The 288,358-nt window shown below is 38.7% G+C and overlaps 1 protein-coding gene across 1 annotated transcript; it reads left to right on the top strand.

Annotated features, from left to right (window-relative positions):
• Window positions 1-52,628: 52,628 nt before the first annotated feature.
• kl-3 (dynein heavy chain 8, axonemal kl-3) lies at window positions 52,629-284,984 on the top strand. The gene is made up of 14 exons (XM_067151919.2): window positions 52,629-52,653; window positions 53,600-60,411; window positions 108,064-108,360; window positions 142,854-144,020; window positions 165,162-165,557; window positions 181,404-181,590; window positions 191,890-192,151; window positions 209,012-209,251; window positions 213,639-213,806; window positions 227,822-227,963; window positions 232,654-232,843; window positions 259,080-259,201; window positions 275,140-275,301; window positions 284,075-284,984. Exons 1-14 carry the CDS (start codon window positions 52,629-52,631, stop codon window positions 284,198-284,200), a joined length of 10,296 nt encoding a protein of 3,431 aa, XP_067008020.2. The 3' UTR covers window positions 284,201-284,984.
• The last annotated feature ends 3,374 nt before the right edge of the window (window positions 284,985-288,358 follow it).

Genomic DNA, 288,358 nt, shown 5'->3' with positions numbered 1-288,358 from the left:
GCTACCACAATTTATTTATAATTTCCTATGCACCTCTGCAATGGTATACATCCAATGTTCAAGCTAAATTTATATTGTGTATATATGCATGTTTATAGCTAGTGTATGTTTCGACATTTTAATTTGACATATAACTCCACCATTGTCCAGTCCCAAGTCAGGAATGGGAAAGGAGGATGGTTAGCTGGCTTGGCAGCCAGCTGTAAAAACTGCTAACACGGAGTGTGGAGCAGCAGTAAATAACTCGAGCCCCCATAGGTGCCAAAGGATTCGGGTGGATGAGCCCCTTTGGGTGGGGTGATGGTCCTCTCAGTGTAGGAAATGACACGTTGAAACCATCATCTGTGTTTTGGCCCAACGGCAAAACGGACTCAGGAGAGGGGATTTTGCCTCAGTCTTAGCGTGGTTTCCAAACCACCAGAGGCACAACAGATATGACTTCTGTGCTAGACAACTCCAGGAAAAATGCAGTGAGCAACAGCAGCCTCTGTATTTAGTTTTCTATGATGTGGAAAATCCTTTGATTCAGTACTAAAATCTGCTATGTGGAAATTATTGAGACATTTTGGATCTCCTGAACGTTATGTGAAATTGGGTCAAGCTCTTCATGATGGCATGTCTGGACAGGTTCTCCATGGTAACTTAGCATCATATTAGTTCCCAATCACATGGATTGTAACAAGGCTGTGTGCTTGCTCCTACACTCTTTGCACTGTACAATGCTGCCATGCTGCATGAATCATCTGCAAACAACTTAGGCATGGAGATTAAATTTCATTATGATGGAGGCCTTTTCAATGTGGCAAGACTTTGCTCACAAAGACGTACTCCGGTTACCCGGGTGACAGAACTGCAGTATGCCAATGACACCACATCTCCTGCTCTAACACCTGCAGAACTAAAACAGTCAGTCATCTGCTTTAAAACTGCATGTGATCGCTTTGGTCTTGCCATTAATGTGAAAAAAACCATGGTACTTGCACAACTGCCCTAGGATTAACTCTTCCTGAGTTCAGTACCTCCATCTTAGTCACAACACTGGAGCAGGTTGAAACATCTTGTCTAAACGGTGTACCTGCAAATGAGATGTTGATGAAAGAATTGCAGCTGCTCATGCAGCATTTGGATGGTTAATGCACAGAGTCTTCACGAATGATGACCTAGAACTTCATACCAAACTCATAGTGTACAAAGCTGTTGTCATTTCCACTTGAAACTGTGAAACTTGGACACTCTATCACCATGATATCAAAATCTTGAGTGCTTCCACCAACAGAAAATGAGATACATATTGAAATTAAAGGGGGAGGACTATGTGATCAACACTGCAGTTCTCGACAAAGCGCAGTTAAATAGCACTGAGACAACAATAATCGCTCACCAACTGAGGTGGTTTGGCCATGTTCACCCTGTGAGTGATATCAGGCTTCCCTGCCAAATTTTTTATGGTGAACTTTGCTCCGGTAGTAGACCTCATGGAGCCCCTCTTAAGTATTTTAAGGACCAGCTGAAACACATCATGAAGACAACTGGTATAAATATACAGGCATGGGAAGAATGTGTTGTGAACCGTTCACTGTGGCAGAACACTACATCCACTGCTGTCAACTTGTTTGACAGAGAATGCCGCAGACATCAAGAGGCCAAGCGAAAAGCAAAAAAGCTTCATCAATTACATCCTCTCCCTCCTGCATCCAGTCAGTGCAATTTGTGTGGGCATATGTTTTATGCCAAGATTGGTCTGTTTAGTCACAGCAAACACATCCATAAACTGAGTTGAACTTCTCACTTTATGCAGGGAGAAGTTATATATGCTCGGATTGAGTTACAGCCGATGATGACATATCTGCCATATTTTTTGTCTGTGTGCAGACATAAACAGTTTTCACCCGCACAGGGTTAAGGTGCACGGTATCATCTCAGAAGGCAGGAAGTAACATTCACATGTGCTTATCTAAATCATGGTGAGGTGATGTGTGTGATGACCTAGATGACCATGGAATAGCCTGGTTCACTACGACACATGGGCGCCCGCAGGATATTTTCCAGGGGGGGGGGGGGGGCACATTAACACTTTTCTAGATCAACTTTCCTGTTATAAAGAAGATAAATTATTTCATTTCATTACCTACCTAGATGACGATGATGCGCAAGCAGCCCCACCCCCACCCATTTTCGTTGCAGCGCTTTGCTGCTCTGAAACCGTTGGCTACTTTATGGCCGGAATGAATGGATATTTAGCCTTTAGTTCAGAGATTTTGACCACAAAATTTTGTGTTTCCTCTTCTGTTATTCATTATCAAAAGGTTGAGTTCTTAAAATGGTTACAAATGATATAATGATCAGTTCGTATTTCCAAAAATTAGAAATCAAGCAATTCTTAAAATGGTAATGTTAACTATGGTTAGTCCACACCAAAGTTAATAAACAATGTTGACGAAACAAAGTTAGTAAACAATGTTAACAAAAACATTTCTCAATATGTCAATAAACTTTTGTTAACAAACTTCTTTAACATTGTGTCCACACCAAAAACTGTTTGTGAGGTTACAATAGATAGGGTCAGGAAGAAGAAAATACCTACAGCTGCCGCTTTCATTATTTTAACTAGTGCAATTAGAGAAAAGCGCAGACGCACAGTGTGGCAAAGAAAAATATTGGTAAAGCGTTTAGAATTAAGTTTGGAGAGGACACTTATGTCAGAACTTTTAATTACTGGGCGAGTTGGCCGTGCGGTTAGGAGCGCGCAGCTGTGAGGTCGCATCCGGGAGGTAGTGGGTTCGAACCCCACTGCCAGCAGCCCTGAAGATGGTTTTCCGTGGTTTCCCATTTTCAAACCAGGCAAATGCTGGGGCTGTGCCTTAAGGCCACGACCGCTTTCTCTCCATTCCTAAGCCTTTCCTGTCCATTCGTCGTAATAAGAACTATCTGTGTCGGTGCGACTTAAAGCAAATACCAAACCAAACCTCATGGCACTACAGCCCTTGAAGGGCCTTGGCCTACCAAGCGACCGCTGCTCAGCCCAAAGGCCTGCAGATTGTGAGGTGTCGTGTGGTCAGCACGACGAATCCTCTCGGCCGTTATTCTTGGCTTTCTAGACCAGGGCCGCTATCTCACCGTCAGATAGCTCCTCAATTCTAATCACGTAGGCTGAGTGGACCTCGAACCAGCCCTCAGATCCATTTAAAAATCCCTGGCCTGGCCGGGAATCGAACCCGGGACCTCCGGGTAAGATGCAGGCACGCTACCCCTATACCACGGGGCCGGCACTTAAAGCAAATAGCAAATTTTAAAAAAAGAACTTTTAATTCATGATGCAGCAGGCTTTCAAAATTTTCTGAGAATGTCCCCACATGACTTTCAGTTCCTGTTGACAGTAATCGGGCCTGAAATTGCAAGAAATTATACAAATTATTGGAATGCCATCTCTATTAATGTTAGGCTAGGTAGAACTTTTAAGATTCGTAACAACTGGTGACTCCTACACTTCACTTACATATTTGTATGGTGAATCGATTCAATTTTGAGTATTCCGCGCTCCGAATTTGCGTGTTCTAATTGTGTCTTTGCGCATGTGCGAACCGAAATGTTAACAAAAACACGAAATGTTAAAGAAAAGTTTCATTCACAAAAGTTAAAGAAATTTTGTTTAGCAACATGCTCGAAAAGTTAATGAACACGTTATTTTGTTTATTAACACACGGAAATGTTCATGAACATTGTTCATTAACAATGTTTATTAACAAAGTTAACGAAAACATCTTGGTGTGGACGCACCATCGGATTTTCTAAACAAATGGATATATTTTGAGATAATACCAAGTCACTCATCCTGGCTAATTATTCGAATAGCACACACAATGGGATAATTTGTCAGTTACTTAAAAATAATATTCCCAAATGTTTAAAAAAAATCTAGTTTTGTACTCACCGTTACAGTGGATCATCACGTTTTTCCTCTTCTTCACAGCCAATCATGAATATCTTGCAGTGCTCTTGTTAGAATAATGAAACACTTGTACGGAATGACAAAATTTGTAATGTTCATTTTATTTCCTCACACACTTAGTTTCACGGCAGTGATAAAAAGCACTAGCTACGCAAATGTTCTGTCTACTTTAAATGAGAAAAAAAAGTACGAATCAAAAATCTGTACTGATTTAGCAACTTTAGAAATATGAAGGCTTAGTTTCGTAATACGATTTCCAGCATACAAATTCATTCAATCAAAACATATCTATCACATGACAAATATTATCCATCATTTTTATTAAAATGGATGTAAACCACGCTAAAATCTGATTAATAGTTTAAATTACTTTTTTTAAACCACGCTTAAATCTGATTAATAGTTTAAATTACTTTTTTAAAGTAATATATCCCTAAACAACAGAAGCGGGTAAGAGAAGTTGCATTCTTCTAGGAGCTTCTCTGGAAAATCGTGTAAGAACGTTTTTAATAAACTTCTGTTTGTCCTCGGCTATTCTTTCACGGTGCAAAGACAGCACGCAAAGCCCACTAAGTCGATCGTTTGTCATTGTTGATCTAAGCCAAGATTTCACTCTACGAAGCGTGCTGAAACTCCTCTCCGCTGTGCACGTTGTCGCGGGCAGGGATATACAAATTTCTAAAACAACACCTATGCTTGGGTAAAAATCCTTACTTTCTTTTAAAAGTTCCAGGAAATTCATATCTGGTTTACAGTCCTTGGTTTGCCACACATCATACCACAACTCTGCGTCCACCATTAACCTGTCTATTTTGTAGATATTAGAAACAACTTTCATGGAATGTAAAAAATCTTCCTTTCTTAATGTCTTCATGACACAAGGATGGAGAGAATACAGCATCAGTATTGTTTTGTTTTGTTCTCCAAAACGCGACTCTAGAGACTGTATCAGTGAGTCCATGTAGGGAATGTAGATTGAAACTCTGTAATAGTCCTCGGCCATAGTTTCATTGTGGTTCGTCCTGTGACGCTGCTTGGCAGTGAGGCGAGGGATCATTATTTCAAATCCACTATTAGAAGCTGTGTCCTCAGCATCTACCATTATTCTTTGAAAGTGGGTAATTGCATCTGATCGTTGCTTTTTAAAAAGGTCCAGTAGTAACAAGATATGTTCTCTAACTTTGAAGAGCTCCAGTCCTTCCGCTTGAAGGGAGTTTGTTACGGGTTCTAAAATGCCACTGTATTTTGCCATTACGTGAATTGCAACAGTAAAGGCCGAGTTCGATGCTGAACAGTGAAGATTATGTGCACGTTGTCGAGTCTTGGAATTGAAACTTCGGCAGTTAGAAATATTTTTGAGAGCCTTCATGATACTGGAAAAGTTTTCTGAAAAGAGCCTAATGCTTTTGTCTTTGAGGACCATCGTGTTTCACAGAAAAGAGGCAAGTTACAGATCTGCTTTCTTCGGAGTGGACTTTCACGAAAAAAGTTAATTATTTCCTTGATGGTACCTGCCTCTTTATTCACAACAGAGAGTTCATTGAGGTCGTTTATTACCAGGTTAAGTTTATGACTAGCACAGTGACAGAAAATAGCCTTTTGATACCTATCTTGTATTAATTTTGCAACTCCACCTTCACGTCCTGCCGTAGTAGCACAACCGTCGTATCCTTGACCACATAGTTTGGTTAAATCCAGACCAGAGCTTGTTAAAAAATTCAAAATTGAATTTGCGATTGACTTGGCATTCATTTTTTCCAAAGGCTGAAACCCAAGGAATTCTTCACATAATTTCAAATCATAACTAGATGTATTCTTGACGAACCGAATTCCAATAGACAGCTGCTCGGTTCCAGATATGTCAGCTGTCTCGTCAGCAATAACAGAGAAAGCATTGCATGAATTTGCTTCCGTAACCAGTATCTCTCGTAATTCCTGTTCACAAAATCTTATAATTTCATTTTGAATTCGATGAGAAGTGTACTTGGAATTTTTTGCAGAATTTGAGAGATGTTCTTGTAGTTGAGCATCTCCCGCCTCCAGATGGAATTCCAATAAATCATGGAAAATTCCGCTGTCTGAAGTTTTCCCTCGAAGTGATATATCATGGGTGCCACAGAAAATGATAGTTGACAAAATTGGTTCCAGCTTCTTTCTATTTTGTTCAATCTGATGGTGGAGACTACTATTTATTTGATCAGCCACCGTGAGTTGCCTTCCTTCGTAGACGTCCACAAAGTTTTTCGCCTTTTCTGATGATTCTCTATGCCAGTTTGATTTTATATGGTCTGTGGCGCTGGCATTGAAGTCCTTATATTTTGTGGAAGGTTTCGTAATGAATGAACCTTGAAGACCTCTTTTAACGTTCGGCTTAAACAGAACACACGTTCGGCATAAAGCACCCTTCAGTTCACGAGAATAGCAGAGCCACGTAGAATAATCCTTCAACCACTGGTGTCTGAAAGCGCGGCTGGTTCCAGCTCGCAAATCACCTTTAAAATCGTAGGTTACTTATAGGACCCATGGTTTTAACAATAATTCATACTTAAGAGTGTCACATATATTTTCCTGCATTAAGAACATGCCAATGTCTTCTGTCACTTTCATCTTTCAGAAATACTTCGTTAATAATCCCCCCTTGCAGTTCCACTTTATCACAGCATTGTTCTATATCTTGTGAAGATTCCAGTTCGCAAACACTGCACTCTTTGTTCTGTTCAACACTGTCACTTGATGCACTTATTTCCTCTGAACTTGCAGCCCCTTCACTTAAGTTACTAAGTTTAGATTCCAGTTTGCGAACACTGCACTCTTTGTTCTGCTCAACACTGTCACTTGACACACTTATTTCCTCAGAACTTCCAGCCCCTTCACTTAAGTTACTAAGTTTAGCCTTTCTGAAAAACCGTCTTATATCCATTTCTAATGCATAAAAGTCGCTAAATCGTTTGATTGTATTCACAATAACTTATAACCGTTAAATCAAATAGATAAAAATTACTAAATCACTTCTCACTCTAATAGCCACTTTGATAACAACACAAACATCCCAGAATCACTGAACTATTATACAATGATTCGATTGTAGATGATTTAACAGTACAAGTTAAGAACCTACTGTACGACAACAATGGCAGGCTGCCATTCTCTTATAGCAATCGTCACTTTGTTCACAAGAAATTAACCACCATATTATTGCACGCCTTAAAAATAACAATATACAGAATTTCGCAGCACGAACAAAGATTGCGGTAAGATGAAACGGCGTAAAATTAGGCGAGAGCACAATAAATAATCCGCTTTGTAAGCACGACCTTACTGGACTAATGTCTTACCAGTCAGCAAACACGACCTTGGTTTAGGGGGTTGAACTTCGCTAGAGGTGTGGTAATGTATAAAAATATCTCCAGAACGTGCTTTCCCTTATGGTCACTGCCGAGGACAAATTCCTAAGGTACCGTATGAGGGGTGGCAAAAGTAGTTAGTCGGCACTCGTGATGATGATTAGTGTAATGGAAACATACGGTACGTAAAACTAGGGTAGGTGTAACCACATTGGAAACTGAAGCAATATTTCCATTAGTAGCCTATTGTATGACATTATTAGAATATTTTTCTTAAATATAAAAACCAATATAACGTCAGCAACATTAAATTGTTTACAGAAATTTCCGGTTATAACAGATGTTTAGATGACTGTCTGTATAATCTGGTATGATATTAAACAATTGAACATCAACCTTATTAGAATTCCAGGGGGGGCAAGTGCCCCCCCCTTGCCCCCCCTTGCGGGCGCCCATGCTACGACAGACTGACAGATTGAATTTGGAGGGTGGGGCAGTCTGTAGTATTAAGATTTGGTAGGTTGACTGGAAGAGTGGGGTGGGGTAGAGTACGGTGAGATCAATTGGAGGACTGAATCAGACCAATCCAAGGATTGATAATGGATAGATGCTGTGTATAAGATTGAATTTCAGTTTCTGAATCTTGTATCTGGCTCCAAAGAGAAGTCCCTTCACTTCTCATGTTTTTCCCATGTGGTTCTCAAAATATTGTATACTGATTAGTTCACCTCATATTTCTAATTATGTTCAGAAAGTATTTATCTGTAAAATTCTAACATATTTTAACACTACACCTTTAATAAGTTTTTCAGTTGAAAATCAGCATTATCAGTTTTCATATTATGATTTTCCTTTCTAGCATTATGCCACCTTTAAATACCTGTGGCCACAAGATCGAGAAGAGAAAGTGGAAGAGTTTGTGGAGAGTGATCCCAGTCCATTGCTCATTCAGGAGGAATTTAATAAATATCTGGATGTAGATGACATTATTAATGCTATACCAGAATGTCATATATTGGGACCTGTGGTAATTAAGACAGGTATGAACTATTTTTTTAATTGATCATGATCATTGTTATCATCACCATAAACTGAATTCAAATCTAGATCCTCTGTGTAGTAATTGAATGCTCTCCACATTTTTCTATCCAGGTAGATTTCTTCCTGTTGTATCTATTGCTTTTTTTACCCTCATTTTTTGAGGTCCTCTTAATTTGGCTACTCATTTCTTTCTTGGTGTATCTCTTATAGGCTACTCCTTCAAGCTTTCCTTGGCATTTCTTGACATGATTTTTAGACAGTTTCTATATGTACTTAGTGTTGAATAACTTAATTTCTAATTTTATCCATTGTAGTTAACTGGACCAATGTTATATAGAGCTTCATATTCACATCTTACAGTATACTTATTTCTTAGCTAGTTTGAGTGCAGGTTTCAAGCCTCTTTGCTGATGTTGGCATAAATAAACTGTCTGTATTGTAAACATTTAGAATTTAATGGAAAAATGCAAGAGTATTTTAAATTATCCCAATAAGATTGGTATTAATGCTTATTGTAGCAAATGGATTTTCCTTGTTGATCTTACGTAGTGTGTCCGGAAAATACGTATAAATCCGTCGGGGTGACGTATCACTTATCGTGGAGGCGCCGCCAGGTGGCACTGCTGTTGTCGCCAATCTTCTCAACGCTCAGTTCGAGTCGGAGAGCTCTGCGTGTCAGTAGCAGTGTGCGGCTGCTTGTTGAAAGTTACCTGTTTTCACCTGCCGTCGGTATGGAGCTCTCTCTGATTGAGGAACAGCGCATCAACATCAAGTCTCAGAGCTCGTGTGGCCCAAGTTCAACCGGATTTGGCACAAGGGGGCAGGTGGATCCTTCATCACGACAATGCGCCCGCTCACACGTCGCTCGTTGTGCGTGAGTTTTTGGCCCGAAGCTCAATCACCGTGACAGACCACCCACCTTATTCACCCGATTTAGCCCCTTGTGACTTCTTCCTGTTCCCGAAATGCAAAATGGTGCTTCGGGGGCGGCACTTGGGTGATGTGGAAGCCATCAAGGGAGAAACGACATGGCAACTGAACAGCATCACAACTGAAGACTTTCAACAATGTTATCAACAGTGGAAACCGCGTTGGCAGAAGTGCATCTTGTCTCAGGGAGAGTACTTTGAAGGAGACCATATTGTATTACCTGAATAATTGTCAAATAAAGTTATTATTCAACTTTTATACGTATTTTCCAGACATACTACATACAGTTCATTATCAATGAATTTGTATTCTGTATGTAATGGAGAGGAACTAACAAGTGCAGTCTCGATTGAGTAAGCAGTGTGAGTGGATGTGCTGAATGAGTGCTGAAGTATGGGGATTACGTTGGACCTTTATCAAGTGAGGATTGGAAGTTGGCAGTGCAGGAGGAAGAAGAAAACAGAATTCTGTATAAGGATGAAGGGAGAGAAATCAGGGAAGATGGCAGGGTTGCTGGTGGCAGTGGTAATTGTAGCACTGCTTATAATAGGGGGTGTGGAGATAAACCCAGGGTCTGGTCCAGTAAATGCCCTGGGGTGGGAAGAGATTGAGGCGATAAGACATGGTGAGGGAGGCATGTCAGATAGATCAATTAAAGGAAATTATAAGAGATCATTCCAAGGAACTAAAGGACTTAAGGCAGTGCGTTACAAAGGAGGTGGAAGAGATAAAAGAAAAGGTATAGAGTAACAAGGGAGAGATGGAAAAAATGCAAAAGAAAGTTCAGTTGTTGGAGGGGGAGGTGGCGAAACTAAAGAGAGAAGTTGTGGATGGGAACTAGGAATGAAGGAAGAAGAATGTTTTTATATATGGAATAGAAGAAGCTGCAAAAGAGGATAATGTGACACTGGTTTGTAAGGTGGTTGAGATGATACCGAATTTTTTTTTTTTTTTTTGCTAATTGCTTTACGTCGCACCGACACAGATAGGTCTTATGGCGACGATGGGACAGGAAAGGGTTAGGAGTGGGAAGGAAGCCGCCATGGCCTTAATTAAGGTACAGCCCCAGCATTTTCCTGGTGTGAAAATGGGAAACCACGGAAAACCATTTTCAGGGCTGCCGACAGTGGGCTTCGAACCTACTATCTCCCGATTACTGGACACTGGCCGCACTTAAGCGACTGCAGCTATCGAGCTTGGTATGATACAGAAAAGGATGAAGATAAATTTTAGTGAGGTGGATACTGATGAGGTCCAGAGAGTGGGAAAAGTGAAAGAGAAAGGTGGCAGGCCAATTAAGCTTACATTAATATCTACCCTGTCTGTCACCACCACAGGACTCACTGGTGTTGCTCTGCTGTCCCCACCTCTCGCTACACATTGATCAGCCTCTTCCTCTCCCCTTTGGTCTTTTCTGTTGACTCTCCTCTCCTCACAATGGACTTCACTCCTCTCCTCACTATCATTGTTCTAAGGAATGCAGGGAACCGAAAGGAAGAGGAGATATGAATGAGCAGGGTATAGGCAGTGAAGCGAGCAGAGACATATGTGAAGCGAGCGAGGCAACAAGGGCTGAGAGCATTCATTAGAGGCCAACAGTTGGTGGTGGGGAACAGAAGATGTTCAAGAGAATGGTCGATTAATAAGTTGTGGGAAATGGACAGAGTGTTATGTAAATGGTAGCAGGAGGCATAAGAAGAGATGAGGAGGGTCCGGCTGGTGATGACGGGAGAATGACTGATGGTGAGGAGAGAAGTAAAGTCCAGTGAGAGGAGAGGAGAGTCAGCAGAGAAGACCAGAGGGGAGAGGAAGAGGCTGATCAACATGTGGCGAGAGGTGGGAGAAGCAGAGCGACACTGGCGAGTGCTGTGGTGGTGGGGGAGGAGAGAAGCTGGAGATATGTAATGAACAGGGCTAGAAGTTTAAGTCAGAAGGATTTGTGGGGTAAGAAAAGCAAAGAGCAGAAGGAGACAGGGGTCAAAGGATTTGCTAAGATCCGAAAAGAAGAGAGCAGTGAGGAAAGAGAAGGAACGCAGAGAACTAGAAGCAAAACAACTAATACAGCAGATGTAAATAGAAATAAGGGTAAGAAAGAGAGGTCAAAAGAGAGTAGCAGGTAACTGGGCTGGAAGATAGGCTTTGTAAATATTAAAGGGTAGTACGCAAGCTGGGTAATGTAGAAGTAGGTCAGATGGTGGAGAGTTTCGATATGGTTGCCCTCCTAGAGACATGGCTTGAAGAAGGAAAAAATTTAAGATGGAAGGGATTCATGATAAGGAATATGAAGAAGATGCAGGGAAGGAGGGTATATCGTTATTAGTTAATGGAGAGTTAAGTGATTGAACTGTAGAAATAGAGAATGAGATGGAAGAGGTAATGTGGGTTAGGTTTAAGTTGGCGGGAGGAGAGATGAAGATGTGCTTGGGTCTTATATACAAACCACCGAGGGGCTCAATATGTGCAAATGATATTTTTCCGAAGGATCAATGGAGGAAATACGTATGATTAGTGGGAAGTACGAAGAGGATGGATTTTGTTAGAGGATTGGAATGTGAGAATAGGGAGCTTCAGCCCAGAGTATGGTAAAGAGAAGACGGGAGTAAAGATGTGATGTAGGAGAAGTGAAGATAAAAGGAGGAATGTCTATGGCCAGAAGTTGCTAGAATTATGTGGGCTGAGCAACTTGTACATTCCGAATGTGTGGTTTAAAGGCAATAGGGAAGGAAAAATGACATATATTACCAATGAGGGAGGAAGTGTTATTGATTTGATAATTTCAGAAGATATGTTAGATAGAATAAGCAGGATTGAGGTGATTGTTTGGATGGAATCACCATCAATCCTTGGTATATGTAATCATGAATAGGAGAGGAGATTAGAAAGAGGGGGGGGAAGGAAAAAGGTCACAGAGTTCCCAAGTATATTGGGACAAAAGAGGGCAAATCAAATTTGAACAACTACCTTGAAGATACAGAATTTCTGATTATTAGGATACGGATTGATGTAGCAGTAAAGGGCAATAATATTGATAGGGCTTCAGAGTTACTGGAATATCCTACTAGGAGAGTGGCTGTAGAAAAAGCATGCAGGTAGACAATTAGTGAAGAGGGAGAGAGATGGTACGATAAAGATTGTAAGGAGAAGAGAAAGTTAGTGATGAGAGCTCTAGGTGAGTACTGGAATCATGGAGGGAGGGGTTTAAGTTTGAGAAAATAATTTTTTTTAAAGCTAGTAGAGAGGCTAGTTGCTTTACGTCGCACCGACACAGATAGGTCGTATGGCGACGATGGGACAGGGAAGGGCTAGGAGTGGGAAGGAAGCAGCCGTGGCCTTAATTAAGGAACAGCCCCAGCATTTGCCTGGTGTGAAAATGGGAAACCACGGAAAACCATTTTCAGGGCTGCCGACAGTGGGGTTCAAACCTACTATCTCCCGAATACTAGATACTGGCCGCACTTGAGCGACTGCAGCTATCGAGCTCGGTGTAGTAGAGAGGAAAAAGGCATGGCAGAAGGCCCAAACAGAAACAATAAACAGAGAGTGCAAAAACAGGGAAGGAGACAAGGTATGTGTGAGAGTTTATAAAATTAACAGGCGTTCAAGTATAGCTGCAAAACTTAAAATTGAGTATGGAACATGGGTGAACTACTTCCAGGAAGTATTAGGAGAGAAGAAAGGTGGGTAAGGACAGAAGGAGATTATGAGATTGAAAGTGGGTTAGAGAAGGGTAGTCAAGTGTAGGGTAAAAGAAAGCAGGTGAGGAGGTGGTGGAAGTGATAAGTAAATTAAAGAGCAGGACTGTGGGAGGGGAAAATGGGATAAAAAAAATTTATTGGAAGAAAGTAGCAAAAAATAGACAGATGAGGGAGAGTTTGGTAACATTTCTAAACATGGTATTCAAAGGGGTGAAATTCCCAAAAGGATGGCAGAAGGGAAACATATGTCCTATCTATAAAAACAAAGGAGATAGTGCCAACCCCAGCAACTATAGAGGCATAACCCTGAGCAAGGTGTACACAGGTATTTTGGCTAATAGTTTCAGGAAGTGGGCAGAACACTATTCTATTTTATCAATATTCCAGGGTGGCTTTAGAAAAGGGAGAAGGACGTCACATAATTTAATGATTGTGTGAACAAAAATAGATAAATATATGAGAAAATAAGGTTCCAAAGTGTTTATAGCAGCTATAGACTTTCAGAAGGCATTCGATACAGTGAGCAGGGAGGCCTTGTTTGAAAGAGTGGGAAGGATATAGGTTGGGGAGAAGATGAGAAGAGTGATTAAAAGCAAATATGAAAAAGTCTATTGTAGCATTAGGGTAGAGGAGACGGTGGTTAGTGAATTGATTGAATCGAAAGTTGGGCTGAAACAGGGGTGTAAATTATTGCCAATCCTTTTCCTATTGTTTATTAATGATTTATTCAATGGCCATGGAGAGGGGAATTGGGCCTGTCCAGTTGTAGGGTTACAAGAAATTCCAGGGTTGATTTTTGCTGATGATGTGTTATTGTTGACGTTGACAGCTGGGGGCCTGAAAAAGAGCTTGAATGAGTTTTGCAGTTTTGCGTAGAAATGGTCATTGAAAATCAACAGTAACAAGACAAAGGTGATCATCTGTAGGAAAGGGAACTAGAAATAATTGGGGAAGAAGTAGACAATAAATGGGGAAGGAATAGAGGTAGTAAATAAGGTTGAGTATCGGGGGTGATGATAAGTAGAAATGGTAGTTGGGTTGAGCAAATTATGTGAGCCAGATGGGAAGGCCAAGCTGTACTCTTAGTAATTAGGATATTGGAAAATAAATTTTGTGGTGTAGATCATGATATACAAAAGAATGGTGTTTAACGCAGTGGTGAAGAATATAATGCTGTAAGCTTCTGAGCTTTGGGGGTGGGGGGGCGGGGGGGCGGGGGGTGGGGTGGGGTGGAGAAAGAGTGTGGGATATTAGAGCAGATAGGGAGTAAGTTCAGCAAGATTGTTATGGGGTTGCCATTGTGTGCTGCGAGTGCAGCACACTGTCACACTGTTTTGCATTTCGAGACTAATCATCTACATCTTCATACATCAAACATGCGATTACAATACTGATCTTCAAGCTATTTATATTTCTTCTCTTCAAGATTTTAAAAACTTTTAAACATAGTGCTACAGTCACATGTGTTATACTGCTCCACACAAACTTATGTCTGGTGAAAAAACTCTATCTTCTACATTGCTGGTTATTTATCTGAGCATTGTTTTTTCTCTCTTTTTTTAAGTGATCAGCTGATGATGACCCTGAATTTGTGGTCGAAACTGGTACTGTTTATGATCAACTAGCGATGTAACTTTACATTACTAAGTTTACATGTATTGAAAAGGTGGAACCATTACATAATTTTATTAATTTTAATTGTGATCCTAGTTCAATACGGACCATAATGAAATTCTTATCTTTCAATGGGTTTAGGTGAGTATTATAATACTGAATGGGAGAGGAGAATTGGTGTTTATTGGAAACATGTGATTAAGAGGGCATGAGATATTGCAGAACAAGAGATGGTCGCCATATGCAGGAAGAGAGCTACCCTAAAGATATTTATGCAGGTAAATCGGGTATTGAATTTGAAAGTGGCAAATGTGAACAGGATGATGAGGAGAGGCTTAATATGGTGGATTTTAGGAATTATATGAATAGAGGTTGGACTAAGTTAAAAGTAAATATGATATGTATATTATGTAGTGATGAGGAAGAGGATTTTCATTTATTGACAGTATGTCAGGAAACGGTTGAAGAGAGATGTATATTTATGACTGAGCAGCAGTTGAAGTTGATTGTTCAACCGTGTAATAGAGATGATCTTTTAAAGTGGTTAGTGACAGAATGGAAGTGTACGGGAAATTCATGTATGTTTTTGAGCAAAATTAGGAGTAGATGTACAGCTGCATTTAAATCTAAATCTCAGGAGTGTCACGTGGAGAGAGACAATGAACTAGGTAGTGGGAAATCCTGATGCATGAAAGGTGAAGAATATCATTCGACTCAGGGCAGGAGAATGGAGGTCTTCCGCACTACTGGTTAACAGTGAGAGCGGAAGAGAGGTGATGAGCGCATGTGTTCCTGTGGAGGAGGTCCTGGCATACACGAGAGGTGTTATGTTAGTTCAGGAGAGATAGGGTAACATGTGTGACCACACACCTAGGAAGTAGTTTGGAAATGCCGTTAACCTTATATTGCATTGTTTGGTAGGTTGCCATTGTTTTTTTTGTTTTTGTGTTTCATTTTGATTTTTTCCATTTGTATTTCTATTTTCTCTATAGAGATCATTAGGTTCAGTAACTGTACAGATCTGGAGGAAATAAAGGAGTTCTAAAACTAACAAGTGTAAAATAAAGTCTAATATAGTAAGACTGGCAGTTACCCGTGGCTTCGCTCGCGTGGATTTCATAAAATAACAATAGTAATCGTTCCTCGGTACTGTACTAAAACATAATCTGAAAATCCCTAATGTATAAACATTCACCGAGAAATTCAGTTTCATTTACCCCAGAAACTCTTTGTAAACCATGTTCGAAAAAAAAAAGGGTTTATTTTTCAAGTAGATTCCAAATATCCATCACCACATCATAACATTTTAAGTTTTTGAGATAGGCTGTATTCCCATTTTCTGAAAATGAAAAGAATACATGTTCCTTTACTTTTAAAGGAGATTCCAAATGCTAATTTTCGCATCTGTAACATCATCAGTTTGTGAGATATAAGCACCCTCATAAAAAATTATTCACTTTCTTTTCAATTCTTTTCACCCTCCGTTAAGTGCCTTTTTCGAAAACAAAAAGTACGTGTTCCTGTATTTTTAAAGGCCTTTCAAAGTACCAAGTTTTTTTGCTATTTTGATATTTTGCTTTTAGGTCGCACCGACACAGATAGGTCTTATGGCGATGATGGAATAGGAAAGGCCTAGGAATGGGAAGGAAGCAGCCATAGCCTTAATTAAGGTACAGCCCCAGCATTTGCCTGATGTGAAAATGGGAAACCACGGAAAACCATCTTCAGAGCCGCCGACAGTGGGATTCGAACCCACTATCTCCCGGATGCAAGCTCACAGCCGTGCACTCCTAACCACACGGTCAACTCGCCTGGTAATACCATGTTTCTTGTCCATAACATGTTAAGTTTTTCCGGTACTCATTTTCAAAATTCACCCACATTTTCAATTCTTTTCAACCCCTTAAGTGGATTTTCCAAAAACAAAAATGGACATGTCTCTTTATTTTTAAAGATTTAAAATACAGTACCAAATTTCACGCCTGTAACATCTTCACTTTTTGAGATATAAGTATCCCCATAAAATGAATTCAACTTCTTTTTCCCTTTTTCCCACCCCCTCTCCCTTTAAATGTCCTTTCCAAAAACAAAATATATGTGTTTCTGAGATGTAAGTATCCTCTTAAACAGAATTCAACTCCTTCCTTACTTATTTTCACCCCTTATTTTTAAAGGAGATTCTAAACACCAAGTTTCACGTCTGTAACATTTTTATCTTTTAGAGATGTAAGTATCCTCATGCAAATAATTCAACAAATATTTCAATTCTTTCCCCCCATAAGTGGATTTCCAAAAACAAAAGAAGACATGTTTCTTTATTTTTAAAGAATTTCCAAATACCAATTTTCATATCTGTAACATCTTCTTTTTTGAGATATAAGTATCCTCACACAAAGAATTCAACTCCTTTTTCACTTCATCCCCGTTAAGTTGATTCCCCCCAAAATGCATGTTTCTATATTTTTAAAGGAGATTCCAAATACTAAATTTCATGTCTTTAAACTGTTCAGTTTCTGAGATATTGAAACACTCATTTTAAAAATTCACCCCCCTTTTCCCCTCTTAGCGACGGAATATCCAAAAATCCTCCTGTAGCAAGCACCTACATTGTAATATGAATATATTCCCAAAACTTAATTCCTTTCTGCTAGCAGATTTGGCTCAGCGATGAGTGAGTGAGTGAGTGAGTGAGTGAGTGAGTGAGTGAGTGAGTGAGTGAGTGAGTGAGTGAGTGAGTGAGTGAGTGAGTGAGTGAGTGAGTGAGTGAGTGAGTGAGTGAGTGAGTGAGTGAGTGAGTGAGTGAGTGAGTGAGTGAGTGAGTGAGTGAGTGAGTGAGTGAGTGAGTGAGTGAGTGAGTGAGTGAGTGAGTGAGTGAGTGAGTGAGTGAGTGAGTGAGTGAGTGAGTGAGTGAGTGAGTGAGTGAGTGAGTGAGTGAGTGAGTGAGTGAGTGAGTGAGTGAGTGAGTGAGTGAGTGAGTGAGTGAGTGAGTGAGTGAGTGAGTGAGTGAGTGAGTGAGTGAGTGAGTGAGTGAGTGAGTGAGTGAGTGAGTGAGTGAGTGAGTGAGTGAGTGAGTGAGTGAGTGAGTGAGTGAGTGAGTGAGTGAGTGAGTGAGTGAGTGAGTGAGTGAGTGAGTGAGTGAGTGAGTGAGTGAGTGAGTGAGTGAGTGAGTGAGTGAGTGAGTGAGTGAGTGAGTGAGTGAGTGAGTGAGTGAGTGAGTGAGTGAGTGAGTGAGTGAGTGAGTGAGTGAGTGAGTGAGTGAGTGAGTGAGTGAGTGAGTGAGTGAGTGAGTGAGTGAGTGAGTGAGTGAGTGAGTGAGTGAGTGAGTGAGTGAGTGAGTGAGTGAGTGAGTGAGTGAGTGAGTGAGTGAGTGAGTGAGTGAGTGAGTGAGTGAGTGAGTGAGTGAGTGAGTGAGTGAGTGAGTGAGTGAGTGAGTGAGTGAGTGAGTGAGTGAGTGAGTGAGTGAGTGAGTGAGTGAGTGAGTGAGTGAGTGAGTGAGTGAGTGAGTGAGTGAGTGAGTGAGTGAGTGAGTGAGTGAGTGAGTGAGTGAGTGAGTGAGTGAGTGAGTGAGTGAGTGAGTGAGTGAGTGAGTGAGTGAGTGAGTGAGTGAGTGAGTGAGTGAGTGAGTGAGTGAGTGAGTGAGTGAGTGAGTGAGTGAGTGAGTGAGTGAGTGAGTGAGTGAGTGAGTGAGTGAGTGAGTGAGTGAGTGAGTGAGTGAGTGAGTGAGTGAGTGAGTGAGTGAGTGAGTGAGTGAGTGAGTGAGTGAGTGAGTGAGTGAGTGAGTGAGTGAGTGAGTGAGTGAGTGAGTGAGTGAGTGAGTGAGTGAGTGAGTGAGTGAGTGAGTGAGTGAGTGAGTGAGTGAGTGAGTGAGTGAGTGAGTGAGTGAGTGAGTGAGTGAGTGAGTGAGTGAGTGAGTGAGTGAGTGAGTGAGTGAGTGAGTGAGTGAGTGAGTGAGTGAGTGAGTGAGTGAGTGAGTGAGTGAGTGAGTGAGTGAGTGAGTGAGTGAGTGAGTGAGTGAGTGAGTGAGTGAGTGAGTGAGTGAGTGAGTGAGTGAGTGAGTGAGTGAGTGAGTGAGTGAGTGAGTGAGTGAGTGAGTGAGTGAGTGAGTGAGTGAGTGAGTGAGTGAGTGAGTGAGTGAGTGAGTGAGTGAGTGAGTGAGTGAGTGAGTGAGTGAGTGAGTGAGTGAGTGAGTGAGTGAGTGAGTGAGTGAGTGAGTGAGTGAGTGAGTGAGTGAGTGAGTGAGTGAGTGAGTGAGTGAGTGAGTGAGTGAGTGAGTGAGTGAGTGAGTGAGTGAGTGAGTGAGTGAGTGAGTGAGTGAGTGAGTGAGTGAGTGAGTGAGTGAGTGAGTGAGTGAGTGAGTGAGTGAGTGAGTGAGTGAGTGAGTGAGTGAGTGAGTGAGTGAGTGAGTGAGTGAGTGAGTGAGTGAGTGAGTGAGTGAGTGAGTGAGTGAGTGAGTGAGTGAGTGAGTGAGTGAGTGAGTGAGTGAGTGAGTGAGTGAGTGAGTGAGTGAGTGAGTGAGTGAGTGAGTGAGTGAGTGAGTGAGTGAGTGAGTGAGTGAGTGAGTGAGTGAGTGAGTGAGTGAGTGAGTGAGTGAGTGAGTGAGTGAGTGAGTGAGTGAGTGAGTGAGTGAGTGAGTGAGTGAGTGAGTGAGTGAGTGAGTGAGTGAGTGAGTGAGTGAGTGAGTGAGTGAGTGAGTGAGTGAGTGAGTGAGTGAGTGAGTGAGTGAGTGAGTGAGTGAGTGAGTGAGTGAGTGAGTGAGTGAGTGAGTGAGTGAGTGAGTGAGTGAGTGAGTGAGTGAGTGAGTGAGTGAGTGAGTGAGTGAGTGAGTGAGTGAGTGAGTGAGTGAGTGAGTGAGTGAGTGAGTGAGTGAGTGAGTGAGTGAGTGAGTGAGTGAGTGAGTGAGTGAGTGAGTGAGTGAGTGAGTGAGTGAGTGAGTGAGTGAGTGAGTGAGTGAGTGAGTGAGTGAGTGAGTGAGTGAGTGAGTGAGTGAGTGAGTGAGTGAGTGAGTGAGTGAGTGAGTGAGTGAGTGAGTGAGTGAGTGAGTGAGTGAGTGAGTGAGTGAGTGAGTGAGTGAGTGAGTGAGTGAGTGAGTGAGTGAGTGAGTGAGTGAGTGAGTGAGTGAGTGAGTGAGTGAGTGAGTGAGTGAGTGAGTGAGTGAGTGAGTGAGTGAGTGAGTGAGTGAGTGAGTGAGTGAGTGAGTGAGTGAGTGAGTGAGTGAGTGAGTGAGTGAGTGAGTGAGTGAGTGAGTGAGTGAGTGAGTGAGTGAGTGAGTGAGTGAGTGAGTGAGTGAGTGAGTGAGTGAGTGAGTGAGTGAGTGAGTGAGTGAGTGAGTGAGTGAGTGAGTGAGTGAGTGAGTGAGTGAGTGAGTGAGTGAGTGAGTGAGTGAGTGAGTGAGTGAGTGAGTGAGTGAGTGAGTGAGTGAGTGAGTGAGTGAGTGAGTGAGTGAGTGAGTGAGTGAGTGAGTGAGTGAGTGAGTGAGTGAGTGAGTGAGTGAGTGAGTGAGTGAGTGAGTGAGTGAGTGAGTGAGTGAGTGAGTGAGTGAGTGAGTGAGTGAGTGAGTGAGTGAGTGAGTGAGTGAGTGAGTGAGTGAGTGAGTGAGTGAGTGAGTGAGTGAGTGAGTGAGTGAGTGAGTGAGTGAGTGAGTGAGTGAGTGAGTGAGTGAGTGAGTGAGTGAGTGAGTGAGTGAGTGAGTGAGTGAGTGAGTGAGTGAGTGAGTGAGTGAGTGAGTGAGTGAGTGAGTGAGTGAGTGAGTGAGTGAGTGAGTGAGTGAGTGAGTGAGTGAGTGAGTGAGTGAGTGAGTGAGTGAGTGAGTGAGTGAGTGAGTGAGTGAGTGAGTGAGTGAGTGAGTGAGTGAGTGAGTGAGTGAGTGAGTGAGTGAGTGAGTGAGTGAGTGAGTGAGTGAGTGAGTGAGTGAGTGAGTGAGTGAGTGAGTGAGTGAGTGAGTGAGTGAGTGAGTGAGTGAGTGAGTGAGTGAGTGAGTGAGTGAGTGAGTGAGTGAGTGAGTGAGTGAGTGAGTGAGTGAGTGAGTGAGTGAGTGAGTGAGTGAGTGAGTGAGTGAGTGAGTGAGTGAGTGAGTGAGTGAGTGAGTGAGTGAGTGAGTGAGTGAGTGAGTGAGTGAGTGAGTGAGTGAGTGAGTGAGTGAGTGAGTGAGTGAGTGAGTGAGTGAGTGAGTGAGTGAGTGAGTGAGTGAGTGAGTGAGTGAGTGAGTGAGTGAGTGAGTGAGTGAGTGAGTGAGTGAGTGAGTGAGTGAGTGAGTGAGTGAGTGAGTGAGTGAGTGAGTGAGTGAGTGAGTGAGTGAGTGAGTGAGTGAGTGAGTGAGTGAGTGAGTGAGTGAGTGAGTGAGTGAGTGAGTGAGTGAGTGAGTGAGTGAGTGAGTGAGTGAGTGAGTGAGTGAGTGAGTGAGTGAGTGAGTGAGTGAGTGAGTGAGTGAGTGAGTGAGTGAGTGAGTGAGTGAGTGAGTGAGTGAGTGAGTGAGTGAGTGAGTGAGTGAGTGAGTGAGTGAGTGAGTGAGTGAGTGAGTGAGTGAGTGAGTGAGTGAGTGAGTGAGTGAGTGAGTGAGTGAGTGAGTGAGTGAGTGAGTGAGTGAGTGAGTGAGTGAGTGAGTGAGTGAGTGAGTGAGTGAGTGAGTGAGTGAGTGAGTGAGTGAGTGAGTGAGTGAGTGAGTGAGTGAGTGAGTGAGTGAGTGAGTGAGTGAGTGAGTGAGTGAGTGAGTGAGTGAGTGAGTGAGTGAGTGAGTGAGTGAGTGAGTGAGTGAGTGAGTGAGTGAGTGAGTGAGTGAGTGAGTGAGTGAGTGAGTGAGTGAGTGAGTGAGTGAGTGAGTGAGTGAGTGAGTGAGTGAGTGAGTGAGTGAGTGAGTGAGTGAGTGAGTGAGTGAGTGAGTGAGTGAGTGAGTGAGTGAGTGAGTGAGTGAGTGAGTGAGTGAGTGAGTGAGTGAGTGAGTGAGTGAGTGAGTGAGTGAGTGAGTGAGTGAGTGAGTGAGTGAGTGAGTGAGTGAGTGAGTGAGTGAGTGAGTGAGTGAGTGAGTGAGTGAGTGAGTGAGTGAGTGAGTGAGTGAGTGAGTGAGTGAGTGAGTGAGTGAGTGAGTGAGTGAGTGAGTGAGTGAGTGAGTGAGTGAGTGATAGGAACAATGAAAAAAATCACAGGATAAAAACAATGACAGGCCAGTGTCATCAGAAGGAACAACAGAAAGAGGTGCCAGCCTGGATTTGGATCATCACCTCACAAAGATCAGACTGAGAAGCTTCCCAGAAACACCAGAAGAACTACAATCAGACAACAAAACCTGAAGACTCATTTTACAAACACTACAATAGAGTAAATTAATGTATTATTTGGGTCCACATTTTCAATACAAAATGTAAGTAGTTTAAATTACATAAATGATTAGGGACTAGTTCTGACCTAGTAATAGGTCATCGTCAGCCTAAAGCAAAATTAAAACACAAATAACGAAGAAATTAAACAATGTAAAGACACGTACGGTCTCGTAAAAGTACGTACCATGGGAGGTATTGTGCAGCACTATGTTAAAAAATAACTCTCTGAAAGGGATTTATAATAAGTCCAGTGCATATTAAAAAGATGTTATAGATAGGAATCCTTGAGTTCCTGGAATATGCTGGCTCCTTTAAGATGCAGGTATCCAATTGAAGAACCACTGAGCCGAAGTTACATCGTTTATTTATGAATGAAGTCCAGTGTGCCATATAGCATTAAAAAGTCCAGTGCGCACTAAAAAGATGTTATAGAAAAGAATTCTTGAGTTGCTGGATAAGCAGATTAGAATATGCTGGTATCCAATTGAAGAACCACTGAGCCGAAGTCACGTCGTTTATTTACGATTAAAGACCAGTGCGCTGTATAGCATTAAAAAGTTGATAGGGATGGAAATTTTTCAGTTGTTGGTCAAGGAATTCAACATAGGCTGGCTTCTTAAATTTGCTGCTGTATATTCGAAGAACAACTGAGTTGAAGTTACATCGTTTTTTAAGATATTCACAGACGTAAAAACACATGGATGCTGGAAGGGCTCTTCAGTTTTTTGGAACTTGAAGGAAGGTAATTGTTGCGCGTGGAGGCTTAAGAATCCAGAGATGCACTACATATGTTAAAAAATAGAGATCCATTAAAAGGTCCCATGCGCCGTATAAAAGTAACAAGTTGTAAAAGTAATACTTAAGTTGCTGGTCATGGAAATCGAAAAAGGTTGGTTTTCAAGCGATGCTGCTGTTCATTCAGAGATCAATTGAAATTACAGTACCATAACATTGTCTTCTCAAGATGTTTATAAACTTGAAATTAATGTCGATGCGAAGTAAGATGCTAGAAGAAAGCTGTTCTGTTTCTAGAATCTTGAAGGACGATGGATGTTACGCGAGGAGGATTAACATATATGGAAGTTAAATAAAGGTGGATAGAAATTCGCAGTTCAGTGCGGACCATACATTTGACTCTGAATAAATGACAGCAATGAAAGAAAGAAAGAAAGAAAGAAAGAAAGAAAGAAAGAAAGAAGGAAATAAAGAAAATTGGACAGATGGAAGAAAATATTTAAATATGTCATAAGAATTTACACATGTTGTAATAAGTTGAAGAAAGAAATGGAAGTGGGTGAGGTTCAAAGGAAATCTTGAGGAGGTGAAGGGAGAAAAAGAACGGAAGGAGAAGAAAAGGGGGTGGGGGAGAGGATATTAAGGTGGGGCTGAGAGATGTGGGAATATGGAAGATTGTTTAAGAAAATTACTATAAATAGAATGAAAATCGGACCTTTAAAATTAGATTTTGATTGTCTGAAAAGCTGAATGAGCAGGTCAAAAAGAATGTTTGATTTTTCGGAAATGTCATTAGACCTAAGATTGAAGTGTGAGCTGGTCATGCAGTTAGCGGCGTGCAGTTGTGAGCTTGCATTCAGGAGATAGTGGGTTTAAACCCCACTGTCGGCAGCCATGAAAATGGTTTTCTTTGGTTTCCTATTTCCGCACCAAGCAAATGCTGGGGCTGTACCTCAATTAAGGCCACAGCTGCTTCCTTCCCACTCCTAGCCCTTTCCTATTCCATTGTCGCTGTAAGACCTATTTGTGTCAGTGCGATGAAAAGCTAATTGTAAAACACATATCATCATCATGAGTTGTGTAACTCATTGCTGAGCATCGCGACCCCATTTGACTTCACACAATATTCTGGATTAAGTGGCGCCAACTTTGACGATGTTCAGCTTCTCTTAAAGCCTGCTGAAGAGTCATATCGGTGGTACGCAGAACTTGATCACTCCACCTGCTCGATGTCCTTCCTTATGGTCCTCTGCCAAAAACTTTGCCTTCCATGATACACTTCTCCTGATTTTTACTATCCCGCCGTGCAGTATGTCCAAAGAATTGGACGATTCTCTTTATGGCACGAGAGGAGAGACGTTCGGAGATATTGAGTTCTTGAATAATAGATGCATTAGTTCTTCTTTCCATCCAAGGTACACAGACCATCCTTTTCCAACACCACATCTGAAAGGTGTTGATATGGTACATATCTCTTGCCTTGAAGGTCCAGGTCTCGGAACCATGAAGGAAGACAGAGAAAACAAGAGAATCAACTAGTCTAATCTTTGTACTGTTTGTGATTGCTTTGCTCTGCCATATTTTTGTGAGTTTGCTTGTGGCAACATGCCCTAAGGTGATACGTCTCCTATTCTCTTTGTCAGAACTTCCAGTATCACAGATGGTCGACCCATTGTATATAAAGTCATTTACCATTTCCAGTTCACTTAATCGACCTGACAGCTGGATCTGTGCTGGTCTGTCAATTATCATTAGTTTGGACTTGCTCAGGTTGATCTCCAGCCCATATTCTAAACTTGCATCTTTTACCCTTACTAGTAATTTTGCAAGTTCATGTTCACTGCTGGCAAGGAGAGTGGTGTCATCAGCAAAGCGCAGGTTACTGATTTTTCGTCCACCAATTGATATGCCTCCAATTCAGTCATTGAGGGCTTTCTTCATCACATATTCAGCATAGATGTTATATAGAATAGGTGATAATATGCAGCCCTGTTGGACACCCTGCAAAATACTGAAAAATTCTGAAATGTTACCATCTACCTTTATAGTTGCAATGTTGTTTCCATACAGACTTTTTATTAATGATATTAGATGTTGTGAAATGCCAAATTCACCAAGAACCTACCATAGTTTATTCCAGACAACACAATCAAAGCTTTCTTGTAGTCAAGGAAGCATATTAGCACAGGAACACAGAACTCATGAGATTTTTCAGTTATTTCCCTCATATTAAAAATCTGTTCCCGTGTTCCTTTTCCTGCAACAAATCCTGCTTGCTCAATGGATATGTGAGGCATTATGTAAGACTTGAGGCACTGGTTTATGATGTACAATAAAATCTTACTTGCATGAGATATCGGAGCAATTGTACAACAGTTAGAACACTTCCTGACTGACCCTTTCTTGTGCAAGGGGATTAAGATAGAACTTGTCCAATCTTTTGGTCATTCTCTCGTTGTCCATATCCTATTACACAATGAGTGCATCACGTGCAAACCTTCCTCACCCTTTTATTTAAGCATCTCTCCAGAAATACCATCCAGTCCAGGGGATTTGTTTCTTTTCAAATGGTTAATGGCATTCTTGATTTCGCTTTGTAGAATGGAAGGTTCCAATGCACAAGGCCCTCCTGGTTGCTGGACTGCTACATCATCATTTCTTCCAGAGTACAGCTTTTCACAGCATTGTTTCCACCTCTCTAGCGCTTCTTTTATGTCTCCAATTAGGCGTCCATTCTCGTCTTCTATACACCATGGGTGTGGTTTAAATTGACGAGTAATGCTATTGATTTTGTTGAAGAGATCCTTTGTTTAATTTTGGTTCTGGTTTTGTTCTATTTCCTCATAAACGCTGTGGATGAACTGTGATTTATCATTCCTACAATTTTGCTGTGTCTCTCTACACAGGATCCTGTACCTATTTTCATCCTGAATGGATTGGATACCACGTTTCTTCAGACTACTTCTCTCTTCAATTACTTGCAAAGCCTTGTTTGATATCCAGGGATGTTTTCCACTCGGTGTCCTCCTAGCTGGCTCTGGGAGAGATGAGGAGACAATCTCGTTTATTCTGTCCCATGTCTGAGAAGGTCTGACAAGGTGATTCTTCTTCCTTTAGTAGCAAATCTGGGAGCTTTGGCCATACAAGTTGCCCGAAGCATGCAAGAGATTCCTGGTTAGTGAGCCTAAACAGTCTTGCTCTTATCTTCTTACTGCTTTTAATTTTAGCCATATGTTCATGGACAACAAATTGTGGTCACTGCCACATTCTGCTCCAGGAAAGATCTTACAGTCTAGAACAGATGTCTTCCAACGTTGTCTCACCAAGATGAAATCAATCAGATTCCTCACTATATCACCAGGTGATATCCAAGTGTACAGACGCCTTGGGTGATGCTGGAAGAGGGTGTTGCAAATTACCATGTCATTGCCAACACAAAACTCCAGTAGCTGTTTCCCTCGTTCATTCCTTTCGCCTAGGCCATAACAACCAATCACAGATCTGATATCAGTGTCTTCAGTAGTGTCCCCAATCTTAGCATTGAAGTCACCTTGGATTATTACTATTTCCCTATTTGCAAACAGATTGATGGTATGTTCTAATAGTTCATAGAACTCTTCTATTTCAGCATCTGATGCTGTAGCTGTGGGAGCATAGACCTGGATAATATTAACCCTGCAAGGGGAAGCATTCAGTTTGATGGTAATGATTCTATCACTGATAGGTTCATAGCCTAGGACAGTATTGTTCAGTTTCTCAGGAACAACAATTGCAACACCATTTCAACTCATATCATCGCTTCCTGAAAAGTATACAGTGTTCCTTTCATGAGTTACAAAATGTCCATGTCCTTTCCAATGAGTCTCACTAAGGCCTAGGATATTCACATCATCATATGAAGTAATTTATTTTTCTATTATTGCAAGTTTCCCTGGCTATAGGGCACCACGGACATTCCATGTTGCAATCCTTCTAATAACCCTTACGGAGAATTTGCTTTGATGGATTAAAATGGGGGCTTCTCTTAACCCTGTCTCCCCCAGAGATTCAACTGGGAGACTTACTCCGGAACATTTGACATCAGCAAAGCCATCATGGGGTTGTCAAGGGAAAAGTACAGTGATGTTTTCCCACTGCCTTCCACTGCCCCCAAATCCATTGGCTCACCGACCCAGTTTCCCGCTCTGGTTGGTTACCCAGACTTCAACTGGGTTGCTCGGCTTAACAGAGGCACCGCAAGTAGGTTGGAAATTGGAGGATTGAGGTGAGAGTGGCTAAGAGTACTCTCTTGTTGAGTTCTTATATTCGCATCACACCTCCATTTTTCCATAGTCTCAAGATGATCATAGAGACCCTCCCTAGGTTACTTCCCAGGTTAAATTCAGACATGAGATCAAAACAGGTTTCAGACAAGGCGATGATCTTTCCCCAGTCCTCTTCAACTGCGTCCCTGTAAAAGTTGTGAAAGAATGGCACAAGGAACTGGTCAGCTTGGCCTCAACCTATGTCACAAGAGGGAAGGACAGACAGAAGATATTCTGGCCTTTGCAGATGACGTGGCATTGATCGCCAAGTGGGAACAGTGGTGATTCAAGTTGGTTTTCTCAGAAGATGATAGCAAAGCCAGGACTCCAAGTATCTCTGAAGAAAACCAAGTACTTTATTACATCAAAGAGGCTAACAGAGAGATATCACTAGCAAGTAGAAAAATTTAAGTACCCTGGGAACTTAGATTAAACTCAACTTGTTAGAGAAAGCAGCTCTCTCCGAGAGAGTTCACAAGCTTGAACTGGCCTACTGACTGACATAACAGCTACAACAATCCTGTCATGCAGACTAAAGCTGTAATACAACAGTTATCTCCCAGGAAGCCCAGTATGCCATGGAGTGTCTACCACTAGAATGAAAAGGCTTGACTGAAAAATTTGTAGTTGGAGAGATTGGAAATCTTAGAAAGATCCTAATCACAGTACTGGATGGTGGGTAATACCAGAGACATTACATTTCAGAGCTCTATTCCCAGACAGAGAGGCTCTCTAACTGTGCCAGGAAAAGGAGGGTAGCTTTCTGCAGTCATTTGGCAAGATTGTTATCCAACAGACTGACAAACTGCCTGTTATCTCCTGGCAAAACAAGAAAGTCCATTCTACCTTACAGGTTGAGTTTGAGAAGGACATAAAAGAACTCGGTCTGACAGACTTACAATACAGGCAGGCTGTGAGACAGCTCCTGAAAAAAAAAAGTTCCGGGAGAAGTAGAGGAAGTATAAGAAGAAGAAGAAATATGTGAGGAACATGAAAATGAAAACGGACAAATAGAATTTCCACACCTTCATACTGAACCCTTATTGAAGTACTAATTTAATTAATCATTCATATTTTAGAGGACAGAGAATATTTCATTTTACTGAGTATTGGTAACTTGCAGGGACCTAATACATTCACAACTTCAAAAGGAAGCTTGGAGCTGGGGGTTTTGAATTTCAGACAGAACAGTTTCCGATATTATCACTTACACACATATTTGCATGTCTATTTAAAGTAGATTTTTTTGTGAGGACACTAACTTCACAGTTTCTAGTCCAGCATTTGTGTACTGTTTGTAGATATTTGAGCTGTGATATAACACAGATGGAGTATGGAGCAAGTGGGGAAAATTTGACCCAGTTATGGGGTAGATAAGCAGAGTTGGCCCGCGGCTGAATGGGAACTGGTTTTTCACGGTCAGTGGAAATTACCCTGGCAGTAGTAGATAACAACTGACAGGTTGTCATGACCCAGTTTTTCAATACCATGAATGAACGGATGCTTTAGTCATCCTCCGAACCGGCAGAAGCAGCAAGACCACGAGACCACATTTCTATGCCAGGATGGAGAACCAAGGACTGATCCAGTTCAATTTTCAAGGTATTACAGTCAATATGGCTGGCTAAAAGGATTGAGAGCCAGCTGTCAAGAAGCAGGCAGCCGAATCAACAAATAGATGAGTAATAGATTTGCAATGTAATTATGTATGTGTACATGTGTTTTAATGTAGTGAAGGGGATAGGTTAGTTTGTTATTTAATTTCAGTAGGTTTAGCAGTTGTTTGAAAGGACTACATCCTAGTACAGTAAATGTTAGGAAGCTTGTAAATGTAAATAACTGTAAAGTACATGTGGACTGCTTCCATGAGGTCACAGCTTGCCTTTTTATTTTATTCAGATTTTATAGCCAAGTGGCTAACATCATTCTTTTTAGAAGTCATTTTCCTGCTTAAGCCTAGTTTATTTTCGATTTGTATTCTTTTGATGTTTGAGACTCAGTGAACGTCTTGGGGCTTAATTGTAAATGTAAAAAGGATTTAAATTAGAGTCAAGAAGGCCTAGATTCATTGATAATGGGATTTGAAAGTGTACAAAAACATGCCGTAATGTTTTCTTTGATTTATTGCATGATGTGTGAATGAGAATGTATGAGATGGTTGTGTTTGGATCCACAACCGCTGTTAGCGTCATCTTCATGATTATTTGAATGAAAAGTTGAGTGTGAATTAGTGATTGATTCACGAGTTCCTCGAACGTAGTTTCGTATTCCAAGATCTAAATGTTAGAATCAGTTTTCTTTAAATATCAATACTATCATTTTTACTGTGCTTTTCTCAAGTTAGTAAACTCGTGTCCTCATCCTGAGTTGGTGCAGCTCTTTTTAGGCACACCCCCACTGGAGGTGAGCTGCATGTACCATTTCAATCACATACCAGCCCTCCTACCATTCTTAAATTTCTGGCAGTACGGGATTCGAACCTGGGCCTCTGAGGACAGCAGCTAATAACACTAACCGTTATGCTATAGAGGCAGAAAGGATGAGATATTTCAGTAACTTTCAGATTTTCAGACATGATTCATGTCTGAGTGGTAATTGCTTAATTGCTATTTATTGTATTATTACAGAGTTGGCCATTCATTTTTAAAGTTTAACTTTATGGGTGTGCTTGCTCTGATTAGTGACCAGTGCGGTGTTTGTTTCTTTTTCTTGAGAGCGAATGTTAGATGACATCATTTAGATTTGTATCAGTTTTGGCAACTTTACGACATGTGATATTTTTGTGTGATAATGAATAAGGGGACGCATTCCTCATTTGAAAGGCCTGCATTTTCTTGTTTAAGTAACTTGCCTTGGGTAGATTTGTGAGCAGCGTGTGTTAAGGGATGGACCCCGGATGTTTTTGGTCCTTGCTGCATATTTTGGAGACTGTATCTCCACTTTTGAGTCATTTCGCTGTGTGATAGCTGAGGATGATGTATGTTCATACCGAGGAGAGTTTCATTTTAGCAACGTATATTTCTTGTTGATTTGATTGGTTCTCGGCCATGTCACTACGGTTGATGCTGTAGACAAGATTTTTATATTGCGACATTTAGTTTGACTTTTCTTTTATGACATGACTGTGCTGAGAAATATTTGTGTCATGTATTCTTTTTCAGAGACCAACGTTGGGTCATGTGTTAAACGTTAAAGCCCACTCTGTTATTTTCTTGAATTTTGTGTCCTGTAATTTATTTCAGGAATCCACGTTGATTTATGTGTGATGTAAATTCCACCAGATTATTGGTTTTGTTACAAGTGTTACAAGTGGTTTTGTGTCATGTAATTTATTTCAGGAACATATGTTGAATAGGAAGTAATTGCTCAGAGTGCTAAATTTATTTGCATTAATATTTTCCATTGAGTCTGTGAGTGAGTGAGAGTTACATAAATGCAGCATGCCTTTCCTTGGTGAGGCCTGGAATATATGACATGCTTTCTTCTTTGATTGTGTATCTTTGCCATTCATGTGTTTTTTATTGGTGTGTGGTTTTGATCCACAGTGTTTCTGTTGTCCTCATGAGTTTACTCATGAATGAGGTGTTTATATTAGTAGGATGTTTTACTACTCAGCATAGATTTATTGTGTACAGTTAGATTAGTTATTTTCTCCCCAACGCGCATTAAAACATGTCTTTTCTTTAAGGTTTGGGACCCCCACTGCAATGTCAAGAGTACAGGAAAGGCGAAATACTCATCTACAGTCAAAAAAATGAACAATCCTGGCAGAAGCGTGGTGCAAGCATGCATACCAAGGTGTTAAAGTGCTAAATTCAAGAAATTTTCCTTGCAGGTGTTAAGTATGTGTGTTGGTGTATGGTAGTTAATTTGTAATATATTTTTGATTCTCAAGATAACTCTAAACTGATAGAAAGATCTGAGTTATGTAAAAAATTGTTTGTCACTTTTGAATATTTTTGCTATTTTTGTATTTTCTTGTTTATTTTTGAATAAACAAATTTTCCTCTAAACTGACGTCGTGCTTCACCTTGTATTCTTTTTTTAGCTATTAGTTGACCTCACCATGTCCATATTAGTTATATGTTCCCATCAAATCCAGGGTGTAATTTTTTTTTTTTTCTTTCATTGTTTGAACTGAGCACACCCAGGAGTGGCTGACTAGTCTGGGGCAAATTACCTTGATGGTAGAAATGGGGACATATAAGTGGTGTCCATATTTCTACCATCAAGGTATTTTGCCCCACACTAGCCAGCCGCTCCCAGGCGTGCTCAGTTCGAACTACGAAATATAAATAACCTAAAAATATTTTACACACTGGATTTGATGGGGATCATATAACTAATATGGACATGGTGAGGTCAACTAATAACTATAAATAATACAAGGTGGAGCATGACGTCAGTTTAGAGGAAAACTTGTTTATTCAAAAATAAACAAGAAAATATTTTTAAAAATAGCAAAAATATTCAAAAGTGACAAACAATTTACATGACTCAGATCTTTCTATCAGCTTATAGAGTTATCTTGAGAATCAAAAATATATTACAAATTAACCAGTGCATGCCAACACACATACTTAACACCTGCATGGAAAATTTCTTGAATTTACCAATTTAACCCCTTGGCTTACATGATTGCACCACGCTTCTGCCTGGATTGTGCATTCTTTTGACTGCAGATTAGTATTTTCCCTTTCCTGCACACTTGACATTGCATTGGGGGTCCCAAACTTTAAAGCAAAGATATGTTTTAATGCACGTTGGGGAGAAAATAACTAATCTACCTGTACACAATAAATCTACGCTGAGTGGTAAAATATCCTACTAATATATACACCTCATTCATGAGTAAACTCATGAGGACAACAAAAACACTGTGGATCAAAACCATACACCAATAAAAATCACATGAATGGCAAATATACACAATCAAAGAACAAAAATAAGTTGTCATATTTTCCAGGCCTCACCAAGAGAAGGCATGCTGCATTTTTGCAACTCTCACTCACTCACTCACTCACTCACTCACTCACTCACTCACAGACTCGATGGAAAATATTAATGAAATAAATTTAACTCTGAGAATCACTTCCTATTCAACTTAGGTTCCTGAAATAAATTACATGACACAAAACCAATAAGCTGGTGGACTTTACATCACGTATAAATCAACATGGATTCCTGAAATAAATTACAGGACACAAATTCAAGAAAATAACAGAGTGGGCGTTAACTTTCAACACATAATTCAATGTTGGTCTCTGGAAAAGAATACATGACACAAATATTCCTCACCACAGTCATGTCATAAAAGAAAAGTCAAACTAAATGTTGCAGTATATAAATCTTGTCTACAGCATCAACCATAATGACACGGACAGAAACCAATAAATTCAACACAAAATATAGGCCACTAAAATAAAACTCTCTTTGGTAGAAACATACATGATCCTAAGCTATCACACAGCAAAATGACTCAAAAGTGGAGATACAGTCTCCAAAATATGCAGCAAGGACCAGAAACATCCGGGGTCCAACCCTCAACACACGCTGCTCACAAATCTACCCAAGGCAAGTTACTTAAACAAGAAAATGTAGGCCTTTCAAATGAGGAACACATCCCCTCACTCATTATCACACAAAAATATCACCTGTCGTAAAGTTGCCAAAATTGATACAAATCTAAATGATGTTCTCAAGAGAAGGAAACAAACACCGCACTGGTCACTAATCAGAGCACGCACACTCGTAAAGTTTAAAAATGAATGGCCAACTCTAGTAATACAATAACTAGCAATTAAGCAATTACCACTCAGACATGGATCATGTCTGAAAATCTGTAAGTTACTGAAATATCTTATCCTTTCAACTTGAGAATATCACATTAAAAATAATAGTATTAATATTTAAAGAAAACTGATCCGTAAAGTGAGGATTTATAGGTACTAAAAATACTCAAAATAGGCAGGCAAATATGCACTAAAAAATTGCAATATATGCACTAAAATAGCAAAAATTGGCACTAAAAACCAACCCGAATATACCATCTGCTTATCATTTAAAATTACTCCGTATATTTGAATCATGCCACTTTGTTCTCAGTTAAATGGTTTACGCCAGGGAACAAGTGACCACCAAAATCATGAAAAGGTCAAAGTAATAATGATTATTATTATTATTATTATTATTATTATTATTATTATTATTATTATTATTATTATTATTAATACAATTGAAGACACTTATCTCTTATAGACAATAATTATGTGAACAGGACACTTCAAACGAATCTTACCCATGTTACAGTGGACAACCAGATACTGTTCCAAATTTTGCACATTAAATCTTTGCCTGTTGTCAGTTAATATATTTTTAAATTGTGAAAATGACCTTTCCACTTCACATGAGGTCAGGGGACAGTATGTAAAAGCAGATAGCTCTGCTGGGGTGAAACCTGGTAGTGGTGCTGCTGCGTCGTTCCCTGCGAGAACAGCAGCGATGTCCAAAGCATCCTTCCAGCTGGGATTCCTCTGCATTATTCTACGAAATTTGGCACTGATCTTAGCTCCTGTCGGTCAATTAAGGTTAACCATTGTCACCTCCACCTCACGAACAATCCCTACAGCCTTCACAAGAGGAATTTCTCTGTCTTCCAGCTGCTTTATTTTGGAAGGTAGCTGTTCCAAATTTGAGGAAATGTATGTGAGACCACTGAAAATCTTTGGGTTGGTCAGTGCAGCCTTAGCTTCAATAATGCTTACTCCATCTTCATCAAAACTGTCCACTACCTGCAGAATTTCATAAAATTTCACTTACCTAATTTATACAGTATTATATGTGTTACACTTCCTAAAATAACTACATTAATACAACTAGAATTAACCATTAAATATAAAAGAAGAAAAATATTCCTAGGAAAACTACTGAAAAATGGTTTGTTAACCCGAAGCATTAAAGCAATTTTAAGACCATTAATGCCTGCGTTAATACCTGTCATATCTTATTGACATTCTCGGCATAGTATAGGGCAGCACACAACCATGTGCCCCAACGGATCAGAACAGGCTGAGGTGGAAGGGGGATGTCAGGAAGTGCATTCTTAAAGGCTGATATCTGGGAAGGAGCCTTCAGGAACACTTTCTTCACACTCGAGGTAACTGCATTTACCTCTGGGAACATGGCTCTCACTTCCTCGGCAAGTCTGTGAAGTGCATGAGCCAGGCATGTAACATGTGTAATGCCTTTCTGGCTTTCAGCATATATGAAGCACTGTCAGTGAGGAGAATTAAGAGCTTCTCTTCATTATCCTTTCCTAGCCACGAAACTCCAGAAAGTGTAAATAGAGAAATTGAATAAAACATACATGACAGTTTATATACGTTACGCATTTTAAAATTAGAACTGTATTATATTTTTTATTGAAATGATTTGGGTGTGAAAGAATTACTTACGCAAAGCGTCTCTAACAATGCGAGCTATCATGGCATGATTAGTGGCCTCAATTTCCTTTGCAAGGATTAAGTAAGGTCTCCCAGGCTTGCTGGACGTCAGTTTACCAATGACTACATTGGCAATCATTCGACTACAGCTGTCTGTGGTTTCGTCTACCGAGAGCCAAAAAGGGGAGTCACCCACATCATCCCTTATGCTTTGTAGCACCTAAAACCCAGTATTTATTATACTTAGTTGCCATAATTCTAATACTGTACACATATATTTTACTGGGGGGAAAAAACTAATACTGAACACCCAGAGTTAAAATATTTAAACTTACAGATTGATAAGATGGCTCCAGATAGTTTTTTCTGACAGTTGACTGGTCGGGAATAATTCTCTTAGTATGTTTTTCCAAGAAAACCCTGAATTCCTGGTTACCCAGCTTCCTCCATGGGATATTCACTGCGACCAGTGCATGGCAGAGCTCTGTATTGAAGGTTTTCTGAGCATTGTCCTCCATTTGGTGGAGAAATAGCTGCAGGTCTGTTGCTTCTTTTCTTGTCTTCATCATATGTGTAGCAGCGTTCTTGTGCTGTTCCAGACAGTATTTCTTTACACATTTTATCTCAAGGGACAGAAAACAAAACAGAAAATTAACTTTGAGAAATTGTGTGAAAAACATTAGTATGCCTGCCATATAGCAAATAAAAGTATTAAGCATTTAATAAACACTGAACTTACTTCTTTTGAACAGGCTTAGCAAAATATCACTTGCCCATCGGTAGTGAAATTTGAGTCACCATTGATCCACTGCCAATACAGAATAGATCTGAATAATTTGTCCTTCGGCATTTGCTCAAGAAATTATTGCACTTCATTTAGAGAAAGAAAAGCACCACCCGCTATTTCCTCCCTGACACCTTCAACTATATTAACACCAATGTACAAGGTCCACTAACAATCTGGCTTTGAGAAATATTTTTACGAGTCCAGGAATTCCAAAATTACTTGCAGCTTAGCACAAAACGAGTAAACTGATGTGTAAACAGCTCTTCCCACCGTGCGCATTCTCTCTCTCTCGCTCTCTCTCTCCCCACCACCTCCCCCACAGCAAGGTGCAGATTCAAGGCCACCTCGCTCCAAGCAGAATCAGAAGATACAGAGAAAGCTGTTGTCCTCTCTAATCCCATTTAAGTACCTGTCTTTGATAGCTACCTGCAAACAATACCTGATTTCAGCAGCTATCTGGTCAAGAAAACTAACAAAGAAGAGATGGGTGGAAAAATACGACTTAATATTTGTCGTTTAAAGCACTTAACATGCAAATATCTTCAAAATAGGCACTAATGCACGAAATAGGCATTTATTGGCACTTGTAACGTACTCCTGCCATAACCCTTCGATCTACGTTCTACAAGCTTCTTGAAACATCGTCACATCTACGTCTCCATATGCTCTGCAATATCTGCATTTCTACTGGACTATATGCTTTCTACTGTTATTATTATCTATGTATGGTTTAATCATATTTGGTGCTCACCCGTCTCTTCCTTCCCGTGTCTCACTACATAATGACTGCCATTCTGTGTTTACATTCTACGGTCTATGTCATCTGCTACGTCACCCAAAACTTCTCGATCGTCGGCATAAGACCTATCTGTGTTGGTGCGACGTAAAGCCCCTAGCAAAAAAAAAAACTTCTCGAAGTTACTGGGCTTCCTTTCTTGGCGTATATATAATAGCCTGGCATCGAAATGTATATAGTGCGTGTGTGTGTGTGTGGAGGGGGCCACTGTCCTTGTGCGGCTTGCTGTATTCAAGCACAAGTCTTTTCTGTCCAACTGGAAACATCGTATCATCGGGGCACTGGGTGAGCAAACACTTCACTTCTAATTTTGCAAGAACTAAATTCGCCCTTTCAGGCACTTGTCCGTTTATTCATTCTGCTTATTGAAAGCCTTATTTTTTGCCTAATTTGTTTCGATGTTCTTTGGACTTAAAATTTTCACAACATAAAATGAAGATGAAAATCTAAAATTTGGACTAAGAGTGACCACCGTCGACATGATATGTTCAAACCTTTTAAATAGCACAGTAGCTGGTGAAAGAACTCTCTCTAAGTATCGCGCACTCGGATTCCTATTTTTCTTTCATCCTTGTTATTTTTCATCTTCCTCCTTTCCCTCCCATCCCTCCTTTGCTTGCATTATTAGAGTTTTGTAAAACACCCTGGAGGTGTTAGTTTTCTTTAAATCGTGGCCAATAATTATAGTTGTCATGCTAATATGTTGCTTTATGAAAAGTTTATCCTTGTTATCCTAAAAAGGAATGTTATGAGTCTACGGTATGTGTAAATCATTGTAAAGTTTGTGAGAAGATTTTGGGTAGCAGTTTCTTCCTTTGTTTTGATTGTTCGAACTCCGTGGTCTTTAATGAAAGTGGGAAAATGCATTACTGGACTACATCTATGTTATCTCTTGGACTTTTTTCAAATCCCATGATAATCTGTGTATGTAATTACAAAGTCAAATATATTTCATTATCTGAATTGTCGAATGATGGTCCTTTTCTCATTTCTGGTACCTGCCACGGATACCTCTCCTATTCCCCCCCCCCCCAGTGTTGCTTCCTATCACTCTGCTTGTTACTGTTTGTTTTACGCAGAATCTTGGCTTCATCAACCTTGTTAGGAGAATTGGTGACATATTCTCGCCTTTGCTTTGGAATTATCTTGTTTTTCAAACAGCGCCGATGCAAATGTACTATGCCAAAATAATTTATTTTGCACTATTGTGTTACACACTATAATACCCATGTATTTCCTTTGAAAATCGACTGAAACAGATTTTAAACTTATAACCATACGATTCTGGATTGAGGATAAAAATAGGCATTTATGACAAAATCCTCACCCCACGATTCTAACATTCAGATCCTGTAATATGAAACTACGTTCGAGGAACTCGACTTGACTCCTTCCTGACTTTTAAATCCTTTTTACACTTACAATTAAGCCCCGAGACGTTCACTGAGTCTCGAATATCAAAATAACACAAATCAAAAATAAACAAGGCTAAAGCAAGAAAATTACTTCTTAAAAGAATGACGTTAGCCACTGGACTATAAAATCTGAATAAAATAAAAAGGCAAGCTGTGACCTCATGCAACCAGTCCACATGTACTTTACAGTTATTTACATTTACAAGCTTCCTAACATTTACTGTACTAGGATGTAGTCATTTTAAACAATAGCTAAACCTACTGAAATTAAATAACAAACTAACCTATTATCCCCTTGGCTACATTAGAACACATGCACACATACATATTTACATTGCAAATCTATAACTCATCTATTTGTTGATTCGGCTACCTGCCTCTGGACAGCTGGCTCCCAATCCTTTTAGCCAGCCATATTGACTGTGCTACCTTCAAAATTGAACTGGATCAGTCCTTGGTTCTCCATCCTGGCGTAGAAATGTGGTCTTGTTGTCTTGCTGCTTCTGCCGGTTCAGAGATGACTAAAACATCTGTTCATTCATGGTATTGAAAAGCTGGATCAAGACAACCTGCCACTTATTATCTACTACTGCCAGGGTAATTTCCACTAACCGTGACAAACTAGTTCCCATTCTGATGCAGAATAACTCTGTTTATCTAACCCCATAACAAGGTCAAATTTCTCCCACTCGCTCCATACTTCATCTGTGTTACATCACAGCTCAAACATCTACAAACAGTACACAAATGCTGGACTAGAAACTGTGATGTTCATGTCCTTGGGAAAAATCTACTTAAAATATGCAGGCAACTATGCATGTATCTGATAATATCAGAAAATGTTCTGTCTGAAATTTGAAGATAGTAAATGCACATTAATCAAAGTTAAATCATGAATAGTTAAGTGCAGTCTGAACGTATAGAGCCAAAGTATCAGAAGTCCCCACACAATCAAGATACATAAAACCTGACTTTGTACTTGCGTAAATATAGTTCTTCTCTTGACATAACACCTTCAAAGACTCTGGCTGAATAATGGGGTGCTATCCCACGTGCTGGTCGCTTTTATAAATTTGTCTTCACAGATGCCATTGTACGCTCGTTCAGGGTCATCTCTCACTTTAATCAATCCATAGCCAATATCAGAGTGATGCTTCCTTTCCATTGGTTCAAAACATTGCGTGTGTGATGCTTACTTCAAAACTTGTGTCATATAATCTCCTAACCTCTCACCAGGTTCCTAAAAGTGTAGTCCGTCGGTCCATGCCATTATACATACATTAGTTCCTTGTTCTAAACCAAGCACATGATAGTTGTGTGCATCATGTAGAAATCCCTCCTTCTTAATATAGCTTTCAAATGAATAACCCAGACTTCATCATGTAGTTGCTCTAGGGAGCGGGTGTTACTTGCTCTGCTCTTGAGGGCTGTCTGTCACGTGACAAGAGAGCAGCAGTCAAGTGGGTTGCATACCGTGGTTGTACTGTACTTCCCGCTTGGAAATGTTACCATTATGAACAAGTGCTGCTATAATAATAATAATAATAATAATAATAATAATAATAATAATAATAATAATAATAATAATAATAATAATAATAATAATAATAATAATAATAATAATAATAATAATTTTTTTGCGAGGGAGTGTGGAAAATCTTTCATAATACACTTGTGAGGGTCCGCACTCAACAAGTGTGTGGAGATTCTTACCCACTAAAAACCACACTCCCTTTTTCCACGATGTTTATCTCTGCCCCGGAAACCACTCTCACATTACTTCAGGACGGATGTCGTGCTTAATTCATCTTGAGCTTCATCTTCCTTCTTCTGCTTTACTGTCTGTCGTAATCATCCAGGTCCTTCTTCTTCTGGCGCAGAATATTTTCTACATAGACTGCCACCTGGTCCCAAGATTCTTGACTTCGTAGCATTACTGACACGATCCCTTCTGGGGTCAATTCTCCCTGCATAACTTCTAAGCATCTTCTTTGTGGCAGCCAATGAACACACACAAAGAAAGTATGTAATATGTCATCAATATCACTGCAGTATATGCACACTGGACTAGTTGCTAGCCCTAGCCTATGAAGAAATTTTCGGAAGTATCCATGACCTGTCAAGGACTGTGTGAGATAGTAGTTTACTTCACCATGAATTTGGCCAACCCATACACCTAGAGAAGGTATCAGTCTTTTCATCCATTTCCCTCTAGAGTCATCTTCCCATCTTGTTTGCCCTCGTTGCTTTCTGCAACTAAGAGCCAAAGCCTTTGCCCTTTTCCTTCCTAGCTCTTCTTGTGTGAGCCAAATTTCTTGTCTTTCAAAGGCCAACAAGTCAAGAGGAGCTACTGCTGCTACTACTAGAATCGCAGGTTCTGATACTGTGCAATATGCGCAAGCAATTGGTAAAGCTGTTCTCCGTTGTACAGTCACAATTCTTGTCCGATTTTGCAATTTTCAACGATTCAGCCCAAATTTCCGAGCCGTATAGCAGTATCAATTGAATAGTCGACATGAGAAGCCACCTTTTACTAGATTTCAGCCCCTTGATATTTCCCATGAGTCTACTCAGTGCAGTCATGGTTTTTACTGCCTTATCTGTTACCCGTTGGATGTGGTCCCAATATGTAAGCTTAGTATCAAGTGTTACACCAAGATATTTTGTGTTCCTAGTTGCTTCGATGGCTATCTGTCCAATCTGCATCGGTACAACAGCATTAATCCTTTTCCTCGTCAGGAGGACAATTTCTGTTTTATGATCTGCGAGTTCTAACTTGTGATTTATCATCCATTCTTTGACACGTCGCATCACCTGATTCAATTTAAATTGAGCCACCTTTAGGTTACGGGTTGCTATCACAGCAGCCACATCATCAGCATAACCCACAAGTTTTACATCTTCTGGCATCTCCAGCCATAACAAACCATCATACGTGATATTCCAAAGGTGTGCTCCGAGAATTGAGCCTTGCGCTGCACCAGCTGTGAGCCGTTTTCTTCTCTGACCATCTTTCGTGTCGTATAACAATGTACAGTCTTTCAAATAGTCTCGCAGTATATACTGTACATGAGATATTCTGATAGCTTGAAAGTTTCTTGTAGAGCTTCCAAAATAACACTCCATCTTGCCGAGCTGAAATCATTTTTAACATCTAGAGTCACAAGAAGTATCAGCTTTCTAGAGTAATGATTACCCATTTGAGCTTGTTCTGCTGTCTTCACCACTTCCTTCACAGCATCTAGCGTTGAGTGACCTCTGCGAAATCCATGTTGTTGGTCAGATAGGTCACCAGCTAATCGGACTGCTGCTAGTATTTTTGGTTGTAGTAGCTTCTCTAAACTTTTCCCGGCGGTGTCCAGCATACATAGAGGTCTGTAACCCCCAGTTTTCCCTTTACTGATCAGAACCAATCTAGCTATCTTCCAACGAAAGCTAAGAATTTCCGCTTCCAAACAATGATTATACATTCTTAACAGCAGTTGAGGACATAATTCGACTGCCACCTTCAGTACTTCTGCTGGAATACCATCTGGTCCAGGGGCTTTCTTATTTCTAAGGGAATCCCACTATCGGCAGCCCTGAAGATGGTTTTCCATGGTTTCCCATTTTCACACCAGGCAAATGCTGGGGCTGTACCTTAATTAAGGCCACGGCCGCTTCCTTCCAACTCCTAGGCCTTTCCTATCCCATCGTCGCCATAAGGGAATTAATTGCTGTTATCAATTCTTAAGTTGTAAAAGGTGGTACATTATCTAGTTCTTTCTCAGCCTCATCATCAATCCTCTCTGCATGATCAGGGAATAGTGTGTGTACTATTTCTTCTATGGTGCGTGGATACATGATAAGGTTTGGTAGCATCCCAAATTTCTTCATAACAATTTTATACCCTAATCCCCATGGATTTTCATCCACTTCCTTAGACATTTCCCATCATTTGTCAGCTTTACTCTTTTTAATTGTATTTCTCAGTCTTTTCTTCATAGTCTTATACTCTACTGAGAGAGCTTCATTGTTATGTTTTGCTCTTTGTGTCCTTCATCTGAGTCACAGGCATTGTTTCCTCAGCTCAGCAAATTCTTCATTCCACCAAAATGCTGGACGCTTGCCTCTCCGTTGTTTGATTCTGGTCATTGATGCATCACATGCTTGCTGAAGGAGTCTCATGGTGTGTTCCACGCATTTATTAGCAATTATGCTTCTTTTGCCTCCGTGACATGTATCCGTCATACAGTCCATTCCATTCTGTATTACTTCATGAAATTTTTTTCTATCCATAGTGGCTATGTTCCATCTTTCTGGCTTGCGTGTGGTAATCCTTAGATGCGGAGTCTCTTGAAGTACACGAAAAGTGATATACTGATGATCGCTTCCAGTATATTCTTCAATTACTCGCCATTCAGTTATCCTAGATGCAATGTCTTCAGAAGCAAAGGTTACATCTGGTATAGTTCCCTGACACCCAGGTCGTCGAAAGGTTGTCACATTACCAACGTTGATAACCGTTAATCCCAATCTGGCGACCATCTCCATTGTATGCCGCCCTCTAGAATCTGTTTGAGGCATGTTCCATTCAACTGCTTGAGCATTAAAATCACCAGAAACAACTAGGTTAGTGTTCATCCCTTGCAGAGTATCTTCAAGCCCATCTAGTTTTGTCTCGAAGTCAGAAATAGTCTCATTCGGGGTAAAATAACAGCTGACAAAAATTACCTTCTCAACTTGGACCCAGTCAAAACCACATCTGCATCCTTGATTTATAACTGAATATTTTCCAAGGTCCCATATCGCAGCTGTCCCTAGATTGTCTGAAAACCAGCCTGGTTGATCTCTGTCTTGATATTGTTCGCTAAGAATCAAGATGTCTGCTCCTATCTCATAGGTCATCTGCGTCAATAGATCATTGGCAGTTAGACTCCTGTGTATATTGGCTTGAAGTATCTGAACCATTCACCACTGCTTTTTGGCCTTTTCTAGTGCTTCAGGAAACACAATACACTTGCCTGAGCCAAGAGAATGATGTCGTTTTGACTCTTCAACGCACATATCTATGCAAATTATGCATCATGGATTTGTTTTGCATCCTACTGCCTTGAGACCAGCTTCCCCGCACTTAAAGCAAAGTTTACTTCAGTCCAATCCTTTACAGTCTCGCGCTTGATGCCCATATGACAGACATCTAAAGCACCGAGGAACTACGGCCAACCGTCTTACTCTACAGTACAACCAGCCTACTTTAATTTTGCCTATGTCTAACACCTTTCGTGCCTTGCTATCTTCTGTCTCCACAATGGCGAGCTTTTGTACCCTGCTGTTCGGATTTATCATTGAGACCTTCAATTCTTGATTAAGATTTTCTAATTCTTGTCTTACAACAACCTCCACATCGGAAATAGTGGTGGCACTGTCCATATCCCGAATTTCCAATGTAGTTCTAGGCGTCAAAACCTTTACTTCGCCATCATGTCCAAGAGCACCTTTAAGTGATTTATTAAACAATTTTCTATTCTCCTTTTCCGTGGCCTTATTAAATTCAGGAAGAACTGCTCCAGATATAGTTTTCCTGATTGATCTAATACCACCGCCACTGTCTTTCGGGTTCACCTTGCTGTGGATATCCTTCACAACATCTGCGAAAGTCTTGCCATTCATCGGTTTAATAAGTACGGCTTCTGGGCGGCTTCTTATAGTTGAACGTTTCCGTTGCTCGTTCTTTTTAACAGTTTCAGATACAGGTACTGGTTCAGGTTGAGTACCTTCATCTTCATCTGCCTTCTTCTCCCTCTGTTCCCTCTTCTTCTTCTTCTTCTTCTTCTTCTTGGATAATGCTATTTCCCAGTTATCCTGTTCTACGTTTCTGTTTGTGGTGCTCTGTTCTACTTTCTCTTGAATGGGAAAATCCTTTTTCATTAAATCTCTAGTATCTAGGGCTTGCTCCAATTCCTTTAAACCTTGCTGAATTTCCATCTTTATATTTTTCTGCTGAATTGCAAGAATACTTTTCAACAGGCCCCTGGCGATTTCCAGTTGTTCTTCCTCTTTTAACATATCCTCCATAATTTGTTTGAGTGATATCAAGCCTCAAATTTATTTTCGCATTCTGCTCAATACTACTATTGCATGTATCATGCGTGCGCTCGACGTCTGAGATATTGTGGCCATGTTCCATAGATGCTGGATTCAAATCCACAGAGTCACACTGGATTCCAGCTCCAGACATCGTGCCGTATAGGGAGTCCAGCTGGCCGTGACTCAGGTCGCAGAGAAATATCTATTCTCTGTTATTTTCTCTGACGAAACTAGGTAACCTAAAAACGCAATTTCACTAACACACAATATCAATGTCTTGAACTTTTCACCCACTACCGTAGTTTATCCTATTAAATACTGAAAGCACGTACATTAAATATTACTTATACTCACTTTCCATGTCAATATACGGGTGATTACCAACGAAAGCTTTGATCATTGCATGCACAACAGACTTACTGATCTTGTCACTACCAAGACGTACAACAACAACAACAACAATAATAATAATAATAATAATTTTTTTTTTTTTACACTGGATTGTGGAAAATCTTCAAACGACACTTGTGAAGGGTCCACACTCCACAAGTGTGTGGGCTTCTGACCCACTAAAAACCATACACCCTTTTTCCCCACGATGTGTGTCATCACCCCGGAACCACCCTCGCATTACTTCAGGGTGATATCGTGCTTTGTCTTTCAGACGCCTTCTTTCTTCATTTCTCCTTTACGAACATTCGTATGCTTCGAAATCCTTCTTCTTCTGACGAAGGACGTCCTCCACGTGGACTGCCACACGATCCCAGGATTCCTGGTTTCGCAGCATCACCGAAAAAATTATAACCGCTATCGGGGACAATTACGGTTACACATGATAATAATAAACATGAAGTAATAAAATAATACCAGTAGTAAATAATATACTACTTAATAATATGACTAAGGAAATAGTAAATAACGCAGAGGCGGTGTATTGACATCAAAACATAGAAGCGTGACGAGTATCTTTTGAATACGCAAAATTAAAGCAAAAATAGGAAACACTTACAGGCCTAAAATGACAACTAAGACAGGATGTGGAACGTGCGGGAAGCCCTTATCGAGGTACATGGAACGTATGACGTTATGGGGGAGAAAAGACTTACATGAAACACCCTCTAGCTCAATTCTATTAAAATAACAAATAAAAAATTACAAGAGACAAAGTTACATAAAAGAACAGCAGATACTTTACACATTTGACAAACGGAATAACTACGAAACCAAAACAGAAATGAAAGGATAGTTGATTAAAAGACAGGAGAAAGACTTTAAATTACAAAAGCGAGAATCTAGGGCAAACTCAGACACGTTGAATATCAAACTTTAAGCAAGAAAATACCGAAACACAAAGGAATTAAATTAAATTAAATTAAACGACATCAGAAAACATTGATAACATGAAAATAGCAGTGAAATAACACTTACCTCGGAAAGGCAGGAGTTCCCGAGAGTAACCCTCGAGCGCGAACGCTCGCTAGGGCGGTCGGATGGAAAATGACGCCGAGCATACGCATCATTTTTCCAAAGCCGGCAAGAAGACCGGATATGGCTCGATTACAATCAACCAATAAGAAACAATTTCCACTAGATTCTCGTTTGCCAATACATTCGCATAACCATATATGGTTATTTCCTGTCTACAGACGCTAGATAAATTACATCACTAATTTCAACATCCCTAACCGCACGTGTGGTATAGGCTGTTCCAAATTAAATGTTACCAAATTACATCATGATATACGAATCACTTTATCACTCTTGCAATGTTAACAATCCAATCTAGAGGTTTTCTTAAATTACATTTTACTATTGCCTGAAAGAAAAATTATTACACATATATTTCAGCTACATAAACAAATATTCCAGCAAAGTCCAGAGTTCTTATTTCTTCATTTCTCAAAATATTACGAACAAAATAAAATCCTTCCGTTATGTTAAATTAAAAAAAAACTTTTACATTTTCAAACTCTAACTTCTTGCAACACACAACATCCAGTTCCAGTTCTCTGTCCCAGCACAGCTTACAAAAAATATTATTCTCCTAGTTCAGTTTACACACATCTTCTCTGAATCGTCCAATGGCCGCATACAATAAAGGTGTGAAATACGTCGTCATTGTCATCGCAGTATATGCATGCTGCGTCATTTGCTCTGCCCACTTTATGCAGGAATCTCCAGAAATATCCATGTCCTGTTAGAAGCTGCGTGAGGTAGTAATTTACTTCACCATGGGCCCTTCAACCCAGATATCCAAGCGTGGTATCAGTCGCTTGGTCCATTTGCCTCGAGGATCACTTTCCCATCTGAGTTGCCATCGCCTCATCCGTTCACTGAAGGCATGCTTCTTTGCACATTTCTTTCCCAGCTCTCCTTGGGTACGCCAGATTTCATGTCGCACCAATGCAAGTAGGTCAATTGGGGCTATTGCTGCCATCGTGAGGATTGCAGGTTCGGAATCCGTGCGGTATGCACATGCAATACGTAAAGCCACTCTCCATAGTACAGCAGCTATCCTTCTCTGATACCAAGCAAATCTCAAGGATTCAGCCCAGATTTCAGAACCATATAGGAGCACTGACTGAACCGTCGACATGAGAAGACGTCGTTTACTGGATTTCGGACATTTGATATTTCCCATTAGTCTGTTAAGTGCAGTCACGTATTTTACTGCCTTGTCTGTCGCTCTCTGAATATGATTCAAGAATGTGAGCTTGGAGTCAAGTGTCACTCCTAGATATTTCGTGCTCACATATGTTTCAATCACTAACTCTCCAACAATCATTGGTACAAGAGTTTCGATCCTTTTCCTCATCAGAAGAACTATCTCCATTTTGTGTTTAGCTAATGTTACACTGTGGCTCATCATCCATTCTTTTATACACCGCATCACCTGGTTCAGTTTGATTTGAGCCATTTCATCATTACGAGCTACTATCAAGGCGGCCGCATCATCAGCATAGCCCACAAGCTTCGTGTCCTCTGGCATCTCCAAACGTAACAAGCCATCATATTATGATCCAAAAATGTGGACCAAGGATCAATCTCTGCGCTGCACCAGCCGTCAGACGTTTCATATTTTCTCCATCTTCCGTATCATACAACAGAGTGCGATCTTTGAAGTAATCTCTCATTATGCGCATAAGATATTGTGGTAGCTTGAAAGTTTCTTCAAGAGCTACCAACATGTCCCTCCATCTTGCCGAATTGAAGGCATTCTTCATGTCCAGGGTCACAAGAAGTGTCAATTTACGGGAATGATTGTTGCCGATTTGTGCCCTTTCTGCTGTATTCACCACCTCCCACACTGCATCTAGCGTCGAGTGTCCTCTCCGAAATCCATGTTGGCGAACAGATAGATCCCCTACTAGTTGAACTGCTGAGAGGATTCTGGGCTGCAGAAGTTTCTCCAGGCCTTTTCCAGCTGTGTCCAGCATACATAAAGGTCTATAACCACGAAGTTTCCCTTTGCTGATCAGAACCAAACGAGCCATTTTCCAGCGGGGACTAAAAACACCCATTTGCAGACAATGATTGTACATATTCAGCAACAGTTCTGGACATAGTTCTGATATTATCCTTAGCACTTCTGTAGGTATACCATCTGGTCCTGGAGTTTTCTTGTTTCTAAGAGAGCTAATAGCTCTATTCAGCTCTTCTACAGTGAATAAGGGTATATCATCCTGTTCTTTTTCATCGTCACAGTCAATCCTCTCTGGATAGTCTGGGAATAGTTTATCCACAATTTGTTTATTTGTTTGTGGATCTGCACTCAGGATTGAAAATGTCCCGATTTTCTTCATTAAAATCTTATAACCTTGTCGCCATGGAACATTTTCTACTTCTTTAGCCAGTGCCCACCATTTATTGGCTTTACTTTTTCTGATTGCATTACAGAGTTTCTTCTTTGCTGACTTGTACTCCGCTGTGACTGAGGTATTCTCTTGACTGCCTCTCATCCTCTGAGCCCTGCGTCGAAGTCGCAGACAATTCTTTCTCAGTTCAGCAATCTCTTCGGTCCACCAGTATGCTGGGCACTTGCTATTTCGCGGTCTCCTTCGGGACACTGAGGCGTATAATAATAATAATAACAATAATAATGAGCATGTATCATATGAGACAAACAGGACACAGATTACAGTGTATAACAGAAAAAGAAAATTATTCATTGCCAAAGGAATATACAGCAGTATGCAATATGTCCTGAATAAATACAATTCCATGATTAACTGAAGCTTTGGGACACGTACATTTACCAAAAGGAAATACAATTTGTGTGATTTGCACTCATTCTTTGCACTGTCATTAATGTACATTTTAATATTTGTATGGCTTTTATGACTATGACAACAAATTAAACACACGGACTAAAACATATCACTGGTGTACTCCTCCTTCACGGGATCTTTGGGCTCGTTTAGATAGTATTGTATCAATGTTTGGCACTATCGTTTGCGTACTATGAAGTCGCAAAACACACTTCAAGTTTTCATCGGTGAGCTGACTTCTGTGTCTAGATTTACAAATCTGCATTAATGAAAACATATTTTAACATAAATAAATTGATGCGAATATACTTAAAATATGTGCATTATATTTGTGCAATCTAGGAAATCTCTCCCGTGGAAAACGAACATAAATTCAGTCAAACTGTTTGTGTTTGCAAACTTACCTTTCATTTGAGTATTGCACTGTAAGTTAATCAGCTCTAGTTACAGTTCTGGTCTAACAGTTTGCACATCCACTGAGAAGGGTGTAGCGAATACCTGTAGATTATTTTCTAATGTCTGAATATCGTGAAACCTGCTCTTCAAATTTGTCTATAGTGACATTAAAACCTATTTATTTTCTTCTAATGTTTTACTGGAATAGTTTGGAGCTAGACACAACTCTGCAGTCAAAGTGGGAAAATAAGTTGTCTTTATTCACGAACTGACTTTCCCACAGTAGTACTTTTTGCTTAAAAACTTTAACACGATCAAAGAGGTGAATAATGATAAGATCTCTACCTTGTAGTGAGGAATTAAGATCATTACGGTGGCTGGTGAGATCTACAGTACTAGAAATGCCACATCTCCTATCTATTTTCCATTGTTCAGTTCTCCTAGTGGTTCACAGTGCATCTATAAAGAGAGCTATTTCTTTCCTTAGAGCATAGAAGCGACGTAAAACTTTTCCTCTACTTAACCACTGCACGTTTGTATAATGAGGAATGTCACTTCACATGAGTTCATGTGTATCATTTCAGAATCTAACCAGTCAAGAAAGATGTGCTATACCTTTGCACCACTGGCCTTCAGTATGCATTAGGTCATGGACTTCCCATACTTCCTCCCCTACTTGTTTGCTAAGCTGTTCTCGTTCCTCAAAAGCGGGGAGCAAACTGGCTCCGAAGGCATTTTTTTCTCTCGATTGACGATGCCTGGAATAAACCCCCGGCTCCAAGCTTCCTTTTAAAATTGTGAAAGATACAGTGAATGTATTAGGTCCCTGCAAGTTACCAAGACCCAATAAAATGAAATATTCTCTGTCCTCTCAAGTATGAATGATTAATTAAATTAGCACTTCAATAAGGGCTCAATACTCTACCATCTTCAAAAAGGAGGGCTCTTTCCTCATCAGTCAGACTTCTTCTGTATCCATTTCTTCTCACCAACCAATGAGCTCATTTCTGCTTTCCAGCTTCATCAGGAGGGTGGGTATCAACCCTCACTGAGAGGCTATCGTGGCAGTGTTGATGTGGGACAAATAGGATAAGAAGAAAGTTAGATAAACACTAGAAAAGAAAAAAGATATAAGATGAAGATGAAAACAGGTGGAATAATAATAATAATAATAATAATAATAATAATAATAATAATAATAATAATAATAATAATGATGATGATGATGATGATGATACAGAAAACCAGACAAACTGTCATTAGTTTTGTAAATTTGAAAAAAAAAAAACTTTTACTCTATAGACTGTCAAACACTTTTCAGTACTCTAAAAGAATTTCAAGTGAATAAAAAAAGAAGGGTATTACTCAGACAAACAGTAACTGGCACTACTTCAAAAGTTAAATTCCTAATATCTGAGCCTTTTACACCAGGGTCCATCAAGGAGACAGATTATCTCTGTTACTGTTCAATCTCATACTTGAGAAAGTAATCAGGAACTGGGAAAAAGAAATTAAAGGAATAACCCTTTGCAGACTTCTTAATGATAGAACTCACTTGCATTGAATGGCCTTTTCAATAACAGGCAAGAAGCAATTCATCATTGAAAAATTACATGAAATTGCCATCAAAACAGGACTTGAAATCTCATATGAGAAAACTCAGTACATGGAAGGAGCTTCATGATACTTAGATGAACAACCTATGATAACTAAATTCAACAAAATATTTCAGTGAACCAATTTAAATATTTGAGAGAAATTATTCAGCCCTCTGGTTTAAACCACAATGCAAATAAAGAGAGAATTTCCAAATTACAGAAAGCTTACAGGATCACTTGGAACAGGTACCGGTACAACAAAAAATCATTACCTCAGAAAGCAAAACTTAGACACTATAATACAGTAATCAAACTTGAAGCGTTATATGCTTCAGAAACCTTAACCATTGGTGGCGGGTTTCTAACCAAAGCCATAGAGGAACAGGAAATGAAAATTTTAAGAAAACTTTTTGGCCCAGTTTGTATTGAGGGAATATGGAGCAAAAATCATCCCAGGAAATATATTGTCATTCTGAAAAAGTATCTCGCACTTTTTAGAAAAGACGATTTAAATTTTATGGACACATTATCAGAATGAACAGTAACAGACAAACTAAAAGAATTTTCAACCTGGCCCTATCATTTAAAACCAAGAACAGCTGGCTTTGTGAAATTGAAACAGATCTCCAGGTAATCAACATCTCAAAAGACATTGTACAGGACAGATGTAAATTCAGAACCAAAATTGACGATCACCAGTTTGAAGACAAACCCAACACCAGAGCCACTATAACTTGGACACAGGTTTGAAGGAAGAAGCACAGTGAGAGGATGAAGAGATTTTGAGAGGAGAAGAAGGCCAACACATCAGCTAGGCTGATTCACACAAGCTCCTAATTAGGACATAACAATGTATAAAAAAAGAAAATAATAATAATCTGTTTGGATTAGGAGGATTAACCTAAAAGTACTTCCTAGAATGCTGAGCTGAGATGTCTTGAGGAGGATTCAGACATTAACTTACAAATTTTGCTGCAAGTAATGAGCAGTGAGGAAATCATGGAAGAAAAATGTGGCTCAGGCACACATTAATCAGAAGTCCAGGGGAAGCAAGTGAATCTAATAACAATATCCTTTGGGCTCCTTTAACCAATTGCAGGGTGTGAGGAACAACTGAAAAATGATGATAGCAAGTGGATTGCAGATGACAGTCATCAAACACGTAGAGATATTTATGACCCCCGGAGAGAGGGTGTCCCAGTATTTTAAAGCCCCCAGAAATTGGGCTACCTGTTGGTCTGCGGGTTGTGTTAGGTATTTCAACCAGCCCTACGTACTGTAGGGACCCCCTATCCTCCACCTGGAGATTTGCTCTGTAGGGGTCAGGTTTCCCTGATTACTTATTGGAAGTTAACCCCACCCACAAGGGCTGGGGTTATTTGCAGAGCTTTCCATGGGATATAGAATGTAAAAGTGCTTAGAGGTGGTAATATTGATTCAGACCATTATCTACCAAAGGTAGGTGTGTGGTTTATACCAAGGTCCAGTCACAGATCCCAAATGCAGAAGATCCATACATTTTGGATCAATAAACTCAAGATAAATCCAATTGTAATTCATGATTTCCAGAAAGAGTTTGAGTCTCTAGAATCATGTAAGTGGGAAGACATTTCCATGAAGGTTCAAGATGCTGTTATTTTAATGATTGAGCAGGGGTAAAAGAAACACTCATGGGGGACTGAATGGTGTGATGAATTTAAAAAAACAGCCTCAAGCCTGGAACTGTTGAAATGAAACAGGAAAAATTGAAGAATTTCTCATCCAAAGTAAACGGAGTGCTAAAGTGATCCATAAAGAAAAACATGCTTATGAAAAGGATCAGCTTGAGACCATTGAAGAAACCTTCAGGAGGAACCACACTTGTGATTTTTATCTTACATTTGAATCTGACCCCACCAGTTACCAAACCCTTTTGCTATGTTTCCAGGATGAGAATGTTAATCATATTCTGAATAATCATGAAAATTGTGAATGTTCAACTCAATATTTTGACTCCTTGCTCAGTTGCCCTCCTCCAGCATCAAAGATTACAATTTCTGGTCCATCCTTCATTTAACCTGATTTTCTTCCTCCTGATCAACAAGAAACCACCCAAATCATTGCATTTCTCCCCAACAGGCAAACATCAGGCAAGGATTCCATAGTTGCCGAACTTCTGAAAATGGCTGGTCCCAATTTTATTGCCAAAATGGAAGAACTCTTTCATAATATTTAAAAATCAGAAACTATTTTTAAGGAGTGGCAATCAGCTCTTATACATCCCCTACATCCCCGTCAAAAAAATAAAAAGTACTTGTAAGTGTATGATATATGACTTGGCACACACCAAACAATATATCTTATAAACACACATATTGTATTTCTTGGAAATAGGTCCTCATGTCAACAAACCCTGGTTCTGTTTCTGCCTCACAAAAAATTATAGTTATGTTCAATGCTAATAAATAAAATCCTTAATTTTTATGGTCTCAGAAATGGAGTTGGCTTTGCTTTGATGGATATGGGTTAGAGATTTTCGACTGTGAAAAATTTTGTCCTTGGAACATCTTCAACTTAAAAAAGCATTTATTAAGTACTATTAGCGATGAGTTACTATCTCCATGTAAACTGCAATGTCACATTACCCCACTTGTGACAACTCTCTGCTTGGTAAGCATAAAACCATTGTGTCTAAGTTTACAGTGTCCTCTTTATGTTTAGATGCATATAACTTCATCACACATAATTGTGAAAATACTGTAGAACTACAGTGGAAGAAATGGTGAAAATTTTTGGATATGGAAAGTTGCCAATACCTGTAGGAACTATAGAAACACAATACATTATTGTGAAAAAAGAAAGAGTTGAAAATACATTATGAATGATAAATAAGTTGATAATCAACTGTATATGGCAGAATTTTGACTAATGTCATATAACCACTCTAACTGTGATGTATTTTAATTATGTGACAAACTGTAACTGTTCTGAATTGTATTTGTCTGATGAAATTTAATTGTTTTAAATTGTAATTTTGTGCTGAATCAATACTCTTGAGCAGTTTTTATATGTTGGTATATCTATTTTTGGACTGAAACTACAATCTTCTCTCACAGTTTTCTCTGAGTTCATAATTTTTAACTGCTAGTTTCTACTCTGCCTTTACAATGTCTGATTCAACTTCTCATGTCCTTTGTTTTATTATATCATGCTGTTACATTTATTTAACAAGTCACAAAAATATTTTTCTTGCTTTTCTTTTATTTATTTATTTATTTACGTGCTGTCAATAATTTTGTCTTTTTTGTCTTTTACAAATCAAGTTTAAGTACTTTTACTGTTCTTGTCCTTTTATAATGTCATATGATAGTTTACTTCCACTGTTCAAGCATCTATTATTTCCAGTGTGAACACTTGCCAGGCTATTCAATTACACTTTTTATACATATTCTTTTCACTTCAGTGCATATAATACAATATAGAAATCATTGCTATATGTAATAATTCTTGTACCTTAATGATATAAGAATAATGTAATGAACAGAATTATTATTGTAAGCCAAAATTATTAATTTCATTGTCTTGTTATACTTTTTCCATTGTGGTAACTGTCAACTGAGTGAAGATTTTATATACCTATAAAAACCATTCTGTCAGTATTCCACTCATGTTATCTTCTTATCATATTTCTTGTCATTTTCCTTTTAATTACCATATTTCTTGTCATTTTCCTTTTAATTGATAATGCATGAATAAATAAAGACTATCCCCTGATTAAACTGAAATTGGCCCTCCAAGTTGTGTGTAATGCTTGGAAGAATCTTCTTGGATATTTTAATTTCACAGTATTTCTTGTTTATTTTCCTTTTAAGTGGTAATGAAAGAATATATAAAAACTAAATGTCTTTTTTTTTTTTCCCCTAGATAAACTGAAATTGGCCCTCCAAGTTGAATGTAATGCCTGGAAGCATCTTCTTGGAAATTATCTGAGTGAGAGTTACAAAGATAAACTGTACAAGATGGTGAATTACATTAGTGAAAAATCTAATATTCTACAGCGAAAAATACAGGATCTGGATGATGTACGACTGCAGATGGCATGTCTTAATGATATCCGTGAAAATTTTATTGAATTTGATCAGTCCTTGAATGACATTGAGGAGGTGTATGCATTATTTGTAAAATATGATGTAACTGTCCCTAAAATAGATGTTGATCAAGTAGACATCCTGAGATATAATTTTGACAACATGATTGAAAGTTCAAAAAGAGTTCTAGAAGATCTGAGTATGGTGCAAGATCCTTACAGAATGCAGCTACTTGAAGGAAGAGAAGCTTTTGAGAATGATCTTGCAGATTTTGATAATGACTTTGAATTAAAAGGTCCTATGGTTGTTGGAATATCTGCTACAGAAGCTAGTGATAGAGTACTCCTTTTCCAAGCACGTTTTGATGATTTGTGGGAGCGATATGAAGCAACCATTAGTGGTGAAAAATTATTTGGCATGGACATCAGTGAATATCCCATTCTACATAAACGGAAGAAGGATTTGAATCTTCTTTCTAAGCTATATAGTCTTTATAAGCAAGTTATGACAGCAGTAGATGGGTATTATGATATCCTGTGGTCAGATATTGATATAGAAGCCATAAATACTGAAATCTTAGACTTTAAACTCAGGTGTCAGAAGTTACCAAAAGGCCTGAAAGATTGGCCAGCATTCCAGGACTTGAAAAAGAAGATTGATGATTTCTCTGAAACAATTCCTCTTCTTGAAATGATGACAGATAAAGCAATGAAAGATAGACATTGGAAGCGTTTGTCAAAACTTTGTAATTATGAGTTTGAAACAGACTCTGAATTATTCACATTGAAATCTGTAATGGAAGCTCCACTTCTTAAATATAAGGATGATGTGGAAGATATATGCATCAGTGCTGTGAAAGAAAGAGAAATTGAGGCAAAACTTAATCAGGTAATTGCTGACTGGTCTATGGTGGAATTAGAATTCTCATCTTTCAAGACAAGGGGTGAGTTGCTATTAAAGGGTGCACATACGCATGAGATAATTGCTTTATTGGAAGACAGTCAAATGATTCTGAGCTCTCTTTTAACTAATCGCTATAATGTACCTTATAAGAAAGACATTCAGCAATGGGTACATAATTTGAGTATGACATCAGAAATATTGGAGAACTGGCTCCAAGTGCAGAATCTGTGGATTTATCTCGAGGCTGTGTTTGTTGGAGGAGATATTGCTAAACAATTGCCTGCTGAAGCTAAACGCTTCAACACTATTGATAAAACATGGGTAAAAATCATGCAGCATGCATCTAGAGTTAAAAATGTGATTGAGAATTGTACATCTGATGATCTTGGTCTGCATTCATATCTTCCTCACCTTCTCGAGCAGTTGGAAACTTGTCAAAAATCCTTGTCAGGATACTTGGAAGCCAAGAGATTAATATTCCCCAGATTTTTCTTTGTTTCAGACCCATCTCTCTTGGAGATTCTAGGCCAAGCTTCTGATAGTCACAATATTCAAAACCATCTGCTAAGTGTATTTGATAATGTGGCAATGGTTGTGTTTCATCCTAAAGAATATGACCTTATCACTGCTGTGGAATCACGTGAGAATGAAAGGATTGCTTTAGAAAAGGAAGTAGTATGTACTGGGGGAGTTGAAGTATGGTTGGGATCATTACTGAAAATGCAGCAGCAGTCTCTTGCAGCCGTGATTACTGAAGTAGCAATCTATATAAAGGATCCTAATTTTGACGTTCTGGAAATGATACGTAGATTTCCTGCACAAGTTGGGTTGCTTGGAATTCAATTGATATGGACCTTTGATTCAGAATATGCCTTAGCTCATGCCAAAGTTGATAAAACTATAATGAAACATACCAATGAATTCTTTTTGGAACTTCTTAACCTCTTCATTGAACAAACGGTAAAATATCTTACTCCTTTTGAAAGAGTTAAGTTTGAAACTTTGATTACAATACACTTGCATCAGAGAGATATATTTGATGATCTTTGTCGTTTGCGTGTTAGAAACGTGAATGACTTTGAGTGGTTAAAACAAGCACGTTTCTATTTTGTGGAAGATACAGATGAGTGTATTGTTAAAATAACTGATGTTGATTTTATCTATCAGAATGAGTTCCTTGGTTGCACAGAGAGACTTGTTATCACGCCTCTGACTGACAGATGTTATATAACTCTGGCTCAGGCAATTGGAATGAGCATGGGTGGTGCTCCTGCAGGTCCTGCTGGGACTGGAAAAACAGAAACTACAAAAGATATGGGCAAGGCATTGGGAAAGTACGTTGTTGTTTTTAACTGCTCTGATCAAATGGATTTCAGAGGTCTGGGAAGAATTTTTAAAGGCCTTGCCCAGTCAGGATCATGGGGCTGCTTTGATGAATTTAATCGCATTGAACTCCCTGTGCTCTCTGTTGCTGCTCAACAGATTGCTATAGTACTAACAGCAAAGAAGGAAAGAAAGACATCTTTTGTCTTCAGTGATGGTGATATAGTGTCAATTAACCCTGAATTTGGGATTTTTTTGACAATGAATCCAGGTTATGCAGGGAGGCAAGAATTACCTGAGAATTTGAAAATTAATTTTCGTACTGTTGCTATGATGGTACCTGACAGGCAGATCATCATTCGTGTCAAACTTGCAAGTTGTGGATTTATTGACAACATTAAACTTTCCCAGAAATTTTTTACTCTTTACAAACTATGTGAGGAACAACTGAGTAAGCAAGTGCATTATGATTTTGGGCTGAGAAATATTTTATCTGTGCTGAGAACATTAGGTGCACAAAAAAGAGCAAATCCACAGGATACAGAAGAAAAATGTGTAATGAGAGTCCTGAGAGATATGAATCTCTCAAAATTAGTTGATGAGGATGAACCATTATTTATCTCATTAATTGAAGATCTTTTTCCTGGAATAAGACTAACTACATCTTCATACAAAGACCTACAATATGGAATAACAGTTGCTACGAAAGAAATGGAACTCATAAACCATCCATCTTGGAATCTGAAGGTGGTTCAGTTTTATGAGACCTCTTTAGTACGCCATGGGTTAATGGCTCTAGGGCCAACAGGAGCTGGAAAAACAATGTGTATGCACACATTGATGAGAGCCCTGACAGAGTGCGGAAGGCCACACAGAGAAATGCGCATGAATCCTAAAGCCATTACAGCTCCACAGATGTTTGGACGTCTGGATGTTGCTACAAATGACTGGACAGATGGTATATTTTCTACCCTTTGGCGTAAAACTTTGAAAACTAGGAAAGCTGAAGACATTTGGTTGGTGCTGGATGGACCTGTGGATGCTGTTTGGATTGAGAATCTCAATTCTGTCTTGGATGACAATAAGACATTGACTTTAGCAAATGGTGACCGCATTACTATGGCTTCAAATTGCAAACTCATCTTTGAACCAGATAATGTAGACAATGCATCTCCTGCTACAGTGTCACGGATGGGAATGGTATTTATTAGTTCATCTGCCCTTCCATGGAACCCTATTATGCAAGGATGGCTCTTGAAACGTTCTCAGCATGAGAGAGATATATTAGAACCTCTCTTCAATAAGATTTATAATGAGTTGCATACATTTGTTCAAGTACGTCTACTTGCAAAAATGAGGATTCTAGAGAGTATCTATATTCGTCAATGTACAGATATGCTTCAGGGCTTGATGATGAATGAGGATGAAACAAAAATCTTATCATCACGCCATATAGAAAAGATTTTTCTCTTTGCTCTAATGTGGAGTCTTGGTGCAGTCCTTGAACTTGATGATCGTGAAAGAATGGAAGAATTTGTGCTCAAACATGAATCAAAGCTTGACTGGCCCAAGGTCAAAGATGGGGAAACAATATTTGAATATATGGTAACTGAAGGTGGAGAGTGGCAACACTGGAGTGCTCTGGTTGAAGAATTTATATATCCAGAAGATTCTGTTCCTGAATATTCCAGTATATTAGTCCCTAACATTGATAATGTCTGTACTACTTATCTTATGGATGTGATTGCTAAGCAGTATAAGGCTGTTCTGTTAATTGGGGAGCAGGGCACTGCAAAGACTGTCATGGTAAAAGGTTACATGTCTAGATATGATCCTGAAGTTCACATGAGTAAAAGTCTGAGCTTTTCTTCAGCAACCACTCCCAACATGTTCCAGAGAATAATAGAAAGTTACATGGATAAGCGTGTAGGCACGACGTATGGACCCCCTACAGGTCGTCGAATGACTATATTTATAGACGATATTAATATGCCTATCATCAATGAGTGGGGAGATCAGGTGACAAATGAAATTGTGCGCCAGCTTATGGAAATGCGTGGCTTCTACTCACTAGATAAGCCTGGAGATTTTTCTACTATAGTAGATATTCAAATATTGGCAGCAATGAATCACCCTGGTGGAGGCAGAAATGACATACCTCCAAGACTCAAAAGACAATTCAATATATTTAATTGTACTTTACCCTCAAACAGATCTGTGGATAAAATATTCAGTGCAATTGGTACTGGTTACTTCTGTGAAAGCCGTTTCAAACAAGAAATTGTTGATTTTATACCCAAATTAGTACCTCTGACTCGACGTTTGTGGCAGCAAACAAAAGGAAAAATGTTGCCTACTCCAGCTAAGTTTCATTACATATTCAATTTACGGGATTTGTCACGTATATGGGAGGGAATTCTATACATCAAAGACAAAGAATTACCAGATGTGAGTACTCTATTAAAGCTGTGGGCACATGAATGTCGCAGAGTTATTTCAGATCGGTTCATAAATAAAGGAGATCGTGATTGGTTTAATAAAAATATGACACAGTGTGTTAGCACAAATCTCACATCAGAAGACTTTACTTACTATGATCCAGAGGAATATTATTTTGTAGATTTTCTGAGAGAGCCTCCTGAAGCTACTGGTGAAGAAGATGAGGAGATAAGTTTAGAACCACCTAAAATTTATGAGCTAATCCCAAGTTATGAATTTGTACTTGAAAAGTTATTTCAGTACATGGCTTCCTATAATGAAAATATTCATGGTGCTAACATGGATTTAGTATTCTTTCATGATGCTTTGGTACATCTTATGATTGTTTCACGGATTATCCGTACTGCTCGAGGCAATGCTCTCTTAGTAGGTGTTGGTGGCTCTGGAAAACAGTCTCTTACAAGGTTAGCATCATATATAGCTGGTTATAAGTCCCATCAGATTACTCTTACTAGATCATATAATGTGAGTAACTTCATGGATGATCTGAAGCATCTATACAGACTTTCAGGGTTGGAAGGGCATGGTGTTACTTTTATATTCACAGATAATGATATAAAAGATGAAGCTTTTCTGGAATACCTTAATAATGTTTTAAGTTCTGGTGAAGTAGCCAATCTCTTTCCAAAAGATGAAATTGATGAAATACATAGTTCCTTAATTCCAATAATGAAAAAGGTAAAGCCCAAGTACCCAGCTACAGTTGATAATTTGTCCGAGTTCTTCATATCACGAGCAAGGACTAATTTACATATTGTACTCTGTTTCTCCCCTGTTGGGGAGAAGTTCCGTTCCCGTGCTTTGAAATTTCCTGGTTTGATATCAGGATGTACCATGGACTGGTATTCAAAGTGGCCTAAGGATGCTCTTGTAGAAGTATCCAAACATTTTCTAACAAGTTTCAAGATGGTTTGTTCTCCAGATGTTAAAAGCGCAATGATTGAATTAATGGGAGCTGTTCAAGATGGTGTTTCAGATGTATGTGTTAAATACTTTGAACGGTTTAGAAGGCCAACTTATGTAACACCAAAATCATTTCTTTCTTTCCTTGATGGTTACAAGAAAATCTACCGTGAACATCTGGTGAATATTAATGCCTTAGCCGTGAGAATAAAACTAGGCCTTGGAAAATTGGAAGAAGCTTCTGTGAATGTTGATTCTCTACGTAAAGATCTGATTGTGATGGAGAAGGAAACATCAATAGCCTCTGCCAAAGCTGAAGAAGTTCTGAAGGAGGTCACTGCTGTAGCTCAGGAAGCTGAACGAGTAAAGCAAGCTGTGGCAGTAAAAGCAGAAAAGGCACAGAAGATAGTAGATGGTATTTCTGTTGATAAAGCAAAAGCCGACCAGAAGTTAATGGCAGCTCTGCCTGCTCTCAAAGCAGCAGAAGATGCTCTTAAAACTATCAAGGGCAGTGATATTGCCACTGTCAGGAAACTTGGAAAGCCACCTCACTTGGTTACTCTCATTATGGATTGTGTATTAATATTATTCCAAAAAAGACTTACACAGGTTATAAGGGATGAAGATCGGCATTTTCTCGTAGCTTCATGGTCGGAATCTCTGAAGGTTATGGCTGATGTCCGATTTATGTTTAACTTGCAAAATTTCCCCAAAGATAAAATCAATGGTGAGATGGTAGAACTTCTACAACCATATTTTGACTATCCTCAATATACATATGAAATGGCCAAACAAGTTTGTGGCAATGTGGCTGGATTGCTCCAGTGGACTATCTCTATGGCAGCATTCTATGCTGTGAACAAAGAAGTTCTTCCTTTGAAGGCCAACCTTGCTTTTCAGCGGTCAAAACTTGCTGCTGCTCAAAAAGACTATGATGAAGCCCAAGCTGCCCTGGAAGAAAAAGAAGAAGAAAAACGGAAAGCTCAGGAACTCTTTGATGAAGCCTTAGCTGAGAAACAGGTAAATTTCAAGACAATTCATAATAAGCAATACTTCTCTAATTTTGATGATTTTTTTTAAATATAGACTGTTACTCATTTCACTATTCAGTCTCCAAATATCTGTAGGAAGACCTGATTCTGTATTACCTTAAAATAGTTAAATACAGTAAAGCCCTGATAAAATGCTTTCTAAGAAGCCACGTAGAAATTTATGTATTAACTCATTCCCCATTATGGATGACAAATTGTCATCAAGCAGAAAATGCCGGGCGCATGTTATGGACATAGATTTATCGCAGATTATTTCGATCAAACATTCCTTGTATTTTATTGAATGTTTTGGAAAAAAAAAACTTTTCTTTAAATACTAACAAAATGTATTTTTATTTTATTATTATGTGTTCAGTTTAATATGCCTAGAAATAGGGGTTGCAGCACAAGGGTACATTACTGCAAGTAGTGCATATTGTTCTTACAAATTCCATAACACCTTTCATTCTGACACAACACTCATCACTGGCTAGCATATTTTTTCTTGTCTGTGGATGGAAGCATGGAGATGAAATGTCTCTCTTTTAGCCTAAAAGGACAAGGGCTTCATTGAAGTTTTACCCCCCTCCCTCCCCATGTGGATGGGGCATGGCACATGGTGCTGTTCAATCAGGCCGTGCACTACTGCGAGACGGGAATAGAAGACTGCCAAGACCTTTAGGGCTCTCCAAATGACCAGGCTGTTGTAAATAACTATGTCCCACATGTGAAGGAACAATTACTTACATTGCTTCAGATAGTCCTGTGTGTGTTTGAACATACATCCATCATTGTATCTATGCTGTTTTATGTACAGGCCTTTGTTGCCTGCACTCCACATACCTGATTCCTCCCTCAACCTTACATGAATGTAACTATTCATCTACATCACTTTCACTACTTAAACTAACAACTTCACAAATATTCTTTTCTATATCATCAAAATCACCTAAGATGAAATCAATATCACTTTCATTATCTCGTACATCTTCAACAAAGTACATCGTAATTTTTGCACTGCTAATACTTATTACATATTGCAAACTGCTTGACCCGCTTCTGCTTATGAAAGCCATAATTACCAGTGATTTGATCTAAATAATCAGAGTGTATTACTTGTGTAATCTCATGTGCTGTATAAAGCTCCATATCTGTATTATAGGATAAACAGATGTGTCAGACTGCAGTGCTGCTGCTTTCCTAATTTGTAGCAAGATGCTATTGAAAACATCTACTCGAGCATATTGCTGACATTGGACTCTACGTGAGTTCTTTAATAATAATAATAATAATAATAATAATAATAATAATAATAATAATAATAATAATAATAATAATAATAATAATAATAATAATACCCATGTGGGGATTTACCAGTTACCTCCATCGGGCGCATCCCATTGGAATTGGGGAAGCTCGCTGGCTCTGCCGCCAGCAGAGTCAGAGGGTAGTAGGGAAATAAAATACCACCGTGAAAAAAAAACTGGTCCCTTGCCAGGGTTACGGCGAAGACTGGTAAATGACCAGAAGCCAGAAAACATCTTGAGGCAACCTCTAGGGCTAACAACCCTAGTTGTAAAAGGATGGGTACTCGTCCAAAGCAAAGTCAAGTCAAAAAGCATGATGGCACAACATTTCAAGAAACATTCCCCAGGGGGTAAATCTTCAGATAAATCCCTCGTCGTGAACACCACGGTGCACGAGTCTCGTTCGGATTCTGGGGAAGACTCGACATCACGCAAGAGACGAATCGGAGCGTCTCAGTGTACCCCGAAGAGTCAAAAACTCAGGCCAAAATCTAAAACCTTTCCAGCAACTTTCAACATAAATTCACTTACACAAACTGGCAAGCTGAAAACCCTCACCAAAGCTCCTCACGAAAATCAGATATCCATAATGGCCCTACAGGAAACAAGGTACCCAGATGAAGAGATTTTTGAATCTGAAGGCTACCGATTTTTCAAGAGCAAAGTGCAAAAAGGAATCCTCAATGGAGCTGTGATGCTTGGAACCACGTTTGCTGTTAGAACCAAGATCCTTAAATCGGTTGCAAATTTCGAACCTGTGAATGACAGATTGTCCATACTCACAATTAAATGCGCGAACAAAACCTACGCGCTAGTTAACGCACATGCTCCTACAAACGATAAGAACAAGTCTGATCCAGACGAAGTTGATAATTTCTGGGACCTACTGGATGAAAAATTAAACAAAATCCCCAAACACCATGTCAAGCTTCTTTTGGGTGACTTCAATGCTCAACTAGGTCGTGAACAGAAGTACAAGAAAGTTATAGGTAATTACCCTGATCACAAAAGAACAAATCCCAACGGCAAAAGACTGGTGTCCATTTGCGAAAATCACAACCTGCAGGTCATATCAACCCTCTTTCGCCATCTACCCAGAAAGCAAATTACTTGGCGTTCTCCCGTCCAAGCTCTCGGAGAGTTCCAAATTGATCATGTTGCAATCTCCGGAGAAACAGCCCTGAGATTATGAATGTCAAAGTAAAGAAAGGCATCAATGTGGCTTCAGATCATTATATGCCTCTTATCAAATTCAAACCAATTCCCGCAAACACAAGGAAGACAACCAAACAGATCACACGCTTCGACAATGAGAAGCAAAAAGCATGCCTGGTGGAATAGTACCTGCGAATCAGTGCTCCAAGAAAGACTCAATGCGTGGAAACAGTACTACTCTACGAAATCAGAAAATGATTGGGAAACCTACAAAACTCAACGTGCCCAAGCAGCTAGGGTGTTCAGAACTGAGAAACGTAAATACGAAAAATCTCTCATTGAAAAGATAGACCAAAACTTTAAGAAGAATGAAAGCAGAGAGTACTACAGAGCCTTCAGACGCAAACTCACTGGCTATCAACCACCATCTCTATGCTTTGTGCGAAAGGACGGCACACTGGCAACGTCAAATGAAGAAAATTGCAGCATTCTGACAGATTACTTCAAGAATTTACTTAATTGATCTAAACCGCAAAGCGCCATTGAGGCCAAGGAACCCTTACTCAGGTACCCAGATTCCACACCACCCCACAGAGATGAAATCAAGCGCCACATTGCCCGTCTCAAAAATAACAAAGCGCCGGGTGAAGACTCAGTAGTAGCAGAACTATGGAAATATGCCCCAGAGGAATCACTTGATATCTTGCAAAAGCAAATAGAAGAAATTTGGAACAAGGAGACCCTACCCGAAGATTGGAAAATAGCTTTGATCCATCCATTACACAAAAAAGGCAGCATGAAGAACATCAACAACTACAGAGGAATATCTTTGCTACCCGTGACTTACAAAATTCTATCACTTGCCATCCTGGAGCGTTTGGAAGCACAAGTCGAACATCAAATAGGTGAATACCAAGGAGGGTTCAGAACAGGCCGCTCAACAGCTGAACAGATCTAAAATCTCAAAATGATCATCAGATATTGTACACTAAGGTCCAAGCAGTATGTGTCTGTCTTTGTGGACTTTAGAAAGTGTACGACTCCATTGACCGGGAAGTCCTGCTAAATATCTTAAATGAATTTGGAGTTGATTTGAAACTGCTGGCATTAATTAGAGCCACCCTGACCGATACAAAATCCAAGGTGAAGTTCCACGGATGGGTCTCGCATTCCTTTGACATCAAAACCGGAGTCCGACAAGGTGATGGGCTATCCCCGATACTCTTCAACTGTGTTCTTAAAAAGATCATCAGAACCTGGCGGGTGAGATTACAGGAAACCAACTACAGTCCATTGAGAATAAGAACCAAATCCAAGGGGATCGCAACAGACTGCTTAGCATTTGCCGATGATATTGCTGTTCTCTCAAACGACATAGAAACCGCTAGAGCTCAAGTTGAAATTTTAAAGGAAATTGCCGAACAAACTGGTTTGCAGATATTGTTTGAGAAAATAGAAGTAATGACTAACATCAAAGAGTCTCCACCAAAACTACATACAAAATACGGGGACATCACCCGAGTAGACAAATTCAAATACCTGGGTGAGATCATCATGAAAAATGGACTGGACAAAGAAGCACTTCAGGAGCGAGTACGCAAACTGGAAATAGCCTACCAAACACCCCGCACAATCTACAACAAAAAAATGCCTTTCCCAAAACACCAAGATACGTCACTATGAAACAGTTCTGAAGCCAGTAGTTCTATATGCAGCCAAAACCCTGTCTCTAAATGCCAACAAAGGACTCCTTGAAGAACTGGAGAAAAGAGAACACAAAATTTGTGAGAGGAATCTTGGGATCAAAGTACAGAAATGGAATCCATCAAAAGAGATTCAACAAGGAAGTCTACAGCAAAATAGAGAAAATTACCAACACAATCAGAAAAAGACAGGCATGATTTTACGGTCATCTGAAAAGAATGGATGGAAGAAAGTTAATTAAAGAAATCTTTCACTTTTTTTATTCAAACCACAAAACCACAATTCCCTGGTTTAGAAATACCAAAGAAGACCTGCAAATGGTACACATCTCAGTTGAAGACGCCCTTAACAGAGATCTCTTCTGCAAGAAAATATTGACGAATGGGCTAAACTGAGACGAGCAACCAAAGAGAAGACACGGTGCCCCTTGGACAGAGGAGCGTAAGCAGGCCCACTCACAAAGAATGAGGGAAATTTGGGCTCTAAAGAAGGCCAAGTTCAGTGTCAAATGCAACAAGACTTAACGTAGTCCTTGATGGCCCCAGCAAATTTTATATGTATATATATATATATATATATATATATATATATATATATATATCATAATAATGATAAAAGTAATAATAATACCGAGCTCGATAGCTGCAGTCGCTTAAGTGCGGCCAGTATCCAGTATTCGTGAGATAGTAGGTTCGAATCCCACTGTCGGCAGCCCTGAAAATGGTTTTCTGTGGTTTCCCATTTTCACACCAGGCGAATGCTGGGGCTGTACCTTAATTAAGGCCACGGCCGCTTCCTTCCCACTCCTAGCCCTGTCCTGTCCCATCGTCACCATAAGACCTATCTGTGTCGGTGCGACGTTAAACCAAATAGCAAAAAAAAAAAAAAAAAAAAAAAATTTTTTTATCGAGGGTTTGTGGAAAATCTTCAAAAGACATTTGTGAAGGGTCCGCACTCCACAGGTGTGTGGGATTCTTACCCACTAAAAACCACACACCCTTTTCCCACGATGTGTATCATCACCCCGGAACCACTCTCGCATTACTTCAGGGTGATATCGTGCTTTGTCTTTCAGATGTCTTCTTTCTTCATTTCTCCTTTACGAACGTTCGTATGCTTCCAAATTCTTCTTCTGACAAAGGACATTCTCCACATACACTGCCACACGATCCCAGGATTCCTGGTTTCGCAGCATCACCGAAATAATATTATCTGTTGTCAATTCTCCTAGTTCAGTTTCCACACATCTTCTCTGAATCGTCCAATGGCCGCATACAAAAAAGGTGTGAAATATGTCGTCAATGTCATCACAGTATATGCATGCTGCATCACTCACTCTGCCCATTTTATGCAGGAATTTCCGGATATATTCATGCCCTGTTAGAAGCTGCGTGAGGTAGTAATTTACTTCACCATGGGCCCTTTCGACCCAGATATCCAAGCGTGGTATCAGTCGCTTGGTCCATTTGCCTCGAGGGTCACTTTCCCATCTGAGTTGCCATCGCCTCATCCGTTGACTGAAGGCACACTTCTGTGCACATATCTTTCCCAGCTCTCCTTGGGTACGCCAGATTTCATGTCGCTCCAATGCAAGTAGGTCTATTGGGGCTATTGCTGCCACCGTGAGGATTGCAGGTTCGGAAACCGTGCGGTATGCACATGCAATACGTAAAGCCGCTCTCCGTTGTACGGCAGCTATCCTTCTCCGATACCAAGCAAATCTCAAGGATTCAGCCCAGATTTCAGAGCCATATAGGAGCACTGACTGAACCGTCAACATGAGAAGACGTCGTTTACTGGATTTCGGACCTTTAATATTTCCCATTAGTCTGCTAAGTGCAGTCATGTATTTTACTGCCTTGTCTGTCGCTATCAAAATATGATTCCAGAATGTGAGCTTGGAGTCAAGTGTCACTCCTAGATATTTTGTGCTCGCAGATGTTTCAATCACTAAGTCTCCAACAGTCATTGGTACAAGTGTTTCGATCCTTTTCCTCGTCAGAAGAAATATCTCCGTTTTATGTTCGGCTAATGTTAAACTGTGGCTCATCATCCATTCTTTTATGCACCGCATCACCTGGTTCAGTTTGATTTGAGCCATTTCAACATTACGAGCTACTATTAAGGCGGCCACATCATCAGCCTAGCCCACAAGCTTCGTGTCCTCTGGCATCTCCACACGTAACAAGCCATCATACATTATGTTCCAAAGATCTGGACCAAGGATCGATCCCTGCGCTGCACCAGCCGTCAGGCATTTTGTCTTTTCTCCATCTTCCGTATCATACAACAGAGTGTGATCTTTGAAGTAATCTCTCATTATGCACATGAGATATTGTGGTAGCTTGAAAGTTTCTTCAAGAGCTACCAACATGTCGCTCCATCTTGCCGAATTGAAGGCATTCTTCACATCCAGGGTCACGAGATGTGTCAATTTACGGGAATGATGGTTTCCCATTTGTGCCCTTTCTGCTGTATTCACCACCTCCCACACTGCATCTAGCGTTGAGTGTCCTCTCCGAAATCCATGTTGGCGAACATATAGATCTCCTGCTAGTTGAACTGCTGAGAGGATTCTGGGCTACAGAAGTTTCTCCAGGCCTTTTCCAGCTGTGTCCAGCATACATAAAGGTCTATAACCACCAAGTTTTCCTTTGCTGATCAGAACCAAACAAGCCATTTTCCATCGGGGACTAAAAACACCCGTTTGCAGGCAATGATTGTACATATTCAGCAACAGTTCTGGACATAGTTCTGCTATTATCTTTAGCACTTCTGTAGGTATACCATCTGGTCCTGGAGTTTTCTTATTTCTAAGAGAGCTAATAGCTCTATTCAGCTCTTCTACAGTGAATAGGGATATATCATCCAGTTCTTTTTCGTCGTCACAATCAATCCTCTCTGGATGGTCTGGGAATAGTGTATCCACAATTTGTTTAATTGTTTGCAGATCTGCACTCGGGGTTGAAATTGTCCCGAGTTTCTTCATTACAATCTTATAACCGTGTCCCCATGGATCATCTTCTATTTCTTTAGCCAGTGCCCACCATTTTTCGGCTTTACTTTTTCTGATTGCATTACGGAGTTCCTTCTTCGCTGACTTGTACTCCGCTGTGACTGAGGTATTCTCCTGACTGCCTCTCATCCTCTGAGCCCTGCGTCGAAGTCGCAGACAATTCTTTGACAGTTCAGCAATCTCTTCGGTCCACCAGTACACTGGGCGTTTGCTATTTCGCGGTCTCCTTCGGGGCATTGAGGCGTTACATGCTTGATGGATTAGCTGCATACTGAGTTCAACACATACACCAGCTGCTTTTTTCCCTCTACGAGCAGAACATTTTTCAGTTATGTTCTCCATTCCATTCCATTCCGTATTACATCACTGAACGTTTCCTTGTCGATACCGGCTATGTTCCACCTTGCTGGCCTGCGCAAAATGTTTCTTTCTTGAGGAGATTCTTGGAGCAGTCGAAAGATGATATATTGGTGATAGCTCCCCGTGTAGTTCTCAATCACTTGCCATTCAGAAATCTTAGGCGTAATATCCTCTGATGAAAAGGTTACATCCGGTATTGTTCCCTGGCATCCTGGCCGTCGAAATGTTGGCACATTTCCAATGTTGTTGACCACCAAACCCTTTCTGGCTGCCATCTCCATTATACAACGTCCTCTGGAGTCTGTTTGTGGCATGCCCCATTCCAACGCTTGAGCATTTACGTCACCAGCGACCACTAGTTTTTTTTCCATTCTGTGTATTACATCCTCAAGACCATCAAGTTTGATCTGAAAGTTGGAAACAGATTCATTTGGCGTAAAATAACAGCTTACAATAGTGATTCCCCAGTCTGTACCCAAACAAAACCATCATCGCATCCAAGCTGTGTTACTGGGACTTTTCCTGGATCTGGTATCTGAATTGCAGCTGTTCCGAGGTTATCCACAAACCACCCTGGATGGTCCTTCTCTTGATATGGTTCGCTAATAATAACGATGTCTACTTCCATCTCGTAAATCAGCTGTGTCATAAGATTGTTAGCTGTTTGACTCCTGTGTATGTTTGCTTGAAGTATTCGCATCATTTACTGTGATTTTTTGCCTACTCCAGAGCTTCACGAAATATTGCACATGCTCCTGATCCAGGAATGTGATTTCGTTTAGCTTCATTGACACCCTTGTCTGTACAAAGCATACATTGTGGATTGTTCTTTTTACAGTCTACTGCCTTGTGGCCAGATTCTCCACACTTAAAACAGAGCTTACTTCTGTCGGGGCCTGTGCAGTTTTTTGCCAGGTGACCATATGATAGGTATCGGAAGCAGCGAGGTAACATGGTTCTAGCTCTTACTCTGCAGTATAGCCATCCTATCTTAATTCTTCCTGCTTCCAGTAATTTCTGAGCGTCCTCATCTTTGGATGATAATAATAATAATAATAATAAAAATAATAATAATAATAATAATAATAATAATAATAATAATAATAATAATAATAATAATAATAATAATAATAATAATAAAACTCACTGGCTATAAACCACCATCTCTATGCTTTGAGCGAAAGGACGGCACACTGGCGACGTCAAATGAAGAAAATTGCAGCATTCTGGCAGATTACTTCAAGAATTTACTTAATTGCTCTAAACCGCAAAGCGCCATTGCGACCAAGGAACCCTTACTCAGGTACCCAGATTCCAGACCACCCCACAGAGATGAAATCAAGCGCCACATTGCCCGTTTCAAAAATAACAAAGCGCCGGGTGAAGACTCAGTAGTAGCAGAACTATGGAAATATGCCCCAGAGGAATCACTTGATATCTTGCAAAAGCAAATAGAAGAAATTTGGAACAAGGAGACCCTACCCGAAGATTGGAAAATAGCTTTGATTCATCCACTACACAAAAAAGGCAGCATGAAGAACATCAACAACTACAGAGGAATATCTTTGCTACCCGTGACTTACAAAAGTCTATCACTTGCCATCCTGGAGCGTTTGGAAGCACAAGTCGAACATCAAATAGGTGAATACCAAGGAGGGTTCAGAAAAGGTCGCTCAACAGCTGAACAGATCCAAAATCTCAAAACGATCATCAGATATTGTACACTAAGGTCCAAGCAGTATGTGTCTGTCTTTGTGGACTTTAAGAAAGCGTACGACTCCATTGACCGGGAAGTCCTGCTAAACATCTTAAATGAATTTGGAGTTGATTTGAAACTGCTGGCATTAATTAGAGCCACCCTGACCAATACAAAATCCAAGGTGAAGTTCCACGGATGGGTCTCGCATTCCTTTGACATCAAAACAGGAGTCCGACAAGGTGATGGGCTATCCCCGATACTCTTCAACTGTGTTCTTGAAAAGATCATCAGAACCTGGCGGGTGAGATTACAGGAAACCAACTACAGTCCATTGAGAATAAGAACCAAATCCAAGGGGATCGCAACAGACTGCTTAGCATTTGCTGATTATATTGCTGTTCTCTCAAACGACATAGAAACCGCTAGAGCTCAAGTTGAAATTTTAAAGGAAATTGCTGAACATACTGGTTTGCAGATATTGTTTGAGTAAACAGAAGTAATGACTAACATCAAAGAGGCTCCATCAAAACTCCATACAAAATACGGGGACATCACCCGAGTAGACAAATTCAAATACCTGGGTGAGATCATCATGAAAAATGGACTGGACAAAGAAGCACTTCAGGAGCGAGTACGCAAACTGGAAATAGCCTACCAAACACCCTGCACAATCTACAACAAAAAATGCCTTTCCCAAAACACCAAGATACGTCACTATGAAACAGTTCTGAAGCCAGTAGTTCTATATGCAGCCTAAACCCTGTCTCTAAATGCCTACAAAGGACTCCTTGAAGAACTGGAGAAAAGAGAATGCAAAATTGTGAGAGGAATCTTGGGATCAAAGTACAAAAATGGAATCCATCAAAAGAGATCCAACCAGGAAGTCTACAGCAAAATAGAGAAAATTACCAACACAAATAGAAAAAGACGGGCACGATTTTACGGTCATCTGAAAAGAATGGACGGAAGAATGTTAACTGAAGAAATCTTTCACTTTTTTGATTCAAACCCCAAAACCACAATTCCCTGATTTAGAAATACCAAAGAAGACCTGCAAATGCTACATATCTCAGTTGATGACGCCCTTAACAGAGATCTCTTCCGCAAGAAAATATTGACGAACGGGCTAAACCGAGACGAGCAACCGAAGAGAAGACACGGTGCCCCTTGGACAGAGGAGCGTAAGCAGGCCCTCTCACAAAGAATGAGGGAAATTTGGGCTCTAAAGAAGGCCAAGTTCAGTGTCAAATGCAACAAGACTTAACGTGGTCCTTGATGGCCCCAGCGAATTATATATATATATAATAATGATAAGCAGAAATGTATGATCGCATAGAATATACAGTCCAAACACGAATTTTTAACTACAGTTGACATTTAAAACAAATTTTTAGCTGCTGTTATCATTTTCTTGCAACTAACTTAAAAAAAAAGGCAGATAAACTTTGAGAACCTCAATTAATAAGTCTGTTACTTTCTAAGTCCATAGAAAAAAATTCACAATCACTGTTTTAGTTTGATAAAAATATCACAAAAATGACCAAATATATTAATATTATTTTCCAATTAAATGTGCATACTGAAATGACAAGGCCTATTGGGCAACAGTCTAGTACCAGCAGGAGATTTAAAAGGCTAACTGTGAACAGGTTAAGTGGGAGGTATGGAGTACCCTAGATATTCATACACAGCACACTATATTTCATCTATATAAAATGGACTATACAATAGTACAGTATTTATTCAAATACATACAGTGTACTGTATATTATTCAAATATTGTGCATAATAAATACATCATCTAGTTTCAGAGTGGATGTCATTAGATCATTGTGTTCTGTCATAAAATCCTTCTGCTCTGCATTTCTCAGATTTTTGCAGACAGTAGCTCAGTCCTGATAATCACTGACTTCATCAGAAATGGTGTTTTCAGTGGCTGAATGATTGAACCCTAAGAATTAAAAAAGAAAGAGGAGTAATCATGAAAACATACATAGAGGCATGATTCGTACATTAATGCTAATAACGTTACCGGTATTCAAAGTATCTTACATTATCAAACTCTATCTTTCTAAAGCACCTTGTGATGGCTAGGAGGCTGATACCTTCCCATCCAATGCTCACATAGTTTATATCATCCAAGAAAATATAGGTTTACAGTTCCCACTCTCAATGCTTTCCAGATCCTGCAGGACTTGCTTGCGATAAAACTCCTTCAGTACACATACTGTCTAGCTTGCTAGCTGTAGCGGCCCCTGGGGAATTAATAAAACAATTATAAGAGAAAAAACACATTTGGAACATGTAAATGAAATTTAGAATCGTTAAAACCATATCATGAAATCAAAAATTAAACAAGGTAAAATATGTGGAATCTAATGGCAGGATGTGGACAGAGGAAGGAATCCTACAACATTGTGGATCGAACAACCTTTGTGGCCAAAACTTCGATCAAAGAATAATTTAGTTAATACCTACTTATAGTAAATACGTATTTGTTATAAAAACATCAAAAAAGGAAATAAGGAACACTACCAGTAACATAAACACAAAATAGAAAAAAAACCCTGATGGAATTAAGTTGCAGTCTTACAATCTTGCCAGTACCAATCTTTATGTAAAATACTTTTAATGTGAAGCGACCACCTTCACCAAAGAAATAAAATATAGGTCATAGGAAAACATGTTAAAATGAATCAGAATTACTGAGGTCAAGCTTAATGAAAAATAAATTTAAGTTACAAAGCTGTTAGAAAATGCTTACCTTGTGCCAAAGTGAACACGGTTGGAAAACCTTTTTATACCATCATAAATTACAAAAGATTTCTGATAGAAAGATTGACAGATAAACCCCTGTGAAAAATTAAAATATGAAATAAAATTAAGTTACATTAGGAAATTTAAGATTTGCTTACCCCAAGAGATGCCAGAGCTCCCATGGAGCACAGAGCTCCTGGACAGCACGTCCATTCTACATGATGCTGAAGACAAAATTAAGACACCCTGTGACACGCTTCCCGAAGGTAGCCCATGCTGGATGGTGCAACTGGAAGTGGCCTCATAAAATAAATGACCAGTGACTGCACGGGAGTTATGTTTCGATTGATTTAAACCAATCAAATTTATATGTTTATTTGGACGCTTGTTAGGAAACATCTCAAAGCTTGTATCTTGTGCAAGTCCCAGAAAACTCAGCACGTGCAGTACAGGGTGTCCCACAAATTTCAACGATAAAATTTGATACAATTTTAAGTGATCCAAAATATATACTTGAAGAAGGCCAAATATATATAAACTCTCATAGCACACGTCACACTAGCAGTGGATGCCAGGAGAAAGGCAAGCTCCACTTGTTTGAGGTCTGTATTCTTAGGATGAGCAGGACAGTTATCTATAAACAATAAGGTCTAATGGCTTTCTTTCATCATTTGGTTGTTTAAATATCTTAACAATTTAAGTACTATATTAAGCAACCCTAAAGTTTAGGACAGTCTGGTGCAAAAAGGAATTGGACAGGGATTAATAAAAATGATCATGGCAATGCACAAGGAATGTTTTAGTTGTGTGCAAACATAAGCTGGCAGGACAAGTTGGTTCAAAATCACTAGTGGGCTGAGACAGGGAAGTGTTCTATCACCAATCCTGTTTACAATAGTAATGGATGACATAATGAAAACAGCAAAAGGAGCATATGAAGGAAGAGAAATGAACATGTTGTTATTTGCAGGTGATATTGTAATTTTGGGAGAAGAGGACATGATTTTCAAGAACAGTTGGATGTGGTGAATGGGGAGATCAAAGAATGTGGATTGAAAATAAGTGTAAATAAGAGTAAAACTCTTGTTATGACTAGAGGGGAGAAAGAAGAGAAAAGTCAGATTAGACTTGCAGACAAGCCCCTGGAAGTAATGGAGACATTCAAATACCTGGGGAGTGAAATAATGGGGAACACTTGACTGGATGTTGAAATTAGTAAGAGGTTTCAAGTAGGAAGCTGTTTCTATCATAGTGTAAGAAACATGTTATGGGACAAAGATGTGTCAATGGAAGCAAAGGAAACTATGTACAAGATGTATTACATACCCATAACAAATTATGGAGTAGAATCTTGCACAATAACAAAGAAGGATGAGAGTCAAATACAGGCAGCCAAAATGAAGTCCTTGAGAAGTATGATACAGAAGAGTAGAAGAGACAAAATAAGGAATGAGAAAATCTGGGAAGAAATTGGAGTGGAAAAGATAAATGATAAAATAGAGAAGAGCCGATTAAGATGGTTTGGGCACATAAAGCGAATGAGTGATGAAAGAATGCCAAAAAAGGTGATGAAAATGCAAATACTAGAAAGAAGAGGCCGTGGACGACCGCGATTGAGATGGAAGGACACAATCCAATGCAGTATTAGAGAAGAAACCTGTACTGGGACACAATGTTGGAGGAGGAATGGTGGAAAGACCAAAGAAAGTGGAGAGGGACCATATTTTCCCCTACCCAGCTACAGATGGATAATGGAAAATGATGATGATGATGATGATGATGATGATGATGATGATGATGATGATGATGATGATGATGATGATGATGATGATGATGATGATGGCTTAGCAACCATGATGTACTCAATGCAGACTGGTTTAGGAAGTGGAGAAATTACTTAATCAGATTGTAGCCTTGGAAACTATCCTGTTTATGCCACTATCTGAATTATAAATTGCATGTATATTAAGCACGGATGTATTTTTATTTCAAAGAAACTTCAGTGCATATTTTTGCTTCTTCCATGTCCTAAACACAGCTTCAACACATGTTTTCACAACTCTAACATCATCTTACATACATCTACCTTTACCATCAAACTTGTACTCATAGTCACTCACTATAATAGCAAACACTTCATTTATGTCATCGAAGATGACATTACATGTCCACCTTTTTACAAAATGTGAACCGCTACTACTACATCCAACCCTCACATGATCTGCGATTATGATACTGAAGTAAACAAACAATTCATATATATATATAGAGAGAGAGAGAGGAACAAGAAAAGGAACATATAACAGGACCAACAAATCTGCCAGTCAGTGTGGGAAGAGCAAGCAACAGAAAGAGGAGACAGAGACAAACATGAAAACACAAAAGGACCAGGACAGTCTCCACATTCATACACTGCCATCTTGGAATAGATAGGTTCCCTCCTCATCAATCTTGGTTCTCTTGCATCCTTCTCTTCTCATCCCCCAGTGAGCTTTTTTCTGCTTTCTAGCTTCACCAGGAGGGCAAGAATCAACATTCATTGTTTCATCCTATTCATGATCATCCTCCTTTCTTCTTATCCACCTCCAGCCTGGTCGGAGCATTTATGGCACTTCTTCATCTTCTTCTCTCCTTCAACCATTCCTCTTCCTTCATTTTCACTCTGTCATACACACAAGTTAAATATAAATATTACACTATAACATACCTGTAAAGGATAAATATACACACTATTTTGTACATTATCTCTTTACACTTCCTAGTTACTTCCTTATTCCAGATGAGGTTTCTTATACTCTGGTAGAATACATTACCCTTTCGCACTTCTTGCTAATCTTCATGTCCAGTATTGTATTCTACATTAATTCACTCCCTAGATATATGAAAATGCCAACAATTTCAAGGCTTTGATATAATGATTTTCTTGCTTTTCTATGAATTTATTTTTGTGACAATATAAAGACAGCAGTGGAAATGGATTGAAATTTCTTATTCTATTGTATTAAAAATTACTTTTTGTTGGTTAAGATTTTAATTTGTTTGGACTTTTAGAATTGGAAGAATTGTTTTGATTTCATTTTAAATTCTGTTTTAAAAACTTTTATTTATGGGTTGTATCAAAATTATATTTTTATCTGTGAATTTTAATATTTTTATTTTTCTCGTAATTTGTGAAATATACTATACACGCAGTTCTGGAAGTGTGTTTCCTGTTGCATAAATGAAGACTTTTCTCAAACATTTAATATCACTGTGTAAGCAAGAAAGAAGAAACTTTTAATTGGAGAAAATGAAAGTAAATGTAATTGGTGAATGTGAAAGTCGAAGGTGAATTCTGTATTCTGATTGGTTCTCTTTGGTGGTTGCACCATTCCTGTTCCTCAGTCCTACCCCGCTTCTTTGGTGGGAGCGAGGTAGGATCTGTGTCCTTGATTGTCTGACCATCTTAGCGAGCAGACGTGCTCTTTCTTTGGTCCCCTCGTGGGAAACCCTGTCTTAGTGTAAGTACTGTTTCTACGTTTATTTCAGTTTTTAATTCTTCCAAAAGTGATAATTTATCTTTTCTTATGCAGGAGTTTACTCTTGATTTCCATGTTCACAGCCAAATTTATCAAAATGTCTTAGCTTTTCAGCTAAGATCATATACTATTTGTTCAGAGGCAATACCCTTTTTCTTAACTTTGTAACTTATAATGTTGTTATTATCCCTCGAGTTTACCGCCTGATATTTCTCTGTCATCTTGCATAAGTTTGAATAATCCATACACTTTACCTGAAGAGTTTTGGATAGTGATGCATTTTTACTGTATTTCTGTGTTTGGTTTTATTTCTATATTTGTGTAGAATGGGACCAGCCCTCATTTTAGTCGACATGTAATGTTGGATTAGTGATTCCATACCAAAAATGAGTGCCATGTTAATTCCTGGGGGCAAAGGTGGCCGGACGTAGAGGTAACCACTCTACCCCATCAAATGCCGAGGTTACGGACAGTGGAAGCCTTTACCTTCCAACCCTCCAAGGCACTGGCATAGAGTCAGTATTGGCCCCCCTATAACTTCTAACATCCATCAAATTAGAGAAGTGTCTTGCATCTATTAGGAGGTTGTCAATTTGGTTAAAAGTACTTCCACCTGGAGACTTCCATGTCACTTTATGTATGTCCTTGTGATTAAAAGTTGTACTTCCCACTACCATATTTCTCGAGGATGCAAAATGTATAAGCCTGATTCCATTATCATTAGAAATATCATGCAAGCTATATTTTCCAATACAAGGTCTGCATTCGTCTCCCTTTCCTATCTTCGCATTCAAATCCCCGAAGATTATTTTACATTTTACAGTCAGCTCTTGGGCACTCATTATAAATTTCATCCAATTCATCGTAAACAACTTTCCTGTTCACAAACGATAATCAATGACCGGGCGAAAACCACCTTATGGTTTAGGGACAAGGAACATTTGAGAAGAACACCGCTGATGTAACAATTGTTTTGTTCTTTCCTTTCTCTCATTTATTTTCAACTGCCAATGTTTTGTCATCTCTGTCATTAGTATGCAGCACATGTCCCGCCCACTCCAACCTTCTGATCTTTTTTACAGTTGACAATGTTTGGTTCGTTATATAAATTATACAATTCATTATTATATCTTCTTCTCCAAACACAATTTTCTTCCACTGGCCCAACAATTTGCCTCAAAATCTTTCTTTCAAATATACCAAGCTGTCTTTCATCAGATTTTGAGAGTGTCCACGTCTCAGTACCATATGTTAATACAGGCTTTACCAAAACTTTATACATCAGGACTTTAGTTTTCCTGAACAGCAGTTTAGACTTCAGATGTTTTCTGAGGCCATGATAGCGCTTGTTAGCAGACAGTATATGTTTTTGGATTTCAGAACTAACATTGTTCTTGGAATTAACTTGTGATCCAAGGTAGGTAAAGCTACACACAACATCAAACTTATACGAGCCAATTTCTATGAGTGTAGACCCACTAGGTTAGTCTTTTTTGGTGACGGGCATGTACTTAGTTTTTCCTTCATTAATCTGTAAATTCATCTTTCTTGCTGCTTTTTCGAGGCTTGTGAAAGCTTCTTTCAATGCTCTTGATAGTTCTTGCGATTAAATCAATATCATCTGCATATGCCAAAATTTGAACTGATTTATATAAGGTTCCCCTTGTGTTGATACTCGCATTTCTAACAACTTTCTCCAAAGCTATATTGAACAAAAGGCATGATAGTGAATCTCCTTGCCTAACTCTGTCCTTGGTCGTTACAGCACTTGATAACATATTCTGGATCTTAATTTGATTCCAAGTATTTTCCATGGTAGCTTTCACAAGGGCGATGATCAATTTCTTAGAGATCTCAAACTCTTTCATTGCTACATAGAGATTACTTGTATCAATGCTGTCATAGGCTGATCTGAAGTCAAGGAACAGATGGTGTGTATCAATTCCAAATTCTTTACATTTTTCAAGTATCTGGCAAATTGTGAAGTTCTGATCAATAGTAGATCTTCCTTGGTGAAATCTGCATTGGTAGTCACCAACCACATTTTCCACCAATCTGCTAAAGAGAATGTTTTATAAGCAATGGATAATAAGCAGATACCTCTATAGTTAGAACACATCATGATATCATCTTTTTTATGTAACAGGCAGATGATACCTACATTCCATTCGTCAGGGATTGTTTCAGCTACCCATATCTTGGCCACTAGTTTGTGAAAATGTTTAACAAATTCTTTTCCAGCATTTTTCACAAGCTCAGATTGTATTAAATCCATCCCCGAGGCTTTGTTATTCTTTAACTTCTTAATGCCAAGCTCAGCTTCCTCAGTAGTAGGTATCGGTACTTCTATGTCTAATTTTCTTGTATTAACAAGGGATAAGGTTACTTGGTTATCACCTGAACTTTCATTCATCCCTTTCAACTGTTTCATTTCTTCTAATCTTTCCTCTCATACTGTCTCTTTTTCTTCTTGTGCAATCTCTTTTCTTCTCTTCTGGAAGTTCTATACTCTTCCACTGCTTTTCGGGTGTGGTTTCTCTGTTGCATTCTTTCGTATGCTTCATTTTTTTAAGGTTGTTGCTCATGCACACTCTTCATTAAACCAATTGTTGTACCAGACTTTTTAATAGTGTGTCTTTAAGATTCTTCCAGATTTCATCAATACTCTCACTCTTAGGCAAATCGGTCAGGGCCTCATTAAGCAAGCTAGCATATCTGAGAGCAGTTTCGGGCTCCTTCAGCCGAGCACTGTTGAATTTTCTTTTATGGGATCCATGTACCTTTCTTGCATTAAATATTTGGCTTCTAATAGCTGCTACCACAAGGTAGTGGTCAGAGTCAATATTGGTCCCCCTATAATTTCTAACATCCATAAAGTTAGAGAAGTGTCTTGCATCTATTAGGAGGTGGTCAATTTAGTTAAAAGTACTTCCATCTGGAGACTTCCATGTCATTTTATGTATGTCCTTGTGATTAAAAGCTGTACTTCCCACTACCATATTTCTCGAGGATGCAAAATGTATAAGCCTGATTCCATTATCATTAGAAATACCATGCAAGCTATATTTTCCAATACAAGGTCTACATTCGTCTCCCTTTCTTATCTTCGCATTCAAATCCCTGAAGATTATTTTACATTTTACAGTCTGCTCTTGGGCACTCATTATAAATTTCATCCAGTTCATTGTAAAATGAATCTTTATCTTCATCACTCTTCTCTTCAGTTGGAGCATGTGCACAGATAAGACTGTAATTGAAGAACTTCCCTCTAATTCTAAGTCTGCACAATCTATGTGATTTTGCCCGAAAATCCATGATAAGGTGTTTTATCTGCTTATTGACAATAAAACCAGTACCAAACATGTGATCCTTCATGCGGCAGCTATAGAATACCATGTGATTTTTTTCTCTGTATCACTCCTTCACCAATCCATCTCACTTCTTGACTAGCAGTAATATCTAGTCGATACTCATCCAGCTTATCGAGTAACTTTCTGAGGTTTCCAGCTTGGTAAAGAGTTAAAACATTCCACGAACCAATTCTCAAGTCCTTTACATGTTTGCAAGGTCGTCGTAAAAAGGTCCGGCCAGCTATTTCTTCTTCAGATTTTGTAACGAGAGTTTTTTTACAGATTGGGTTGTCAGCCCAACGCCAACCCCCAGCAATCCTGGAGGGCCGATGTTTTCTTTCAGGGTTGTCTCCCTTAGCTGGTGAATCCCCATTTTGAAGCGTTAGGAACTTGCTTTTTCGCCCTTACACGACTTAGCTGTGTACAAGCAGTGTACCTGTTGCCCAGGGGCCACGGCTTGGACATGCATTTATCGGACTTGTTAGGAATAAATGACATTTCCTGTGCTTTATTAGTACACTTTCACCAGCAAGAAGTGAACCCCCAGGACCACATACTACCCCTTTTGCCCCCTCAATCCCCAGTACTGCCAGAAATTTAAGAATGGCAGGAGGGCTGGTATGTGGTTAAAATGGTACACGCAGCTCATTTCCATTGGGGGTGTACATCAAAAAGAGCTGCACCACTTCGGGGCGAGGACACAAATTTATTAAGTTCTGGAACAATAGGATGCTGTTTATGGTAATAAAATGGGTCACCCAATTTTGAGGTCAGAATTGACAGAGCTGTGAGAGGCCTAAATAACAACAAGGCACCTGGAATTGATGACTTACCCTTAGAATTACCAATTGCCTTAGCAGAAACCAGCATTGTTGGATTATTCCATTTAGTGTGTAAGTTGTATGATAAAGGAGAAATGCAATCTGATTTTTGACAAAATGTTGTTATACATATTTGCAAGAATTATAAGCTATAAATTTCATCTTTGTTCTGTATTGATACAATATATCAAGTAAATAACATTACATCAGTCTTGGGACTAGTTTCAGCCACTTAATGGCCATCTTCAGCCAAATAAAAATTAAACAGATTATGTGATAACTAAAATATATGCATACCAGACAAAGACAATGTTGCAGGAATAAATTATAACATTTAAATGCATATAATAACAAAAATTATGGTTATGATCTTCTTGTCATGATGTGATGTCTTTAAGTTAGGACCTCAGGCAAAGAAGTAAATCTAGAAATGATAGCCAGAATTATGAATGAATAAACACACAGAAAAGATATTAAAAAGGAGAAAAATTATTTACGAGACTCACTTTTGTAGTGAAATGTACAGTATATCTACAGTCTCTCTCTCTCTCTATATATATATATATATACAGTAAATGAAATGGCGTATGGCTTTTAGTGCTGGGAGTGTCTGAGGACATGTTCGGCTCGCCAAATGAAGGTCTTTTGATTTGACATCCGTAGGCGACCTGCGCTTCGTGATGAGGATGAAATTATGATGAAGACGACACATACACCCAGCCCCTGTGCCAGTGAAATTAACCAATGATGGTTAAAATTCCCGACCCTGCCAGGAATCGAACCCTGGACTCCTGTGACCAAATACCAGCACGCTCACCATTTAGCCATGGAGCCGGATATATATACAGATATATACAGTATATATACAGTATATATACAGTATATATACAGTATATCTAATGTCGGATGTAGAACATGCACTGACTTGCTGGAGGAAGGAGGCAGGCCATGTAAACAAAGGAGTGGATAAGGAACAAACACTGACTTATAGGAACCAGGCAATGTAAACAAAGGTGTAGATAGGGAGAAGAGGGGGCAGGGTAAAGAAGGGTGGGAAGGAAAGGGAGAGCAGGAGAGGAGAAGGAGAGAGTGGGTGTCTAAATTGGGGCTGAAGGATGTGAAAAGAAAGACTGCTGCTGAGAGGTGTTCTTTATTGTTTTGCTATTTTGTTTTTATGTCGCACCGACACAGATAGGTCTTATGGCGATGATGGGACAGGAAGCGGCCGTGACCTTGATTAAACTACAGCCCCAGTATTTTCCTGGTGTGAAAATGGGAAACCATAGAAAACCATCTTCAGGGCTGCCAACGGTGGGGCTCGAACCCACTATCTCCCGAATACTGGATACTCACCACACTTAAGCGACTGCAGCTATCGAGCTCAGTAGAGGGGAATTTAAAGAGATTATAAAAGAAAGACTTTATTTGAGATATGATTACTAAAGATAGGAATTAAAAGGTCAAATAAAATGTTTTATTTCTCTGAAATTTCATTTAGATTGAGGTTAAGATTAAAAACTGCTCCAGGTGGATAAAACAATTTTCTGTAATATTGGGCAGGGGGTCTTTTTTTAAATAATTTTGAGAATTTTCATGTCTTGGTTCATATTAGTGAACTTATGGTTAGTGTCATCCATGGCCAAAAATCTATTATATTTCAGGGCATTAACATGCTCAAAGTGTCTTGTATGGAAGCTCCTACCTGTTTGACCGATATAAGATGCGTTACAGTCATTAAAATTGAGTCCATAAACACCTGACTTGGTGAACTTATTACTATGATTAATAGAATTGATATTGTGTAAAATATCTGTGTGTCTGTTTCATGTTTTGAAGGCTATTTTGATGTCATGTTTTTAAAATCTGTTTTTGATTTGGTAGACTTGTTTATTATTAAACCAAATGTAGATAAAAAATTGTTGTGAGTTTTTCTTTTGTTAAGGTGGCTGAAGGTTGGTGTTTATGTTTATTAATGATTTTCTCTATAAAGAAGCTGTTGTAGCCATTAAATTTAGCTATACTGGAAATGGTGTTCAATTCATTTTTAATTTCCTTTTTAGACAGCGGGATGCTAAAAGCGCGGTGTACCATAGTACTTTTGTCTTGATAGTGGCATTATATGGAAGTCAAATGGACAATAACTAGCTCAGAAATTTATAGAATAGAATCTTTTGAAATGAGGTATTACAGAAGAATGCTGAATGTGAGATGGGTAGATTGAATCACGAATGAAAACATTTCATTTCATATTTCATAGTGTATCAGCTATATGGCTGGTTTGCTCCTCTAGTAACAGCTCTCCAGTTCTCACGGCAGTGGGTCTTCTCTTTTATTTACCCAAATGCGTAAACTTTGCTTCTTGCTTCAGCTGGTCAATGAAAGTATGCCATGGCCTTGTCTTCCAGTCTCCCTTCTACTATGTCTTGAAGTAAGCCTCCACGTTGCAGCCTGTGTCCAATTCAGGAAAGTCACCTTTCACGAAGTTGCCCAAGCAGTACTCTTCCTTCACCAACTCAAATGAGTACCTCTGCATTTGTGACTCGATCTGTCCAAGGAATCGTGAGCAGGCATCATCAACACCACATTTCAAATGCCTGAATATGACTAGTCAAGCTGGCATTCAGCATCCACGTTTCTCCACAGTATAACCCCACTGATCAAACATATATCATAAAAAAATCACTTCCTGTGCTCTAGACTCAAAGCACTCTTGGTCAGAATTTAATGGTGTTTGTACAACACTGCTCTTGCCATTCCAAGCTGCAGCTTAACATCTTGGTGACAGTAGCCATTCTTAGATATTATTCTTCCCAAGTATTTAAAGGAACATACCTGTTTCAAGCGCCATACCATGAATGGAAATATTGACATCTTTCCTTTATTTATTTACTGACCTATTATACCTTTGGTCTTTGTTATTTTGATTTTCACCACATATTTTTCAGGCACTTCGCCTATGCATAGTATCATTCTTTAGAAGATTCTAGAGCTCTCTGCTAGTATCGCTTGATCATCTGCAAATTTCAGTGTGTGCACAACTCGATCAGCAACCTTTAGGCCCATGTTTGTTCCACCTAAGACTTCATTGAGGATTGCATCAGCAAAAACATTGAAGAGACCTGGTGGAAAATGATTGGGGATTTAAATGGGACTATGGAGTTGGTATGTGAGAAACTGGGAGTGAAATCTCTAGATCCTAATGGGTGGGTAGGAGATAGGGATCTGAGCTTAGATGGCCTTCACTTAAACTGCAGTGGCACGTATAAGTAAGGAAATTTGTTTGGAAGGGTAATAGAGAGGTATATTCAGGGAAATGGGGTGGCCTATGGAGCAGTGATAAGGGAACAGAGAACTGGAAATCAAGTAGGGATGACATAAAAATGTTAGTGTGGAACTGTAGAAGTATTGTGAAGAAAGGAATAGAATTAAGTAATTAAATAGATATATATATTTACCAGATATTGTAATAGAAGTTGAATCATGGCTGAGAAATGATATAATGAATGCAGAAATTTTCCCCATGGAAGTGGAGTGTGTATCGTAGAGATAGGATAGGAATGGTGGGAGGGGGAGTATTCATTCTGATGAAAGAAGAATTTGTAAGCTACGAAAAAGTTAAAGATGACACACATGAAATTCTAGGTGTAAGGCTCATTTCTAAAGATAATAAGCAACTTGATATCTTTGGAGTGTACAGACCGGGAAAGGGTAGTGCTGACATGGATTCAGAATTATTTGATAAGATAATCAGCTATGTGGGAAACGACATGGAAAGGAATGTGATTGTAGCAGGAGATCTGAATTTACCAGATATCAATTGGGAAGGAAATGCGAACGACAGAAAGCATGACCAACAAATGGCAAATAAGTTAATATGGGAAGGACAGCTGATTCAGAAAGTGATGGAACCAACTAGAGGGAAAAATATCCTGGATGTGGTGCTGATAAAACCAGATGAGCTCTAGAGAAACTGAAGTAATAGATGGTATTAGTGATCATGAAGCTGTTTTAGTCGTAGTTAAAAATAAATGTGACAGAAAGGAAGGTCTTAAAAAGTAGGACTAATAGGCAGTACCATATGGCTGATAAAGCAGGCATGAGGCAGTTTCTGAAAAGTAAATATGATCGGTGGAAAACGGTAAATAAAAATGTAAACAGACTCTGTGATGGGTTTAAAGCAATTGTTGAGGAATGTGAAAACAGGTTTGTACCTTTAAAGGTAGTAAGGAATGGTAAAGACCCACCTTATTATAATGGAGAAATAAAGAGACTAAGAAGGAGGTGCAGACTGGAAAGAAATAGTTAGAAATGGCTGGGGAAAATAAGCAGAAATTGAAGGAACTTACTAGGAAATTGAATCTAGCAAAGAAGGCAACTAAGGATAACATGATGACAAGCATAATTGGCAGTCATACAAATTTTAGTGAAAAATAAAAGGGTATGTATAGGTTTTTAAAAGCAGAAACAGATTCCAACTTGTAGGACGACGTATTCAGTCAGCAGTATGTAAAGATTGTTGATTACAAGGATAATGTCCAGATAGAGGAGGAGACTAATGCTAAAGAAAAAATTTACATACCGGTATTATAACAATGACATTTACAATAAGATACAAAAGTTGAAAACTAGAAAAGCGGCTGGAATTGATCAGATTTCTGGGGATATACTAAAGACAAGGGGTTGGGATATAGTACCATATCTGAAGTACTTATTTGATTATTGTTTGGTCGGAGGAGCTATACCAAATGAGTGGAGAGTTGCTATAGTAGACCCTGTGTATAAAGGAAGGGGTGATAGACATAAAGCTGAAAATTACAGGCCAGTAAGTTAGACATGCAATTGTATGTAAGCTTTGGGGAGGCATTCTTTCTGATTATATTAGACATGTTTGCAAAATTAGTAACTGGTTCGACAGAAGGCAGTTCGGTTTTAGGAAAGGTTATTCCACTGAAGCTCAACTTGTAGGATTCCAGCAAGTTATAGCAAATATCTTGGATTCGGGAGGTCAAATGGACTGTATCACGATTGACCTGTCTAAAGCATTTGATTGGGTGGATCATGGGAGAATCCTGGCAAAAATGAGTGCAATTGGAGTAGATGAAAGATGACTGAATGGGGTGCTATATTTCTAAAAAATAGATCTCAGAGAATTAGAGTAGGCAAAGCTTTATCTGAACCTGTAATAATTAAGAGGGGAATTCCTCAAGGCAGTATTATTGGACCTTTTTGTTTTCTCATATATATAAATGATATGAGTAAACAAGTGGAATCAGAGGTAAGGCTTTTTGTGGATGATGTTATTCTGTATAGAGCAATAAATGTTACAAGATTGTGAGGAACTGCAATGTCTCCTCGATAATGTTGTGAGATGGACAGCAGGCAATGGTACCCATGTTGATAAATGGGGTTAAAAGTCAGGTTGTGAGTTTCACAAATAAGAAAAAGTCCTCTCAGTTTTAATTACTGCGTTGATGGGGTGAAAGTTCCTTTTGGGGATCATTGTAAATATCTAGGTGTTAATATAAGGAGAGATCTTCATTGGGGTAATCACATAAGTGGGATTGTAAATAAAGGGTACAGATCTCTGCACATGGTTTTGAGGGTGTTTAGGGGTTGTAGTAATGATGTAAAGGAGAGGTCATATAAATCTCTGGTATGACCCCAACTAGAGTATGGTTCCAGTGTATGGGACCCTCACCAGGATTACTTGATTCAAGAACTGGAAAAAATCCAAAGAAAAGTAGCTTGATTTGTTCTGGGTGATTTCCGACAAAAGAGTTGCATTACAAAAATGTTGCAGTGTTTGGGCTGGGAAGAATTGAGAGAAAGAAGAAGAGCTGCTCGACTAAGTGGTATGTTGCAGGTTATAAATTTCATTTTCTTTGTTCGTATTGAAGATCTACTTGTGATACAAATTCTTATAATTTTGTTAATTACCACCTATTCAATACAATAAAACTCATATAATACAAGGAGTGCAAACAGAACAACAACAGAACAACAAGTAGTTCTCAAGAGGCTAGGAGTAACACTAGACAATTACGCAGCAGAAAGAAAAAAATATACCAACAAGCCCATTTTGAAACATACGAGAACAATTCAAATTCTATATCACATTAGAAAGTGTTCATTCATCAACAAGTTTGTTCATGAACAATATTCTCGTATTGACAACATAAATTAATGCCAATACATTTGTACAAATGTTACTCCAGCAACATCGAGAACAAGTTAAATGTTCATAACATAGACAATTATCAACTGCAGAAAATTGTCAATATAGTTAACAAAGTTTCAATGACAATCATACAAGTTAAGCAAAATTGAATCAATACAATTAGCCAGATCTCAAAATTTATTTTAAAAAAATAATAATTTTAAAGGATGTTCACCAGATGAGTTTCGTCAATAAAATATTAGACTTAGATAGATTTTAGACAAATATGTTTTAACTTAAAGACATAATTTTATTGTTATATGACTTGTAAAATATTATAAGATTTGTCAATCAAGTTTACAGGCATAATCTTAATCCAAAAGAATTGTTTCATGATCTTATATAACCTTAAGTAAATAATAATTGACTGATGATGCTCACGAAAAAGGAGCGAAACATGTACCATATCAACATCTTAATAAATATGTAAGTTTATATTACATTTTTATTGTATTGAATAGGTGGTAATTAACAAAATTATAAGAATTTGTATCACGAGTTTCTCTCGTGTTCGAACGTTACATGGGGATGTTGCAGACCCCATATGCAAGTATATTGTTTATGCACAAGTCCACTAAGATGGAACGTAGTTTCATTGCTAAAAATTATGCGTAATAAAAACGTGTCTTCTTCCATCATTTCTAGCATATCAACATAAAATTCAATATGCTTGGTTTTGTCATTCAGACAGAGAGCATGCAGAAGTTGTAAGCGGTATGGCGTGTATACCAAACACCATCTCAAAACACACCATACAGCTGTTTGGGATATTGCTAGTTTTCTACTAGTTCTACTGGTTGATTTAGTGTGACTACAGTTCTATCTGACATCATCCTCTGACACACTTGGTCAGCCCAGACTTTTTCCTTTGCAGACCCATGCACTTTTGTGAAAATGCATAATGCAGTGTCTTATAGCTTTCCTAGTTGGTGGTTCAGTGCCGAATCAGAGATGAAAAGCCCGCTGTAGTGTAACTATCGACTCACATTTAGTGAACTCAAGAACGCAGAAAACATTATGCTGCATAGTAGACATCTTATCACAACTGATGTGAATCAAGATGGAACGAGTACCCAAGTGACCATTTTACGCAACTATGACAATAGCGGCCCTGTACACCCAAGTGGTGGTGGTCCAAAAAAATATTGAACCTTCCACAGTTCATTGGTATGTAGACTGTTTATGTCCAATGTATATTTTGTGAAATACAAGTTAATAAAATTGGGTCCATCTTTTTGAATAATCCTGTATTTTCCCTTTTAAACAAATAAAATTGTATTACAGTAGTGTATATCGTTATCGTTCAGACAGAATTCACTAAGTAAGAAATCTTACTTCTGAGTTGTAGCTTTTTTAATGTTTCAAACAACTCCTAAAATCAGTTTTGCATTATTAGTTAGTATTAACATGTTTTTTGGGGTTGATGCCTCTAATACTTTGACTTGCTTCCATAATTTCACTATTTTTGCAAATTTGAAGTACCAAATTTAAAAGAAATCTAATATTTTTGACTTAGTGACTTCTGCCGGGAAAGGAATGAACTTCTTCGTAGGTTGTTATAAAGGCAAAAATAACAAGTACTGGCTCACAGTAAATGTGTAGGTGCATGAAATTATTATATTATTATTATTTATTATTTTTTTGAACTACTTCTAATAACTACACAGTATGATTCAGAGAACTAAAGAGTCACAATAAAAAAAAATTTAAAACACTCATGTCAGTAAATCAGTAACCTTTCTCACTGTTACGTGTCATGTTTTACTCATTATCATTAGCTTCACACTTACTTTCACTGTCCACACTTGGTTCTGGATTTCAATCCCTCACTGCACCTGAATAGTGTAAGGAGTGGTACCATGCTTGAAATTCTGTTGGAATAACTCCTTTATTGCAGAGACTAATAAGATCCTTGTACTTTTGTTCTGATATAGGGAAAGGAGTTTTTTAAGCCTTCTGAAGGTGGGCATCATTTTTGGGCAGCCTCGGCCAAAAGTATTTATCTCAGAGTATCTTCCAGAATGACCATATTGATATTTGAGAATACCTGGTGCATCCTTTTCAAATCTAAAGCACTTTACTTTATTTCCATCATTGTCCTCAGTTTTGTTACATATACAAAGAGCACTAGGAAAGTTTTGCAATGCTAGTGAATGCTTTAGACTTTTTCAAATTAATCTACACCACACTCAATACACTTCTCCATACACCGAAACCAGTCACTGAACCAACTCTGCCACTTTTCTTCGGTTACATTTTCACACTCTTGAACCCATGCTGCCAGAAGCTCCTCGTCAAATGCAAAACGCCGCCCTTTCAGCTTCATCTTCACTTCTGGGAAGACTGCATGGGGCAATATCAGGACTCTGTGGAGAGTGATCAAGCACAGTCAACCCTGATCTGGCAAGAAAATCCATTCTTAACATTAGCATGATATGCTGGAGTATTGTCGTGATGCAAGAGCTAAGTGTTGAGCCGTGACCATGGACGGAGCTGCTTGAGAGCCTGGATGACCTGAGGCAGATAAGTCTCACTGTACCACTTCGCATAACTGTCCTTTGTGTTTCTGGTACAACCCGAGTCAGGATGCCCTGTTTAGTGAAGAATACTGCAATCATCCTTTTCTTCACTGACCTTGACTTTCGCACAGTCACGGGAGTACCCTCATCTTCAAACAGCCACACCTTGTTCCGGGATTTTGTTGGGACATTATTAGAACTGTTGTTGCCAGGAGGCATACATGACTGCTGGAATATTCATGTGGGTTGTTGTAGGCTTTCTAGACCTACACATCTGGTCTATTTCACTACAATCTTCATCTGAAGGTAGCCAATTAGGATCCTTGTCACTATCATACATGCGAGGATAGCCAAAGGGATCAAATTCACTCTCCTGATAATGAAAATTGAAGAATTAGAAAAGCTGTTAAGTCTTTATGATTTAATTTTCAAAACTAAAATATTCTACACAAACTTACATCACTATTTTCATCAGCAGTCAATTCTGCTATGATGGTGCTTGTATTGCCCTGTATTTCTTTTGAGCCAAGTCCATTCTCCTCAGTTGCACCTGGCTCTGCCTAAAATGTTAAAAGATTGCTAATGTAATAAATTTATTCCTCTACAGAATCGGATTTATTAATGAATGAAAATGAGAATGTAGTAAGTCCATGACCACTCGAAGAATGGATCTGCTGTACTTACAAGAATAGCTTCAGATTCTGCATTTAGAGAGGTACCCTCAGGTTCTTGGTGTATAGCATAATGTATTATAAGGTGACTTCTGCTTTCTAAAGATAAATTGCATATTTTATTGTTATAACAGCTGCATAATACGATGTGAATTCTAATGAACAATAATCAAAGGAAGAACTTGCACCACACAGAAGTCACTAAGTGGACTAAGGAACTTCTGCCTGACTAGTAAACTGGAAAAATGCACTTAGTGAAAATAGCGAGTGCAGTTTGCAATGGAACACTTCTCAATATGACTTAGTAAGTTCCACCTGCCGATAGAGCGTCATTTTGTTAGTATGGTTTTGCACCTAACTAAAAACCGCCAATTTCTGACTTAGTGACTTCTACCTGAACGATGACGATATAATAAAATAAATAGAATAATCACCAACTATATTTTTATTCTGTGCTAGCTTTTACCTGTAACTTTGCATTCAGTGAATTTGTTTTTTGTTGTGATGGCATTTTTCTATATAATTTCAAAGGTTGTAGAGAAGTAGAACTATTCTCAGTAATTATAGTAATTATATATTGTTTCTAGGCACAAATATTTTTGGAGGGTATTTTATGCAGGCAAATTTATGATCATGATAGAACTAGTACCCCACCAAGACAATAGAGGTTTATATTAACAAGATCCACAGTAACAAATCTTTGTAACTTTACTGAATATTATGTCTCCAGTTAAGATGAATATGCTGAGACTAATGTTATTTATACAGATTTACAACAAAAGAAATGACAGTGCCAGTCATGATTAGTTAATAAGTAAATTTCCTTCCTTTGGATTTTGAACTATATTGCAAAACTTACTGATATTGTATTTAAAGTATAGAACTCAGATTGTAAGCTACAACAGTCATATATATCTTCCAAGTTTGTTGTGAATTCTGGAGTTCCTCAAAGTTCTAATTTAGGGCAATAGCCATTTCTTCTTTTTTATTAATGACATACCATTGTATCATCATCTGAAATTGGTTCTTCTTTTAGCTGATTTTACTTACTCATGTCAGTAGTCTGCCACTACAACATACAATTCATGTGAAATTATATTCGCATATACTGTAGGTACATCTGCAAAATAGCAAGAAAATCCTTTTGACATAAATGTCAATCAGGTTTTCTTTGTCCAAACTTCTAGGCCATTCATACTGGCAAGCATCAAATCCTGCTTGTAGCTTAGGCCTGCCAACACCAATTCATAGGTGGTTGAGTTATCTCCACACATCCCAGTCCTCGTGACTACCTGGCAGTCGTTTACTTGGCTCCATCTTGTCTTGATGCTTACATTTTTACAAAGAAAGACTCCATCTGGAGATTTTTCTAAAGACTTTGATGTTTTGAAGAAACTCTTCCTAGATTTAAGCTGAACTGAGGCAGTTATAGCCAAATAGAGGGTGAGATTGGATGTAATCAGCCTTAAGCCATTTGCATTCAGCTTCAACTTCATGAAAAACACCATTAAATGTTATCTTTTTCAAGTACTGTATTATCTGATATTAAATGTTTTCTTTGTTTAGTTATTTTCTAATGCATTAATCCTGTATTAGTTTCAAAAGACTGAAGAACTCCACAAGAATAGAATGCTTGGAGGTGCAATTCTAGCAAGAACAAATCAAACCAAACCAAACCAAACCAAACCAACCCCCATGGTACAACAGCCCCAAAGGTCTGAAGCCTGCTTGCTGTGGAATGATAAGCTTCAGTTAGTCTGTCAAGTACCATCCTTTCAAAAATCTTAAATACGTAGGTAGATGACTGAGAAGGGATATTGGTCTGTAGTTCTTGAGATCACTGCAGTCTTTTTCAGGCTTTTGAAATGGCTGTAATGCTTGTTTTTTCTCCTTAGTTTCAGAATGCAAGGCTCCACAACCAGTTGTTAAAAAGTTGTAAAAGCTGTTCTTTGGTTGCTGCACTGAAGTTCTCTATTTGTTCCACTCTGATGTCATTGAGACCAGTAACTTTTCCAGGTTTACATATTGTTTGTATACCACTTTCTATGTAAGTTCAGTTGTCTCTTTGCTCATTACTACAGGTAGTTTCTACATAGGTCTTTGGATTTGTCCTCATGTCTTTTTTTATGTGTTTATGTATGGGTTATTGGATCAGTTGTAACATGAGTGTGTGTTGCTCACAGTTGAGTCTATGTTGAATTTGTTTAGGAGTTTCCATGCTTTCTGTTTGCTCTGAGATGTCTCTAGTTCTCCCATTGATTCAACTCTCTTCCTTCAATGAGGCTACTGAAGAGGTTAAGTTGTGCGCTTCTCTGATAGTATCATCACCAAATGGACTCACTTCAAACAGTGCATAGTACTGCTCCAGCTGAGAGATTAAGGTAAAGGGCCCATATTCCATCCCCTCATGCCTTTTCTCCTCAGAGATTACTCCACCAACAGGTGTTGCCACCTCGTGGCAGTTGGTAAAAAGTATGTATCAAGGTTACTGTTGGATGTGTTTGTCATTTTCAACTGATATTTTTAATTTCTTCAGTTATTTTTTATTGCCTGTATTAAGATACTACTGCAGTAGCTAAAGTATGTATTCTAAACATTCATTTGCACTATTAAGTACCATAGCTGGTAATTTACTGTGCGTGGAATCTCACCATGGTTTGAGAAGCAGTCCGCTATGTTAATTTTGTTAACTTGCTAATATTCATCCCCTAAGACTGCTCCTAATTTTGCCTCTGTGGATGGAATTAGGAAACACTTTCCTTTAGTACTAAGAGAGTATCCTTTATTTTATTTTATGGGGATGGCTATTAAAGCAGTATGGGAGCAGAAGATGGGTTACAAAAGGAAAGTTAAAATCTACTCTGTTCCAAGAGCAACACTGAAAGACTTTGTTAAATCAATCTTTCATCAAAGGATTGTGCACAGAAAAAAGTAGGAAGATAACCTGTTTTATCTTCTGGAATTCAAAGCTTCTAGTAAATTATTGTTTAGAAATGGCAAATACTTTTTACAGACTCACCCTTACTGATTTAAATAGAATAGCATTTCAACTGGCAATAAGAAACAAATTGCTGCACTTTTTTTTGCCAACAGAAGGAAGGGCTAGTTGAAAATGGCAAAGGATGTTTCTTAGAAGGTACCCTGAATTTTCTGCAAGAAAACCTCATAATTTATCTCTAGCTCAAATCCGAGGATTTAATGGAGGAAGTGTCAGATGTTTTTCAAAATTTTGAAACCACAGCTTGATAAGATAAATTTTGAACCCTCAAAATTGTTTATTGTCAATAAAACCAGCATTTTAAAGATAATGACCACAAAAAAAAAAAAGAAGGTAAAAATAAGTTCATAAACTGTCTTCTGCTGAGATGGGTCATCACTGTCATCACTTGAATGTCACCAGCTGGACAATGTATTCTACCTTTACTCATCTTCATCCAAAAGCAATGCCAGGTTGAACTTCTAGATGGAATGCCTCCTGGCACCATCGGAGAGGTTTCGGAAAGTGGGTGGATAACTGGACCCCTTACCAGTAAATGTCTCAAACACTTCATATAAAAAGTAGCCATTGTGAAACCAAGCACAAATGATTCTGTTGTTTTTGTGATGAATGGACATTACACCTACACAAGAAACTTTCATATTATTCAGAGAGCAAGAGAATCTGGCATATCCATTATATGCTTGCCTCCATGCTCTGCAGCTAGGTTGCAGCCATTGGAAAAAAAATCCATTTATGTTTCTTTTGAAAATTTACAGAGTCCTATGTAGTCCAACACACAGTCAAACAATCTCCAGCATTCAGACCACTCAAAAAGATTTTTAGAGTTGTTCCTGTTATTCAGATTGCATCCTCAAGCAGACATGTTTCTGCACTCCTCATCACTGGAACTCCACACAAAGGAAAGGTGTATGCCACAGACGAAAAGAAGAAGTAAAATGTTGAGGAGGGGCAGACTGAGGGGCACTGTAAGAGAAGACTCAAGTTAGATTGTTCCGTATCCAGTTCCTAAAATGCACTAAAACAGCCTTCAGACAAGTCATCTGGGGCTGAAAACTACATGTCAATTAAGCCAAAGCAGCATCTATGTATTTGGACAGACTTGAAGAGGAAAAGTCTGACTTGTTAGTTGAGAATAAAGAAGGTTCAGAGCTCAAGCAAGAGATTCTCAGAAGATGAGCCAGGTTGCAGTTTGTCTCAATGGATGAAGAGGATAGTGAATATGATGTTGAGTTCCAGTTCTGCAAGAAACCGTAGTTGGGGGACAAGCAATGAGAGAAATGGATCTCATGCACAATGTTTCCAATTATGCCATGAACTTTGAACTTCCAGTGACATCTGTGTCACCTTCATTTGTGACAGCTATTGGGAGTGATATTCTTTGAAACTAATTTGCTAATACCAGACAACATTTACTTAATTATGTATTACACTTGATTTATGTTTCTGAGTTGTATTCTAAACATTGATGCTTAATTTTTTAAAAAAATATTGGGGATAAAATTAGGAACATGTTTTTCAGTTTCGAAATTTTGGTTTCATTTACAAATTATCTCACACCTTACAAAATACATATTTTTAAATTCCACATGTTGTATCGTTTTAATAAAGAGTCAAGCTTTTGTTATCAGCAATTTTTAAAACTATTTTGGCTGAGAGCCAAAAAACTAGAAGAGTAACAAAGTATGAACCCTTTACCTCACTTCAGGATTCAGGCTTTCGATGTAACTGGTATGACGGCTATGGACAATATGCATACGGGAACTCTTCTTAACAGCATCAACATACTGGTCATATGCCTCAAGGGTTGGGTTGATGTCTTGAACAACAGTGTCCAGTGTCACAGAAAATTTTGACCAGTTTGCTTATTTTAAGTTATACCTACATCAGAAGATTACTTACTATGGTCGAACAGTGGAATGGATCTGACACATAATCAGTCTGTGTTGAGAGTTTGGAATAGGGATACATTCTGCTTTGACACACTGCTGAGTTGTACTATTACTGACAAAAGTCTTCTATTTTTTTATTTCCTTTACGTCGCATCGACACAGATAGGTCTTATGGCCACGATGGGATAGGAAAGGCCTAGGAATGGGAAGGAATTGGCCATGGCCTTCACTAAGGTACAGTCCCAGCATTTGCCTGGTGTGAAAATGGGAAACCACGGAAAACCATCTTCAGGGCTACCGACAGTGGGGTTCGAACCCACTATCTCCCGGATGCAAGCTCACAGCTGTGTGCCCCTAACCGCATGGCCAACTCGCCCAGTTGACAAAAGTCAAATCTAGGTTAATAACCTCTCTTTTCAGGAGCCACTGTTGAAGGAAGGTGATAATTTGCTGTCATGTATGAGGGAACACTCACTGACATCTTCCCACTGTTGTAGTAGGTTTCCATTTTCATCACTGTTCTCACAGTTCCATTTCTGCTGTGACAGTTGAAGTTCCCTACCAAAAGTTTATTTTCTGATTCCTGAAGTTACTTAGTTTTCGAAAGGAGAATGTAACAGTTGGTGGCTAATAGACTGATATGATCATACAGTTCAAGAGTTCAAATTTCTTTCTTGTTCTCAAGTGTTCAGACTGCTGACAGGATTTAGGTATTGGCTTTATGAATACAGCACTTCCATGTATAATGTGAGGGTTTTCAGCTGTTAGGTCCACGCCTTTAATATAAGGGCATCTCTCTTGAATGCTCAGTGCATTTACTATTCTTTGCAGGATAATACTCCTTCAATGCTAAAGGACATGACTGCAAATTTGGGCCATGCAAAGAGCTTATTTTGAGATTTCCTCATTGCCAAGGTGCAGTGGTAATAAGAGTAGTATTGTGAATTAAAAGGATCATCCAGTACAGTACTGTTACCCAGCGGATGACTAAATGACTTACATAGCACTCTTCGGAAGGCTCCTTTCATGCCCCCGTCGCTGGATTCCCAATGCCAGAACAGTTCCATCCAAGCTTCCTTGTGCCCATCTACAAGCAAGAGAGTGATGTCCGAGAATGTAACAATTACCGATGCATCAAACTCACATCATACACACTCAAAATCTGGGAGCATGCCACTGGAGACTGAATCAAGGGTTCTATTCACATCCACCAGAACCAATGTGCATTCACATCAGATGTGTCAGCAAGTGACAGTTCAGACTATGGATCCTAATTAAGAAACACCATGAGCTATGTAGAACCTTTGATTGCAATCTTAAAATGTAGACTTCCATGACCACTAAATTACATGTTATTTTGGGGATGATACATTGTGTAATAATTATTGTATGCTGATGCATTCAAACCTGCAACCAAGATAGTCTTCAGAGTACTGTAATGACAAAGATGAATGAAATTTGTTAGTGGCAATTAATTGTCACTCCATAGTAATTAGACTCAAGACAGAAAGACTCTGTTCAAAATGTAGTTCATTCCAGGACCTCCAGAATCAGGGAAAAAGATGTTGAAGAGTTAACTATGGAGCATAACCATGGTCTACTCAGTATATAGCTGTCCCCTTTGTTAAAATTATTCAGGTGTTTAAGCAATTTCTATTGCCTCATGAATGATTCTATGTATAAAATGTTTCTCTTTGCAAATGACAGATGTTGCAACAAAAATGGTTTGATGGTCATTATGTTTGGCATGCTCTGCCGCCTGAGATGTTCCTTTACCCTCAGACCGAATGTCTCAAGTTTCATCTAATTTCCTTGAAACCAAAACATCAAGTAATGGCAAACATCCTCCACGCTCAGTCTCCATAATAAATTTAAAGTTTGGATGTATGCTGTGCAAGTGATCCAAAAATATGGATAATTTGTCTTCACCGTGAGGCCATATAAGAAATGTGTCATTGACATATCTCAATCAGATGGAAAACTTGTGTGTGTAAGATTGAATAGCCTACAGCACTCTCCAAAATTTTGGTTACAGAAATTAGCAATGACTTGTGCCAATGGTGATCCCACAGCAACATCATCCACTTGTTCATATGTTTTACTATGAAAACTGAAATGCATGGTGGTGAGGACAAGATGAAACAGAATAACAATGTCACCAGAAAAGATTTTATCCAACAGAGGCAAGGTGTCCATGATTGGAACCCTAGTGTTCAGAGACACAGCATCAAGACTGACTAGAATATCACCAGGAGAGACATGCAGATTGGATAAAATTCCAATAAATTGTGATGAATAACTGATGGATGCCTTATTGCCTATTAATGGCTTAAAAAGTTCACCAAGGTATTTGACCAGGTTGTATGTAGAGGAACTTATATTACTGACAGTAAGTCTAAGGGGAACTCTGTCTTTATGAATCTTAGGAAGACCATAAAGATGGAAAACTGTATTAGCTTGCAGTCGCAAATCATGAAAAACATCATTCAGAATCTAGCTAGCTTTAAGAAGAATGGTACATACAGTATAAGTTATTCTCTTTAACAATTGTTTTAAACTCATCCAATAGGCTGTTTAAAATTTTCCATTGATTATAATTGCTTTTTAAAAATTTCCCTATGCCTCTCTTATCAACCATATGATATTGCCTATTTATATTTATATTTATATTTATATTTATATTTATATTTATATTTATATTTATATTTACATTTATATTTATATTTATATTTAAGAAAAGGCTAGGAAAATGACAGATAGGAAATCTGCCACCTGGGTGACTGCCCTAAATGCAGATCAGGATTGATTGATTGATTGATTGATTGATCGATTGATTGATCGATTGATTGATTGATCGATTGATTGATTTGGAAAAGTCCTACTTTTATGACATTGCTTTCTATCACATTTATTTTTAACTATGACAAAGACAGATTAATGGTCACTTATACCATCTCTCACTTTAGTTTCTCTATAGAACTCATCTGGATTAACAGTACCATGTCTAGAATATTTTCCACTCTAGTTGGTTCCATCACCCTGCAATTAGGAGGTTTGTTTAGAAGTGTTATAGGAAGATACATTCAGGGAAATGGGGTGGACCTTTATGTTTTCTTATATATATGAATGATATGAAAAAAACTGAATAAAGAAATGGAATCACCGATAAGGCTATTTGCAGACGAGTTGTCTATTTGCAAAACCGGCCATCTCCCAAAAAAACTGAAATCCACTTTTTGTGCTGAATGTGTTCTCTGTCCACTTTTACAAAAGGTAAAGCTCGGCTTCCAACCAGCTTATTTACTTCATCAAAAATTGGAGTTAGTTGCAAACACGTCTGTCCGCGTATAGTTATGAGTTGCAATATCGGCCATCTCCTCTAACACTAGAGGGCAGAGGAATCGCAGCAATTGTGTGGGAAAGAACATCATTCATGGTGACTATTGTAGGTGTTATAGTTCTGTTGTAAGGAAAGTTGTGGTTTTTATCATAGAAACTGTGCAGCTATTATAATTATATTGGGAAAAACGGACACTAAGGTTAATGAAGTGGCACCTGAAAGGGCCAGAAAAAGGCAATGAAATAGCATCAGCGCTTTATCATAAGCTAAATACTACTGATATGTCCAATGTTTCACTTTATAAGGTGTTTTGCTGATGGATGTGGGGGTCAGAACAAAAATTCTGTTACATCAATGCTCTCCTTTTGGTTTGTCACAAAGGCACCTAAAAGCATTAAGGAAATTGAGTTAATTTTCCCTGTGACAGGCCATTCATTTTTACCATCTGATAGAGTTTTCTGGCTCATTGAAATATAAACAAAGAAAATAGAAATAATATAACCTGAGGAATTTCATAATATTCTTTCTCAGTATGGCAAATTATTTCATCTGGGAAAAGATGACAATGTTCCCGACCTTGACTGGAAAACAGAATGTACTTCTATTTTCAGGCCTACAGGGAAATGGCACTTCAAATTTTCTGCTGCAAAAAGGGTTATTTTGACCAAATGAAAAGGAGGCAATTCACTGTTAAATCAAGGTGAACTCAACTACAGAATAGATGTTGGAACAAAATTAGGTGTTTGTAAGAAAGGCAAAAAGTTTTGATGATGAATACAAATGTTATACATGCTGGTAAAATAGTAAACAGTTTAAAAGCAAACGATGTTGAATCTCTATTGACTAAACATTTTGGGACTCAGTGGAGAAATGTTGAAGTGCTTAAGTTTTACAAAAAAACTCATTGATAACAATAACCTTCCACAAAACAACCCAGAAGATGAGGGATATGCATGTGAGCACAGTGTAGACAATGGCATTAATGTTTAATGTTTTAACGTTAAATTTTTGAAAATTTAATTCTGGTTCATTTTGTGTAAATACATTGGCCTTTTTTTACTGCATTGAATTTTTAAGTTAACTTTTAAATAACGCATTTTTTGTACATTTTCAATCTTTCAGTTTCTTTAGTTTGGTGCAAACCTGGCCATCTCCAAATTTGAACCTTAAATATTTCAAATAATTATATGAATAAAACATTGGCTTTCTGTAACATTCATTTCAATGCTATTTATAAGTGATATAGCAAATACAAATAATTCTAAATCTCTTTATTTAGATTTTATACGTTTTTTCGATCTCCTGAAAAATTTAACCATTTGGAGATGGCCGGTTTTGCAAATAGATGACTCAGATGATGTTATATTGTATAGAGTAGTAAATGAGTTGCAGGATTGTGAGCAACTGCAGGGGAACCTAGACAATGTTGTGAGATGGAGAGCGAACAATGGTAAAATGGTAAATGGGATGAAAAGTCAGGTTGTAAGTTTCACCGAAATGAAAAGTCATCTCTGTTATAATTACTGTGTTGATGGGGTGATAGTGCCTCATGGGAAACACTGTAAGTACCTAGGTGTTAATATAAGGAATGATTTTCATTGGGTTAATCATATTAATGAATTTGTTAAGAAAGTTTACAGATATTTTCTGATGGTTATGAGAGTATTTAGGGGTTGTAGTAATGATGTAAAGAAAAGTCTCTTAAGACCCAAATTAAAGTATGGTTCCAATGTATGGGACCCACACCAGGACTACCTGTTACAAGAACTGGAAAAGATCCAAAGGAAAGCAGCATGATTTGTTCTGTGTGACTTCCGACAAACGGGTAGTGGTACAAAAATGTTGCAAATTTTGGGCTGGGAAGACTTGGGAGTAAGGAGACAAGATGCTCGACTATGTGGAATATAACGTAAAACAAGAGCTGAAAGGTTTCCACCTATTCAATACTCATTTATTTTCACCTAAAAAATTACGTATATTTGAAACTAGTTTCGGTCTTGCTAGAGACCATCATCAGTCAAAATCATAAAGTTAAGGCAAGACATAAATTCTTCTTGTTTCATTTCGGCCAACTAAGGACCAGGTCATTTCAACTGTTTCCCTTGAGCTTTAATGTTGGTCCAGTATTCCTTTATTCGTATATGGTGTTGCTCCTTTCGCTCTTCCATTCATGCCTTTCCAGTTTTCATCTTCGGCTTTGTTAGGAAACTCTGATGTTCCTGGAGTTTTTCTTAAGTGGGACACGCTCCTGGATATCTTCAAATGAGATCCCAATCTCCTGCAGATCTTTCTGTACCTCACTGAACCTTGCCCCCTTTGCCTTTTTTTCTTGGAGGAATGTGAAAATGCAGTTGGTTAACCGTGTTGAATTCATTCGGGCCATGTGTCCATAAAAAGTAATCCTCCTTTTTCGCATCACATCAGTTATTTTCTCCACATGCGAGTACAACTCCTGGTTGTGCCGTCTCCTAAACTCGCCATTGTCGTTGACTGGACCTAAGATTTTTCTCAATAGTGTTTGATTTTTGCATTCAGACATTTTTGGTCAGATGGTAAGCCATTTCCATTTTATTCATGTGTGAAGAAAAGGCTTCTTTTTCGGACAAGTTAGGTTCTACCCATTCACCAAGATACTTAAATTTTTCAACTCGCTTGACTTTCCCATGAGTCCCTTCTAGCTCACTTGGCACCAGTTTAATGTTTGTAATGAATTTCGTTTTCTCAAAGGAGATTTGGAGGCCCACCTTTGCAGCTTGTGTTTGAAGCTGGTTGATCTGCTTCGTGGCCACATCCAAGGAATCAGCGAAAACCGCGAGATCATCTGCAAATGCTAGACAATCAATTGAAAGGTTCTTGTTCTTGTGGCCTAGTCTGACTCCACTTTTGACTCCTTCATAACTCATTTTTCTGCACCATTCACGGATCACTTTCTCAAGAACGCAGTTGAACAACAGAGGTGAGAGACCATCTCCTTGCCTAACTCCTGTCCGTATTTCAAAGGCCTCTGAAATCTCTCCTCTAAACTTCACTTTTGAGATGGTGTTGGTGAGGGTCTGTTGGATGATCACTCTTGTTTTACCGTCCAAGCCAAATTCCTTTAAGATCTGAAGTAGGGTAGTTCTATCAATTGAATCATAGGCCTTCTTAAAGTCGATGAACGTTACTACAAAAGGCTTGCCCCTTAGTTTAAGATATGAAAGGACAGATTTCAGATTCATAATCTGCTCCACACACGACCTTCCTTTCCTGAAACCTCCTTGGTAATCACCCAGCTCTGGATCTAGATGTTCTTCTGCCCTGATTTGAAGAGCTTTCGAGAGAATTTTGTAGGTTATAAGTAGGAGGGAGATGCCACGATAGTTGTTAACATTCGACTTGTCGCCTTTCTTATGAAGTGGGTGGATTAGGGCAGATGTCCAGTCACTTGGAAGTCTTTCACTATTCCAGATTTCTTGTATGATGTCCATTCATTTTTTCACTGCATTGTCACTAGCAAACTTCCACAATTCAGCTATTATTGAATCTTCACCCGGCGCTTTATTATTCTCCAAGGATTTGATAACCTGTCTGACTTCCTCTTTCGTAGGTGGAGCTGAATCTCGGTGAACTGTTGTTTTATTTTCAAATGTGTGTCTGGACATTGGGGCCTCACAGTTAAGAAGGGATTCGAAGTATTTTGCAAGGATCCGGCAGTTTTCCTTGTCGTTATGGGCTAGGTTTCCATTGGAATCACTGAACTGTAGGCTCGGTGGGTCGTATTTCCTCAAGTTGCTTTTAAATGTTTTATAAAAGTTGCGTGTATTGTTCTTCTTGAAATCCTGCTCAATTTGAGCCAGCTGATGTTTATCAAAAGCACGTTTAACACTGCGGATGGTTTTTGCTGCACACTTTCTCTCATTCAAGAAGTTTGTCCAGTTGACTTAGTTGTTTAGCGAGTTCATTTCTGCCAGGCGAACTGTTTTTGCCTTATCGCCGCATCGTATTCACTATTCCACCAAGCATGCTTTCTGGGCTGAACCGTCTTTTTAGCTGTTTTGACCAGGGCCTTGCGCAGTTGTTCCCAGTTTTCTGCATCCACCGATTGTAGTTTCTGAGTGAACTCAACTCCTTGGTGATTTTCAATGAAATGATTCATGTTACATACGCAGCCTCTGTAGGAATATTCACATCAATACTAGCGTAGTCTTCTACTTCAATGTTTGCGAAATTCATGTGATTGAGGGCAACTTGTAAGTCATTTGGATCACTACGAATGTTTTCATGGATTTCCTTACCAGTCAAAGTCAACCACACCTTTCTTAAACAGAACTTAACAGTTTCTTTTGATAAGTGTTTAATAGCTTCCGCAAGCCAAATTATGGCATCAAGTACAGAAATGGATTTTACAAGTTCTGAAGCAGATAAAGTTGGTATCCTTATTTGCTAACATTGATTGCATCAGGAAAGTTCTGTACTTTACTTTTGTGCATTTAATTACGTCTTGATCGAAAGGTTGTTTTGTTGAGTGGAAACCATGCTAATTTTATGTTGGACAGCTCGAGGTGTAGGTGATGTGTTGAATTGTTCAGAAATAAGGGGACATGCCTATGCTGCTCTTTCATCCTGTTATTAAGTTCATGCACCCATTCCTCCATGTTTGCAGCAATCATCTACACTCCTTCCTATTTTTTTTCTTCTTTCAGTTTTCATCATGTCACCAGAAGTCTGGTTATACCAACATCCTTGAAGCATCACAATCAAGCAGTGTTTCCAACCATGAGCAGTTTTTGCCTCTCCCCCATCACAAAAGCACACAGTGACACTGTAGCTGCTTTTTAGAATGTTTTTCACTTGAATATTTCTCACCTTTAAGACAAAATATCTTGTTCGGTAAAGCCTGGAAAAATAGAGCAAGTTTGTCGCAGTTTGTGATGTCTTGTGGTTTGCAACCCTCTATTAATGAACATACTATAATGGTTATAGTGTCTGCCATGTCAACTTGCTACGGGCCGAGCTCGTCACCCATCGCCCTACCTCCCTTACGCTCGACCGCGCCAATCGCGAGCAACACTTAAGCGCTGGGCCGGCCCATCTCTCTTCTATCCGTCTTCGCACTGCATGGGACAACGGAAATTACTCGACTATTAATCTGGAGTCTTCCATCTCGCGAGGTTCCTGGATCCATCGAGCATCCGGACGATTCTAGAAGGGCCAGTGCAGGTACATAAGAGAGGAACGACCTGCCTGCAGTCAGTGAGAGCCAGTTAGTGAGTGAGTGAGTGAGAGCGAGATTGAGTTTGCTGGAGCGCAGTCAGTGATGGCCTGGGAGAGTGCAGCCTGATGGAGTACCTGCCTGTTAGAGCCGAGGACTCGTTCCTGTTTCCCTGACATCGTGTGTGTGAGTCCCTTGGGACCGGCTGCTGGAGAGGAACCTTGGGTGTTCCGGAGCAGCGCGAAGGGCACACTGGGTGACGACGTGTGCAGACTGCGAACGGAGTTCGCCGCATTGAGTGAACAGCGGATACTATCCCGACCTGCGAGACTGATGTGTAGGCTGTGGACCGTGACAGCACTAGTGAGTGTGACTGAGTGGCTGAGAGAGTGTAGTATAAATAATTGATGACTCTGTGTGTGAGTGTAAAACTGTGTAGTGTGAAAACAAGTGAGAAACTGAGGAAGAGTGAGAGCGCGCGAACCGTGTAAGTGTGTAACCATGTACTTGTGTAAGTTGTAAGCTTGGCTATCGTCTGTATGTGTGTAAATCTGTAATTGTAGTGCTTGGTTAATAAATCTTAGAAATAGGATGCTACCAGGTTCTGTGCTCATTTATTTACTTATTTATCCCGCCAACACGGTACAACTGGCGTCAGAAGTGGGATGGACAAGTGTGATAAACTGGTGGATAACTCTTACATTAAAACTGGTGTCAGAATCGAGTACCTGGTAGCGTATTTTGTAGTCGACAGAAATTTCTACTAGTGAAATTAATTCCGAACAGCTCCAGACTTTTCTAAGCAAGTTTAGTGAACTTGAAAATAAAATTTTATCTGGTTATGGCGAACTCATTAGTGAACTGAGATCTGAGCGGAGATCAAACCCGGACCAATTGAAAACAGACTCAAGTGAATGGAAGAGCGAGCAGTTAAAGTCAGAAAACGAAGTGTGCCCTCTCAAAACCGAGGTCGACGATGACGATGTGCGGGATGACAACGAACTGGACGAGAAGGGATCCGAAGAGATGCTCGCGGTTGTGGAGTCCAGAGTTCGAGGCCCAGCAGTGGACGTGAGTGCCCGGTGTGCAGAAACGATGGCTGTGGAGATGCGAATGAATCCTGCTAGCAGCGACGGCGGCTCCATCATCATGAAGATGGAAACCCTACAGGACGATGGGATTACTTCCAAGAGAACATGCCGGACCCAGTTCGAGACCGGATAGACGTCCAAGAAGAGTGCCGAATACCCGATCGCTGGACTACGTGTACAGAAGATGATAGTTCAACGCAGCCCCTAGCCAAGTTCGTCCTACGAGGAGGTTGTGGGAGTGCTTGATGTATGGTACGGTGTCCACCAACCGAGAGCCACCTACCCAGTCCAGTCGCAGGAGAGGACTCAGCGCACAGATATAACGCCGCGGATAATTGACGCCGAGATCGAGTGACTAGGCGACGTGATTGTGGAAGAGTTATGGCGGCTGACACCTGTGATAAACTATGTGGCGCAGGGAGGATGGTCGGCAAGAAACAGAACTACGAAGAGGCTCTGATGATGGCCATGAGACAGCGGCAGCGATTGCAACGGCACAGCTGCAGGGACCCCTACTAAGACATGGAGCAGCAACGGAAGATGAACCGATGACCAATGAACGAGGATGCCACCTGACCAGGACACTTGTTCTGGCACGAAGCTGTGTACCAGTACGAACATCAAATTCTGCACCCTGGAAGAAAAGGAAATTCAGCGGGGCTAAATCTGGGGCGAGCAAACCAGTCCCGGGCATCGCACCAGGGGACTACAAAGGCGCTCAAGTCCTGAAAGTAGACGTGGGAGTGGACGAAAGGAAAACCACCAAAGTTCCGGCTGCCATGCGAGGAGTTGCTGATCGTTATCAACGGGGACGAGGACACCGTCGACCGGACCCAGCGGATCCCCATGGGAAGGTGGTGGCCAACCGAACAAACCGTCTTGCAGAGTATCGTGGAGCAGCTCGGGACGAGCAGCCTTAAGGAGGGGGCAATGTAATATTTATAGTGTCCGCCATGTCAACTTGCTATAGGCCGAGCTCATCATCCATCGCCCCACCCCCCTTATGCTCGACCGCGCCAATCGCGAGCAACACTTAAGCGCTGGGCCAGCCCTTCTCTCTTCTATCCGTGGTCGCGCCGCATGGGACAACGGAAATTACTCGACTATTAATCTGGAGTCTTCCATCTCGCGAGGTTCCTGAATCCATCGAGCATCTGGACGATTCTAGAAGGACCAGCGCAGGTATATAAGAGAGGAACGACCTGCCTGCAGTCAGTGAGGGCCAGTTAGTGAGTGAGTGGGAGCGAGATTGAGTTCGCTGGAACGCAGTCAGTGATGGCCTGGGGGAGTGCAGCCTGATGGAGTATCTGCCTGTTAGAGCCGAGGACTCGTTCCTGTTTCCCTGACGTCGTGTGTATGTGTGTGAGTCCCTTGGGGCCGGCTGCTGGAGAAGAACCTTGGGTGTTCTGGAGCAGCGCGAAGAGAACACTGGGTGACGACGTGTGCAGTCTGCGAACGAAATTCGCCGGATTGAGTGAACAGCGGATACTACCCCGACCTGCGAGACTGATGTGTAGGCTGTGGACCGTGGCAGCACTAGCAAGTGTGACTGAGTGGCTGAGAGAGTGTAGTGTAAATAATTGATGACTCTGTGTGTGAGTGTAAAACTGTGTAGTGTGAGAACAAGTGAGAAACTGAGGAAGAATGAGAGAGCGTGCAAACCGTGTAAGTTTGTAACCGTGTACTTGTGTAAGTTGTAAGCTTGGCTATCGTCTATATGTGTATAAAACTGTAATTGTAGTGCTTAATTAATAAATCTTAGAAATAGGACGCAACCAGGTTCTGTGCTCATTTATTTACTTATTTACCCTGCCAACATGGTACAATACTTTCTTATTCCACTCTGTAAAACAGTCTTAGTTTATATCTCCAATTTCTCCACAAATAGTCTTGAAAACACCACAATGCCTTTTTCTAAAACTTTTTACCCTGCCATTAGATCACACTTTTCTAATTTTTATGCTACTACTCTAGTTTTTTGTTGCAACAGGGTTCCAGATACACTGATTCTTTTTGCCCTACCACTGACAAACCACTCCCACACAATTTCATTTACCTCTTTGTTTTCCATGTCTTTCAGTTTCTTTTTCTGAGAACCATTTCCACTTAACTTTTCATGCCTTATTTCCACTTTATATTTTATAATTTTCTACACCTGAGTTTTTCCAATTTTAAATTTATCGATGATCTGTTTTACATTCATTTTAGATCTATGATTTTCATTTTCCTATTTATTTCAAGGAACACTCTTTTCCTAGAAGCCGTAGTTCACTACTGTACCATACTGTGTGGTTACTCTAGGTTAACACAGGCCTTTGCTGGCAGGACCTAGTGTCTTCTGGTATAGGCTAAAGTAATTTTTGTTACTTTCATAGATCTGTCTCAGTCTTATCCTTGGCTTTGACAATATGAAAATGACTGAAGTATGAGCGATGCTAGTAATGCCAATTCCTTATGCAGCCAGTCCCTGCTTTGAATAGTGAGAAAAATGTTGCTCTTAGGGTCGGTTGATGCATTTCAGTGAGCTTGGCAGACTGATATGTAATAGTAACTCCGGCTCGGAGAGGAAAGCAATGGGAAACTACTGAACCCAGGAATGTGTTTACGTAATGGAAGTGGTTGTTATACAGTAATTATAATCATTCACCCTTCACCAGCTCAACACGTGGTGAAAGGTGCCATGAAGGCAAAAGGCAGACGGCACTCTATACTGTGTCCATCTCCATGGCTAAATGATTAGTGTCCTAGCCTTTGGTCCAGGGGGTCTCAGGTTCAATTTCCAGCTGAGACAAGGATTTTAACCTTTGTTGGTAAATTCCAGGGACTCAGGGGCTGGGTGTGTGTGCCGTCTTCATCATAGGTAGGACCCGGTCCTTACAGACATGCAGGTCGCCTAAGTGTCATCTCAAATGACCTACACTGGGCCCCTTTGGAGGCCATACGCCATTATTATTATTATTATTATTATTATTATTATTATTATTATTATTATTATTATTATTATTATTATTATTATTATTATTATTATTACTCTACTCTGTAAACAATGCATGCCATTTTTGACTGTCAGAATTATACTGTATCTAAGTTACTAATCATTTGCCATAATGAAAATCTGCTCTTCTAACTGAGCTTAATTTACTTTAGTTCAAAGTGAACAATGTTCCGAGTCATTCTGAGTCTAAATTCTCAAACTCTAAGCGTGGATTATGTTGATTACAATCTTCATAGGTACTTTATGGAGAAGCTTGTGTAATATTTTCTGCTGTATACAGTAAAACCATTCACATGTTGGACAGGTTCCGCCAGGTATAGGTCATTTTATATGTATTTTTATGTTAATCTCATGGGACCACAGAATAAGGCCAGGTTTCTGCTGTTTAAAGGTTACGTTGTGGTCAGGTTTCCCTGTATATCAAATGACTTTTTATATAAACCCAGTATGAAATTATAAGCAACAGCACCCTTTTTATAACTGCCTAGAGGTATTGCACATGTGCAAAACAGTTTGCACTATGACCCTACCTACTTGTGGAAAAAAGTGTTAGAAGAAAGAAAAGAAGAAGAAGTTCCCATAGCTTAAATTACAATATTCTCAAACAAAGAACTTTTGCTGTTATTGGCTTTTCATTTCATAATGTTTGTTAATTGGACATATACAGTACCATATCAAATGACTTTTCATATAAACCTAATTTGAAATTATAACTAACAGCACCTTTTTAACAGCCTTGAGGTACTCCACATGTGCAACACAGTTTGCACCCATAACCCTACCAGGTTGTAGGAAAATGGCAGCAGAAGAAGAAATTCTCGTAACATAAATTGTTTACTTTCAAAGGATGGGCAGATCCGCCCTTTCAATACCATATATTATATAATATGGTCAATCATCAATACAGACCAACAAAATTAAATTCATTTCTCATAATTAAATTGTTTACACATATCTCTGTCTGTAGAATGTTATTGAATTTGAGAGATTTTAGGGTTAATGGTCAGATATTAAAACTCAAATTGAAATGACTGTTTTAGGTACTAGTAGATAAAGCAGACAGCTGTAAGAGAAAAATGAATGCTGCTGCAGACTTGATTGATGGATTGGCTGGAGAACGCACACGATGGATTGATCAGTCAACACAGTTTAAAGCTGAGATTGAGCGCCTAGTTGGAGATGTTCTACTCCTCACGGGATTTCTCTCATATGCAGGACCATTCAACCAAGAATTCCGTGTTTACCTTCAGCAATCATGGCAAAAAGAACTTCATGACAGACGTATTCCGGTTTCTAGTAAAATCAATGTCATTGATTGTCTGGTAGATACAGCCACGGTAAGTTGCAGGAAAATTTTTATTTTATTCCATCCTCAAAATACTGGCTCATGAAGAGCGTACTCATTATAAAGTTCACCTGTCATTTCTGATTAACTTACCAGCATCTCATAATCTGTTCTTTGAAGCTGCCTTTCATTTTGTAATGATAATATGCAAGTTATAGTGGAGTGCTGTAAACTGATTATACACTAGCAGAAATTGGAAGTGTTACACCGTGAAGCATTTCTTGTACATCATCAAGTAACAAGTAACATTGAACTTTTATCCATTTTGGAAATGATCCTCCAAATGTAGTGGCTAATTTTAGTAAGAGGGGTGACCACCTCAGGTATGCATGCACTCTTGTATTCATGATGACATTGAAGTCTTTGAATGTCCTCTTGAGATACTCGTCTCAATGTCTTAAGCAGATATTGTGTCAGTTCTGTAAGATTTGTGGCTAGAGTCTGGTATGACAACAAACACCTTCCGATGGGATTCCAAACATGCTCTTTTGAAGACAAATCAGGGCAATGGGCAGACCAGTCTAGGATCCTTAACTTATATCCTTTAAGGTTTCTTTGGTCTAAATTCCAGTATGTGCTCTTGCATTATCATGCTGGATCATGCCATTTGGTATGGTGGTTATAAAGGGTATGACTAGAGTGTCTACCACTCTTTTGTTATACTGGCAGGCAGTGGTTGTTTACTGAACAACAATCTAATTAGTCCTGATGTCAATATGCATTAGCTTCCCACACCATAGTCATCTGAGAGTAGGAGAGCTTTTTCTACCGCTTTTCCCACACCTGTAAGGTTGCAGGTGCGAACTGTATTGCACATGTGGATTTGGCCTAGTTTTATGGCCGGATGCCCTTCCAGATGCCAACCCTATATGGAGGGATGTAATCACTATTGAATGTTTCTGTGGTGGTTGGTAGTTTACTGTGTTGTCTGAATATGAAGGGAAAAGTGTTGGGACAAACACAAAAACCCAGTCCCCGGGCCAGAAGAATTAATCAGAGGTGATTAAAATCCCCGACCCAGCCGGGAATCGAACGCGGGACCCTCTGAGCTGAAGGTCTCAATGCTGACCATTCAGCCAATGAGTTGGGCTGGTAGTAGGGGAGTATGCCTCTTAAAAACCAGAAAACCGAGCTCGATAGCTGCAGTCGCTTAAGTGCGGTCAGTATCCAGTAATCGGGAGATTGTGGGTTCGAGCCCCACTGTCGGCAGCCCTGAAGATGGTTTTCCGTGGTTTCCCATTCTCACACCAGGCAAATGCCGGGGCTGTACCTTAATTAAGGCCACGGCCGCTTCCTTCCAATTCCTAGGCCTTTCCTACCCCATCGTCGCCGTAAGACCTATCTGTGTCGGTGCGACGTAAAGCAAATAACAAAAAAAGAAAAAAAAAACAGCAATGAATTTTCCCTATCACCAGTTCTTCCATGGATGTGCTATTGTAAATCTGAGTGCCTAAGACAGAAGAGAGACTTGTCACTAAACACCACAGAAAGCCACTTATCCAGTTTTCTCTAACTGTTCACCATGCAAGTCTCTGCTGTTTGTGATATGGTGTTGAAGGAACACACTACTGTACATTCTAAGTCGTGATCTGAGCTCAGCTTCAAGCAGCCTGTTTCTGATGGTTATACCTGCTGCTTGTATTTCAACTTCCTGTTCCACTGCCTATTCACCAGGGGCAATCACACACAGTCTGATGACCTTCTCTTGCTGTGGTCTGTCTGAAAGGATCTGTGCATGTTCTTATTGTGACAGTATTCTCCTGAGTCTTCTCACCACTTGTTCTAAAGTCATTGCACTACAGTCAACTCTCTGAGCTATCAGTCTGTATGATACCTCTATGTCCCTCATGCTAATTATGCAACCCTTCTCAAAGTGGGAGAGGAGGCTAAAATTTGGTTGTGCATCTCATCTGGGCATGCTGTACTCTTCAGTCTACCTGAAACTTCACAAAATCTTATTAAAATTATCATCAAAATCATAATCAGCAACAGTAGCATCATCACTTATTCATAAAATTGTGAACTTGTTTGAACAGTTTTTGTCTTACTACAAAATATGCTTGCATAATAGTGAAATTGCAATCAGGTCACCTACTTGGCTTAGGAATCACATACAACAAACTTTGTTATATTATATTAAGGTCTTTGTGGTGTAACATTCTCCATTTCTACTAGTGTATTTAGCTAACTTCAGGAGCTGATTCCTGGGACAAGAACACTTGTCTTGTGACCATTGCCAACATTACATGTTTTATTTTGCTAGTTATTTAACAACACACTAACACATCAAAGGACTGGACGAGTTGCTGCCATGCAGTTAGGGGTGCGCGGCTGTGAGCTTGCATCCGGGAGATAGTGGGTTCGAATCCTACTGTCGGCAGCCCTGAAGATGGTTTTCCTTGGTTTCCCATTTTCACACATTTCCTATCCCATCATCGCCATAAGACATATCTGTGTCGGTGTAACGTAAAGCCACTAGCAAAAAAAAAAGAAAGGCAAAGTTTTGGCGACTTAAGGATGGGAAAAGGCTAGGAATGGGAAGGTAGTGGCCGGAGACTTATTTAATGTACAGCCCCAGCATTTGCCCTGTGTGAAAATGGGAAACCATGGAAAACCATCTTCAGGGCTGCCAAACAGTTTGATTTGAACCCACTATCTCCTGAATGCAAGCTCACAGCTGCATGACCCTAAGTGCACAGTCATCTCACTTGGTACAATACAGTTTGAAAGTCAGTTTTGGATAATGGGATTGTGTAAGTATGCGATTTAAAGCCTCAGGCCTAAAAATGGAGCTGTACCTTAATTATAGCCAGGGTCGCTTCCTATCCTATCATCATGCAGTGTAAGACAAACAGCAAAAAAGGAGGAGGTCAGCGGATATTTGGTCCACTTTGTGAGATCTGTCTTTATGAAATCTATTTGATGTCCAGTGTTCACTAGCCATTTAGTCCACCTTTTTCTATTTTATTGATTGAAGAATTACAATAAGTCAAATATTGTTGCCATTCTTGCAAATTAAATTACAGCTGTTTTTGTAAATCCTGATGTGATAAATATAGAGAACAAGTATGAAATATACTTAAAAATGAAGGTCTGGCTTTCAATAGCTGCAGTTATCCAAAGAATGCTTCCAGTCATGATGTATTACATTCAAAAAATTTAAGAAATGAGATTCTGGAGGTATACATGGCCCTAAGGTACACTTAGCCTACATAAAAAATGAGCACCAAGTTAATTCTAGGTGCAAGATGGCTGGGCATAGAGTTAACCACTCCAGGCTACCCAGTGTCAAGATTATGGATAGTGGAAGCCTTTACCTTGCACCCCTCCCAGTGTCTTCATGGCCTGTAAAGAGATGACTTTGCATTTTAGTTCATTTAGTTACGTTTACTTATAGCAAAGGGACTTTATGTAAAATGGATTCTAGACTAAATTTTCAGGGCTTTGCAGTAGGTGGATCTTGTGAGAGTGAATCAAATATCCTGAAACTGATTTGAATTGTGTTTTGTTCATTGAGAATGACATTGCATTGAGGTATGTTTTTTTGTGTGGTCTTTAATATCAATTTAGTGTGTATCCTGGACTGTATCCCATAGGGCTATTGTGGATAATTTCCTTGTCAGTGCAGATGTCTGTATATTTGTGTATTTATAATCTGTATATTTGTGTATTTATAATCTGTATATTTGTTTATTTATATTAGACATGTTTGCAAAATTAGTAACTGGTGTGATAGAAGGCTGTTCAGGTTTCAGAAAGGTTATTCCAATGAGGCTCAATTTGTAGGAACCCAACAAGACATAGCAGATATTTTAGATTCAGGTGGTCAAAAGGACTGTATCACTATTGACCTACAGCTTTTGATAGGTAAATCAAGAGCACTCACTCCCTCAATTACAATTTCATGTTTCCTTGCCAATTGATCGTCACCTTTCTATGTGTGTGTGTGTTAAGGCAGGAGATGGGGCCGCCTCTTTCTTCAGTGAGCTGAACATCTATAAGGTAATGGCCACATAACTTCATTCTTTATTTCTACCTCCGCAGTTTAATCCGAGGAAAAGGTCCGACTCTTTAATTTTGTAACCATACTTTTCTAAAATGTAACTTTTCTTTTGGCTAATGTAAGAACTCCATAAATCTTTAACTGTAAATCGGGGATAGAGAGTGAGTTACCCTCTCGAGCTCCACTTCATCTTGGTTTCAGATGGCTACGTTTTTGCAACCTTTCATTTCTTTAATGTATTAAAGTAATTTCCATGCGAGCCACCTCAGTAGTGTGGGAATAGCCCCAGTTTCATCAGCCAAGAACCCTGTAGGATTTTATATTTCATTATCTGGAGTGCAGGATACGCCTCCATTCAGTTTGTGTTTCGGGCCATTTACTTAACATCTTCTTTTACGCAAAGGCCCTGTAGGTTGGGTACGAGATACCCCTGTTTCAATTTGTAAGTTGGGCCCTGCAAGGCCAGAGAGTGTAAGGTTTTTGTTGTTGCCTCAAGTAGGCTGGAAAAAACGGAGAGCCTGTGAGCTCTTTTCAGAGTTTTGTAATTGTGAAGGGTGCCTCTGGAAGGCTTGACATTGTAATTGAGGGAGCAAGTGCTCTTGATTTATGGGATTCCTACCCTTGATTTAATGGTTCCCTTTTTTTTTTTAATTAACGTTTTGTAAACTGGATATCCGGTATCTCTGGAATTGTAAAACTACAGGCTTGAAGCCCAGAATCTATAAAGTTCACTGATCTTGGATTTTTCTAGTCTTGTTTGAAGATTGCTTTTGTACCTGGTATGTTGTTATGTTCACTCAGTGAAAAATATTGTTAAGTTTGTTTTTGGAAAGGAAATATAACATTTTAAAGTTTTAATTCACCCTTGATATTGTAGATAGACCCATTCACCCTGGCAACTTCTTTAACCTCTTTCTGCTCCACGGGTAACCCCGGATCAGTAATAATAAAAGTAACACATGTTCACAAATGATGCCTACATTTTAAGGCATGATAATAATGGAAAGTAACATGATGAAAGAAGGAGAAGGCAAAAATAATAAACATCTTAATACAGAGCCCATTCAGGAAGCAGCCTTTCGTAAAACACTTCAGGACAAAGAGCTCATACCAAACGAGAATATATTAAGAGGACACTGAATTACTAGAGGCACACCCTGGGGAAAATGAAAATTTGTACAATTACAACCAAAGAAAAGAGAAATGAAATTTTATATATAAAACATTTTATGAAACCAAAAAAGGCAAGTGCCTCTAACACAAAATGAATATGACCAACCACGCGGGCTAAGTCATGTGAAATTAACATTTGTGAATGGGAGAAAATTTGGGGCAAACTCCAGAGGTAAGAAAAATTAAATTAAAGCTACATTTGAAACTTGAAAATCTGAAATAAGGAGGAGATTGTGCTTACCTTGGGAGGCCAAGGACCCATCAGGTGGGGTAGACAACTTCACCCATTGCTTGTCAGAACTGCAAGACAGAGAGAACAAGCTTGGCTATGACCAAGTGGCCAGGACCGGAAGTGGTGAGATCATGAAACAACCTATGAGCGTGCCCGCATGTCTAGCATCCTCCAGTAGCAAAATGTTTTATTATGACCAGTAAAGGCCCAGAAAGAACTGCTGACAAAATGCTGCACGTAGCTTCAAGAAATTTTCTAACTGATGCAAAAGGAAGTTCCTTGAAGCATCCTGTAAACCTTGCACGTGCAAGTACATCATGTCTAAAAAGTTATAAGAAAACCCTTGATTTATACATAAAATCACCAAAAACCAAATAATTAAAATTTTCTTTTAAAACATACATACCAAAGAAACAAGATATTTTTCATTTAAACACACATGGAAATAAAACAAGTTCTTTTTAAAATATTACACTTTGAAGTACAACAAATAAACATGTGAACATACAAAGATAACATACGTTTTTTTTCTTTTCACTGTCCAATTTTCTCAAATTTCAATAGATGTTTCTTATAACCCTAACATACTCCCCTCCCCAAAACTTGAGCATAGCTTAAGACAATTTATTATACTTACTATCAGTCATAGTTTCTGCATTGAATCTAAAATCTCTATCTTGAGTGTTTTTCATTAGGTTGTGGTATTCTTAATGTAAATACAACATAGCAAAATTCAACCCTGTTAAAACATTTAATGTTCAATTATTATGTCCACTGAAAATAACATCACAAAATATAACCTTGTGAAAAAGAAAAAAAATACAGAATCTTGTGAAAATATTTGATGTTCGATACGTCCACTGTAAAGGTATATTCAATTGTTAACGCAGGTCATATTCACTTTCTGTTAGCAGGTATCCACTACGTTCTTCCTGTCAAGGTCTGAAATGAGTAGTTCTTGCACTCGTTTTTCTTACTCTAGTTATAGGATTGACTATGCTGTCTTTGGCATCTGGTTATTGCTGAATATATGGCTGCTGACTTGGCCATTGCCACCAGCCTCCATATAATATCAGTTCCAACTCTGTGCACAGGCAAGTTGTAGCGTGGCCCATCCTTACTTTGAGCCAATGGGTATCAGGCAGCGAAATGGGGCACAGTCTAGCACAACTGCCACCAATTGGACATCTGGCCGCCGGGTTGCAGTGCTGAACGATAGAGCCCAAGGCATACATGTGCTCCTCCAATTGGCATGTCTGGTTGTCAGGTAGACATACGACTATTGTTGTCTAGACATCTGGTTACCGGATTGTGGTGTTGGACGGCAGAACCCAAGACATTCAACGTGTCTCTCCACTAGGCATGACAGGTTGAAACAGAGATTGCAGCCCCCTCCAGCCACTGCAACAAAAATCCATACGCAGCGGTCAGGGAATTCAAAAGCCAAAGCCACCAAAATGTGCTTATAACTGAGTTTCCTTAAGGTAACTAAATAGTTTCTAAAGTATCATATCAGAACTAGGGGATCTTAACTTGAGACAAATGAACCTCACTGATCCTCTTCTTCTCAGGATTGCTGACTAATAATGACACAGGGGTTAGAAATTTCAAAATTGTGCAGGGACTTCGAAATCTGGGGGCCAACTTACTAATGAGATGGTCTGCAGCACTGTTCATAGTATGAGTCTTTACATACACCTGGTCACCCACAGACAGATTGTGCAGTCTTTGCCCGTGGTTATAGTTACGTTGAACTTTAGAGAAATAAACTTTAACATTTTTATGTGCATGGTGCCATGCTGCACAGATCATTTCTGGATTTGCGACATCAAGTAGAAGATTGTAATGGACCACAGATTAGGGAGTGGAGAATTGGGGGTGAACGCTAGTATCAATGAAGCAGGAGTTTGCTTGTGACTTTCATAACGGCAGTGTTGAAAGCAAATGATAACCAATTAAGTGATGAATCCCACTTAGAGTGATCAGCAGAGTGGTAGGCAATAGAGCAGATCTAAGATTTCGATCGACTCTTTCAGCATAATTAGGCCTAGGATAATGAGTAGTAGTTACATGAGAAACTGACAAATCGAAAGAGAAATTGCGGAATTGTGCAAAGGTGAAAGCTCTGGCGTTGTCACTCACCAAAAATTGACAGGATCCAAATGAAGCAAAAATCTGTTTCAAGCAAGAAATAGTAGTGTTAGCATTAGCCATACGAGTTGGGAACAGCCACGTAAAATGCGAGAACGCATCAACACACACAAGTATACAACGATGGCTGGTCCGTGATCGCGGGAAAGGACCGATGTAATCGATGAATAATCTCTCCATAGGGTGAGAAGCTTGTTCAGAAACAACAGACCTAGGTGAGTATTAGGAGCAGGTTTACTAATATTACAAAGTTTGCAAGATTTGACAAAAGTACAAATTTCACCATCCATGGATTTCCAAATAAAATGTTTATGGACTTTCTCCCTAGTTTTGAACACATTAAGATGTCTGCCAACGGGGGATCCATGGAAATATTTAAAAAGAACAGGCACCAAGTTAGCTGGAACAACAATTTTGGGGTCTCTGTGACAACGAGCAGGACAACACAGAACACCATTCTTAAGAACATAAGGTTTAACATATTCACCAGACTTAATCCTGTCAATAATAGCCTTTAATTCAGCATCGTCTTCTTGAGTTTAGCAATATCTTTGAAAAGGAAAGGAGAGTTAGTTAGAACTACATTGACAAAGGCCAAAACTTGTGCAGGCGAGGGATCTGCAGGTTCTGATTGATGATCAGAACTGCCACGGTAGAACATCCTACTGAGACTATCAGCAACAACATTTTCAGTGTCACGAATGTGACAAGCTTCAAATTGAAAAGCTGAGATGCATACTGCCCAACGCGCAAGATGACCAGTCCTTCTTGGTTTGGCCAGTACCCAACTCAGTGCCTGATTATCTGTTTCAAGATCAAAAGTGAGGTGTTCAAGGTATATTCTATTTTTTCCCAAAGACAAAACAACAACTAAGGCTTGTAATTCATAGACTGAATAGTTGCGTACGGCAGGATTTAGGCCATGGGAAGCATAAGAAATAGGACGATGTGCCTCTTCAAATTCCTGAAGGAGAACACCGGATATACCTGTAGATGAGGCATCAGTTTGAAGAATGAAACGTTTAGAAAAATCTGGCATAGCCAGCACACGAGCATTGTACAAGGCAGATTTTAGGTCATAGAAAGCTTCAAGTTGGGCATCACCCCATTCAAATTTAGCATCTTTTTTCCTCAAGACATTTAATGGGGCTGCTCTTTCAGCAAAATTGGGGATGAATTTATGGAAGAAATTGACCATGCTAATGAATCTAGCTACAACCTTGACATCTTTAAGGGTGGGAAATTTTGAATAACTGCATTATAAGATTGATTGATAGACAACTTTCTCAGGCACAATACGCCCTATGAAGGACATCTGGGGTTGCGCGAAAGTAATTTTGCTACCCTTAAGGGATAGTCCTGCTTTACGGAATCTTTCAAGGACTTCATTGTGATGAACAAGGTGCTCTTCAAAGGTTTTGCTGAAATAACTAAATCATCCAAATAATTATATAAAAATTTGAATTTAAAGTCTGACAAAACATTATCTAGCAACCAAATAAGGACTGCCATGCCCGTGGACAGCCTGAATGGAAAGCATTCAAATTAATAGAGGTTCCAATCAGTAGCAAAAGCAGTGAGGTGCTCGGATTTCTCAGCAAGAGGTATCTGATAATATGCCTGATTCAGTTCGAAAGTGGTAAAAATTTTGGCATTAGCAAACCACGAGAAACAAGAGTGTAAGTCCGGAAGAGGAACAGATAAAAGTACAACTCTTTATTGAGCATCCGATAGTCCACAACAGGCCAAAAGCCACTCTCTGGTTTAGGGACAAGGAATATGGGAGAAGAATAAGCCGATTTAGAAGGGCGTATTACACCATCAGCAAGCATATCTTCGTTAACAGCTTTAAGGGCTTTCATTTTGGGAGGCCACAACCGGTGCGGGGGAGAACGAACAGGTACGTTGTCAGTGTCTTCAATTTTGTATTTCAAGACATTGGTTACATCTAACTTATCTGAAAATACATCAGGAAATTTATCACAAAGATTCCTAGGTTGGCTGGTCTGATCATCAGGCAAATGATCAAAGTCAAGAGGTTTGGGTTCACCCATGTCCTCAGAGACAGCATTGACAATACAAGGAAGAATAGGGGAACAATTACACAAGGTAAAGATCCTAACAGAAAATTTAAACTGGAACTCATTGTACTGAAGGTCCAATATCATATCAGTTTTGACAATAAAATTTGCACCCAAAATGAAAGGACAAGGTAAATCTTTCACTACTAGCACGGGCATTTTCCACGTGAAATTATGGATTCTTATTTCAACATTCAGGCATCCAATCACATTCAAGGAATTAGAGTTAGCTGTATGGAAGGTTAAGATACAGGTTTTAAAGAAGAGAACTTGCAAACAGATTTCATGGAGTTATTACCAATTCTCACTCTTAAAGGTGAAGCTACTTCCAGAATCAACCAAAGCACAGATAAGTTCATTGTTCACCACTAAGCATATCTAAGGTAACTTAAAAGGAGGGATAGCAGAAATACCACAAGATTGCAGAAAATTGACACTAGGTTCAGATTGAGATCTATCATCAGCCACAGAATTGTGTAAGTCATCATCTAACCAGCAGCAATAACAGATGAAACATGAAGCTACACTTTGAAGTTTGGCACAAGGATTGGTGTTTAGTCATCTAGAATTACCATTACCAGAATGCGCAGACCCAGAAAAATTGCGAGGACACTGTCTAGAAAAATGTCTATTTGACCCACAGAATCTACAAGAATTATTCAGGGAAGAAACTCTACCCACACCAAAGTTTGAATTGCCTATGGGCTCGATCTTAGGACAACTCCTCTGGAAATTTTGGGTGGGTCAACCCATGTCAGGTTTTGAATTGCCTAAGGGCCTAATCTTAGGACAATTCTGCTGGAAATGATCAGTGGAGCCACAACTAAAACATGCACAAGAATTACGTGGCTTGGAAGAAAGAGAAGAAGCGGTACTATTGACCTGAGAAGACATGCTCATAGGAGGAGGAGCTAACGCAACACGTAGCTGATCGGCATACCTAATGTCTTCGGCAGAAACAGAGATAGCTTCCAATTGATTAAAAGTAGCTGGTCACGGTGAAAGAGCAAGATATGACCGATAATTAGTTGCAAGACCCTCAATAATGCTGGCAACCATTTGAGACTTAGAATAGCTGAGTATAAAAATCCTAGCATTGAACTTAATGTCCTGAATATATTCAGACAATGTTTAATTCAAATGCTGCACTCTAAAATAATGCTTTTGCACCAAAGAAGACAATGCATGGGAAGGAATAAAGAACTCAAGTACATGTGCATGAAACGGATCCACTGTCCACCTTTCAGAAATGGCTCTAATAATGTGCTCAGAAAGAGCTCCAGATACATGTGGATATAAGACTTGGAAGAAATTGTCACTACTTAAAGAGTATACATTAGCATGATCTTTAAATTCAACAAAAAATCATAGAAAAGAAACGATCTCATCAATCAAATTAGCGGTGAACTTTGATACACCCTTAAATACAGTGGTTAATGGGTGAGATAAATTGGAAAAAAATTGAGAGACAGCAGGTGTAGGAAGTACTTGAGAAGGACTAGATTGGTCCTGGAAAGGAATCACAGTTGCATAGTAATCTTGGTTCAAACGCCCTTGGGAAAAGGTTGGAGTACTGAAAGTGAGGTTAGGACTGCTGTTAGATTGCAATGAAACCGGTGCAGGTATTCGCGTCTACGAAACATCTTCGCACATTTGAGAAACCACCGAAGCATTTGATACAGGTAACACTTGGATATGGGGATATTTTTGCTTTATCGACTGAGGAACAGGTTGGGTTGCAACAGACGGTTGACACAAATACAAATTAGCATTACCTGGTGCCATAGGAATAAGAGACATACCAACTTGAGTAAAAGAACCATTACATGCATTACTTACATGCTGACAAGCATTTGTAAAAATAGCAGAAGAAGATCTCAGGGGAACATTATCACTAGTTACCACCATACAAGTTTGGCAAGCAGCCAATACAGATATTGTTTCACTTTCACAAGTTTCGGACGGAGCTGACACTTGAAATTCAGAACTGGAACTAGGCAATGCGTTGCCTTCTAGCAAGCCTACTATTTTGTCGAAAATGCCAGAGAACTGTGACAATAAGAATTCACACTCATTTCGCTCGTTTGCAGATAAATTAAGAGCTAATAAGTCACAAATCCTATCCACGTAATGCTGCGCTTGGGCTTTCACACATGTTAATTGAGCATTAGACAGTTCGGAGGAATGAAAGGACAAAAGAAAAGCACTAAACTCAGTTAATTTATCTGTAACAATTGTCGAAGATGCACATACTTAAGTCTGTCAATAATTCAGGGACTGACACTAATAAATTTAGGGATTGCTCAAACAGGCTTGTGTCATCTCTAACCCTTCCTGTAAAATTCAATTTATGAATATGAAGTTCGTAAACTAATTCCCCCTTCCTCAAATGGAAAGGATTAGGGGTAGCATGAGACATGTTGACCACAAGAAAACAGCGATACAAGATGATTCTTTAGAGATATCTTCACTAAAAGCAATCACCACTAACCTTCTCTTCAACAGTAACCCAAGGCCCTGTTACCATTATGTAGCCCTTTCAGTGTTACACATACAAATTAAAACATAATAACAATAATTCACTGCAAAATGGAGGATGGAGAATAATAGTAACCTTTTAAAACAGATAAATAATCTTGAACACATGTGCAGGATTAATGCAGAAGACAGCAGAATGTAATCATGTTTTGATAACATGACAACTAAAGGAACGGAGGTGGGAAGCAGCGGGACCCTACCCAGGACATTGGAAGGTATTGGCATTACTGCTGAAATGAAATTAGCGGTGATTTGATCTATGCATTACATTTTACTCTAATAATAAAATCAATAAAATAAATAACATTACAATTGGAACCATCAATGATGCACGTTTAAAACAATAAATTTTAGACAGACACATATAAGCTTCACAGTGGTGAGTTCGAAAATATACCACAAATAGGAATAGTTTAACACAGTTAAGAAGGGTAACACATGTTCACAAATGATGCTTACATGTTAAGATATAATAATAATAATAATAATAATAATAATAATAATAATAATAATAATAATAATAATAATAAAAGTAACACATGTTCACAAATGATGCCTACATTTAAGGCATGATAATAATGGAAAAAACATGACAAAAAAGGAGAAAGCAAAAATAATAAACATCTTAACACAGATCCCTTTCAGGAAGCAGCCTTTCCTGAAACACTTCACGACAAGGATCTCATCCCGAATGAGAATATATTAAGAGGAAACTGAATTACTGGAGGCACACCCTGTGGAAAATTAAAATTTGTACAATTACAACCAAAGAAAAGAGAAATGAAATTTTATATATAAAACATTTTACGAAACCAAAAAAGGCAAGTGCCTCTAACACAAAATGAATATGACTAACCGCGCGGGCTAAGTCATGCGAATTAACTTTGGTGAACGGGAAAAAATTTCGGGCAAACTCCGGAGGTAAGAAAAATTAAATTAAAGCTACATTTGAAACTTGAAAATCCAAAATAAGGAGGATGAAATTTTAAAATTAGCATTTCTACAGTATATCTAAAAAACTTAACATGTTACCGAAGTGAAAAGTAGTATTTTTTTAATCTCTATTGAAAATAAAGAAACATGTATTTTTTGTTTTCTGGAAAACCACTAGGGTGGAGGGGTAAAAGTGACTGAAAATGGGATTGAATTCTTTTAATTAGGATACTGATATCTCAAAAGCTGAAGATGTTACAGATGTGAAATTTGGTATTTGGAATTTCCTTTAAAAATAAAGGAATCCGCATTTTTTCAGAAATCCACCTAAAGGGAGGAGGGAAATTGAAAAATTAGTTGAATTATTTATATGAGGATACTATTATCTCTAAAATGAATTATTTTGCAAATGTGAAAATTGGTATTTGGAATCTGCTTTAAAATTAAACAAACATTCTAGAAAATCCAATGAAGGGGGGGGGGGGGGGGGTTGAAAAATTAATTGAATTAATTGTATGAGGATACTTACATCTAATAAAAACTAAAGTTGTTACAGATGTAAAAATTGATATTTGTATCTTCTTTAAAAACAAAGAAATAAGCGTTTTTTGGTGAAATCAATTTGGAGCGGGGGTGAAAAGGAGTTGAATTCCTTTTATGTGGACACATATTTCAAAAAGTGAAGATATTATAGTCGTGATGATAATTGGTATTTAGAAGATCCTTTACTATTAAAGAGACAAGTATTTTTAACGGGAAATTCACTTAAGGGGGGAGTGTGAAAGAAAGCGATAAAAGTGAATTATTTTATGGGGATACTTATATCTCAGAACTGAAGGTAACAGACGTGAACATTGGTATTTGGAATCTCCTTTAAACATAAGGAAACACGCCTTCTTTTTTTTTGTGGGTCGGGGGGGGGGGAAATCAACTTAACGGCAGTGGGCTGAAAAAGGAGTCGAGACCAATTGATTTTACTGTTCATAATGTACTTATTCTGATCATAAACTGATCATTTTTAATATTTCCTGGGTTCGTTTTCAAGAGCCATCTTTTCCTTTGGAGTACATAAAGTTAGATAAATATAAATAAAAATTTAAACACATTTGAAATATTACATAAAATCAGCTTCATGGTCCGTATCGCACTTCAATAGATTCACAATTAAGTATTTATTTATTTTCCACCTAGTCGATACAATGATTGCTTAAGGCAATTTTTAATGGTCAAAAGTGGTACATGTTTCGTATATTATCAACATCTTCAGCCACATAACACTGTTTAGATGAAAAATATATAAAATTGACAAAGTAATGCTTTAGAGGAAGTGTCCTTAAAAATTAACATAAGATTGACAAGATTAAAACAAACAAATAACTCAAGAGAAAATATATAAATTATTTCTACAATAGAAAGCAGTCGTCAAGGAAACACTTGTACAATATTCCATAGAGAAATTGTCCTAATAAATATTCTTTTCTTAATAAGTCATGAAAAAAGATCAATTTATAAATTAAAAATTATACAATTTATAAGTAATTATCGAAATGAAGAAATCGTGATATCACAGTGCGGCTCTTATTATTAATGTAGATGAAAATATAACTAATTCCTAGTTGTCAAATCTTATTAAGCCTGCTTTCCTTTGGAACAGTAACTCCTGTCATTCTTTCACAGTTTTGCGCCGGGTGTAGGTATTGATGATGCGTTCTTCCTTGCTCTTGCACCTGAGGAGGTGGAGGAGCGGGGGATATAGGTGTGTCAAGAACTTCCTTGCTGTCACCTATAGCTTCAACTGAGGAGGAATAAGTTGTAGGGCTATCTGTAGGTGGAGAAATTCCAATTCTTTTTTCTTGATCCTTCTCAAGCATTTTCAGATATACTAGAATTTGATAATATAATATAAGAATCCATTATATTATCAAATTCTAGTATATCTGAAAATGCTTGAGAAGGATCAAGAAAAAAGAATTGGAATTTCTCCACCTACAGATAGCCCTACAACTTATTCCTCCTCAGTTGAAGCTATAGGTGACAGCAAGGAAGTTCTTGACACACCTATATCCCCCGCTCCTCCACCTCCTCAGGTGCAAGAGCAAGGAAGAACGCATCATCAATACCTACACCCGGCGCAAAACTGTGAAAGAATGACAGGAGTTACTGTTCCAAAGGAAAGCAGGCTTAATAAGATTTGACAACTAGGAATTAGTTATATTTTCATCTACATTAATAATAAGAGCCGCACTGTGATATCACGATTTCTTCATTTCGATAATTACTTATAAATTGTATAATTTTTAATTTATAAATTGATCTTTTTTCATGACTTATTAAGAAAAGAATATTTATTAGGACAATTTCTCTATGGAATATTGTACAAGTGTTTCCTTGACGACTGCTTTCTATTGTAGAAATAATTTATATATTTTCTCTTGAGTTATTTGTTTGTTTTAATCTTGTCAATCTTATGTTAATTTTTAAGGACACTTCCTCTAAAGCATTACTTTGTCAATTTTATATATTTTTCATCTAAACAGTGTTATGTGGCTGAAGATGTTGATAATATACGAAACATGTACCACTTTTGACCATTAAAAATTGCCTTAAGCAATCATTGTATCGACTAGGTGGAAAATAAATAAATACTTAATTGTGAACATTTGAAATATACGATATGAATGATATTGACCGTGCAATTGTTCACCTCTATAATGAGGTCAATAATTCATGGAAGTATATCATTCGTGTCGCCAGAAATCTCGTGCACTTGCCTACGCACGACTACGGTGCTGGTTACATTGTCAGCAGTCATCAATGACAATGGCAGAGAATGTAATTTACCGCCAAGTAGCGGTCTTGCATCTTGCTGTAGGTTCCAGACTGTGGCCGTTGTTGAACGGCAGTGTACGGAAATCAGTGAAGCAACAGAAGTCCTTGTGATATAAATTTTGTCTTGTTATCATTTAATTTTTTCTTGTCATCATGTTGGGTAAACAAAAACATTTAAAGAACTGAAGTGTTTATACAAAGCAAATTATTGTATGAAGCTTTCTTATTTAAAAATTATTAAATATTTAGATCTATGAAGAAATGGACTATGAAGAAGATTTATGTTCTTTTACATTTCCTGATTTAAATTGTATTATTTTCTTAAGGGATGTGGAATTTTTATACATGACTTGTGAGGCAGGGTGTGCCACGTGTAAGTGGCCTTTTCCTGTCGTTTTGTAATATCCGCGAAGATGCAAATTCAGCAGAAAGGATTATTCCAGAAGATAATTATCATTGGCCAAAATTCTGGTGTTTTTTTGGCCAGTATATTAGGATTTTTAATAGGTGAATGTGGCAAACTGGAGTGTTGCTATTGGTTATTTGTAATCACTCTATGTCCTGTTTGTGGCTCCTCGTGTGTGCAAGTTGATTTGTCCGCGTCTTTGAATTTGGATCACTGCAGCAAAACGCGTCCGTCCCGCAATGGGTCTTTAGCCGGCCAAGGTTTTATGTTTTTGCCTTATGTTATTCAAATGCATTCTTATGTTTTGGACTATTCCCACTTAATGTAACTTCAGTAATTATGTAGAATATCATCTTTGTGCCGGAGTTTCCTCTAGTTTTCCACATTTTCCAAAATAGAGCCTTTATATGACTTAGCGATTATGCAGGTCCGCAACGTGTTGTTTTCAGAGGCTGACTTTCTTTCCTAAGTCTAGTTGTAATTGTAAGTAACTGAAGCACATTCTTGAATAATGTAATTAATTTTGTTTCGTTTGAGGTTGCCTCCTTTCATTCTGTAAATTTAACTTTTAATGTGAACCTCTATGTCAATGTTCTCATTCCGTAAATTTAACTTTTAATGTGAATCTCTATGTCAAAGTTTGTTTGTGACCGAAGAGCTTAATTGTTTCCCTTACACATCTTTTGTTTTGTATCTCAAGCATCAGTTAATCCGCAGTTCATTTATTTATTAATGGTTATGAATTTCATGTTTTTGGTCCGTATTGAACTGAGAATAATATATAAGTAATAATAATAACAACGTAAACGTTTCCACCTTTTCAATACTAAAATATATTCACAAAATTATAAATTACACGGTACTAGTTTCGACCCATCTAGGGGTCATCATCAGCCGTATTGGAGCAAAGATCACTTTTGGCGAAATCCTAAGAAAATGTTATTTTAAAGAATAACAAGTGAAATGAGATGTTATTATGGTAATAGTTAATAATACAAGGAATATACATACTAAGAGGTTTTTAACAAAGAATAAAGTATAAATGGGGTGTTGTAAAAATTATAATCATGGAAATCAGTAAGTTCTTGTATTGAAATGACATATATAAAATTATATATGGCTTAGGAAGAGGGCTTAAGGTGGGGCTGAAGGGTGCGGGAGAAAGTGTAATTGTCTTGGAAAAGTACCTTTGATTAAATTTAGGATTGAGTTTAGGTTGGCTGCATTATTGTTTCTGAGGAAAGTGATAAATAGATCGAAGAGTATGTTGGGTTTCTCTGAGATTTCATTGAGATTGTGACTGGCATTAAAGTATTGGTCTAGGTGTATGTAATACAATGTGTATTACAATGTTTACGTTGTTATTATTATTACTTATATATTGTTCATTTATTTGTTCATTTATAATTGTATGTTCATTTTCTCAATAATTATTTGTCTGTTGGGTGTATTATTGTAAGTCTTTTCTCCCCCATAACGTCATACGTTCCCATAGACTTCATAAGGTTCCAAGCACCTTCCACTCTCCTCTCTTAGTTGCCATTTTTAGGCCTGTAAGAGTTCCCTTGTATTACAATACACCTAGACCAATACTTTAATGCCAGTCACAATCTCAATGAAATCTCAGAGAAACCCAACATACTCTTCGATCTATTTATCACTTTCCTCAGAAACAATAATGCAGCCAACCTAAACTCAATCCTAAATTTAATCAAAGGTACTTTTCCAAGACAATTACACTTTCTCCCGCACCCTTCAGCCCCACCTTAAGCCCTCTTCCTAAGCCATATATAATTTTATATATGTCATTTCAATACAAGAACTTACTGATTTCCATGATTATAATTTTTACAACACCCCATTTATACTTTATTCTTTGTTAAAAACCTCTTAATATGTATATTCCTTGTATTATTAACTATTACCATAATAACATCTCATTTCACTTGTTATTCTTTAAAATAACATTTTCTTAAGATTTCGCCAAAAGTGATCTTTGCTCCAATACGGCTGATGATGACCCCTAGATGGGTCAAAACTAGTACCATGTAATTTATAATTTTGTGAATATATTTTAGTATTGAAAAGGTGGAAACGTTTACGTTGTTATTATTATCTATATATATAAAGTAGCTTGTCCTGACTGACTGACTGACTGACTGACTGATTCATCATCGCCGAGCCAAAACTACTGGACATAAAGAAATGAAATTTTGGGGATATATTCATATTAAGATGTAGGTGCTCGCTAAGAGAGGATTTTTGGATATTCCGTCGCTAAGGGGGTGAAAAGGGGGGTGAAATTTTAAAATGAGTGTGTTTATATCTCAAAACTTTAAAAGTTTAGAGATGTGAAAATTGGTATTTAGAATCTTCTTTAAAAATAAGGAAACACGTATTTTTTTGTTTTCAGACAATCCCAATAGGAGGGGTGAAAAAGGGTGAAAAAGGGGTTGAATGCCTAATCAGGATACCGGTGCTTATATCTCAGAAACTGAAGATATTACAGACCTGAAAATTGGTACTTTTGATCTCTTTTAAAAATAAAGAAACACGTATTTTTTTGTTTTTGTAAAATCCAATTAATGGGAGGGTGAAAAGGGGGTGAATTTTCAAAATGAGTGAATCTATATCTCCAAACTTTTAAAGTTTGCAGATGTAAAAATTGGTATTTAGAATCTTCATTAAAAATAAAGAAACACGCATTTTTTCGTTTTCGGAAAATCGCAATAGGAATCGTGAAACGGGTGAAAAAGGGGTTGAATGCCTTTAATGAGGCTACTTATATCTCAGAACCTGAAGATATTACAGACCTGAAAATTGGTGTTTGGGATCTCTTTTAAAAATAAAGAAACACGTATTTTTTTTGTTTTTGGAAAATCCAATTAATGGGGGGGGGGTGAAAAGGGGGTGATTTTTTAAAATGAGTGTATCTATATCTCAAAACCTTTAAAGTGTATTGATATAAAAATTGGTATTTAGAATCTCCTTTAAAAATAAAGAAACACGTATTCTTTTGTTTTCGGAAAATCCCAATAGGAAGGGTGTAAAAGGGTGAATAATGGGTTGAATGCCTTTAATGAGGCTACTTATATTTCAGAACCTGAAGATATTACAAACCTGAAAATTGGTATTTGGGATCTACTTTAAAAGTAAAGAAACACGTATTTTTTCGTTTTTGGAAAATTCAAATAATGGGGGGTGAAAAGGGGGGGGTGAATTTTTTAAAATGAGTGTGTCTACATCTTAAAACTTTAAAATTTACAGATGTAATAATTGGTAGTTAGAATCTCCTCTAAAAATAAAGGAACACGTATTTTTTAGTTTCCTGTAAATCCCAATAGGAGGGGTGTAAAAGGGTGAAAAATGGGTTGAATGCCTTTAATGAGGATACTTATATTTCAGAACCTGAAGATATTACAGAACTGATAATTTGTATATGGGACCTCCTTTAAAAATAAAGAAACACGTATTTTTTATTGTTTTGGAAAATCCAATTAATGGCGGTTAAACAGGAGTGACAAATTGGGGTGAATTTTTTGAAAGGTTATATCTACAGAATATCTTGGAAACGTAAAATGTTAAAGACGTAAAAAGTGGGTGTTTGGTATCTTCTGTAAATGTGAAGAAACATAGGTGATTTGTTTTTGGAAACTCCTCTTAAGGGGAACTCAAAAGGGGTGAAATTTTAAAATGAGAATTTTTACAGTATATCTAAAAAAACTTAACATGTTACAGAAGTGAAAAATGGTATTTTTTATCTCTATTATACATAACGAATCGTGTAATTTTTAGTTTTCGGAAATACCACTTGGGTGGTGGGGGGTGGGTAAAAGTGACTGAAAATGGTGTTGAATTATTTTAATTAGGCTACTGATATCTCAAGAATGAAGATGTTACAGACGTGAAATTTGACATTTGCAATCTGCTTTAAAAGTAAAGAAAGACGTATTCTCGGAAAATCCAATGAAGGGGCGGGCGGTGGAAGAATTGAAAATTTAATTGACTTAATTGTATGAGAATGCATACATCTAATAAAAACTAAAGTTGTTACAGACGTGAAAATTCGTATTTAGATCTCCTTTAAAAACAAAGATAAACGCGTTTCGGTGGGGAAACCATCTTGGAGGGTGGGAGTGTAAAGGAGTTGAATTCCTTTCATGGGGACACATAAATCAAAAACTGAAGAAGTTAGAGTCGTGATAATTGGTATTTAGAAGATCTTTTACTATTAAAGAAACAAGTATTTTTTGCGGGAAAATTCACTTTGGGGGGGGGGGGAGTTGTGTGAAATGAAGTGAAAAAAGTAAATTATTTTTATGGGGATACTTATATCTCAAAACTGAAGGCAATAGACATGAACATTGGTGTTTGGAATCTCCTTTAAACATAAAGAAACAAACCTTCTTTTAATTTTTTTTTGGGGGGGGCGGGGGGGGGGGCGGTAAATAAACGGCGGTGGGGTGTAGAAGGAGGTGAGACCAATTGATTTTACTGTTCTTAATGTACTTATAAGTATCCTCCGTTGCTCAGGCGGCAGCGCGCCGGCCTCTCACAGCTGGGTTCCGTGGTTCAAATCCCGGTCACTCCATGTGACATTCGTGCTGGAAAAAACGGAGGCGGGACAGGTTTTTCTCCGGATACTCCGGTTTTCCCTGTCATCAGCCATTCCAGCAACACATAATAGTAATAATAATAATAATAATAATAATAATAATAATAATAATGTTCCGGACCGTCGTCAAATGTGCGGACCGCGCTGGAAACGGCTCCTGGACGGGTAATGACTAAGAATGCAGTCCGGCCGCGGGTTCAGTGCCGCCAAAGCACCCAATATGACACCACGCCGGATCTCCTGAAGGAATTTATACATATTAAAATGATTATAGGAAAAGATGGCAAAGATTTACGGACCCAACTGACCGGGAGGAATACCTGAGCCTAGACCGGGAAGTACGAAATCGATTGCTGGAAAGGAAGATTGAAAAATGGGAGGAAACGTGCCGTAATCTAATAGAAAACGAGTCAGATCGGGAATTTTGGTGGATTCTCGCAGAAAACGAGTTAGATCGCGAATTTCGGCGGATTATATATCTAAAACAATAAGCATTCAATTATAAATTTCAGTATAATACCGTAGCGAAGCACGGGTATCTTGCTAGTTACTTATATATTGTTCATCTATTTGTTCATTTATTATTGTATGTTCATTTTCTCAATAATTATTTGTCTGTTGGGCGTATTATTGTAAGTCTTTTCTCCCCCATAACGTCATACGTTCCCATAGACTTCATAAGGTTCCAAGCACCTTCCACTCTCCTCTCTTAGTTGTCATTTTTAGGCCTGTAAGAGTTCCCTTGTATTTGATTTAATATTGCGTATCGAAAGATACTCGTCACGTTTCCACATTCTGATGTGAATTCACCGCCACTGCGCCATTCAACTATTTCTGTATTCACATTTTGTGTCAACTATTATTATTATTATTATTATTATTATTATTATTATTATTATTATTATTATTATTATTATTATTATTATTATTATTATTATTATTATTATTATTATTATTATTATTATTATTATTATTCTGTGGTTTTATTCATATTATACTGAGCTCTATAGCTGCAGTCGCTTAAGTGCGGCCAGTATCCAGTATTCGTGAGATAGGAGGTTCGAACCCCACTGTCGGCAGCCCTGAAGATGGTTTTCCGTGGTTTCCCATTTTCACACCAGGCAAATGCTGGGGCTGTACCTTAATTAAGCCCACGGCCGCTTCCTTCCCACTCCTAGCCCTTTCCTGTCCCATCGTCGCCATAAGACCTATCTGTGTCCTTGAAGGCAGCTCTACCCAGGGAGTGGCGCCCCTGCCTATGTGAGTCCCAGAGCACACTGACCCGGTGTGTAGTATCTGGTAAGGGTCCCAGCTCAGGGTTACGAGTGAAGACCTCAACGACATAAACGGCAGAGAGGGTAACCTTCGGTACGGCGGAGATGTTGGAAGAGGCAGCCCTGTACTTGGGGATTAATACGAGTACAATACACAAAGGGCACGACAGTTCCACATGTTAGTGGCGGTACCCTGACAGCGTCTGTTCCCCATGTTAGGGGCGGCTGAAGCACAACTCACCAACACGTCTGGCAAGCGTGGTGTTTTATTGCCGAACACCTTCCATAAACTCCTATGACTTCGAATTTTCAAACGAAACTACCCCAGGTGAGTAGAGTGAAAGACTCAGAATCTCACACTGACAATACGTCAGTCTGCCTCAAGGATTCTGGGGGAGGCAAAAATTCGAAAAGAACGACTAAAAAAGTAAGAATAGCCACATACAACATAAGAACTATGAGACTAGCTGAAGACCTGGAAAGGCTAGAACAAGAATTGCATGACATAAAATGGGATATTCTGGGTATTTGTGAGACTCGCCTTCAAGGAGAAAAAGCTGAGACCCTTCCATCAGGGCATGTCATCTTACGTAATAATGGGGATGCTTCTACACATGGGGTTGCTATCCTTGTCAATAAAAATATCAAAGAATTCATACACAAGATGATTTGTGTCTCTTTCAGAGTGATATATATCATCCTCAAATTGAACAGTAAGTTCTCCATACAAGTCATACATGTCTATGCTCCAACCAGTACTTCTGGCGAAGAGGCAGTGGAACAGCTGTATGAAGATATCACCAAAGCGAAAAATTCAGAAAAGACACAACTCTGTATCATCATTGGAGACTTCAATGCAAAAGTGGGTCAAAAGGAAATTGGAGACCCAGAGAACATTGGTACATATGGACTAGGCGATCGAAACGAAAGAGGAGAAAGATTGCTAGAATATCTCACAGCCGAAAATCTCTATTGCATGAATACTTTCTTTAAAAAACCCATCCAACGAAAATGGACATGGAAGAGCCCCAATGGACAAACCAAGAATGAGATAGATTTTATCCTGACCAACAAGAAGAAATATTGTACAGATGTTACTGTTCTCAACAGATTTGATACAGGAAGCGACCATAGGCTAGTTCGAGCAACCTTCGCATTTGACCTCAAACTTGAACGGTCCAAAATGACAAGGGGGTACACTTTTCCAAGAGTAGAGGACTTAGAAAAACATCAATCATCATTTCAACAAGCTCTTACCAAAAACCTTAACCCAACAGAAGATTTGAAATACTTGGACGTGAACGAACTTAATGAGAAAATTACAGTCAGTATTCAAAATGCAGCAAAGGAGATCCCATTGAAGAAAACTAATAAGAGGAGCCGACTTTCACTTAATACCATGCAGCTCATTAAAGACAGGAAGACAATGGACAGGGATACAGCAGAATACAAAAATCTTAACAAGACCATTCGCAAGGAAATAAGGAAAGATCTAAGGAAATTTAATAATAACATGATCATGCAAACAATTGAAGAAAATAAAAACATGAAGATTTTAAAGAACAACATGTCTACAGGAAGACCAAAAATTACAAAACTTAAGAACCAAAATGGAGAAATAGTCACAGATAGGCAAAACATTACTGAAGTTATTACAGATTTCTACTACAAGCTGTATACATCAACCATTAATAAACCATCCAGCGATGAACAACTAGCCCAGAATTATACACATGAAGTAACACCGGAAGTAACCACTGCTGAGATTGAAAATGCACTTAAACAACTAAGGAATTAAAAATCCCCTGGGGAGGATAAAATAACGAATGAAATGCTGAAATTAGGTGGAAGAGATCTGCTAGAAGCCATGAGAATACTCATAAACAAGTGTATTAACTCTGGAAGAATACCAGAAAATTGGAAAAATGCTGAAGTGATACTTCTCTTCAAGAAATTTGATAAGGAAAATTTAGAGAACTATCATCCTGTGAGTTTGTTATCACACCTTTACAAGCTCCTGACTAAAATTGTAACCAACCGCCTCACAAGAGAACTGGATTTTTATCAACCTGCCGAGCAAGCGGGATTTCGTAAAGGTTTCTCAACTGTTGAACACATCCAGACTATTCGTCTTCTTCTTGAGAAAACCACTGAGTACAACATCAAGATTCATCTGGCCTTCATTGATTATAAAAAAGCTTTTGACTCAGTGGAGATTTGGGCAATCATGAAGGCACTTCAAAATGCCATGATAAACTCAAGGTATATAAAGCTTCTGGAAAACATTTATGATCAAGCAACAATGGTAGTCAGAGTGGACGAAGACCTCATCACCAATAAAATCTCAATTGGCAAAGGAGTTCGACAAGGTGACACAATTTCTCCAAAGCTGTTTACCCTTGCCTTGGAAGATGTATTCAAAACCCTTCATTGGGATAATAAAGGAATAAAAATCAACGGGGTATATTTGAACCACCTGCGTTTTGCCGATGACATTGTGCTCATAAGTGAAAATATAGATGAGCTAGAAAGCATGATCCAAGAATTAAAAACTGCTTCTGCTAAGATTGGTTTGGAAATGAACATTAATAAAACAAAAATACTAAGCCCAGAGAGTCGACCACTTAAAATGGGAAACCAATATATAGAAGCTGTCGATGAGTACATCTATCTTGGACACAAGATAAAACTTGGAAAAAACAACCAACGTGCAGAAATTCCTCGCAGAATAGGTATGAGTTGGACTGCATTCCGAAAACTAAGATTCATCCTCACCAACAAGGATGTTCCAATTAACCTGAAGACCAAGGTTTATAATACGTGCGTGCTGCCAGTTACAACTTACGGTCTGGAAACGATGACTCTGACGAAGGAAAGCGCTCGCAAGCTTCAGCGAACACAACGAGCTATGGAGCGACAGATGCTAGGGATCAGCCTTAGGGATAAGATCCGTTCAGAGGACATCAGGAGAAGAACTAATGTAACAGACATCCTAGAGAGAGTAGCAAGACTAAAATGGCAATGGGTAGGACACGTAGCTCGACAAGACTACAACAGGTGGACCTCTAGGATTGTTCACTGGAGACCATGGGGACACAAGAGAGGCATTGGAAGACCCCAGAAGAGATGGCTCGACGACATAAAGCTGTTGGCTGGAACACGCTGGTTCCAAGTGGCTCAAGACCGAAGACGATGAAAACATATGGAAGAGGCCTATATCCAGCAGTGGATTGAAATAGGCTAGAAAAGAAGAAAGAAGAAGAGGAAAGAAGTGTCGGTGCAACGTTAAGCAACTAGCAAAAAATATTATTATTATTATTATTATTATTATTATTATTATTATTATTATTATTATTATTATTATTATTATTATTATTGATGGTCTATGTAACGGTTTTTAAAACACGTACACAAAACTAATAATGTTCTGGACCGTCGTCAAAATGTGCGGACCAAGCTGGAAACGGGTCCTGGCCAGGTAATGATTACGGCTGCAGTCCGGCCGCAGGTTCAGTACCGCCAAGGCACCCAAGACGACACCACGCCGGATCTCCTCAAGGATTTGATCCATGTTACTGTAAAATGCTGATAGGAAAAGATGGCAAAGGTTTAGGGACCCAGCTGGCCGGGTGGAATAACTGGACCTATCCTGGGAAGTACGAAATCGATTGCTGGAAAGAAAGATTGAAAAATGGGAAGAACTTTGCTGTAATCTCTCAGAAAACAAGTCAGATCACGAATTTTGGCAGATTCTCTCAGAAAGCGAGTTAGATCGTGAATTTTGGCGGATTATATATAAAACGTTAAGCATTCAATTATACATTTCATTATAATACCATAGTGAAGCACGGGTATCTTGCTAGTAATAACATAAAATAATACTGAATCTGCAATACTTTTTTCACAGTTCCAAAATAGAATATTGTACTCTGTAATTAGTTCAAAAACAGCATTTTTTTTACTTTAGATAGTGAAATTCATTTGAACTTTCCTCTAGCTTGTATATTGAATCACACTGAAGCAATTCCAGCATGGCAGCCTTAAACAAATGAAACTCAAATATGATAGTGATGTCTTGACTCCATATTGCCAACCAATTATTTTTAAAACAGAATGTCTCAAACCTCCCACTGTTCCATCCCTCCCCCTCCTCCCCTACAGATTGTTAAAATAAGGAATCATTTTTCTACGCCTATTATTGTTACCAATGGAGTTCCTCAAGGGTCTCACCTTATGCCTTACTTTTCACTCTCTACATAAATGACATTAAAAATCTACTTAAGAATTCTGTATCACTTTCGTTTGCTGATGATGCAAAAAAAAAATTATGCAAATTAATTGTCCACTTGATTGTTTAAAACTTCAAGAAGATTTACATCATCTGGAAAAGTACTGTATTCAAAATGTATTGAAACTTAATAATGAAAAATGTAAAATAATGTTACTTTTTTTTTTAAAAAAAGAAGAAAATATCATTTCAGTACAAATTTAGTAATAACAATATTCTATCTCCTATTTCACAAGTTAACAACCTTGGTGTTTTAACATATAAATTATAAATAGGAGAGTTTTCCACCTATTCAATACTTAGTTGTATTTAGAATGTTATTTACATTACATGGAACTAATTTCAACCCTACTCGGGGTTATCATCAGCCATATAAACATACACAATATTTGACGGAATCCTAAAACATGTTTCTAAGCAGTAACAATCTTATGAATATATAATTTAAAATATGAAGTGAGGTTGAATTAGGCCAGGTGCTATGGCACTCAAAATGTTGCAAATGAAAGTGAAATAATACGTGTGACATAGTTGAGCAATAAATAATACAAGTACACTAAACATGTTAAAAAGTCTGGAATAAAAGTACAAAAGAGAAGGTCTGTGTTATAGGTCAAAAATTTCAGTATGATTTTAGACCCATGGAATTCAGTAGGTCCTAGTAATACATAATGTTTGTGGACCGAGTGCTATGGTACTAAGAATGAACACAATATAAACTGACACATATATAAAAATATACAAGTATGTATGTTGTCTGAGTAACAAAATGTGTAGTTGATTCTCTCTAGAAGAATCTAAGAGTTGTATATACACTGTATCAGCTTAAGCGGAGAATTTGGACTTGGTGTATTAAGTAACCAAGCTATGTTGATAGGGCTGCATGGTTGATTATTGGAATAGTGCAGACTGAAATGAAGTTTTTGAATTCTTCTTGAGAAGAAAGTAGACTGACTATCAGCTAAGCTGCACACTCCACAGCGCGAGGTCCAATTTGTTTTATGCTATGAACAGAGAGTTCCACCAATTAATATCACCACTTTCTTCTCAAGAAGAATATTCAAAAAACTTCATTTCAGTCTGCATAATTCCAACAATCAACCATGCAGCCCTATGAACATAGCTTGGCTACTTAATACACCAAGTACCAAATTCTCTGCTTAAGCTGATACAGTGTAGAGTCAACTCTCAGATTCTTCTAGAGAGAATCAACTACACATTTTATTACTGAGACATTGTACATACTTGTATATTTTTATATATGTGTCAGTTTATATTGTGTTCATTCTTAGTACCATAGCACTCGGTCCACAACCGTTATGTATTACCAAGACCTACTGAATTCCATGGGTCTAAAATCATACTGAAATTTTTGATCTGCAACACAGACCTTCTCTTTTGTACTTTTATTCCAGACTTTTTAACATGTTTAGTGTACTTGTATTATTTATTGCTCACCTATGTCACACGTAATATTTCACTTTCATTTGCAACATTTTGAGCGCCATAGCACCTGGCCTAATTCAACCTCACTTCATATTGTAAATTATATATTCATAAGATTCTTACTGCTTAGAAACATGTTTTAGGATTCCGTCAAATATTGTGTATGTTTAATATGGCTGATGATGACCCCAAGTAGGGTTGAAACTAGTCCCATGTAATGTAAATAACATTCTAAATACAACTAAGTATTGAATAGGTGAAAAAATTCTCCTGCTTATAATTTATATGTTATCTCAGTTCAATATGGACCAACAACATGAAGTTCATAACCCTTGGTGTTTTATTCAGTTATATTTAATGAACATATTATATTTAATGAACATATTGAAAATGTTTGTAAGAAATCATTACAAAGACTGGGTTGCATTACTAGATATTCCAGAGAATTTTTAAACTTAGCTACCTATCGATTGCTGTATGTACCTATGGTATACCCTGTACTCAAATGCTGTACACCTGTATGGAACTCTTCTCTTTTGACCTCTATCCATAGATAAATTTCTTCATTTATATTCATTTAGAGCAGGATTCCCGTATGAAAATGTTGATTATACAGCCTTACAACAGTCTTTAAATCTGCATAGTCTGTCACAATGCCATGAATTCCTCGATACACTTTTCATTTTTAAATTGCTTCACTCTGTGGTGAATTGCTCACAACCCCTTGAAAAATTAACTTACATGTACCAGACAGATGCAAGAGGTTTAAGACTACATTATCTACAGATTGGCATAGAACCAATTGGGCCAATTGAATGAATATCAAGATTTCTGAACAAAGTGGATATTGATATATTTAACTGCTCATTGTCAAAATTTAGAAATCACTTACACAATCTCCAGAAGTGGCTATTACTGTATTTTCCAGTACTTAATTTTACTATCCGGGCATAGAACTAAGCCCTCTACCCCATCAAGTGCCGAGATTACGCAAAGTGGAAGCTTTACCTTCTATCCCTCCAAGGGCCTTCATGGCTTGTGCGGAGAAGAGCTTGCTTTACTTTACTTTACTTTTACTATAACCTGATGTATATTTGTACAGATTTTTCTTCTTATAGTTCACTGACCTTTGTTTTTTTTTTTTAAACCCAATCAACTCGGATGACGATGCACGCCCGCTTGCGCGCACATGGTCTACAGCTCGGATGACGAGTTAAGCCCATGCATTGCCAATGCTCAGATATCTTTCTATAGTCCACTCAGTTTATAAGAGATGGCTCTTGCATTGAGATTTTCATATACTAGAAGGTTGACACGAGGATATGTCGAAGTTTCCCCTTGTTTGACCTTCACACCACATGTATAGGGTGACTCAGAAATATTTCAAATTCCTTTCAAGCCAGTAGTCAATTTGGCAACTAGCAGTGCACGCGTTTCTGAACACAAGAATTAGTGAAGTTAATTAATAGTGTTTTAGATAGTGATTCCATTGATAGGGTAAGTGACGATCTTCAGGAATAAGAAGACAAAAATTTGAGTGAGGAATTGTTCAGTGCAAATAGTGTTAATGAGTCAGGAAATGTATATATCACTAGTGACTCAGAGAGTGATGATGAGCAAAACCTTTACGCCAGGCCCTTACAACTAATCTGTCACACAAGAACATCATTTTAGGTGAATACATGTAGTCGTTCACCTTATGACAAAATTTCATGTTAATATCTTGTATAGTTTTCTTTTAACAATATATTTTCCATTGTGCTGCACAAACAGCTTCTCCAGTGGGATTTAATTCTGAGTCACTGTGACACGCCATGTATTTAAATGAGAGTCCACTGGGTTAAGTGTGATTTGTTTTCTTTATTTTCTCTGTTGTGTGAAAAATGGTATTACCATTAATAAAGTATTATTATTATAAAATGAGGACTATTGGACTTAACAAAAGAGTGGTTGAATGGGTGGCTAAATTTCAAGGAAATAGAACTCAGAGAATTAAAGCAGGTGAAGCATTATCTGATCCTGTCATGATTAAGAGGGGTTCCCATAGGGCTGTCGTATTAGCAGACTTCCCACATAGTCAGCAATGTCTGATCTCCATTGAAATTTTGCCAAGCATACTACTAGCGTCATTCTTTCCCTAATCGAGGTGACATGAAAAAAAAAAAAAGCAAAATGGATGTATTTGTTGAAAATGTGGATAAGTGCTTGGATTGTATACCTTCCAAAGCCAGGAATTATGAGAGACCTGTAGGTGCTGTTATATGCACAACAAAAATGGCTCTCCTCAGGCCATGAGCAGTATGTCTCAGGCTGGATTGAAACTTATGAGTGGCAATGTAAAAAATTCTTCAACAGTGGATATAATGAAATCACAGGCGACCTACCATACTGCATAACCATGATGCTGTAGAACATGTCAGATGGATAGAAATTGTTTCTCAATCTTGAAACCCCCAGCAGAGAAACATGATTGTTGCTAAGGAAGTTAGGGGGAAATAATGGGAAGATTAGCGAGAACATCCATACATTAGCCAATAAATTCACAGCACATTCCTGTCTACATCTAGAATACTAGGGGATAAATCTCACATGAGAGAAATATACGTAACAATCTCGTAATGAACTGTACTGAGTAATAGAAATATAGAAATATATTTATTTAAAGTTAATTACAAGTAGGACCAGAGGTCCCTTTGGCTGTAACTAACTGCCACTTTAACTTAAATGTATCACCTAACATACAAAATCTAATGAAAGAATACATAAAAAGCGTAAGATACATTTTCCTACTGAGGATATAAGAATAAGATTAAAAACTAAACATCTAGGAGGTTACAATAATACTTTAACATTTCATAAACATACACTATACTAACAAGGAACAGAAGACGAAACAGAAACCTAAGAATTTTAAAGCCGAGGATGAATTAAGAGTAAAACTGAGCATCTAAAATGTATCTAGGGGATTATGATATTTCGTACTATTTAATTAATTTGGTGAAAATTCACTTACATGGCTTAATAAGTGGAAAGGTAGCGGTATTTAAGAGATTTTTTCTGAGTTCCAACACTACTTTGCTGAATTTCATATAGTTTAAGATCGTTGTATAATTGAGAGGCAGTGACAATGAACGACTTACTGCACTTTACCGTACGATGCTGTGGAACCTGAAGGGTGTTAGCTGTAAACCTATTGTCCCGGTCGTGCACTTGACTCATCTGGACAAAGGACTTGGTCAAATATGAGGGAGCATTAGATTTTAAAATTCTCAGAAGTAAACAAGCAGCTGAGTATGATCGTCTATCCCTGAGTTTCAACCACTCTGCGGCTTTGTAGTAAGATGTTACGTGACAGTCTTTACGAATATTGAAGACGAATCGAACACAGGCATTCTGAATACGTTGGAGTTTGCTATTATATTTCTCAGAGATATCGCTGTAAATTACAGCGCCGTAATCTAAAATAGGAAATACCATAGTTTGGATCAGCATCTTTCTCACTGAGAAAGGAAGATACGGCAAGTTTCGTCGAAACTGATGCAATATGCCAGACACTTTCTTGACCAAGTGCTTGGCATGAAAGGTCCAGGACAGAGTGTTATCCATTAGAATACCTAAATTCTTAACACATTCTTGATACTTGACTAAAGAACCATTTACAATTACTGGAGGAATGTCCCTGTTGAAAAGATTTGATAAGTTTCTTCGATATCCTAGAAAAATAGCTAAAGTTTTGTTTTCATTTAATAGTAAATTATGACTTAGTGTATATTGATGTAGTCTTTCTATATCTAGATTTATTTTACTAATACTTTCGACAACACGATTCGCAGGAAAATGGTAATAGATCTGTAAATCATCGGCATACATATGATGTCTCGTGTAGCGTAAAACTCCAGGCAGATCGTTTATATACAGCGAAAACAAAACGGAACCCAACACGGAACCCTGAGGGATGCCAGAATGCACACTAGACCACTTAGAAAAATTTTGTTTGTCAAATACTACACGCTGAGATCTCCCTTTCAAGAACGATTCAAACCAAGAGAGAGCTGATAGAGATATGCCCATTGTACGTAATTTAGTCAGAAGGAGGTCATGATGAACTCTATCAAATGCCTTGCTTAAATCGAATAATACCAGAAGCGTTAGTTCCTTTCTGTCCATTGCAAACTTGATATCATCGGTGACTTTGAGAAGTGCCGTCGTAGTGCTATGGCCTGTTCGGAAACCAGACTGAAATGTGTTAAGTATAGAATGAGTATTTAAATACGAAGTGAGTTGTTGGTAAACAATCCTTTCTAATCCTTTACCTAATATTGACAAAATACTGATTGGCCTGAAATCATCAAATTTTTGAGGAGAAGGAACTTTAGGAACAGGTCTTATATTGGCTATTTTCCATACAGCTGGAAATACTTCTGATTGTAAACAGAAATTATACAGGTGAGCTATAACCGGAGTGATTATATCCAAACAGTTCATTAGGAGGGGATGTGAGATACCATCTGGTCCAACAGCCTTGGTATTCATGCTCTTAAATACCTTGACTATATCCTCTGGGTAAATGTACGAAAAGTGAAAGAGATCATGTTGAGGTTCATTTGTGTTCATGTAACTATGAATAATTTCGGATATTCTGTGAGAATTGTTCACTGGTGAGATCTTTAAGAAATAATCATTTTGCAATTCTGCAGATATGAATGAGGAAGTATGTTGCAAATTTTTCTTAGCAATACCTAGTGATTTTATAGTTCCCCAGAGAGCAGACGGAGTTGTTCTCTTACTGAACAAAGAATGCATGTGTTTGACTTTAGCATCACGGATCGCGAGTTTGGTTTTATTACGCAAGATGCGAAAGGTTTCAAAGTCTTCAGGTTTCCTGGTATTCAAGACCCTTCTCCTCATCCAAAATAGTTCATATTCTCAAGGATGTCAAAAATAGCAAGGCTCTCAGAAATGATGGCATACATTCTGAATCCCTTCTGCTATATATAAAACATCCAAGAAGATGGCTGGTCAAGTTCTTCTCAGATGTAATAGAATAATGAATAATACTACAGAAGACGAAGTAACCAAAAGTCATTGCAGTACTCAGACCATGAAAAATGCATAACTTCCTAAAGAACTATCATCCAATAACACTGCTGAGCACAGTCTATAAGCTCCTTGAAAGACTTCTGCCCATAGAATCAGCCCAGTGGTTTTCAAGAATCTCCCAATATTTTGGAAGGGAATTGCATGCAAACTGGGGAGAGTTGACTTCATATTCTAAGACGCAAAGTGGCTGAGTAACAGGATAATGAAAGTTTTATTTTCTTTAACATGTCTTAACTTAACCTTTTCAGTTTCAGGAATTTGACGGGGCAGTATCGCATCTCCAATGATATAACTAATCGAAAAAGTACTTTTCAGCACTATCACACTTTTGTTTTAGTGGTAGGCAAGCTTAACATATTACTTATAAAATTGCTCATGTCACCTTAATTTCTTGTTGCCTATCTTGGTACAATGGGGCTGGCTCACTGCAATAAGCGAATCTTCAGTTCTGAAGCAGGTTTTTTATTTACAGTGTCAAGTCCTTAGAATCCCCTTGTCGTCTGTTAGTTTACTTGTGTTTTCTAATTTGCTGGTGATTCACCTCTGTTTCTAAAATTTTAAATTCCTTTGGTATGACTTTTAAACCTGTTGGCATTTGTTTGGTGGATGGAATATCCCCCAGGTTCTGAGGGAAGGACCATGAACCCAAGTGTCCGTGCACACTCCCACAGTGAAAAAGTTCATTTAAGAATTTTGTATGTATAAATTTGTTTATTTTAAGTGTAGATCTAATTTCCAGTGTCAGCTGTGTCCGTTGATGTCTGTAGGCTATCTTGCTTTAAATCTATTTTGAAAGTTATGTTGATTATGTGTAACAAACACTACTTTAAGGATCAAGAACTTAAGTGCCTACAGGTTACATTCCTAGCAGCGCCGTTCAGCATCTTCCACACATCTTTCTTGTTCTCTGTCTATTTATATTAGTTGTCCTTATCTGTGTACTTTGTTTATCTTTCCTTTGCTTGTTTATTATCGTATTGTCCTTTTTTATGTGTGTAATGTTACCAGTTGGCACACTTTCCAACAGAACAAATTTGACCCAGACCACCATAGCTCAATTGGATACAGCAACCTATGCAAAATTAGGAAGTTGTGGGTTTGGATCCCACTGATGTCCAGTTGGCCATCTTTGTTCTGTAATTAACATCTCTTAAATATATACTGAACATGACATAATATGTTAAAAGTTTATTTCGAGTACAATGAAGTTGTGAAAATTAAATATTTATTGTCCTGAAAACATCTTCATGGCATGCACAGCCAGTTGCACAGTGTGGCCCCTACAGAAAACATGGCCGCAGCTGCCCATAGCTGTTATTCTAAGGTAGTCCAGTTGTGCAAACCTGGCCTAAGAGTATTACTGCGCACACTTTTGAAACCTCTGGTTTATACTATAGGGTTTATTTTATGTTTCAGATTGGTGAGTGGAATCTCCAAGGTCTACCAAGTGATGAGCTTTCAATTCAAAATGGAATCATTGTAACAAAGGCACCTCGCTTCCCTTTGATGATTGACCCTCAGGGACAAGGTAAAGCATGGATCCGCAATAAGGAAAAAGATAATGATTTGAAAATAACCTCTTTTAATCATAAATATTTTCGCAATCATCTTGAAGATGCCATATCACTGGGTCTCCCTATGTTAATTGAAGATATTGGGGAAGAATTGGACCCAGTTTTAGATAATGTCCTTGAAAAGAACTATATTAAAATTGGTTCTTCATTCAAGGTGAAAGTTGGAGATAAAGAGGTGGATGTACATATGGACTTCAGACTTTACATTACAACCAAATTGCCAAATCCTTATTATACACCTGAAATTGCAGCAAGAACTTCTATGATTGATTTTACTGTGACAATCAAAGGTCTCGAAGATCAGTTACTTGGACGTGTGATACTCAGTGAAAAGAAAGAGTTAGAAACAGAGAGAACTTTTCTTATTCATGATGTAACAGCCAACAAACGTAAAATGAAACAGCTAGAAGAAGATCTTTTACACAAGCTGACTACTGTGCAAGGTTCTTTAGTAGATGATGAATCTGTTATGGAAGTGCTAAATAACACGAGAGCCACTTCAGCTGATGTTCTACTAAAACTGAAAATAGCATCTGAAACAGAGGCAAAGATCAATGCTGCTCGTGAAGAATTTCGACCTGTGGCCACGCGGGGTAGCGTGCTGTACTTCTTGATAGTGGAGATGTCAAAAGTAAACTGCATGTACCAAACATCTCTTGTCCAATTCTTAGAAAGATTTGATTTGTCCATGTTACTGTCAGATAAGACACCACTGACCAGCAAAAGGATTAATTTTATCAATAATTATCTCACCTATGAAATCTTCCAATACAAATCTCGTGGTTTGTATGAATCCCACAAGTTTCTGTTCATACTGCTAATGACACTGAAGATAGATATGCAAAGGGGCCATGTGTTTTATGTGGAGTTTCAAAATTTTATTAAAGGAGGTGCAGCTTTGGACCTGAATACTGTTAATCCTAAGCCTCATAAATGGATCACTGATATGACATGGCTTAATCTAGTGCAATTGTCAACCCTTTTACCTTTCAAGAATATTCTTACTCAGGTATGTTTAAAAGTTATTATAAAATTTTGATTCATAGATGTCATATATCTGGACTCAGGTTTCAGTTCTTTTAAATTTAATATTATATCCTAATTATTCCTGTTTCATGTACTTAAATTGTCTGAAAATGAATGTACTTTTAACATGTAATTTAATTGAATGTTATTTGTTTTAGATCTGTGTGTGCTTAAGTTATGTATGAATGATATGTTTTGGGAGCTTAGTAAATACATAATAGTCATATAGCCTGAGCTGCTATGTCACAGAAATTTTGATTTGATGGCGTTTAGGCTGGCTGTAAGTCAGTTTCATCGTTCAGTTTTATTCCACTGAGTGAGTGGCTATGTAGTTTGGATCATGTAGCTGTCAGCTTGTATTCAGAAGATAGTGGGTTCGAACTTCGCTGTCAGCAGCCTTGCAGATTGTTTTCTGTGGTTTCTCATTTTCACACCAGACAGCAATCCTAGTTGTTAGCTATCCCATTGTCACAGTAAGACCAGTCTGTGTCAGAGCAATGTAAAGGAAATTGAGAAAAAAGTTTAATTTACCAGATGACAGAGAAACCAAGACACTGGTTTGGATGACCTGTGGCTGAGCTTTTAATTCAATTTACATAGGTTAGGTTTATTGTGTTTTGATCTTGGGTTGGGAAAGAAGAAATAATATTAACTTTATATAAATTTTTAATTATCACCAACTTCAATAGCTTCAGTCGCTTCAGTTTGGCCAGTATCCAGTATTCAGGAGATAGTGGGTTTGAACCCCACTGTTGGCAGCTCTGAAGATGGTTGTACCTTAATTAAGGCCAAGGCTGCTTTCTTCCCACTCCTGCCCTTTTCCTGTCCCATCATCGCCATAAGACGTATCTGTATCGGTGCGACATAAAGCGACTTGTATATAGGATTGTTGATAGAATACAGTACTCTAAAAGACAGGATATTATAAGGACTTGTAACTACTGCAGCTTTTACATTCATGCAGGCAATCGACACAGTGTTTTGTATATGTAGCAATTCAAGAGTCAATCCACCGGTTCCATTTATCATTAAGGTAATAATTTCTTTAACTAAATAACACTATACCCTCATAAGTTTTGTTGAAAGAAAGAAATTCAAGAGGATATACAGTATTTCACTGGCAACAGTCCTTCTATTGTTATCGATTAATACTGCTCTTCGTATTCAAATATTGTATTGTTGGTACATGGTCAAGAACAAAGGGTATAGTGTATTTGAGAAAACAAAAATAATAGTCAGCTGTTTCCTGTATTCCGATAACTTATTTGTAGTTCTTAGTAGTTCAAGTCTCTGGTGTACTTCATACTTTGCACCCTCGAGCTTTCAGCATTTAAGAGTGGTTTCAATTTCTGTTAGCTTGTAGACGTAAAAAGAAAAACTTTCTAATAGGTAACATAGTTTTAACTACATTTCTGTTGTTTTGGTTAACCTATTGTAGGCTACTTTCGATACCTCTAAATACAGTTGAGAATTATTGTAGTGTATGGTAGTTATTTTATTAGAAATTATTGTGTTGCTTCATTATTCCATAATCTTTGCATAGGAGGGGGGGGGGGGGAATCTCTCTAGGAATTAAAATCTTTTACTAGAATTCTATTGATTCGGTTAACCTGCTGTAATTAGGATAGGCTTACGAGCAGTTTAGAATATCCCATGAGATCTCCAAAATTAAGCAACATTGGGTGTGGTCAAGCTTTGGATGGGTTGCCACACGCTGTTGGTAGGGGGTAAGGGAATGGAGGAGCGGAAAGGGTCTGGCCACCCTACCATACATAAACTCCGGCTCAGGACCACCTCTGCAGATGTTCGGACCTGCCTTCCGGCAGAATACACCCTTACCTTACCTTTTTCTGTTTGCACATAGTAGTAGTACTAGTAGTAGTAAAAAGTTTTTAAAAATTTGTCTGTATATATATGTATTTAGTGTAACAACACATTTCTATAGTTAGTCTTTTATTCCTAGTATTTTATAATAATTATAGTTATTTTATCAATTAGTATCTTGCTGATATTTTTGTAATGACATTTTTATGTAGTGTATAATATTTCCTTCCTCTGACATTGTTGTTGTTTGAGTCATCAGTCCATAGACTGGTTTGATGCAGCTCTCCATGCCACCCTATCCTGTGCTAACCTTTTCATTTCTACGTAACTATTGCATCCTACATCTGCTCTAATCTGTTTGTCATATTCATACCTTGGTCTACCCCTACCGTTCTTGCCACCTACACTTCCTTCAAAAACTAACTGAACAAGTCCTGGGTGTCTTAAGATATGTCCTATCATTCTATCTCTTCTTCTCGTCAAATTTAGCCAAATCGATCTCCTCTCACCAATTCGATTTAGTATCTCTTCATTCGTGATTCGATCTATCCATCTCACCTTCAGCATTCTTCTGTGATCGTCGCCATAAGACCTATCTGTGTCGGTGCGACGTAAAGCCCCTAGCAAAAAAAAAAAAAAAAAAAAAGCATTCTTCTGTAACACCACATTTCAAAAGCTTCTATTCTCTTTCTTTCTGAGCTAGTTATCGTCCATGTTTCACTTCCATACAATGCCATGCTCCACACGAAAGTCTTCAAAAACATCTTTCTAATTCCGATATCAATGTTTGAAGTGAGCAAATTTCTTTTCTTAAGAAAGCTCTTCCTTGCTTGTGCTAGTCTGCATTTTATGTCCTCCTTACTTCTGCCATCGTTAGTTATTTTACTACCCAAGTAACAATATTCATCTACTTCCTTTAAGACTTCGTTTCCTAATCTAATATTTCCTACATCACCTGCCTTCGTTCGACTGCACTCCATTACTTTTGTTTTGGACTTATTTATTTTCATCTTGTACTCCTTACCCAAGACTTCATCCATACCATTCAACAATTTCTCGAGATCTTCTGCAGTCTCAGATAAAGTAACAATATCATCGGCAAATCTCAAGGTTTTGATTTCCTCTCCTTGGCCTGTGATTCCCTTACCAAATTTCTCTTTGATTTCCTTTACTGCCTGTTCTGTGTAAACATTGAAAAGGAGAGGGGACAAACTGCAGCCTTGCCTCACTCCTTTCTGGATTTCTGCTTCTTTTTTAAAGCCCTCGATTCTTATCACTGCAGACTGATTTTTATACAGATTGTAGATAATTCTTCGTTCCCGGTATCTGATCCCTATCATCTTCAGAATCATAAATAGCTTGGTCCAATCAACATTATCGAATGCCTTTTCTAGATCTACGAATGCCATGTACGTGGGCTTGTCCTTCTTGATTCGATCCTCTAAGATCAGACGTAAAGTCAGGATTGCTTCACGTGTTCCTACATTTCTTCTGAAGCCAAATTGATCTTCTTCCAACTCAGCTTCAACTTGTTTTTCCATTCTTCTGTAAATAATACGTGTTAAAATTTTACAGGCATGAGATACTAAACTAATGGTGCGGTAGTTTTCACACCTGTCAGCACCGGCTTTCTTGGGAATAGGTATAACAACATTCTGCCGAAAATCGGATGGGACTTCTCCTGTCTCATACATCCTGCACACTTCTATTCATAGAATACGCTGTTTTATTTCTATTGGTATTTCATATTATTACAAATTTCTTTGAAGAGATAGAGGAATGGCTGAGAAAGGCAGGTGTAGGGACTATGGGGGTGAGAGGGAATTAAGGAAGATGAGGGAAGGGATAGCAAGTTTGAGGGAGATAATCAGGCTTGAAACGGAGGACAGGAATGAAGGTAGATAGTTCTCCCTCAGTCAATGTACAGGATACAGTAGGTAGGCAAGAGGGAAGGGAAGGAAGGGGAAAAGTTGGTTTAAGGGGAAGGAAAATAAAGGCTGAGGTTTTTCCTCAGGGAGTGAACCGAGGAGAGGTATTAATGAGGAATCAGTATGAACCACTACAGGTAGAACAGCAGAGGGAAGATGGAGGTTAGGGAAGTGATACGGAGGAGGAGGCCAGGAGGAAAGGGAATGATACTAAAGGAGAAACGTAGAGTAGATGATAGGAGGAGTGAGGTGGAACAGGGTAGCAAGAGGGAGAGAAGAGAGGAGGAACCAGGTTCGGCAGACTTCAGGGAAGATAAGAGAGACCAGGATATGAGGGGATATAATGAGAAAGGTGGGATTGAGGCTCTGTTCATGGGTGACTCAATTGTTAGGGATGTGATGAAAGTGTGTAGAGGAAAGGGAACAAGGGTAGAGTGTTATCCAGGAATTAGGTTAAGGCAGATGATGAGGAAAATAGAAGGAAAGGAGAGTGAGAAAAAGGTGGTAATTTGGCATGTAGGCACCAACTACCTAAGACAAACAAGAATAGGTACCAACATAATTGGGGATGTGTGGGATCTGGATATGGCAGCATGGGGAGAAGTTTAAGGAAGCAGATATTATTATCAGTGGGAGAATGTAAAGGAGGGATACTGACTGGAGGGTGACTGAGGGATTTAAATGAGACCATGGGATGGGTAGGTGAGAAATTGGGAGTGAGATTTGTTAATCCTAATGGGTGGGTAGGAGATAGGGAACTACGTTCAGATGGCCATCACTTAAACCACAATGATACATATACAGTAAGTTAGGGAGTTTATTTAGAAGATGCTGGTGGTGGTGATTATTGTTTCAAGAGGAAGTACAACTAGACAACCATCTTTGATTTGTTTAGAAAAGTTATATGGAGGTACATTCAGAGAAATGGGGTGTACTAGAGAGTGGTGATGACAGTATAGGAAGCAGGGAGTCAAGTAAGGATGCACACAATTGTTTGTGTTAGACTGTATAAGTACTGTAAAGAAAGGAATAGAATTAAGTCATTTAATAGATATATATATTTACTAGATATTGTAATAGGAAATGAATCACAGCTGAGAAGTGATCTTATAGGTGCACAAATTTTCTCACACAACTGGAGTGTTCATCATAGGGAAGGTTAGGAAAGATAGGAGGGGGAGTGTTCATGCTGCTGAAAGAAGTAAAAAATTAACAATGAGGAATGTGAAATTCCAGGTGTAAGTCTTATCTCTAAAGATAATAGGCAACTTGATATTTTTGGGGTGTACTGCCCTGGCAAGGCTAGGCCAGTGACACTGATATGGAATTATTTGTTAAGGTGATCAGGTATGTGGGGAATGACACAGAAAGGAACATTATTGTATCAATTTACCAAATGTTAAGTGAAAGGGAATACTATGATAGAAAGTATTACCAACAAATAGTGAAGAGGTTAATATGGGAAGTGCAACTGAATGAGAGAAAGTGATAGAACCAACTAGAGGGGAAAATATTTTAGACATGGTGCTGATAAAACTACATGAACTTTATAGAGAAACTGAAGTGATACTTGGTATAAGTAATCATGAAGCTGTTTTTATTTTGTTTTTTAATATTTAAATGTGATAGAAGGGAATGTTGTAGAAGTAAGGCTATTAGGCAATATCATATGGTTGAAAAGAGAGGCATGGGGGAGTTATTAAAATGCAATTAACCGGGCGAATTGGCCGTGCAGTTAGAGGCACGTGTTGTGAGCTTGCATCCGGGAGATAGTAAGTTCGAATCCCACTGTCGGCAGCCCTGAAGATGGTTTTCTGTGGTTTCCCATTTTCACACCAGGCAAATGCTGGGGCTGTACCTTAATTAAGGTCATGGCCGCTTCCTTCCAACTCCTAGGCCTTTCCTATCCCATCGTTGCCATAAGACCTATCTGTCTTGGTGCGACGTAAAGTCAATAGGAAAAAAAAAACCAATTATGATCAGTAAAAAATAGTAAATACGGTACATAGTAAATAGCCTATGGAGTGGGTGTAAAGCAGTTGGTGGGGAGTGTGAGAACTGGTATAAATCTTTAAACCATAAGGAATAGTAAGGACTCATTATATTATAACAGAGAAATAAATAGATTAAGAAGGAGGTGCAGGTTAAAAAAAGTTGAGTTTGGAATAGTTTCAAGAGTAAGGAGAAGCTGAAGGAACTTACTAGGAAATTGAATTTAATAACAAAAACAAATTCATCTAAGGATAATATGATAGCAAATATAATTGGCAGCCATATGAATTGTAAAGAACAATGAAGGATATGTATAAGGTGCGGCTAAAATATAATCAAGCCGGCCCTGTGGTGTAGGGGTAGCATGCCTGCCTCTTGCCCGGAGGCCCTAGGTTCGATTCCTGGTTTGAGATCCACTCAGCCTATGTGATTAGAATTGAGGAGCTATCTGATGGTGAGATGGCGTCCCCGTCTCGAAAGCCCAGAATAACGGCCGAGAGGATGCATCGTGCTGACCACATGGCCTCTTGTAATCTGCAGGCCTTCGGGCTGAGCAGCGGTCGCTGGGCAGGCCAAAGCCCTTTCAAGGGCGTTAAGTGCCATGGGGTTTGGTTTTATGATATAGATGTTGATTCCCATAGGAAATCTGAAATATTTGTCCCGAAGGAGTAAATTTATAATACCAACATAAATGGCCCTTTATTGGACATTATAAATTTTCCAGATAACTCATTCCTGGTTGCCAGCATTTTGCCCCCACGTGCTAGGTTTGGCTTGTCAGTTGGTACCTAGCACACCTACCAAGACGCATGCCTAGTGCATACCGTGAAGGCCACAGCATAGGCTACTTGAAGCCACTGACAGTGCGAATGCACTATGAGAGACTTTGTCTCACTATCAAAAATTGATGCCTGCTTGGCCATCAGATGATATAGATGTTGATTCCCATATGGAATCTGAAATATTTGTCCCGAATGAGTAAATTTATAATACCAATATAAATGGTCCGTTATTGGACATTATAAATTTTCCAGCTAACTCATTCCTGGTTGCCAGCGTTTTGCCCCCATGTGCTAGGTTGGGCTTGTCAGTTGGTACCTAGCACACCTACCAAGATGCATGGCTAGTGCATACCGTGGAGGCCAGTGCGTAGGCTACTTGAAGCCACCGGCAGTGCTACTGCAGTATGAGAGACTTTGTTTCGGTAAAATATAATCAGACTGGAGCTTCATAATCTTTATTGATAAAAATTACAAATTGGAAATATTTCCTTAAATACAGACTCCTTTCTGGTCCCAACAGATGGTTGTTGGTGTTGATGATTATTGTTTTAAGAGGAAGTACAACTAGGCAATCATCCTCACCGCTCCATGTGAATTTTCCACTGTCCAAAGCAATGGTCTAGGTCCGCTTCTGTAAAACTGTAATATATAAAAGTGGTCATGATTATAAATTCTGTCAAACTGTTCATCAGTTTTGTCACATTTGCTCCAGTGAGTATGGTGGATGCTCCAACCCAGAGATCTTGGGCTTTGTCAGAAACTGCTTGACAGAAAGTATGCTGTGTGTTGATGCAGGATCCAGGAGTAATTTTTCCAATTTCAGATCTTTACCAATTTCAGATCTTTTACATCTGACCCACTCATGGAAGTTTCCTAAAACACCCTTGTTGTAAGCCAGGTTAATATTCTGACCTTGTGGTACCCAATCATGAATGATTACCAGATATTTAAAATAATATACATATCATGGCCTTGAATCTGGATTTGCTCATGTGTGCATATACTATAGGCAATGGGGCAGGATATAGTGCCATATCTGAAATACATATTTTATTACTGTTTGCATGAAGGAGTGATACAAAATTAATGGAGAGTTACAATAATAGTCCCAGTGTACATGAGAAAGGGTGATAAACATAAAGCAGGCCGGTCAGCTTGATGTGTTGTTTGTAAGCTCTGAGAAAGCATTCTTTCTGATTATACATATTAGAAACGTTTGCAAATTTACTAACTGATTTCATAGAAGGCAGTTCAGGTTTAGGAAAGGTTATTCTGGTGAATCTCTGCTTGTCAAATTCCAGCAAGATATAGCAGATATTTTAGATTCAGGAGGTCAAATGGACTGAATTTCTGTTGACCTATCCAGGGCTTTTGATAGGGTAGATCACGCGAACAACTGACGAAAATGGGAGGACTATTAGAAGAGACAAAAGAGTGGTTGAATGGATGGATAAATTTCTAGAAAATAGAACTCAAGGATTAGAGTAGATAAAGCATTATCTGGTTCTGCAATGATTAAGAGTAGAGTTCCACAAAGTAGTATTATTGCACCTTTATATTTTCTTATATCATCGTCATCATTTTCATTTCCCCTTGTTCAGCTCCTGCCGTGTCGGGGTGATGATGGTACTTCTCTACCATTGCCTCTCCTCTTCAGTAATTGTATTCCTATCCATCTATCTTTGGGCCTCCTTCTTGCCCTCTTTCCCTCTATCTTAGCCTCCAACATTTGGTTTGGTATCCTTCTCTCCTCCTTCCACATAACATGTCCAAACCATCTCATTTTATTCTTCTCCATTCTATCACTCAGTTTTCTAACCCTATTTTCTTTTCTGACCTCAACATTTCGTACTCTCTCTTTCCTTGTCTTCTCTATTATACTCCTCAGGAACTTCATCACGCTGGCCTGAAGTTTACTCTCATCTCTTGCTGTCAATGTCCAAGTCTCTGATGCATATGTTCATACAGGGGTGGGCCTATAGTACATTATCTCTTTACATTTCAGAGACACCTCTCTGTTCCACACCACGTTCTTACATTCTGGTAGAGTGTATTTTTCTCTTGTAACCTTCTGCTGATCTCCTTATCCAACCTTGCATTTTGCATTATTTCACTTCCCAAATATTTGAAGCATTCAACAACCTCAAAGGGAGACTCCGTGGCTCAGACAGCAGCGCGCCGGCCTCTCACCACTGGATACTGTGGTTCAAATCCTGGTGACTCCATGTGAGATTTGTGCTGGACAAAGTGGAGGCGGGACAGGTTTTTCTCCGGGTACTCCGGTTTTCCCTGTCATCTTTCATTCCAGCAACACTCTCCATTATCATTTCATAGCATTTATCACTCATTAATAAATCACCTTGGGAGTGGCGACCCCATTGTAATAACAGCCTATATATGTTTCATTCATTCCATCCCTGACTCGGTCAATGACTGGAAAACAGGTTGTAGGTTTTCATTTTTCATTTTCAACAACCTCAAAAAGATTTGTTCCCTGATAATAACGATTCCCTCTCTTTCTCCTCTTGTCATCAAGACTGTTTTGCTCTTTTCCATACTGATTATCACACCATATTTCTCATTATTGTCATTTAAAGCCTGTAGGTGGATTTGCACATCTGTATTGTATTTTCTTAGATATACTGTAGGCTATAAATAATGTTAATAAAGAACTGGAATCAAAGATGGAGGTTTTTGCAGATGATGTTATGCTGTGTAGCAGCAACTGATGCATGATAAAACAAAAAGAAAAAAATTGGAACTTTAAATAAAATTTAGAATCATTAAAACCATATCATAAAAAAAAATTAAGTATGGTAAAATACATGGAAACTAATGACAGAATGTGGACAGCAGAAGGAACTCTATGAGGTTATGGATCGAAGGACTTTTATGGCTGAAACTTCAACAAAGAATCATTTAGTTAATACCTATTTATTAAAAAAAACATCAAAGAAAAGGAAATAAGGAACACTACCGGTGGCATAAACACAAAATTGAAATACAAACCCAGACGAAATGAAGTTGCAGTCTTACAATCTTACCCATACTAGTCTTCATGAAAAATACTTGTAATGTGAAGTGACCACCTTCCCCCAAAAAATAAAATACACGTCAAAGGAAAGTAATTCCAAATGAAGCAAATTTACTGATGTCAACTTAGTGAGAAATTTAATTTATATTACAAAACTTTTAGAAAAAGCTTGCCTCATGTCAACATGAATGTAAAACCTCTTTATACCATCATAAATGACAATTGATTTCTGATAGAAGGATCGACGGGTAAACTCCTGTGACAAATTAAAACGTGAAATAAAATAAAATTAACTTACATTAGGAAATTTAAGATTTGCTTATCCCAAGGGAAGAGTACAGAGCTCCTGGACAACACATTCGCTCTATATGATGCTGTAGTCAGAATTAAATTTCCCCTGCGACATGCTTCCCGAAGGTGGTGCAACAGGAAATGGCACAACAGAATTAATTACATTTGACCACACAGGAGTTACATTTCAAGTTATTTAAACAAATCAAATTATAACTTTTAATTTGACGCCTCTTCTCTTGCCCTAATCATTGGTACATATTCTTTTCCAACATTCCCCCTTCCTTAGGGTGTTAACACTACTTCTAGCTGTAGAGCTGGTCTCAAACCCAAATAAAGGAGGAGAGGAGACAACCTAAATACTGAAAACTATGAAAGCCCTTTTGCCATTTAGTCATTTAGACTTTTTGACATTTAGCCCTTTTCCCATTTTGCCCTTTCACCATTTAGCCCTTTTGCTCTTTTTTCCTTTTAGCCATTTAGATCTATCGCCCTTTTACCCTTTCGTCATTTAGCCCGTTTGTCCTTTATGAAGTCTCGCCCTCGCAGGGGAGTAGAGTACTAGCTACACTTCTGTTAGGTCTATACGAATAGAGTACAGCAGCCATCTTGCATAGCATCCCTTACCTCATTTCTCAAATGTTAGACTGATAAATCTAATAGGTCATAAGTTACAAGTTGTAAGCCACTGAGGTAGTCCTCATAGATAAGGTCTATACGAATAGAGTATAGCAGCCATCTTGCGTACCTGCTCTTGCTTCAGTTCTCGAATATTAGGCTGATAACACTAATAGGTCATAAGTTACAAGTTTTGAGACCCTGAGGCAGCCCTCTAGTTAGGTCTATAGGAATTGAGTACCTGGACCAGCTCTTGAGAGTTAAAAATCATGAGAGGTCATGTTAAACCAATGGACCACCCTACCCCACGCCCATTAGGTCCTGCCTTAACTCTCGGGGCTTAGTTCTATAAGAGTCCATGTATAACAGCCATCTTGCCCATTAGACCCTGGGTCAGCTCTGTCTTATCACTACTTACATGTCACAGCTGTATAGAGTAGTAAATAAGTTTCAGGGTTGCGACCAACTGCAAACGTGCCTTGACAGGTTTCATCATGTGTTCTTTTGCCTAGTAGGTACTGGGTCCTCCAAGGGCACTGTTAACTTGTTCCATGCATGATGATATCGACACGTATAAGGCACAAGTGGCATCCTGGGGTATAGCCATCCATGCTGCATTCAACTGGTTCCACATTTCATCTTTGTTTGGCATTGGGTCACAGTGCCACACCCATTGTTTCACTATATCCCACACATTTTCAACTGGTGACAAGTCCAGTGATTGAGCAGGCAAGGGCAATTCTGACATCCTGAGACAACAAGAAGGCACGTGTTCATGCAGCAACATGTTGTCATGCATTGTCCTGCTGAAATATGACATCTAGGGTGTCATGCAGAAAGGGTTTGGCTACAGGTCGCAGGATGTCATTCATGTAGATCTCTTGTTAATTTAATATTTAGTGCTTGACAATAATGTATTTTAGTGTACCATTTGCCACCGAGGTAGACACCTCATTTGCAAATAAAGAGATTTTGATTTGATTTGATCAAACTGGGCACGCACCAACTATGATTTGTGGTTGTACCCAATGACACCCCACACCATTAGGCCTTTAATTGGTGCTGTATGTTTTGTGCGAATGCAGTTAATGTGATGCCTCTCCCCCTCTGCGGCAAACCAAAATGCGGCCATCATCTCCAAACAAACAGAACCTGGAATCATCTGAAAATACTATCTGCTGCCATTCCTGTCCCCAGTGATGTCGTTCCATACACCATTGCACTCTAGGATGTTTATGCAATTAGTCTAAAGTAGGCAGAGAAGTGGATGACGCGCCGGTAACCCAGACCATAATAAACAGCGTCGGTCAGTCACTCCTGACAGTGTACGATGTCTTACACTGTTCCACTGTTGTGCCAGAGCCAAGGAGGATGCAGATCTGTCCTGCAATGCCATTCGGATGAGGTGTCAATCTTCTCGGGTGGTGGTCTGTGTTGTATGTCCTCCGCTCTCTCCGCTCAGTGCCAGCCCGCCGCACGCACGCCAGCGTGTATATTTTGAGACTCGACGCGCAGCCTTCAGTGCACGTGCCTGTACCGTCGAGTGCACTATAAAAGGAGCTCCCTGCCTGTCACTCCCCAGGATTCTCCCCGGTGTCCTGCTCCAGAATACACTGTACGTCGAACACGGAGGCTACTCCTCTTAAAAATGTGTCTCGACCAGGTGGACTGAATTCTGGTAGTATGAGGTTTCACCTCAGGTCACTGCTCCAATTTCCCATTCCTTCATTCCAGTCGAGCCCCGATGCTGTATTCTACACATCCCCTATCTCACTCAGGCTCCGACACACAAATTAGATTCTCTAATTGTGAACTTAGCTTCCTTTCTGTGCAAACTCAGACTCTTCACGTCAGAAGGAACTCTATTAGCTAATCAATGCTAGTGAAACTGATAGTTTTCGACTATCACGAACTGAACATTCTTACGAACTATCTTTTCAAGATAGAAGCTATTGTAAATACATTCAAAGTGTACATAGTGTATAGTGACAGAAACTCTCTCTCAAGTGTAATTATCCACTTTGCTTCAAGACAATTTTATGTTCATTCCTGTAAATTTATATGTGAAGCAAATAAATAAGTTGTGTTCATGTAAACCTTATCCTTGTTTACAACACAACTCATTGGCGATGAGGTAAAAAAACACTACATGCTATCTGCCACCAACTCATTCACGAAGAGGTACAAAACTGTGCGCTATCTGCCACCAACTCATTGGCGACGAAATACAACAGTGGTCAGTGTGTCGCCCACTCATTTGCAACGAGGTGCAAAACTGCTTACATTCTTTCGTCCACTCATTCGCGACAAAGAAACGAACTCTTACTGTATATCGTCAACTCATTGGCAAAGTGACAATATACTCCGTAACTATCACCACTCCACATTGGAACCTGCATGGACTCTACCAGCAGTTAGACTTTTCTACAGTGCGCCTATTAGCCTCCTTTGAACTACGGACAGTCAGCCGACATTCCAAGGCTCTCTCTCTCGCTCGCAGCACCTGTCAGGCACGCTTCGCTTGTTGCTCTCTCACACACTCCCAGCTGTTCCTGTGAAGGTCTCGCCTCCAGCCAGCTCAGTACACGCTGCTCCACAAGTTCTTTTCTCTCCGGCATCTCAACATGGCTACAGCTGAACAACTCACTGCCCTATTGCAAGCTCTCCAACAGCAACACCACCAATTCATGCAGCAACAACAAGCGGCATTGCTCACAGCTATTCAAGCTCTTTCTGTTTCTACGCACCCCTCTGCAATTCCTCCGTTCTCTGCTTTTGATCTGGCTAAAGAAGAATGGTCCATCTATTTAGCCCGCCTACAGCAGCATTTTATATGCCATTCCGTCACGGATGACAAGCGCCAACGTGCTCTATTTCTCAGTTCGGTTGGCAATGCTACGTGCGAATTACTACAAAAATTAAGTCCAGAGGAGCAACTCTCTGAAGTGCCATTCGCACAGCTCTTGGCCCGTATTACTGCACACTATGCTAAAGCCCCACACATAGTGGCTGCTCGCTACAAATTTTTTCAGAGCAGAAAGCAACCACATCAGACTCATGCTGAATGGATAGCAGAATTAAGAGGTCTAGCTAAACCCTGCCAGTTTCTATGTGCCAAGGACAGTTGTGGTACATCCTATACCGATTCCCTCATTCGAGATATGGTCATTCTGCATACTCCTGAGGACAAAGTTCGTTTTGACGCTGTCAAGAAGAGTAACCCTTCTTTAGAAGACGTCCAGCGTCTTGCTACGTTATACGAACTTACTACCAAGACTGCCGCAGAAATAGCTTCTAAACACGAGGTCGCTCAAGTCTCTCCTCCAGCCCGCCAGTCATCTGCTACCTTGAACCGCGCAGCCAAGTCGCTCTCTGCCAAGCATGCTCACCCGGTTCCCTCTCGTTCTTCTACAAGGAAGCCCACTTCTAAGAGCAAGTCGCGACTCCTGCCTTCCTGCAGAGGATGTTTCAAACATCATGAACGTCGTGCATGTCGTTTTTTCAAAGCCACTTGTGAAAGATGTAATAAAGTAGGACACATCAAGACTGTATGTCAGAGTTCGCTCCACCCTGCTAAGACTCCTGCAGTGCGCCCAAAACGTATACAGCCCCGACAGGACATGGAAGTTGATCAGATAAATCTTAATCTTCCTACCAAGAATTCTCACAAGATCATCGTTCCTCTATCATTCTCTGATCGCTCTATCGATTTTCAGTTAGACACTGGATCACCTGTTTCTATCATTAACCTGGCTACATATCACGACTTAGGTTCACCTTCCTGCTCTCCAGCTGACATCCAGCTTGTTACATTTAACAAACGGAAGATTGACATTAAAGGCCAAATCATGCTTCCAGCCAGTTATAAAGGAATTCAGAAGGTCATTCCACTACTCGTAGTCAACAACTACACCGCATCGAACATTATGGGCATGGATCTCTTTAATTTATTCGGCTTCCAGATTCATGACAATATCAACGTAGTCTCTACTTTGCAACCTACTTCTGATATTACGGCTCTCCTCAAGCAGTTTCCTGAAGTCTTCGACTCTACGCTCGGAACCGCCAGAAACTATACAGCTCACATACAGCTGAAATCAGGAGCTAAGCCACACTTTTTCAAAGCACGTCCAGTACCCCTAGCACTTCAAGACCAGGTCACTAAGGAGTTAGAAAGATGGGTAGAAGATGGAATAGTGGTACCAGTCAATTCCAGTCAATGGGCCACTCCACTAGTTGTTATCAAGAAACCTGATGGCAACGTACGACTTTGTGGTGATTTCCAATCTACGATCAACTCACAAATCGACACAGATATATTTCACATTCCCCTTCCAGAGGACTTATTCCGTCGTCTCGCTGGTGGACAATTCTTCTCTAGAGTGGATCTTAAAGAAGCCTATCTACAGCTACTTTTAGACGAAGAATCCAAGCAATTTCTCACACTCAACACTCCTATCGGACTGCTCCAGCTCCAGTGTCTCCCGTTCGGCATCTCTTCCTCAGCTGCTATTTTTCAACGCTATTTAGCTCAACTCACCGCCTCCATTCCCGGTTGTGCTAACTACCTAGATGATATTATTGTGACCGGCAAAGATCACCAAGAACATCTCCATAATCTGCACCTCCTTCTCACGAAGTTGAAAGACAATGGCCTACGAGCGAATCTCGCTAAATGCACTTTCTTTCAGCCGCACGTTCACTACCTGGGACACATCCTCGATAAAAACGACATTCAACCTAGTGAACGGAATGTCTCGGCGATTGTAAACATGCCTGTACCACAGAACATCAAGCAGCTCCAATCCTTCCTAGGCAAAGCGAACTACTGTAACAAGTTCATTCCCCGCTTCACTTCAGTTGCAGCTCCATTAAACGCCCTACGCAAAAAAGGTGTTAAATTTCAGTGGTCTCCGCAATGCCAACAGGCCTGGCAAACGATCAACAAAGCCCTTGTTCAAGCTGTTAAGCTTACTCATTTTCAGCCTGGCAAGCTCATCATGCTAGCTATGGACGCATCAGATTACGGCGTCGGTGCCGTTCTGTCCCAGAAGGATCGTCATGGACAAGAACACCCCATCGCCTTCGCTTCGAAGACCCTTAATGAGCATCAACATCGATACTCCCAGATAGAAAAAGAAGCTTTAGCCATCATCTTTGGTATTCGACGTTTCAATGAATATCTCTATGGCAACCATTTCCTGATCATTACTGATCACAGGCCTCTAGTACACTTATTCCATCCTGGTAATAAGATCCCTGAGTATTCCCTCAGAAAGCTTCAAAGATGGTCCATGTTCCTTTCTGATTATTCCTATCAGATATTCTATTGTGCCACATCCCAGCATTGTAATGCTGATGCCCTCTCTCGCTTACCAGTAGGTCCTGATACCGCCTTCGATTCTCAAGAATCCGAATGTCTTCAGTTAGACATAGAACTCGAAGACACCGTATCCAGCTTTCCTATTGACGCTACCTGCATTGCTAAAGCTACGGATAAGGACAGTACACTTGCTACAGTACGTACTTACATCCGCAATGGTTGGCCTCTTCAGAACAAACTTCCTGCCCACCTTGCGCCTTATCATTGTATTCAGCATCGTCTTACGACTCGTGCCGGAGTTATACTCCTGGAAACCTAAACCACCTTCCGAGTGGTTACCCCACTTAGTCTACGGAAACAAGTTCTCGACTTGTTACACCAAAGTCATTGGGGCATATCCCGCACTAAGCAACTAGCACGTCAACACTGCTACTGGCCTGGTATTGATGCAGCCATCGAAAAGCTCATCCGCCATTGTGAACAATGTCAAATTAATCAGAACGCCCCGTCTTCTGATCTAGCTTCATGGCCTCCTGCTACTTCTCCATGGGAACGAGTTCACATCGATTTTGCAGGTCCTTTCCTCAATTCCATGTGGCTCATCGTCATCGATTCTCTATTGAACTTTCCTTATGTAGTGGATATGAATTCGACTACTACTACAGAAGCTACCATTCGTGCTCTTCAGAAAATATTTACTACTGAAGGATTACCTCAAGTACTCATTTCTGACAACGGACCGCAATTCACAGCTACTGCTTTTCAGAACTTCTGTACATATAATGGAATTCGCCATATCCTAGCACCGCCTTTTCACCCTCAATCTAATGGTGAAGCAGAACGCTTTGTACAAACATTTAAGAAAAGTATGAAAAAAGCTGTCTCTTCAGGCTTAACTAAAGACCAAGCATTGCTACAACTCTTAAGCAACTACAGAACTCTGCCCGGTGCTGATAATGTCACTCCCGCACAAAAGCTCCATGGACGACCTCACAGAACTTTACTTTCTCTGTTGCAGCCTCTTCCGGCCCATCCTAAGACATCGCCAACGAAGTTCAACGTCAACGACAGAGTCTACATAAGGACATTCAAGTCTAACCCGCTCTGGTTACCCGGTGTCATCTGCAGATCTTTGGGCCATCGTCTCTACGAGATTCAGACTGCTGAGAAAAACATTTGCCGCCACCAGGACCAGATACGCCTGCGCTACCGTCCATATCCGGCTATTGATTCTCTTGTTAAGCCAGATAAATCTATTGCTGAACGAGCTTTAGACCATTTAATAACCACGGGTTCCTTTCAGGACGATGCAGCGCCACTCCGCCCATTCAAAGCTCCAGACAATACAACAGTGACGTCAGAAGCTCCTGCCCAGCATCGCAGCCGCTGCCAGCGCCGCCGCCGCTTCACGCCGTATCGGCGTATTTAGGAGGGGAGGGTGTTGTATGTCCTCCGCTCAGCGCCAGCCCGCCGCACGCACGCCAGCGTGTATATTTCGAGACTCGACGCGCAGCCTTCAGTGCGTGTGCCTGTACCGTCGAGTGCACTATAAAAGGAGCTCCCTGCCTGTCACTCCCCAGGATTCTCCCCGGTGTCCTGCTCCAGAATACACTGTACGTCGAACACGGAGGCTACTCCTCTTAAAAATGTGTCTCGACCAGATGGACTGAATTCTGGTAGTATGAGGTTTCACCTCAGGTCACTGCTCCAATTTCCCGTTCCTTCATTCCAGTCGAGCACCGATGCTGTACTCTACACATCCCCTATCTCACTCAGGCACCGACACACAAATTAGATTCTCTAATTGTGAACTTAGCTTCCTTTCTGTGCAAACTCAGACTCTTCACGTCAGAAGGAACTCTATTAGCTAATCAATGCTAGTGAAACTGATAGTTTTCGACTGTCACGAACTGAACATTCTTACGAACTATCTTTTCAAGATAGAAGCTATTGTAAATACATTCAAAGTGTACATAGTGTATAGTGACAGAAACTCTCTCTCAAGCGTAATTATCCACTTTGCTTCAAGACAATTTTATGTTCATTCCTGTAAATTTATATGTGAAGCAAATAAATAAGTTGTGTTCATGTAAACCTTATCCTTGTTTACAACAGTCTGGGTGGTGCTACCAGACCCATCTCGTCATGTTCTGCGGTCTTCTGTGAACCATTCTGTAGACTTTCATTGTACTGTCAATGTTTTTGTACCACATGAGCAGCAATTTTCCAGATGGATGCATCACATTCTCTCATGCCAATAATGCATCCTCTTTCAAATTAATTCATTTGATGGTACGGTTCTCGCATGCATCTGAGAGGCATCTTGCATGTCTGCTCAAGTCACACTGATCCATTACCATGGGCGCCCGCTAGGGGGGGCACTTGCCCCCCCCCCCTGCAATTCTAAAGATGTTGATGTTCAATTGTTTAATATCATACCAGATTATTTCATAAACTGAAATTACTGACAGTCTTCTAGCATATGTTATAACTGGAAGTTTCTGTAAACAATTTAATGTTGCTGACGTTATATTGGTTTTTATATTCAAGAAAATTGTTAATGTGCCCCCCCCCCCCCCTGGAAAAGATCCCTGCGGGCGCCCATGTCCATTACCTTTGGTTTATAGCAACAACAAGAGCCGCAGGCACATATTACCAGTCGGTGGTGGTGAGCCGAGATATTGATGTGGACCTTGAACCTAAGGGCTGACATAGTTCAAATGCTAATCATTTCTTCAGAACATACTAGTGCACATGTCCTGTGAATATGAACATCCTACCTCTAGTCGTTCAAAGTGTTCTGGTTTTTATGAACATTAGTGTAATTCACTGATAATACCATAATTAGAGTATGGTTCCAGTACCTCGTCTGGTGACCATGATCGTTGAGGCATTGAAGTCTAAACAGTCTGACACCATAGTTAGCCTGTTCAAGACCCGTTGCTCAAAAACATTTTCACCATCAAAATGTTGGCTGGCGGGGTAAGGGTGGTGGTGGTGGTGGTATACAATTTCTAATCAATACATTTTTTGCCAAGAGCCTGAATTAAATTTCAAACCTCTCTGCACCGCTCACATGGAGTGAAAGCATATGACGCTGTTGTTGGTGATTCATCCGTCAGATGGAGATGTTAAGCCTTGAGCAGACCCCTTGTTGCTATTCGACAGGAGAAGACTATATGCCAGCACTGGGTTTCTCCTTCTCCCTTCCTACTATCATATAACACGTCATTCATTTCATCTCATTAACCCCTCTGATGAGGTTGATTTCAGGAAGGGCATCCAGTCATAAAAACACACCACGACAGATCACCTCACCTCATGCCTGATCTCGAAGGGAAACAGGACAAGGGTTGAACAAACTGTTGTATACAAGAATCACGGTATACAAGGCACAACATAAAAGTTTATTAGTTTGTAAATATTTACACAGTATATACAAAAATGAATGAAATTTGACTTGCTGCTTGAAGTGCTGTTCACGTTAAATAACAACATAAACTAGTTGACTGATGATCTGAGAAATATATACAATGATACACTTGGATTCTTATATGTACAATGATATCTATCTCGATAAGATAGGATGCTCGAAGGAATGAATGTTCGTGATAGCTGATGACTATCTGTAGTTTGGAGAATTATAAAGGGAACTTGGAGTGAAGTTCGTGGTAGCAGAATGCTAGGCAGAAGTTGGAGAACTTGCAGGGAACTTGTGGTAAAGTCCATGAATAGCAGAATGCTAGGCAGAATGTATAGTTTGAGGGATGTTCCACCATTCAACACATTGCAACAATTTATTAAATTATAAGAAGACCAGTTTCAACTCCCATGGAGTCATCATCAGTTCTCTGTGAAAATTAAATTAAGGGAAATCTGATAACAATCATCATAACGAAAAATCCATGTACCTATAGGTGGTTGCATGGAACCATGGAAGTCAAAACCAGTCTTCTTATAATTTAATAAATTGTTGCAATGTGTTGAATGGTGGAACATCCCTCAAACTCTACATTATTGGTTAAATGTCAACACGGAAATGAAGATCGTAACTTACGATAGGCAGGATGTATAACAAAGTCAAATAAATATGAAAGTTCATCATTTCATCCTCATCACAACGTGCAGGTCGCCTATGGGAGTCAAATCAATAAACCTGCATTTGGCAAGTCGAACTTGGCTCGGACACTCCTGCCACTAAAAGTCATATGCCATTTCATTTCAACTAAGCCAACAGTTTACAGATAATAGTTGAACCACAACAAAGGACAACAAAAACATTGAAACAAAAAGTCCTCCAGCTCAAAACTGTTTTAACGATCACAGTCTCACAGTTTTTAACTTTCATCACCCTTTTTAAGGAAAAACATTTTTAACTAACATTTCATTTTGTGTATCTGATGTTTTCAATTCATTATATATGTCTTACCCTTTGCCAGGTCAAAGCATCTTATTTGGACGAAAAATATTATAGTATTGGCTAGGAGGATATAAAAATAATTTTTGTACAATTTTGTAAGGAAAACAATAGTGGTGGTTGTGTCAAGTACTTTATTGCTTTCTGCTTGCTCTGTAGAATGCAAAGCCATTCAAATGAAGATCTTTAACATCCTTCACTTGTGCACCGAGTGTACTGATTGATTGGTTTTTTTTTTTTTTTAACGGGCGAGTTGACCATGCGGTTAGGGTCACGCAGCTATGAGCTTGCATCCAGGAGATAGTGGGTTTGAACCTCACTGTGAAGGTGGTTTTCCGTGGTTTCCCATTTTCACACCAGGAAAATGCGCCTTTCCTGAGCAAAAAAGAAAAAAATATGTTTATTTTTTTAAACTCATTCCTGAGTTGTATTGTTAGGAGACTTCAGTTTTAGTGACATACCACTCTAAGTCTTCAGTAGGTATGTTACATGTTAAAATGTAAGCATTCTCATTTTCAACTGTAACTCGCTGCATGGAATCCAGATCCATCTGCTATGCATAATTGTTGCACCACACATATTGTTTTGCGACCACAGTTTTAGTGGAGTACCACTTCAGGGTACCAATTCTTTACCGTCTCCTTTCTGAAAATACAGTATTAAACTTCTATCAAGGAATCAACAGAGACTAACATTTTTCAGTATTGTGCAAAATATATTGAACAAATTTTGATACAGTTTCCATTGTTCAGAAGTTCTATAAATTCTCACAAAATTAATTTCCATGTGAGAAATACAGTGGGGGAAAGCTAGTATAAAAAGAAAAGAAACTGCTCATGAGTTTATAGCTTTTTTTACAATGTATGTAGCATTTCCAGTTGTCACGTTCAGTTTTTGTTTAATTCTTTACTATAGGTTGAGAACAATGAGAAACAGTGGAAAAACTGGTTTGATGCAGCAGCACCAGAAGAAGAAGTTATCCCCGACGGTTATGAATCTCTCCTAGATGTATTCCGACGATTGCTTTTAGTACGTGCATGGTGTCTTGATCGCACTATCAATCAGTCACGCAAGTATATTGCTGATTCTCTGGGTGTCAGGTATACTGAACCTGTGGTGACTAACCTGGAAGTGATGCTGGGAGAATCTCGTCCTGGCACGCCGATGATCTGTTTCCTCAGCATGGGCAGTGATCCAACAACCTCAATAGAGACTCTAGCTAAGAGATTAGGCTTTGAATGTCGTGCGATCTCTATGGGTCAAGGGCAAGAAGTGCATGCTCGTAAACTTCTTAGTCTCTCTATGAGTCAGGTATTTATACTATGTATCTCCTGTAACTTATGTAGAAAGCTGAGAGAAGTAGAACATAAGGTTTAGAATTTTCTCTAACTATACAAAAATGTTTTATCATTGAAATTTATTTTCTATACTTCTTTGTAAATGTACCCGTACTCTAATATTTTAAAAAACATTCCCTTATTTATTCTTGGATAGATCCATTTGGTTTGATATAATTATATTTCTTCTTTTTGTACACAATGATGATTTCAGCACTTTTATTCATGTTAATCATTCCATTTCTGTGTCATTTCACATTTCACAAGGTAAGTTACAATAGAGCAAGTACGTTGTCACGCAATGAGCTGCAACACTTAGGTACTCTTGGAACACAATAAATACACCTGATTGCTACCCATTCATAAAGCCTACTCTGCAACAACACAAATGGATCCATTATAGCATCTTTGTTACCTCCATATTCCAGGAATTAAATGTTTTCTCCCACACTGTCCATTATATTAAAGTTTTAAATTAACCCATTCAAGTCACAATAAACAGCCACATCATTGACTGTGGAATCAGATTTTATTTTCCCACCTGTAGTTTGAGCATACCCGATGCACAAAAATATGCATAAAATACAGACTAATGCAGATAATTCACTCAAATTTCGCATTCATGCCATTCAAGGTTATGACTGGCCCATTCTTCATTCCTTGAGCAACTGCTGGCTGTGGTACAAATGTTTCATTTGAAATCATTTCAAAAAGAGCAGATCGGTGTACTCTAAGAACATCACAATTTTTCAGAGGACTATATATTTTTCGTAAGTATTTCTGAAACACCACTCTATCCACGAAATGGATATATATCAGGATTATCATCTTTCTCCTCCAATTTCCAATCACTACTTTTTTTGTGTCACCGGCCGCGTGCTTTTGGAAGAACCAGGCATGGCACTTTCACTCTCAGTTTCTTGAATATTCTGCTCACTTCGGTAACTTTCACTGTTGCTATCACTATCCTCGAACTTGGATTCATTTTATTATTATTATTATTATAGTGTGTGGCCTCCAGAGAGGCCTGGTGCAAGTCTTTCAATTTCATGCTGTACAGGCGACCTGCGCATCTGTGAAGATTGGGCCTTATTTAAGATGAAATCTAATGCAGTAGGAATTAACTAATGAAAGTTAAAGTCCCTGACCCAACTGGGAATCAAACCTAGGATGCCTTGAACCAAAGGCCTGCATGCTAATCATTTTATGCCATAGAAGGAAAGAGATCCACCTGATCAATACTAATTTTATTAAAATTTTCTTAATAACAGGACCGGTTTCGACTCTTCACAAGTCATCCTCAGCTGTCATATACATACACATTAGAATACATGTTTTAATAGTTGCACCTTGCCAATAAACATTTCATATTTGACTGACATTAGGTAATATGTTTCAGAGTGAATAATTCTGCTTTTTATGTCAAAGTTTAGAAAACCAATAATATATTAAAAAGATACCTCTTTCTGAACACATTAAAAGGGTCACAACACATGATACAATTTGCTATGTACATCTGACCTTGAATATATCATTAACGTTCAAGTTTTACCAGTAAAACAAGTTCCTAGGATGACTTTGTCCTATTGCGTTATTTTTAGTCGTAAGGTCTAAAAAATGTGCTTAAATGTAGCTGCGTATACTCTTATAATATACTTTATATTAGGCTTATACCTTGTCAAATTGAGTAATATGAATCTGAACTTGAATTTACGTTGACAAAGTGATATGTATGTGTTTATAATAACAGTAAGCCAGGTAATTAAAACCTGCGTTGAATGACCTCTTCAATTGTATACTGCGTAAAATACATTACATGCAACATAAGACAATAGTACACTTCAATATACAAATGTTAACAAAGAGTATAAGACATTCATTCAAGTTTTTGTGGAGTTCATATGAAGTACTGTTTTTGTTACGCGTACATGCCAAGTTCAAATAGGGCACTTTTTGGTCACTATATGATATTTGCTTAAAGTCCAACCACTATATAGCTTATATTTTGTTCTAGTTAAATGTACAGATTTGAAGATGAATGTGCTCCTGAAGTTTGAAACTGTTAATACAGGAACACTAGAGTGTGAAAGCTGTTGTTGTAGGTGGCTCTTTTCCGGTCTATGACACTTGCTTACTATCTGTAAAAAGTAAATAAATTAATTAGAAGCGTCTTGGGATGTTGAAGTGTCGAACTTGTGTGTGTGTGTATAGATAAAAGTTACTTACTGTCATTGGGTGATTGGGAAGTGTGTAGCTTGGCTGCTTGGCGTGTACTATAGCGTGAACTTCTGGTATTAGTGTCTGTTGTCGTGAGGGGAAAGGAGTGGTGGGCGAGGGGAGTTGTTACATGCGTAGGGGTGGAGTTAGGCGTGGCCTTCACCTGCGCTGTGGGTTGCGCGTGGCGTTGTTTATTGACTGTTCTAAGATAATAGTTTTTTACAAAAGGGATAATTTTGTTAAATAAAATATTGGTTTTTCCAGTTATTTCGTTAATGTTATAATTAGGGTTGGCATATTGATCTATTGTTATGTATAGTTCTTCAGTAATATTGAGTAAGGGTCCCTTGGGGGTTGTACTTAATATTTTCATATCATTATCTATATTAGTAAAATTATGTTTTCACTCGACCATGTGTTGTCCTATCGCCAAAAAATGATTATGCTTTATAGCATTGACGTGTTCATCGTATCTGATAGTAAAGTTTCTACCAGTACGTCCTATGTAACTTGTTAGGCAATTATTACAGCTGATTCGGTAAACTCCAGAATGAAGGTATTCGTTGTTTTTGCTAATAGCTTTTGTATTATGTATGATGATATTACTATTATGTGTAGTCCTGTAGGCTATTTCAAGATTATATTTTTTGAAAATGTTGGTTAATAAGTATATGTGCGTATTATTAAATGTAAAGGTTGCGTAGTCTTTCTTAGGTTTGTCTATTTTTGATAGTTTAGTTTTGGGTCGTGATTTGAACTTATGAATGATTGAATTGACTACATCTTTCTTGTGTCCATTTTTTCTTGCTATTTCTTGGATCCGATGTATCTCTTCTTTAAAATCTGTTTTTGAAAGTGGTATGTTAAAGGTTCTATAAACCATGCTGTAATACGCTGCTTTTTTTATGGGAGTTGGGGTGAATGGAATCTGTTCCTATTGTATTTATTGTATGGGTGGGCTTGCGATAAATTTTGAAGGTCAAATGATTATCATGTCTAGTAATAGTCAGATCAAGATAGTTCAGTTTGCAGTTGTTTTCTGATTCTTTTGTAAATTGTATATGTGGGTCTATGGTATTTATTCTGTCTAACAAAGTGTTGTCATTAGTTAGTCTATTATCGATGATGGCAAAAACGTCATCAACAAATCTGCACCAAAAGAATATTCTGTCTATTGTACTAATTGAGTTGTATTCGAGGTAGTCTATATATATTTCAGCAATTATACCGGAGGCAGGGGATCCCATTGGTAAGCCTAGCTGTTGATAAATTGTGTCATGGAACCTGAAAAAGTTGTTATTGATGGTGAATTCTAATAATATTATGAACTCCTCAATTTCTAAATTACTTAGTTTACTATATCTATAGTTTTTTTAGTGGGGATATTTGGGTACATATTGGTTATGTTGTATGATGTTAAGGAATGGTATTTTTCTAACTGTAGCTCCTTAGTTTTCTTGCAGAAATCTACTGAATTACGTATAGTTTTATTGGCTTGAAATAAGTAATGTTTTTTTAAGAAATTTTTGGATAAATTGCGATAACTTATATGTAGGACTCGCTCTGTAATTTACTATGGGTCTCATGGGTATGTTGTCCTTATGTACTTTTGGAAGAGCTTTTGCATTTGGTAGTTGGAGGTTCATTACTATAAGATTTGATGCTTCCGTTTCTGTAAGCGAAAGGTGTGTGTTTTTTAGTAAGGTCTTGAGATTTCTTTGTATCGTATTTGTAGGATCCTTACGTATGATCCGGAAGGTGTCATTTTTGAAGACTTCTTTTGTTTTTTGAATGTATTCATTTTGGTCAATGATTACTGTAGTGTTGCCTTTATCTGCTTTAGTTACGACCAGATTGTTCTGTTTTATCTTGTTATTTAGTCTGTTTATGTGTGTTATATTCATTTTGTTGCTGTGTGAACTACAGTATTTTCTTGTACTTTGTTAATATACTGCGGTAGTTTTTTGCAATGTCGTGTTTCACTTCATCTCGTAGGTCATATGGAATTTTCTGTATTGCAAGTTCAGTTTCCGTGATGGTAGTTGTGATATTTTGTAAAATTGAGGTATTGCCCCAATTATGTTTCGGACCCTTACTCAATATTTCAATTTCTGTTTCATCGAACACTGTGTTCGTGAGATTTTTAACGGATGGATGGAAATTATGTTCAATGTCAGATTTAGGTTGGGATGAAGTGATCTTATTCGTACTGGGAATCATGGGTTCCGTTCTTTGTGTCTGTTTTAAAAAATCTAATTTTTTACTAAGGTTGTTTTGTTTTTTTATGGCTAAGTTCTCTATTTTATCGTTAGTGATATGTTGAAAGTGATCCCAATAACTGTGTGGCAGTTCTTGGGATACTCTCAAATGCAGTGGATACAATTCATTATTCCACTGTTGTTTTTTTACGCTAAAAAACCTTGATTTCAGTTTAGAGCCAGATTTTGTTAGTTTAAGTGTTACGCGTCTGATTAGTGTCTCTATGCTTGTTGTTGTATTTACTGAGAAATTTAAGAGTTAGGTTGTTAGCAAGGCATTCTTTTAGAAATGCAATATTCTTGGTGGTATTCATTAACTTGATTCTAATGTTTCTGTATCTATACGCATTACGTCTTGCCTGGTTGGCATTAATATCTTGATTAATTAATTTCATAATGTTCCATATTGATATCTATAGTATGTCATAGAAAGAAAGAGATCCACCTGATCAATACTAATTTTATTAAAATTTTCTTAATAACAGGACTGGTTTTGACTCTTCACAAGTCATCCTCAGCTGTCATATACATACACATTAGAATACATGGTTTAATAGTCGCACCTTGCCAATAAACATTTCATATTTGACTGACATTAGGTAATATGTTTCAGAGTGAATAATTCTGTTTTTTATGTCTAAGTTTAGAAAACCAATAATATATTAAAAAGATACCTCTTTCTGAACACATTAAAAGGATCACAAAACATGATAAAATTTGCTACGTACATCTGACCTTGAATATATCATTAACGTTCAAGTTTTACCAGTAAAACAAGTTCCTAGGATTACTTTATCCTATTGCGTTATTTTTAGTCGTAAGGTCTAAAAAATGTGCTTAAATGTAGCTGTGTATACTCTTATAATGTACTTTATATTAGGAATACCTTGTCAAATTGAGTAATATGAATCTGAACTTGAATTTACATTGACAAAGTGATATGTATGTGTTTATAATAACAGTAAGCCAGGTAATTAAAACCTGTGTTGAATGACGAATGACGAATACTGCATTAACATAAATTTCAACCATACCATCTTGAGCTACACCAAGAGCTCCATGGGCGGGATTTTAAAGCTCGAATGGAGTTCTGTCGGTGGCTATTAGGCAGACTGGACTATGATGTAGCATTTGTATTGCATATCTTGTTCTCGGACATATCGTGCTTCCACAATAATGGGAACATCAATCGCCACAACATGCACTATTGGAGTCTGGACAATCCTCACTGGGTGTGACAAGCGGCCCATCAAGTACGATGGGGAGTGAATGTTTGGTGTGGAATCTTGGGGGATCACCTGACTGGACCTTATATTTTTGAGGGCCTTTGGACAGGCCTATGCTACCTGCGCTCTCTGCATCAGAAACTCCCACTGCTGCTGGAGGATATGCCTTGCATGATCGTTTGACGTTGTGGTTACAACAGGATGGAGCTTCACCACATTCGACTTTGCCCATTTGTAACCATCCGAACAAAGAGAAATGGGTAGGACGAGGAACCCCTGTTTCTTGGCCCACCACATCACCAGATTTAACGCTGTTAGACTTCTTCTTGTGGGGACATTTGAAGAACGCCGTTTACACTCAAGCACTGGAAAACCCCGATCAGCTCCAGCAACTCATCATGGACACCTGCCAAGCAATTACACCTGGAATGCTGTAGTGTGCAAGACGATCTATTGGACACCGGGACCAAGTGTGCATAAATGAAAACAATCATCACATCGAACATTTGCTGCAATGAAACATTGTCTGGGCAGTTGTGTTCCTATTATTTTTGGTCTGTATATGTCTGGCTTGCTAACTAATCAGCCCTTCTTAGGGCCACAAACACATTCATTCACACAAAATTTGCATGAAAGCAGGTATTGAACTTACATTGCATGTGGTATGTGTTAAACAAATATTTAAAAAATATGTAATCTTCACCCTGAACTCGAACCTCCCACCTGACATGCAAGCCCACTTCTCCACACCTTTACCAACTACACTATGGTTCCGTACGGCACACTGGGCAGCTTATAGCAAGTATTAGGTTTACTGTGGTCACAATATCAATTTAGTGTTTCGCCGGCATGTCAAGTTCATATGATCTAGAAGGCACACACATGTCTTTCAGTGGTTAATACAAGTACCAGTATAACATTATGGCATCCTATTATGGTGAGGCAGTAAATACCAATATATCTGGTTATGTTGTCTAAGCATACCGACACAGCAGATGTTTTCAGGACAGAATGAATATTGTGGTTTGCATAAAACTACATTGGAAGGTACGGCTGATTCACGCTGTATATGGACCAAAAAATCACGGATTAAAATTAAACCCATCAAAATCCCAGGCAATAATTATTGGTTATCCTAAATTAATTTGCAAACTCAATAGAACAGTGAATATTGAATTTTCACGACCACATTGTAATCGAAAGCGACTTTCAACCTATTAGGTCGTGTTACGTACATTTAGTACATTTAGTGGGATCCAAACCCACTGGTGTCTGCTTGGCCATTTTTTGTTCTGTACTTAACATCTCTTCATCACGTACTAAATGTACGTAACACGACCTAATAGGTTGAAAGTCGCTTTCGATCAATAGAACAGCATTACCACAGTTGTCCATAAGTGGTGCTCCCAAACAGTATAGCCTAAATGTAAGAAATCTTGGTATAATATTTGACAAATGTCTGTTCTGGTCTGCCCAAACTATATCTGTGTGTAGAAAAATATACAGATCATGACATTGTCTCAGTAAATTCAAATTCACTTTCCCTTTTAAACTAAAGAAAATTCTTGTTGAATCACTTGCATTACCCCATTTGTATTACTGTGATATAATTGACAACAACCGAGGAGTATAATGGGAAAGAAAATGAGTGTGTCCAGAATGCTTGCGTAAGATTTATCTATGGGCTTCGTTACGTTGACCATGACACACCATTGTACACACGGGTCGGGTGGCTTTACCTGCAAGAATGACGCACACTTCATACTCTTTGCATTTTGCATGTGTATGTATGTTGGGTGTTCAGACCGAAGGCTGGTTTGATCCTCCACAGTTCAACCAACAGCTGTCATAGTTAGCTTAGGCGTCACTGAAGAGGCATACAAGGGAGATGCGGAGCGAGGTAGTTTCCCATTGCTTTCCTATCCGAGCCAGAAGTTGCTATTACGTATCAGTCTGTCCAGCCCACTAAAATGCATGCACCAACCGACCGTATGAGCGATATTTTCAAACCATTCATAAGAGGAACTGGCTGCATAAAGAATGGTATTACTAGCATCGCTCATACCTCGGTCACTTTCATATGTCAAAGCCAAGGATTAGAATGAGACAGGTCAATGAAGGTAACAAATTTATTCTAGCCCATACAAGAAGACACAGTGCACGGTAAACACTACATCTCACCAGCAAAGGCATAGCTTTCTGCATAATATTCTTAAAACTTATCAACCAGCATGGTATCTCTGTGATTGCATCAAACTCCTCTCCACAGACCATAACAAAAATACCTGATCCTGCAGCACCATATGTTTATCCTTTCCTGTACACAGAACAACAATCTTCAGTTAAATCATTCACTGTTACCCTAGCCAGAGAATGGAATCTCTTACCAGTGAACGTCAGAAGCATGTCTAGCAGCTCAGCTTTTAAACATGCTTGTGTCGAAATACTATGTAAACATGTATGAATCATCAAGTTTTGACCTGGAAACACCTCCTCCCACTTCCTCTTTATCATTATTTCCCTCTTCCTTTCACAGATCATTATTCTTATTCTTACTCATATTCTCTTCACCCCTTAATTGCAGGCAATATCCTCTTGAAATTTATATGTTTTTGAAACTTTCTTTTAAGTATTATATCTAATATGGTACTTATTTTTCATATATTTTGAATGTACTCTGCATACTATTTGTATTGCTGTTATATAGATGATATGATTTACTTTTATATACGATATGATTCTTCCTTAATATCACTACATTTGATTATTGTATTATTACTATTACTGATACCGGATCTGGGTAGCCAAGAATAATGGCCAAGAGGATTTGTCATGCTGACCACACGGCACCTCATAATCTGCACGCCTTTGGGTTGAGCAGTGATCACTTGATAGGCCATGGCCCTTTGGGGCTGTTATGCCACGGAGTTTGTTTTTATTACTGTTATTATTGCCAATATTGTTTTATATTATTGATTTATTATTATTATTATTATTATTATTATTATTATTATTATTATTATTATTATTATTAACTTGGCTTGAGGCTCCAATTGTTGCAAGCTGTGCTGACTCTCTTCAATAAAGCTTGCAGGTCTTCTTCTACACTGTCGATAATCAGCACTCTGTTGTCTGAATAATATTTTTTTACATTTTACATTTACATTTTAAACATTTTTATTCACGATCAATATCATACATATACATACAGAGGTACCGGTAGTAAAAGACACAGGGTGATCGAAACCGACTTTCAACCTATTAGGTCGTGTTACGTACATTTAGTACGTATTGAAGAGATGTTAAGTACAGAACAAAAATGGCCAACTGGACACCAGTGGTAGAGCAACTGACGCGAAATCAGGAGGTTGTGGGTTCGGATCCCACTGGTGTCCGGTTGGACTTTTTTTTTTTGTACTTAACATTTCTTCAACACATACTAAATGTACGTAACACAACCTATTAGGATGAAAGTCGGTTTCGATTACAATGCGATCGTGAAAATTCAATATTCATTGACTTGTCCCTCAACGGGTGACTTAAACGCACTCTACAGTGTGTTGGCAGTAGTGCCAGACCTGCAGCTTAGATCCTTTCCAACAGAACAAAGATGGCCTAGGCCACCATAGCTCAATTGGTAGAGCAACCGACGCGAAATCAGGAGGTTGTGGGTTCAGATCCCACTGTTGTCCGGTTGGCCATTTTTGTTCTGTAATTAACATCTCTTCAACACATACTAAATGTACGTAACACGACCTAATAGGCTGAAAGTCGGTTTCGATTACAATACGGTCATGAAAATTCAATATTCAGATACAGTGTGAATCCCACATAAGGTAAACTTGTGTGTGGGTTTCAGAAATACAATAGCTGGGTTATGTACATCTAGTGAATACCATTCACTGCTGTTGTAGGCCTACTTTCCATTGACACAGATGCCTTCTGTAGATAACCCCAGTGCTTCATTCAGTCTGGCCTCCGAGTACACATTAAGCAACAGAGGAGATATGATACAGCCTTGACAAACTCCTCACAGCATCTTATTATGATGCCTATATTTAAATCAGGTGACATGTTTGACTTTAATAATTACAGGGGCAGAACTCTCTGAGATTTCTGTCATTCATTTCTGAGAAGATTATAACTCGATCCCAAAAACATTATTGCAAATCATCAAGCTCTTTTTGTGCCTAGTTGTTCAATATCTGATAAAATTTTAAATATGAAACAAATCATTTCAAAATGTCTCCCACTTCCAAATGGACATTTATATCCTGTTTCATGACTTACAGATCCTAATAAGCATAGGTTCTTGTCCTGGCAAATTTCACTGGTATCAGTCAAATCTCCATGTGACTCAGACTTTGATCTGCAAAAGAAATGAATGGAAAAGTGAAAGATCAATGCACCTGATGATTATGATTGCAAAACACTCAAGAGTATTGGTAGAGAAACCACCTGGTTATGATCTGCCCCACAAGCTGTGGATTACTACAAACAGGATCCTTACCAACCATGGTTGATGCTTTGACATGTTCTTCAGAGTGCCACTGTGGGAAATGCAGATAAATCATCCATCAGATCGTCCAAGAGTGCCCCCTAAGACCCTACCAAGAATGCTTCACTGAACTACTGAATGCAACTAATGATGCAGTAGACTGTGTATTTCAATTGGGTATTTGCTTGTGACTATTTCTAATAGTGACATGTAATCATTCATATTCGTATCGTTTCTTTCATTTTCATAATATTGTTACATGCCATATGCTAAACAAAAATAAAATAAAATATGCTGATCATGTCCAAGCCACCTCCAGTTTTGCATGGAATCTGAACCACAGGGATGTGAATTATCATATTTTGTTTACAAATGCAATAGCCAAGTTTTGAACCATGATCAACTTTGTGGAATATCCATGGTGATGCCACTCAGCATTCTACCCCAAATGTTTTATTGCTCAACTTGAGTTGCTTCCACAAACAAAACATACTGTCTGAGTATGAGAGATTGTGCAAATTTATTTATTTGGGCTCTGTTGTAGTAAAGGATGGTAGTTCAACAGATGAAATACAGCGGAGAATTGCAGTAGTGTGAAATGCTGTGTCAAAGCTAACAGTCATCAGAAAGGATCATGGCGATAAGCAGGTGCACTGAACTAAGGCTGTTGAAGACCCTGGTTTTTACAATTTTCTCTTATAGTGTGGAAACTTCGACTACTGAAACAGAAAATCAGAAAAGATTAACGCTTTCAAGACATTGTCATATAGGAGGATGATGAGGATATTGTTTAGGGAGAAAAGAACTAACTAATAACATTTTGGTGAGTTCATTGTGAAGAAGCTATTCTCCTTTTGTTACCAGAACATTCTGAAGTTCTCTGGGTTATATACCATGTAGGTAGACAACCTGGAGAAAACCACTGTTCAGTGGAAAGTTGAAGGACAGAGATTTCAAGGAAGATGCCCAGTGCAATGGATAGACCAGGTAAATAAAATAACTAACAGAACACTCAGTTAATATAACCATGAAGCAGAATTTATTTATTTATGGTGTGGCTTTTGTACCTTTTCAATAAAATTATGTTTAAAGGGATAATTCTTAAAGATTGGAGAATGAGTGTTATTATCCTCATACATAAAAAACAAAGATGATGCTCAAGATTGTGCTAATTACCATGCTCTAAAACTATGTTAGACATTTTTACACCAGGCAAATGCTGGGGCTGTACCTTAATTAAGGCCACGGTCACTTCCTTCCAACTCCCAGGCCTTTTCTATCCCATCATCGCCTTAAGACCTATCTGTGTTGGTGCGGCATAAAGCCACTAGCAAAAAATAACTATGGGAGAGAGTCATCAAAGGGAGGCTAAGGGAAGGGACTTGCATTTCAAAAAATCAGTTTGGATTTATGCCTGGTAGATCAACAACTGATGCTGCATTTGCTCTCATAATGCTCATTGAAAATTACTGCCTGCACAGGAAAGATCTGCAAATGGTCTTCACAGATTTGAAAAAGGCCTACGACTGAGTGCTGTGGGATCTGATTTGGTGGGCCCTTAAGAAGAAAAATGTCCCACATTCATACATCACCATCATTCAAGATATGTGTAATGAATGCCAAAACATGTGTATGCAGTTATTGTGGGTCCACAGGAAACTTTGCAGTTAAAGTAGGTCTGTATCAAGGCTCTGCACTTAGCCCACACCTCTTCATAATGATCATTGATGAACTATCCAAGCATATCCAGGAAGAAACCCTACTGTGTATGCTGTTTGCTGATGACAGATAGTGTTGGTGTACTTCAAGACAAATTTAACAACTAGAAGAATGTATTGGAGGAAAATGGGTTAAAGATCAGCAGAGCTAACACAGAGTATATGCACTGCAATTTTTTTATGGATGGCCAAATCAGTGCAGGACTTTTTCTTGACAATAATAAGGTCATTCAAACCAGCACTTCACTTATCTTGGGACTGTAGTGCAGGCTGATGGAAACATTGGTAGGGATGTCACCAACCAGATAAAATGTGGATAATCAAAGTGGTGGGCAGCAATAGGAGTTCTTTGCATCAGGAAACTGTTTCTCACCTTAAAGGCAAAATATATAAAATGGTAGTGCGCCCAGCCATATTGAATGTTGGGCTATGAAAAGAACAGATGAGCAGAAACTTCATTTTGCAAAAATGCATAACTTATGTAAGATGGGCTCATGGGGTAACCTGACTAGATAAAATCTGGAATGATGTTATCTGCCAGTCTCTAAGGGTAACTCCCATTGAGGAAAGTTTCATGAAAAGCGAATGAAGTGGTAAGGGCAACTTCAAAGACGACCTGAAGATTATGTCACACATTGAGTTGACCGGCTAGAAGTTGAGGAAAATCCAACAATGGGACGACCAAAAATGAGACGAGAAGTTCATGTTTCAAAAGATGTGAAACAATATGATATATTTTATCCAAGGATAGGGTCAAAGACAGATGGTATTGGAAGAGAGTGACCAGGAAAGCTGACCCCAGATGATTGGGAGAATCATCACAGAAAGACAAAGTTTGTTGTGATGACAGTCTATTCTAGAGTTAGATAAAGTGTTGGTCTGTTTCCAATACTGTTAAATATTGTGGTCAAAAATACATTAAGAAAGTTCAAAGTTAAGATTTTGGTATCAGATTGTATATAAAATTCACTGCTCACATTGTAAGGAATAGAAGAATGAAAAAGAGAGAAAGAAAAAAGCAAGAACAGAACAACATGATAGAAAATTGTGGGTGAGGCTAAGAAATGTCTCAGTCTTGTATAGCAAAGCCATAGCAAAGCAATCTCTGTACAGACTACAAAGGCCCTTGGAGGAATTGAAGGTAAGGGCTTTCATTATCCACAACCTCATCACTGAATGGGATGGAGTGGGTGGACCTATGATCATCCACCTTTGCTCGTAGGAATTAATCTGATACTCATTTTTGGTATGGACTGAATGAACCTGTGTATCATGTCCTCCAAGTAGCAATCTCATTTCTAAATTTTTCATCAACAACTGCCATTCATCGTCCTCTAACTGGAAACTGCCTGTTAGACAAAGCATTTCGAGCATAATATGTATCTTTATAATTGCGGTGGTGAGAGTGTAATGTGTTGTGGCAGAGAAAGGTCAGTTGTTCCGCATGTCACTTATAACAGTTATGCAAATGGTTCCTCAGAAGAAGTGTAATTACAGCCAGCAAAGCCACTATGTTCATAAATCTTTTATCCTACCTGAATAGTAATTTACAGAACTGTGAAACCCCAGCCATTATATAATGCCGTAAATCTTTCCAAAATCATTGTCATGTGTATCTCGCTGGAGTTTGAGCAGGTGTACCTTTATCTCTAGAGCTTTTAGTGTATAGACCTACATTCAGTGTATATTTGTAAAATTTCAAAATCTGATGATAGTCATAGACAATAACGATAATTATAAAAATAATTGAATGGCCTTAGCTATTAATTTACAGATCCTCTAAAATGGTGCCTTATAGGCAATCTGCCTACTAATTTTGACAGTGAATGCACCACCAGAGATTTTTAACTTATCAACAACAGTGACTCTGAGTGTACCAAAATATTTGGTCACCATTCAAAAATCAACTACTTCTACCAGGACTGAAATCAGAAACTAGGGATTGCTGGTCAGCTATTCTGTAACTGATTCGTTGAGGCAGTGATGATTTATCTTCTAATTACAGATCTTTTTTCTACCGCTTTTCCCACACCTGTGGAATCGCGGATGCAAACTGTATCATACTTGTGTATTTGGCCCTGTTTTATGATTGGATGCCCTTCCTATTGCCAACCCTATGTGGAGGGATGTATTCACTATAGCATGTTTCTGTGGTGGTTGGTAGTGTGATGTATTGTGTGAATGTGAAGAGGAGAGTGTTGGGACAAACACAAATACCCAGACCCTGAGACAGAAGAATTAATCAGGAGCGACTAAAATCCCAGATCTGGCCAGGAATCAAACCCAGGACCCTCTGAACTGAAGATCTCAATGCTGCTCCAAGGAGTCAGACTATCTTTTAATTACAGATAATAAAAATATTTCTCCTCTTGAAACACTTGTAGCCCTTTGAGTGCCGAAACTAACTACAGTAAATCAATGCTCAGAAATGTTGCGAGAAGTGCCAGGTTTGTTTAACTTGATGGACTTGTTTCTCTATATGCTAGATGGCACTAATAATATATTCTTCTTCAATAGTAGTAACCTTGAGCTTTCTAACTTGGCCATTGAGAAGTGTCTGTTGTTGGTTGGCGTTAAAATAATATATTTTCTTCGGAGGAAGTGAGAGCTGACTTATATGCAGCATGACATCATCCAACTTTACTGCTGGCTTGAAGGATAAGAAATATGGTATCTACAGTTTGATGTAAGGAAGAAAAATAATTCTCTCTCTCTGTGTTTTCACTTTTTGCCAAAAAAACAATTGCATTCATACTGTGTTTCAGGACATAAATGTAAATTTTAAAACATTTTTGTGCTATGTATCTTGATATGTGATATAATGCTTTGCTTTGTTCACTTCTCGTAGCTAGTATGTTGTCCTTATTATAGCCTTTTTAACGTTGTTTTATTAAATGTAATACTTTGCCAGTTTCTTTACAGATTCAAGAATAATACAGCCAATTATTAACAGTTCTTTTCTTAATGAAGATTGAAACATCCCTTTTAGTGACATTTATGTCAATTTCAGCTTCCTTAAAAGAGTTAAGGCAAAATACTGCTAAATGGATCATATCCATTCTGTCCATTAGTGTAGTGAATGTAATATAGATAGTGTTGGGGTGACTACATTAAGGATTTTTTAAAATACCTGGCTTTTCACATTTATCCTTACATTTATGAATAGTGGGTGAAGTAACAACGGGAAGCATTCCAGTGGTAAAAATGCATGATGGTTTGTATTCTATAGCTGTTCCTTCTATGAGAATTACAAATTCCTTCTGTTACTTTTACTACACTGGTGGGGTTGCAGTTGCAAACTCTGCCTAATAGGTGGACATGGCCTGGTTTTATGGCTAGATGCCCTATCTTACACCAACCCTACGTGGAGGGATGTACTGTATTCACTAGTGTCTGTTTGTATGGTGGTATGGTGTGGTGTATTGTGTAAATATGAAGAGAAAGGTTTTGAGACAAACACAAACACCCAGTCCCCAAGCTGTATAAATAAGCCATATGCAGTTAAAATCTACAGCTGGCTGGAAATTGAACCCAGGGTCATTTGAACTGAAGGCCAGTATGCTGACCATTCAACCAAGGAGCCAGACTATAAGAATCAAAGACTGTTCTGGTGATTTCCTCTTGCACTGTTCTTCAGATTGGTAAAACCCAACCTTGGCTTTTGGTTAACTTGAGACTTTCTTCTGTGTGAAATGACTATTAAGATTTTTTTGAACTGATGCATTTTTTACCTAATACTTGTCATAACAATGTATCAATATTGGTATCCTTATTATTTTATGCAGTGCTAAGATAAGGACATAATTCCCATAACTTTCTCATTGATTTCCTAACAAGAACCAAAATGCTCTTTCTCTTAATTCACTAGCTGTATTTTTAACAACAGATTTGTTTTTAAATCAGGGTGGCTGGATTCTTCTCCAGAACTGTCATCTTGGAATATCTTACATGAACGAACTTTTCATAGTACTCTCTGAGATGGAAACCTGTCATAATAATTTTCGGTGCTGGATTACAACTGAGGTGCATGATGAGTTTCCCATCTCCCTGCTCCAGATCTCTATCAAGTTTACCAATGAACCTCCTCAAGGTAATAAATCTGCCTTAATTTCTGTTCTGTATGAGGTCTACAGATAAAAAGTCAAGTGATTCGTATCTTATGAGAAATAATGATCTGTGAGCTATTGTCATCTTAGCTGAGGAAAATCACATATCATAGTCAAAGTGTCATACATTTATATTTTAATACGTAATGCACTAAGTATTAAATATAGGTACTCATTTGCTTTAGTAGATATAAATCCTTTGTGCCTTAATGGTTTGAAGCACACTACAGTATTTTGTTCTTTAACACTTTCACTATCAGTTTCCGGAGCTGATGGCCACTACTGGAGCCCATCCATTTTTAAAAAAGCCACTTCCTTGACACTGAGTTCTACATTAGTGCATTTTAAAGAAATAGTAATTTTAAAAAAATTACAAAAGATATAACGTTTTTCTTACTGTTTTTATTTCAACCTGCATGTTCATCAAATTTTGAAACTGATAGACAATAGAAATGAGACTCAGGGTCATTGTTCTTATCCAGATTACTGTGCACCCTCCCAGTGCTTTCACTGCACACGTAATCACACTCACGTTCACTGACTGAAGCCATCAGTTCACCTGAATTGTTACTGTGCTGAATACCACATTATTTCTTCCTCCAGAATCACTCTACTATTACAAAGTTTACTTATGTACATGTTTGAAGTTTTGTATACTACACAACCACCATCACTTGCTATTTCATTCAGTTGGACAAGCGCCAAATCTGGCTTGTAAATGAGTGAAAGAACACAAAGGGAAGATTGTACAGTATCAAGAAATGAGGACACTTGAGCCATCTACTGGAAGAAAAAGAAACTTCTAGGTAGAACTCTTCTGGTCTACAACAACACACGCATATCAGAGCGCATTACACTAAAAAAATAATAAACGACTTTACTCCTCTATGGGTGACAGAAGACAGGAACCTGCCTGGTGTTTCACTTTCATGATTAATATAGCTGTGTTTATTTGAAAAGAATTAAACTAATTTGATTACATTATTTGATTTATGGGCAAAAAATTTCAATTGAAAGTTCAATAGAAAAGCTTCACCCAAAGATGAATTACTGTGAGAATTATTATTAAAATCTTGAAGATATCTACTTTAACAAAGGATTAATAGACAAAGATAAGCATACTGTGTTTTACATGAATAATCATTGTGACTGCTTTTGAGCTATTGCTAACAATCAACAAGGAAAAACAAAAATGGTGTGATATTTAAAATGTCAACCAAAGAGAATGGAAGTTGTTAGCAATGTCTCACTCACCCTGATGATAAAAATCACAAAGGCTGGAGCAAAATTAAAGGAGTGAAATATTGTTCAAATCCAACAATTTATCTTTAAACATTGTAGTGATAATATAGGGCAACTAAAGCTGAAGTTTAATGACTTATAGTTGGTTTTGTAACAGTGTAACAGTGAACTTTATGCAATGAATTAATGACATGATTATTACTCAGTCTTAATGGAAATTAGCAATTATTTTTGAAGTAGAAACATAATACAGTAAATATATGATAAATATTACTTCAACTTAGTTCCTGCCATGCATAGTACCATATTGTGCAAAGGGATTCTTACAGTGAGTCCTGGCAGCTGCCATACCTTCAATTTCATCCCAACCAACATCCATTAGATATTTCAAGATCCTGTTGGAATGTTTGGTGCCAGTTATTGTGTGTCCATCCCCTTCTCCTTCATCCATCTGATGGTACCCAAATCAGTGTCCACAGAATATGCACCACAAATCATATTCTTATTTTGGCAATGGTACTGCATAGGCTATATACATCATGACATGTTGTTGAAACAATACACATTTTAGTAGTTTATGCAGTGAATGCTTCTGCTGAATGAAATTTCAGTAAGTCAGGACTAATGAGCACAGATAAAATTAGTACAATTAGGCCTAATAATATAAACGATCCACTAGCAAAACATTTATTTTGTAAAGCTATTCCACTAATCTTTTGTAAGTTTACTTATTTATGCATAAGTGTCATATACTGTATATTTTGTCCTCAGCCCAAAGGCTGGTTTGATCCTTAACAGCTCTGCCATCAGCTGTCATAGATGGCCTAGGCATCACTGAAGAGGTGTACTAAGGAAATGAGGAATGAGGTTGTTTCCTGTTGCTTTCCTCATGTTTATATATTATAAAGCTTTGTGCATTAATTATTGTCAGAGTATAGATGGGACCAACAAGTGACCAACAACCTCCAGTACATCCCAATTTGTTGTATTATGCTATACTAAGATCACATCTTTCTTCTTCCTCTTCTTCTTTTATGACCACATAGGATCACTATAGTCAGTCCGTCGTTCAGGTCTCTTTGAAGGGATTGTTCGGGCTTTGCGGTCCTCCCAGTACTTCTTCAGATGCTCCGATCTTCGTGCCTTTTCCTCAGTTGAAAATGTGCATGTTGTTGGTTTGTTTTGTGTAAGGGTAAAGCAGAGGTTTGTATTCTTGAGTTTTGTATTCAATTTTATCTTATTTGTGGTGTCTTCTGTTGTAAGGCCTATTTCCTTCAGATCCTCTCTTACTTCTCTGATCCATTTACATCCTGTTGTGGTATTTTTTGAGACGAGATTGTGTTGTACTAATTGTTTGAGAAGTTTTTTTAATATGAAATATATTTACTCATCAGAAAATACCATATATGCATTGCCCAAGTATTCAAGAAGAATTAAATGTTTTCTCTATATTGATGCCATATAACCTGTTCTGCTACATTATTTGTGTCATTAACATGTAAGTTTGAAACTGAATATGTAATACACAAAGTATTAGCACCAAAGTCATATAAATATATAGTTCAGATTGTAGCATTTTATGCATCACCTGAGGCTATCTGAAGCCAGTGTACTAGATCGCTGCTCTATTCAAGCTCAGTGATTTGCGCTCTACACGGTGAGTTGAATTAGCTCGGATGATCTGACAAACCACCCACCCACTTGGCATGCTTTTACTGCCAAGGTACTGTATGTGAAATGGTCAACATCTTCCAGCACACAATAATAATTATAACAACAGACTAAGAAAGAGCAGCTTAGCACTGAAAATAGAAAGGAAAATATGCCACTTGCCAAAAAAAGGGAACTCTAAACACAGCATTGTGTGACAACCAAGACTCAATAGTTGCTGATGAAACACATATAAAGAACCACTGGGAAATGTACATTAAGGCTCTCCACAATGAAGAACTCAAGTACATACACACAACCGAAGGATAATTAACTAGTTGTACTTAACTCTTAAAACAATATCACAACTGAGTTTCATACACGTTTAGTCATAACTTTACTTGTGGCTAAAAGTGATTTAGAGTTGAGAAAGCTCCAGGCATTGAGAACCTCTGTATGGAACTCATGAAGTCAGCTGTTGATATAATCACAGTCTGTGTAACCTAAATGAGACAATCTACAAATATGAAATTGTTATTTGGCCATTTAAATTTTGGAACTATGTCATAATTCCTTTATCAAAGAAAACAAATGTGACTAACTGTAGTACGTACAGAAAAATCAGTTTGGCTCCTCATGCATCCAAAATCATCCTTCAAATCATGAAGAAAAGATGAAGGGGAGGCCTATGGCTACATCAAAGAAACACAATTTGGTTTCCATCAAGGAGTTGATGCCTGAGACACCACCGGCACTCAAAGAATTCTCAGAGAATGTACACTGACTGACAGAGCAAATGCAACACCAAGAAGGAGTGGTCAGAACTTTATGCCAATTGCAGGGTAGACTGACGTCACCGAGGTATGCTCATGATGTGAAATGCGCCGCTGTGCTGCGCACGTAGCGAACGATAAATGGGACACGGCGTTGGCGAATGGCCCACTTCGTACCGTGATTTCTCAGGCGACAGTCATTGTAGAACGTGTTGTCGTGTGCCACAGGACACGTGTATAGCTAAGAATGCCAGGCCGCCGTCAACGGAGGCATTTCCAGCAGAGAGATGACTTTACGAGGGGTATGGTGATCGGGCTGAGAAGGGCAGGTTGGTCGCTTCGTCAAATCGCAGCCGGTACCCATAGGGATGTGTCCACGGTGCAGCGCCTATGGCGAAGATGGTTGGCGCAGGGAAATGTGGCACGTGCGAGGAGTCCAGGCGCAGCCCAAGTGACGTCAGCACGCGAGGATCGGCGCATCCGCCGCCAAGCGGTGGCAGCCCCACACGCCACGTCAACCGCCATTCTTCAGCATGTGCAAGACACCCTGGCTGTTCCAATATCGACCAGAACAATTTCCCGTCGATTGGTTGAAGGAGGCCTGCACTCCCGGCTCCCGGCGTCCGCTCAGAAGACTACCATTGACTCCACAGCATAGACGTGCACGCCTGGCATGGTGCCGGGCTAGAGCGACTTGGATGAGGGAATGGCGGAACATCGTGTTCTCCGATGAATCACGCTTCTGTTCTGTCAGTGATAGTCACCGCAGACGAGTGTGGCGTCGGCGTGGAGAAAGGTCAAATCCGGCAGTAACTGTGGAGTGCCCTACCGCTAGACAATGCGGCATCATGGTTTGGGGCGCTATTGCGTATGATTCCACGTCACCTCTAGTGCGTATTCAAGGCACGTTAAATGCCCACCGCAACGTGCAGCATGTGCTGCGGCCGGTGGCACTCCCGTACCTTCAGGGGCTGCCCAATGCTCTGTTTCAGCAGGATAATGCCCACCCACACACTGCTCGCATCTCCCTACAGGCTCTACGAGGTGTACAGATGCTTCCGTGGCCAGCGTACTCTCCAGATCTCTCACCAATCGAACACGTGTGGGATCTCATTGGATGCCGTTTGCAAACTCTGCCCCAGCCTCGTACGGACGACCAACTGTGGCAAATGGTTGACAGAGAATGGAGAACCATCCCTCAGGACACCATCCGCACTCTTATTGACTCTGTACCTCGACGTGTTTCTGCGTGCATCGCCGCTCGCGGTGGTCCTACATCCTACTGAGTCGATGCCGTGCGCATTGTGTAACCTGCATATCGGTTTGAAATAAACATCAATTATTCGTCCGTGCCGTCTCTGTTTTTCCCCCAACTTTCATCCTTTTCGAACCACTCCTTCTTGGTGTTGCATTTGCTCTGTCAGTCAGTGTATGATGAGTGGGAGTCGAAATCTGTACATATTGTACCAGAAACCACGTATGGCCTGAAACATAATTTTATTTAATGGAAGTCAGCACAACGGGACGACCCTAGCATGCGAAGTAGTACAACGGAACGGCTGTGTCTGTTTTTATGCAATGATCTGAACCTAGGTACAGAATTAATAAAATATTGCTGAATCACTCAGGAACTCCATAGAGGCCTAGGATATTCCGCTGTGATCTGCGATGTCATGCTGTCAAATGCCTTTGTAATATTGATGACATTAAAACCTATCGGCCAGTTCAGTTCCATGAATTGTTCATTTATATGTCAGAGGATGAATACTTGCTCTGATCATGATTTTTTACAGCAAAAACCAGCCTGCTTTTCCCTTAGCTGTTGGCTCCTGCATCTTGTATTCATTTTACCAGAACCGTTCAAAGAACTTAGCCTGGCACCAAGAGAAGTGTGATGCCTCTCTAGTTAGTTTGCTCAGTTAAGCTCCCCTTCTTTGGTAGTTTAAAAATTGAACAACATTGCAAATCTTTTGAAACTTGTTTCACTTGGCAGCTTGTGTTACATAGTCCAGTCAGATGATGTGCCAAATTTTAACCTCCATGTTTTAACAGTTTGGCTGATAGTTCATCCAGATCAGTTGTTTTGTTACATTTGAGCACCCTGATTGCCTCACATACCTCCATTTCTGTAATCACATGTGTGCTAGCAGACCTTGCATGCACCTTTCATTAGAAAAATAAATTGTAGATGTTGGATGGAATTGTCTGGTTTAATGTTTATTTAAAATGTTTAGCACACTGGGCTTAGTAATCTTCTCATGAATGAAGCAGAAGTTCAACATGATAAATATCAGATATGTCAACTCTCCTTTATGCAGGCTAACACCATAACTTGAATCACCAAATAAGTAGGCTATTTTGACAGGTTAGTTCTGAAGAACCAAATTACAGACAGTGTTGTTATGAATGCTACATGCCAAATCTACCAAATGGTCAGCTTGATTTTCATACACACTCATGTACAGCATATTTCTCTACTTTGTATCATTTCATGTTTAAAGCAGAAACTTACAATAAAAATGAAATAACCCCCTGTGGGTGGTAAAGAATACAGCCGTGGTTTATCCTGCCTGTCATAAGAGGTGACTAAAAGGGGCACCCATAGCAAAACACAGACTTGTGGCACAGTATTCATGAAATGGACCCCGTGTGAGTTAAGTGGCCATGATCGCCTGTTGAGGGTTTGACCAATTCAAAAATGTAAATGTGTGTGCTGCTTGGGGAAGGACCTTCTACATGTGTCACTGTGCCCAAAATCCCAGATGATATCCCCATCTGCTGGGTTGCATACACAAAATACTACTCTCCAACTCTGAGTAAACTCAGAGTTCACTCTATCTGTTCACAAAAGTAAAGAGTTAACTCTGCAAGGTGTTCAGAAAATGCATTCGAGTTAACACAGAGTATACTCTTTTTACTCCGCGTAAATAGGTGGGTAGATTTAACTCGACATGCACACTAATGCATTCATTGGTGGCAGTAAAAAATATTAAAATGCGAGTATATTGACAGTTGCATCCACATCTTGGCACAGGCCAGAGTAAAGTGTAGCTTCCACCGAAGTCCCAGTCAACATCCATGGCTGTGACAATATGGAAGTTGCTGGGGTATGGGTAGTGCTGAGTAATGACATTAGGAGCATGACTAGTGCATCTGAGTGTTATGAAAGGTGTTGCTCACAGGGTCAGTCGTGCTGCAATAGTACTTTCTGACCCAGTGAGGAAAGCAATGGCAAACTCCCTCACTCCTCATCTTGCCTAGTACGCCTCACTTTGGTGCTACCATTGGTTTTTGGGGTTTCCTTATAACAGCATAACATTTGGTGGTGCTATTTGAGGATCCAACCAGCCTCTGGGCTGATGACCTAACAGACAGACATTGACATGAAAATGTTTTCAAATTATTTTCTAGTTGTTGACAAAGAAGGGCGTTATGTATTGAATAAAGGAGATATTTTTCTTTAAAACAGGAAAAATAGGTACCAATTTTAATAATCGGCAGAAATAACATGAATGAATTTTTATAAGAATGCCCATGTTATGTACGATCAGCTGATTTATTAACTTCAACTTTCTAAGATTTCCTTGGTAAATGTATAACAAGTAACTTTTTTATTTTAGATGACCTTCTGACTGAGACCATTTAATTATATGATCAGAAATACCATACAGTGCATTTATAACTCTCACGAAACGGATCTGTATGAATCAGGTGCTAAGAGCAAAATTACATCCAGAAGTTGCTTTCATGGGTCTTGCAATGGTCTTCCTTGTTCCCCGATTTTGGATTTAGAAAGTTTAGGGTCAATGACTCTGAGTAGATGTTCGAATGCTGATCTCGGCAATCGGAAATGCTGTTTAAATTCAGTTTCATCGTAGTCATTAACAACATAATCTACACAGCTAGTTGTCCTAAATGGCTTATCGTGCACAAGTGCAGAGCTGATGTATTGGTATTCATCATCAATGTAATCAGATTGTTTCTACGAGATAAAGAATAACGGATACTGTTTTAAGGCACAACTTGGTGAGGAAAATAGTAACAACTCATATAGCATGTTGCTATGAAGAAATTCACCTGGAAATTAGACATTAAATTCCTCGCAAATGAGGTCATGGTAAAACAAATAACCTTCCTTAATTGATTAGCCATATTCTATTACTCCGTATTCACTCCAAGCGTTCACGAAACACTGTTACTCAGAGTTAACCTTACTAGTTACTCCGCGATGCTCTACTCTACTCCAACTCTACTCGGAGTCCTCTTTTGTGAACGCAGCCCTGGATGGAAGCATCATGTACCCAGGCAGTAGTATCCACCTCAAAACACACATCCCTGCACAATCAAATGCCTGAGCAGGAGCTATCCTGTGTATGCTATGAGGTACATACCAATATGGTATTGTTAAATATAGACCATGGAAAATACCTTCCAAGCCAGGTGGATATTGCCTTGGCTGCGTGGCGACTACATAAGCTACCTGTGATCAGAGTTGGAGGCATTCAGGGAGGATAAGTTCTGACATGGCTTTGAAATGTCTCTAGCTTATCCAGGGTGGTCTACCACTTAAGTGTTTAACTTTTGATTCCTTACTGGGTGCAACCCCATGAGTACAAGCACAATGTGTAAAGATGGGTTCCAGCTTCTCTTGGTTCCTTGTCGCAGCCAGAACTGCAGGAATCCAGTTTCAGGTTTCAGGAAGGGTAAGTTTTCATAGAGATCAGACAGGCGTAAGCTGAAGGGGAGGTAGAGGGCATGGCGAACAGTGTGGTGCTCTGTGGAAAGGAGTGGATGGTAAAGGGTACATTTGGCATGGCCAACAGCTGCTCAGCCAGTAATGAAATGGTGTATGGCTTTTAGCGCCAGAAGTGTCCAAGGACAAGTTCGGCTCACCAGGTACAGGTCTTTTGATTTGACGCAAGTAGGCGACCTGCGCATCGTGATGAGGATGAAATGATGATGAAGATGACACATACACCCAGCCCCCGTGCCAGCAAAATGAACCAATTAAGGTTAAAATTCCCGACCCTGCCGGGAATCAAACCTGGGACCCCTGTGACCAAAGGCCAGCATGCTAACCATTTAGCCATGGAGCCGGACGCCCAGGCAGTGAGGCCATAGGTAATGGGGAGACGGACAAAGGACTTGTAGGTTAAGAGGAGTAGAGAGGAGTTACGAACCCACCGGGTGCTGGATAGCCATCAGACTAGCTGGGTACAAACGGTGGTAATGGTTTTAAAGTGAAGGAACCGGGAGCAGAAGGTCAGGGCTTTATTGAAGAGAATTCCCAGGTTTTTAAGGATGGGTTGGATTCGGACACAGCAGTCGCGGATGCAGATTTCAAGGTGGCAAGGATCATGGGTGCTGCTGAATCTCAGTGTTTGCAGCAGAATAGGAAGGCCTGGGTCTGGATTAGTTGAGTTTATGGTGCTACCAATCACACCATGAAATGAAGGGGTTTAGGTAGGATGGACAGTATGGTTAATAGAGTGAATGCTGTAGAGAGTAGCAATGATGGTGGTATCATCCACAAATTGGAACAGTTGCATGGGGTGTTAGGGGATATCTATCACAAAGGGGATAAAGAGGAGGGGGTGGAGGGAATTGAGAGCCTTGTGAGATGCAAAGTGTGAAAGGGAAGGAGGAGGAAAGCTGCTGGTCAATGAAGATCCTGGTTACGTGAATTGAAATTAATTTTTTTTAGTCCATATTATCAACCTTAACAAGTGTTATGGTTCTTTTCTTAATGAAATTCTGCCTTTATTTATAAGAGTAAGAGATTGTTGCCTTAACATATTCTACATTTACAATACCAATTAATTTAGAGAATAACATCAATCATGGTTTTTAAAAGATATCTTCAACAATCAAAATACAAAAAATGAAACTGAGGATATATTTAATTTTTTTTAAACACTAGATGTTACTTAAGTGTCTAATCCTGTCTGTGAATTCTAATCAGATACTGTCACTGTTAAAAGCATATGATCATAGTAACACACATTCATATGAGTTTATGGACTCTAGTCAAAATCACCATTATTAACAAACATACATGTTTCCATTAATACACATATACACACATAAGAATACACTTTTTTTGTGTGTTTCTAAATTTAAAATTATTATATTGACTATAGTTTTTACAGATCTTTGAAGATCTTATTTTATGTGAAATAACATATATAAATTATATGCTTGTTTTTCTTAAAATCTGGAAGTGTTGTTCTGCAGGTGTTGGAGTAGCAAGTTTAAAATATTTCAACACTTTACTGAAGGGCAGTAGTTCTTGGTTATTAAAGTTGATTGAATTGGACTATTCCTGAAGGGAATTTCCCTCAAAATGTCTACAAGCTGAAATGCCGAGCTTGGTTTCATTAAAGATGTTAAAATGGAAGAAGTTTCCTCGCTGGTCTTACATTAGCCTGGCCAGCCTGTGTGCAGCAAGGAAACTATTATTTAGATTTATATATATATATATATATATATAAACAACAACATTTCTGATTCTGATCTAGTTAGGTGATGTATATATATATCACCTTACTAGATCAGAACTTTTTTCTGCTAGGTTTGAGATATAATGGATATTTATACAATATTTGTCTATTTGTCCAGGTATGCGTGCTGGACTAAAACGAACATACCAGAGTATGAATCAAGATATGCTGGATTACAGTGATACGTTGCAGTACCTACCTATGTTATATGCTGTATCATTTCTACATTCGGTAGTACAAGAGCGACGCAAGTTTGGTCCACTAGGTTGGAATATTCCATACGAGTTCAATACCGCAGACTGGTATGCTTCAGTGTTGTTCATTCAGAAACATTTGGATGACATAGACATCAAACGTGGAGTTAGTTGGACTACTGTCAGGTACTTATTATTTTTGTTACAGCTGCTTGGTAAGGGGCAGTTTGGTTTTTTAACCTTGATGTTGAGTAATTAAATAAAATAATATTCATCAATCTGTCTGAGAATGGGAGGGAGAACCAGCATTAACTTCTTCAGTATTGAATGAAAATGGGAACAGGAAGAGAAATGTTGGAGCCATGTATGAAATATTTTTACATTTTTGCCCATTCTAGACTGTAAGGGAGGTAATTTAAGACTAGGAATATATTTTATTACAGATCTAATTGCAGCATTCTTTTCTGGAATGCAGGCCCCTATTATGCAGTTGCTGATGATGCACTCCACCATACAGGGTGTGTGCAGAATGAAATGGTTTGTGTTCAAATGTTGTAGAGTTTGACACCACTGCTACTCACCCCCGTTGGGGGAGCCAAAGAATACATCCACAGTATCCCCTGCCTGTCATAATCAAAGACTAAATACCAGAATAATTTAGGTTTGGATATAATACCGATATTACAAAATGCTTATGCCTATATACAGGGTGCGGCAGAAATACCTTACGAATTTCAGACGTAAATAACTCAGCAACGCAACAAGCCATTCACAATTTTGTTGCACATTTTAAAAGAGCTGGGTTTGCCATTTATGTCACATACAGTAGATTGGAGCGAACTAAAGGTCATATTGGCCACAGGTGTTATTGTTGTGGTGTGCGCGGTCATGGCCTTGGCCTTGGAGAACACGTGCATCGTCTCGTCCGGGCTAGTCAGTCAGCCAGCCAGTCGCTAGCATGGCATGGAGTGGTGAACACCGTGGTTTTGTGATTGAGACTTATTTAAAAAATGCCCACTCTGTTACCACAACACAGCATTTCTTTCGCAGACACTTTGGCTTAGATTAACATGATAAAGTTCCGAGCAGGAACAACATTCTGTCACCGGTGAAGAGTTTGAGAAAAAGTGGTTCGAGTGTGAAAACAAAGCCATCTGGTAGGCCTCGTAGCGTCTGAACATCAGAGACCGCCCTTGCAGTGAGACACACCATTACGCAATCTCCTCAACGTTCAGTGCGTAGGCATTCACGTGCTATGGGACTCTCGGATCACACCGTAATGAGGATTTTACATGCAGACATGAAGTTCCATCCGTACATGCTGAAGCGAGTCATGCAGAACTTCAGGGAGAGGCTTCAGAGGTGCATCGAATAGGACGGTCCGTATTTGGATGACATTATTTTCAAAATGTAGTGTATATGTGTATGTGACTCAAATGGCAAACACTACTCTTTCCAACTGTGCAATAAATATTTAAATGGCTTATTGCCCTGCTGAGTTATTTATGTTTGAAATTCGTCAGGTATTTCTGCCGCACCCTGTATAACCATAATAGTGTGGAAACCGTTCTTATTACAGGTAAAATACATCCACTGGTATACAGTCTACATTACAGGTAAAGACATGGGGCAAATATGATTGTAAAAAAATACTTTTTCAGCAATTGAATTCATACATTAGAATATACATTAAAAAGAGATCGATTCTAGAATAGAAGTTACTGAGCATAGGTTGCACTAGTGATCCTAGCCACACCAAGTCAAGTCAAAAACAAAACACTAAAAACAAATCCTGAATGTTAAATAAGGAAAATAAATGTTTAAATATAAGTTGAAGGGCCTAGTGTCTCTGTTTTCAATTGTTTGCATGTGCCTTCACAACCATATCAGAATGGCATGGCTGAATGTTGCGTGCATGTATTCTGTAGTGCTATGATAATCAGGCAACAATGCTTACTGTGGATTAGTCCTCATTAACAAGATATCTCCTATTATATCACTGCGTAAGTTGCAATGAGGAGGAAAAGTAACCTTGTGTCCTCATCCTGAGGTGGTGCAGCTCCTTTCAGGCAGGCACACCCCCAATGGAGATGAGCTGCATCTACCATTTCAACCACATACCAGCCCTCCTGCCATTCTTAAATTTCTGGCAGTACTGGGAATCAAACCCAGGCCCCCAAAGACAGCAGCTAATAACACTAACCGTTACACTACGGAGGTTGACAACGATGGGGAGAAAGTATGTACTTTAATGACAGGAATCTTTTGACACCTGTGTGGATGGAATACCATATAATCCCGAATACCACCTGCCACCGAATAAGACCTGCACCCTAAATTTAAGACAGCAAAATATGGAAAAAAGTAAAAGAATCAAAAAACTTACATACCTATTTAATTTTCTTCAAATATACCACAAATATAAATTCAAATAGCTTACAATTAATAAAATCTGCACAAAAATCATAAATAAAATCGGTCCAATACTCACATCATTCACAATTCACCATCGTCATCTGAAGTTTCACCATAGGAATTTTCATTGCTGGCATCTTTCCACAAATAATCGTCCTCACTACCGTCCACTGAATTTGAAATTCCACATTTCTTAAAGCTTTTGGACACTAGATCATTGGGAATGCACGCCCATGTGGTCTTGATCCAGCTGCATATTAGTCCCACTTCAGGCCTCTTCACTCATCTGGTTGGTGTTAATGCATGATCACCATCAGACATCCATTCGGTGTACAACTGTTTCATTGCAGTTTTGAAAGGCTGATTAATGCACACATCCAACGGCTGTAGAATAGAAGTGAGTCCTCTGAGAATTTTCCTTTCCTCATCATATCTTTTATGGTGTCAGTTGTATGTCCTCGGTAACTGTCCAACACAAGCATGTTTCGTTTTTGTAACAAAGCTCCCAGGCGACATTGCCAAACACGTTTCATGCAGCCTCAACTAATGCACTGTCCATCCAGCCAGACTCATGTGTTCTAACAATAACACCAGATGGCAAGTTTCCTTTCAGAAGCGTTTTCCTTTTCAGAACCACATATGGAGGGAGTTTGGTTCCACCCACTAATACGCAAAACATTACCATGCATCGTTGCTTTTTGTTACCACCTGTTCTGATGGTTACACTTTTAGAACCGTTCGTATCCACTGTATTTTCCAACGGCATTTCAAAATAGACAGGTGTCTGCCCAATTTGCGACAGCAAATATGAATTTTGCTTCCTCAAATGAATAATGTGACGCTGAAAGGCCGTTAATTTTTCTTCATACGCCCCAGGGAGACGTGAAATATACGTACGTCTCCAAATGCACAATCCCTTTCTCCGGTAAAAGTTTCAGATCCATTCGTGGCTTGCAGTAAAATCCTGTGTTTTGAGTTCTTTTGAGATCTCTAGTGCTTTCAATTGACACATTTCACTAGAAACACCATATCCTAACTCATGTTTTTCTATCACATTTATGGAGTCGTTTTCTGGAAACACTGCACTCCGCCCGCAGAACACTCTGCGATTGCCGTTACTTTTTAGAAGTTTTTCCTTCTTCTCCCGCCAATCACGAATACATGATTCATCAATATCGTACTTTCTGCCAACAGCACGATTTCCATATATTTCAGCTTCACTTACAACTTTAAGTTTCTCATGCACAGTAAATGACTGCAGACGCCATTTTGAATACATCGCTTACTATCGAGACTGCACTTTCATGGGACAGATACGGAACTCGAATGTGAGCGAGGTAGACTTCCATAACCAACAGTCTCGACTCTCGCAAAGTACAATATCCCGCGAGATCAGCTATTCGCGCACCCAGCATGCCAGTAACACTTGTGAAACAAATGACGATTGAGCATCTGCAGCAGCGGCTTTCATATTTACCGCATATTTACCCATATTCTTTGATTTACTGTAATTCTTTACCTTACATTTCACGTTTGCATGCCACTGTAACCATATTGAGAAAAAATCATTCTTGTTTTCTAGAACGCAACTAAAACACAATAAGACCTGAATGCCCGTTTATATGTGGTATATTGAGTACAGTAACCATATTCAAATCTTTTTCAATACTCATGCAAACGTAGTAAATATTTACAAGAATGAACGGCTTGAATACAACCCGCGCCCAAGATTTAGAACCAATATTTTGGGGAAAAAAGTGCAGGTGGTATTCGGGATTATACGTAGATAGGACTGTAGTGGCTACCTTATGCAACTGGAACATTGCGTGTTTGTTCTTCTGCCAAAATTCTAAGTTGTTTTTCTATGATTGCAGCTGAGTAAGTTCACTGAAATTTGTGTGGTCAGCCCTAAAGTTGGCCAAATGGTTTGGAAGAGTGATGTCTTGTTTTCTTTTCTTTTTGTAAAGCTTTCAACATTCTCGCAACTTCATCAGCATCAGAGTTGTATCATTGTTGTCAGTTGGATAAATGTCACTAGTAATGGTAGTGTATGATGATTCCATTTCCACAACATGTGTCCGTATCTTGGTCAAATGCTGCTTAGCCCCTTCAGCTTCCTGCTGAGAAAGTGCTACATTATATCTAAGGTTGCAGAACATTCCTGCTAAGGAGGTAATGTTATTGTCATGTTACAGTTTTTGTCCAGTCTTCATTGCATTCATAAGTCTTACAGATGGCAAAGTGATTATTTTAGATGTCTCCTATATACAGCGGAGCCATATTCAGCAGAAGTTACCAATACTTAACTGTTCCTATTGCAATTTTTGGTAGCTACATGAGCTGGCATTAACATGTTTATGATCAGTTCAATGTCATTCCAAGTCTCCCTTGATAGAAGTAAATCTTTATTACTGCCTGTGCAACACGGCTTCAGTGCTATCAAATGCTGAAGCATGTCCATCTAGTAGCACAGTGATATATGGGTTACCATAGTTTCATTGCTTGAAGTACACCTCTTCCTCACTGCCGAAGAATGCAATTTTTTCATTCTGTGTTTGAGCTATAGTTCGAATGGGTGTGGGATACTTCAGATCATTTACAGAAACTGCAGTGTATGAGCTGCGTATCTCACAGATCTAACTAAAGCCTCTTGCTCACAGTAAAATTTTTGGTAAAATTATTTGACAAAAGATTCCTAAAATCTTTTATAAAATGTGTTGTGTTGTGTTGTACATGGTAAAATATTGCTTCATATTTATTCCAGTGACCACTCTGCCATCTGTTGGTCAAAACACAGAATTATATTTGTTTGGCCTGACCTCTGTCTCTGCGGGAATAGGTCTCAAGTTCTGAAACTGATTGTTTTGCTTTTTGGCTGTCAGATGAGTAGGTTCTATTGTCAGTGAATGAATCACAAATGCCATCAGTACATAGTAAACAAATTGCAGCTTTAGTTGCAATAGTTGCATGTGCAGTTATTAAAAGTGTTTCGGTGTTTCCTGTGGACGCAGAGGTGAAAGAAGGTGCTGTGGTGAATGGGTCTAACTACAATGTCAAGAATTGAAATTACTGGTAAAACTTTAAATGTTATATTTCTTTTCCAAAACAAACATAACAACATATCAGGTACAAAATCAATCTTGAAACAAGAGTAGGAAGGTCCAAGATTAGTGGTTTTTACAAATTCTGGGCTTCAAGCTCCTAGTTTTACAATTTTACAAAGGAAGAGGTATTATTTAGTGAGGGGCAGAAATCCCCTAATTTAAAGAGCACTTGCTCCCAAAAGTACAACATTTAGCCTTCAGGAGGCATTCATTAATCTTACAAAAACTTTCAAAAAGAGCAAACAGGCTCTCAGTTTTCCACTCCTACTCAAGGCGAAATAGCATGAAACTCTAATACTCTCTGGCCTTACAAGGCACTATTTACACATAGAAATCTAATTACATAGAGGTATCTAGTACCTAACCTACAAGGCCTTAGTGAAAAAGAACAGGTTAAATAAACGGCCCAAGTACAAATTGAATGGAGTCGAAGACTGTGCTCCAAAAAGAAATTTAAAACCTATAGGGCACTGGGCCGATGAAACAGGGGCTATTCCCAAACTACTGAGGTAGCACGAATGGAAATAACTTTAATACATTGTAGAAACAAAAGGTTACAAAAATGTGGCACCTCAAACTAAGATGAAGGGGAGCTTGAGAGGGTACATCACTCTCTATCCCCGATTTACAGTTAAAGTTTTTACAATGTTTTTATATTAGCCAAAAGAAGATTTACATTTTAGAAAAGTTGATTACATAGTTAAAGTTTCAGACCTTTCCCTCAGGTTAAACTGCCAAGTTAGCAAGAAAGAAATATATTATGTGGCCATTACCTTGTTGAAGTACTGCTGCCTGATGAAAGAGGCCGCCTGCCTCCTGCTTTGACACACACACTAGGTCAGATGACGATCAATTGGCCAAGAGACGTGAAAATCCGCAGTTTATAAACCCTCGGGGAAGGTTAGAGACCATTCCAGATAAAACTAGCCACACCCTCTCACGTTTTTTGGGTACTATCAAAGTTACACTCAAAATCGAAGAAGAAGAAGAAGAAGAAGAAGAAGAAGAAGACTGTGATTGGTAGAAAATTAATTACAGAAATTTGGGATTGGCTAGATTCAAAATTGGCGGAAAGGAAAGATAAATATTGCCAACCCAAAAATAAATGAACATCAATCAGTAAAAAAAAAAAAAACCTTATGAATACAAAACTTCTTTAAATCAAAAGTTCTTTCACTTCGCACCAGGGTGCATGATCATAGTTTTTTGGCAGTATCATCTATGAGAGAATATCCTAACTTCTTGATGGATAGCAAACAAAACAAGTAGAGATGTACACTGTTCAGGAAACTTCACAATAACAAAATTACATCAGATTTCTGTGGTGACATCTTCTGAGTAAAGTTTTAAGTAGGTATAGTTTCAATTTCAATGTTTCACCAGTAGAGGAGTTATTTTAGGTGCTAGATTTAAATGCGCAGCTTTGGGGTGTACCTCCCGGTACAGACCTCTCCCCCAAAATGTCCTTCCTTGGGGTGACACAGAAGAAGAATTTTGATAAAATTATTTCCAGTTGAAGAAAATTTCTAAGGTTTTTTTTTTTTTTCTAAGTTGATAGGTAGAAGGTAGTTTAACTGCAGCTTTAGAGTGTCTTTGTTGTCATAGAATATTAAATATATGTGAATATTTTTGACGGCAAGGCCAATTGCCGCTGCCGATATCCAGTTGATGTTGCCCGGACCCCTCAAGTACACTCAGATACGCCTCTCCTGCTACTATGAGAGGGGTAGTCGTGGTGATGGTCGCCGCAGATTAGAAGTATATGGGCAGTCCCCAGTTGTGTTGGCGGTAGGGGCACTGCACTTCAGCCTTTGCCGGGAGATGGCGCGCCGTTCCCGAAGAGTCTTCACGGGAGTGGAGTGGGCCCGTACCCCACTTCTGTTGCAGTATAGCGGCTGCTCGACTAAGTGGTATGTTCCGAGCTGTCAGCGGAGAGATGGCGTGGAATGACATTAGTAGATAGATAGATAGATAGATAATGCCTTTATTGGTGGCGAAGTTAGGGCTCGAGGCCCTCTCTTACACTTAACCACTAGACAAATAAGTTTGAGCGGCATTTATAAAAGTAGGAAAGATCACAATATGAAGATAAAGTTGGAATTCAAGATGACAAACTGGGGCAAATATTAATTTATAGGAAGGGGAGTTAGGGATTGGAATAACTTACCAAGGGAGATGTTCAATAAATTTCCAATTTCTTTGAAATCATTTAGGAAAAGGCTGGGAAAACAACAGATAGGGAATCTGCCACCTGGGCGACTGCCCTAAATGCAGAGATTGATTGATTGATTGATTGATTGATTGATTGATTGATTGATTGATTGATTGATTGATCAATCTCTGTATTAACACATCGATCGATCGATCGATCGATCGATCTCTGTATAAACACACATGTTTCCTATACTCTTCAATTGAAATTCCAACTGCTTCTTTCATCCAGCCAAACATGTTTGTTTACAACTTGAGCTTCACAGACCCGCCACTTCATTGCAGTCACCATATATGCTGCTCTGATTGGCTGTTGTATGAAATAATTTAATGAAAAATAGCACTTGCTTTATTAGACAAAACATTTTATCAAATCATGTGTTTGGTAAAATTTGACCATGAGCAACAGTCACTCCGTATTGTACAAAGAATTGTTCATTAAATTTCATGAAAAATTTGACCGTGAGCAATGGGCTTTAGTGTCTTGGACATTCTGATTATGAAATTCCCTTTGATGTTCCTTCCTGATTTTTATCTTACAATGTTCACTTTGAAATAATAGTTCTAATATTCACGTTTATCCCACGTAACATATAAGGCATCATTCTGGCCATCTTTTTCACTCTCATGGTCATTTAATTCTTCTTGCCCCAGCAACTTTGCAAGTTTAATTATGTGTGATCAATTGTCCATGCCTACTGAATATATCTGTTGCACCGAAATACCATACATCTCACAAACACTGAGGATAATATTCTTCAGCATTTCGGCATTATGACTACCAAAGTGTTCTCTAGCTGCAAGTATACATAACATGATGGTCAGACTGTCACTGGGAAATTGAACATTGATACCCAAGAAAGAACAATCTGTACAAGTCTCAGTTTCCACTTTCAGAGATACCATTTTTCTGCTTACCTCCTGCCCTTCTACCTTCCTCAACATCTGCCTTAACTTAATTCCTGTATAACACACTACCCTCATACCCTTTCCTTGACTCACTTTTATCACACGTCTAACAATGGAGTCCCCCATGACCAGAGGCTCAACCCCACCCACTTCATTTTATCTCTTCCCCTCCTGGTCTTCCCTGCCTTTCCTGATGGCTGCAGAACCTACTTCCTCCTGCCTTTTCTCCTTCCCATGACTCTGTTTCACCCCCCTTTTCCTATCTTCTACATTTCCTTTTGCTATCTTTTCCTTTCCTGCTTCCTATTCCCTCCTCTCCAACAGTTCCCAGTTCCTTGCCTTCGCTCTGCCTTTCCCTTTGTTCTCAATTTCCTTCTCCCTAAAACATTAGCCCACCTGTCTTTTACAACTTCCCCCTTTTCCTCCCTCTTGCATACCTACTGTATCCTGTACATTGTTTGAGGGAGATCTACCTTCATTCCTGTCCTCCATAAGAATCCTAATTATCTCCTTCAAACTCTCCAACTCTTCCCTTGTACTTCTAAATTCCCATTCACATCCACCTTTCCCACAATTGCATTCCTTAGCCATTCTTTAATTTTCTTCATTGAAGTATGCTACATCAACAAAAATAAAATAACAGATCTTGTGAATTAAAAAAAAACAAAGGAAAGAAATACACTCTAAGCTACTACACAAACATTATATGACAAAGTAAGCAATATACTAATTAATGAAATAATTACACTACGTTACTATTTAGGCCTATCATATTATTATGTTTTATCCTACTGTGCACTAACAGAAATGAAAACTGCCATTAATTACTGAATGTAGAAAGGATCACTCAAGAATTACACAACAGGTAAGCAAGCAAATACTATGTAATAAAATAACTACCTACAGTTCTAAACTGTACTTAAAAGTATCTTATTTGTTAACAGAAATAATAAAATTGTAGTTAAAACTAAATACTTAGATTATTACAACTTGTAGATTATTATTACTACTTTTCCTACTATGCATGATGGAAATTAAAATTGCCCTTTTAATGATGAAAAGAAAAGAGAGAAAAGGATTGTTTCTAAAATAATATAAGAGCCTCTGTGGCTCAGACAGCAGCATCCCAGCCTCTCAACACTGGGTACCATGATTCAAATCCTGGTCTCTCCATATGAGATTTTTACTGGACAAAGTGGAGGCAGGACAGGTTTTTCTCTGGGTACTCCAGTTTTCCCTGTCATCTTTCATTCCAGCAACACTCTCCAATATCATTTCATCCAACAGTCATTAATCATTGCCCCAGAGGAGTGCGACAGGCTTCCACAGCCAGCACAATTCCTATCCTCGCCACTAGATGGGTGCTTCATTCATTCCATTCCAGACCCGGTCAATTGACTGGAAACAGGCCGTGTATTTTCATTTTTCTAAAATAATTTCTCAATACTTTCTCTCAAAACTATGCTGCAGACTTGAAATGCAAATATCAAGATATAGGAATATGATTATTATCTTTTACTCTACTGTATGCCAACAGTGGTATACTTGAGTATGAGGAGCAGCAATAATCAACAACATTATAAAGACCATTAACTATTTTGTCAGTGAAATACTGTACATTCTCTTGAATTTCTTTTAACAAAATTGACAAGGTTATCATATTATTTATATCAAGAAATTATTTCCTTCATTACAGGTGCTACACATCTTAAAGCACTAGGTACTGTATATGAAATCCTGTGTTTAGTACCTAGGACTCTATGAATATAAAAATTGTAGAAGGTACAACCCCATAAAATAAACAGTCTTTATAAGAATTGATCGCGATTGACCTGTCTAAAGCATTTGATAGGGTGGATCATGGGAGACTACTGGCAAAAATGAGTGCAATTGGACTAGACAAAAGAGTGACTGAATGGGTTGCTATATTTCTAGAAAATAGATCTCAGAGAATTAGAGTAGGTGAAGCTTTATCTGACCCTGTAATAATTAAGAGGGGAATTCCTCAAGGCAGTATTATCAGACCTTTATGTTTTCTTATATATATAAATGATATAAGTAAAGGAGTGGAATCAGTGGTAAGGCTTTTTGTGGATGATGTTATTCTGTATAGAGTAATAAATAAGTTACAAGATTGTGAGCAACTGCAACGTGACCTCGAAAATGTTGTGAGATGGACAGCAGGCAATGGTATGTTGATAAACGAGGTTAAAAGTCAGGTTGTGAGTTTCAAAAATAGGAAAAGACCTCTCAGTTTTAATTACTGCATTGATGGGGTGAAAGTTCCTTTTGGGGATCATTGTAGGTATCTAGGTGTTAATATAAGGAAAGATCTTCATTGGGGTAATCACATAAATGGGATTGTAAATAAAGGGTACAGATCTCTGCACGTGGTTATGAGGGTGTTTAGGGGTTGTAGTAAGGATGTAAAGGAGAGGGCATATAAGTCTCTAGTAAGACCCCAACTAGAGTATGGTTCCAGTGTATGGGACCCTCACCAGGATTACCTGATTCAAGAACTGGAAAAAATCCAAAGAAAAGCAGCTTGATTTGTTCTGGGTGATTTCCGACAAAAGAGTAGCGTTACAAAAATGTTACAAAGTTTGGGATGGGAAGAATTGAGAGAAAGAAGGAGAGCAGCACGACTAAGTGGTATGTCATAATCTATCTATTTTAAGTGGTATGTTCCGAGCTGTCAGCGGAGAGATGGCATGGAATGACGTTAGTAGACGAATAAGTTTGAGTGGCATTTATAAAAGTAGGAAAGATCACAATATGAAGATAAAGTTTGAATTCAAGAGGACAAACTGGGGCAAATATTCATTTATAGGAAGGGGAGTTAGGGATTGGAATAACTTACCAAGGGAGATGTTCAATAAATTTCCAATTTCTTTGAAATCATTTAGGAAAAGGCTAGGAAAATAAGAGATAGGGAATCTGCAACCTGGGCGACTGCCCTAAATGCAGATCAGTATTGATTGATTGATTGATTCATTCTACCAACAATACTACAGTTATTTAAACAAAACCAAAAAAGGGAATATTACGAGGCACTTTTTTTAGGTAAGGGCCATTTGAAAACAACTACACAATGAAAAACAATTTTCAAACACCACATTTATTTACAGATTCTAGATACCTACTTTTACTCTATTTTTCAACCTAGCCGCCAAGTTTATTTAGACACTTATCATACCTTACAACTAAGTTTTGAATACCCTCTTCATAGAAACTTGCTGCCTGCTCCAATAACCAAGAGTTTGTGCTGTTTTCATGATCCTGTGCTGGGACAGAGTCTGTTTGGACTTCACCCTACAGGCAAATGTGTGTGTCTCCACTCCATACTCTGTTGCTTTGATTCAGGTGTGATATACGAAACCCATGTTTCGTCTCCCGTTATGACCTGAATCAACATGTCCTCACCTCCTTTGGTATAACGAGTCAAAAATGTCACTGAACACTCTAATCTTTTGTTTTTGTGGTCCTCCGTTAGGAGTTTAGTCTCCTAAAATTTAGGTTTTCAGAAACAATTTTGTAAAGCACTGACCTAGACATGTCAGAAGAGCTGTTATTGTGAAGCGTCTGACCTCATGAATTTTCGCTTCAACTGAAGCCACGAAATCGTCTGTGATCAGAGATGGGCGACTGGAGCAGGCCTCATCATGAACATTGTCTTGGCCATCTTTGAAGCCTCGTACCCACTTACGCACTTTCCCTTCATTCATAGCATTAGCGCTGTACACTTCACAAATCTGTCAGTGAATGTCTGCAGCAGACAGGTTCCTTGCCAACAAAAACCGTATCACTGACTGAACCTCACATGGGGCGGGCTAGTTGATAATCATGAACATTTGAGCAAGCACAGAACTGAACCGTACAGGTTAGCAACAGAGCTGCAACTGAGCACCGTTGTTCTCGAGGCATGCCGGCACACGAAGCATGCGCTCATTACAGCGCATGCGCAAACTACTAGTGTCTACAACAAAACGGTCCTTACTTAAAAAACACGCCTGGTATATCCCCCAACCCAAAGTCGAAGCAAAGTCAAACCTAACCTATATAACCTCCAGCACATAATCTGCCAACACCAACAGAACTAGTCAATGTAAATTTAAAATATATATTAATAATTTTGATTAAGAGCCTCCGTGGCTGAGGTGGCAGTGCGCCGGCCTCTCACCACTGGGTTCCGTGGTTCAAATCCAGTCACTCCATGTGAGATTTGTGCTGGACAAAGCAGAGACGGGACAGGTTTTTCTCTGGGTACTCCAGTTTTCCCTGTCATCTTTCATTCCAGCAACACTCTCCAGTATCATTTCATTTCATCTGTCAGTCATTATTCATTGCCCCAGAGGAGTATAACAGGCTTCGGCAGCTGACACGATTCCTATCCTCGCTGCTATATTATTATTATTATTATTATTATTATTATTATTAAAGCGTCTTTATTGTGGCGAAGTTAGGGCTCCCGGCCCTTTCTTACACTTAACCACTTCATGTATATACAATGTATATTTTACATAAAATTTAAACATATGAAATCTTTACAACCTAAAGTATAACTAAAGCAACTAAAGTATCACTAACTAAACTAAGGTGAGTAAAGTATAACTAAATTATATACAGGAACACATTGCAATAAACAACCATATTCACTCTCATTCATGCATCCCATTCACACTCAAGAAAGGCTGGAAGTGCTTAAAAGATGACGCTGGCAAAGGATTTTAAATTTTGTCTTAGATTTAGCTTCCCTGATGTCATTGGGGAGTTCATTCCACCAGCTCGTGGCGGTGATAGTGAACGATCTGTTGTAGGTTGCGGTTCGATGCACAGGAATTTCTAGCGTACAGCCTGACCGGGTATTGAACAGGTGCAGGGAACTAAGGTAGCGAAATCTGGTGGATAGGTAAGGAGGAGTGTTTTCAGAAAGCACTTGATACACCAAAGTAGTTGCGTGGAGTCTACGTCTGTCATTCAGTCGTAACCAAGATAATTGTGTATAGAATGGGGATACATGGGCGTATGGTTGTATCAGGGATTCATTCATTTCATTCCTGACCTGGTCAAATGACTGGAAACAGGCTGTGGTTTTTCAATTTTGATTACTTGTACACACACCTAATTCACAATATTTATTTCACTAAATGAATTTCTCAGACACGAAATTACACAGTTTTACAATAAAATTTCTACTTTATCTCAACAAAAATATAAAGCACCACAACAGCTGACTATTCTGAGTGCATCAACAATGGCCAGGACAGTTAGGAGAGTTTTCCTTCAAAAACCACCTGCTTTTTATGACTCATTCATCTGGCACTTGACCAGCTAAAAGGAAGGATGAAAGTTGAATATAGCAAGTAGAGAAACATTTCTGAGAACTGGATGGAGAATGGTGGGAAGATCAAGTAAAATGGGGACAAACCATATCTGCCCAATGTTGGCTGCACCTGGGCAATGGATGTGATGGTGATGGATGACAGAAGCTGTTGCAGAGCTGAAGCATTCAACTAATATATATCTTTTAGGAGTAGTTAGCCGGAATGTTTTAAGAAAGGCCACAAATGGTTCATTTCTGCACGATTCATGTATGCAGTTAGAATACAAACTCTGCATGAAACTCAATAGCTATTGGCATAGTTTGACATGCATCTTGTTTCTCTATGAACTGCTCAACCTCATGTCTTCTAGAAGTGTACTGTATATCCTGATGAGAAGCTATGTATTCCTCCTGTCTGTCTTTAGCCTCATGTGATGGAAATGAGAGATTTATGTAATTGTGATGATTGTGCAGCATTCCAATTAGAATTTATATGAAGCAGTCTCTTGAGCTTGATATTCTTGATCTAAGCTTAAGAATTCACTAATCAGAGTCTCTGATTATAGTGATCTAGCCTAAGAATATCTACTGACCACCTGAAAATTAACTAGCTTTCTATTAAATTTGATCAACACTTAATTTAGTGCAGGAGACAATCATTAGATTGGAACTGATAATATAAATCAACTGAGTTTCACAAGATAGAAATGTATTTTGCTTGCAGCTAAGTTTTGTTACTGACAGATTATAAATATTTACTGCCTGATACTTGAATTCAGCAAATTTCACTTAAATCACTGACTGGTAATAATGACAATAAAGAGAGCTCAACTATTCATAATTATGTTTTTGTCTCTTCTTCTTTAATTCTCATTGATTGATTTGATTCAGTACATAATAAATTTGTCTGTATATCTGTATATAGAATAAATTCTTTAAAATTATAAATAATATGTATTTTTGTCTAAGAATTGTATCCAGATATAGAAATCAAAACCAGAATCAACATCGCAAGAAGTGTTTCCCAGAAAATAAAACATCTTGTATGTAACTGTGACCTTCGATTTAAAGCTCGTTGGCTTGTCATGTTGCCCATGCTGCTTTACAGTGTAAAAGCATGGACACTAAATCCTTCGTTAATATACTCACTGCAGACCTTTGAAAGGTGGATGTGCTGCAGAATGTTGAAGATCCCATCACCAATGAGGAGTTATTCTGTCGTGCCAGGAAGTTATATGAAGTCTCAACACTTGTAAAATGTAGAGAAGCAACCTATTTCAACCACATGTTCTGAAACAATAATACAGCCTAATAAAACTGAGTGCAATTGAGTGCAATTGGACTAGACAAAAGAGTGACTGAATGGGTTGCTATATTTCTAGAAAATAGATCTCAGAGAATTAGAGTAGGTGAAGCTTTATCTAACCCTGTAATAATTAAGAGGGGAATTCCTCAAGGCAGTATTATCGGACCTTTATGTTTTCTTATATATATAAATGATATGAGTAAAGGAGTGGAATCAGAGGTAAGGCTTTTTGCGGATGATGTTATTCTCTATTGAGTAAAAAATAAGTTGCAAGATTGTGAACAACTGCAACATGACCTTGAAAATGTTGTGATATGGACAGCAGGCAATGGTATGTTGATAAACAGGGTTAAAATTCAGGTAGTGAGTTTCACAAATAGGAAAACCGAGCTCGATAGCTGCAGTCGCTTAAGTGCGGTCAGTATCTAGTATTCGGGAGACAGTTGGTTCGAACCCCACTGTCGGCAGCCCTGAAGATGGTTTTCCGTGGTTTCCCATTTTCACATCAGGCAAATGCTGGGGCTGTACCTTAATTAAGGCCACGGCTGCTTCCTTCCCACTCCTAGCCCTTCCCTGTCCCATCGTCGCCATAAGACCTATCTGTGTCGGTGCGACGTAAATCAACTAGCAAAAAAAAAAAAAAAAAAAAAAATAGGAAAAGTCCTCTCAGTTTTAATTACTGCGTTGATGGGGGTGAAAGGTCCTTTTGGGGATCATAGTAAGTATCTAGGTGTTAATATAAGGAAAGATCTTCATTGGGGTAATCACATAAATGGGATTGTAAATAAAGGGTACAGATCTCTGCACATGGTTATGAGGGTGTTAAGGGGTGGTAGTAAGGATGTAAAGGAGAGGACATATAAGTCTCTAGTAAGACCCCAACTAGAGTATGGTTCCAGTGTATGGGACCCTCACCAGGATTACCTGATTCAAGAACTGGAAATAAATCCAAAGAAAAGCAGCTCGATTTGTTCTGGGTGATTTCCGACAAAAGAGTAGCGTTACAAAAATGTTGCAAAGTTTGGGCTGGGAAGAATTGAGAGAAAGAAGGAGAGCTGCTCGACTAAGTGGTATGTTCTGAGCTGTCAGCGGAGATATGGCGTGGAATGACATTAGTAGACAAATAAGTTTGAGTGGCGTTTATAAAAGTAGGAAAGATCACAATATGAAGATAAAGTTTGAATTCAAGAGGACAAACTGGGGCAAATATTCATTTATAGGAAGGGGAGTTAGGGATTGGAATAACTTACAAAGGGAGATGTTCAATAAATTTCCAATTTCTTTGAAATCATTTAAGAAAAGGCTAGGAAAACAACAGATAGGGAATCTGCCACCTGGGCGACTGCCCTAAATGCAGATCAGTATTGATTGATTGATTGATTGATTGATTGATTGATTGATTGATTGATTGATTGATTGATTGATTGATTGATTGATTGATTGATTGATTGATTGATTGATTGATTGATTGAACTGATCATAGAAGGGAAACTTGTACATGGGCAGAGAAGATTAACCTAGATCCAGAACCTCTGACAGTGTTTGACATGCAAGATATGACAACTCTGACACAGGAAACAAAAAGTATGCTGTCAGCATTCTGTGAGGTGACAGCACCAGGAGAAGAAGATATTTGAGTCTTTATTTTCTGGAGAGAATTGATGTATAAAAGCTCTCTATACTGTAATAGTATGTGTTTTGTTAGTGCTTGCATGCCCTGTCTGTAAGTTCTTAAATTATGTGTTGTCAAAAATTCATTTTAAATTTCTCTCTTTCAGGTATATGTTAGGAGAAATCCAGTATGGGGGTCGTGTGACAGATGATTATGACAAGCGATTACTCAACACTTTTGCAAAAGTGTGGTTTGGTGAAAGTATGTTTAGTGATGATTTTCACTTTCACACAGGATACAAAATTATACGTTACAATTACCTGGAAGACTACCTTAATGCAATTGAGAACTTACCTGCAGTTGATCCTCCTGAAGTCTATGGGCTGCATGCTAATGCCGCTATAACGTAAGTCTTAATATATTGTGGAGGATATATAATTTCGTATCTTTGATCAACTGTTCATTGAATGAAATTATTAGTTAATTCATATTAACACAGGTGTAGCTAGTATTTTTTTAAATGACCATCAAAGAGGCTTAATAAAACTAGTACTTTTTTTTTTCAACATGGTACTCTATTTTATATTGTGTGATTTAATCTTGTAGCTTCAATCATGTAATTCCTATATTTCACTAAGAATTCATCAGTTTTAATGAATCTCATGATTCAAATTAGTATAAAAATGTACCAAATTAAAACCCATGAACCATCCATCAACTGATTGTTGAAATAAAATGTTGTAAACAAGATATATTTCATGTTATGAAAAATTGGCTCACTATCTTTTTTGTAATTTTACGTCAAAAGTTTTGTTATGCATATAAAGAGTAGCCCTCAGAACCATTTATGTCTTCCATAGTCTGATGTGGAGAATGAGGCGAAGTGCAAATAAGCAGAGCTGGGGAGTAACTGAGTAAAAGTAATTTAATTAAACCAACACACAAATCCAAAATTTGCTATTAAATACTGAATTAAATTCATTTTGCAAGGAATACTTCTAGGTATTTCTACTTGTAATTGTTACTTTCCACAAAATGTAATTTTTATGCATAATTTACTCATTTCAATAAAATTGTAATAGTTATATTCTAGTAAGACCTACTGTAATTGATTTACATTTTATCAGAAGTTTGGCAACTTTGGAACCCAGCTTTTGCAGGGTATATAGCAAGGTTATAATGTAAAGGAGACGACACGCATTTATTCATTTACTCGCAGCTTGTCATGGTTACTAGTTAATAAATATTTTGAATGAATTGGCCCTCAAAATAATGAGAACATGAGTATAAAATGCAAACTTTTTTGGGGACAATCATTTTCAGAGTTTCAGGGTATTGTGTTTTGGTTTCAGTTAGTGATAATAGTCAGTTAATGCCTCTGTGGAAAAAAAATAAACAAGAAAACACAACAAAAGAGTAAATGAAGTAATATCTTTTCCTTGAAAACTTTGGTATCATTCCACCCTCATGTGGAAAATGTCAGTAATTTTCTAAAGACTGATGTTCTGTGAAGTAATTATAATTGTAACTGTAATTATAATTTTTAGATATCTTAAATGTAATTCAGCTCAATTACTTTTTTATTTTGTACTTTTCCCATCACTGTGAATAAGTTAGATATTGATAATTTTGACTGTTCAGACTCTCTGTTTATGAAAAATGCCAGAAAATTTAATGTATTAAATTCATTACAATACTGTATTAATAATTTCATTTGTTATTACATTATCAATTTCTCCCTTATGCCTTATGTAGTGATTTCTTAGTTATATGCACCTCTAACTTAATGTAACATGGTTTTATGCCGTCACTAAAGTAGTAGTAGTAGTAGTAGTGGCAGTAGTAGCTATATATTTAAAACAGTAGGTTGATTTTTGTTACATTGATTATGAGAGAACGGCTGAAACAATTGACACCATAAAGCATTGTGACAAAAGCTCTTTGCCTGTAGATTGGCAGAGTGTTTTTAAAAGCACAAAAATTTCTTGCCATATATTTTTAAATTATTAAAGAAAGATGTAGCATTTTCATCGGTCATTGTGCTCGCCAGTACTTAAAGGCTGCCTGAACCGTGAGAGCACTGAGCCGGTGGTACAATAGGGGATGTAGAAATGGGGTAGACATGAATGTGCAGTTAGATGCCTTACTGGTCAGCTGTACTTTGTGGACAGGAATAGTTGCTGTTTTGCTCTCCAGCAGTTGAACAGTGCACATTACATTCAAAATTCCTCTAAATATAAATGAGAGTTTGGGGCCTGGATTAAAATTAAATTCCAAAGCAGCTAACAATATTCAATAAGCACAGCTGAATATGGAATAAAGCCCTAATGGCAAACAGTCATTCATTAATGAGTGTGAACCGTCTTCTAAAATATATCATAGGTAATGACATTCCATTCCTACTGGTGTGAAAATTATTGTTCTTGGGGGAGATTTCATAAAGGTTTTGCCTGTTTTGCTACGTGCATATCACCAAACATTTATTTAGCTATAATTGTATTAAATGGTCACCTTTTTGACCCTTCTTTAAAACACACTGCATACATAAAAATATGTGTGCAAAACCACATAAAAATGGAATTTGCTGATTTATTTTGCAAGAAAATGGTAACCTCTGTATATGTTGATGGATCAAATGTTATTGAACTACAAGCCAGAATTTTAGCACATGATGATATTGTGATTGAAATTTATAGCAAATTGTTCACTTCTGCAAGAGATGACAATAATGTTCTTGAAAGTTGTCATTCTTAATTTAATTGGAAAGTCATTGGGCTTATACCCAATAGTTCAAAACCATACACTAGCATCAACAGATTAATATTGAAAATGAAAGCTAGCTACTTCATTTTCCTGCATAATTTTTGAATTCCTTCATATTAATGATTTGCCTCCACTAATTCTTATTCTAAAAATTGGGGCCATAGTTATGTTCCTTAGGAACTGGAACATTTCCCAATGGCTCCTAACTGGAAGCAGATTAGGGCCTAATTCTAAGAAGTATGTACGAAAATGTTATTATTTGGAAATAATAAGTGGAGATAAAGCTGGACAGAGAGCTCTAATCCCTCAAATTGCTTTAACAACATCCAATAAAAAATAAATCCATTTTCTTTCAAGAGTCATCAATTTACAATTTGTTTGCCATTTTGTATCATGATCAATAAACCTCAAGGGACATGAAGGTCTCTGTTTACCTCAGCCACTTTTCAGCCATGGCCAGTTAAAAGTTGCAATGTCAAGAGAGCAATATTTTAAAGTTGCAATAGTGCCAAAGGGTAACTGTACAAGGAATGCATCGAGCAAGTGGCTGTGTGGTTTGGGTCACATAGCTATTAGTTTGCATTCAGGAGGCAGTGGGTTCGAACCCCACTGTCAACAGCTCTGAAGATGGTTTTCCGTAGTTTCCCATTTTCACATCAGGCAAATACTGGGGCTGTACCTTAATTAAGGCCACAGTTGCTTCTTACCCACTTCTGGCCATTTCCTATCCCACTGTCACCATAGGACTTATCTGTGTCAGTGTGACGTAAGGGAAATTGTAAAAAAATAAATCACAAAGAATGTCGTACATAAGGAAATCCTTCAAGAAATATTTACCCCATTGATCGGCAGATGTTGATGGGTTTCAGCTAATTATTATTATTATTATTATTATTATTATTATTATTATTATTATTATTATTATTATTATTATTATTATTATTATTATTATCATCATTATAGAATACATTTTAAAGGAATTGAATTTCTAAAAATGAATGTAAGAGTTACGAGGGAAATTCCAAAAAATAAGGTCTTCTATATTTTTTATAAATACAGAACTCTGTTCATGTGGCTGTTGGTCACAATATGGTGAAGAGTGTTTCCCGCGCTCGCACATAAACATGCGCACACCGCACTGAAGCACTCAGTCTTGGCTTGGCAGTCGTTGAGAATGGAGCTCCCATTGGATGTTACCGCCAAGTGCATGGATGTCAAAAATGTTCGTAAGTGGTGTAAAGAATTTGCAGCCGGTCGGACTGAAATTCATGACAAACAAAGGAGCGGGAGACCATCAATTTCCATTGAGACAGTCGTAAAGGTTGAGCAAATCATGCGTGAAGATTGGCAGATCACCTTGGATGATCTCTGCACTTTGGTTCCTGAGGTTTCCCGAAGCGCCGCTCACAGAATTTTAGCGGAAAAGTTGAAATACCTGAAGGTGTGCGCAAGATGGGTGCCAGCACCGATGACGAGCTGAAAGATGAGGTTCACAACTTCCTGAACAGCATGGTGGTGAGCTGGTATGACATGGGCATACAAAAACTGTCACAGCATGTACAAAAATGCATCAACTGAAATGGTGATTATGTAGAAAAATAGCCAAATGTTCAAGCTGTAAAATGATGTAAACCATTGTAGAAATAAACATGTCTATATATTCATAAAAAGATAGAAGACCTTATTTTTGGGATTACCTTTGTAAAATAGCAGAAACATCACAACTTTTATCATAAAAATGTTATTTAACATGTCAGAATTATTTAGGGCCTATACAGTAATGTCCGGTCTAGAATGCCAAGAATAACGGCCGAGAGGATTCGTCGTGCTGACCACATGACACCTCGTAATCTGCAGGCCTTCGGGCTGAGCAGCGGTCGCTTGGTAGGCCAAGGCCCTTCAAGGGCTGTAGTGCCATGGGGTTTGGTTTTTATACAGTAATGTACGTAAAGTTGTATGTTTTTGTAGGCTTGAAGTTGTTTTTGTCTGAATCAATGTTTTCAGAAAATTGAACTGTTCAAATTTTACAGATATCAGGCAAATTTTATCAAAAACACCTTGGATCAAATTTTGTCAGTCCAACCCAAAGAATCTTCTGGAACAGAGGGAGAAACTCGAGAAGTTGCAGTGGCAAAGCAAGCCATTGAATTGCTCGAGAAGTTACCTGCAGACTATGATCCTTTTGAAGTCAGGGAGAGGTGAGTTAGTAATAAGTGCAGAATGTTATTTATAGATAATTCAGTTCAAAATTGCTAGAAAATAACTTACAAAAACTACCATGAAAATATGTAGTGTACAAATACTTCTGTACAGTCTCGTTTAATGGCTAACATGCTGGCCTTTGAGCCAAGGGGTCCCTGGTTTGATTCCTGTCCAGTTCAAGAATTTTAACCTTCATCGGTTATTTCTTCTGGCTGGAGGACTGGGTGTTAGTGATTTTAATAGTAAAGGGGTTGTGAACCCAGTTGGGGAAATTCCTCTCGATTATAATTACAGTACAATATGGATGTAGAACCTGAAGTGTGGCTTGATGTTAATTTATTTTTAGGAGTCGTAAAAGAAAGAGAGAAGAAAGGAAGAATTAGTTTAGTATGAGAAAATGTGTTGTTGCTTAGTGGGAATTTGAAAGAATGTTAAATGCTCACTTCTCCGCTGGTTGCTTTAGAACGTGTCTTGGTTCATATTGCTGGTGACTGACTGATTGGGTCAGTCAGCTGATCGGGTAGAGGTACGAGAGGAGATTCGGAGGGAGTGGGAGGGGTATTACTGTGGTAGGGGGGAACATGCAATTGGTAGGTGGTTCGTTTCATCTTTAGTGTCCTTTTTTTTGTTTTTTGTTTTTTTAGTTTTTTGTGAAGCAATTTCTAAAATTTATTCTAATAATATATTTACATAATCTGTAATTACTTTTAATTTAAATTAGGGTTTAACTTTTAGCCTATTTCTACATAAATTGCTTCAAGAATCTTCATTAGAATGCCTTTACTTAGCGTATGTAAAATTGTTAGAACTTGGTCTATTGTTGTATAGGTGTGGTGAAAGTTGCTCATATGTGTGCTCACGGTTGAATATCTATTATATTTTTCTGCACTGATGTGTTCTTGATCATGTATTAAGAAACTCTCCTGGTTTGTTTGATGTATGTTGTTTTACATTGAGAACATTTGAGTTTGTAGATTCCCCAATTTAAATATCTATTCTTTTTATGCATTACACTGTGATGATTGTATCTTCTTCTTCTTCATGTGCCATGTCCTCGCAGAACGTTGGCGATCAGTAGCATGATCTGTTGTTTGTTCATAGCTGTTCTGAACAGAGTAAGCTTTGTCACCCCAAACCACTGGCTCAAGTTGCCGAGCCATGATGTCCTACTTCTCCCCGGACCACGTTTTCCATTAATTTTCCCTTGGAGTATTACTTGCAGAAGGTGGTATTTAGAGTTCCGCATCATATGACCAAAGTATTCTAGTTTCCTTCTCTTGATGGTAGTGAGAATTTCTGGTTCTTTGTTCATACGGTGCAAAACGTCTATATTGGTCATTTTAGCTGTCCAAGGTATCTTAAGCATCCTTCGGTACGTCCACATTTCAAATGCTTGCAATCTCTTGCACATGGTCTCAGTTAGTGTCCATGCCTCAACGCCGTACAACAGAATGCTGAAAACGTAGCACCGGAGTAGTCGTGTCCGTAGTGAAATGGAAAGGTCACGGCTTGTCAAAAGTTTCCTAAGTCTCTGAAAAGAAGTTCTGGCCTGCTCAATTCTGCATCGGATCTCGTGAGTAAGGTCCCAGTCATCATTGATGTGACATCCCAGGTATTTAAATGTTGCCACTCTCGCGATCTGTTCCTTCGCTGTTGTGAGATTACCTCGAATGCCATCTTCATTCCTACTTATAACCATCCACTTGGTCTTCTTTACATTAAGCTTCAAGCCCATTGCGCTGCTGGCTTCAGTGACAGCATTAAGTAGTTCCTGTAGATCCTGGAGATTGGTTGCAAGTAGCACAGTGTCATCGGCGTACCTGATGTTATTTATGATGAAACCATTAACCACAATTCCTTGAGTCTTTCCGTAAAGAGCATCTCGAAAAATCTTTTCTGAATAGATGTTGAAAAGCATGGGGGAAAGAATACAGCCTTGGCGAACTCCTTTCATAATTGAGACTTCTTCCGAGACACGACCATCAACTCTTATGCCAGCACACTGGTTCCAGTAGAGATTACCAATAATACGAATGTCCCGTCCATCAAGTCCTAATTCCCGAAGAATGTTCATAAGTTCATCATGGCGGACTGTATCGAAAGCCTTTTCGTAATCGATGAAACAAGCAAAAACATCGACATTGACATCTCGGCACCGTTGGACTAATACCTGCAGACTGAATAATGCCTCTCTAGTACCAAAACCATGCCTGAAGCCAAACTGCGAGGTTCCGATATGCTCCTCACATTTATGATAAATTCTCGCATGCAAGACTTTTAGGAATACTTTCAGAACGTGGCTCATCAAACTAATTGTTCTATATTCATTGCAGAATTTTGCATTGGCTCTCTTAGGCAATATTACGAAAGTCGATTTGAGCCAGTCTCGAGGAATGGTTCCACTGCGGTGGATACTGTTGAATAGGTCAACTAATAATGAAAGGGATTTTTCTTTCTCAAGGAGTTTCAGTATCTCGGCATACATCTCATCAGGGCCTGGAGCCTTCCCATTCTTCGCTGTTCTTATGGCATATTCTACTTCTGCACGTGTGATTTCCACACCATCGTCTGCCCAAACACCATGATCCACATTTCTGCGATCCAAGAAGAGATTTTGTACATATTCCATCCATTCCTTAAGTTTCTCTTCTGTGCTCGCTAAGATGTCACCATTCTTATTAAGGAGGACTCCACTACCCTTCCTGTTATATGCACCAGTTACTTGTTTCACTTTCTTGTACATGTTAAAAAAATCATATTTGGAATTCATTAATTCTATTTCGTTGCATTCCTCAGAGAGTTGTTGTTCTTTTGCGTTCCTTATTCTTTGTCGTATTAAATTCTGCAAACTTTTGTACTTTACAGGATCTTTGTTTTTAAAAGACCTTCTCTGGTCCATCAGTTCCAGGATTTCTTCTGTCATCCATGGCTTGTTTTTCCTTCTTCCAGCATTCATTAATTTTACTTGACTTACGTCGTTAATTGCACATTTGATGTGATTCCAAGTGCCTTCAACATCATTTATATTAACGCTGTTTTGAACTTCCGCAAGTTTTACACGTAGAGCTGACTGAACTTCATCCTTCAGTGCTTGATCTTGAAGCTTCTGAATCTCAATCCGACTAAAACTCCCCTTTAAATGACACTTCTTCAGCCTGAGATTCATGGAAGCAAACAGTAGGCTATGGTCTGAGTTGATATCAGCACCTGGATATGTTTTCACACATTTGATGGAATTTCTGAACCGCTTGTTAATTGTGATGTAATCAATCTGGTTCCTAATACTGTTGTCAGCATTAGAGGTCCACGTATAGAGGCGACGTGGAGGTAGCTGAAAATACGTGTTTGCTATAATAAGGCTCTGCTCTTGGCACATCTGGACCAGTCGATCACCTCGAGTATTGCTTGTTCCTAATCCGTAGTCACCGACTACATCAGCCCGTCGACCATGGCCGACTTTAGCATTGAAATCGCCCATCACAATGTTTATCTCAGATGGTTTGGTATATGACAGGGCTGCTTCGATTTTCGTGTAAAAATCTTCGACATCAACGTCTGACGCATCACATGTTGGAGCATATACTTGGATGATATTCACTAAAATTGGTCGTGCATTAAGCTGTAGTAAACATACCCTATCTGATACTGGAATAAAATTTTTCACAGACTTACTGATATCTCGATGTACAATGAAACCCACGCCATTAAGATGGCGAGGATCGTCATTACCAGAATAGTATACTTGATAACCACTGACCACACTCTTTCCTGAATGAGGCCAACGCATTTCGCTAATGCCAAGAACGTCGATCTTGAGTCTCTCCATCTCTCTGATGGCGTTATGAGTCTTTCCACTTTGAAACAAGCTGCGAACATTCCACGTTGCTATCCTTCTCATGACTGGCCCGGAGATTCTTAGCACCCCCTGCCCACTAAAGGGCTGCCGGGGACTGGGGGCCTTGGTTTCATGTTTTCCAGTCATGCTAAAGATTTTCCTGGGGATTAAATACGAGGTGGTTTCCCGTTGCCTTCCTCGCGCAGTTTTGAGACCGCTTACACCACTATGGTTACGCTCCCAAATGTGTGTCACATCACCGTATCAGCTGGTACCTTGGCTGACGCCAACGTGCACTAGTGTTGCTTGTATGAAATGTTATTTTAAAATTGTGTTTCTTAAAAATATTAGTGATTTGAGAAATGATTATGTTACTGAAGGTGAAGGTGGCAAAATTCTTCTCGTTATTCTTCCATTCTTATTAATGAGACTGTGGATTATGAAATGAAATACGACGCCCATTACTTTAGAGTACAAGTTTGTTGAATACGAAAAAGAAAAAGTTTAATACAATGAATCCATCTGAACAAGTCAAGTGACTGGCGCGAACTGAACTGACCAAAAGATGGCTACTCATAACCAAAGAGAAAACACCAAAGAATACTAGGTGGTGGCACTAGAGGGCAGCTCAATTTGAATCATATTTTACACCCTTTCTGAAAGTGATGATTGTCCAAATAGTTCACTTCTTGCTCAAACTCTTGGGCAATCCTTTTGTGAGCACATCCATCCCAAGATACTTCTGGCTGATTTCCTCTGCAGACAGAGCTTCAGTCACAAAATGATGATACACATGAATATGCTTTGTGTTTGAATGGAACACAGGATTCTCGGCCAATTTCTGGGCTCCTTGATTGTCAGTGTGCAGATTGACAGCTGGCAGTAGACTTTAACTAATCTCCTTGGACAGCCATCGCAGGTGTATTGCCTCCTTGGAGGCATCACCGAGAGCCATATACTCAGACTCTGTGGACAAAAGTGCAACTAGGCGCTGTTTTCTTGACTTCCAGAAAAGGAGATCTCCACTCATTATGGAGGCGTATCCTATGTAGGATCTCCTGTTGTCGATGCAGGCAGCTCATTTAGCGTCAGCATAACCAACTAGACACTCGCTGTGAAGGCGATGCCTATATCACCTATCATACAAAATTTACAGAAAAGCAACCAAAACCATTCACACAAAAAACTCGACATCACCCAGAAATTCATTAAAAAAGCCACATCCAGGTTACAATCAATAGAGCTTATAATATCCCTCTGTCACAAGAATACCTCAATAAAGAAATCAACATTATTTCTAAAATAGCAATTAATAATGGATATTGATAAAATAAAAAATAAACCCCAAACACAACTTACAAAAGAATGGAAGATCAATAAGAAGAATTTCGCAAGTGTTCCCTTGAGGTAAAACGTAGCACACGTTTCACAGCCTGCCAATGACTGGCACCAAAACAGTCACTGAATTGACTTAGAACACTGATTGCTTGAGATATGCTGGGGCATCTCCCAACAGACAGGTACATGACTGCACTGATGAGTTCACGGTTACAGAAGTTCCTCTCCATCCTTGATGGTCCAAGTCTCCGAAGAAAGTCCCTGTGTGCTACCTGAATTTATTTATTTATTTTAAGAACTGATGACTATAATGAGTAAGTGTAAAAGTGGTGCTGATTATTGTTTAAAGAGGAAATACAACTGAAAACATTTATGATAAAATTCCATGTACACCTTCCTAATAAATGTGGAAATGCTTGAACCTACCTTAACAATGGACTTCTATTGGTTCAAGCCCTGCTGTTGGCACCCTAAATGTGGTTCAATCAATCAATCAATCAATCAATCAATCAATCAATCAATCAATCAATCAATCAATCAATACTGATCTGCATTTATGGCAGTCGTCCAGGTGGCAGATTCCCTATCTGTTGTTTTCCCAGCCTTTTCCTAAATGATTTCAAGAAATTGGAAATTTATTGAACATCTCCCTTGGTAAGTTATTCCAATCCCTAACTCCCCTTCCTATAAATGAATATTTGCCCCAGTTTGTCCTCTTGAATTCCAACTTTATCTTCATATTGTGATCTTTCCTACTTTTATAAACGCCACTCAAACTTACTTGTCTACTAATGTCATTCCACGCTATCTCTCCGCTGACAGCTCAGAACATACCACTTAAAACAGATCAGATGTAAGGCTTTTCAGGCGTTCGCTCTATTAACCAGCGTTTTATCTTAGGTCTGACACTAGACTCATCAGAGTGGGATGTGTCAGACCCTACCCACTGACACTGGGGTATATGCAGGTTACCTTATCAGAAGCCCTATATAAGAGGCACAGTCTGATTACTGCATATGGGAGATAAAACTCCACAATGGAATTATTGCCCGCCTAGCAATTCTGAATGGAAATTCTAAGTTTCCAAGGAGGGAATTAGATATTTTTCCACCAATAGAGCATGTCAAAAAACAGATCAGATGTAAGACGAAACGCTGGTTAATAGAGTGAACGCCTGAAAAGCCTTACATCTGATCTGTTTTTTGACATGCTCTATTGGTGGGAAAATATCTAATTTCCTCCTTGGGAACTTAGAATTTACATACCACTTAGTCAAGCAGCTCGTCTTCTTTCTCCCAATTCTTCCCAGCCCAAACTTTGCAACATTTTTGTAATGCAACTCTTTTGTCGGAAACCACGCAGAACAAATTGGGCTGCTTTTCTTTGAATTTTTTCCAGTTCTTGAATCAGGTAAGTCCTGGTGGGGGTCCCATACACTGGAACCATACTCTAGTTGAGGTCTTACCAGAGACTTATATGTCCTCTCCTTTACATCCTTACTACAACCCTTACCCTCATAACCATGTGCAGAGATCTGAACCCTTTATTTACAATCCCATTTATGTGATTACCCCAATGAAGATCTTTCCTTATATTAACACCTAGATACTTACAATGATCGCCAAACGGAACTTTCACCCCATCAACGCAGTAATTAAAACTGAGAGGACTTTTCCTATTTGTGAAACTCACAACCTGACTTTTAACCCCGTTTATCAGCATATCATTGCCTACTATCCATCTCACAACATTATCGAGGTGACGTTGCAGTTTCTCACAATCTTGTAAATTATTTATTATTCTATACAGAATAACATCATGTGCAAAAAGCCTTACCTCTGATTCCACTTCTCTACTTATATCATTTATATATATAAGAAAATATAAAGGTCCAACAATACTGCCTTGAGGAATTCCCCTCTTAATTATTACAGGGTCAGATAAAGCTTCACCTACTCTAATTCTTTGAGATCTATTTTCTAGAAATATAGCAACCCATTCAGTCACTCTTTTGTCTAGTCCAATTGCACTCATTTTTGCCAGTAGTCTCCCATGATCCACCCTATCAAATGCTTTAGACAGGTCAATCGTGATACAGTCCATTTGACCTCCTGAATCCAAGATATCTGCTATATCTTGCTGGAATCCTACAAGTTGAGCTTCAGTGGAATAACCTCTCCAAAAATCGAACTGCCTTCTATCGAACCAGTTATTAATTTCGCAAACATGTCTAATATAATCAGAAAGAATGCCTTCCCAAAGCTTACATACAATGCATGTCAAACTTACTGGCCTGTAATTTTCAGCTTTATGTCTATCACCCTTTCCTTTATACACAGGGCTAACTATAGCAACTCTCCATTCATCTGGTATAGCTCCTTTGACCAAACAGTAATCAAATAATCCTATTTTCACACCAGAGAAATGCTTAATTAAGGCCACAGTCACTTCCTTCCCGATCCTAGCTCTTTCCTATCACATAATCAGCATAAGACCCACTGTATATGTGTCAGTGGAATGTAAATAACTGTAAAAAAAAATTGATTGTGCTTCCTCTTTTCTCATTGGTCTAGATTGGAGTGCATTAAGTCATTGGCATCTCACCAGCTGGCTTGTTTATTGGTAATATTCTAGTACGTCATGCTATGGTGACATGCTAGCTTTCATGGAAATGTACTTTCAGTCGTCTATGGTATTATCATCATCATATCATCATCATCATCATCATCATCATCATATATCACGACTACCAGAGACTAGGATACTCAAACATTTATTCAACTACTTTTGGAAAAGTAAAACTAAAAATCACTGGTTCAAAGAAGTCCAAGAAAATTTAAATGAATTAGGCTTGACAATTCAACAAATTGAAAACAGAGAAGAGAAGAGAATCCTAAGAAATAACGACGTGAGACTTAAACTGAAGGCCTATACACACAAACAGTACAACATAACTGACGAAGATCGGGCAGCCAGGTCAGAGAGAATGAAACATTTCTGGGAACAAAAGAAGAAACATCAACCAAATTTGTAACCAATATTCATAAGACTTGACTGTATACAGATTGATTTCAGTGCTCCCATGTGGGCGTAAAATAAAAAATTATTATTATTAATAATAATAATGCTATTTGCTTTGTCCTACTAACTACTTTTACGGTTTTCGGAGGTGCCGAGGTGCCGTAATTTAGTCCCGCAGGAGTTCTTTTACGTGCCAGTAAATCTACCGATACAAGGCTGTCGTATTTGAGCACCTTCAAATACCACCGGACTGAGCCAGGATCGAACCTGCCAAGTTTGGGTCAGAAGGCCAGCACCTCAACCGTCTGAGCCACTCAGCCCGGCTTTTATTATTATTATTATTATTATTATTATTATTATTATTATTATTATTATTATTATTAAAATTGGTTTATCATTCACTTGTTGAGTCACTTATATCATATGGTGTAAGTGTATGGGGATCAGCTTCTGTTACAGACATAAACATGGTACAAATGTTACAAAATCGCATTGTCAAAGCATTCTTTTGGTATGAAAACAGAGGAATATTTAGCTTAAGTGAGGATATGTTAACGGGGATGTACCAGAAGGAAAGGTTCTTGAGAGTTAAACAACTATATATGTACAACTTAATTAAAGAAAATTACTGGAAGCCACAATATAGAATTGTTAATGAACATACACATGGAACAAGACTGAGGCATATAAGTTATTTTCAGGCCATGAGGTACTACAACAAATATGGATCCAGAACACTGCAAGTTGTAGTTCCTAAATTTTTGAACAAGTTGCCCTCAGAATTGACACACTTGAAAACCAAATATCAACTAAAAAAACATGTGAAACTATGGATCATAGATAATAAAATTACAGTTTAAATATTTGTTCATGAATGAAAAATGTACCAAAGACTTATCTACTTTGAGTGATACTTTCAGGGATTAAGAAAAACTCACACCACAGGACAAAATTACAATGCTAATGTAAATATACATACCTTATTAATGTTGTAAACAGTAAGGATTGCAACATTGTATACAAATGTGAAACAACTACACCGGCAGATAAGCACATCAAGTGCTTTGCAGGTGTAAATAATTGCAAAGATAATGTATAATATCCTACTGCATATTTGCAAATGTATTTTAGATAAGTTATAAATAAATAAATAAATAAATAAATAAATAAATAAATAAATAAATAAATAAATAAATAAATAAATAAATAAATAAATAAATAAATTATTATTATTATTATTATTATTATTATTATTATTATTATTATTATTATTATTATTATTATTATTATTATTATTATTATTATTATTGTGGGACAAAGGCCAGCACATAAATTAATGAACAAGAATGGTGAACAGTTAATTGAATTTTGTATTAACCATGGACTAATTTTAGAAACAATAAGATTTAAAAGAAAACTGCATAAATTAATGATTTGGAAAAGTCCAAATCTTAAATTGGTTGAACCCCAAATAGATCATGTGGCCATGGATCATAAATTTCATAAAGAAATTGATTATGTTAAGGTTCTGCATGGTGTCGATGTTGATTCAGACCATCACATCTCCAAGATTAAATTTAAATTAACTCCTAAAAGGAAAAAAAAACCGCATAACCTTAATAGGAAAAGATTGTATGATCCTAGTTCAGTCATTAATAATTGAACATACTTTGAGAAATCCATAACACTTTTAAGCTATAGCTTGGGAACCACTATTAACAAACTAAAAGCCATAGCTGAGGAAGTTGCTCCCATTAAAAAAAAAAAAAAAAAACATGCTTGGTGGAATGAAATGTGTGATACAGCAATACTATGCCAGCATAAAGCCTGGATGAATGATCAACAACAAAAAGCAGAAAGCTCTAGAGAAGAATTAATTAATAATAGATGATTAACAGCTAAAGAAATCAGGAGAGTTAAAAGAAATTATCAGAAGTAAAATTAAAATCTATTGAGGAAGCTTTCAATCAAAATAAAACAAGAGACTAATATAGGACATTTAAATAATACCAAAAAATTATACTCCCCCTAGTCTTCTGATGAAAGGTAAAAACTGAAAGGTGGCCCATTATGATTATGACAATGCAATAATTTTGGCTGAATACTTCAAAACATTACTTAATAGTGATGAACCTAAAAAATATTTTGAATTTGATCTATTTCCAAGAAATAAAACACCTTTGGAGGAGGTCATACCACCAGTTTATGATGAAGTAAGTGCAGCTATTGATTCACTGAAATATTTTAAAGCAGCAGGAGAAAATCAACTACTAGCGGAACTCTGGAAGAATGTGAATATACAGACTATTCAGAATCTACATAAACAGCTCGTTGATATTTGGAATACAGAAAAATTGCCTGATGAATGGAATGTTGTAATTATACACCAATCCAAAAAAGAGGTAATAGATCAGATCCTAGTAACTATTGGGGAATTTCTTGGTTAGATATCACCTATAACATTTTCTCTAAGATCCTATATTCCAGAATCCATGACCAGCTTGATATTGAGTTGGGTGAATATCAGAGTGGTTTTTGCCCAGGATGAAGTTATCCAGATCAAATTATCAGACTCAAATGTATCATAAAACATCAACGTATTAGGAAGAAAATTTTAGTAATCACTTTTGTTGATTTTCAAAAGTCTTATGGTACTATCCAACATGAATCATTACTACATATCCATACTGAATTTGGTGTACATCAGAAATTTGTTAACCTTAACTCTGAGAAAGACAAAGTCTAAAGTTAGGTTCAGAAATGAAATGTCTGAACCATTTGAAATTCATACTGGTCTTTGACAGAGAGATGGATTATCCCCATTGATGTTTAATTGTGTGCTAGAAAAAATAATGCATGAATGGAGTCAGGTACGTAATCTGACTGTTAAGACTGGAAGAAATATTTGACTAAATTGTCTTGCAATTGCTGATGATCTGGCGCTATTAGCAAATAGTATAGTAGAAGCAAAATTTCAAGTAGAAGAACTAGGAAGATTAGCAGCAAAGGTTGGGTTGAAAATATCTTTTGAGAAAACAAAAATGATGCCATCCTTTAAAATTGACACTCCACATATTATATTAAATAATACTCAGAAAATAAGAGTTGTAAATAAATTTAAATAACTTGGTGAAATTGTCACTTGGAATGCTAATGAAAAGTCATCCATAGATGATAGATCTCTAAAACTGAGACAAGCACAACAAATTACATGGCCGAGTTACAAAAAACAGTCTCTTTCAATTAATGCTAAATTTTGCCATTATAACTCCATCATCAAACCAGAAGCAATGTATGCAAGTGAAACATTAATCAAACTAAATACCCAAGCAACAACAGACACACTGGGCGAGTTGGCCGTGCGGTTAGAGTTGCGCAGCTGTGAGCTTGTATCTGGGAGATAGTGGGCTCAAATCTCACTGTCGGCAGCCCTGAAGATGGTTTTCCGTGGTTTCCCACTTTCACGCCAGGCATATGTTGGGGATGTACCTTAATTAAGGCCATGGCCACTTCCTTTCACTCCTAGGCCTTCCCTATCCCATCGTCGCCATAAGACTATCTGTGTCTGTGCGACGTAAAGCAAAAAAAAAAAAAAAAAAAAAAAAAACTGCAGAAAATGGATAGAAGAATTCTCCAGGCACTTATTAATAAAAAACATCAGGTTGATGGCCAGTGGAGACTTTTACCCAATTCAGTAATTTATAAAGAAAGTGAATATTGACACGATGAGAAAATGGAGGATTGCATGTTTTGGACACATACACCATTTGCCAAATTTTAGACTCCTAAAACAGCTTTTTGATTTCTTTTGGAATAGTAAAACAAAAAACACTTTGTTTAAAGAATTACAAATGGATTTGGATGAATTGAAAATTACTACAGAGCAAATTGAAAATAGAGAAGAGAAGAAGATTCTAAACAACAAATATACAAAACTATCACTCAAAACATCAACATGTAAGCAGTATGTTACATCAGCAAAAGAATGGGCTGCAAGATCGTCTAGAATGAAGGAGTTTTGGGAAAAGAAGAAATTAGCAAATGTTAAAAAATGAACTTTTTTATGTTCTGTACTTATTTTTTGAAGATTTTATTGTATAAGGTTGATTTTGGTGCTCTAATGTGGGCATAAACAGTGTAAATAAATATTATTATTATTATTACCAGGCGAGTTGGCCATACGGTTATAAGTGTGCAGCTGTGAGCTCACATCCGGGAGATAGTTGGTTCGAACCCCACTGTCGGCAGCCCTGAAGATGATTTTCCATGGTTTCCCAATTTCACACCAGGCAAATGCTGGCTGTACCTTAATTAAGGCCACAGCTGCTTCTTTCCCATTCCTAGGCCTTCCCTGTCCCATCGTCGCCATAAGACTTATCTGTGTTGGTGCGACATAAAACAACTAGCAAAAAGAAATTTATTATTATTATTATTATTATTATTATTATTATTATTCAAGGTGATATTCATCTCCAACAAATCACCAAAGGACTCGACTGTAAAGCCACCATGATTGATCTACCTATAAGCGCTGATAAGTCATAATTCATGGGAGTCATACAAGGAGGCATACAAGCCAACATGAACATTGGTACCACTCCATTGGAGACTTTCCTTAAATACACTTAACCTTCGTAGCATCATCACTCATGATGGTGACACAGAATCTGCACTTGTATTGGAAAGGCTGGAGCTGTATTTCACTGACCAGCCAGTATGGACAGCAGTTTACATCTTGCTTTGCATTAAACTACTTCTGTACTCAACCATTGTTCTCCCAGCTGCAATATATGCAAGCAAAAGGTAGAAGATGACATGTAGAATCGTGGAAAAGATCCATGCTTTCCATCATCATTGTCTGCAATTGATTCCAAATTTACCACATCACCAACAGGGAAGAGATTCAGTGCAATGGCTTGCTGAGCCTGCACTTCACTGTTGCATGTCATTGACTCCCTAGCCATGCTCTTTCTATGTATGCCATGACTTTGCATACTTTCAGTGGCCGTGCACTGGGTCCCTCCAGAAGCCAGACGGTCTAGAGGCCACTCCCAGAACACCTGGTGACAAACATTCACCAATGACCTGAAGCTTGATGAACTATCTTGAAGTAATGCTGAAACACTCAAGGAAAACAGATAGTGATGTTGAGGTTTCATCACCTTATATGCTGAAGAGCACAGGGCCTAAGATTATTATTAGAGACCTTGAGTGTGAATGAAAAATAATGCTTGTTGTGTTGTATCTAATATGAACATCAGTACAAAATAATTCCATAGATTTCTTTTCACTTGAAAAATTACATGCTAACTGGAAGGGTATTTGGTCTTAAAACCTCCAGCCAAAACTCAGATATGCAAAGGGGGCCCCAGCAACCTTAGGAATAACTACGATGATAAGCTGAAGAAGATTATTATTTTTGAATTTGCCAGATTTTAAGGACTCTGATATCAAGCCTGCCTCCATACTGTAATGGTTAGCACTATTATCTGCCATCCTTCAGAGGCGTGGGTTCGATTCTCGGTACTGCCAAAAATTTGAGAATAGCAGGAGGGCTGGTACATGATTAAAAGGGTACTTGCAGCTCACCTCCTTTGGGGGTGTGCCTGAAAAGAGCTGCATCACTTCACAATGAGGACACAAGATTACATTTAAAAAAAATCAAGAATGTCAATTTACTTTACTTCCAGTGTACTGTTTTCTCTTCCAAGCTTTAGCAAATGGATTGATTTGAAGATACAAAATTTTCCCATGATTTTCTATCTTGAAGTGAAACAAGAAAAATACAATAAACATTTCAATTTCTTTTTCTCATAGGTTGAAAGTCATGGGCAGTCTTTCTTCTATGAACATTTTCTTGCGGCAAGAAATTGATCGAATGCAGCGAGTTATAAAAGTAGTGAGACAGACATTAAAAGACTTGCTGTTAGCTATAGAAGGAACTATAATTATGAATGAGGTATGTAACATTTTTCTAGTGAGTGTAAAGGATCATCTTCAATCATACTTAGTAATTCTTACTTAATATAATATTAGAATAGAAACCCAAGGTCTTTATACTGGACCAGAAATTAATTTCACCCAGATACTTTTATCTACACAGATGATTAATTTCATTGCATTTAATTAGCCATTTTGGCAAATTAGCACCATGGTCAGCCCAGTGAATATAACAGTATAGCATGGTGCATGATTGCAATGTTGTCAGAACTCATAATGAGAACTCATAATGAGTAACAATTGAGCTCAGGACGAATAAGATATGAGATCTCAGTGCATTTCACTGTGACCAGATTGTCTGTACCACACATATGGACCATTTCATCTCCCAAATCATAAAGGCACTGTAGTTTCCTCAGACCACCAAGTCAAGAATGTACCGTGAGTATGTGGATTTGGGAAAAAACACCGCTGCCAGCATCAACTGTTGTAGAATACATTGTGTTGATGACAGGAGATGCCATCTGCTAGCTTGGATGGTACGAGCAAATTGATGGACAATAGTGAAAGAGATCACTTATGAATTCAATGCTAGAAAACAATGAAACCATTTACTCACAATAATGTATACAAGCTGCCATCCCACTTGGTACCTCAGCTCACAGCACATCATAAAGCATTAAGTCTGACAAGGGCAAAAGAGCACTGCCGTTGGACTCTCAAAGCATGGGAAAGGTTACCTGGAAAAATGAGTCATGGTCTTAGTTGCACATGCCAATGGCTGGGTACAACTGTGTTGCCAAGCATATGAGGCAATGGATCTTTCTTGCCAGTAGCGTACAGTTAGGGCCAATAGTGGCGGTATCCTTGTATAGGGACTGTTTGCATGGTGTGAAATGAGATTCCAGACATGTCTACCAACATTTTTCACCAGCAAACAATACAGGAACCTGCTATCAGAAAATGTCCTCCCATTTCTTCACCTCCAGTATTCTGCAGGAGACCTGTACATACAGCAAGACAATGCACTGGCCCATCACTCCCAAATTGTGGCTGATTGGTTCGATGAGCACTCTATAGACACGAGGATGCTTGCTTGGTCTCCAAGACCACCTGACCTCAATCCTACTGAGCACATCTGAGGCACTGTGGGGCCTACTCCAACCAATCTCTGTGCCTTATGGGAGAATTTGCAGCAGTCATATATCAGTAGGGCTCCCCAGTGCTTCCAGTATCTTGTGAAGTCCATGTCATGCTGTATCACTACCATCTTTGGGACAAAAGAAGGTGTTTCATGCTACTACCCAGGTATTTCTAGTGCAATTGCTTATCAATATATTATGTTCAAAAGGATCATTTTCTTTTGTTAAAAACTATTGAATGAATCTTTGCAGACAGAAATTGATGCATTACATCAAAGTATATTTTTTAAATGTGATATTTATTGCAGCCTTCATCATTGTCTTTGTTATGGTTGGTCCAGGTTTTAGGTCAGTATCTCTACTCTAGAAGGAGATAAGAAAGATAATTTTTTAGAGACTTTCTTAACACATTGCGGGTGGGTGATGAATAAGGAATTTTTGAAAATTATTTTATTTTTCTTATTTTAGTTTGTACATAATGTTTGCAGTATGCTTAGTGTTAATGTACTTGAATTAAGTTAATAATAATTTAAATACAGTATACTTATATCTGTATCACATAAGATTGTAGTATTCTATAGCACCACCATTGCTGCAATAGCCTCATCATATTGCCATATTTATATAGAAAGGCAGGAACATCAAAAGGAACATGTAATAGGATAAACATAATGACAGGTCATTGTGAAAATGAAAAGAGGGAGAAATTAGAAGAACAAGGACAAGTTCCTCATCTTTATACATTGCCACCTTCAAAGAGTTTGGCTCTCTCCTCATCAACTCAAGTTCTGCCCCTCAATGAGTGTTAAAGGTCCACCTACCTTATGAAATTGGGAAGTAGGAATGAGCTCATTTGGAAATGAGAAGAAATGGATGTAGTAGGATGTACTAGAACTGGGATTGATGAGGAGAGAGAGAGCCAAACTCTTTGAATAGTAGAAACTGACCTTCTGTGTTTTATTTCTATTCCTCCCTCTTCCCATGAAGACCTGTCATTGTGTGTATTATGTTGTGTGTTCCTTTCAATTTCCCTGTTTTTCTATGTATATGACTTGATTTTCACTTGTCAAATTATACTTGTGTTGATATACCTGTTGAAGATGTTTTTTATTTGGCAAACATGAGTACAAATAAGGTTGCTGACTGTGTTCTTCATTATGCCCCGAATCTCCATTCAAACAGAACCTTTCATTGTGAATGCTTGTGCTATCTGTAGGGAAAATGTTGAACATTAAAGACCACTACTGGTGGGTAATTAAATTGCCACCATACTTAGGTCAGAAGGAATGCTCTATCTTCATCTGCTGTACATTCAAATAATGACCTAGGAAAATATTGTTATTGAAAATTTCTGAAACTGGACTAGAATTTAAATATTCTTGACTGCCAGACTATTACCAGCTTATTAATATTCAAAACATCTCTTTATAGTCTATAAATTGTCTATACATTATTTACTAATCTTATTGGTAACCCTAGCTTGCTTTCTCTGTTCAACTTATCTGTCCCTAATCCATCTACACACCCATAATACAGGCTGTACCAAAACTCGACAGCAAAAATTTAGGAATGGATTCCTCACATAGAGAGAAGAAAAAAAAGGGTTATGACAACATGTGTCCGGAAACGTATGCTTACGGATTTAGTCAAACTTTGTGACAAAAATTAATTTTAGTAATAATTTACATGTCCTGTTTGCTGCAAAAAAAAATTTGAGACACCGGTTACAATTGTTACATAAGTAATCATGTTGAGAATGAATCTGATGTGAGTCTTAAAATACCTTAGCTCTCACACATCTGGAGACTGCTACGAGAAAACCTGTTGTATCCGTATCATCTGCAGAGCGTACAAGCCTTGTCTCCTGCGGATTGCAAGAGTAACGTTCTGCCAGTGGTTCTTACAAAAATGCGGCATGACGCTTAACTTTGCAGCTTCTGTGTTGTTCACAGATGAAGCGACATTTCCAAGAGGCGGAATACAGAATTTCCATAATCCATACGTGTAGAGTGATACAAATCCTCATGCAATCATACAATCTTCTCATTAACAGAGGTTCACAAGTAACATCTGGGCAGGCATTGTTGGTGATTCATTGTTGGGACCATACATTCTCCCGAATAGGCTTACTGGACAGAACTACACAAATTTCTTGCGTACTGCATTGCCTGATTACTTGGAAGACATGCCACTTGCATCCCGTCAACAAATATTTTTCATGCATGAAGGTGCTCCAGCACATTTCAGTCTACCTGCCCGCAGGTACCTGAATACCCATTTTTCTGATCACTGGATAGGTGGAGGAGGACCGATTGCTTGCTCACCATGCTCTCCTGATTTGAACCCTGGACTTTTACCAGTGGGGACACGTTAAGTCTCTCGTGTATGCGACTCCTGTTCCTGATGAAGCAACTTTACGTGAGCGCATTGTGACAACCTGTCAGGTAGTACGCACTACACCAGACATTTTTGATCGTGTGCATAACTCCATGCGACGACGAGTGGAGGCTTGTATTCAAGCTGAAGGGAGTCGCTTTGAAAATTTCCTGTGATACATGCTCAAAGTATTTCAGCTGCCATTACAGACGTACAGTGTAAATGTAGAAAAGTTTGAATAAATCTGTAAGTATACGTTTCCGGACCCATGTTGTCATTAACATTTTTTCTTCTCTCTGTGTGAGGAATCCATTCCTAAATTCTTGCCATCGAGTTTTGGTACACTCTGTATATTACCTTCTACTGCTCTAGATCAAGAACCCAACAACATAGTAATTCACCAGTGTTAAACTCAATGAAAATATTTAATAAATATAGCAATGAGTACAGACTAGATATATTTGCAACAACATACACTTCCATAGTAAAACAATAAATAACTTAATTGTTTTTTTTTTTTCTAAGTTAAAATCCCACTTTACTGACTCTTACTGATAAGCTCACAGCTTTAGTTCTCTTTCTAGTTTCTAGTAATACCATCTACCTCATCATCATTATTATCTTCAATAACATCACTACCATCAGTACTAATACAGGTTTACAGCCGTTAGTAAATAATTTTAATTGTAATATTTAAATACCTTGTTACACTGTATGCATATGTAACTGAATATTTGTAATATCATGCTACTGAAGAAAAGTGTATTTTTATTTCATTTATAACTTTATTTTACAAGGACTTTCATAGCAGATAATGTAATCTTGATGATGATGATGCTTGTTGTTTAAAGGGGCCTAACATCGAAGGTCATCGGCCCAATGTAATCTTAATTTGATATTTGTTTCTATCTAATGTAATGTATATGTGTTTCACATTGTTAGATTTATACCTGTCTGAAGCACAATAAATAAATAAATAAATAAATAAATAAATAAATAAATAAATAAATAAATAAATAAATAAATAAATAGTCAGTTAATCAGTTTTGTAATCATACTTTTATAGGTTTTCTATTATTCTTTTAATAAAATATGTCATTAGAGAGGGGTTCCAAGAAAACAATTCTCCTCTTTCTTCTTTTCTTCAAAAATTATTAGGTAATTGTAATTCATATTTCAATATTTCTTCAGGCTCTACGAGATGCACTGGACAATATCTATGACGCACGCATCCCAAATTTTTGGAAGAAAATTTCTTGGGTATCTTCCACCCTTGGCTTCTGGTTTACAGAGTTATTGGAAAGAAATGCACAATTCTCTAGGTGGTTGTTTGTTAGCAGACCACCACAGTTTTGGATGACAGGGTTCTTTAACCCTCAAGGTGAATCATTCTTTGTATTTATGAGTATTTATGTTATAGTGGTAGTAACAGACTTTTTCACAGGACTTATATTGCCTTGCATATTCATGTGCAAATAATATGATCAGTAACACTTATTATTAGGGCTCAGAAGTTGAAGACCTATAAATTGTCTTAAAAAGACCTAAAAATATTTTTAACAAGGTCCTAAAAACTGACAAAAAGGATGTTAAAATGTGATCCAAATTCATTCATAATTTTAGTTTTAATGACATTTAATAAAGGAATGTAATGTTTAAAAATGCAAAATTCTGGTGTTATGCAACATTATATAGATTAACATAAAATAAAAAAGAAGTCTGTGTTTGTTAAAAAAAGTATGTGCAGAATTTAGAATGAAATACTTTTTCCACCTAGAACGAATTCAGCAAATCTACAATGGACATCCTGGAGAAAGAAATTGAAATTAGTATAACTGGAATCATATTTGGGTTAACCACACTAGGGTTGCAGAAATTGGAATCCAGAAACCTTACCTTAGTTGGCTTTGCAGTATGAGGTGTAAAGATCAGCAGTTTCAGACAGCATATTGTGACACATCGAAAAACTTCTCTCCACTCAACGGATGTTAAGGGTTCCTACTTGAAGCAAGTGACATCTTTCTTCTCAAAAATGCTCACTTCAAAATGTTCTCAATATTTTACTTACCCTGAACATAATTTGATACCCTCAATTGTTTACAAGTATTAGTTTCATTTTTCACTTCATTTCATTTTTATTTTCTCGTCAGATATGGTTCAAATATATGTATTTACTAGGGAAAAGGTGTTTAAGAGATAATGGATGAACTAACGCTGATTCAAATTGAGAATGGGCAGTAAAATTGTAGTCAAAAGAAGTTGAAGTTGCTGTTAAGACCTAAAATATGGCTAAAATAGGACAAATAAAACCCACCATTTTCTGGCCTACAGTGACCTAGAATGAACATATATTATGTTGGGCCTCATCTTCGGACACTCGCGAAAAACAGGATTTTTCTTCAACTTCTGAGCCCTACTTATTACTAACCCCACATTTATAAGCAGCTGAATGTTATGTCATGTTTTTATTTTGTGAAGGATATTCAAGTAAGGACTGTTTGGCAGTTTCTTTTGAAAGCTTACACATTTATAATTTTCCACTTGTGGACTGATTCCCAGCACCCCTTGCACACAAATGTGAAGTTAAAGTATTTAAGATGATCAAGATGCCTGCTGCCAGTGGATGAAGTAGTCCAAGAAAAGATGGGCAAAACTGCATGCATGATGACTCAGCACTGAGTCTGCTGTCTGTACCACCAATAATGTTGTGCTTGCAGTAGACAGGGTTCTTCAGTTCTCACAAACAGGCACCATCTATATATATTGAACCCTTTAGGTCCTTATAGAGGGATACCTACCTTTCTTACCTATCAGCAAAGCTCATGAGATCTGTCTCTTGGGTCGTATCGGATTCTTTGTCACTTGCTGAGGTAAAGGTAGGGTTCAGTAATTCTAATCTATCTACTGGAATGAAAGGTCTGTTTAAAAGATTCCTATTTATTCAGGAAAATTCTGAAGCCATCTTTATGTCAATGGTATCATAGAAGTCAATTGTGTCCACTGGACACCACGATCATTTTTACATAAACATCAGAACACTGGTGTGAGACTTTAACGTAACTGCCTGATGGGCATTCTTACTAGAAACCATTGTCTCAATTATTAATCATTTAAGAAAGGAAAGTCTGGAAATCCTTAAATTCGGCTTCTACGTGAGACCACATGTACCATCATAGTGATTCGTTATGGTCCAGCCCTCGTAACACGAATTCTGGACTCTGGGTATAATTAAGGCCGTCCAATCGGTGTGTGCCACATAGTGGTTCTACGGCATGGACCCTCAATTGAATCGATGTGACCTGCGTCTATGTCATGGACCGACATCTAATCTTCTAAGTTACTTTAAAGTTATTGTGGATGATGACCGCAAGGAAATGATGCTACAATGGCATATGGCCCTAATGTAAGTCACTGAGGTTGATGACCCCCTGACCATCCAAGTTTCTAGGCTGAAGGCTAAACACAATTAAGTTACATCGGTTGATGACCAAAGTTCCACTTTACTATCCCCAGCACATTCACTGCTCAATCAATCAAAGTTCAATAATTACAACAATAGCAATGCTCACAAACTTTGTGGCAGTAAAATCCATTTCCTTCGGATATGTCCCTTTAATCGTTACTTTATTTTTTAATATTCCCCCGAAAACAAACTAAAATTTCCAGAATGCATCTCCAAGTTATTTGCTTGATTAAAGTTATTTCAAAATGCGGTTTCACTGAATTTAATAATTAAATAAATTTAAATGATTTAGCGAAATGTTAAAGAACAGTCAATTTTATCTCCGCGGACTCTGGTTTCTTCAGAAATTTCTACGCAGCTGTGATGTGAATTCAATGTAGTGATATTTATCTGGCTGGAAAAGAATTGTTACATAATTCATGTTCAGTTATATATCTTGTCTCCTGATCTCACACTTTTAAAATCTAATATAGCCCTAACCGTTATTAACACTTGGATATCCTAATAATCTACGTACAAACCAAACAACTCGCCATATAATTACGATGTCATATCTCGTCATACCATTATGAAATTTGCACACCCCTCACAGACAAACCGATCATCACAACCATCGCTCTATATTTTGGACAACCCTGAATTTGGTTACTCTGTTCCTTATACTCAAAGTTCGTGATTTCAAATGTTCATTACGTCCCCAATTACAGTATTTCACAATACTCAGATCATTACCGGCTATGAATTTCAACTAAATCCAGCATTTTAACGTTTTCCCTGGCCGAGAATTACAATCTCAATACCAAGCCTGTCCCGTTATCACAACTGAGGCCTCTCACCCCCCAAGCTCGCTTGGCAGTTGCATGAAACACCTGGTTTACTCACAGTTGACTGGCTTCTCAAAATGCTCTCTTTAAACTCTGCCAACAAAATTAAACAAATACGATATTCTAACCAACAAAATGTACAGATTATGCTTCAAGATGCCCACACTAATTATACGCATCACCAATTAATACCGCTATGGATTTCTATGAATTTCTTTCCATTCCCAACATTATAAATATATACCTCGGGCTATCACGTCCCGGCTTCAATGACAGGACTCTAACCTGATTCGCACATCTCATCTCAACTCATATAAAACATTCCTCGGGCTTCCGTGTCCCGGCTTCAATGACAGGTCCAACCTGATTCACAAATCTCATATCAACAAACTAACCTCTGTTTCCCAGCTCCACAATTATCATCGACAAAGAACTGGAATAAAATCCTTACTAGAAATCTCGACGTCTAATATGGCACAATGCATTAATCATGAATAACTTCGCATAAATGATATCGTATTTAATAACTTGATTTTTACGAGAAATGACTGAAACATTCTACTAGATCTTTTTATTGTCAGTCAGACACAGTTTAAAATGGGCATAGAAAAACGTTTCTCTCCGTTACCAAATTCATCACCCTAGGTTCTCACCCGACAGCGCGCTTCCACTCGATTGAAAATGAGTGACCATGGATTATTATTATTAACGTCAAATTGCAGACAGAAAAATTTTACGTCGAATGAACATCTTAATTTGACATCACAAAATATAGGCAGTACACTCACACGGATGACGATCTACATTGGACGTGATATCACTTCGGAACCCTATTCAATAACTTTTTACAACATTATACGGCACTCGCAAGATTTCAAAATTTTTTCCAAGTGGAAAATAAAACAAATGACTCTCTTAGTCGTACTCTCACATTTACAAAACTTAGTAGGGGTGACCACTGCGTCGTATATCCCCATTCAAATACACCTTTAGAGATCACGAGACAAGATATAAGAGGTAGTAAGATGGAAAGTCACCTACCTCATGTCGTCATAGGGCTCACCTGCGACCCTGGCATTTTATTTAGCCATTTTTACATTCATGGCTTTACAAACCATTTTTTTAATATTTCTTCAGGTTTCCTGGAATAAAGCATTTAAAAAAAAGAAAATACCCTTCACTTGTTTGTTGAGTGCACACGATGGACTATAATTATTTACGCACACGAATTACTTAATCATTAGAATTTATTCAGTACTTTGACCGTCCTATCTGGTACCATTATTTCACTCAAGAAAACTATCTCCTCATGGAGTCAAGACTTAGCCGCAATGGCTAAAATCTGCAGTTGAACTCAGTCTACTTTCGTTGTTTGATTTCGCAGAGCAGCTCAACAATTTTTCGTCCGCTTTGTATCACAAATACCGGAGAAGGAGACTTCGTCATGGCGTCCCTTCGTATTTATAGCAGTTACCCCCTCTCTTCGGATATCTCCCTTTGCCGCCAAGAAAATTTCTATAAATTTTCTGACTTAATTAAACTGTAATTTCAAGAGTTTTGAAAGTGACTACATGCTTGCTACATTTCTGGCGGTAGTGTTCATGGACATTTAAAATTTTTACGGGTTCGATTTCTGAGATGATTGACCTCCTTTGATAGGCACTATATTTTTTTGACTTGGCTTGGGTCGCCATGTACACGCGCTTTGAAATAGTTCACAAAAATGACTTGAGATTCTTCCGCCGTTGACACGTGTGGCTGACGTCACGTACCCCAGAGCGTGGGACCAAAGGTAATCACCCCCTCGTCACGTGTCAAATCCATGCTATCAAGAATCCAACTTTTAAATGATTGTCGGTTTAATATATATATATATATAAAATAACTTGTCCTGACTGACTGATTCATCAACGCTGAGCCAAAACTACTGGACATAACGAAATGAAATTTTGGGGATACATTCATATTAACATGTAGGTACTCGCTACGAGAGGATTTTTGGATATTCCTTTGCTAAGGGGGTGAAAAGGGAGGTTGATTTTTAAAATGAGGATATCTATATCTCAAAAACCTAAAAATTTATAGACGTAAAAATAGGTATTTGGAATCTCCTTTGAAAATAAAGAAACACTTATTCTTGTGTTTTTGGATAATCCGATGAACAGGGGGTGAACAGGAGTGATAAACGGGGTGAATTTAAAAAAAAGACTATATCTGCAAATTATCTCAGACACATATTACAGATTTGAAAACTGGTATTTGGAATTTCCTGTAAAAATAAAGAAACAAATATTTTTTTTTTTTTTTTTGGAAAATCCAGTTAAGGGGAACTGAAAAAGGGGGTGAATTTTTAAAATTAGCATATCTACAGTATTTCTCAGAAACTTAATATGTTGCAGACTTGAACATAATCTCCTTTAAAAATAAGGAAACACATATTCTTTGGTTTCTGGAAATACCCTTAACGGGGTGGGGGGGAGAATTGAAAAATTAGTTGAATTATTTGTATGAGAATGTACATATAGGCCTACACCAAAAAAACTAATGGTGTTACAAACGTGAAAACTGGTATTTGGAATAATCTCCTTTAAAAATTAAAAAAAAAAAAAAAACACGCATTTGGTTCTTGAATTAACTTGGTGGTGGGGTGTGAAAACGGAGATGAATTCCTTTTACAAGGATACATATATCCCAAAAACGAAGATGTTACAGTCATGATAATTGGTATTTGGAAGCTCTCTTAAAGAAACGGTTACTGTTTGTTTTTGGAAAATTCACTTGAGTGGGGAGTGTGAAAGGAAGTAAAAAAATTGAATTATTTTTCTGGAGAAACTTATATCTCAAAAATGAAGGTTACAGACATGGAAATTGGTATTAGGAATCTACTTTAAAAATACAGAAACGCACATATTTTGGGTGGGACGAAACCTACTTAATGGGCGGGGGTGGAGTGAAAAAGGAGTTGAATTGTTTTCATGAGGATACTTCTACCTCAAAAACTGAAGATGTTACAGACATGAAAATTTGTATTTGGAATTTTCTTTCAAACTAAAGAAATGCATAATCTTTTGTCTTTGGAAAATCCACTTAAGGCGGGGGGGGGGGGGGGGGGGGGTGAATTAATTGAAAAATTAGTTGAATTCTTTGTGTGAGGATACTTATATCTAACTAAAGATGTTTCTGACGTGAAAATTAGTATTAGGAATCTCCTTTAAGATAAAGAAACACACATTTTGAGGGGGTGAGAAATCAACTTGAGGGCGGGAGCGGTGAAAACGGAGTTTAATTATTTTTTATGAGGATATATATATCTCAAAACTGAAGATGTTACGTTCGTGATCATTGGCATTTGGAAGATCCTTTATAAATAAAGAAACAAGTTTTTTTTTTGTGGAAAATTCACTTAATGGGGAGGGTGAAAAGAAGTGAAAAATTTAATTATTTTTATGAAGAAACTTATATCTCAAAAACTTGAGGTTACACATGGGAAAACTTGTATTTGGAATCACCTTAAAAAAGAAACATGCATTTTTGGAGGGGATGGGGGGAATCAGCTTAACAGGCTTGGGTGAAAAAGGAGTTGAATTCTTTTTATGAGGATACTTATATCTCAAAAATGGAACATGTTAGAGGCTTGAACAATATCTCAAAAATGGAACATGTTAGAGGCTTGAACATTTGTATTTGGAATCTTCTTTCACAGTAAAGAAACACGTGTTCTTTTGTCTTCAGAAAATCCACTTAAGGGGGTAAAAGAATTGAAAAATTAGTTGAATTCTTTGTGTGAGCTTATATCTCAAAAACTAAAAATGTTAAAGACGTGAAAATTTGGGATTTGGAATCTCTTTTAAAATTGAAGAAACACGTAATTTTGGAGAGGGGGGAATCAACTTAACGGGTAGGAAGGGGGTGAAAATGGAGTTGAATTACTTTTATGAGTATACTTATATATCAAAAACTGAAGATGTTACAGACGTGGAAAATAGTATTTGGAATCTCCTTTAAAAATGAAGAAACACGCATTTGTTTTTTCGGAAAATCGACGTAAGGGGTTGGGGTTGAAAATAAGTAGGGCCTATATAAAAAAGGAGTTGAAATATGTTTATGAGGATACTTTATCTTAAAAACTGAAGCTGTTACAGACGTGAAAGTTGGTATTTTGAATTTCCTTTCAAAATAAAAAAACACATATTTTTTTGTTTTCGGAAAGTCCACTTAAGGCGGGAGAGGGGTATAAAGAAGTGAAGATGAAGAAGTTGAATTATTCTTATGAGTATACATTTATCTCAAAAACTGAAGGCGTTACAGACATATAGACATGAAAACTGGTATTTGGAATCTCCTTTAAGAATAATGAAACACGTATTTTTTTGGTTTTCGGAAAATCCAGTTCTGGGGCTGAAAAGAATTGGAAAAGCAGGTGAATTTTTAAAATGAGCACCGGTATATCTACATTATATGTCAAAAACTTGACATGATAGAGACAAGAAACTTGGTATTTGGAAGGTCCTTTAAAAATACAGGACCAGGCGATTTGGCCATGCGGTTAGGAGCGCGCAGCTGTGAGCTCGCATCCGGGAGATAGTGGGTTCAAATCCCACTGTTGGCAGACCTGAAGATGGTTTTCTGTGGTTTCCCATTTTCACACCATGCAAATGCTGGGGCTGTGCCTTAATTAAGGCCATGACCGATTCCTTCCCATACTTAGGCCTTTCCTGTACCATCATTGCCATAAAGCCTATCTGTGTCAGTGCGACGTATAGCAAATAGCAAAAAAGTACAGGAGCTTGTACGTTTTTGTTTTCGGAGAAGGTACTTAACAGGGGGTGAAAAGAAGTGAAAAAATATTAGATTTGTTTTTTATGAGGATACTTATATCTTAAAAACTGAAGATGTTACAGACGAGAATATACCTTAATTAAGGCCATGACTGCTTCCTTCCCATACCTAGGCCTTTCCTGTCCCATCATCGCCATAAAGCCTATCTGTGGTGGGGGGAAGGACTGATCAAGAGGTTGAATTCGTTTTATGGGGATACTTATGTATATCTCTAAAACTGAATTTATTACAGATGTGGGAATGGGTATTTGGAATCTCCTATAAAAATAAAGAAACATGTATTTATTTTTTTGACTTGAGAGAAGACCGTTTCTCACATGTACAGTTCTATGTCGCATGGTCGTCTTAGCCGCAAAAGGTAAAACCACAAACATGGTTTTAAAATAATTTCTGGGGTAAATGTAACTCGATTTTTGGACGAGTTTTTATACTTTAGGAATTTTCAGATAATGTCTTAGTACAATGCCGAAGAACAATTACTTTGATCAAATTATGAAATCCACGCGAGCGAAGCCACGGGTAATTGCTAGTTTTCTTATATATCCTTGTAGTGAAGCACTTAATATATGATTGGGGGGTACAGTTTGATATCTTCAGGTGAATACTAATACCCCCATTAATCAGAAATATTTCTAAAATATCATTAATCATGTAGATGAAGGCCTCATTTTTACACATGACTTTAAGTCTTTCCACCTATAGCTCATTTAGTAAAGTAAAGTAAAGTAAAGTAAACTCGTCAAGGGTTATAAATTTCATGTAAGCTCGTGTCCTCATCCTGAGGTGGTGCAGCTCTTTTCAGTCACACCACCAATGGAGGAGAGCTGCATGTACCATTTGAAACACATACCAGCCCTCCTGCCATTCTTAAATTTTTGGCAGTACCGGGGATCGAACCTGGGCCATTGAGAACGGCAGCTAATAGTACTAATAGTTATGCTACGGAGGCAGACAGGTCATTTAGTAGAATATATACGTGGTATACCCTACTTGTCGTAAGAAAGAACTAGAAAATGGGACCCCCAGGGGTTCTCAATTTAGGAGTGTGGGTTGATGACCACAGGGCTGCTACCAGAGTCTGGCATTGCTTGCACTTATGCCATTCTACTTCATCCCCTGATTAGTGTTAAGAGATGTGGTTCCCCAGTTGTAAAGCCTCTTAAAACAGGAATAACCACCACCATGACTCCAAGGTTGATGAGAACACTCATGTCAAACTGAAAAACTGTATACGACCTCTCCAAAGGCCACATGCTGCCATTCATTCATTCATCTATTATATGTAGATGATATACATATCAAGATACCTTTACTGAAGGCAAACACAGAAGTGCCCAGCTCTGTGGTTAAGCGGTTAGCATGCTGGTGTTTGTTCTAAGGGGTCCAGGTTTTGATTCCTAGCCAGATCAGGGATTTGAACCTTCATTGGTCATTTCATCTGGTTCAGGGACTGGGTGTTTATGCTGTCTTCAGCATTAGATTTCGGTCGGTCGGTAAAAATAGCAGGAGTAGACCAAGGTATGAACATGACAAACAGCTTAGTGTAGATGTAGGGTGTAGTAGTTACGTAGGAATGAAAAGGTTAGCACAGTATAGGGTGGCTTTGAGGGCTGCATCAAATCTGTCTATGGACTGATAACCCAAACAACAACATTATTGTTGTTGTTGTCATTGTTGTTGCTGCTGCTGTTGTTGTTGTTGTTGTTCAAAGTAGTTTGTACATTGCAAACCATGTTGCTGTCTTGAAAGTCATTCATTCATCCCACTGGTGTCCGGTTGGCCACTTTTGTTCTGTACTTAACATCTCTTAAATATGTACTGAACACAACCTAGTATGTTGAAAGTTTATTTTTAGTACAATGCAGTTGTGAAAATTCAATATTCATTGACTTGATCCACAATGGACAACTTGCACCCACTGTTCAGTGTGATGACAGTAGTGCCAGACTTGTTGCTTAGATCCTTTCCATCATAAGTTATGAATTTCATTATGGTCCGTATTGACAAATGATCACTATCAAAGGGTAGAGATGGGTCCACCTATTCAATAACCTTTGATAGTAGATCTTTTTCAACAGAACAAATATGACCTAGGCTACCATAGCTCAGTTGGATAGAGCAAACGATGCACAATCAGGAGTTTGTGGGTTCAGATCCCACTGGTATCCTGTTGCCAATTTTTGTTCAGTACTAAACATCTCTTCAATATGTACAGTATGTACTGAACATGATGTAATACTCTGAAAGTTTATTTCGAGTTCTTGCATATCCATTTCTTCTCAGCTCTTTGAGTTCCTTTCTTTGTTGTTCCCTCTTCCAGTACTAGTCTGTCATTGAGTTTTAGCCTTTATGTTATTCTTTTATAACCTGATTAAATATGTTACCATAAAACTGTCAGTAAGATTGATTTGTTTTCATGAGTATTTGGTTTGCTCATTAAGATGGCAGTGTGTGAAGTTGTGAAAATTGTCCTTGATGTTTTACATTTCGTTGTCTCCTCCTTTTATTGCTTCTTCCTGTAATGCTGACTGTCATTGTGTTCATTTTATTATAATAATAGTTTTATTACAGCCAAATGGCCATGTAAGTAAGTACATTAATTTTAACATTTCCAAGCCACATAGGTCTCATTCTTCTGAACAGAACTTAATCAACGATTTCCCTCTATTTGGACATGTTAAGACGTGGTATCTATCACATTCACGATTGCACAATTTACACATGCATCCGAATTCAGGTTCATGAAATGTTTTGGTTTTGCAAAGCTTAAAGTGAAAACCATGAACAGCATGTCTTAATTCGTAGTTCGCTTCCATCCATCCCCGCGTTGTCATAGCATCCGTTGCATAGAAATCTAACCAAATGTCTTCTCTTTTCTGCTTCAGTTCCGTAAGTAGTCGATCGTAATTTGTCGTGGATGGTAGTGACATCTTGAAGCGTAGCTCTTCGATCAGGAAAGATTCCCTCGTCAGAACATACACAAGTCGAGATAGTGTATACTTCGTAAGCCCCAGAGCTCTCTTTAAGTATGCAGCTTTGACTTTCTTTATTCGTCGTAGACTATTAATGTTTAGGTATTCCCAGACGAGTTGTAGACCATAGGTGATTATAGGCACAACTTTAATATTGAACAGCTGTATCGCTGCTTTAACTGACATCTTACATAAATCTTTGATTTCGTTCACTGCTTTAAGTGCCAAGATTGTCCTATTCTCTATGTGTTTTGTGAAAACATCACCTCTGGTTTGTAATATGACTCCCAGGTATTTGAAGTGACTAACCCTTGTTAGTTCTTTACCATTGTAATGGACTCTGTCAGTCATTGCTGGTCTTCCCCCTTTTCTGAAAATCATGTAGACAGTCTTTTGGTCATTTATGCTGAGATCAATTTCATGTGCCCATGCTGCCAGAAGATCAAAAGACTCTTTCAGGTCCTCCAGCCGTTCTTCAGCGAGAACCATATCATCTGCATATACATAAAACTTTACACCATCTTTGATGCATCGTGTCACATCCGAAGTGATTATTGAGAACAGAAGAGGACTTAGAGGATCTCCTTGTAGTACACCATTGGTCTGTGCTATTGCATCTGATATTGATATGTTATCCTGTATAAATACTGTATTGTTGGAGAGAATGTCTTTGATTATGACCGTCAAGTAGTGACTCTTACCAATTAATTGTTCCAACTTTGTCAGGAGTATGTTTCTATTGAGCATATCGAAAGCTTTAGAGAAGTCAACAAAGATTGTGTGGAGCTTCCCACCTGGTACTCTTAGTGCTTCACTGCTTGCAGGGTAGATCTACCTCTTCTGAAACCAAACTGATGCTCTGGTATATATTGATCCACAAGTGTTGTTAGCCTATCAGTGAGAATTTTGGTCATTACCTTTAAAAGAGTGCATTCGAGTGTTGGCTCATTTGAGCCATGTTCAGTGAAAAGGAGAGGGTTGAAATAATTTACATAATACAAGCTAAAAAATGCCAACAAAACATAATGAAGGAACAAATGAAAAAAACAAAAGAGAGCCTAGATGGAAACAAAATTAGCACAATATACAATATTTACATCATCATGTGGAGCAAAAAATAACTCACTGTGATAAAATTCAGTGAAACAGGGATTAATACTAAACATAATTGAAACTAAAAACTGTGTTAACATAAGAAAAGAAACAAAAACAACTGATACAGATGGAAATGAACAATAAGTGCACATAGTTTGGTTGCAGACCTCTTAGTTTACAAATTATTGGTTTTGTAACATTACAAAACAGGATGAAATCACTGTCGAAATTTCAGGAAGAAAATCTATCTTCGTAGAAACCCATCACATCGAATTGGCTTGGGGGGGGGGGGGGGGGGGAGCAGGTGCAAAAAAAGTTTGAGAATCCTAGCCTGACATAACGTGCGGGCAAGAAGCCTCTGACAAGGAAAAACACCGATGAAATTTAAAGCTTTAGAACAGCAGCATCCTCAATATCTTCTCTATCTAGCGCTCCCATTCTTATCATTTCGTAATGTTGGCTGGTTGGTTGCCTTATTATAAAAGGTCGGAAGGGCCGCAACATAAAATTCAACAGCTATGTTAGGGAGATGACAGCTGCATGATAAACTGTAGGTGACCTAGTGGAAACCGTCAATGAAGTTCCAATGGTGTTTAGAAGGTGGTTGTTCTCTCAAACGGCCTGGCCTTCTCAAAGTAACGGTCTTGTTAGCACGACCGAGTCTATTGTTGGTTCAACTGTGTTTGCGAGGATGGAAGGAGCGGAGGGGGAAGGGGTGGTGCAGGGCTGATGTGGGGAGGGGGAGTGGTGACGAGTTGGAGAGATGGAGGCGGGGTTTGTTTATATTATGGAAGTTCTGACAAATATATGGAATTAATGTTTCAAGTAGAATGTTCTTCCTCTCGTCGACTTCATTTAAATTATGAGAGGGGTTCATAAACTAATCTAAATCAATGTGGATGCTCTTGAGAACGTTGAGCAAGGTGCCTCATAATGCAAGACCTTAAGATCTTTATCTATTGAAGTGTATTCATGGGAAAACTATTATATTTGAGAGTGTTGCGATGTTCGGCGTATCTTATGACAAAATTGCGGCCTGTTTGACGAATATAGCTGGAATTACAAGATTGGCATTCTAATTTGTAAACTCCCGAGTTCAAATATTTGTTATTAATGTTTTTATTGTTATTGTTGATGGTGTGGGAGGTTCTATATGCAATTTTGATGTTGTGTTTTTTAAAAATATTAGAAATTTGGTAAATGCTACTATTATTGAAAGTGAATGTGGAAAACTCTTATTTAGGAGCAGAATCTTTTTCTAGGGTAGTCTTGGGCCTGTTCTTATATCTATTGATAATTCTGCTGACGAAGTTTCTACTGAAACCATTGTGTTCTGCAATATTGTAAATAGTATTAATTTCTTTTTTGTCATTCTTGTGAGATAAAGGAACAGTTAGCGCTGTGAGGACCATGCTATTGTAAGTTTCTTTTTTATGTATGTCTGGGTACACTGAAGATGGCTCAAATGAGCTGAAACATGTTTGAATTTGATTACTCCGTCTAATGATGGAATACATGATGTATTGAATTAGGAGGATACACTCAATTTTTCAACTTTGAAAAGTGAAAACCATCAGTATGGAATGATTAGTCGAGCAGCTTGTCTCCTTTCCCCGCTCTAGGGACACCATGACCTTGACGTCGGTGTAGGGGCTTGTGTGCTTGTTGATCCCGAGGGCTGTGCCAGCTTAGGGTTACCCATGCTGGATTGGCCTCGGTGTAGGGCCAGACTAACAAGGTGTCTCCCGAGTTGCTTGAGAGGTGTCTGTGCTCTTTATTCTTCATCACTATTTCTACCCTTCTATTCCCACCTTCTTAAATTTCATTCCTCTTCCTGTCTGGCCACCCTCTCTGCCTCGGGTAGATTAGGTTAGGGCGGAGGTTTTATCCTCGCCCAATCACAAGTTCCGGGTCATGGGGAGGTGATGCATGGCTACTAGGAGAGTAGTTCCTAGCGACCCCCTCCAGGTACCGGGCACCCTCTGGAGTACATAGCCTTGCCTTCGGTACATCTCCTTGGGTCTGCCGAAGGTCGACTTCATATTTCCGGAGTACTCGTGGGACCAAGGATGGAACATCTTTCTCTTCCTTCTTTATCAAAAGGTGGCACCCTTCAAAAAACAGCATCAAAAAATGGTAAAATACGTAAGCGGTATACTCCAGTTCCTGTAGACTACATAAGTGATGAACGTCTTCCTCGATTCCTGGTTGCTTCCAGAGTCGGTGGTAAAAGTTTCCTTGACGAATGTCCTTTTATTATAAGCAATTCAATTGAAGAAATTGTTGCTGGTGAAGTAGACAAGATGCGCAAGCTCCGAGATGGATCCGTACTTATTAAGACATCTACGGCTGAACAGTCCAGACGGCTATTTAAAGCCAAGTTATTCGGAAAGGTAGAGGTCAAAATCGAGAAGCACCAAACCCTTAACTCCTGCAAGGGAGTTATTTTCTACAGTGATTTGGTTAAGTCTTCTGATGATACTATGATCCGGTACCTAGCACATCAGGGTGTAACCGACGTGAAGAGGTTGAAGAGGCATGTGGGTGATAAGCTACTCGATACGGGTGCTTTCATCCTTACCTTCGATGCTGAGACCGTACCTGAACAAATAAAGGTAGCAATGTATCGTCTGACTGTTCGTCCGTACATTCCAGCACCAATGAGGTGTTATAACTGCCAAAAGTTTGGCCACACCTCATAGCGATGCACAGGAACGACAACCTGCAAAATGTGTGGGAAGTGCAAGCATGCTGGGGTTGACTGCACACCACCACCTGTGTGCGTCAACTGCCCAGGTGCGCATGCTCCAATCTCCAAGGAGTGCCCTACATTCAAGCAGGAGAAGAAGATCAAGGAGATAAAGACGCTGGATAAGCTATCGTATCCAGATGCCCGGAGGAAGTTTAAGTCCATGGCTGCTCCGGAGTTCTCCATCTCCTTCGCTGAAAAGGTCGCAAATATGCGGATCACTCCACAGAGTTTTGTACAGAACACCAGTACTGAAAATGCATCGATAAATCCAAGCCAGCAACCAAAGAAAGTAGCTAAAGAAACTGGAGCTTTAACAGCACAAGTATCGAAAAGTGCGTTATTGCTGATGTTGCCTGGGAAGGGTGCTTCCCAGGAACATTTGGCTGGGAAGTTCTCCCCCAACATGGCGGGGGGAAAGACTTCCCCAAATAGGGCTGGAAAGTCCAGCCCTCCTTCCAATGCCCAGACCACAAAGGAGGAGAAGGTGAAGCCACAGAGCTCCCTTCAGAAATTGGAGAAAAAGCCTTCTCCAACTCAATCGGGGGTCACAGGATTCCCGAAGAGATACGGCAAACCATCTGCCGGCTCTCTTCCAAAAAAGAGAGAAACGGTGGGTAAGAACGAGAGACCCCGGCACCCTTTTGTTCGATCACTTTTTGGAGAACATCGTTCTCCCAGGAAGAAGGCTCACTGTTCCCGATCAATGAGATCACCATTCGCGGAGGGTCCAGTCACCGTACCTCCTTCTTCTGAGGAGACAATGGAGACTGAGCCACTCATTGTCGTGGATGGTGATTGTGATAATAATGATACCAACAAAGACAGCGGAGGAACCTGGCAGGTAATGGACCGAACGAAGGGCAAGAAATTGCTCTGAATTCGAAGCTTTACCTATCCACCCAATGGCACTACTGTAGTGGAACTGCAGTAGTTACCACTGTCGCCTAGCTGAGTTATGTCAACTGATATCCATCTATGCGGCCTCCATAGTCTGTCTACAGGAATCTCGTTTGAGACCTGGACACGACATGACAATGAGAGGATATTGTCTTTATTCCAAAAACAAAGTAGCTGTGGATGGCACGGCAACTGGGGACGTTTGTACCCTAGTTCGCTCCAACATCTTCAGCGAAGAAGTACCACTCTGTACTCGGCTAGATGCAGTTGCAATTCGCACTACATATCCAGTAATGGCAATGGTTTGCAACATGTACATTCCACCAGATTATAAGCTTGAAATTCGTGCACTACAAGATTTGATCACCCAGCTGCCTCCTCATTTCCTCATGCTGGGAGACGTGAATGGCCTAACATACTATGGGGTTCTCCATCTTCCTGTTCTAGGGGGAGGATGCTCGAGCGAATGATCAACCTGTTTGATCTTTGCGTGCTTAATACAGGGGAACAGACACATTTCAGCAGCGCACATGGCACATTCTCACACCTGGATGTCACTTTGTGCAGCCGTGCGCTAGTTCCCCTGCTACGTTGGCAAGTACATGACGACCTCTGTGATAGTGACCACTTCCCGATAATTCTATCTCTCTTGAATCAAAGACAATCCGAAGTACCCAAGCGCTGGTTACATCGGCGGGCAAATTGGCCAGAATTTTCGAAACGCGCAGTGATGGCTGATTATATGCTGGAGTCTGTTGACGACCACATTTCTTCCATTACTAATGGAATTTTGGCTGCTGTGGAGGAAACAATTCTTTCCTCATCTGGTATTTGTGGCCGGAAACAGGTCCCATGGTGGACGGATGAAATTGCAGCAGCCATATGTGATCGCCGACGGGCTTTTAAGCATTATCGTCGGAATCCTACGATGGTCAATCATATCATTTTTAAGCATCTGCGCACGAAGTCCCATTTTTTTATTCGAGAAAGTAAGAAAGCTACGTGGGAAGAGTATGTGTCATCCATCAAGGCACATACTCCGTCATCACAAGTGTGGACAAAACTCCGCCGTATTGTCGGAGTACAGAATGTGCCCTCAGTACCCAGAATCTCCATTAATGGAGATATAGTTACGATTCCTTCAGTCATTGCTGACCACATCGTGTCACATTTCGCAGATACGTCCAGCTCTAGGAGATACGACTCTGCATTTCTTCCAATTAATCGCGAAGAAGAGGCACACCATCTCTCTTTTGCCTCTAATGCTTCGCATCACTGCAACGTGCCCTTCACGGAGTGGGAGTTGTAGAGTGCACTCGCACTACACAGAGATATGGCTCCTGGACTGGACAAAATCCATAATCAAATGCTTAAGCATTTGAGTGACAGATGTCTCAAGGATATCCTCACCCCATTCAACAGAATATGGAGTGAGGGAAGGTTCCCATCTCAATGGTACGAGAGAATTGTGATACCAATTCCCAAGCCAGGTAAGGATCCAAAATTTCTGGATAGTTATAGGCCAATATGCCTTACGAATGGCCTCTGTAAGCTATTTGAAAGAATGGTTAACCGGCATCTTGTGTGGGCCATGGAAAAGGAGGGTCTCTTGTCTAACTACCAGTGTGGTTTTCACTCTCATCGGTCTGCCACTGATCATCTGGTCAGACTGGAGAGCGCCATTCAGGAGGCCTTTCTCCGGAAGGAACACCTAGTCGCCGTGTTTTTTGACCTGGAGAAAGCTTACGACACTACCTGGCAATATGGGATTCCCTCCACTCTACACCAGTGGGGATTTCGGGGAAATTTGCCAACGTTTATTGAGAACTTCATGTCCCTCCGTCTCTTTCGAGTCCAAGTAGGGAATGCATTTTCTCAATATTACATTCAGGAAAATGGAGTACCTCTGGGATCTGTACTGAGAGTCACGCTGTTCGCAATTGCCATCAATGGCATAGTTGCCGCTGCTGGGCCTGCAGTCGTTCCATCGCTGTATGTAGACAATTTAGCTCTATATTATAGTTCTGGAAGGGTGGCGTTTGCTGAGAGACAGCTACAGCAAGCTATTAACCGGGTCGACAGATGGGCCCTGCAACATGGTTTTCGATTTTCAGCAGCGAAAACCTCAGTTGTACACTTCTGTCGATGTTGGCCAGTGCATCCCGAACCAGAGCTCCGCTTGCGAAACAGTGTCTTACCAGTGGTTGACACCTGCAGATTCCTGAGTCTTCACTTTGATAAGAGACTTGCGTGGCAGCCCCACATCCGTCAGTTGAAGGTTGCCTGCATGAAGAGACTTAACATGCTTAAGTCTCTCGGCAGCACTTCGTGGAGGGCTGACCGTGCGGTACTGCTACGATTTTACACGGCGATGGTCCTCTCCTGAATTGACCATGGAAGTGCGGCTTATGGCTCAGCATCAAAATCTACGCTGAGCCTTTTTAGACAGTATTCATCATAGTGGAGTAAGGCTGGCAACAGATGCTTTCCATACTAGCCCCATTCCCAGCCTACTTGCTGAAGCGGGAGTTCCACCTTTATGGATAAGGAGGCAGCAGTTACTCCTCACATACGCTGCCAAAATTTGTGAAATGCCGCTACATCCAAGCTATCAATGCATCTGTCGTACCCAATACCACCAGCGGTGCCAAGACCGGCCGAATGCCACATGGCCGGTTGGGTTTCAGATTGATAACTTGTGTCATGATTTGGATATTGATATCGGTGGTTGTCTTGAATGAACTCCTCGTGATGTACCTCCGTGGCTGGTTCCGCGACTGGATATACATCTAGATCTGCTCCGTGGAACCAAGGTGAACACGGATTCCTCCATTTATCGGAGGTATTTCCAGGACTTTGTTCACCAATATCCGGCTGCGAGACGTATCTTCACGGATGGTTCTAAAATCGGAGATAATGTTCGTTGCTCTTTCGTCATTGATGATATGAGAATGAAGATCTCGCTTCCTAAAGTATGTAGCGTGTATACTGCAAAGCTTTACGCCATCTTAGAGGCTCTGCAGTTTGCACTGCGTGACGAAAGAAGCCACTTTCTTATGTGTACCGATTCGTTAAGCTCTCTGCAGTCTATTGAAACCTGTTTCTCGCAACACCCACTGGTACAGCAGATACATGCATAACCTTCTAGCCATGTTAAGGGATGCTGGCACCAGAATCACTTTCGCGTGGCTTGCAAGCCACGTTGGGATTGCGGGAAGCGAACTTGTGGATGAAGTTGCAAAAGAAGCTGTACTTTTACTTCCAAGACCAGTGAATGTACCTGCTAAGGATATTTGTTCTCAGCTACGTCAAACCATCCTCGTGTCCTGGGAATCAGAGTGGCTAGCTATCCGAACTCCCGACAAGCAGAGAGCAACTAAGAAGACAACTACCGTGTGGCGGTCCTCTTTCCGACCTTCATGGAGGGAGGCCATAGTATTGTGCAGGCTGAGGATAGGTCATTTACGATCCACGCACTCTTTTCTTAAGAGGGAAGACCCTCCCCGGTGTGTTCTTGTGGTGCCGACTTCACCGTGGTCCACATCCTCACAGAGTGCGCCGATCTCTCTGGCCTAAGACGGGGCCTCGGCCTGCAAGAAACACTTGAACTCATACTAGCTGATGACGCGACTACTGCTGATCTCGTAAGTTATGATCTCGTCATCCGCTATGTGCGACCGTGGACTTATCAAGGGTATATAAATTAAAAGTGTACTATTACTCAGGGAACGCACGTTCCCTTTTGATTCGTTAGTAACTTTTCGGCCTAATTCTATAATTGTTTTTGTTTTATTTTGTACTGCATTTCCAAATCCCTTTCTTGAATAAATAATTTTGTTTTATATTTTAAATTTCTTTTCCACTAATTTGTTCAGAGAGAATGATTACCTTGATGTATTTCCTCTTAAAACAAAAATCACCACCACCACCATCGTCTCCTTTCTCCCAAGTCTCCCCAGCCCAAACTTTGCAACGCTACTCTTTTGTCATAAATCACCCAGAACAAATCGTGCTTTTCTTTGGATTTTTTCCAGTTCTTGAATCAAGTAATCGTGGTGAAGGTCCCATACACTGGAACCATAGTCTATTTGGGGTCTTACCAGAAAATTATATGCTCTCTCTTTTACATCCTTATTACAAACCCTAAATACCCTCATAACTATATGCAGAGACCTGTACCTTTTATTTAAAATCATATTTATGTGATTACCCCAATGAAGATCTTTCCTTATATTAACACCTGAGTACTTACTGTAATCCCCAAAAGGAACTTTCACCCCATCAACGCAGTAATTAAAACTGAGAGGAGTTCCTATTTGTGAAACTCACAACCTGACTTTTAACCCTGTTTATCATCATACCAATGCCTACTATCCATCAGTCTTGTTGATTTACCCCTTAAAGGAATCATCAGCATCACTACTACTTTGCCAAGTACCTATAAACCTCACTACAGACTTACTGGCCAGAATTTTAATCATGAACACTGATGAAAATTTAATGTCTGTTTGAATCAAGCAAGATCTTAGATGTCATATAAAGTTCTAAAAATCTCTACCTCATATTGAGATGAAGGATGTCTGAAATATGAGGTGCCTAGTATCAAACACATGGACAAAAGCCATTTTGTTAATTTTTCAGTAGAGCCACATTTTCGTTTCTCTATGTTAAACCCCCGTTATATGTGTGAAAAAAATTTTGTGTCATATTTCCAGCCCTGTGAACAGGAAAATCATGGTCGACACTTAGGAATTTCAGTCTAAGTCAATGTAAAACACGTTCAAATCTGACGATGTCCATTTCTGAAACCGAGATTGGCTTTTGTCCATTTTTGATACAAACATCCATGTAATTGTCCACTTTTGAAACGAATTATCTCAATATTAGGAAAAAAGTTGCAGTATGACACGTAAGTAAACTTCCATTTTAAAAGAAATATAATTAAAATGTGAAAGAAATAAGGCTCTTCTTATACTTTATTGACATTTTTAACATTCATTTCAGTTCTTGCTTCACTGTATTTCTGGGCAAATAACCTCTGGTTCATCACAAGGGTCTTCAAAACAATCCCATTCATAAATAATCATTAACAGCTTGTTCATTTTCACTACAAATGTTCTTATTGATGACTCCAATACACCACTTAAGAGAGGCATTAATTTCCAATCTTTACCGAAGTGCTTTCCTAGTAATATGTCAACATCTTTAATTTTCTGTGGGTTTACATTCATGCCAATATCAGAAGTAAAGGATTCATTAACATTAGACTTACCTGTCATGCTTTCGTGATCTTACGCTTAATACCTGTTTCCAAATAATAGCCTATCTCACCTTTAACTACAACATTGCCTCTTTTCGTGCTCCTGAGTATAATGTCGTCAAATTTTAATGGTGTATTTGTTATTGATTTATATTTGAATTTGCATCGAAATTGTTAAGTAAAGTTTAGGATTACATTGACTTTGCTTCTTCAGTATTACCAATACCTTCCACTCCCTGGATATGGTTCCCAGCCGCTTCCCTGTTATCCTTTCATAGTCGTCATGTTGGTTATCCTGTTCATTTTAGTTTCTGTGACTAAAGTGTTTATAATTTAATTTTGTACATATTGAGATGCCTCGTGTAGAGTACATATTTGGTAAATGCAAAACGGTAGCAAATATTTTCTTTTTATTATTTCTGTAACTTGTAACTCCTAGGGGAGGTTACAGTATGGCTAGGGGAGGTTGCAGTATGGGGTAGATTGCATTGAAACCGGCACAGATTTTCACATTTGTGAAACATCTTCACACATTCGTGACACCCCTGAAGCATTTGCTACAGGCAACGAGCTAGAATAACATAGAGAGGCGGAAGCGCTGCCTGGGTGAAGCTAATAGAACGATCGTCCGCCATGTTTCCTGTGGTCACACAAGCAAGGGAACATTGCTCTTGAATGGAGAAAAGTGTAGAAAATAAGCATTTTAGAATCACTTGGGCTAAATTTAAGACCGTTAGCCGAAAGCTTTAAAGCATTAAAAATCATAGACTGCGAATACCGCCACTTTATCACATTGCGACACGAGACCAACATCACGACCAGCTGATTGTAGGGTAGTTCGAAATCATTGCACTTTGACATACGAATATGCCTCGAAATCGGAACAAGAGCGTGACCCTGCTTGGTTGTTGTGGTTAAGCGTAAATTACATTAAAAACCGTGGACATAAGTATTTATGTCAGAAATCCTTAAAATGAAGGGGACCTACAATAGTTTACAACCTCATTCTGATCATATTTTAAAAGGTATTGCTTCCCCATGAGTTCTGTCCTTATTTATTTATTTATTTATTTATCTGTTTATCCTCCAGGGTTGGTTTTTTCCTCGGACTCAGCGAGGGATCCCACTTCTACAGTGCCCTGGAGCGTGGGAATTTGGGTCGGGGGATACAACTGGGGGGACGATCACTAACTCGTCCAGCCGGCCGCACCTGCTATACTGAACAGGGGCCTTGTGGGGGATGGGAAGTTTAGAAGGGACAAACAATGAAGAGACAAGGAAGCGGCCGTGGACTTGAGTTAAGTACCATCCCAGCATTTGGCTGGAGGAAAAGTGGTAGACCACGGAAAACCATTTCGAGGACGGCTGAGGTGGGAGTCGAACCCACCTCTACTCAGTTGACCTCCCGAAGCTGAATGGAGCCCGTTCCAGCCTTCGTACCACTTTTCAAATTTCGTGGCAGATACGGGAATCGAACCCAGGCCTCCGGGGGTGGCAGCTATAGGCTACTCACGCTAATCACTACACCACAGAGGCAGTCCATGAGTATTGTACCACTATAATTGTTTTATGTAATTATTTATTACAATATAGGGGGCATATAATTTTTTTTCCGATTACCATATCATTCTGGGATTACTGAAACCTAACCTTGAAAGTTGTCCATTATGAAGTGTGGCCTAGTTTTAAATACCAATGCAACTGACATCTACAATAAAGGCTGCATAAATTTCACAAATATCAGTAAAATGCTGTATTTCACCATGCTTGGTGTACGTTTGACTGAAATAGGTGACTTTTCGTGGTTACGTTTCCTTGGCGGTAGGCACTCCATTTTCTTTGTTTGTAAATGTCAAGGAAAATTAAATAGGGTTAGAATGGCATTTGCCAGTAACCGCCGTTGGTCATTTGTTTCATACATGTATTTATCTTCGAAATGTACAGAGCGTAAGCGACTGTATTTGTTGGAATACCATTTATATCTTTTCGTCCTCACAACCCATTGTTCAGTCAATCCCTTGTTCTTTAAAGGAAATCTGAAATATAATCCGATAAATAATTACTGTGGCTATCAGTACTTTCGCTGTGTAAGCATTAAAATGGATTTAATTACAAACAGAAATTACAAAAAGTGATTTCGGCTATCATTCAGTAATACTTATTTAAATTGCGATATATCCTTGGTTTTATTACTCCGATTAGTACAACCGTACACTGAGCATACGGCCGGCATTCTTGAAAGCGAGAGTTTATCTTTTCACTCTTCCAAACTTACGAAAATTTACGAAATTAAATTGCAATGCACAATTTCCCTGTCATCTCAACACATGTTCTCGCGCCAACTCGCTTTGTTTTGACAACCGTTAACATGGCTGCCCTGTATCAACTTGCTTCCGCAGGGAGCGCTGATGTCGGGCATACAGCCCCTCTATGTTATTCTAGCTCGTTGGCTACAGGTGACACTTGGACACGGGGATACTTTGCACAATAGGAAGAGAAACAACTTGGGTCGCAACCGGAGGTTGAGATAAAGACACAGTAGAATTAACAGTTCCCATAGGAGAAGCTAGCAGGGGAATATCATTACACGTTGCCACTGTACTAATTTGTGAAGCCGTAGATACAGAAATAGTATCACTATCACACGTTTCAGATCGAATAGGCACATTAACTATTGAACTTGAACTAGGCAAAGAATTACCTTCCAGCAATCCAACATTTTTATCAAAAATATCACCAAACTGCAATAACAACGATTCGCACTCGCATCGCTCGCTTTCAGATAAATTATGAGCCAACAGGTCGCGAATCCTGTCCACGCAATGCTGTACTTGGCCTTTCGCGTGTGTTAACTGTGCGTCAGACGGTTTAGAAGAACGAAATGACACAATAATAGCTTTATATTCTACGATTTTTTCTCTAACAATCGACAAAGATGCGCACACTTCATCTGTTGATAACTCTGGGACGAAAACAGGTTCATTTAGCGATTGTTTCAACAAGCTCGTGTCATCCCTAACCTTTCCAGTTGAATTCAACTTACGAATACGAAGTTCGTAAGCTAATTCCTCCTTCCTCAAATGGGACGGACCTGGGATAGCACGAGACATGTTGATAAAAAATAAACACTACGAGATAATACTTAAATTTTAGGTTATAAACATCGAATTACCTTCAACTTTGCTTCTTCAGCAACCCAAATCTCTGCTAACATACTGCAACCTCCCCTAGCCATACTGCAACCTCCCCTAGGAGTTACAAGTTACAGAAATAATAAAAAGAAAATATTTGCTACCGTTGTGCATTTACCAAATATGTACTCTACACGAGGCATCTCAATATGTACGAAATTAAATTATAAACACTTTAGTCACAGAAACTAAAATGAACAGGATAACCAACATGATGACTATGAAAGGATAACAGGGAAGCGGCTGGGAACCATATCCAGGGAGTGGAAGGTATTGGTAATACTGAAGAAGCGAAGTCAATGTAATCCTAAACTTTACTTAACAATTTTGATGCAAATTCAAATATAAATCAATAACAAATACACCATTAAAATATGACGACATTATTACAGCTGTTATTACAGTATACCATGAGTTTAGATATAAGTTATGTAAATTTCCACCGGAACACTGCACATGATGTTCCACTGTTCGTGGCGATACTTTTAAAAACCAAAGCAGTTTGAAAGAAGTAAGAGCATGGTAAATTTACATTAAAGTGAAAACGTACATGTAAGGAAATAACATTTAAAATCTAATCATGGAGCAGAGCGCCTTCAGCGGGTAGCCCCCTCAAAAACACTTCTGAGAAAGGGTACCTGACCTAAAGGGGAATGCTCCAGGATGAAGCAGAAAGAACGAGACAGTCCTGAGGAGAAATTACATTTAGTGGTTACATAGAACGGCGTATAAAATTTAATTTACCAGAACAACAAAATGGGAACTGTCTCTTTGCAAAGATGGCTGTCATATTAATTAAATTCGGTACCTAAAGGAAACACGGGTACGCTCCGGCAAAGAAAATTAAACGAAACACTACATTTGAAACTGAAAAATAATAAAGTGCTTACCGGATGGCGGGGCCAAGAAGACCCATACCTTAGGAGGCGACTGTTCCCTTCACTGGTCAAACAGAAAAGACGCCTTCGCAGAGCCAAGCTCTAGCGACAACGCTTCTCTCCGGAAATTAGAAAATCTTATACAGCGTCCGATCTTTTCCTTCACCTACCAATCACATTCACTTTTATTTTCTCCAATTGGAGCACAGAAATAGTGCTGACCAAGAACATTTGGGAATCCTCGAGAAATTACGAAATTGATGCAACTTTACGAAACAGGAAATCTCCCACGCCGAAGTGGCGCGTGTGGTACCGTATGCACCAGAATTACCATGACGATTGAATAATTTTAAAATCATATTAACATCAAACAAATTAAACAATTCCAAAATTCACATACCGAGAAGAGACAAAAGGGAAAACAAATGAACAAATACATTACATATATACAATTTCATCGCCATTTTCCGAGTCCAAATAAGAGAATCCCAATAATCACAACAACACTGTGAAATCTTGAAATGAATTGACTAGCAGATTTCAGATAAATCTGTGGTTGTTCTTTCCAATTCAGTGGTTCCAAGGTTTGTCCAATCACTTTCACTGTGCCGTACATTTTGAACACCTCAGTATATTCATCAGGACTTACTATGGTCGTCATCTTATTAAGGTCTTTCTCAATGAGTCCAAAAATCTTATCTGGAGGCAAATATGAGTGTCCAGTAACTGGAAATACTCGTTTTAATTTGTCAACAGAGGATGGTGCATACGTTGTAAGCCACTTTGCACACATCGTCAACATATTACTGTTCTTATTTTGGCCGGCGCAGCCATCAGCAATCAACTTGACTGAAGTTAAGCCTTGTAAATCATTAGATCGTAACTCATTGACAACCGCTGATGCTATTTCATTTGATGATTTCTTTCCCTCAGTCTCCAGCCACGTATAAACAGACACATTATCAGGGCGCAGTTTGCTTTGAGATGTGCCTATTACAACAGACAGATTGTAACAGTAGAGTTGCCTGGAATAACAAGTGGACTGATCACTTAATTTTGGAAAAACGAGGTTCTTTTGGCAATCATAGGACATTAAAAAACAGTCCTCCTCTTTTTTCCTTAAGATGTCAATAAAAATTATCTGGTCGCCATGACAGTTTGATGTCACTTGTAGCAATATGATTGGCTAAAACGTTCATGTCCATTTTTGATACAAACTACGTCTGGAGGTGTCCGATTTTGAAAGAAACTGCATATTTCTATGTTAAAAATTACGTACAAATATTCGTTTATGAAAGACATGGACCACTAATTCAGAAAGAGCATTAAAAATGCTATAAGGATCAATCTTTAACTCAATTTTGATATAGGTGGCACATGTCTATGTTTGATATTAGGCACCCCATATATTTAATAAATGACTCTTTATGTTATTCCTTGTTGCAGGGTTTTTAACAGCTATGCGACAGGAGAAGGCACGTTCAACTAAAGGTCTGTCTCTTGACTCACTAGTTCTCTTCAATGAGGTCACAAAACTTTATAAGGAAGATGTGAGGAAAGCTCCTAGTGTGAGTAGATTATCTCTTTCATTTAGTTTGATGACTCTGTAAGCTGCAATTTACTTCATATACAAGATGAATCAGATTTTCTCCAATGGGCAAATTAAAAATCAAAATTCTGGGAGTATTTTAATAACTCTAAAAAAACACAACTAATGTAATGCTAATTACAATTTTACCTCAAAACAATAGTGAATCTTTCTTACATTTTCACTTCTTTGTTTTGTATATATTTTTTTAATAGTGAGATGAAGTACATTCTGATGACAGTCAAAATGGATCGACACCTTCCTCAAATTTTCAAACGGACATAAGAAAAGGCTCTAAGTAGAATATATTTCAGGGTAGTATTAACATTTCAGGGTGGTATTGCTACATCTGAATATCCCTCCAGGCAACAAACAAGCAGGACTGAGTGGCTCAGACAGCAGAAACACTGGCCTTCTTAACACATGTTTGCTGGTTTGATCCCAGCTGAGTCCAGTGGTATTTGAAGATGTTTAAATATGTCAGCCTCATGTCTTGATTATTTACCAGCACAGAAAAGAACACCCCTGGGACAAACTTCCAGCGTCTTGGAAAATTGCAAGTTATAAATTTCATATTTAGGTCCGTATTGAATTACGTATAAGCTCATGAAGGAATTGTCTCATAGAAGTGCACCTTTTCAATATACTTTGTGATTTAAAAAAAATCAAAATTGAAATTATATGTTAAAATAATGGGACATGTTTCACCTATAATATAATAGGCATCTTCAGCCATATTGTCCTTAACATTAAAATTAAAGTGGTAGACTAGAAATAAGGTTAAACTTAAAATACACAGCAGATACACTATTAGACGCATCTGGTCACGGCCAGATAAAGTTGCCACTTTTTGATATAAGAAATAAGGGACATTTACAGTACCTAAAAGTACGGGATTTTTCAGAAGGATAAGGGGCAGGTCGTAAATACTTGATTTGTTTCTTTCTTTACAATTTGCTTTACGTCGCACCGACACTGGCAGGTCTTAATGGAGACGATGGGACAGGAAAGGGCTGGGAGTGGGAAGGAAGCGGCCATGGCAAAAATGGGAAATCATTTTCGGGGCTGCCGATAGTAGGGTTTGAACCCACTATCTCTGGAATGCAAGGTACCAGTTTCAATTAAGTTATAATTAGTTTCATTAACAGAATAAGATGATTATTAAAATTCGTAAAAGAAACTAACTTACATCCTCTTAACAGTACATACAGTAAAATGCATTAGGTGCAAGTCTGCTGCTTTCTTTGGTCAATGGAGCTTAAATTAGGTAGGCCTTAAAGCGGTATGACCCATTTTCTTCTTCTGAGGCTCCAAAGAGAAAAAAAGTAAATAATGGAGCTTCTTTGAACTTCAGTGGCACTCATATCTAATACGGATTTTAAAATAATTTAGAGATAAAAAAGGACAAACGCTCAATTTTACGGGACAACAGTTCATCATACAGGACGCAAAATTTTCATCTCAATACAATACGGGGCAGGTGGCAACCCTATGGCCAGATCAACACATTGCAGTGCCTAGGCTGTCGGCAGCAAAGTGTGGACAACAAGTGGACTGTTCTCCCACCATAACCGGACTTTCTTTTGCATTAAAACATATCCAGCCAGAGGAATAACTTTCTCTTGAAGTCCCCTCTTCTGCTCTATCTATATAGGGCTGCTCATCTTCATGATGCATACAAACAAAACCGAGCTACCATGACTCACAAGTTCATGATTTTAAATTGCCACAATTACGACGTTAATCAACAGTAGCATTATTTATTCCAAGAAGATACAAGTTTTAGGAATACATATACAAATGTACCTGAGTGCTTTCAGATATTAACTGTCAAACACAACCAACATTATTTTATCCACTATGATGTTTTAATGACACAACCCAAATGTCAGTCACACTCAAGTGCTCATCTTATCTAAATAAGTGTGTTCTTGTAATAGTTCTTTTAATGTTATAAGCCATTTTATGTAACATTTTAAGTTTAGCCTTATGCCTACCAATTTAATTTTAATGTTAAGGATAGTATGGCTGAAACCTGTCCCATTATTTTAACATGTAACTTCAATTTTGGCTTTTTAATAAATCACAAAATGTATTGAAAAGGTGGACTTCTATGAGATAATTCCTTCATGTGCTTATCTTGGAAAAACTTGTAAAAGTAGTTATTGGGACGTAAAACCCATAACATTAGTGACAGACTAGGAATGTTAATCCAGGAGAGCCATATTATAAATCATAATAAAATGACCAAGATGCTATCAATCCAGTACCAACCCTGATGACCACTTCTCTAAACACTCAAGGCATGTAATCTGCTAAAGAATAACTCCTACTGTAATTGTGCTGAGATAAGAAACATGATGTTTTATGTAATCACGAAATACAGATTGATGTGCAAGAGAAATTTTCAAAAGCCTATGTGTGTTATGTATAATAAAGGTGTGCATTAAGATGTACATATATGAACACCTCATTCCAGAGCGAGAAGACATGCCTAAAGTCCCCAGCATGAAAAGGTATCGAACCCGATATACTGAACTGGCTACTATGCTGACCATTCGGACAAGGAGCGAGACTTATTTTTCTGTTTGTCTATTTATCTACTTGCCACCGAGTGAATTGGCTGTGCGTTAGGGGCACGCGGCTGTGAGCTTGCATCTGGGAGATAGTGGGTTTGAATCCCACTGTCGGCAGCCCTGAATATGGTTTTCTGTGGTTTCCCATTTTTACATCAGGCAAATGCTGGGGCTGTACCTTAATTAAGGCCATGGCCACTTCCTTCCAACTCCTACGCCTTTCCTATCCCATTGTCGCCATAAGACCTATCTATGTCAGTGTGACGTAAAGCCACTAGCAAAAATAATATCTACTTGCCTAATTCTCTGCTGAGGATATATCGATCTTCCATGCAAATATGGAAGTATGAACTACTCTATAATGGTGCATCTGATGATGAAGAATGAGGGTGTCTTCCCATAATTTTTTTAAAATTGGGTTTACATCACACAGACTCAGATGGGTCTTACGTGATGATAAGATAAAACAGGTTTAGGACTGGGAAGGAAATGACTGTGGACTTAATTAAGGTACAGTACTTGGTGTGAAAATGGGAAACCGTGGAAAACCATTTTCAGGACTTCTGGCAGAAGAATTCAAACCCATCATCTCCAAATGCAAGGTAACAGGTACTGTGCAGCTAACTCACTCAGTGGAGCAATTCTGAAATTAAATCAAACCTTTTGACAGTATGAGAACAGATATTTGGGGAATGTCAAGTTTTCCAGAGGTTTGTATCATTTCACATGGTATAAACTTAGAAGACTACTGTGTGTAAATGTATTCTCATTGACATAAGATTTATTTTTGAAACAAATGTTGTATGAATTGTAAGGTTTGTGTGTTAAATGGGAAGCAGCAGAAAGTATAATCTTAAGTTGTTGGCATATTATATATTACTATGGACGATGCCCTGCCTAAAATACTGCCAAAGTCAACCTATTGAACATGAACTTCAGTCTATTCCATTCTGCCTTTTCTGCTGCTTTTTCATTTAACACATTTCTGACTGGGAGAAAAATACACAAGAAAATTATTCAAAACCATTTGCTTTTTTCTACCATGCACAGTATAAGAAAATTAAAATATTGTTTTTCTGCCTTCATTGCTACAAACTTGACTGTCATGTGCTCAAAGTTTCCATTTTCCACTTCCCCCCCCCCCCCCACACACACACACACACTTAGTTGAGCAATATCAGCCACTCAATCTGCCTTGTCCTCTCTAAGCTCACTAGTAGAAAAGAATGAGTCTTTTACTTGCCGCATGATCTCATAACTGGCAGTGAGAACTGAAATAGTATTCCAGATCTGAATAACTCAGATGGTGAAGCACTGGCCTTCTTAGTTAAAATTGGCAGACTTGATCCCAGCTCAGTTCGGTTTATCTAAAGACACTGAAATACATCAGCCTCATGTTGGCGGTTTACTGGCGCTTAAAAGAACTCCAGAGCAAAATTCCAGAATCTCAGAGTCAACTGAAGACCATAAAAGTAGTTAGTTAGAGGTAAAAGAAAAACGCTGTTGTTGTTGTTGTTGTTGTTGTTGTTGTTGTTGTTGCTGCTGCTGCTGCTGCTGCTGCTGCTGCTGCTGCTGCTGCTGCTGCTGCTGCATTAGTCCTCCAATCACACCAAACATATTGTAATAATGTTATTGCTTTTACATCCCACTAGCCTTTTTTTTTTTAAATGGTTATCAGAGATATTGAGGTGTCAGAATTTTGTCTTACAGGAGTTCTTTCATATGCCAGTAAATCTATTGACATGAGGCTGCCATATTTGACCACCTTCAAAATACCAACAGAATAAACCAGTATCGAATCCACCAACTAGAACTCAGAAGGCTAGCGCTCTACCTTCTGAGTAACTCAGCCATGAACAAATAATGTTGCTGCCACACTGGTGAGCATGATTGAGAAAGCCTGAATACAATCTTCTTTACATCGCACCAACACAGATAGGTCTTATGGCAATGACGTTATAGAAAAGGGCTACAAGTGTGAAGGAAGTGGCTGTGGCCTTATTAAGGTACAGCCCTAGCATTTACCTGCTGTGAAAATGGGAGACAATGGAAAACCATCTTCAAGGCTGTCAGCAGTGAAGTTTGAACCCACTATCTTCTGAATGCAAGCTGATGGCTACATGATCCAAACCACACAGTCGGGTTGAGTGGCTCAGACGGTTGAGATGCTGGCCTTCTGAGCCCAACTTGGCAGGTTTGATCCTGGCTCAATCTGTTGATATTTGAAGGTGATCAAATACGTCAGCCTCATGTTGGTAGATTTACTGGCACTTAAAGAACTACTGCTGGACTAAATTCTGTCACCGTGGTATTCCCGAAAACTGTAAATTATTAACATTATTACAAACCGTACAGCCACTTCCTCAGCAAGGTCTGAATATTTTCAGTTTTTATTGGCATGATATTGTCAGCTGGTGATACCGAATTTTGGTTCCCTACAAAAAGCTAATCAAGCCCCATGGCCCTACAGTCTTGATTAGTCTTGTTCTACCAAGCATCTGCTGCTTAGCCCAAAGACCAACAGATTATGAAATGATGCGTTATCAATGTGATGAATCCTCTGGGCCATTATTCTTAGCTTTGTAGACCATGGCCACTATCTCCCCCTCAGATAGCTCCTCAGTTGTTCTGATGTAAGCTCAGTGGACCTTGAATCAACCCTCAGGTCCATGTAAAAATTTCTGACCTTGTCAGGAAGCAAACCCAACGCCTCCAAGTAAGAGGTAGACTTGCTACCCCTCAGTTGCAGGATGAGCTTTGGTTCCCTGCTGCTAATGTAAATCATGATATCATAATTACTGATTATCATTATACTCTATATGAATATCATAATAATTAGTGCACTTTTCAACCACCACAGAGAACTGTGGTTGTCACAGACTACACATCTATGTTGCTGTGCTTTACATTTGCCACTGATTTGCATTCAGGGCAGTTGCCCAGATGGCAGATCCTCTATCACTTGTTTACATAGTCTTTTCTTATATGATTTCAAAGAAGATGGAAACATATCCAACATCTTCCTTGGCAAATTATTCTAATCCCTAATTATTCTTCGAATATTTGCCCCCCTCTTGAACTCCAAATTTGTTTTCTTCTTCTTCTTTTACAGTCACATTGGGCCACTTCAGACAATCATTTTCTGGTAATTTTCTCTGATAAGTTTTCTTTCCTAATTGCCCAGTAACTTTTCATTTGTTCTGATCTTTTCTGTCATTCTTCATCTGTAAATACTCTTTTCATTGTATGTCATTTGTCTATTTTTAGTTTAAATCTTATTTTTATGTTTTTCAGTTTATTTAAATTTTTTGTTCTGTTTTGTAAATCATCCAGAGTGCTTTCTAGTTCCTTCATATCATCTCTAATTTCCTTAATCCATCCTACTTGTTGCTTCATATTCCAGAGTTTCTCTATAATTTTTCTTGGTAATTTGGTTTATGGTGTCCTCATAATGTGACCATAAAAAGTGATCATCTTCTTCTGTATAGTATCTGTGATGGGCTCCATTTCTCTATACATCACTTCACTGGGCACTATCCACCATTATCCATTTTTTATTTATTTTATTTATGCATGTTCTAGCTATTCTTCTCTCTACTTTTAGAATTTTTTAAAATTCTGTTTCTCTGAGTGACTTTAAAAAGAGTTTTACTTCCACATGTTACCTCTGGTTGAACCAGCATCTTGCAATGCTTTAATTTTGTTTTGAAACATTTTTTATTTTGTGTAGACCATATTATTTTTGAGGTTTCTCTCTTGCTATGCAGGCTTCTTGTCCAAGTTATATGTTGTAATTCCTGCTAGGTATTTAAATTGTTCTACTGTATTTACTTTTCTGTTATTTACTGTTACCATATGTTGTTTATAACTAGTGGATCTACTACCATTATCTCAGTCTTTTCAAACGATATCTGGAGTACAATTTTTTGTGCTATATTTTGTAGACATATTTGATTTCTGGCTTCTTGAATGTTATTAGCTAGTAATGCTAAGTTGTCTGTGAATCCCAAGCAATTTAAGTTTATTTGATCTTTCTTGGTTCCAATTGTTATGTTCTTAGGATTTTCCTTGTACCATTCCCTCATCACACATTCTAGAGCACAGTTGAAAATTAAGGGCAATAATCCATCTTGCTGTCTTAACCCTGTTTTAATCATAAACGGCTCAGTTATTTCTCTTCATATTATGATCTTTCCTACATTTAAAAACTCCAGTCAAGCATATTCATCTACTAATGACATTCAACACCTTCTCTTCACTGAGAGTTTGGAACATAATACTTATTTGACTGGCATGTCTCCTTACTCCCAAGTCCCCCTGCCCAAAATTTGTTACATTTTAATAATATTAGCCTACTCGTTTGTCAGAAATCACGCAGGACAAACCATGCTGCTAGTGAGAGTTCCATACACTGGAACCATACCGTGCTCTAATTGTGGTCTTGCCAGTGAATTATACGTCTCTCCTTTAAATCCTTACTGAATGAAAACCTACAACCTGTTTTCCAGTCAATGACCGGGTCAGGGATGGGATGAAGGACGCCCCCAACTTGTGGCGAGGATAGGAATTGTGCCCACTGCAGAGGCCTGTCTCACTCCTCTGGGGCAATGATTAATGACTGACAGATGAAATTAAATGATAGTGGAAAGTGTTGCTGTAATGAAAGATGACAGGGAAAACCGGAGTACCCGGAGAAAAACTGTCCCGCCTCCGCTTTGTCCAGCTCACATGGAGTGACCAGGATTTGAACCACGGCATCCAGCGATGAGAGGCTGGTATGCTACCGCCTGAGCCACAGAGGCTTTTTCCTTTAAATCCTTACTGCAAACCCTAAATACCCTCATAACCAAATGAAGAGATGTGTAACCTTTATTAAAAACCTTGTTAATGTGATAACCCCAATTAAGCTATCCTTATATTACCACCTAGGTACTTACTGCAGTCCCCCTGAGGTACATACACTCCATCAACACACTAATTAAAACTGAGCAGACTTTCCCTGTTGATGAAACTACAACCTGACTTTCCACCCTGTTTATCAGCATACCATTGTCCTTTATCCATCTTACAACTTTGTCAAGATCAGTTGCTCACAATTCTATAACTTATTATTCGTCTACACCAGCATAACATTCCTTCCTTCCTTCCTTCCTTCCTTCCTTCCTTCCTTCCTTCCTTCCTTCCTTCCATTCATTAGATTGCATGAGAACTTCTGTTAATAATAGTAATTAGTAGCCTGTCATAGCAAATGATCCTAATTAAAACATCTAAGAATGCTTCATAGTGCTTTCTTAGGAACTGTAGCATGCTTTCATAGGAATTTTTGATTTACTTTCAATTGCTGCTCTCGATGCTTTAAAAACCTACCTCCTGAAACAAATTGTATTGCTGCTACATAAGGCATATAAATGCATATTTTACCATTTTTTATTGTTTTTGCCATATTTTGGTCATTTTACTCACATGCTCTGGATGTTTTGTCTGGAAGTATCTTGTAAGTTTTATAGTTTTCAAACTATCGTTGGCTAAAATATCCAAGCAAAGAACACACTGTGGCTGTTCCTGGTTATTCAAAAGAATATTAGTGAAACCTAGTTTTAGATAATAGTCTTGATATTTGCACACTTTTCTTTCTTTGAATAATAAAACTTACTGGCGAGAGCTGAAACAGATATGGAAGGTGAACATACAACTATAGTTTTCTCCTGTTCATTACTAGATATTTTCCTGGGAAAACAGCCACTCAACGAAACACTTTCACAAGATCACTTTTTGTATATCCAACCCTTGTCCCGTTTCTTTAGAGGATCGGGTATGAAGTGAGAGGAATCTTCGCAGAGAGTTTTTATCACCCAATGCCCTTCCTGATGTCATCCTCATCAGAGGTTAATGAGATGAATGATATGATATATGATAGTAGGAAGGCAGAGGGTGAAACCCGATGCCAGCAACATAGCCTACTCCTGTCAAATAGCACCAAGGGGTCTGCTCAAACCATCTACAATGTCATATGCCCTTACTCCATATGATCAATGTGGAGAGAATTGGAATTGAATCCAGGCTTTTGGAACTCAATCTAGTGATTGGAAATTGTATACCACCACCTCTCCTAACCCACCAGCCAACATTCTCATGGTGAAAATATGTTTTTGACCAATGGGATTCGAACCAGCTAACTACGGTGTCAGACCAGATAGGTAGACTTGATGCCTTAATGATCATGGCCACCAGGTGAGCAGGATTGCTTTTTCCTACTGTGAATCAGCAACTTGTCTATTATTATCACCACGGTTCACATGTTTGGGAGATGTCCCCCACTCCCATCTTCCATTTTGGCTATTTGTTGGAATTAACTACAAATTGGACATTACTGGGCATATTTAGCCTTATTTTATAGAGCATATAAATGCATATTTTACCTTTTATTATTGTTTTTGTCCTATTTTGATCATTGTAGTTGTTTAAATTCATATTGTGGTTATATTTTGCATGGAAAATGTACTGTACTTTGAATGTGACATCCATTGTTGCAGGTGTAAATGTGGCATTATGATGAAACTTGAAGCTCAGGACTCAAAGCTGAATACTGTAGTTGATGCTTATTGTACCTAATCTGAGTTTACATCACTAGTTTTAGAATAACTACCTTTAGAGTAAGACGTGCAGTGCAGGTATTTAGGTCCACTGGAATGTTACCTTTGTTAAGAGACAAGGAAATAGCAGAAGGGCTTATCTTCTTATCTGTCTTAGTACTTGTAGCTCATGACCAATTCAAGTATCTTTCTCTCCTCACCTTTCTTAAAAATTTCAACAGAATTTTCAAGGCTTCATAGTTACATTAACAGTGATATAGAGCTAACATAAGGATATCTAAAGAAAGCGTTGTGAAAGTGTTAAATCAAAGAATTGTGTTGAAAAGTTTGAGGAAGAATGCTCCTCTACTGAAGGAAAAATCCTGTTCTGCAAAGTGTGCAGAGTTAAAGTAAGTGCCATAAAGCATTTTAATGTCCAGCAGCATGGCAACACTGTTAGACACAAAAATGCTGAATCTGTATCCTACTGCAGTTAAGTATTTTGTGCCCATGGTGACTGTCGATGCACTCCAAATTCTGATAACTAATACAATTTTAATTTATTTGCAGGAACTGTGATATGGTCTCTGTCAGCATTGTTTAAGACCACAGTTTAAGAATTGATAGTGAATTTATGATAGAGACCAGTGGAATTAAGTTAAACGAACTAGTAATGAAGTAGTGCAATAACAATGTGTAATATGATGAGATGCTTGTTGTTTAAAGGGGCCTAACATCTAAGGTCATCAGCCCAATATCTTTAATATAAAATAACTACTGGCAAAGAACATCTGTTGATAGTACATAAGTTTGGTCATATTATCCATTTTTTGGTTCATACTTAGCTATTTTTAAGAGCACATTTGCCTGCACATTTGGGCAATTTTTAGGACCAAAACATTCAAACCCTAATTATGATGATACATTCACTGCAAAAAAAGGTTATCTATCCCTGCTGAGAATGTTAACGTGCAGAAATCCATCTGTACAGCACCGTGTACTGTTCACTCATACACTTTGCACTGACTGACAATGAGTTTCGGGCTGAAAAAGAAGAATCTATTCTCTAGCAAAGCTAGATAGTAGCGATGATATTGCCAATTGGCTCATTGTCATTAAGATACAACAGGTGGAAGTTGGCACCATGGGTCTGAAAGGGTGCTGGGGTAATTGCTATGTTCAAAGACATGTGGCAGGGCCTAATCTACGAACACATGTTGGTCAGTACTTGTGAAATTCTAAGTAAGGTAGTGTGTTTCTGTGAAAGTATATTAGTTTTGAACAGGAGTGGAATAGCTTTATGCCTGGTTTATTGTACGAAGAATCTGAGGGTAGCAATCATTTTTCAAGAATGAGATTAGGTTTGAATTGTCATGTGAACTTCCAATCTTAGATTCACCCCCTAGATTACACTCCATGGCCTTGTAACACTATGCACCCAACAGTAGTAATATTACTACCATGCACCTGAGTGCTGCTGTTAGTTATACAACTACCACAAACTTTAAAATTCAGCCACTCAAATGCTATTTATGTTATCAAATTAGTTGGTTCCTTAACATGTTATAGATTTCCTTTACTACTGATAGATGATGTTACTGTTCTACGGTGATTGGTGTTGTAGCCAATGTTTTGTAGCCATGTGCTCTCAACTAGATCTTACCTAATTGGTGACATGTACTCCTCACATACTCCAGTCAGATAAGCTCACATTTATGCATGTGTTTTCTTAAGACAAATTATGACTTGTCAAATTTAGAATGAAAGTGTAGTGAGTCAGCAGTCTGCAATTATCTCTCAAATAGTCAACTGATATATGGATCCCAAACCTAGTTCAAGTAAAAGAAATCTTATGCTTGCATACAACCCATGGATAAGTGAACATATTACTATATTATAAAACTTGTAAACGATTCAGATTCTGATCTGTATGAAAGTGACTGTGAAGAAGAAAATGAAGTTTTTGAAACCCTACAGATAATGATTCACCACATTCATCACCAGAAGAGCCAGTCAGAAAATACAAAGGGATGTGAGAAGTATAGGAACACAATGTAAACAAAATATTTTTCCTGTGAACAGAGCCAATTTTTCTGGCAGAATCTTCCATCTAGATTCTATTAGTTTATTTTTTGACAATGTATTGAATGTTATCTGGATGGAAAGTAATGGATATTCCCTGCTGCAAATCAATCTAAAGAAGCAAGAAGGCCCTATGAAACTTAAATCACTGTATGCTCGGTGGAAACCAGTGACATTAAGTAAACTAAATCAATTTTTTGCAGTGGTGATTCATATGTGTTTGATTTGTATATTCGTAAAACTTTTCTCTGAGACTACTGGATCACAACACCGATAATTCTAAAACCTGAATAAGCAAAGTCCATTGGAATGTCGAGAGACCATTTTCTCAATTTCTAGAATATTCTTCCCTCTAGTTGGTTCCATTACTTTCTGATTCATCTGGTCTTCCCATTCACCATTTGTTGGTCAGGTTCCTGTCTTTTGCGATATCTTCCCAGTTAACATTGGGTAAATTCAGGTTATCTGGTACAGTCCTGTTCCTTTCTGTGTCCTTCCCCACATGGCTGATTACCATATCAAATAATTCTGCATCAGTGTCAGGTTCACCCTTTCTAAACTGTACACCCCAAAAACAACAAGTTGTGTATTAGCTTAGAGCTGAGCTTTACACCTAAAATTTCAAGTTTTTCATCCTTAACTTTTGCACAGCTTACAAATTCTTCTTTCACTAGTATGAATAATCCTCTGCCCCCTCCTTCTACGATAAACACTACAGTTTGGGGAGAAATTTCTGCATCTATAGTACCACTTCTTAACCATGATTCACGCCTATTACAATATCTGTTAAATACATATGTATTAAATTACTTCATTTTATTCCTTTCCTTACAATACTTCTACAGTTTAAAACTTAACAATTTTGTATCATACTTACTCCCATCTCTTGGTACTCTCATCTCTTTTCCGTAATTTACCCCCATTTCCCTGAATCTACCTTCCTTTAACCTTCATGTAGTCACGCAAGAATAATTACATTGCTAGTCACACAAATGCACGTCTTTCTCATTGCTTGATACATTTTATTTTCAGTCAAACTATTTGCAGTGTCCTTCAGAGTGATTAGAAGGTGTCATCTTAGGTACCTGCAGGTAGCCTTTATGTGCTTTTTCAAAACAAAAAGTAATGTATTATGCCCTTTAAACATGAGTAATTGCTAAAATACAAATTTGGAAAACAAACAACAAGGTCACTGGCCTTAAAAAACCCGAAGTATGTTCTAAAATACTAGATAATTTTCTCAGCTTCACTCCTCTCGCTATAAAGTTTTCTGTGGGAATTAGATAAAAGAAACACATTACAGTTATGATGTAAATATTTCTAGTGATCTTATTTGCATTCAGCTAAATGTACCACTGTATTAATATTCAATATGGAGAAATAGCCCATATTGGTTGCATACAGAGTTTTTATCTGGGTAGAAAAGCTAGCTATATTTTGTTTTACGTCGCACCGACACAGATAGGTCTTACGGCGACGATGGGACAGGAAAGAGCTAGGAGTGGGAAGGAAGCGGCCGTGGCCTTAATTAAGGTACAGCCCCAGCATTTGCCTGGTGTGAAAATGGGAAACCACAGAAAACCATTTTCAGGGCTGCCGACAGTGGGGTTCGAACCTACTATCTCCCGAATACTGGATACTGCCCGCACTTAAGCGACTGCAGCTATCGAGCTCGGTCTGGGTAGAAAAAATAGAAAGAATTATTTCATAAAGAATTCATTTCAACCATTTGTACTATGTCTAAATGGTGCTTTCACACAATTTGTACACAAAAGTCAGATATATTTAGAATTCACAAATGAAACAAGATCTCACGTTGAGTTAAACTCCGATAACGTTTGTTAGTCAGGTGCGGAAGAAACGTTCAGGCAATGACAGTCATCACAGGAATGACACTTTGCTCGCACAAGGGGAGCACTGTCTAGACAAATTCTAGACAGGACAATTCCAAATGAACAAAGAGGAAGGTACAGAGATGGGGACGTTCATGGGTAAAGAAAGAAATACTGTTCCGTGCAAAATAAAATCAATCCAGAGGAAATCTCCGTGTACAACTAATAAAGGGTTAACCTTTCTAACTTATATGTACTCCTGCAGATCAGATGAAAGTCATCTGAATGCAGATCCCTATCTTCTACCCACCCATTAATATCTACAAATCTCACTCCCAGTTTCTCATATACCCACTCCAGAGTTTCATTTAACTTTGAGGTCAATACCTCCAGTCAGTATCCCTTCTACACAGTGTCTCACTGATAACAATCTCCGCTCCTTTAAACCTCTCCTGCACTGTCATAACCAGATCCAGCACATTACCAACTATGGTGGTGTCTGTTGCTGCTTGCCTTACATTGTTAGGACCAACTGAAAATCTAACACCTTCTCCTTACCCTTCTTCTTCCCTTCTACTTTCCTCAACATCTCCCCAATCCTCTACTCTTGACAGGGCATGGCGGCATTCATGATTTTTATTGTCCTAATTTACTTTCCCCAAGGCAGTCTGTTACTATAAGGGTAGCTTTGTGGAAAGATTTTTCCACCAGCAGCTGCAGGTGGTCCACCCATCTGATTGGATGTCTTCTTTGCGGTCTCTTGCAATTAAAGTTTTCCCTCCACCACAAGCTTTTGCAAATTGCGTGCTAACAATGTGTTTGAGATATTGGATGTAAGCCTGGCTGATCCTCTCGAGAAGCCTAGTCTGGATGCCTAGCTCTTCCAGTACAAATGCATTAGTTTAGTCCAAGAAATTCAGAGAATGCATCAGTAAACCCACATTTTGAAGCTGTCTATTTTCCTCTTATTTGCCAGGTCTCAGCTGTGTAGATAGCAATGGGAAATATAAGGGAGTGAGCTAGTTGCAGTTTTATGTTCTTTCTAACTGTACGGTCTTTCCATATCCTACTCAGTTTTTTGGTGGCTGCCCTGTCATGGAGCCCAAGTAGATGAATTTCTGTATTTGGTTGGTGGGCTTTCTGTCTGTCGACAATAATCACCTTTATCCTTTTTCTATTAATTTCCAGGCCATATTCCTTACTAATCAACATCAGCTTTTCCATGAGGATCTGTAGTTTCTGTGCACAAGTTGCTGATCTTCCTACTTCTGAAAGAAATACCTCCTTCCCAGTCCTTGAGCACTTTCTTCATTATGTGCTCAGTGTAGATAGTGAAGAGGATGGGTGAGAGAATGCAGCCTTGTTTTGTACCACCTTCTGCTTTGAAGCTTCTGGACATTGCTTGGTAGACCTGAACAGTTGCCGTGTTGCTCTGTCAAAGGTTTCATACAAGGACCACAAAATGCTGTGGGACTCCCATTTTTAGAAGAATGGTGCAGAGATGTGTGCATTTCACCAAATCAAATGCCTTGGTGTAATCAACAAATCACAGAAAGGTTGCAACATTGAACTCTATGGCCTTTTCTACAATCTGTCAGGCATTCAGAATTTGCTCCTGGGTGTCTTTCCTCTTGATAAAGCCACATTGCTCTTCAGCAATTTCTGCTTTAGCCTAATTCCTAGATAGCACCCTACCCTGCTATCCTTTCCTTCACACACTTTACCTATGTGCCTAACAATGAAGTCTACAATAATCACCTTTGACCTTCTTCTATTAATTTCCAGGCCATATTTCTTACTAACCAACATCAACTTTTCTATGAGGATCTGTAGTCCCTGTGCACTAGCTGCCAGAATAAGAATATCATCAGTGTACCTTCCTACCCCTAACAGAAATACCTCCTTCCCAGTCCTTGAGCACTTTTCTCATTATGTGCTCAGTGTAGGTATTAAATCCCATTAAATCCCCTCCCCTCCTAGACTCCCTTATTTTCCCTGGTGGCTGCAGAAACTAGTACCTTCTCCTTTCTCTCGCTCTCATGGCCTTACTGCAGTCCCCACCCCCTCATCTTCCTATTCTCTACTCTATGTTTCCCTTTCTTATCTCCCCCCTCTACATATACTTTTTGCTTATCAAGATGGCTACTCTAAATGTATTTTAAGTGGCTAAATATTGGACTGGGAATATGTTATTTTTCTTGTATTCATAGTTTTAGTATGATTTAAATAATTTTATTAAACGTATGGCATAACAACCATTACTAGCCTACAACAGAAGAAAAGAAGAAAGTTGCAAACTAATTTCCAAATTATTCGTATGTTATATCTTCCAGAGTAGCATCCCAGAAATTCAGGCTATTTCCAGAGTATGAAGATAGACTTTCCTCAACAATGTGTTTATTTGTTGGGGAAATCAGGATTTGCATACTGGACTCACTATTTTCCCCCCACTTGTACACATATATGATGGTTTGTTCTGATCCTGTTCAGCACCAACAACATTCTATGAGGCAAATTCAGAGTGTTGAGGGTTAGACTGATATGGGAGCTAGTATCTGCCAGGTCCTTAGCTATCCTGATTGGAGGATATCTAGATTGGAACCTATTTACTTCAGTGCCCACAATATTCTCATGGCTAAGCAGATCAGAGCTGCCTGTTATCTAACTCCTTACTAGAGCATGTTTCCTTTGCAGGTGAGATGGAGGAATATGACTTGGCTGGCAGCCAGAAAGTAGGAATAGATTTCACTTTGCCTATAATGATGCAAATTTAAATAGAAATTTGTATATTACTTATAGTTAAGTTAGTTTAGGTCTTCTTATTCAAGGATATATAGAATTATTTTATACCCACAGGAAGGAGTGTATGTATATGGACTGTATTTAGATGGAGCAGGCTGGGACAAAAAGAACTCAAGACTTTGTGAGTCTCCTAGTAAAGTCTTATTTGTCACCATGCCCGTCATCAACATTTTGGCTAGAAGCAGTTCTATACCACTTGAGCCAAAAATGTATGTGGTAAGTGTTATAATCTAAGATTTGTAAGCATGAGGGAAAGAAATCAGTTAGATTAAGACTCTTATTTTTTAATTGAAACCTGTGCCAATAAATAATGAATGTTGATTATAATTACTACAACTTCAGCACATATTTTTTACACCAAGAAAATAACATTTTCAAACCAAGATTTAATTTGACTAAATCATATCAAAATACACCTTAAAAAATTTCTTCACCAAGTTCAAACATTCACAAACATTGAGAAGGGCTTTGTGTCACTTATGAAGTACATGGCAGATATTTTACAAAAAATGGACCTGATTGATATAAGTATAATATATTTGAACTCATTTCTGCTCAATAAACCAAAAATGAAACATTTCTCCCCACTAATCTTGACAACATTAATTTTTGGTAGCATATCTTCTTCTTGGACATATGCTTAAATCTGTGTTAGTGGTCTCCTCTTGATCATCATATCATTCTCGGTACAATTTGTCCTGTTCATTTTTGGCAATTCTGAACCAGTCAGGATCGCCATAAACAGTTCATTTCAATTTATCTCAGACATGCCCAACAGAGTCCATGTCTGGGAAACAAGTAGACCACTCCATTTGGATGAAACCAGAATGATGAAAACTGCATGTTGGACATGTGAGTTATGATCCATCATGAAGAAGTCTTCTCCAAAATGCTAGTGTTATAATCCGTCTTTGCATCTTCGAGCATTTAGTGAACCCTCAACAACTACAAGAGGTGTACAGTGATCCTGTGTAATGCCATCTCAGAACATCAATTAAGCACCACCTTGTTGCACATGTTGGGCGCAGTATCCAAGACATACTATATTACCTGGTTCCCTCTGACCATGTCAACAATCATCCAGGTTTAGGTAAATGCAACATTTGTCAGTAAACAGCACCCTACATCAATTCTGCGGGGGTTCCTTCAGTGTGATTCTCCTTTCTATACTGTGTGATGTTGAGGTATAAGAGCTGGACCTCACTATGGCCATCGGGAGTACAGATTTGCATCACGCAACCTGATCTTAACAGTTTCATTGGACATGTGTCATCATGTACCACCACAAACTCTCACTTAGACATAGGAACACAGCTGATAGCATTATATGTTCTCAGCGATACAAAACCATCTTGGTGTTGTGGGAAACAGAGTGGCCAGCTATCCAAACTCCCAACAAGCTGAAAGCAATTAAGAAGATACAATTAAGAAAATGGAAATTGCAGCACCATGAAGGCACTGGTCGTTTGTGTTGATTTTCAAGATATGGGACAATGCCATGTAGGTATGTAAATGATCAAAGTTTCAGACCCATTGGATTGTTGCTACAGGTCTCCCCACGTGATTGGTCGTGGAGGAATCAACTCCAGTATATGGACTCTTGTGTAGCGTAGTTGACTTGCAGTCTGTGCAGTGAAGTGTTCCCCGTCAAACATGCCTCGACTACAGAGAAGAGCACGCTATCAACAACTGTCGCCGTTTGAGAGGGCTCGGATAATTGGGCTGTGTGAGGCTGGATTATCACTAAGGACTGTCGCTGCATGTGTTGGCCGACAGGCATCTACGGTACAACGTGTATGGCAGCAGTGGTCAAATGAAGGTACCCACACTCGTAGACCTGGCACAGGCCCAGCGCGACAGACAACTGTGAGAGAGGATCGCCGCTTCATTCGAATGGCCCGGATGGAACCCCATGCAACAGCAGCGCAAATTCGAGCAGCTGTGGCACCCCACATTACACAACAAACAGTTGGTAATCGCCTGCATGCAGCTGGCTTACGAGCCTGTGTCCCTGCAGAAGGTGTTCCATTGACCCCACAACAGCGACATGTAAGGCTGGCCTGGTGTCGAGAAAGGTCGACGTGGGTCAGCGAATGGCATAGGGTCGTCTTTAGTGATGAATCGCGCTTCTGTCTTGCCCGCAGTGATCGCCGGAATCGTGTGTGCCGACGTACCAGGGGGAGGGGCTGCCCAGATCTTATTGTCGCCACACAGGGCCAACACCAATCATTATGGTCTGGGGAACTATTGGATTTAATGTGAAATCACAATTAGTGCTTGTTGAGGGCACTATGACTGCTCGACAATACGTTGATAGGATACTCAATCCAGTGGTTGTCCCTATGATGGTGAACATTGCTAATGGGATGTTTCAGTAGGACAATGCCCGGGTTCACACTGCACGTATCTCCAAAGAAGCTCTCCACGACATCACAACCTTAGAATGGCCCGCCAGATCTCCGGACCTCAGTCCTATTGAGCATGTGTGGGACATGATGGGTCGACAACTGGCCAACCGTCCTCAGCCACCCACAACTCTGGAACAACTGACCCGTGCAGTGCAGCAAGCATGGGCCACAATTCCTCAGGAAGCGATCCAGGGCCTTATTGACTCCATGCCTCGACAAATCCATCAATGTATTGCAGCTTGTGGTGGGCACATCCTGTATTGATTGTTGTCCAAACTTGCGGTCAGAGGGACCTGAAAGTATAATCATTGAAGCACAACTGAACATTCGTCCTGCATGTTCAATTGCAGCAATGTAGCACCACTCCTTCTGGGTGTTGCGATTTCCATTTTCTTCAGTGTATCTGCAGTATGGTGACCTCCACAGAGAGAGGCTGTAGTTTTCTGCAGGTTGAGTATAGGTCGTGGAAGATCTACACATTCTCATTTCCTAAAGAGGGGTTGACCCCACAGTCTGTTCATGTGGTGCTGATTTCACCTAGTCCACTTTCGCTCTGAGTATTTGTATCTCTCTGGCATGAGATAGAACCTCAGGCTATTGGAAACTTTCAGTCTCATACTAACTGATTACGAGAATGCTGCTAATCTCATTGTTCACTTTATATGTGAGAGTGGACTCTTCAAATACATCAAAATTTCCAGTGTTCTGTTCCTCGGAAAACTTGTATTCTCTTTTGATGAGTTAATGCATTAATGCCCATTTGAGATTTTTAAAATCATGTGTTTAATTTTTATTCATTTTCAAAATGTATTCATTGAATATAATATTTTAATTTCAATTTTGTTTACATTTCAATTGCTAAGAGAAGATGTTAACTTGTTGACTTCCTCTTAAAATAATAATCACCACCACTGTTGACAAAAACCTTCTTAATGTAAAGTAATTGTGTGAACTAATCAAATGTTGACACTGTCCAACTTGCCATCATGGTCTTTCACTACACTTTTCAGAACACAAATCGAGTTCTTCGTTACTGGTACTGTAACATCTACTGAAATGCTGTCTACCATTTGAGTTTGAGTTCCTTTCTACATGTAGAGCTACATACAAATGAGGTTGAGTTTTCAAAGTAGATGAACATACAAAATAGCAACATACTGACACTACTTACAAGGCTATTCCAAACATTTTGATGACTGTAATTCCAGAGCAAAACTGTCATTTCTTGAAACAAACCCCAAATGCCCTACATAATATTATGCTTCAGCCTAAAAAACTGTCCAAATTCAAGGATAAATTAATATCAGACAAGGCAAAGAACTTTTATATTGTCGGCATGTTTCAGTTTTGAAAGCAACATTCATTTATCTCAGTGAAGTTGGCTTGCTAAGCCTGACCCTGCAGAGGGTTTTCTGTTAGGATAATCTCCTTTTGTCATTGTCAGTCCTGTGCCACATCTATGAATTTATGTGTCATTTCTTACACAAAAGCTTCATCAAGCCTCCTAAGGAAGAACTCCTCCGACTTTAGCCATTGGTTCTTCCTTAGCTTTTCAGGTTTGGTGCTGGCCGCCTGACCCTTGGCCAGGCTGTCACAGGTCTTACTGTCTATTGTCACATACCGTAACAGGATTGCTCCTGACCTGACAATGAAAATTGTCCCTCAAAACAAGATCTGGAAACATCTGGAAGACCTCAAAATGCCAAAGTATTTGTTTGACAAAGTAAGGACGCTATATCCGAATTGTTATAGTTGTTTTCAGATAGGTTAATTAAATAATGTTATTGATTTTACATCCCAAACCAAACCAAACCAAACCAAACCAAACCAAACCAAACCAAACCCCATGGCACTACAGCCCTTGAAGGGCCTTGGCCTACCAAGCGACCGCTGCTCAGCCCAAAGGCCTGCAGATTACGATGTGTCGTGTGGTCAGCATGACGAATCATTTCAGCCGTTATTCTTGGCTTTCGAGACCGGGGCCGCTATCTCACCGTCGAACCAGTCCTCAGGTCCAGGTAAAAATCCCTTACCAGGCCGGGAATCAAACCCGGGGCCTCCGGGTAAGAGGCAGGCACGCTACCCCTACAACACGGGGCTGGCTATTTTACATGCCACTAACTACTTTTACAGTTTTTAGAGTTTTCAGGTAGGCAGTGGATGATCAGAATGGTTTGAGACTAAGAGAGGTGTCCAGTAAGGAGATGTTCTGTCACCACTCTTGTTCATGATAGTAATGGACAAGTTTGTAAAGTGTATCAAGAAAATGAACAATGAACGAAATGCCCTTATATTTGCTGATGATGTGCCGTTACGAAGAGAAACAGAAGCTGAAGAACATAAGAAACTGACTGAATGTTAAATAATTCTGAGCTGAAGATGAGTAAAACAAAGACTGAAGGAATAACCAATAGTGAAGGAATAAACTCAAACCTCTTTTTTGAACAAACTAAATTAAGAATCAGTTTCTCACTTCAAGTACCTTAAAAGTACAATCTTGAAAGACAACACTGTCAAGCAGGAAATACTCGGCAGGACACGGAAAACATCAAAGTCTTACAATCAACTCAGAAACCTACTCTGGGACTGCAAAAAGCAAAAAGCAAAAAAACAACAATGTATTACACCTGCTTTATACCAGTTCTCACATATGGTTTAAATACATGTACTCTGCTAAACAATGACTACAGCAGAACTCAGGCAACAGAAATGAGCTTCATTAGAACTATGAATCAAGCTCCTAGAAAGTACATAATCAGGAATGACATAAATAGGAAGGTAGCCACCATTGGACTCTGTTATCAGCGAAACAAAGATCAGTGGTATGGGCACATTATGAGAATGAACAGCGGAAGACCTGCTAAAGTTACTTGGACTTTACTGCCATAGGAAAAAAGACCAAGGGAAAGGCCACGGACATGCTGGATATAGAGGTAAAGTCAAATGTGGAGGGAAGAGGTCTCAGATGGGAAGATATCCTGAACAGAAGATGTATGGAGGCAGGAGGAAATGGCGAGCACTTGTACACCATAACTGGAAAACTGGAGTTGAAAAATGATGACGATAAGATAGAACTCAGTGCACAGATATATTTAAACAATAGTAATGATCTACAACTGAAAGGTAAAATTCTTGATATTTGACATTTCCAACCTATTTACCAATATATTTATCACAGAAATATTAGACATATTGAGAGACACTCTAAAAGAGAACAATATGTGAAGAGAATGAATGGCAAGAATTTGTCATCATGTTAAATACTGTCACATAATTGATATCTTAAAATTAATGAATTATCCAACTTGGTAAGTAAGTCAATATCCTCACTGGAGTAATTTGAACAGCTTTTTGAGTGACTGCCCTCTTGAGACATTAGCACTTGAACAACATTGTGGACAGAAAGATGATCTTGTATGATGTAGTCAATATATTGCATATTCAATTGTCTATTCATTCAAATGTTGATGCTTTGATATAGGCACACAAAAACAAAACCAAACCAAACACACACTCTGCATGAGAAAAAGACAGAGCTTTTTCTTCTCTTGAAAATTAGAGATAAAGCATTTCAGGCCTATTAAGATGCCTTCACACATGAAATCACATTGTTATCTTGGTCTCATCCTTAATTACTTACTTTACTTGTTTTCATTCCCCACCCTGAAGGGGTGGGGTGGACCACCTAGAGGGTGGTGGGTTGGGCCTCTTTATTGAGCTTTATTGAATGTGCTTTTCCAAAAGTTACAGAGAAGAATTTATAAACATAAACAATATTTTTCATTATTAGATAATTTTAAAGGGTTTAAGGGGTGTTTTTTTTTTATCCTCCGCCTGATGCTATACAAAATATTATGCTATAAATACATCTAAGAAGAAGGAGTTTGCAATACAAGAATTCGGTGGTTCTAATAGCATGCCATTCGGAAGTGATTCTGGATCTTGTGCATTACAATGCGTCATTAAGATATGATGCTATTGTCTGTTTCTTGATGCTGAGAGGAGGTTGAGGGGATTTATACGAGAGTTGCTAAGGGTGTGAAGTTAAAATGAGTATTTAAGCCTGAATGGGTAGTGAGAAAATGGAGATTGAGGGTCTGATTAGCTGCAGCCTGAAGGTGTGCGAGAACCAGGGGTCTATTGTATGGATGGATATTTAACAAGGAGAGTGTAACAAATCTGACAAGATCTTCAATTGTAGGGTGGGGAAAAAGTGAACGGGTGGGCGTGGTTGGTGGGTCAGTAGTGCGAATCGGGGCTATGAATTCTGGGTGATTTGAGGGAGGTGTCGGACGTCCTCGACAGCGATGAGAATAGACTGGATGGCTGCCCCCGCAAGTGTTACAGCGGGCGGGGTGTAGGGTGTTGGAGCACTTGGTAGTGACATGATGCTGAGTGCAATGACCACAGATTGGATGATTTGCTTTGCACTGAGCCGTTGTGTGATTGTTATAGAGGTGGCATCTTTCGCATCTGATTGACTGTGGAGGTGGAGCACGAGAAGGTTCGACTTTGTGATGGTGTCGATGTATCGATACACCACTGGCAAGCAGTCTGTCCACATCAGCTGGTGTTGGCAGAAGAATCCGCACCAGGAATGTTGGACCCTCCGCATTCCGGATGCGAAAGGTCTTCCGAGCAGGCACTCCCTCCGCACTGAGCTCGGCAAGAATCGTCTCTTCTGAAAGTGAAGGATCCACACCACGGATGACGCAACTTAGTAGATTATAACGTGATGGTGGAGGTGGTGGTGGAGTGGGTGGTGGTGAGAGGAGTTGAAGAGGGATAGTTGATCCAAACGGAGTTGATCCTATTGTGGTGGCGAGTTGGTGTGCTGCTACTTCCCCGTTGATTTGAATGATGATTCCTTTTGAAGTCTTCCTGATATCAGCGATGTCTTCTCGGCGCATGTTGTAGCGAAGAAGCGTGCAGAAGATGGCTTGAGGTGTCCGAAATTCTGGAGAAGGGTTAAGGAGGAGAAATGCATGTGTGCCGGAAGGCGTTTGCTGGAGAAATCGGAGATGGTTGATGGGTCGTCTAGTGTCAGACGTGGAGGAATATTCGAGTCGAGAGGAGGTGGGTGTAGTGATGGTAGTAGATGTGGATATATGCTGTAGGGTGGTGTCCATTGGAAGAGATGTAGCGGCTGCTGTAGAAGTCCGTGGGGCAGGTGCCGAGTCCACTGCCAGATAATGCGGAACACGCGCTCCCTCGGGGGCCGATTGATGCGTCATCCTCTGGTACTGAGTCCGCGGGTTGTCCGGATGCGTAGCTGGATTTGCTGGCATAAAGCGTGCGGCGTGATTCGGAGTTGCATAACTGGACAGGAGAGTCGTGTGGCAGGCTACGGCGGCGGTGTCTACGGCGAATGGTCGAAAGCTGGAGGTGGTGGTGCAGGTGGCAGCTGTGGTATTAGCAGGAGAATATGGCTTGTAGGGGACATGGTTGTGATTTGCTTCAGACCCCGGAGCGGCGTGAATAAGTAAGCCTTGGTAGACTCGGATCAGGGCTAAGCTGCTGACGATTCTCCTATTGTGCAGTGCTACCGATGGGCTCGTCCTGAGGTGAGACCTCACTGGTTTGCGTTCGTCCACCTGGCTAGTCCACAATTTTTAAGAAGCAATAAACCTCCATGGCTGCTTTCGGTGTTGCAAACAGTCGGACGGTGAAGGATGTGATGACGTCTCTTCCTTACATATTATAAACTCTTATAAAATTGAACATTGACTTCCTAATATGTGTACCCTACCCTTAATTTCATGAATATCAATAAGTTTAAGATGACTGCAACCTCTAAAGAATGTGATCCAACAAAGAAAGTTGTTTGTCTCTAATAGGACTGTAGAAAATTGATGAAATTAATTTTAAGATTAGTCATTGTTCAAGAATACACTTTCATGGCTAGTGTCTGTAAGCAGACAGTTATCTTCCAGGCATCTTAGCAATGAAAGATTACAATTTAACGTTATACGTCCTGTAGATCAGTGGTAAGGTGTCAGTCTCTGGATCCCAGTTCTACAGTCTGGTCACATGAAAGCAAAAGCAGAAGAAGAAAATATTATATCATATAACTTATATTCCTTTGTATATTGTTTGCTGGAAGTACCTTTAGCCTTTTAGGCTGCCTGCCTGTTAGTTTCAACATTCCATTTTACTTAACCGGGTAACAGAAAAAGCTGGAACTCTGTTGGACGAATTGTGACTGAATTTTAACTGATTTGGTCAGAAAAGTTTTTATACCAACATCATGTGACATGGAATACTCAAGGGCATTTTCTACCCTTCAAACATCCAACTAACTCTGCTAGCTTTGAACCTGCGGTCTTAGGATTCGGAGGCTGACACACTACCCCTGATCTATAGAGAACAGCTGACATTTCTCCACTGTGCTATCATTCCAGGAGTCATTATTCTTTTACTTTTTGATGAATGGTTGTTTAATGAGCATGTGCAACATTATATTGTATAGAAATATCCCTGAAAATCTACGGGTGTCCACAAGAATGTACCAAATGATTGACTTTTGATTTGATATCAGTAATCATGGAGACAATTATCTGATAGATGTTTAACTCTTTCAGTGTCCATTATACAAAAAGCCAGTTCGAACTGACTTGACATTTATTACTCCTTTGTGGTTACCAAGCTGCAAGTCACCTGACCACTGGATTCTGCGTGGAGTGGCACTTCTCTGTGATATCAAGTGATTACTGGACAAAAGTAGAACACAACTTTAAACCATCCTTTAATAATACTTACAGAGCTATATTTGATTGTATAGACCTGTTATTTTTATTGGAGAATATCTCTCCAATCTTCAGCTTTAGTTTTAATAAGGTATTTTTAACCATAGAGGATGATAATGTTTATAATATTTTATTGATTATAGTTAAATATTTTCATTCTAGTTTTTATGTCGTTTTGCAAGGAAACGATTATAAATTGCAGTATAATTTAGATTGATTTTTTAAATTAACTTTGAGTCAGTATATTACTGGTTACAGCAGATGCATTGAGCAATATTTACAATGAAGTGTAATTCATGAAAAACTTGAGAATATGACTGCTAAAGAGAAGATCTGTTTAAAAAGAATTTGTATGATGAGACTTTGATGTTCCATCTATTCAGTTCATAGCTCATAACATGACTTACTTAGTTTGGTTCATTTTTAAAACAGTAACATATTCTAATTACAGGAGCTCATTAGTCTCAATATGATCTATGGACTTGACAGGTAGTAAGGCAACATCACATTCCTCATTCTGTTTGCTGAGGTCATTCAAGTGTTCACCCTTTTTCAAGTAAATGGGCACACACAATATGTTCTTAACTGCTTTTCTCTTAAAGAATTATTAAGAAGGTATGATGGGGCTAACTTCCAAATTTGCTAACATCTGATTTAACTTTTAGAGACAGGTGAAAGACCAGAAGTAATAAGAACACCTTGCCATTACTATGAACAAGAATATCCGGTAGTTCAGTAATAAACTTGTCCAAACCTTAATCAGCCTCTCATGTTTTCCAAGCACTGTATTTCACATGAAGCCATACTTCTGTGTGATATCAAGTAATACCATACCTTAAGAAATATTTTCACACTTATTTCCTACCGTATCTTTCCCTTAGTGAATTTCTAAAAACTGTTGTCCTTGATACTTAAATAATTATTTTAGTAAAGGAATAAGTTCAAGATATTGGTTGTAAGATATTATAGGACTATCAAAATATATTGAAATCTTCTGTACACAGTGATCCATGATATACATCTGTTCTTTCATCTGGGAAAATGTTCAGCCACACAAAGGTGGGTCAGTGTCTTGCAAACAAAAACAATGTTAAATAGACTGAAAGGGAAATGAATTTCTCTGTTTGAGCTACATGGAAGTTATTGCTTGAGATATACTTTAATGTGCCAGTAGGTAAAGTCTGAATGACTACAAGTAATAATAAAATCAGAAGCTTTGTTAAAGTCTGCTAGAAGTGACTTTAATTTATTAATTCTGACTGCCCTCTGTACACCCCACCCCTTCTCTGTTTTCTGCCCCAGGTTATAAGTGAAGAAAGGTTAACATTTGTGACAATTGCTTATGTTTTCACTGTGTCTTCAACATTATGACTCATTATTAACTGTGCATGCATTTCATGCTGCAATTTTAAGGCAACATAAAAAGATATATCATCCCTTAAGAAACAGTAGGCCTACTACATAAAACTTAACTAACACTTTTGTGATATTAGTATAATTGGTCTTACAGTAACTGAGTGGGACCCCCTTAATTATCTCTTGTGTTTGCTGTGTTTGGAGAAATTAAAAGAAATTAATTTTACATTGCAAATATCTGCTTAAATTTGAATTTAAATGTAAATAAAATGTTCCTTAGCTGCAAAAAGTATACCTTACCTGAAGAGTTTCATTATTCTTGAGTCTTCTGAAATATTCGCAATATTTTATTTTAAGGTCCTTCTCCTTCTTTCACTGAAATCCTTACAAAAAATGCAACTGAATGCAATGTTACCACTATGTTTTTCTGTAAGGGTCATATGACTACAGATTACATACTATAATACATCTCAAGAATGTTACCACTTTTTTATCTAAAAGAATATCAGAGGATTTCTACTGCCACTAATATGAAATTTTTAAGCTGCTGTGTTGTGCTACAATTATTCTTGCAATTTGTTTCACTTGAAAAGTGTTTAGTTATGTTTATGTTTGTTATCTGATACTGATTCTTATGTGGTGATATAATTATTACTGTTCTTTCACTCTTAACTTGAAATCATGTTTTTCATTCCTTTGAATGCACATGGTTTTTCTTTAGCAGTCATATTTCTCTCTCTGTCTTATTGTTTTTCGAATCTTATACACATATTTGGCTGAAGTAAAGGATAAAATAATACCTATGAAAGATAATATATATATAATGACACCCTTTGATATTATTGAAATATATTTGAGACATACAACTAAGATGAAAATATTCTAATTTTATTTTCTTATAGTATTTAAAGATATTTTTTGAATACTTTCTAATTGAAAAGGTAATGTTTTATGTAATGCCTTGAATGCAATAAAGTCATCAATCAAACATAACTTGTTCTTTAACCAGATAAATGTGTTTAAATTAAAATTATGATACATACATCTTCATTTTAGACTGTTATGCCTTTCAAAATTCCGTCTGCAAGTCTCTGTGAATTTGCTAAATGCCTCCACAATCCTCTATTTGTTACAAGCTCTGTGGTCTCGTTTGGTTCTATATCTCTTATCTTTAAATCATTAGAAACTGAGTTAACCTTCATTGTCTTATCCTCCCTCTACTTCCCTTCTCTTATGCTACTTGACCAAGTCCATTATTCTCCTAGGTAACCTATCTTCTCCATCTGCCTCTTATGACCGAAGCCAGTTTTAGCATATAGCTTCATCAATAGAGATAATTCCTGTGTACAATTTGTTTTACATCGCTCCAACACAGATAGATCTTTGGCAATGATGAGATAGGAAAGAGTCAGAAGTGTGGAGGAAGAAACCATAGCCTTAATTAAGATGTGAAAATGGAAAAACCATGAAAAACCATCTTTATGGCTGCCAACATTGTGGTTTGAACCCACTACCTTCCGAATGCAAGCTGACAGCTATGTGGCCTAAACTGCAAAACCACTCGTTCGATAGTTAATTCCTAACTTAAACTTTATCTCCTTATTCCAAGTACCCTCCTGCCATTGTTCCCACCCGTTTGCACCAGCAGTCATTCTCGCTACTTTCATGTCTGTTGCTTCTAACTTATGAATAAGGTTTCCTGGGTTAACCTAGCTTTCACTCCCACACAGCAAAGTTGATCTGAAAACAGACCAGTGTAAAGATAGTTTTGTCCAGGAGCTGACTTCTTTCCTACAGAATACTGTTGATCGCAACTGCAAGCTCACTGCATTAGATTTGCTGGGCCTTGATGCAATGTCACTTACTACACTACCATCCTAGCAGAATACACATACTTGCAATGATCTACCTGTTCCAGTTGTGTATTCACAACCTGACATTCAGTTCTGTTAGGCTTCTTCTCTATCGACATCACTTTAGTCTTGGAAAGGCTAATTTTCATATCATACTTATTGCACCCTGTTTTTTCAGCTTCCAAGATATTAGATTGTAGGCTTTAGCACTGTCTGCCTTTAAGACTAAGTCGCCAGTATAGGCCAAACTGCTTACCACATTTCCACTTAACTGAATCTCTCCCAGCCACTTTATACCTTTCAGTAGATGATTCATGTAAACTGCGTCATGATGGGGATGAAATTATGATGAAGACGACTCATACACCCAACCCCCACGCCAGCGAAATTAACCAATGATAGTTAAAATTCCTGACCCTGCCAGGAATCGAACCCAGGACTCCTGTGACCAAAGGCCAGCACACTAACCATTTAGCCATGGAGCCAGACACTGTAGCTTAATCTTCAACATAAATGCCTTCGATTACCTTTATATATCTACCCTTAATCCCATAATTCCCCAGTATGGCTAACATCTTTTCCCTTGGTACTTTCTTTGTAATATCTGAAATCATCTCTTTTCAGTTTTGACTCAGTTAATATAACTGTTAGGTTCTTCAGTCTGCCAAAATTAATTTTGAGTATGGTAATAAATATATAAACTACCTGAAAAAAGAAAATATATGGTAACAGAATTATACTTGAAAAGAAACAACTTAATTAAAAGAGAATGACATGTTTCATCATCAGATTCTATCAAGTCACACTCAAATATTCGGTACTCTGCCGTATGCCTTTTCTAGATTTATGAAACATAAATGTAACTCTCTATTCCTCTTGTAGCATTTTTCAATTTCCTGGCATGTACTGT

The sequence above is a fragment of the Anabrus simplex genome, chromosome 7, assembly GCF_040414725.1.
Source record: "Anabrus simplex isolate iqAnaSimp1 chromosome 7, ASM4041472v1, whole genome shotgun sequence".
Classification (NCBI taxonomy): domain Eukaryota; kingdom Metazoa; phylum Arthropoda; class Insecta; order Orthoptera; family Tettigoniidae; genus Anabrus; species Anabrus simplex.
The sequence above is the reverse complement of the archived record's forward strand: the minus strand, read 5'-3'. Positions and strand labels throughout refer to the sequence as shown.

What these genes read in the sequence shown, in the direction of transcription:
- kl-3 (XM_067151919.2), top strand. Translation starts at nt 52,629, where the DNA reads ATGTATTTTAATTATGTGACAAACT. An exon ending in AAGCCTTAGCTGAGAAACAG is followed by an intron (nt 60,412 to 108,063) that starts GTAAATTTCAAG and finishes TGACTGTTTTAG; the next exon opens with GTACTAGTAGATAAAGCAGA. An exon ending in GAACTATAATTATGAATGAG is followed by an intron (nt 227,964 to 232,653) that starts GTATGTAACATT and finishes ATATTTCTTCAG; the next exon opens with GCTCTACGAGATGCACTGGA.